The 279,005-nt window shown below is 44.8% G+C and overlaps 18 protein-coding genes and 4 long non-coding RNA genes across 41 annotated transcripts in view; 13 read left to right on the plus strand and 9 right to left on the minus strand.

Annotated features, from left to right (window-relative positions):
* LOC310900880 overlaps window positions 1-1,938 on the plus strand; it is a 5,146-nt gene extending 3,208 nt beyond the window's left edge. Inside the window, exon 2 of the long non-coding RNA XR_014585438.1 lies at window positions 1,783-1,938. This is a non-coding gene — a long non-coding RNA (uncharacterized lncRNA). The remainder of the gene's footprint in view (window positions 1-1,782) is intronic.
* The window catches only part of IGHMBP2 (immunoglobulin mu DNA binding protein 2), a 43,110-nt gene extending 33,487 nt beyond the window's left edge, over window positions 1-9,623 (minus strand). The window contains exons 1-4 of one of the 2 annotated variants that reach the window (XM_083839532.1): window positions 9,484-9,623; window positions 7,882-8,051; window positions 5,835-6,027; window positions 5,021-5,118 (exon numbers count right to left, since the gene is read on the minus strand). In XM_083839532.1, coding sequence (XP_083695658.1) covers window positions 5,021-5,118; window positions 5,835-6,027; window positions 7,882-8,051; window positions 9,484-9,572 — 550 coding nt within the window. In that variant the 5' untranslated portion in view covers window positions 9,573-9,623. The remainder of the gene's footprint in view (window positions 1-5,020; window positions 5,119-5,834; window positions 6,028-7,881; window positions 8,052-9,483) is intronic. The other variant, XM_083839533.1, reaches the window with a different exon arrangement.
* On the plus strand, window positions 9,566-25,368 carry MRPL21 (mitochondrial ribosomal protein L21). Its single transcript, XM_083839538.1, has 7 exons — window positions 9,566-9,661; window positions 11,036-11,096; window positions 14,853-14,938; window positions 18,036-18,199; window positions 19,422-19,474; window positions 24,443-24,546; window positions 25,223-25,368. Exons 1-7 carry the CDS (start codon window positions 9,571-9,573, stop codon window positions 25,285-25,287), a joined length of 624 nt encoding a protein of 207 aa, XP_083695664.1. The 5' UTR covers window positions 9,566-9,570; the 3' UTR covers window positions 25,288-25,368.
* An 8,739-nt stretch (window positions 25,369-34,107) lies between these two features.
* Window positions 34,108-43,076, plus strand: LOC310900878 (ras-related and estrogen-regulated growth inhibitor-like). Its single transcript, XM_083839537.1, has 4 exons — window positions 34,108-34,339; window positions 39,987-40,043; window positions 40,808-40,881; window positions 41,359-43,076. Exons 1-4 carry the CDS (start codon window positions 34,243-34,245, stop codon window positions 41,842-41,844), a joined length of 714 nt encoding a protein of 237 aa, XP_083695663.1. The 5' UTR covers window positions 34,108-34,242; the 3' UTR covers window positions 41,845-43,076.
* A 6,124-nt stretch (window positions 43,077-49,200) lies between these two features.
* Window positions 49,201-63,910, plus strand: LOC310900534 (SITS-binding protein-like). 3 transcript variants are annotated; one of them, XM_083838661.1, is made up of 11 exons: window positions 49,201-49,427; window positions 49,843-50,576; window positions 52,699-52,870; window positions 53,879-54,074; window positions 54,287-54,437; window positions 54,700-54,894; window positions 55,328-55,596; window positions 57,257-57,393; window positions 58,912-59,033; window positions 59,705-59,915; window positions 62,955-63,910. In XM_083838661.1, exons 2-11 carry the CDS (start codon window positions 50,118-50,120, stop codon window positions 63,056-63,058), a joined length of 2,016 nt encoding a protein of 671 aa, XP_083694787.1. In that variant the 5' UTR covers window positions 49,201-49,427; window positions 49,843-50,117; the 3' UTR covers window positions 63,059-63,910. The 3 variants fall into 3 exon arrangements, with proteins under 3 accessions (XP_083694787.1, XP_083694785.1, XP_083694786.1); XM_083838659.1 differs by having other exon boundaries at window positions 49,207-49,427; window positions 59,705-59,884; XM_083838660.1 differs by having other exon boundaries at window positions 49,207-49,427; window positions 50,055-50,576; window positions 59,705-59,884.
* Window positions 63,911-70,467: 6,557 nt separating this feature from the next.
* LOC310901145 (uncharacterized protein) lies at window positions 70,468-76,528 on the plus strand. The gene is made up of 2 exons (XM_083840268.1): window positions 70,468-71,598; window positions 75,070-76,528. The coding sequence occupies exons 1-2, from the start codon at window positions 70,639-70,641 to the stop codon at window positions 76,027-76,029; spliced, it is 1,920 nt and encodes a 639-aa protein (XP_083696394.1). The 5' UTR covers window positions 70,468-70,638; the 3' UTR covers window positions 76,030-76,528.
* Window positions 76,529-80,287: 3,759 nt separating this feature from the next.
* Window positions 80,288-81,778, plus strand: LOC310901146 (olfactory receptor 5J3-like; the record flags this gene model as incomplete). Its single annotated transcript, XM_083840269.1, has 1 exon — window positions 80,288-81,778. The coding sequence occupies exon 1, from the start codon at window positions 80,831-80,833 to the stop codon at window positions 81,776-81,778; it is 948 nt and encodes a 315-aa protein (XP_083696395.1). The 5' UTR covers window positions 80,288-80,830.
* A 4,691-nt stretch (window positions 81,779-86,469) lies between these two features.
* On the plus strand, window positions 86,470-99,970 carry LOC310901147 (uncharacterized protein). The gene is made up of 4 exons (XM_083840270.1): window positions 86,470-88,515; window positions 93,620-95,550; window positions 98,833-98,902; window positions 99,835-99,970. Exons 1-2 carry the CDS (start codon window positions 87,568-87,570, stop codon window positions 94,637-94,639), a joined length of 1,968 nt encoding a protein of 655 aa, XP_083696396.1. The 5' UTR covers window positions 86,470-87,567; the 3' UTR covers window positions 94,640-95,550; window positions 98,833-98,902; window positions 99,835-99,970.
* On the plus strand, window positions 95,896-113,718 carry DNAJC17 (DnaJ heat shock protein family (Hsp40) member C17). Its single transcript, XM_083839718.1, has 11 exons — window positions 95,896-96,836; window positions 98,833-98,902; window positions 99,926-99,984; window positions 101,541-101,628; window positions 102,001-102,083; window positions 102,530-102,626; window positions 104,122-104,171; window positions 104,683-104,760; window positions 105,459-105,539; window positions 106,286-106,414; window positions 113,506-113,718. Exons 1-11 carry the CDS (start codon window positions 96,759-96,761, stop codon window positions 113,626-113,628), a joined length of 936 nt encoding a protein of 311 aa, XP_083695844.1. The 5' UTR covers window positions 95,896-96,758; the 3' UTR covers window positions 113,629-113,718.
* On the minus strand, window positions 109,879-113,495 carry LOC310900955 (uncharacterized protein C15orf62, mitochondrial). The gene is made up of 2 exons (XM_083839720.1): window positions 111,692-113,495; window positions 109,879-111,262 (listed from the first exon to the last, which is right to left on the minus strand). Exon 2 carries the CDS (start codon window positions 111,136-111,138, stop codon window positions 110,608-110,610), a length of 531 nt encoding a protein of 176 aa, XP_083695846.1. The 5' UTR covers window positions 111,139-111,262; window positions 111,692-113,495; the 3' UTR covers window positions 109,879-110,607.
* A 265-nt stretch (window positions 113,719-113,983) lies between the features above and the next one.
* Window positions 113,984-122,610, minus strand: GCHFR (GTP cyclohydrolase I feedback regulator). Its single transcript, XM_083839721.1, has 3 exons — window positions 122,475-122,610; window positions 119,509-119,603; window positions 113,984-114,889 (listed from the first exon to the last, which is right to left on the minus strand). Exons 1-3 carry the CDS (start codon window positions 122,508-122,510, stop codon window positions 114,766-114,768), a joined length of 255 nt encoding a protein of 84 aa, XP_083695847.1. The 5' UTR covers window positions 122,511-122,610; the 3' UTR covers window positions 113,984-114,765.
* Window positions 114,897-123,635, plus strand: LOC310900957. Of its 3 annotated transcripts, XR_014585483.1 has the most exons (5): window positions 114,897-116,739; window positions 117,089-117,195; window positions 118,154-118,284; window positions 118,404-118,466; window positions 123,506-123,635. It is a non-coding gene; the product is annotated as an uncharacterized lncRNA (long non-coding RNA). The 3 variants fall into 3 exon arrangements; XR_014585481.1 differs by having other exon boundaries at window positions 114,897-117,195; window positions 118,154-118,308; XR_014585482.1 differs by having other exon boundaries at window positions 114,897-117,195.
* A 4,035-nt stretch (window positions 123,636-127,670) lies between these two features.
* RMDN3 (regulator of microtubule dynamics 3) lies at window positions 127,671-172,086 on the plus strand. Of its 2 annotated transcripts, none has more exons than XM_083839715.1 (12): window positions 127,671-128,037; window positions 129,844-130,039; window positions 130,693-130,839; window positions 135,407-135,674; window positions 137,064-137,166; window positions 138,487-138,547; window positions 157,043-157,118; window positions 157,946-158,023; window positions 160,305-160,403; window positions 162,333-162,386; window positions 165,102-165,182; window positions 167,649-172,086. In XM_083839715.1, exons 1-12 carry the CDS (start codon window positions 127,782-127,784, stop codon window positions 167,700-167,702), a joined length of 1,473 nt encoding a protein of 490 aa, XP_083695841.1. In that variant the 5' UTR covers window positions 127,671-127,781; the 3' UTR covers window positions 167,703-172,086. The 2 variants fall into 2 exon arrangements, with proteins under 2 accessions (XP_083695841.1, XP_083695842.1); XM_083839716.1 differs by lacking the exon at window positions 127,671-128,037 and adding an exon at window positions 129,401-129,543.
* Window positions 172,087-176,516: 4,430 nt separating this feature from the next.
* Window positions 176,517-178,573, minus strand: LOC310900952 (cytochrome P450 1B1-like). Its single transcript, XM_083839717.1, has one exon. The coding sequence runs from the start codon at window positions 178,392-178,394 to the stop codon at window positions 176,850-176,852; it is 1,545 nt and encodes a 514-aa protein (XP_083695843.1). The 5' UTR covers window positions 178,395-178,573; the 3' UTR covers window positions 176,517-176,849.
* An 8,293-nt stretch (window positions 178,574-186,866) lies between these two features.
* RAD51 (RAD51 recombinase) lies at window positions 186,867-198,211 on the minus strand. The gene is made up of 9 exons (XM_083839727.1): window positions 197,806-198,211; window positions 197,028-197,165; window positions 195,727-195,844; window positions 195,120-195,211; window positions 194,119-194,213; window positions 191,295-191,408; window positions 188,622-188,751; window positions 188,264-188,385; window positions 186,867-187,958 (listed from the first exon to the last, which is right to left on the minus strand). Exons 1-9 carry the CDS (start codon window positions 197,890-197,892, stop codon window positions 187,835-187,837), a joined length of 1,020 nt encoding a protein of 339 aa, XP_083695853.1. The 5' UTR covers window positions 197,893-198,211; the 3' UTR covers window positions 186,867-187,834.
* A 3,798-nt stretch (window positions 198,212-202,009) lies between these two features.
* On the minus strand, window positions 202,010-233,290 carry KNL1 (kinetochore scaffold 1). Of its 4 annotated transcripts, none has more exons than XM_083839725.1 (26): window positions 233,012-233,290; window positions 230,452-230,505; window positions 229,991-230,030; window positions 229,181-229,240; window positions 227,847-227,908; window positions 227,324-227,376; window positions 226,503-226,542; window positions 225,444-225,481; window positions 225,042-225,094; window positions 218,320-223,566; window positions 217,440-217,584; window positions 216,516-216,583; window positions 216,292-216,390; window positions 212,634-212,749; window positions 211,717-211,807; window positions 209,922-210,038; window positions 209,309-209,396; window positions 207,368-207,448; window positions 206,842-206,881; window positions 206,628-206,729; window positions 206,034-206,134; window positions 205,609-205,677; window positions 205,345-205,454; window positions 204,666-204,784; window positions 203,332-203,454; window positions 202,010-203,224 (listed from the first exon to the last, which is right to left on the minus strand). In XM_083839725.1, the coding sequence occupies exons 2-26, from the start codon at window positions 230,484-230,486 to the stop codon at window positions 203,119-203,121; spliced, it is 7,203 nt and encodes a 2,400-aa protein (XP_083695851.1). In that variant the 5' UTR covers window positions 230,487-230,505; window positions 233,012-233,290; the 3' UTR covers window positions 202,010-203,118. The 4 variants fall into 4 exon arrangements, with proteins under 4 accessions (XP_083695851.1, XP_083695849.1, XP_083695848.1 ...); XM_083839723.1 differs by lacking the exon at window positions 233,012-233,290 and adding an exon at window positions 232,873-232,993; XM_083839722.1 differs by lacking the exon at window positions 233,012-233,290 and adding an exon at window positions 232,957-232,976.
* LOC310900963 lies at window positions 233,026-235,270 on the plus strand. The gene is made up of 2 exons (XR_014585484.1): window positions 233,026-233,123; window positions 233,443-235,270. It is a non-coding gene; the product is annotated as an uncharacterized lncRNA (long non-coding RNA).
* A 245-nt stretch (window positions 235,271-235,515) lies between these two features.
* On the minus strand, window positions 235,516-239,108 carry RPUSD2 (RNA pseudouridine synthase domain containing 2). The gene is made up of 3 exons (XM_083839726.1): window positions 238,569-239,108; window positions 238,134-238,430; window positions 235,516-237,353 (listed from the first exon to the last, which is right to left on the minus strand). Exons 1-3 carry the CDS (start codon window positions 238,956-238,958, stop codon window positions 236,562-236,564), a joined length of 1,479 nt encoding a protein of 492 aa, XP_083695852.1. The 5' UTR covers window positions 238,959-239,108; the 3' UTR covers window positions 235,516-236,561.
* Window positions 239,109-239,375: 267 nt separating this feature from the next.
* LOC310900961 (protein-L-isoaspartate(D-aspartate) O-methyltransferase-like) lies at window positions 239,376-245,140 on the minus strand. 4 transcript variants are annotated; one of them, XM_083839728.1, is made up of 9 exons: window positions 245,004-245,140; window positions 244,495-244,671; window positions 243,532-243,636; window positions 242,929-242,960; window positions 242,330-242,434; window positions 241,257-241,377; window positions 240,477-240,562; window positions 240,089-240,258; window positions 239,376-239,770 (listed from the first exon to the last, which is right to left on the minus strand). In XM_083839728.1, exons 2-9 carry the CDS (start codon window positions 244,607-244,609, stop codon window positions 239,758-239,760), a joined length of 747 nt encoding a protein of 248 aa, XP_083695854.1. In that variant the 5' UTR covers window positions 244,610-244,671; window positions 245,004-245,140; the 3' UTR covers window positions 239,376-239,757. The 4 variants fall into 4 exon arrangements, with proteins under 4 accessions (XP_083695854.1, XP_083695855.1, XP_083695857.1 ...); XM_083839729.1 differs by having other exon boundaries at window positions 244,495-244,620; window positions 245,004-245,139; XM_083839731.1 differs by lacking the exon at window positions 239,376-239,770 and having other exon boundaries at window positions 239,779-240,258; window positions 244,495-244,620; window positions 245,004-245,127.
* On the plus strand, window positions 244,756-251,611 carry CCDC32 (coiled-coil domain containing 32). 4 transcript variants are annotated; one of them, XM_083839735.1, is made up of 4 exons: window positions 244,756-244,779; window positions 245,617-245,866; window positions 248,107-248,263; window positions 249,748-251,611. In XM_083839735.1, exons 2-4 carry the CDS (start codon window positions 245,626-245,628, stop codon window positions 249,881-249,883), a joined length of 534 nt encoding a protein of 177 aa, XP_083695861.1. In that variant the 5' UTR covers window positions 244,756-244,779; window positions 245,617-245,625; the 3' UTR covers window positions 249,884-251,611. The 4 variants fall into 4 exon arrangements, with proteins under 4 accessions (XP_083695861.1, XP_083695858.1, XP_083695859.1 ...); XM_083839732.1 differs by lacking the exon at window positions 244,756-244,779 and adding an exon at window positions 245,134-245,284; XM_083839733.1 differs by lacking the exon at window positions 244,756-244,779 and adding an exon at window positions 245,249-245,309.
* Window positions 251,612-259,405: 7,794 nt separating this feature from the next.
* Window positions 259,406-265,467, plus strand: LOC310900964 (prolactin-releasing peptide receptor-like). 4 transcript variants are annotated; one of them, XM_083839736.1, is made up of 3 exons: window positions 259,406-259,706; window positions 260,063-260,194; window positions 260,833-265,467. In XM_083839736.1, the coding sequence occupies exons 1-3, from the start codon at window positions 259,409-259,411 to the stop codon at window positions 261,957-261,959; spliced, it is 1,557 nt and encodes a 518-aa protein (XP_083695862.1). In that variant the 5' UTR covers window positions 259,406-259,408; the 3' UTR covers window positions 261,960-265,467. The 4 variants fall into 4 exon arrangements, with proteins under 4 accessions (XP_083695862.1, XP_083695864.1, XP_083695865.1 ...); XM_083839738.1 differs by having other exon boundaries at window positions 260,094-260,194; window positions 260,801-265,467; XM_083839739.1 differs by having other exon boundaries at window positions 260,094-260,194.
* Window positions 264,290-268,268, minus strand: LOC310900965. Of its 2 annotated transcripts, XR_014585485.1 has the most exons (5): window positions 267,768-268,268; window positions 267,268-267,347; window positions 266,547-266,754; window positions 266,195-266,380; window positions 264,290-265,781 (listed from the first exon to the last, which is right to left on the minus strand). It is a non-coding gene; the product is annotated as an uncharacterized lncRNA (long non-coding RNA). The 2 variants fall into 2 exon arrangements; XR_014585486.1 differs by lacking the exon at window positions 266,195-266,380 and having other exon boundaries at window positions 267,768-268,256.
* Window positions 268,269-279,005: the final 10,737 nt, after the last annotated feature.

A 279,005-nucleotide genomic window follows, 5' to 3' on the forward strand; every position in this document is an offset into this window, starting at 1 on the left:
GCTCCAGGATTAACAGCTACCAGCTCTCTCCTATCATGATTTGCACTGGGTTAGGCCTGCAACAGGAAATTCTCTGTAAGAAAAGAGGCTGCATGCACCTAGCCTGGCTGGCCCTGTGGCGCACAGCAAGCAGAGAAATGCTGGCCTCTGCTGGCTAAGCAAAGCCTCTCTATACATCCACCACAACGTATGGGTGCAGGAGTCCCTGCATATATACTGTGAGACAGCAGCTGTGAGCAGGGAAGGTTTTCTTATAGGAGGCTTCCAGTGGGAAAGCCCTAAATGCTCTGGGCCACGGGTGCAGGTTAAAGTGGAGGAGAGCCAAGCAAAGTATTTCTCATGGATGGGCTTCTGGATTTTGTTTTCCACCAAGCCTGGTGAACAGAAATCCTGTTCTGTTCAAAGTTTGCCTTTTGGAAAGCCTGTTTTTCCACTTGGTACTTCTCTGGAGGTAACAAGATAAGGGTTGGAAATGCTTTGTGGTGGGGAGCAGTCCCATTCTTAGCTGCAGATCATGTCTACCCATTGGTTTTACCTTCATATGCTCCTTTGGATGATCCATAGGTAATTCTTCCTGAAGCCTGCCTAGTGTTTTTGTGTTACACCAAGGATATTTATTCCGAGTTGCAGTTTTTAATGTTTTGCAAGGACTTGGACTTCATCATGCAGGGCTCAATCCATGCACAATCACAGCAGCTCATGAGGACAGATAACAGCAGAGATTGAGGGCCTAACTTCAGCAAATTCAATCCTTCTGATTGCACTAGCCATACACTCTCACGTAAGGGGCTTCTGAGAGTGCCCTGGCGTTCTGTGTTATCTCCAAGAGCGCTGCAGCTTTGCCCTTCATGCAGAAGAGACAGCTTCTGACATATCCCCACCACTTAGAGCATCAGACAGGGAGCTACCAGCTTTCTGAATTGAACCTGAAGCCCCTAGCTGTCCCTCACAGTTCAGATCTCCAAATATACTCCTGGCTAGATGCTGAAGGGCAACCCAAGCATCTCACAGTAGCAGTGGTGTGAGAGCCATAAGCTGTGAGACTGTTGCCTGTAAAGATCATGGGGTGAAAAGGCTGGTACAAACTAATTTTAGGCTTCTCAGGGTCAAAAGCCTGGCATTTCTTTTCCTGAGTTACCGACAACCATCTTATGCAAGCCTGATCCCAAAACAAACGTGCTCCAGAGCCATTTTCCCAGTGGGAGTCATGCATACACCCATTACTACTGGGAAGGACTCATCCCCCAGGTAGTGAGCAGGATTTTCCACATATGGTGGGAAATAGCTGCATGCAATTAGCAACTCTGGAAGTCATCAGCAGTTGGGTATAAAGGCATTAATTTGTTTTTTGTCATTATTACCCTTCTCTGCATACTGGTGCTTTTTAAGCAAGCATATATCATGCACTGCTCAGATGCCAGCAGCCACTAACTACTTTAAAAACATGTTTCAATTGGCTTTATCTGACTCCTTGTCCATCTAATCAGTCAGTGCCTGGATTTAGACACCCTCCTGGGATGACATAGGCTTTAATATAGATCCTCCAGGCACAGCGTTTGGCAGCACACTCTGCCATAATAAGGCAGCTGTGATCCATTCATGAGTAAATCACAATACAGGAGAGTAAAACAAAAACAACAAACAAGCATCTTGAAGTTATTTACCAGATAGGCCACAAAATGCCACCAGGCTAGTGCAACTCTATTTGAGTATGCCCTAAAGAAACCCCATATAACCAACCTTTTTGAAAAAAGTTTGCTTTTCCCCTGCTTTTCCCTCCAGGTTGAGAGACTCAATGTCACTAAACAGCAGAAAGCACCAACAAAGCAGAGGATGGCATTAGGACTCTGCCAAGCTTTGCTGCAGGAATGAACAATGTCAGACCTCTGAGAACCCAGCTAAGAGACCCAAGACTCCTATGCCTGAGAAATTAGTTTTCTAATCTACTCCCCTCCACTATCACACATATCTTAGATATTCGAGGGTATTCTAATTTTTTATCTGAGCATGGAGCTGGGTGCTTATGCTCTCCAGTGACCCTTCTACTTCTTGATCTCCTTGTAATTTGGTTTACACATCGTCAGAGAAGACAGTGACTGTCCCTCTGGGCGCAGACCTTATCTACTCTTCTTTGCCTAGACTAGTGTCAGTTCTAGCTTTTCCTCGGAATGGGTGTTTATATGGTCTTATTCCTACTGCAGGCTTTCTGAGCTTCTGATTGAAGTGGAGTTTAAATTGCATCCCAGAGTGGTGTTAACATAGATCATAGAAGGCTTGGATTGGAAGGGATCTTAAAGATCACCTAATTCCAAACCTCCTGCCAGGGGCACCCACTAGATCAGGTTCCTCAGGGCCCCATCCAAACTGGCATGTATAGACATCCAGTTTTATGAGCTGTAGAGAACTTACTAACTCTGGGACTCCTGATGGGCTTGTTTTAAATCAGATAATGCATGGGATGAGACAGATGCAGTGAAACATTCCTTTAAGAAACCAGACTAAAAGATGTTTGATTATGAAAGGAGGTGCCGTGCCATGCCATGCCATGCCATGGAAGAGAAACAGCCTGAAATGCTGGGAGGTTTTTCTATCCTTCCATGTCAGACCACGCACCTGGGAAATACTTCTTGCCTTTTGCAGATAATCCACACATTGCACTTTTCTATACTATTTGCAGAAACACATCTATATATGAGCTATATGGGACACCTGGGGAACTGCGTGTGCCATCTTATAGGTGTAAGAGAGAGGATTTATCCAGCTAGCTGCTGAGTGCCCTCGCATTGAACTCATTGGAGGCTGGGAGTTGAAGGCACCTTGCAGGACCTATTTGAACTTAAAAGTTATTATTATTTAATGTCTGGCTAGTATCACATCTTCCTAGCTGGCATGAAAGGTGCTATACAGTGAAAATGTAAATAGAAGGCCATTCCACCCTGCCAGAGTGTTTTGCTGTTCTCAGGTGATATGCTGACTTCTCGTATTGCATCTCCTGTCTGACATGACTGAATGTTTCCATCAATCCATATTCTTGGTGCTGGGGAGATGTAAAATTCATCTCTGTGCTTAGTTTGGCACATCTGAGCAATTCAGTGGAAAGGAATTTTTCTTTATTAGAGAGGCAGTTCTGCCACCATGGGGAAAAGACAGAGTTGAAGCTGCTAAGAAAGTTAGTTCATTAAAATTTAATTCTTTTATCTAATATTAAAAACCTGAGTACACCAAAGTCCCCGGGTAGCCAAAAGGCTAAGAGGTTTGACTCAGACTAAGCTCAGTGCTTAGAACTACAGAGGTATGACTCACATTAGCATTAACTCTTCATCTCTGATATATCATATCAGAAACCTAGCCTGAAGGTAATAGAAGTGTGCATGTGAAAAAAGGGAACCACTGTGGACAACTAAATGCAGTAATCAAGGTAACAGGAAAAAAAACTGCAACAGCAAGCACAGAGCACAAGAAGCTGCAGCGGGGAGGAAACTGAGCACAGCCCTGGCCAGCAAGGAGACCAGGGATGGATGGTATAATGCATGATATGCTGCTGAGAGGTGAGCCTGGGCCTCAGGAGAGAGCTGAGATACAGACTGCTTGACAATCCTCTTAGGCAACTTAATCTACCTTCTGCCTTTCTTCCCTGATTTTTGCAGCCCAGATGATATTTCCCTTCTGTCAAGGGATAATATTCATTAACAGATGCCCAGCCTTTATATTCTGCTCATCAGGGGCTTTGGTTTCCTCACAGTTCCTCTTAAAGGGTAATTTCATCTTTAGTTTCCCAAAAACTCAAATCAAGAAAGATCGGAGTAAAAGGGGATTCTACTTGCATGCATTTTTTTGGACAGCTGTTGGTAAAACCAAGTTGTGATGTTTTAAGCATTTGATGATGAAACTAAAGCAGTCTGCATATCTTCAACTTGACTAAACATAGTCAGAAGGCTATAAAAATACAAGCCAATAGAATACACCCCATGCTGTTTCAAACTGCAGTAGTTCCACAGTCACTTAATTCCCATGAAGGCTGAGTTATTGGATTTTCAGTACAGAAGCAGAGCTGCTGGTTTCTTATCTCTGAAGTTCATGGATAGGATTGGGGCAGAAAGCAAGTAAGAAATGCCTCATAAACTAAACCGAATTTCAGACTCATGAACGTGTGCAAAGAAATTCCCCCATCACAGATCCTGTTTGTTTTATGCCACAATTCAGCTTTCCTTGGTACACCCTGAGAAAAGTGGGCACTAGCTATCTGAACAGTCTGGGTAATTCTGTCTCTTTTCCAGCGATGATCCAGAGATGACAAGGGTCTTTACACCAGGTTAGCAAGTCCAGTGACCCATTAACCAGTACGAAAAGTAGGTGTTTAATGCTGCCAGCTGCAACACCACTTATTACTCATGTTCAGCTCAGGTCTTTCCTAGAGCAAAGTGAGCTGCACTTTTGGCGTGGACCAGAACTGCACAAAGATCTGAGTAATTTGTTCCTATGAGCAGTTTCAAAGAACAGGTCATGAACTGAGAGACCACAAGCACTCCTCTCAGAGGGTCAGCCCTAGAGATGCATCTTGGTGGACTAGAAGAGGAGTAATGGCAGCATAGTGTGTGGAAAAACCTGTACAACCCTCACTTAGTACTCCGGATCTGTTGGATTTAATGGGGCATCTGAAGATGTGAACATCCTCATAAGTGGTGCAGAGCCTGTGGGTAGGAAACTTCAGGCTTCACTGACTGCTCTGGAGACTGAAGATTTTACCTCCTTCCCCACAACAACTTACCGTGATCTTTGCTTAAAACCTGTGTGAGTAGCAACATGTGCTTTTACTGATACATCCAAAAGAGCTCTCCACCTGCCCAGCTCTCAGCCCTGCATACCAAGGCAGATCAAACACAGTGGCAGTCTTAGTGCACACACTGGGCTGTAAACTGCTAGGGGCTCTCACCCTGAGGGTCCAGAAAATTCCTTTAGAGAGACTAACCCTGCACTTGCCATCAGGATGATATAAAGTCTTACAAAGAAACATCCTTACTTGTTTCACTGAATGAGGTTGGATCAGACGAAAAGAAGAGGACATCGATCAGACCAGAGGCTGGACCACCACGATATTGCTTTAGTGCGTTTAAAGCTCTGCCAAAGAAGAAAACACCCAGGTTATATGCACAGCATAAATTCTTTCAGAAATTCCCAGTGCACATTAGGGGCCAGGGCAATGTACCTCAGTGAAAGACGTCTGTGGGCACAACAGACTAATTCTAACTGCTGCATCTCCCACCCCTCATATGCTCATATCCCCCGTACCTGCCGTACACTTCCCCTTTCTACTATTGCTTTGGTTTGATACAGTCAGACCCCGTGCTGAGCCTTTTCAGTGCATTAATTCATCAAAGTGCTACTCAGTTCTACTGCCTGGATGGAAAAGGTGCTACGCAGAATCCAGTGGGCACCAGAGCTGGCACAATGCGGGACCAAAACAGGTAACTGTGGGATGTGGGGCAGGGGAGGAACAGAGAAGAGCAGGACTGCACCAGCCAGCTGGTGAATAAATTTAGGCTGTTGTGACTCTTCAGCATAAGATAGCCAGTTGAGTTATCTCATTAAGGAGTACAGGTTCCCTCAGTAGTCACCAGAAAGAGAAAGGCACATCCTGAAGGTGGATACCTCTCTTAAGTGAAGCTGCCACAGGAGTAAGAGGAATAATATGGGAAGGAAGAGAAGCTGAGACTAGTGAAGCAGACTGAGATCAGTCGCAGAAGAGCTCTCCCAAAATAAGCCTGGCAATTTTCAATTGGCCTTTGCACTCCTGAGCAGTGATCCCAGGCAAACTACGCCCTCTCAGCCCTTACTTTTTCAGCCTGTTGTAGGTGACATCGTTGGCTAATTTCAGCAGGCGGTAAGAGCTCTCATGGTCCAAGCTCAGCATGCCATCTCGAGATTCCTCAAAGGCAACGGTGACTGCTTTGGAGGTGACACGTGTTACAATGCCTGTGGAGAGTGCATCGCCCTGGCCGACTGAATCATAAAGCCCCAAAATGTCACCTGCAAAGACAAGTTAGAAGACAGAGCGTGAAGTGGAGTAAGTATTTTGAAAAGAAGTTCTTTGGAGAAAACCAGCATGGTCCACTGGAGACAGTGGGCTCACCTACATCAGCCACAGGACTAGTTCCATGTTTTCTGCCAAGGTCAGAATTTGTATCAAGCCCAAAAAGGAGGAAAACATCCGTCTCTTTCATGGTAGTGCATGCAGCAAGAGGCAAGTGAAAAAACTATTAGCAGTGAGAAGACACCAGGTAACAACTAACCAGCTGCCTTATGTTCTCCATGCACCACAGGGCTTGGAGAGTAAACCAACAGTGCTCCCCCCAGGGCTGCACATAAAGCCAAGATGCTTTCACACAGACCTTGGAAAGACCTAACTTCTCCAAACTCTCAAACTGTTTTACATTCATTTTATTGTTCAGTAATAGCCAAGGAGGCTGTACAACAATGTGTGCCTCCCAGATGACTGCTCTACACCAGTCAGTAGAACTAAGAAAGACGAGATTTGTAAGGACTCACTGTGGCCTTTCTGTTCTTCACAGTCATGTCAAGATGGGACCAGTCAAACTATGCAGTGCAGCGGTGAAATGGAGATTTTAAGCAGGATGTCTGACAAGTGGATGCCTTAGCTGAGGCACACACTCATTGAGGACTAAATCTCAGATTTGCAAAATAAGGGAAGCTTGCCTCAATAGTCTCCATCAGCTCTTACATTAAAACGTTTGTCTCTGAGGAACAATTTAGTGCTACAGTAACGTTACTTCTCTTTGAAGAGCCCTGATGGATGCTGCTTCTTAGACCTCAAGGCTGAGACCCTGATCTGCAATGAGTCATTTTAATTTCACAAGTCAGCAGCTTGGAGGCCTGGCTGGCAAGGAATGCATCAACAAATTGAACTGTGACACTTCAAAACAGTACCACAGATGAGAAACAGCCCAGTTTTCAGTTCCAATGCATCTGCTTAGCAAACTGATTGATTGAGCAAACAAAACCAAGTAAAGGACTAAGCTAAACCAGCAAACTATCTGGTACAGCCAGCTTCACTCCTGTAGACCAGTTTTGGAGAGTGCAAGGCAATATCATTATTGCCTAAGGAAAAGAGAAAAAAGGTCTCTGCAAGAAAAAAAAAACAGAGGGCTTTCCTTGTGGAGTCACTTGGAACTATTTCATGGTCAAACCCAACTTTTTTCCAGGGATAATTCTCTGTAGCTGGCCACAGCATGGCAGACTGGGTCCTTACCTTCCTCAGATACTGGCAGCAGCTCAGCTCTTTTCAAGAAAGTGATGGCAGAAGGTGAGACAAGTCAAAAGGGCACTGGCTGATGTGCTGGTGAGTCTGTATTTCTCTATCGTTTTTATTCCCAACAGAAATCCAGGCATGTCAACTAATACACATGGCACACTCTTCACCTCTTTTTCACCAAAAATAACAGTACAGGGAAGGGAGGAAATATGGCAGCTCAGGAAGGAAAAGGAAAATCCACTTTTCATTTTGAAATTAAAGTGTAAATAACAAAAGCTCCTTACCTACCCCAAGATGTAAGCACATACAAAGAGTGCCACGAAATCTTTAATGACAAGAGACCATGGCTTTGTTTTTAAGGATTCAGAATGAGGAAAGCCAAGTCTTTAATCACTGTCACTGTTCCCTGTTGCAATATACACGCTTATAAAAAGCTGAGGGAGAAAGACGATATTTTTCTCTAGATTCATCTTCTTGCCATAACCTTTTTCTCCTTTCCTTTTTGCATCAATTGCTCAGTCTTTACAAGTGTCACATTAGAAAGATGTCAAGTAGAATACATTGGTTGTCTCTCGCCTTACCTACTTCCCATGAACAGGAATAGCACTTACCAGGCCCGAAACTGTTATAGGGCAGCTCAGCGTCTGAGTCATATTTTCTAGGCTGAAACGTCACGAGTAGCCGCCCGTAGAGGCCAGTCCTCTGGTTGGTAGCTTGGAGCTTTAGCAAGCAGACACCTCTACGCTGCAGCTCCTTCAGGGAGACGTTTTCCTGCCAGGCCCTGGAAACCACACACAGGCATGAACACCATTTGCCAGACTGAGGCAAATTCAAAGCTTCAGAAGACAAAAGAGAAAAAGACAAAGGGACGGAAAAAGAGGATGACAGCAAAAAGAGACATTAGCTTCCTGTAGTACTGAAGTACTGGCTTACACAACCGCTTGGTAGCAATTTAACTGGATTGGCTTCTACAGAATTATTTTGGGCAATGGGGTGATGCTCACTGATCCTGAAGAAGAGGTTTATATGATTTTCCTCTCTCCTGTCTGAGTGTGAAAAGGAAGTTGCTGCCCAGTTAACCCAGTCCCATGAGCCATGAGAGAATAGTCCAAGTTTTCTCCTATCACATATAAGCTCTAAAATGGAAGATTTGCAGTTTTTCACATGAAGTTCTGCTAATCCCCAACAAATACTCCACACGTGCAGCTGCACAGGGAAAAGGAGCAGATATCTTGTGCTGACGTGCAGGCTACAAGCGACTAAGGCACAAAATACGGGCAGCAGCTTTGCAGCTTGCTGTCCTTTGGGCCCAACACCTGCCACAGCAGCGGGGTTCACCCCCCAGTCTTACTTGGGGGCCTTGGTGGGTTCTTTACTTTTGTATGGATTGACACAAAAAATAAAATCCCCCAAGTTTATCCTCTTTAGTCTCCCAATTTGTTTCATTGCTTGTAGGGAATTTTAAGCATCTGGGCAGGGCAGTGTGGGGGCCATGGGACCACAGGGTCCCAGCTAGGGTCTGGGGAAGAGAAGAGCAGCCCCAAAATGTTGCTGGAGTGAGCTTTGATCCTATAGATGACAGCAAGCCCTAAAGGGTGAGTCTAACAAGGATCTATAGCAGCAAGCTGGCAGTATGGGTGAATCCTATCTGTGAGCGCAGGTGCTATAGGGTGACTGTGGCAGGGTTCCCCATTGAGCGGGCTGTACATAGTGAGTACAGCAGCATTTCCTATAAGTGTCTGTAAGGCCCAGGCCAGCCAGGCTTCCCATAAGAGACGGGATCCTATAGGAGTCAGCAGGGTTTCCTGCATGTGGCAGCAAGTCCTACAGAGGTAAGTCTGGCAGGGATCCCCAACGGGTGTGAGCAGACCCTATAGGGGTGACTCCAGCTCATTTTCCTACGGGGCGAGTCTTTCCTAGGGGTGCCAGCAGACCCTACAGGGGCGAGTCCAGCAGGGTTTCCTATCGAGATGAGCCTTTCCTAGGGGAGCCAGCAGACCTTACAGGGGTGACTCCAGCTCGGTCTCCTATATGGACGAGTCAAGAGGGTTTTGTACGGATGCCAACAGACCCTACAAGGGTGACCCCAGCTCGGTTTCCTATGGGGGCGAGTCTTTCCTAGGGGTGCCAGCAGACCCTATAGGGGCGATCCCAGCAGAGTTTCCCCACAAGCGACGGCAGGTCTCGGGGACCACCTATGGGGCCGATGCTACCTGCTCTCGGCGAGCTCTGCCTCCCGCTCCTCCCGGAGCAGCTCCAGCTGCCGCTCCGCCGCCGCCTCCACCGCGGCCGCCGCCATCATGGCTCCGCGGCCGCCCCTTCCGCTACCGGGGCAGGGGCCAGGGGGCAGCGAGATGGCGGCGGCGGCCGCGGCCCGGCGGCGGGCGGCAGGTGAGGGGCAACGGGGACGGGGTCGGCCGAAGGGGGATCCCGGCTTCTCGGTCCTTCGCAGGGCGGCTGCTGCCCCCCGGGGGTGCTTGGCTGAGGGCTGGAAAGGAGGAGCCGGGGCGGGTTTGTAGGCAGGTGTGGGGTTTTGGTACGGGGGTTGTGCTGTGAGCTGCTGGTGCCCTCGTCCTGTGAAGGTTTGTTGTCTAGGGTTATTCGTGTGCTTGCGAATATAGCCTCATTAAATGGTGTCTTTGCTCATGGGACCATGTGCGTTTGGATTTAAGAGGTCTTCCCAAGCCCCTCTGCCATTCGTGTGGTGGCTGGGGGGTGAGAAGGCGGATGTTCCCGCGCAGTGTTCATGGGCTGCCATTTAATTAAACAAATTGTGCCAGAAAGGATGTTGTTACCCCCGAGGTGACATGGGGATGAGTCCCCGAGTGTGTGTTTCTAGGCCTCCATCTGTTTCTGTGAATTAACAAGGTATAGACATGTCCAGCTCCTTTCCAAGAATGCCGAAGCTGTGCTTAAAACGCAATTTAAGTTGTGGTAAACCACCAATTATTTCAATATTCATGTTTTAATGGCAGTACCAACTTCAGTGTTCAGGTGAACGCTATTAACTCATATATACATAGCTCTGAAAAGCATGAATACATCTTCCTAAATTCTTCTCCTGTTGTTCTTACTTCCATAGCTCTTTCATTCCTTTCTGGAATAAAAAGCCTGTCTGGGACAGTGAAAATCCAGACGTAGGAGCAGTAAACCCAAACCTGTTGCACCTTCCAGGTTTCCCTCGGTGTTGTGGCATCTGCATGGAGGCCACATGGCTAGTGAGTTCCTGGAAGAACACCTCCAGCGTCTTTTTGGATGGAAACTCTCTAAGGCTTAGTAAGAGTTGCTGAGAATCGCCTGATAAATGCCATGCAAGAGTTTCTCTCCCCGTTTTGGGGGCTGAGACATCCGGGAAGGATCCTTTTAGCAACATCAGTTAGTGCTCAGAATCAAGGGAGTGCCGTGCAGAGTTCAGATCACCTGTCCCCTATGCCTTTCGGTCACACTGTCCTTTAAAAGAGGTGGAGTGCTCGGAGTGTGTCCCTGTGAAATTGCTGTGTCCAGCTGGATGTGTCACTTGCAGGAGGAGGCCTTTCCCTTGCTCTCATACAACACTGCACGCAACTAACAAGTCCTTTGTGTATTTTCTTTTTCCTTCCATCTATCTTTGCTTATTGTGATAAAACTGAACAAAGCTTTTACAGGCAGAAAATGGTACCAGCACTGTGATGTTTCCTTTGACGTTGCTCTACTGTTCCTCACTAAGGCCTAAGAATCCAACAGTTGCTGCTTGTTTTTAATTCTTTTTCTCTCTCTCCTTTTTAGCTTTCTTGTTTTCATCTGCAGTTCGGCACCAGAGTTCCCAGAGCACGGCAGTGCAGGAAGGGTAATGTCAAATGACTCTCTGCTTTGATTTTTGCCCCCTGAAATGCTGACCTTCTGTGGGAGAGTGGGGAGATGGGGCAGGAAGGGCTGGGGGGCAGCTTATTTTTCCTTTGAAAGAGAGACTATGCAGATCCCATTGTCTGTCTGTCACTTCCTGAAAAATTTTAGACACTCTGTCTACCCTCAGTCATCTTTGCCAGAAGGCCAATTCTATTGATTTATGAAGTTAAGCAGGTGAGTAGAGAGACAGGTAACTAAATCCTCCATTTACCAAAGGGCTGCAATGTGGCTTAGTCCATAGTAAACAGCAGAGAAGCCACTCAAGTCAGGGCATTGCAGACTCTGAGGAAGGGGCCTCAGCTGACACTCATCTTTTTTGGTACAGGTGATCTATTATTCAGGCAAGATTTATCTCCTGGACAGTCTTTTCAGTATCTGATAAATATTGAACTTGCACTGCACTCTTTATGAATTGCAATTAAGAGAAGCTGCTCTGAAACACCAAGGCAGAAAACTTCAGGCTTCATTAATTTCAGCGCTTTTAGAACTGCTTGTTTGTATCTTTATTTTATTTCTTCTGCTGGGATCTAGCACCAAAATACCTGGATAGAGCTGCAGGCTGTGCTGCTTCTTGCTTTAACCAGAAGGGGACACTGCAGAAATAAAGAAATCCTGTAAGCAGCATCTGGGAGAAATGACAAGGTTCATTTCCATTCACTCTGTCCTGATGAAGAGTGCAGGGGGTGGTCTCTTCCCGCTGGTCCTCAGCGTGTGGGAACACAGTTTGGATCTCTGCCTCCGTGACACAGCATACAATGTTATTACTAAACTCTGCAACAAACCCACAAAGCCTTAGGACTAGCAATTTTTTATATAGAAAGTGTGGATCTCAGCCCACAGGAAATTCCCAGCTTTCCATTTGTGTTGGAGATGATATTTACTGAGCAACACCTTTCTTTTCAAATTAGAGAAACCAGGAGCTCTCCAATCATCTCAATGAAATCCAGGGTGAATCGTCCTGCCATGGACTAAATCTGAGATTGGCTCTATGGTATCATAGGTCCTTGCCTAAAAAAGAACTATAATCTGATGCCTTTCAGCCGTGTGTCCTGTTCTAAGTAAAGGCATTTGGCACCTCTCAGGATAATCTCTAAATGTAGCTGTATTGGCATCATGCCTTCTTTCCCTGCCCAGTGAGGTGTGTGCCACAGTTCTGATGAAAGCACTGCGTGTGCAAAGTGCTGTCCCTGGTTAGAGCAATGCTTTTCTCTCCAGTGTTTCTTTGAGAACAAATCAATAGTTTTTGGAACTGACTCTAATGCAGAGAAGTAAACAGTTGCCTCTGGTGCTCCTCCTTGCTGCTCCTTGTCCTAGAGATCTTGAAAAACAACTAATTACAAGCAAGGGCTATTCGCATTTTTTTCTGCTCTCACTCACGCTGTGAGTTTCACGTAGCATTTTATTTTTCAATTAACACCCTGCGGCACATTTGAGCAGAGTTAATTGTTGTTCAGCTCTGACGTTTTAAACAGTTTAAACAGGGTTCTCATGATTTAGTGCTATCTGCGCTGCTGTCGAGAAAGGCAGCATATGCACACGAATACCTGCAGTACCGATGGTACTGATGTCTTGAGGTAAGGTCTTGAGCCAAGTACCGATGGCTTGAGGCAGTAAAGAATTAGTTCAGTTTTCAGACAGGGGATCCCTCCCAGTGATAGTCTTGAGAAAAGCAGAAAGAATCCAGAATGACAGCTGGTGGGAATGTGTAGCTGGCTGCTAGCTGAAATACCCCTGGCTGTTTTCAGTCTTCCATTCTGTGTCAATGCCATGGCCTGCTTGCTTTCAAGCTCCCAGTTTATTCTCTAAACTGGAGGTGTCTCATGCTGTGACAGCCATAAACCATTTTCAGTAAGTAAGAGAGCAACAGCCAGGTGTAGAAAGCAGAGCAGGCTCTAAGTAAGATCTCTTGCTGGGGTGGTTTGCACTGTGATTGATCCCTTAATTGTGGCAGTGCTGAAAGATCCTGAAGGGGTCATGTTTGTAATGCTCAGGACTCCCCTGGATGATCCCCAGGAAGGCTTTCAGGGGCAAAAGTGAAGGCTTGAAATTGTGAGGCTCTTGTCTTAGCAGTATGGTTGCAGAGTGTTTTGGAAAGAGACATTATTAAAGCAATTTTTTAGTAACAACAGTGGAAGCTACTGTTTCAAAAAAAAAAAAAGGATTTAATTTGCATCTTCTAGCAAAATATGTTGAGAAATGATGTTTGTGCTTGGCTGGCTGGATTTGAGACAGCGCATGCTCCCACTCAGTTCTGTGGTCCACCTGAACCAAGTTGGGCATGGGTCTAAAAAGTCTTGTTAGATCCCTCTGCTAGTCCCTCCCCAGAGTGGTGTAGGTTGATGACAGACATCATGATAGCACAGAAGAGGCTTTTGGGCTAAATGTCTGTTGTATTGAATGCTGAATTGCACCTGGGGTGGGAGAAGCCATTCAGGGTACACAGCTGAAAGTGACAAAGGAAGAGCAGCCTCGTAACTCTCCTGTAAAGAACCCAGCTGTGGTCTTAAGACCCTCTCAAAACTATCTATTTAACAGAAGAGCATTACAAATAGAGGAAAAAAGGATGCGTGAGTCATTCATGTGTAGCGCTCGAGGCTGATTTAAGGATGCTCATTAGCCCTTTCTCCCTGTCAAAGGCACATTGCCTCCTCCCGGATGCTCTCTGCTACTGGATAACTGCAGGGCTTTGTACTTGGTACTGAAGTGGGACGAGGAGCATTTACGTGTTCAGCCTGTCAGCTGTGGTGGAGGTAATTTGTATATACATACCTAGAAAAGCTTACAAGTCTTTTGTCTAAAACTCAAGTGCAAGCAAGGCTTTGGGTAGGTCTGATCCCGCTGGAGTTTGTGATAAAATCCCAGTCTGTAGAAACGAGGCAGTGGGAAGTAACTGGTGGTCGCTGAGCTCGATCATCACTAGCACGTCTAGCTGTAGATGTCTGAACATCAGGGATAAGCAATAACAAGCAATAAATAGGTGAATTTTGAGTTAATTTTCAGTTGGTTGCTTTCTGAACTCTTTGTTTGTTTCACACTATTTCAAATAACATTCTGAAATGGAAAGTAAAACTAAAATCCATTTCCCCCATACTGAATTTAGTGATAGATGGGTGTAAAACAAACCAGCAACTGAGGCATTTATTGCTTTTACTTAAAGCTTGCTGCCATTCACGGTGGACCTGAATGATGTTAAGCCCTGGGTGCAGTGACTGTGTGTGGCAGAGAGTTTGCAGGCTGAACTCAGAAATGAGGCCAAGTGTTTTCTGCATGTGTGTGAACAGTCTTCTGAGCTGGGCTGCAGCTTCAGCACCTTTGTAGCATTTCTTGTGGAAGGTCTGGGGACTTTGCCATATCCAGTGTCCTGCATTGGATTAAGTCTTAGGGAAGTAACATTGCTTTTGTGTTGCCTGACACCCTCTATCCATAAGACTTAAGACCTGAATACAAACCCTCACCTTGTTCATGAGCTGCTACAAAGTGAAATGTGGTCTGTGGGAAATTGCCTTCTGGCGTGAGTGTGTTTTGGGGTGAGTCTTTCATACTGGCAAATCGTCAACTCTCCTGTACAACTTCTGCTCCCCTAGTGGAAAACCACTTTCTGCTCAATCTCCAGTTTCCTTTACCTTCTCTCCTCTGTGGTTTGCATTCCTTGGCAATATCTGTTTGCTACAGGTGAATCTTACCTTATCGTTCACAGACTTGTTGCCAAAACATCTCTAACTTCACCACCATGGCCTGAAGTGAAACTGCCAGATCCAGCAGAAGAAGCAAAGTATCATGCAGGTAAAGGTCTCAAGGCTCCAAGTGAAGACTAGTGCTCTGTTACTGCCATTCGTGGCCTGACTGAGCATAAATCACTGTCTTCAATGATTCAAGCTACTTCTTGTTCTTTTAATTTTTGTCTTCTTTCTGGCATATTTTAGTGTCACTGGCCTCGTGCTCTAACTGCTGGTATTAGAGAGTTGGGTAGATCATGAAGCCTCTTTAGTGTGTGACAGCTTGACAGGTCATAAAGCTGCCAAAGGAATCTTACCTGATGTAATGTGTTGCCACCTGAAATGTGAAACATGCATTTTGGACAGGAGGAAACACCTATTTCTCTTTTAGTGGATAAAGCAAAATGCTAAAGCCAGCACAAGCAGTTGGATAGTGGGCACATCAGAGAGCTGGTATTTTGTAGCAAATAAAACAGAACGCTAGAGCCAGCATAAGCAGTTGGGTAGTGGGCACATGACAGAGCTGCAGAGGTGTGACATAAGGCAACGAGCAGGTGGTAAGTGACACTGTTTAGTGAATGTATTCTTGTCCTCACATCTAGTCAGGACTGTTGAACGCAGCCAGTGGTCCTCCCAAAAGAAGCCCCTGGGCTCCTTTTCGGGAGGCTGACTCCTGAGCAGTCAGCCTCCCAAATCAGCAAGTGAGGTGCACGTAGCTGTTTAGCAACCGTTCTCATTGCTTGGTCTTACTACAGCATGTCAGGCTTCCACTTGTTACCACACACACACAGGTTCCCCATGGCAGGTGGGAATGTGAAAATCGAATACAGAGATGTGCCTAGCCTTATATTGCCCAGGTGGGGCTGTTGTCATCCAGACTGTGGTAGAGGTGGTAGCAGGGAAGCCAGCACGGGCACAAGATGTTTCTCAGAACTGGGGAGTAATGAGCCCCAGTGGGTGAATTTCCCTTACCATTGTGGTGGTGGGCAATTAGCAGTTGCCTGCTTTATGCAGGAAATGAGCTCCTGTGTTTATTAACAGGCTGTCCTACTGTATTGTTCCGTTAGCCTCTGGGACATCTATGAAAGGCACCTGAAAGGACATCTCTAAAGGCTCTAGACTGGAGAGACCCACGAAGTGAAGGAGAGTAGTTCTTGTACAAGGAGACAGTGACAGGAGAGAAGTAGAGCGGTGTCTGTATTTTTGCAGATAGTCTCCCATAGCGTAGCTAAAATGTGTTAATAACCGTGCAAGTGATGTGCTTTGGAGAGAGCCTCTTGCTCCAGGTCCCCTCTCTGGCTTCTTTTTTATCCTGCTTTTCCTTTCCTCTGTGATCCTGGGATTGCTTAAGTGACGGATGAGTGTTCTGTCCCAGAGCATGATTTGACCCAGCAGTGAACCATAAACTGCTCGGTTTGATTTGCTGACGCCCTGTGGTGAGCAGGGTCCCACGTTCCTCTGACTGCTTCACACGGGATCCTTGGGGCCATTGTGATTTCCGTGCCTCGTAACCTCCTACTGTTTATGAGCTTGCATCATTATCTCCTGGCTGTGCTTATCCAAAGCATACAACAGCCAGAGCATTTGAATTCTGCCTTATATTCTCCTGCTGTCTGTGGAAACAGCCATGGATATTTTAGGAAGGGTCGCTCCACATGGTGCTAAGATACAAGCCGTACTAACAATCAAATGTACAAGCGTACAATGCTTCCTGTCTAGAGATATTTGGAAGAGTTATCAACAGCTTCAGAGCCCAAGTACGTTGAAGAACACGTACCTTTTTCTGTTACAAAAAGATGAGAAAGCCCTGTGGGTAGAGAGTTGAAATTTGACAAGGAAATAACCCTTGTTAGACCATGACTACGCGTGTTTTTCTGGCTAGGGGAAAGCTGTAGGTCAGCACTTTGAAATTTTGGTTTTGAAATGCTGGCCACAGGACTGCTCATATACCTGGATCAGCAATTTGGAGCCGGAAGAAACTTATCATATCCCATTGTGCATTGGGGATGTAACAAAGAGAAGGGGATCGTGCTTTTCTGTGCACTTTTGGTAGTGGACCACTCTGAGTCAGAGAAGAGCACACAGTGGTCTTTTCTTCCGGAATGGCAATTGCAGAAACACAGAAGCTAAGCTCTTCATCTTAGTGAGGACTGCAGTAACTACTGTCTCACACAATCATTTCTATTTTCACCTCTACCTATAATAGTTTGCTTCTGCTGAGTTGAAAGTTGGACACTTTTAGAGTGTTCCTGTAAGGGCTGGGTTTGGTTTGGTTGCTAAATTCTTGTCCGTCCCAAACGGTCATTATATTGTGTTTACATTCCAAGAAAAAAAACGATTCAGCCACTTTTGAGGACAATGAAGAAAACCTACTTTTCCAGTTATAGCAAAGTTACTCTTTTTGTGAACAGCTCGAGAGGGTGGAAGGCTGCTATTTGGCAGGGGAATGGCACTCATTAAGAAATACCTTTTGATGTTCCCATAAAACTTGGTTTTGGCTTCACTGCACAGGAAGCTGATCACAGAAAACTGAGTTATGTGCATGTGCTGTGCAGGACCTCGTCCCTGGAATTTGTGCTGCTCCTGGCACCACCTCTGGATGTGTGTGCGTGTATAGGAAGAGCTTTTCTGGCAGTCTCTCCTGATTTTGCTGCAGGTACAAGTTCTCAGGCCAGGCTTTGTTAATATGCCTGGAGCACTTTTTCCTGCGTACTTTGCAGAACTCTTCCTGATGCTTCGGGGCGCCTTACAAAGTATTTAGGGTCCTAGTCCTAGTATTACTTGGGAATTGAGGATAGCTCCCTTCCAGATGTAGGTTGCGTGTTGACAAGCACTCTCTTCTGGAACGCTTTGTGTTTGAACACAGTGCCTTTTAGGATGCTTAAGATACAAGCCGAGAAATGAACACCCTTGGATTGACTGCACAATATATACATAGTTGTTTACTTCTGCATGTTTTTTTTCCAGCAACTAAAAGGCAAATACCTTTGTGAAAGGATGGCTCACACCCTGTAGAAAACAACATCGCTGTTGAGCCTTGCTTAGAGATTCCCAGAAGATTACAGTTTTAGGGGGAGAGCAGTGTGGCTGAATTAATTTTGATCAGCTCTTCACACCTTGTTGGGTTTTCTGCTCTGATTTTTTCCCCTGATGTTTGCCAACAGAAGTGGTACAAAAGGTGAACAATATGATCGCAGCAGGGCAGTACGGAAGGCTCTTTGCCGTGGTCCACTTTGCCAGCAAGCAGTGGAAAATAACCAGTGAAGACTTGATTATGATGGACAACGTGCTGGAGGCTGAATGTGGAGACCGAATCCGGATGGAAAAGGTAACGTGCCTTGTCCACAGTGCCTGTGATTGCCATGCTGTGCATGGGGCTGGAGGAAATGGCACACAAACATTCTGTGAGACAAAACCGAAAACCAGTTTTAGAAAAGTCTTGAAGAGTTTCTCTTGGATCTCCTGTTCTTACTCCAGCTGTTTGCCTTAGTTTTGTTCCAGTCTCAGTTAAGCTGTTAGTGATAATGTGATTTCTGTCGAGTGTGATTGGAATGAGTTGTGCCAGACTCTGGTAGGAGACAGATTTCTGTTGTACTAACTTCATCCAAAAAAAAGAGAAAATTACAGTTGTTTTTAGAGACGGCAGCTGAAGATTGTGTTTACCTTGAGACTGCAACACCCAAAACACTGACAGTGCTCCCAGAGGAACTGTCACCGCTCCGTGCTTTGCGAGATCCTTATCGTGCTGAGTGTCTTGGGTGGAGGGAGGGATGGTGCATGCAGGGGAGAATTGCCAATGTGCAATTCAATATATTTATCCTTAGCCATGCTTAACTAGCAGGAACTTGTAGAGGCTCGTTAATCCAAATCTTAAATGGAAGACTGAAGTGGGATTCGCTTGGCTTAGTATCTAGTTGGTAGAGCCAAGTAAGTGGTTAAGGAGAGATGGGCAGTTTTTCTACTTCATCCATTGCTTTGAAAGTCCAGTTTGGAGGCAACTTTTTCAGTCATGTCTTTGGCAGGTGGTTGAAATGTCCTGAAACAAAATGGTTAGTCCCTTGGTGGTGAATTCACGCCAGCTGTTCATTTCGTTATTGCCCATCTTGGGGCCTCATGGAGGAGAATGATGAAAGGGTTTCTGTAGAGATATGTTGCAATTGGTATAAAAAAATGATTTTAGTAGCTGCCATTCATTCAGATCCCACGCAAAGGCATAGTATTCTTCCCTGTATTGCTTTTCATATCTTTTACAACTGTTGGTGAGCCAGAACAGAAAAGTTCAGTGTGTTCTGATGACTGTGAAAGATACTTGTGAAGTATGTTTTAGTAGAATTAAGTTCTCCTGGAAGACTGTCTGTTTTATGAATCTGTTTCTAGCCTGTTAGCTGCCTTTTCCCACTGTTCCTCTCTAGTAACAGTGTCAGGTTTGAAACATGCATTTTAAAGCATTTTGGCTCCCTTACGGTGACTGCAGAATTTGGGAAATGTTGTTTGCCTTTCTTTCCGGGGTAGTGAACCACTGATATGTCTGATTAAGTTATTTTCCATAGGTTTTGCTGGTTGGTGCAGATGATTTCACGCTTATTGGAAGGCCGCTCCTTGGGTAAGAGGTCTCACACAAGAATTATCCTCTAAACTGAAGAGAAACATGAATTTATCAGCACTAGTTCTTTTCCCAGCCCCATGGGTTTTGAAAGAATCACCCATAAAATAAGCTCATCAGCCTCTGCTGACTTCAACCATTACCTCAATGCCAGGATAGAGCAGCAGTAACTATTCCTAAGGTAACTGTAGGATATTCACCTCTCTTGGGTCGGTTCTTTTTCCTCATTGTAAAAGCCTTGCACAAACTAGCAGTAAATCTTGCTCTTCAGCATCTTTACTCCCTAACCATAATTGCAGCGATAGCCATCTTAGAATAACCCAGAAATCCTTGCCCATCCCTTAATCTCATAATTTGAGTTGTTGTGTTGTGTTTTTTTTTTAAACCCACTTCCTTTTACCCATGTCTTAACTCAGCAGGTCTTAATCTTAATTTAAGAGTTCCCAGTTTTCCCTTCCTCCTAGTTACATGACTCCAGCAATCACAGCCCCAGCTCCGTCTTAATGCTGTCAGACTCGCTGTACAAACTGTCAGAACATCTGGTTCTTCAGCCTCTGCTTTACCAGAAGGAAGTGGTATGTGGACTAGGTGTTGCTGTTTCAGCTCCTAGCACTGGCTGGAAGCAAAGTCATCAATGGTATGTGGTTTTCCCCAGAACAGGAGGTTTTAGTGGTAAAGTACAGGTCAAGATAATGTGGCTTGCAAGTGCTTTAAGCATCTGGAAGCCCTGGCTGTGGTCTGGTTTCAGGCTAACCCACATGTTTGTGTTAGCTTGAACTGAAGCAGCTTTGGCAGAGGATGGCCGGATGAGGAGGAGCTTGCAGATCTGAGAAATATTTCCTAGTGGCTTGTAGATTCGAGTTAGAAATACCACGCGTTTTCAGGTGGGTTTGGCTTCTGAGGGTTTTCTGTGTTACCAGGAGGTTGTCCATATTTAAGAGGTATCGATAACATGTTTGCATATTTGATAACGCGACTTCAGCTGCGCTGGTGGTACCTGCCTCAGGTTCCCTGTGTTAGGCAGGATTACGAGAGCTGACAGCTCTTTGAGCAGTGCTGCAAAGAGCTCTGGAATAGCAGATCCTCAGGAGCCTTTGAATTACTGCCAGACACTGTTAGACTCGTGGAAGATTTTTAGGAAGGGGAAATACCGTTTTTAGGACTAGAAATGTCATCTTCCAGATACTCAAATAAGAGCCTACGTTCTGCAGACAGGGATATGGCACCTCAGGCAGGATGGGAGCACCGTCCTTCACCTGGTTCTCTTAACTGGTGGCACTGGAGTGGTTCTTTACAGCTCCCGGAGTGCTGCACTTGGCATGTGCCCCAAGAGCCAGGAGCTCCAGGACAGGAAGAAAACCATCTGTTTGGTTCCTGCAAGCGCTCTGAGCGTGCGGAAAGCCTTGTCAGTTGCTCGAGGCAGACCAAACTGCACATCTGCCGGCACTGGAGTGAACTGTAGTAACTTTGGCAGAGGGTGATCAGCGCGTGGAGGAGGCTGCCCAGGCAGAGCGAAGGGCTGCTGGGGAGATGCTGTCCTCCCCGTGAGCTGTGGGTTCCCCAGCTCTCCGCTACGGGCTGAGGAAAGCAGAACCCCATGCATTGCAGGCAGTTCTTTCACATAGCTCCTGGTTGTGCCTAAACCACAAACATTTTGGAGGGGAGATAAGAGCTTGGATGCGAACAAAGGCATTTTTGTTTTTCTGTTGTTTTAAAAATAAACACATCAGTGAGTGCTTGCACCAGTGTCTGCGTAAGACAGTTCGTTACAGCTGCACTCCCTGTTCTGACTTGAAGACGGGTAGGAACTTGTCCTGTTTTGGGCAGATGGTCATGTTTTAATTTTATGTAGCAGATACCTCCCAAGATGACACTTCTCTAAAGCCTTTAAAAAAAAACACAACAGTGCAACAAAACATATCTGCGTGGCAGAGGCTATTTTGGGAACTCTTAGCTGGCATCTACTCTGGAATCTTGGGTTTTGGTTCTGTTCAAGTAACTTGCTGTCTGGTCAGTTGGCACAGGGTATCAAGCGGTATGTGGCTGTACTTTGTTTAGCTGTATAATGCAAAAATTGTTGTGCATTTTTAAATCCGTGATTGGAAGCGAGCATAACTTTGGGCAGGTTTGTATTTCAAACCATCAGCTGAGTCCTCTCATCTGTTTTAGACCCAAGTGAAATGAGTGGTGCCTCTGAGCCAAAAAGTTGTGTTTATTTCTATACAAAGTACAGCTGATGAGATTTTTTTTTCCTTTTAATGATACCTACTTTTTCTCCTGCCACCAGACCATTTTTGCAATGGCTTCAGCAGCAATGAGAAAGTGCCTTAGGCTCTTCCAGACAGCCAGGCTAGGATTCAGTTACCTTCTGCAAGGACAGAGAGGGCTCGTTGACATGGCTTAAGCTGTTAACCTCTAAGAGTTATGATCCTTTTTGTAGGGACCAGGGCTGTAGTTGGCCTGGATCACTTGCACTGCTCGCTGACAATACCTTTTGTTGGACTGATCTCTGATGTTTCAGTATGAATTTTTCTGGCCTCCTGCTAAAATCTGGTAGATGTCCTTTTTCATGAAATGTTTTCCTTCTGAGAGCTGCAGGCCTGACTATCTCAGACTCTGGGAAATGTGTGACCCCCTTCTTATTTTTATGGGCATTCCAGTCATACCTAAAACATTCAATAAAGATTTTTATTTTTTTTTCTTGGGCTCTATTTTGCTGAGAACTTTTATGTTTGTATGCACTTCACCAGCGAGCTGGCTTCTGCCCTGCTTCAGCCTTTCAGCCAGCGGGTCTTGGTGTTTAGTCCAGCAGAGAGGGGGACTCACCGGGGACCGTTGCCCTTGAACCTTGACTTGCGGAGTGAAGCTACTGCCTTAATACTCAGCTGTGCTCAACAACACCCTTAAAGATTTGCTGGAAAGCAAGTCAATGTCCATAAGCAGCATCAGGTAGATGGTTATCTGCAGATGTGTCAGTGTTTCTCCCCTCAGCTGAATGCTACTCGAGGCTTAGGGCAGCTAGTGTGGTCCGGCAGCAAGAGCTGCGCCGGGGTAGCTTGGCTGTGCTGCTGCAAACCCTGATTCTCCTGAGAGCAGCACGGAGATTTCAGTGACTGGCTCCTTTTATCTGGCCTGGCTGCTGTCCAGTTTGCCCATGTGATCATCATTAGTGAGTTTCTTACATGCCTTTACCGTCCAAGCCTGTGAGAAGTCAGTGGGAGTTTAGATTTCCCTTTGCTTTCAGTGGACAGAAGTTAGGCCCAGAAAGTAAAGCTCCCTAATTAGAGTGGCAAAACACAGCCAGCCCCTGGAGTGCAGTCTATTTTTTTGGTTTCTTTCCTAGTCTTGCAGTGCTTGTTGTGTATTTCAGTAGTGCTGTTGGTCCTATTGTTGAATCTGGATAACACCCTTTAGCTGGGATGTCAGGGTCACCCAGTGGTCTCTTAAAATCTAGATAATCTTATGTCTATTTTCCTCTGGGCTAGTCAGTAAATGTAAATTTATCATTTTTTTCCTCTGGCTGTCTTTCTCTCCTCCCTTAAGGATTTAACCTCTGATATATATTATACCCCAGAGGGTAAATGTTAAGAGAGATGCTAAATGTCTCAAAGCCTTTGGCCTCTTAGTGACCTTGTTGGAACAGTGAGGCTAGATGGGCTTCCCTCCTCTGCCCCTGAAGTGCAGAGTCGTTTGTCAAGAAAATGTTCTTTAACTGTTTCTGGCAGCCAAGTGAGCATGCTAATCAGTTTTTAATGGTATTTTGCAGTGATGCTGCATGAAAGAGCGTCTCTTCCTTCTCCACTGTGGCTATTGATTAAAACTAAACTTCCCAAAGCTCTTCTCTGGAGGCTCTTACCTTCTCAGAGAGGAGGCATTGTGCAGACGGATAGCTAGACCTCCAGCACATACCTCAGATCCCCTTGTTTTCCACCTCCGATGTTCTTCAAGTGGCAGGTAGAATTCCCAGTGCTCTTTTTTTCTAACTTCAGCAGGACTTCTCCTGATGTTCTGCAGATTCCCTGGCTGGGCAGAAAGTGTTTATTTGTGTGTGTCAGTAAGCTAATGCAGAGGGACAAATTACTCTGATTTTAGTCAAGTGTGAAGGAAGTACGGGCTGCATTCTTCTCTTCTTCTCCATCCTAGGGGAGGAAGGATGTTTACTTGCTGAGAATTCTCATGTGTAGTAGTGAGATTTAGAAACAATTTGAGTCTTTGAGTGGTCTCACCACTCAACCTGAACTCCCCTGGTTGCAGTGAAAGCTGTACATGAAATCCTCAGTGAATCCCTGTCCTCTCTTCCAATCTGGGGTAAACAAGCAGGACTGACCAAGAGTGGGAGGCAGAAGAGAACCATGTGGGAGAAGAAGTGACTTGCTCCAGCAGCCAATTAGCTGTGCTTCCTGCTAAAAACAGTGGGCCAAATGTTTTTGCTCAGCCTTTGGCAGAACTCGATCAGGTGAGAAAATTGTGAAGATTTTATTCCAGCTGCCTGGGATGCTGTACAGAAGAAGGAAGGAATTCTGTGTTGACCAGCAGAGCACAGGAGAAGGGACCGTGTTTGTTTAATCTGTACAGTAAGCAAAGTAGAAAGATCATGTGAACATGCCAGGAGAATTTACGCTACTGTAATCCTACAAGTTCCTGCAGGATTCTCTTACTACTGCATTCTTGGGTGTTTCTAGTCTCAGCTCTCACGTGACAGAGAGGTACTGCCCTGCAGAATAGCACATCACTTGCCTGATTCATGGACAGCACCTCGAGGCTTTTGCCTTTGCACCATGAAGGCAGCAAGCTGACAGATTTCCCTCCTCCTTCCCTGGTGACTTTGTAGTTCCTCCATATCTGGGCTTTGTAGGGCAGGGTGTGTTACCTGGGTGTCATTTTTCTCCCCAGAAACCTACCCACTGACAGGCAGAGAATGTAAATAATTGAAACGTGGTATCTTTTTTTTTTTGGTTTATTTTCAAGGAAAGAACTCGTCCGTGTGGAGGCTACTGTGATTGAAAAGACGGAGTCGTGGCCAAAAATTAACGTGCGCTTCTGGAGAAGGCACAATTATCAAAAGAAGAAAAGTAAGATGTAAAGAGTACAGAGCTTCCTTCCCTGCTGTTCTGTGGCTGGGTCTGGGAGGGGAACATACCACGACGTAGGGGCAATACCTGGGGAGGGAGATTTGTTCAGCATACCCTAGGACTCCTCATGGCACAGCACCTCTTTCCCAGCCTGCTGCCTGAGGTGTGCACGCTGCATTCAGAGCACAGTGACTTTATCCTTTCTCTCTAGCACCCTTTGGTGAATAGCTTTGGAAAAGACCTTTCTGGGGGGGGGGGGGGGGAAAGTTCCAGGGCAGAAAAGCAATTTTGTTCTCCTTCCAAAGCCTTGAATACTGGATATTTAATCACAGGTACTAACAAGCTTTAACAGTACACGTGGCAGGCTTTTTGATTGCCAGACGACGGCCCCTTCTCAGATATGACTGAGAGGGAGAAAAGTTATGACTGCTCTTTGCAGAACAGACACTAAAACGTTGAGCAATCTGACACGGTCCCATAGGAGCTCTGCCTTGTGCCATACCAATGGTATGTAGCTGTCCTGCCAACATGACGCTATCTGCCAGCATGCCCCCTCCTAGGCGTTGTCATGCCTTGGCATGCCTTAGACTGATGCAGCTAAGCCTTCTGAAAGGTATGTAACAGTTTTTTGTGCTATCATCTGATCTTTTTTTTTTCTCTTTTCATTCTTTTTCAGTCATCACAAACCCGCAGACCGTCCTCCGGATAAACACCATAGAAATTTTCCCCTGTTTGTCATGATTGATTGATCGGGTGTTGTATGGCTTAGGCTTATTATTGCTTTAGGCAATTTTGGAAATAAAACTGCTTCGTCATTGGAAACTTCTGGACTTCTTGCTATTGTCTACAATGGAAATCTATATGTAATTTCTTTTTTAAAAAGCAAAATGAAATGGTTTTGTTAACTATTATTTCAACTTTGGTGTTTGTTTGTTCAGCGTCCTAAACAACCCAGGATCCCTTGCTAGCTGCCAAGCTGTTTCATGCCGATACGGTCTCCCTTTTCCTGCACACCTCTCTGACTTTAGTTTATCAGTGTCTCAGCTAAGTCTTAAAAATATGTGGGGCTTCACTGGCTGCGGAAGAAGATGGCCATTGTCCTCTGCAGTCCCCGAGATGAGGCTCTGATTCTGGAAGGCAGGACCTAAGTCTGTGATCAGTCAATTTAAAGAGCCTGCTGCTGTGCTTAGTTGCTCATGTCCTTGCAAGTTTCCCTATCCTGGGACTGTGAGTGCACTTAAGGCTAGCAGAGAGGAAGGCATGTTTAGGTGAGCCGATTTGTCTCTGGAAACACTTGGTGCTCTCCACAAACTGCAGTTACATAGCTATAGAAAGGTGAGATGTTTTTAAGAGTGTTAAGTGACTTTTTTTTTTTTTTGCCTGCTTTCCTCTCCTGACAAAATTCTGGCTGCTCTGTTAATATAATGTTGGCATTGGATGACTTCAGGGAATCCCCCATGGTACATTGTGGCCCACAGCAAGCATGGGGCTGAAGAGAGCAGTGAAACAAGATGACTGCAGGATCCCAGCTAAGCAGTGGAAATCCTTAAGTGTTAACAACAGGAGATGCAGCTGGGAAATTCACCTCCTAAAGGTGAGCCAAGCTGTTGCATAGCAATAGTCGGTGTGTGTATCTCACCATCAAAATAACAGATACCAGCGTCTCAGGAGTGATTTCGTGTCTGTTCAACAGACTTGATGCCTGACCTCCAGAGTACTTTTCTGATCTCTGGGTCTCGGTATTTTCCTTCCTCTCTTCACTTTGTCTGCAAATTGGGCAGTGTCACTGAGCAGCATATGCTGGGCCAGGTTCAGCAGGTGTATTCAGCCGAGGTCCCCGTGTGTTTGTTGGACAGTAGTGAAACCAGGAAGAGTTTCCTTGAGCTTTCAGCAGGCTCTCCAGGGAGCTTTCAGATTCCCTACAGCAATGGTGGGAAGTGGCAAGCGGGCTCTGACCTTACCATGTCTGTAGGGAATATCTTACTCCAAACAGGTCAGGAGGAAAGTCCCCATATGGGGTGTCCTTACGCACCCTCCCTGTGACTCCTTCACAGGACCAAGGGTGCCCACAGCCCTGTACTGAAGGAAATGCTGGTTTTGAACATAACTATGTTGGGGTGTGGTCCTGGCTTTCAAGTCTAGCAAGTCATTATAAGCCTTCAGGAGATAACTCGAGATGCCATAAGCAGCAAGCTTAGTGCTTTGGGCTGCTTTTCATCTCGCCTGACTTCCATCAGAGAAAGATCCAGGTGCAGTTGGGTTAAGCTAGTTCTCTAGTCACGGAAGAGAGATGGTCAACTCACCTCCCCCTTTTGGATAGCCTGGCACGGACAGCACTGGGGAGATGCTGTTGGTTCTCCAACTGTACATGTTGGTTGGGCACCTAGGTTTTAATATGAAGGCAGGGCCCTTTCTGCAGCCTGCTTCAACCATTCCATCTTCTTCCTTTCCAATCTCTTACAAACGGAAGGCGGGGAGGAACCTCTTCTCTAAAAAAAAAACACCTCCTGCTGGTGCCACCACCTTTTCCCCCTTTCCCAAAGGTGCCTCTGTTCCTTCGCTGGGACCATGGATCCCAGCAGGAGCAGTTAATTGCAATCTGTAGTGGCAGCGGGCTGGCACGAAGAGCACGCTGCCGCAGGCTCTGCGGTGCCTCTCTTCCAGTTACAGGCTGTTCGCGGTCCACGGCGGAAGCAGCCCTGCCAGCTGAAGCAGTTTGAGTGGGGACGTCACGATTCCTGCGCGTTTCTTAAGGTCTGTGAGTGCTGGGGCTAAGGAACAGCATGCGTGTCTTGGCTCCAGGAGGAATTTTCCAGCCTTCCTGGGGAAACGGTTGAAAATAATGAGAGATTTCAAGGCTCAGAAACTGGAAGAAAGAGCCCGGTGTTTATCCAAAAAGAAAAATCAAATGTTTTCAGTCCATCTATAAAATGGGTCCCACCCAAAAAAAAGCCCTTGGGAAAAGCAATTCTAATCCAGATGAGATACTATATGAAACTAGAGTGGCTTCTGCTTACCGCCGTTTTTTTTTTTTTTTGAGAAAAATGCAGGAAGGGAAAATTCAACCAATATCAGGAAGTCCTGGTTTTTGATTCAAAAATGTAATTACATAAAGTCAGAGCAAAATATTGAGGTTTTATTGAAATGATGCATTCAGTCCGAGGCATAACGGGGCTACTTCTGGCATCTGCTTTGGGGGAAGTGAAAGCTCTTTGCTCTTCCAAATGGAAGCAGAAATCCCTGGTTCTCCAGAGTGAAGCTACAGGTCTCTTTGGCTTCACGTGTTAGGGGTGGCCACTTGAGATTTTCTTTTTTTGCTGCTAGATGTGATTTGCCACACTTAAATAGTTTAAGCAAGAGCAGGAATTCCTCTACAAAACAGATTTATTTTTTTCTTTTTTTTTTTTTTTGTTAGCACTGATTCATAGTGGAAATTTATCCTTTAGGACAAAACAACTTTTTGGACGGCACTTCGGATCAGGGTGGAATTTGAGAGATGCTTTGCCCAGTCTCTAATGATTAGGCATCCACATGGGTTAGACAAGATCCAGACCTGAGCTCCTGCCATCCAGCTTCTCTAAAGCAAGGCTGCCGAGTTTGTCCCCCACCCCAGTCTCCCTTAGAGCTGTTTGACTTTGTGTAAATAAGTATTCACTGCCCGGAGCGTGGAGGGCATCTGTCTGCTCTGAGTCAGACGCAAATTCCAGTGCCTGCTCCCTGCTCGCTGGCCACAAAGCCGCTGGCTGTTCTGCTTTCCCTCTCGTGCTTTCGAAGAATGCCGACGGGACTCTGCTTCATTCCCCAGCAGAAGGACAACGGGCTTTGCAACACTGACATTTTCCCACTACAAGGAAGCCTTGTTTTCTCACCAGCCAGGCTGCCGAGAGGTTTGCTCAGAAAGTTGCCATTGCGTCTCTGCCAGCTCTGCTCTGGCCTCACGCTGCTCTCGTCTTCTCCGGTTTGGGGTATGAATGCCTGCGTGTAGCAGACGGGATTCCCGGCTGTGCTGCTTTCTGGATCCCAGATGAATCATATAGCCCCCTCAGGGCACCCCTTGCTCCCCTGTTCCCTCTCCGAAGGAGGAAAAGGAAGCATTTAGCAAAGTGCTAATTAAGCGTGAGCCCAGCAGCCAGCGGGACGTGGTGGTGCACAAGAGATCGATGAACCGCTGGCCTGGCTGAATGTCAGCACCAGCCCCGACCTCATCCCGTGGCCTTTTAAGAGCAATGGAGCGTGGCACCTTAATTCATTTGTGGCTTCGTTTTCTCTTCTTCCCTTCAGATGGATGCTTTCAAGAGTTCGATTTTGAAATGAGGTTTCAATAATTTAAAAGGCTAATGCTGTTCTCTTCCTCCTCCGGCAGGACGTTATGGTCATGGCTGCTGGGATGCACAGTGCAACATCGAGGTGCTTGTATTTGGGTTTTGCATTCTGACAAAGCTGAGGTCATCATCGTGATTGAAGTGGAAACAGCCCACACTGGTCATCCGGCAGGATAGCTTTTCTGTGGCGTGTCTCCAGAGCTCTGTCTGGGCAAGTTTTAAATTACCTACCTTATGGGGTTCCTCTTCCATCCCTTGGCAAGTTGTTCTGTGCTCTAAAATAAGCTCCACAAACGAAGCCGTTTCTCGCAGCGTGAAGCCTTCCTGTTGTGAGGATGCGTTATCCGTGCAGCATTACCAAGTGTGATGTACGTGGTGAGCATCCACGGCCTTTCCTTCTGATGGCCAGCCTCTGCAGAGGAACAGAAGTGCCCTAAACTCTGACTTTGGGACCCAAGGGCCAGCAGAAGGACTTAGCATCTTGGTTCAGATATGTGGACCTGCTCAACATTCACACTCTCTGTACCACTCCACAAGCTGCAAGTCTTCATCCTGGTGAAGTGGCAAAGCGGCTTGAAAAGTTCTTAGGGCACCTCGTTCAGGGCTCCGGGGTGGAAGGGAAATACTGTTAATACGCCCCTTTGGTGGTGTTTTCTTCTTTTTTCTTTATTTCCCCTGCCAGCTTTGCAAAGCCGTCTTTGAACTCTTACGTGCAGGCAGATTTATTTTCTCAGCATGATCCAGACACATTTTGGCTGCGCGTCACAGTACGCCTCAGCGGTTAGAAATCAGCAACAGACAGAATGTAACACCAGGAAACCGTGTTGGTTTGATTTCTCTTGCACTAGAGGTTTTCTTTCCTCTTTTGTGACCCCAAAAATACAGCCTCTATATTAAGAAAAGGGATGCTTCACCGCCAGGTCCATGCAAAGCCATTACGGAGAAATCCGACAGCGGTCAGCAAGCCTCGATGTGAGCGAGCAGGGGGACTAGGTGCCTTTCATCTATTTTCTCTCTCCCTATTTATAGAAGCTGGGAGAAGCGATAGGGATCCGTGTCCTTGTTCTGCAGTGTCTCTGCCTGGCTGCTAATGCGACGTTTGCACGGCCGAAGCAAAGTCAGGTTTCAATTCTGGTAGGAGGCTGCAACAGCACTGAGAAAGGAGCGGGCTCCATGTGCTCCCTGAAGTCTGAGAGCACTTTTTAATTGCATGCTGTCTTTGCTATAGCAACTAAAAATATGTTTATTGACAGCATGGCTTCAGATATATTCTTGGAGAGGAGTCCCTGATGGCCCTGTCCAACATTAACTCTCAAGAGGCGTGTGAGTAGCAAAGCTTGCTGCATACTTGTTGTCTCAACAGGAATAATGTTTGTGCAGTCATTAATGAGAGACAATTAAGGGTAATACTTGAGCTGGAAGCATGGGATTTGGGCCCTTCGAGTGGGTGCTCAGGAGACGAGCTAACCACTGATGGGACCAACGCTTTGAAACACCTTGGTCATTATTAAAACCAGGGTGCAGGCTCTGAAGTCAGCTTGGTATTGAGTTGTTTTCTGCATGTATCCTGCATCTCCAGGTCTTTTAATGGAGTGAAAAAGGACTGGCTTGTATTTTGCCTTCCTTTTCTATATAAAAACACACACACCACTTCTTTCAGATCCAGCAAAGTTTGTTTTTTTTTTTTGTTGTTTGTTTGTTTGTTTCTTCTCAAAATAGCCAGTGATAGCCAGGGATTTAGTTTGGACCATGTTATGGGAATCCCATGCTCTGGGGCTTGAGGTGATCTCGTTCGGTCTGCTTTAGGATAACTTTTTACTTCTGAATTTTTGTTTGCAGGGACATGATTCATGAGTGAATTTGGCCTCTTTCCCAGTGCAAACTCCCTGTCTTTAAAAAAACAAACAAACAACAACAACAAAACTGCAGATGTGGACTAGCATGGTCCCAAATATTTCAACAGAAAGCAATATCCACCCCGCCTACCTTCATCTGGCTCTGCTGCGGGTGCTTTGTTATGCTGGAGGTGATTTATTCAGCGATCAGGTGATAAAGCTCTGCTTCCATTGTCGTCCATCCGAGAAGTCTCCAGCAAACACAGGACCGTGGGGCTGTTTTCTCCCCAAGAGGTGCTTTCTGCTTCTCGTCTCTCCAGGAGGGTCTGGAGCTGGATGTGGCAATCGACCGATCCTCCAGGCCAGCACTTCCCAGGGCTGGAGGTGAGCACAGCCGTGCAAAACGCAGTGCTTAGGTTTGTTGACTTGAATCAAGGAGCTAAAAAGAAACAAATTTACCCAAGCTCTAGGCTAGGTCAGTCTGCTCCTGTCCCTGTTCTTGAGAGAAGCGAAAACAGGGGTTTGGAGGGAGGGGAGGAGATTGGATGTAAGCTAGCCAGAAACATTTTGCCCTCAGAACTCTGCTGTGGGCTGGCTGGGTGTAGCATCACCCTACCCTTGGCTGGATTTAAACACTTACCACCAAATAGTTTTGGGTGGACTCTGACGAGTTCTTTCCTAAAGGCTACAGAAGTAGGGGAGATGCTCATAGCAGAGGCAGCACCTCTCCCCAATTCCTCCATGGGCTCTGCTGCAAGAACAGGGTTTTGATAACACCTCCACACTGCGGAGCTGGTTCGGAGACGGCTGCCCTTGTGTGCACGCATGGGTGTCTAGGTATGCTGTTGTGTTTACTGGCACGAGTTAAATATATGTTAGAGATTTAGAAAATGAGGTTGGTGAGGGTTAGAGGACAGAAGTTCGGTCATTGCCTAGGGCTCCGTTTCATGAGCTTGATGGACTTTGCGTCTGGCCACCCCAGAGCTGAAAGATGCCTTCTCAAAGCTGAGACCATCTACCATGATCTCCTGTGTGGTTTCTTCTGCGTAGGGCAGGGTTGAGCTCACCCTGCAGCTGTCCCTGCCTTCAGTCTGCTTCTGAGAAACCTTTTCAGGGTTTACAAAGTCTTTTAAGTTAAGTGTGTCTTGGCTGATCCAACCTATGCAAAGAGAGGACCTGGATGGGCACCAGAAGAAACCAGCCTGAAAGGTGTGTTGAAGAAGAATCCTTAAGTCCAACCTAGGATCTCATCGCTTGCTGGACATCGTAGTCGAGCCGTTTAGATTTTCTTTGAGGGTAGGTCTTGGAGTAAAAAGATGTGACAGCGTCATTTGCTCTGCCATTGCTGGGCATACGTCAGGTCTTTCAGTGGAACAGCTCTGCAAGTGGGAAGGTTTTTTTAACATTATTCTTGTTTTTCCATTTGATCTTCCAAATATGTGCACCTAGAAACATCTCTGACAGTTTTTTTGAGGGAGGAGGAGAGGAGCTCCAGTGTCTCAGCTGGACTCTGCTCCCCCTGATGCTCTCTGGCCGTTGCAGCTGAGCACAGCGCTACGGTTCACCTTTGGTCCTACCCAGGGCTACGAATCTGTCACCGGGCAGGGAGCTGAAGCTGTGACAAACCCAGGGCTGGCTCTAGAAACGCTGCGGTGATATGATGCAACGCAGCTGGTGAAAGCTCATCAATTCCAACTTGTTGGAAAAAAAAAACAATCGGAAGGCGTAACCTCTTGCAGACTTCGTGCTTGGATATTGGTATCTGTCATCAGGGCCGTTACATCATTCTCCTGCTGTTACACCCCGAGGAAGGATGGGCACAGAGGTGGTTGACTAGCACCTTCCACCAGGGGAGCTCGCCAGACACCAGCCTGCAAGGAAATTGCCCAGGCCTGGTTTAGCAGCGGAGCTGATGGAGGAGCAGAGACCCAGCCTTGACCCACCTGGCTGTTACTGGCACTTTGTCTGAGCTTCAGCTTAGCAGAGCTGACAGTGGGCGTACTGTGAGAAGCAAAGGGGAGTTTTAAGCACCTGCCGAGGGCGATGTGGCTTCTGGATGCATTTCCCACAAGTTGGGATAAATGCATGTAAAAATATATCTGGGATTTACCCAGAGCACACAGTGCTGTCTGATTTGGCTGAAATCAGCCAATCTACTCAACAACTGCACTGAACGGGGACAGGCGAGAGAGGGTTTGATTGCAGACATCTCATTTCCTTAGGAAATGGGACTAAAAATAGGAGAGGGACATAAGGAAGACTTCTTTTTCTTGACGCCCCCCTCTCCAGCTGGGTAGTGGCTTTTGTCCTGAAATCTGAGGTTTGGAGCTCTTGCCGTCGTCTTCTGGGCTCCAGATGTAGTCGGGCTGCAGACGCGTTTCTTGGCAGCCTTGGGGAAGTGGTGCACGAGCACGGGCATCGTAAGGGGCTGGTGCCACAGAAGGAATTGTGAAGTCAATGTTCTGCATCTCCTCCTGCTCCTTTCCTGGGTTTGCCCCGAAGATGCTCTTTGTTTTATCCAGCGCCCTCTTCCCAGGGAGGGCTTCAGTGGTTCCAGTGGTGGCAGGAATGCTTCGGCTGACCCTTCTCCCCATCTGAGGTCACATCCTGTGCAGGCATCACCGATGTTTAGCTTCGACACGTGGTACGAGCTATAAATACTGGGTGAGGTGACTGTCACCTTTAGCACCGGCCGAGGTGATCTGTGCGCTGCTGCAAGTGAAGTCACCAGAGCTTGTCAGGCAAAATGCTTCATCACCAAGGAATGACTGAAGCCTTCCAAAAGGAGGCTGGAGCCCTAGCAGGGCCGTTCAGCTGCTCTGCAGCCTTGGTTGCATTTCTTCTGTGGGATTTTGGGGTGCTGGTGTCAGCCATGCATCTGCAGCGCATGTGCAAGCATCGTCCTAGAGCCTGCTGAAGGTGGTCGAGATGCTGCAGGTCTTTTCCCTTCATCCCAGCACTCTGCTGCCTTTGGGGCTGGGTGTGCACCCACCGTGTACATCCTCGCCTGCTCCAGCTGCTGCTCTGCGTGGCTGCACGTCGCCTGTGCCCGCAATTATCCGTGCACGCACGCCCCTTGCTCGTAGATATGCCCGTGCCCTGTTACTGAACGCCCTCGCGGTGCTGCCACACCAAAGCACAGGCAAGATGTGGTTCCAGACCTGGCGGAAAGTCTTCTCCCCTTGAAACCAACAACTCAGACACTGCTTCCTGCAGAGCCCCCTGTCCCTGTCCCTGTCCCTTCCCCTAGGACCCCTCCGAGGCTACGGGCGCCCACTGCCCGCTCCCCCCCTGCAAAGCAGGGCGCGGGGCAAAGCCGAGCTGATGGAGAGGTGCCAGGGGGCGAGGAGGGGAGGAAGAGGAGGAGGAGGAGGAGGAGGTGAGCATCCCCTCGCCTGCCTCCCAGCCCTGCCCGGCCCCCGGGGCGGAGCCGCCGGTGCGCGGCCGGCAGAGCGGGGAGCCCTGGAGCTTGGGATCCTCGGAGCTTGGGAGCCCCGGAGCCTCGGAGCCCCGGAGTTTGGGAGCCCCGGAGCCTCGGCATGAGCTTCCCGAGGCCCCTGCGGCGCTCGGTGAGCCTGAGCCCTGCCCGCACCCTGCGGCTGGTCGTGCTGGGGCAGAGCGCGGTGGGCAAGACAGGTAGGAGAGGGGGGTCCCGGCCGGGGCGGTGGGATGGGGAGCGTGCCCCCAGGGCAACCCCTCGTTCCTCGTCCCCTTTCTTTGATTTTTCAGAAGAGGATCGCCGCTCGGCTTTGGGGTTTGCAGCTGGGCAGCTCTACGAGTGGGGCGCTGGGTCGGGGTGTCCTGCTGGAGCTGCGGGGGCCGCTCGCCCAGCTGAGGTTTGGGGGGTCGCTGGGGTGTCTGTAGGGAAATAGCGGGGTCTGCAGGGCCCCTCGCAGCAGAGAGCAATTTACTTTTCCTCCCTGCGAACTCTCCCTCCCTGCACTCTCCATCTGTAGCTGACAGGTGGGGGATTTTGGGGTGCGGAGCTGGGGGCACCCAACTCTCCCCTTCGCCCTCCAGCAGGGCTGGCAGCTGCCTCCGAGCCCTTCCTGCAGCACCCAAGGGTGCCAGTCGCCGGCTGGGGAAGGCAGGGGAAGTCCTGGCAGCGCCGGGGCTGGGGACAGGGCTGCCACGTACTTGGGGACAGGGCGACGCTCGCCACCCCACCAGAGGCACAACCTTGAACGGGGGCTGCGGCGGTGGCACCTCCACCGGGCTCGCTGCCAGCAGCTTTAGCTGTTGGTGCCGTCCAAGTCGCGCTTCCATATACAGTAACCGTCCAGCCTCTTGCCTTCCTCTTTCCCGGGGTTAGGGAAAAAAATAAATTTGGTGTTTCCCTGCTTGCTAGAAAGGAGGTGCCGCCGAGGTCCCGGTTAGAGAGCAGGAACTCACGCTCCAGATATCAAAGTGAATATTGAGGCTAAATGCCTAAATAAGGACTCCCTAGGCCCGGTGCTCTCGGCGGAGAATTAAAAGCTGAAGTCTGCTGTGATAAAAACTGAGCAAAACTCAGCAGCAGCACACCTGCCTTTCTCCAGGCAGGTAAATTCGAGCTGCGGAAGTATTTTCTGCCGAATTCACCTGCAGGAGCAGGAACAGGGGGGTTGTTTGGCCTTGGCCGAAATCCTTGCCAGCAGGAGGAGTAGAGGGGGCCCTGGGTGCTGGTTGCAGGGACCAGGGCAGAGGGAGGTGATCGATGCCTGGCTTGTTCCAGGCAGGGAGGGACCGGGAGCGTCCGCGGGGACGTGTCGGCAGCATCCTGCCCTTGCTGCCGAATTTCCGAAGGGGGGATGTCACGGCACCCCAAGGCAGGGATCTCCCCACCTCTGTCCCCACGGGTGCTGTGCTGCATGTTGAAGACAGCGTGGCACCGTCACATTGATGCCCTGGTAATGCGCCGTGAGCCCGAAAAGACCCTGTGTTGGGATGGAGCCAGGAGAGGGAGCAGTGAGAAGGGCAGGGGTGCCCCGTTTTGGGAAAGGGGATCCGGGGAATCGAAGCAGACTTTCAGCTGGCATTTTGTCCCACTTGCAGCCCAGGCGTTTGCTCTGGACTGACTTCAAGGCCGGATCTGCTTGCGGAAGGTTTGGTCCGGGCAAGAGGGATTTGTTACTCGCGTGGGGTTGAAGGCCAGGTCTCGGGAGCCCATACTGCAGCCACGAAGCTGCCGGTGCTGGACAGACAGGAGGCCCTGGGCTGCAGCACCACGCGGGTGAGCTGCTTGCATCCCCCCGGCAGCGGGACAGGGGGCACCAAGGGCTGCCAGGGCTTTGAACAAGGATCGCGTTTGGATAAAGAAACCAGGTTTGGGGGCTGAAGGGGCCATGGCCTGTGACTTGTTTCTAATCTAAAGGGCAATTAAAATCTGGACAGCTACAAAAGGGGGGAAAAAAGCTCGCTTTGACTCTCTGGGCAGTTTGGAAAACTTCAAATCCAGTTTCCCAGGGAGGCATCTGCGCAGCCCCACGTAAGCGGGACAAAGCAACCTGAGGTCCTGAATCCTCTGAGCGGGGATGAGCTTGGGGACAGGCCTGTGGCTGAACCCCATCAGTAGCCGTGAGATCCAGGCTGCGTAAATCACCTGCGGGGGGCTGTAAATCCAGCCCTTCTCCGGCGTTATCTCCTGCCTTCTGCTGCTGATCCTAGCCAGTGTAAACTTTGCTGCACTTCAGAGGGAAGCTCTGCTTACGAAACACGGCCCAAAGATGAATTGATGTTGTAAGCTGCTCCGCTCGCAAGAGGGATGTGCTATGCAGCAGCATAAACAGCTCAGCACGTGGGTGCACGGGGCACTGGGCAGCCGCCGAGGTGACCAGCCGGTCCCTGCAACGTGGCTTAGCCACGCATCACAACATCCCCTTAACCATGTATAGAGACCTAATTAACCTTATCTGCACCAGGGTTCTCCAAAGAGAGCCCTCTCCGAGGTTATTTATGTTCAAGATGGGGGAAAAAAAAACTCCATATATGGCTGCTTGGACGTGCTCGCGCCTTGCTGCCTTCATCCCCTTCTCCTGACTGGCAGCTTCGCCTGAATGCTTGCACCCGAGCCAATTTTTAATCAATTTAATTGGCTCCTCTTCTCATACAACACCATGCACACCAGCTTCGGATGGCTGCTGAACATACGACATGGGATTAGGTGCTTTCTAGAAATCAGGACTGACTTGCCTCCCTCTCCCCCTGACAATTTGGGTCCCTCTTTAAGGATGCTGCTGCATGCCTCCTGCGGGGTCCTCGGTTATCTCTGCAGAGCAGTTTTGCTAAAAGACATGTTTATGTCATCAAATCCCTTCTCTGACAGGCAGGGTTTGAAACTCAGAGGCTGCGTGAAAGGTGGAAGGACGCTGAATCCCCAGAACAGGAGCCAGGCGCATGCATAAGATGTGGGGCAACATTCAACACGACAAACAGCTGGGCCAAACTCTCCCTGGGCTTGTGTGCAGAAAGCAAATGTCTCCTTGGTGTGGGAGCACACCAGTCCTGCTGGCTGGGAGCTTTTTTTCAGCTTCTTGTAACCAGGAGGGTTTAGTGCCATGTCCTGGGTTCGGAGTGTTTTGTTCTCCCTTTGCGCTCCCAGCTCTGTTTCCTCCTCCTGCTGTGCTGGCACCCTGTGCACAGCCTCCTCATTCTGCCTTTCCTGGGGCTCCAAGCTCCTGCCTTGTTCTGTTTTTCTTTTTTTTTTTTATTTCTTTGCCCTGCCCTCTATTCCTACTCATTTTCCACCAATTTCACTTTCCGCTCCTATTGCCTCTCTTTCCAAGCCATCTCTCAGCCTCTCCGCTGCCTTTCGCTCCCGTCCATAACCATTACCATCACAACCACCTCGAAAGGGCTTAAGCATCACTTACATTAGCTGTGCTCCATCCAGCCTCCAGACCCTTTCTCTGTCTGCACCAAAAATCACACTGAGGCACCAACAGTGCATTTTCACAGCAGCTGCACTGAAAAGATGTTGCCTACAAGATGCTGCGCAGACCTTTTTTCTTTGAACATCTGTGGCCGTGGGCGCATGGATCGGCTCCTAAGGACTGAAAAGGTGTCCAGAGAGCGAGGGTGGAAAGGAAGCCAAGTGCAAAAATAACACTTTGGGTTTGTCCTTTTTTTTTTTTTTTTAGCCAGCCAAAGGGCTCTCAGGAGATGCAGGAGCTCGCCCATGGCTGGCTCTGTTTGAGACCGTCCGATGCTCCTGCTGATAGGAAGGCACAGCTCCATGATGGTTTCTGAGCAGGGCACTGAAACATTGGGAACTCCTCTTGCTGGTTCAGCCCCACAGCCTTGTCGTATTGCTGTTAAAGACGATGCTCCCTAATTACCCCCATCAGCCAGAGCTGTGGGGTTTCTCATCAGTCCTGGCACACACACAAGTCCCCGGCCACCACCTTCGCATCGGTCTCCACCAAACCTCCTCCAGCCCTTGACCCTGGGGCCCTGGCACTTATCCCATCCTGGGTTAGAGGGGCCAGTTTAATGAGTTAATGCCCCCCCGGTGACGCTTGCTCTCTGCACTCGCAGGCTCTGTGCCAGGGCTTTCCCCTGCTGGAGGAAGAAGCTTTCTAGCCCTGGGGGCAAGTTCTCAGCTCCTGCTAAATGGACGCCAGCTGAGCATTGGGGCTTGCATGTCCTGCTCGTCCTTGGGTCTCTAGTGTCTCCCTGAGCATCACGACCTCCTCACAGCTTTTTGTGGGGTGGTGGAGGCTGTGGGTAAGAAGTGAGCATGGAAAATCTCCCCCCAGAAGCCAGAGGTTGTCCCTTCCATTGGAGCTCTGTTAGCAGCGACAAGTTCTGGCTGCCTACCTGCCCCTTGCAGGCCAGTGGGGTGGTTGGCACCTCCAGCTTGTGCCTGCGCTCAAAGAGCTGTTGCTTTTTTCCTGTTTCCCGTTCCTGGCTATTCACCAGCACTATCTGCTGTCCCCACTGCTGGAAATACCCCAGCTAGAGGCTCTGCACAAAGGGAAAGCTTTTGCCATACCTTATTTCCCTTTCAGGAGTCTCTTCATTGAGGTGTTTTTTTTTTGTTTGTTTGTTTTGTTTTTTGGTTTTTTTCAGAGCTCACCCTGAACAAGCACTTGCTTGGGCTTGAGCATCTGTGGGTGCTCTGGAGCTGAGCTCTGTCTCACCCAACCTGGCTAGATGGAGAGAGGTGCCAAGAGGCACGACTTTTGCCTGAATTTTCCAGCCCTTGCCGTGTTTGGATGGTCAAGCCTGCAGCGCCAGCAGACCTCCACCCTGGCCAGCCGCTAGAGTATAATTTGGGCTTTGCATCTCCCCATCTGTGTTGCAGGAGGTCTGGTAATTGGATAAGAGCAGTTTAATTGCACACACTGCCTTTCCAGGGCTTGTTTTGCTGCAGCACATTGCTGCCGTAAGGAAGACCCCGCTCAGAGTTGCTCCGCGCATCCCTTCTAGCTTGCCATGCCCTGCGACGCCCCGTTTGAGACAAATTTCACGAGATTTGGTGCCAATGGCTCTAATTCCGCCCCGCAACATGCCTGGGTCAGGTTAAACAAACAGGGCTGAGATTCATGAGACCCATCCAGGCAGTCAGACCACCAGCAGGGGTGATGTAGAGGAGGAGCCTGGTCCTGCAGTGGCTCGCCAACGCGCTGAGCTCACATTTGGAAAGCACTTGGCTGGAGGCCACCGAGGGCATCACTCACCCAGCATAAAGCTCAGCACATGCATAAATCTCTGTGGGATTCGGGGCCAGAAGGAGCAGTTTATCAAACCTGACTGTAAGCTGCACGCACGAGGCAGGGGTTGTGGGGTTAGGTTTCCCCGGCTTGCGCTTTGCTCCCAGCCACCAGGCAGGAGCCACTTTTCGTCCACGTGCCCTGGGGGGACGTTTCTGACACCAGCAGTGTGGGAGAGGCTGCTGAGCTCTGGCCTGGCAAGAGATTGGATTAGCAGAGTCCCAGGGGGCTGCTGCTGCTTTCCAAGGCTGTGATGCTGAGTTGCGTTGACGTGGAGGGCGTTTTCACTGCTGATGTCTGCTCTGGGCACAGACCTCATCCTCCGCCTGGAGCATCTCAGCAGTATCCCCTCTGCTGGGGAGGGCACCAAATGTCCTGGGTCACCCCCACCTGCTCTGTGTTGGCCCTTGTATAAGGCAGATCCCATCGGCATGGTGCTGGGTCCTCTGGAAGTATTTTAGCTGGGATATCGCCTCCTGGTCCCCACCAGGGCAGGTCTTTGCTCCGTCTCTTCTGCCTCCATCAGCCAATATTTCTCCGCAGTTTGCTCTCACAATCGTAACTGGATTTGTTGGTTTTTGTATTAACAGCACTGACTGTAAGATTCATCACCAGGAGGTTCATTGGAGACTATGACCCAACGCTAGGTAGGTGAAGTCCTTTTCCTCGCTGCTGGTGCTGCTGCTGCTCGCTCAGCAGCACCACCCTCAAACCCACCATCTTTGCTTGCTGCTCCTCAACCTGACCAGCCGTGGCGAGAACCACTGGCCCTAATAGCACCTCTTGTGTCCCTCCTCTTTTTTTGGTGTTTTCTTAAGGCAAAACCTGCTGGGGCAGGACGTCATCATCGCACAAGCATACAGTTTGCTCGGAGGAGGCATCTCCTGGATCGGTGGCCGGTGCTTTCCTGTCCTCTAGTTGTGTTTTATTTTGTTTGGCATTGGATTTGAGTTTTAGGGTATACTTAAGTCAGATCCCAGCAGAAATGTTCCAGAAAGAGTGGATATGTGTTATGGTGAACAATATTTTTCCCCAAAAAAGGTGAAATTTGTTTTTCCTCTCCGGAACTCCTCTCTGCCTGCTGCTCAGTCCCACCGTGGCGCTCAATGCACTCAGCCATGCACTGAAATAAAATTGGCACCAATCTGAGCTTTGCCAGGCTCAAACAGCAGCAGCTTGAGGGGAACGACACAATGAGGAACGTGAAGCTTGGGGTGTTTCACGGCATGTTTTGTGCTGGAAGAGACGCGGCCAGGGCAATAGCTGTGTTAGAGCTGGAGGCCATGTAGTCTGTGGGTTACAGTGGGTGAAAATGGACTTCTCCAGCACAGCTTGCATTGAGGCTACCTTGGTTGTCATTTACCACCTGAAGGCTTCTCACACCTGTGCTTTCCTATCTGTCCTTCTCCAGAAATGATTTACAGGCACATGGCTGTCATCGATGGGGAGATGGTGCACTTCGAGATCCTCGACACGGCGGGGCAGGTGAGCTTACGCTGCTAGCTGACCCTGGCAAACATTAACGGGGCAACCTCACTTGCCATCAGAGGACATCCCTGCTCTTCCACCAGCTTTAATCTGTCGTGTCTGAAATATCAATTGAGTTGTTTGTCTCAGAAAAATGACATTTTGGAGAGTTTACCTCCAAAATGATTGTAGGGAATGGAGAGTCCTGTGCTGACTTCCCATCTAGCCCTGCAACCGTGGTGGCCCTCATCCTCCCCTTGTCCACATCAGATGTGTTTGGTTGCAGCCTCTACCCATCGCTTCGCCCAGTCCAACAAATTCCTCTTCTGGTCTTGCTTGCAAGACCCTGCCATGTGCAAGCCCAGCTCCAAAAACCCTTCAGGAATAACGGTGGTGGGCCCTAACGGGAGGTTTTAGTGGTTGCAGTTGGTGATGCGTGTATTTAGAAGACGTTGGGGTCTTCTCGTGCTAATGGGAGCTTGTTTGCCGCACCAGGAGGAAGACTCCCTGCAGATAGAGGAGAAGATCAAGTGGGGAGATGGCTTTGCAGTGGTCTACTCGGTGACGGACCGGTGCAGCTTCGACGAGGTCGTGCGGCTCTGCTTCCTCATCAACCACATCCATGCCAGCCCCAAGCGGAGCGGCGGGAGCGAGCAGCCCCCCGTGGTCATCGTGGGCAACAAGAAGGACTTGCAGTTCGACAGGATGGTGTCCACGGAGGACGGCGAAAACCTCTCCAAAACCTTGAAGCTTCCTTTCTATGAGATCTCCACCCGGGACAGCTATGAAGAGACCGTGGTGGTGTTCAACACCCTCTACCAGGAGCTCATGAGGCAGGGGCACTTCTCCCCGGGCTCCCTCAAGAGGAGGACAGTGTCAAAGGTGATGGAGAAGATCCCCAAGATGCAAGCCAGCTCCACCTTGAACACGGCGGGCCGGAGCCTCAGCTTTAACTCCTTCAGGGACTACATCCCCGAGTGAGCACCCCCAGGGCAGAGGCAGGAGCGATGGACAAGGCGGGACTGGGGGACGGGTCCTCCTGCTGCTGGAGCACCTGCTGGGAGTGAGGAGCCACCTTCTCCAGGGGCTGGAGGGCAGCTTGTGGGCCAGGGCTGAGCTCCCGGGAGGGGAAGGTTAAGAGGTGGGGAGGGTGGGATTGGTGCTGAGCAGCCTCTGAAAGCCCGTAGGTTTCCACAAACAGGCTTTGCATCGGCACGGAGGATGCTCTTCCTCTGTCCCACCCCTTCGCTCCTCCTCCTCCTCCTCCTTCTCCTCCTCCTCCTCCACAGCTGAAGTCAGCAACGAAGGTCATCCCTGTTGGCTTCAGCGGTGCTGGGTCAACACTCGCAGGCTCCGATTTGCTTCGTTGGGTACCAGACCCATCTCCGACACCTCCCTGTGGATTCCCTGCTCCCCACCCAAGGCTCGCTGGGTTTGTTTGTGTCCCTGCTGCACGGCCCTGGGCTCTGCTGGAGCCCTTCTCACTCATGGGCTGGCAGCACGGGCATGTTCCAAAGGAAAGCAGAGATCTGTTCACAGCAGGGGGAAAAAAGCCTGCTAACCCCTGGCTTTTCTCAAAACCTGTGTTTTTCAGCATCTGAAGCTCCTTATCACTCCCTCCTTTAACACCACTGTAAATAAAAGCCCGGGCAATGGGCTCCTGGCTGAGGCTGCCCCTTGCTCTATGTCTCCGTCTCACTCGGGGCTGCTGGCCTCCGAGGGGAGGCACAGCAGGCTGCACTGCTGATGTACGCTGCAGCCTCGGGCTGAGATCATGCTTCTCCATCCCAGGGGGATATTATTCCTGATGCAACTTCTAGTGATGCCCTCACCCTGCAGCTCAGCTCGGCATTTGCAGTGTGTCTCAGAGAGTCCCCGGGGTGCAAGCCGTGGGACGTGGGTGCAGCGGAGCAGAGAGCGGGAGGTGCAAATGGTTCTCGGTCCCTCGCCTGCTTATTAGTTGCCCCATCCCAAATGGGAAATTGCTGTGGCCAGAGAATTTGGGTGTGCTGCTGGATCGTCAGCACCGGGGCACATCCTCCCGCTGAGCTGCTCCTGCCCAATTTCTCTCCCTCCCACCCTCCCAGTGCAGAGTGCTGCTTTGCCATCCGAAAAGTGCATTTTTTGGGAGACCTGCGGCGTGCCGTGTGTGTGTCCTCCGAGAAGTAACTGTGTGCTGCTGCGTCCTGTGACAATAAAAGCCCATACAGTGATTTTGTGTGGTGCTCTCTCACTCAGATGTGCCAGACATTTCCATGCCAGGGAGAAAACAGCCTTCAGGGTGGGCAACAAAGCCTTTAAATTCAGGTCTCCAGGCTCCCTCCAGCTCTGCCAGGGTGCTGCAAGAGGGAAGGAGCTGGTGGAGATGCTTGCCGGGGGCCCTGCAGGGCATCACACACTGCACGGACACCCCTTGCCCCCTTAAAGCTCCCCGAGGTGCTTCCTGGGGCTGTTTGCGTTCAACCAAGAGCTTTCTCACCCAGAATTTAACTAAATCCCACTTAATCAGCACTTCTGGCATACACCTGCATCCCTCCTGTGGGGTGAGGATGAACCCCGTCGAGGGTCCGGGACAATTTGGGACTGTTTGTTCCCAGCATCTTAATTAATCTCTGAAGTGGCAGCAGTGGGAAATGTCACTGGGAGCTGCTGCTCACAGCCAGGCCTCTGTGTTCGGCGAGAGCAAAATCCGGGGCTTAAAGCCCTGTGGAGCTGGCTAAGGGGAAGCAAAAGTTGGGATTTTTTAATTTTTTGTTTAAATTTTAGAGTTTGTTTTTTATTTTTATTTTTTTATGGCATTCCCAAGTGAGCTGGGCTTGAGGCTTTGCGGTCTGGCAGCCTGAGAGGTTGTTTGCTGTTTGGGGCTGGCTGGTTTTCGGGAGAGACCCGCGTCAGCTGAAAGCCGCCCGACCGTGAAGCTGCCAGGAATGGGGGGGGGAGAAGGAACCCGGGACTGTGAGGATGCAGCCTTCGGCCTCGCTCACCGACCCCAAGCACCGGGGGCTGCAAACCCAGGCTGCCCCGAAACCCCTTTGGGATGTGGGCACACACCTGACCCTCGCCCTGTGCCCCTGAGGGATCCCTTTTCCTCGCCAGCTTGTGCTCCAGGTCTGTGCAGAGCCGGGCGGAGCAGAAATCCACATTTTTCAGCATGAATTTTTCAAAGCGAGGGAAGGGAGAGGGGCAGGCATCTGGTGGAAAGCAGGGGCCAGCACACGCTTCTGCTCCCCCGGGGGTGGAGAGCAGCAGGGATCGCTGTCCCGAGCCAACCCCAGCGCTTTTCTACACCATCAGGAATTCAGAAAGGGTTTTTTAGCCAAAACACTGGTGCATTTGCTGCCTGTGTTTCAGGCCCCTCTCACTTGGCCCTGCTCGCCTGCTATAATTAGCAAGAAACCTCATTTGTTCAGCTGCTCTCTGGGAGGCCAGGGGGAGCTCATCAGGGCTGCTAATTGCTGGAAGCCTTTAGTGGCTCTCCACGAGCTTGAGGCATCCTCATGTGCTCCTGGCTGCTGTTGGAGGAGTTTCCTTTCTTGGGTACAGTATCCTGAGGGTGCCACACCAAGTAGGAATGGGAAAAGCATTGGTGGGAAGGGTTTGAAGGTGCTCTTGGGGGTAATGCAATGGAGTAGCCCCCAAAATCCTAAATCCCTCTGCAGGGGCTCAGGCAAGGGGAGGGAGAGGAAGGTCTCTGCCTTCCTTGGAGCAGGTCCTGCAGCTTGGGGGGCTCAGGGAGGAGGATTAAACCCATGAACCCAGAGAGGAGGTGCCCAGACCTCCATGTTGCAGCCCCTTGGAGGTGCCTGGCTGTGTAGGGGTGCCCAGCCTACAGCCCCCTCCTTGCAGTAATGGGCAGTGCCATTGCAAGAACATATAAGGCAATTTTGGGGGTGTAATCCTGCAGTGTGGGGTGTGAAGATTGCTATTGGGTTTGCTTTGGAGTCCCCCCCAAAAAGGGGTGGGGGCAGGCTTCAGGGCTGCTTGATAACACGAGGGGGAGCACAGCTTAATGGAGCAGGCGCGTCCCGTGCTGATGCTCTGGACAAATGTTCCTGTGCTTTGCCGCACTGCTGGAAAATGCTAGCCCTCAGGAGACATGTGGGGGCCTGGAGGGCTGTCCTGCACCTGGGGGCCATCAGTCCTTCCAGCCTGGTGGCAGGGCCGTGATGGGAAGCCGATGGCTGGGCCCCGTAGAGAAGAGCTGGAGAGTTTTGGCCTAATCATCGAAAAGGCATCTCCAGGGCAGTGATTCAACTTTGCAAGTGTGTAGGCTGCAAATCTGCTTACCAGATTTCTGGGAAGCTTGGAAGAGGCGAATAACACAGAAACACCCTTCCCAAAAGCTCCTTGCATGCTGGTCACCGAAAGCACCTCCCAGGCATGCTGAGCACCCTTAGCACCCTCTGCAAATCCTTCCACTGAAAAAGTAATGCGTGTGTGTATGTGTGTGTACTACCTGGCCAGAGACCCTAAAGTATATTTTTTCCCCCTACATTGTGCCTGGGTTGAGCAAGATGAGTTTTTTTTGAATCGGTGCTCCCAGTCTTGTGGTACCTGCTCCTCCACCCGCACACCCCGCATGGTTTGGGGGAGCTTTCTGAAACGCTAAGGAAACTGAAGGCACCAAGGCTCAGCTCCAGCAGCCAAAGCCTTGCTCGGAAGGGTAAAACCATGCTTACATGGGGATACGAAGTCTGATTTCAGCAGGAGGAGTGATCACCCTTTAGCAAGAGGCACGGAGTAAGCCCGTGGAGGGGGGAGCTGCTTTCAGTTTGTTGCACACTCTTCATCGTCATCAACCTTGTGCTTTAAAAGAAAAGTTGGGATTTATTTTTTGAAGTTTTTGAGAAATTATGTGGTTGGCCACGTGGCTTTGCCTGGAGAAGAGCTGTGTGTGTCTGGCCTCACGGCATCTCCAAACTACACGTAAAGATGAAAGAGGGGTGTGAAGCTGCTGGTGGCATCTTCTGAGCAGGTGCTGGCTTTAGGCACCTGAAATAAATGCAGCCTCTCTAATCGGTCACTTTGATTTAAGCTCAGAGCAAAACGCAGGAGGCTGGGTCTTGCAAAGTTCCCTGGCTTTAAGAGGTTCGGTCTGGATGCTTGGGGGCTGTTGGGTGCTGGAGCCTGGGGAGCAGGAAGACAAGCCCCCAGAAGGGTGGTTTCTCTCCCAGTTCAGGCAGACATGATGGAAAGGGGTAAGTAAAGAAATAAAACTGAAACAATAGTCCAGAGCCGTTGTTTCCAAACTCTGCTGCTATTTATATGCCCGCGTACTCACTGTGGGTTCTCCTGCTTGTTTTGTTGCCATTACGAGCTGCTGCCAAGTTGCCTGGGAGTTCGGGGAATTTCAGGACTGGTCTCCAGGGGGGAAATCAGGGGTCAAAACTTAGGGTTTCCAGTCATCAGAGGAGCTATATTAGCCTTTATTTCTTTTGTTTCCTTTACTCCTTTTAAACTGTTTGATAGTTCCAAGTACTTTCTCCAGCCGAGCACAAGCCTCTGCAAGATGTGGAGACGCTCAGCACAGCCGAAGGCTTTTGCTGGCACTGAAAGGAAGGGCTGGGAACTGCAAGGGGGAAGAAAAGCCAAAGGAAAACACCCAGCACAGAGCATCGGCTCACGAGTACCTGCCTGTGGTTTTACAGCATTTCTCCCAGGTTAGGAAGAGCAGATAAACCAGGGAGAGGTAGTGAGGGGAGGGCAAGAGGATAGCTACAGACATACTGTACAGGTTTTCCTCCTTGTGCTCATCCCTATGCCTCCTGGCTTATGTATAAGTTTGGGGGAAAACAGGTGGGTTTTGGAGTGTAGGATTTCAGTAGGATACATCCCTACGATGAGAGCGTGGTTGGAGCCTGGGGCATGCAGCTGCTCTCGCCTAGGGAAAATCACAGAGAAACACTGAGTCCTGGAGGTGCTCTGCTGCTCCCACCCCTCTTTTGTCCTAGGTAAACCCACACATCTACTTTTATAGTTTTTCTTTAAAACAAAAAATAAAAATCTCCGGTATAGACTGGGCGTGCTCCTGGGAAGCTTTGGCTGTGATCACTGGCGCTCTAAAGCTGCAGGAAAATATTGATAGTAAGGGCCGGTCCTCACAAAGGACAAGCCTGTGCTCCTTACCCCATGAGCAAAGTCCCCACAGCTCCTCACACTCTCTGTTTTCTGAGCCTGAAACATAACCATAGGACTTTAGATTGCATACAGCACCCTTTTCTATGGGACACACTGCAAGAAAGCACTCTCTTATGGGCCACTAATACAAAACATCAGTAGGAATAAATCTTATTCCCTGTTGTTTTTTTTTTTTTTTTTTTTTTTCCATTTGTTTTCACCAGAAAGCATTGATTTTTTTTTTTTTAGCTGTCCTTATTGGTGCTGCTGCTGGGTTAAATATATTTCCTACCCCATCCCTTTCCTGGGCATCGGCAGCTGGAGGAGCCACGTTCCCACCCTAAAGGGGTTGTCAGTCAAAGCTCTCGAGGTGGCTCACATTAATTGGAGCCTTTGGGAAGCCCCCCATTAAAATAGCAAATTGGTGGTTTCCCAATATTTAAGCTTCTTTTTTTTTTTTTAACCACTATACACCTCCAAGCCTGTGCAAATTTGGCTGATGAGAGCAATAAGCAGCAACATGATGAACTGGGCATGGCCTCAGGTGTTCAGTCTCCTTGCCAGCCCCTGTGGATGCAAAATGGGAAACGTAAAACCTTTTTAAAATCTACAAAGTTGGGAAATGTGGGGAAAAATACCTCGTTCTACAGAGGAGACAAAAAGCTTCATAAAACCATACATCCCACTAACAGCATCCCACAGGCTCGCTGTGCCTGAGTTTCTCTAATCCCCTCTTAGAGTGATTTGCCGTCCTGCAGCTACCAGGATTTAATCGTGTGCCATGTGAGAGAGCTTTTCCCGGAGCTCGTCTCACTGCCAACAGCATCATGGGTCACCCCCAGCCCTTCGAGCACTGGGAAGCTGGAAATGGCTGATACCTGCCACGATTTTCTGAAATTTTGGGGTTCCTACTGTGTCCCCATCCTATAGGCTGGGGGATTCACAGGCAAGAGGATCAGGGTTCGTGGCCCCTTCCTAAAGATAATTTTTATCTTCTCTGTCCTGTTTCTGTATTATTTTTTTTTAGCCAAACAGCGCTTTCATTAGTGCAGATGGATTTATAAAAACCAATCAAAAAAAAAAAGTGACAAGTCCCATCCTAATAATTCAGCCAGCCCTGGTTTAGATTGTGACTGAATGGCTCTGAATTGCTGTCAGATTTTATTGACTTCCATTTGTTGCCTTTTTTCCAGCTTGTGGGGCAGCATAAGTCCAGTGATAATGTCTTAATGTCTTTGGTGGAAAAAGAACCATTTCATCCTTTTTTTTAATGCTTTTCCCTTTATTTAAACTAGCTTGGTCCATAACCTTGATTTATTTTATTTTTATTTTTGTTTTGTTTTTGTTTTTATTTTTGTTTTATTTTATTTTATTTTAGGTCCTAATTCTCCCCATCTCCTTGCAGAAATCCCAACAAACTCCAGCTGGCAGAGCTGTGCCCTCTTCCCGTGGTGCTTGATACCCAGCCCCACATCCATCACCCATCGCTTTGTTCCCACCCTCCTAATCTCAGGACCAGAGAGAGCAGATCCAGACTCCTGTCAGGATGGACGTTGCTGCCTCGGATCTTCAGGTGAGCCCCGCTCCATCCTTCCTCCCCATCCTGGATCTGAACCTCCTTCCACCCTCAGGAGCCCAAGCCAGCAGCAGGGAGATGCTCATCCTGGTGTCATCGACCCATTTTTCCCCACCTCCCACAGTGGTATTGCCCAAAAATAATTTTGGAGTCTGCGTGTTGGGAGATGCACCTCCAAAGGATTTTTTTGGGTCGCAGTGAAGGATTTTCCCAGGGGATTTGGCCACCTTGAAACCCTCCGTAAGAGCAACATTTCCCGGGGTGAGTAGTGCTGTTGTCTTTGGACCCAGAGCTTGGTGTTGGGTTTTTGGTGGTTTTTCTTTTTTTCCTGGGAGACCTGAGAGCACCTAGGGGGATGCCAAGCACTTCATTTAGCACAAGAAACGGGGAGAAAACCCTAATAATAATAATAGTAACAGTAAAACCTGAATCAGCAGAATGAGCAGCCTTAGCGCCGGCATGGTTCATGTACGCATGGATTCGCAGGTGTGTACTAAGGGCTCATCCAGAGCCACCTCAATAACTGCTTAAAAAGGAAAAAGAGGGGAAAAAAAAGTTACTCCTGTATAAGTAAATGCTTGTTGAAAATACTTGTAAAACTTTCCTAGCTCCGTTTCTAATGTAAAAAACCTGCAGGGGCCCAGGGTGGGAAGCAGAGCGACATCTCGTCTTAGATAACATGCTGGCTTTGCTTGGATCAAGTTGCCAGGGCTATAAAGGTCTCTGACGTGGCTGCAGGGCTGGGAGGAAAATACCCCCTCAGGAAAGAGGAGCAAACCCTACAGAACCACAGAGAAATGTCCGGGTGAAGCACTCGGTCAGAGACGGTTGCCTCTGGGTACCGCTGGAGCATCCTTTAACCTGCCATTAGGTAAAATAAAAACCCGTGCTTTCCCGTGGGGGGTTTGGCAGGGGGTTGCAGAGGGTGGGTGTGCAGAGCCAGGGGAGGCAGCATGTGGTCCCCTGATGGGGACAGCAGCACCAAAATCTGCATTATTGGCCCCAAAACAGAGTGTAACAGACGGGAGAGGCAGACGATGGGGACAAGCTGGTGCCACCCCAGCGGGTTGTCACTGCTGGTGTCCCCATGCCCACTTTGAACATCGGGTGCCGGTCCCTGAGCAAGGGCTCAGCCAGCACACCCAGACCGTGCCCCCTTGGGCTGTGCATTAACCAAATACTTTTCTAGAGGAGGGGGAAGGAGAATGGAAAACCGGTGTCCTGTTACGGGGTCACTTTTCCAGTCCTCCCCCCCGGCTTCAAGCACCCCTGCAATATTTTTTCAGCACCCCCTGGATATTTACAGCAACTTTGTGAGACAAGGGAAGCTGCGTGGCAAGGCAGAACCCCGAGCCCTGCGGAGCCCCGTCCCCCTCCGCTCCGGCTGCTGAATTTCGGCGCTGCAGAGCACTGGAAGGCTGCGGGAGGGATTTCTCTTACCTTCGGGGTCACAGCGAAGCCTTGCAGCTTGATTTTAACTCTTCGCATTCTTTCGGAGCCATCCGAGAGGATTTTCCTTCTTACAAGGGAGAGGAAGAGGAGCCGCAGCATCCCTCGCACCATGCCCATCGCTCGCCCCGCCGGCCGAATCCCCGACGCCGCCTGGACCTCGGGCTTGAGGGAGATGACGGAGCCCTGGAAAGGTGCCTTGGGCTGCCTCGGCGTGGCCGTCTTCTTCACCATGACCATCGGCATCATCTCCTGGCAGGCGCTGGAGCAGTCACCGGAGGAGTGGGTGCTGCGGGGCCGGGCGGGAGGGGTGCTGTGGGAGCGCCGTCGGGGTGCCCTGCTCCTACGGGCACTGCCCGAGGGGCAACCGGTGGCCGTGATCGCTGTGGGTGGCGTGCCCGCGGCCGAGCCACCCCCGCCACGGGACCGGTGCTGGCAGGACAGAGGCCAGTTCTGCTACGCATGGGAGGAGGCGGCCGAGCTCCGGCTCTCCCTCGAGCCCCCGCCGGCCCCCGGCACCGAGTGCTACGGCGTCCGCTGGACCCCGCTGCGCCCCGACGTGATGCTGAAGGTACCGGGGATCCCCTGCTCCGTGCCCTCTTTCTTCACCAAACTAGCCCAAACATCAAGGATTTGGCCCAAATGTAATATTTCCCCAGCGCGGTTTATTAGGGGGTCACCCCCGATCTTGCAAAGCACCCCATGGCTGGAGAGTGTCGGGTGGGAAAAATCCCCCTCCAGAAGCCTCGTGCCCCGATGCCGAGCACCCAAAATACCAAAGAGGCTGCCACCGCCTCCTCCCAGTGCTGTGTTTGTATGGAGACCAAATAAATAACTGCTGGAGTGAGAAGTGGCGAGGGGACACGAGGAAAGCTCGGGAAGGTCCCTGCCAACCCCAGGAACAATGCGGCATCTTGCGACGCCCGTGCTCCTGCTGGGATGACAATTTATGGAGAGTTTTCGTTCGCATATTTTTTCCTCTTCGGTGCTAAATGGCCTTATTTCATGCTGGCGGAGGGTGCCTGAGCGCAACCAATTGTCCTGTGCTAACATCAGCTTGTGTTTGTATGGGAGGTCTCGAGGGGATGAGCAAGAATAGATTTTCTTCCCCCACTAAAAAATAAAAAAATAATAACAAACAACTATTGGAAAATATGATGTGGGGAAAGTTAAGTGTTAAGAACAGCTTTTTTTTTTTTCCCCCCCCTCTCCCAGCTGGTGTAACTGGTTCAGCTGACACCCGTGCAGCTATTCTGGGCCTCCAGCGTTTCCACTTTAATAATTTACATCTCCCCTCCCTGCCCCTTGTCGAGACTTTAACCTCTCTCTGCCCCCGCAGCAGGAGCAAGCTCTGGGAGCATCCTCGGTGGTGGGGTGGGAAGCGGCACCAGGGCCAGGTCGGGCGTGGGGGCCATCTCTGCTCAGTGCAAACCCCTCCGTGTTTCGGGGGGGCCCGTCCCCGCACGCGGAGTCACGCGGGAGGCTAAGTCCTGCTGATCCCCTGCTCTGGCGGAGAAGGGAAACCCTCAGGGGCTTTGGAGCACTGGGCAGCACACAACAGCAAATGTGGGGAAAGTTTTCCTTCCCTCCCTCCACAAGCTTGAGAAGCGGGCCGCTGTGAGCCTAACAAGGTTCAGCAAGTCCAAGTGCAAGGTGCTGCACCTGGGTCGGGGCAATCCCAGGCAGGAGCACAGGCTGGGAGAAGACCTCACTGAGAGCGGCCCTGCAGAGAAGGACCTGGGGGTTCTGGTGGACAAAAAGCTCGGCAGGACCCAGCAGCGCGTGCCTGCAGCCCAGGCAGCCACCTGCATCCTGGGCTGCATCACCAGAGGGGTGGCAGCAGGGCAGGGAGGGGATTGTCCCCCTCTGCTCTGGCCACAAAGATGCTCAGGGGGCTGGAGCACCTCTCCTATGGAGAAAGGCTGAGAGAGCTGGGGATCTTCAGCCTGGAGGAGAGAGGGCTCCGGAGTGACCTCATTGCAGCTTTTCAATACTTAAAGGAAGCTTACAGAAAAGATCGAGACCAACTTTTTGCTCAGTCAGATAATGACAGGACAAAGGGGAATGGTCTTAAACTAAAAGAGGGGAGATTTAGGTTAGAGTTTAGGAGGAAATTCTTCGCTCTGAGGGTGGTGAGGCACTGGCACAGGCTGCCCAGGGAAGCTGTGGATGCCCCATCCCTGGAGGTGTTAAAGGCAGGTTGGACGGGGCCCTGGGCAACCAGGGAAAGGAGGAAAACCCCACTACCTTTGGCTTTAAATGAGCAAGTTAAAACTTTTGTCATCTCCAAAGTAAATGAAATGCATAACTTGCACTCTTGGTTTTTGTTTTGTAATTTCTTTTCTCTTCCTGCTCTCACACTATTCAATAACTAATCAACCTGCAGGTTGCAAAAAAGTATTGATACAGAATTTCAGCATTTTTTTTCATACCTAAAAGCCCAGCTCTTTTTCTTGTGGAGGAAAAGCTTAAAGCCAAATATCTTCTAGCAGGTCAGATGCAGAAAGCCAAAAAAAAAACAAGCACCCACAGCTTTGTGCAGAAAACCCCTAAATCTCAGGGTTCAGGGATTTTTCTTCCTGGAAGAAGATGCTGTGCCAATGCTGCAATAGCAGGCAGGGGTTTGCATCTTACAATTCAACACGTTCATGTATTTGTCCCTAGCCTGAGATATTTTTCTCTCTCTGCTGCAGGATTGCTTCTCCATGGCCAATATCTCCTGGTACGGAGGGGCGAGCATCCGTGCCCAGCGCTGGCCATTCAACAGTGCTGACAGCCCAGCACAGCCCTTCGTCAGCGGAGATTTTGGCAAAAACCCCACTGGATATGGCCCTGTGCTAGAAAGATACTTCTTAGGATCGACAGGTATCCGCCTCCTTTCCCATTTTTCCCAATCTCCTGTGGCTTTAATCACTGCCTCTCCCTATCCCTCCCCTCATCTACAAGGCAATTGAAGAGCAGGGTAGATAGCTTGGAGATAAGTGTTTTATAAATGGGATAACAACTGGCATGAGTAGATGAGGGATGGATCCCGAACCGCCCTATCTCTGTGGGAAAAGCCAGGGTGTTGAACCTAGGCTGCATTTACAACTCAGTGCCTTCCTCTCTGGAAAATGAGGTTTTACCCAGGTTACCTCAGGGAAATCCCTTGTTCTTGGCATGCATTTTCTGGGCAAATTCATCTCCCCCTTCTAGCCAGGTGAGAAGGAGTAGGATGGACGCAGCTCCCTCACTGCCTGTTCCCCTGGCTGGCACCGTATAAAGCACGCAAAACCTTTGGTATCCAAATTTCCAGCCTAGAAGTAGGAAGCTGAGGGGTGGCGTAGTCCAGAATAATTTTGTCAATCACATCCCAAACTCGAGCAGGATTTTATACACCTGTCTGTCACGTGTGTAAGTTCCTCTTGGGTGGCTTTGCACTGAGCTCGCAGGTCCCCAGTACTGCTGTGGGATGCTGGAATGAATCAAACTGCCATTGATTGCCACTCTTGGGTGGATATTTGGATTATTTCCCAGCATGCCAAACTCTGGATATTCCCCCCCAAATCATCAATTGTCCTGAAAATCCCCTGAGGCTATGTTTTTGGAAAGAAGCTGAAGCTGCTGCCTGAGCTGAATACAGAGCAAAAGGCAAGAAATGGTGCAAATCAGAAGGGCTTTTAAGGGCTGGAGGCTAAAAAGGAGTAGTGGAAGCGAAGAGCTGGTTATTCTTGCATGGCCAGGGGCAATCCAGGGGAATTTTTCTTTCCAGGGAGTGGAAAAAAATCCAGGGAGTGGCTGGACTCTGCCTGCACATCCTCGTGGCCACTAGCACGAGGACATGGAGGCAGCAGGAGCTGGCCATTTGCTTTTTCCCTTCTTTTCACCCCAAAGGAGTGACAGTAATGGTGGCACCCGACGTGCCCTTCGTCCTCTCGCTGGAGAGCAACCGGCATTTCTGCCTGGGTGGCGCTGGGGGCCCCCTGCACTACCTCCTCTGCATCAGCTCCGACGTGGCCACCGCACACCGGCACGTGGGCACCCAGCTGGTGGGGCCAGCACGGGTGCTGCCGGACACGGCCCTCCTGGGGTAAGCTGCTCCCTCCATCCCTGGTGCCAGATTGCTTTCCAAGCCCTAATTAGAAAAAAAATAAAAATAAAAATCTATCTTGCTGCTTTATCTCACCTGCTGCCATTGGTAGGGCAGCAATGCTTTTTGCTTGCCTGTCTCCATCCTTTTGTGCTGAGCGTCTTGTGTCAGAGCGAGGTGCAACCCCACTCCCCATTTTCTCCATCACACAGGTCTCCCATCTGGCAGTATTATGGTCCGGTGGGCTCAGCTGCCAAAATTAAGCGAGGTTTGAGGTCATTCGCCAGGAGACTGAAGCGGCACCGGCTTCAGGAGGGGGTCCTGGCCCTGGGGGAGCGCAGCACTGCCATTCTCGCCGCCGCGGTACGTCCCCTCCTGCCAGCCCCGCTTCTCAAAATGCAATCCAAGAGCACCCTTAAACCCCTCTAAAACGGGGGTTAATTAGATCTCTCGAAAGTGCAAATGCACCTGTTTTGTGGGGTGGGGAGTTTATTGGTGCACCGTGAGCATCCCTTCCCTGGGACAGGACGCTTCTTTTGGGGTTTTACCCGTGGATCTGCTGACACTGAGCTCAGAGGCTTTGCCACTCCCATTAAACACATTTTTCCACTTTCCTTCCTCGCAGGAATACACGTCCATGGAGCAGAGGAGGAGGCGCAGTTCGGCCCATGCCTGGGACCCCGCGCTGATCGACCCCCTGCGGCTCTCCATCACGCTGTCCCCCTACACCAGCATCGCCTCCCCACTCTTCCTGCGCTCGCTGAGGGACAACGAGGCCGGCTACTGGCTGAGCCTGCAGCCCCGCTTCGGGGGCTGCTTGGTACGGGACATGGCCCCCCACCTGCATGTTAACCCTGTTTGTGAAATTAAAGCTGAATAAATACTCCCCACCCTCAGCTCAGGACAGCCCCATCCCATGCTTGGGGCAAACCCCGCGGCTGCAGGGCAAAGTGTAGGGGAGCAGCTTTCCTCCTGCTTTGCAAAGAAGCAGCTTTTGAATTTCCACTGCTGAAAGACATTTCAAAAAGTCACCAGCATGCAGAAAGTAGCTCAATGCTTTATGTTTCCCTCCCCCCCTTTTTTTTTTTTATAGTCATTTGATGATCCGCCAGTTTGCCGCCCACTGGGAGTTTTGGGGAGCAGAGTGTTTTCGCCTTTACGCATTGCAAACTGCAGCGCCATCCACCCTCCAGCCTAGGGGGTCGGCAGGATATTTTAAGGGTCTGACCCACGTTTTCCACCCTTTGCTGCAGGTCCCGCTGCTGACCACGTGGAAGGGACGGCTCTGCGCCCGCCTGAACGTCACCAGCGAGGCGGCGCTGAGCTGGTACCTGGCCCGCGCCCGGGCCCTGCGGCAGGCACTGGGGGCCACGTACGTGGTCTTTGAGGGTGCCGAGGGCAATGCCTTCCTGGAGCAAGCCATGTCCCCTCCTGCTGAGCTGGCCGGTGACCGATACGCGGGGGCGCTGGCAGCAGCGCTGGCCACGCTGGGGAACGCCACGGTCATCAGCGCTGGCGCCAGGTGGGTCACGGTGAGAAGATGCTCGGGATGATGCTTTAAATGTGCCCTCGGGATGCTGCATGCGTGTGGAGAGGCTGCTCTCGTGTCTCCTCTTCTGGCATGTTTTTCTTTTAATGTTCTAGAGCATAAAAATGCTGAAATGAAATAATGTTTAACTGTATTAACGCCAGATGCAATACAAATGCATCTCGTGGTTTGTGGGCATTCACGCTTCAGGTTGCTGCCTCTCCTGCAGGATGGAGGTGAGCCCTGCAGTTATGACCAAATCCCCATGTTGGCAGTGGCTTATGGTGCCAAATGGCTGCAAAATTTCTGACTTTTCATGCTTGCATAGCCCATAGCAGGGTTAACTTATTAATAATTGAAATTATGCCTTGAGACTTTTTTTTTCCCCCCACTATTGTGATGGTTATCAGATGGGAAGGCTAATTTTGCAAAAGACTTTCTGCAAAATGGAAAGGAAGGCTAATAGGAAATGGCTAATTCCATGTTTTGTGCCAGGAATTGATGGTGAATTGCATGAGAAAGCAACTTCAAGCTAGTTAATTTCAAAGAGAAAGCGGGGTTTCACTTGCCGGCACTGACAGGCCAGCAGCTGCTGGGGATGTGGATGGCTCCTGCTCAACCATCTGTGGCTCAGTGGTGCAAAGAGCCTCTTCTCTAAGCATTTTTAGCCCATCTGGGAACTGTACCTTTCCTGGTGGGCAGTTTTCATACCAGAAGTGTTTCATAAACCCTCGTGTCAGCCTTATTTTCTCCTAAGATGAAAGCAGAGACTTTTGGGGAGTCAGCAAATGGGGGTGAGGTCAACGAAGAATCCAAGCCGTGGGAGTGGATGGACTCAGGGCTAAACTCTTCCTGGCTAGACGAGCTCCAGACCATTTTTAAGCCAAGGCTTGTCATGAAGGTTTGGACTTGACCCTTTTTGGCTGCCAGAAATGCAGTGGCAGGGGGTTGCTTCCAATACTGGGCTGCTCAGGGTCATGACCCACCACACCTCCAAGGAAACCCTAGGCATAGAAATGCTATTGGAAAAACATAATAAAATAATAATAAAAAATTTGAGGAAAAAAAATGAGGAAAATAATGTTTTCCTATGGCAGATGGACAAAAGCGGTCAGAAATGACAGCCGCTCAATGCAAAACAGATGAGCATGAGTGAAAGCCAAGAAGAGAAATCCTCCCTGTAGGATGCATCTCAGTGGGGTTCATGCCTTGGATTTGGGGCCCCACATGGGCCAAGGCTGAGGGTGCTGTTGGGATACCTTGGTTGATGTCTCGGGTATGTTTTTGGGGAGTGTTTTCCCATCACGATTGGCGTAGCTACATGTAGAGTAGGAAGAGAAAGCTTACAGCCCATGGCTGCGAGGTGGGCCACCAAAAATGGACCTCATGGGTCAAGCTAGGAGAAGGAAATCTTTGAATCTGGGGATTTGGGGAAAGGTTCCAGAGGAAGGAGATGGACTGGGGTGGCCAAATGAGACAGGGCAAGCTCAGTGGGTGGGAGTCTCAGTGGGGAGCACTGACCTCCCTTCCACGGAGGTCCCCAGTGGCCGAGGAACCCACATCTGACCACAGCGACTGCCAAGACAGCCGGAAATCTTAACATCTCCACTCCGATCCTTCTAAAAACACCAGTTTTGTGCTTGTTTCCCTGCAGATCTAGTCATCTACCGCTCTTTGTCCAGATGAGCCCACGGCGCTCAGACTGGAGCCACGCGGGCCTGAAGGGGGTTATCCCCTCTGCGCTGCACTACAGCCTGCTGGGCTACAACTTCTTCATCCCCGACGCAGTGGGTGAGGACTTCTTTCCTTCTTTGCTACCTGTTGCTGTCTTTTCTGGTTTGTTTGTTTGTTTTGTTTTGTTTTGTTTTCCAGCACTTTTCCAGGCAAGAGGAGCACAGGCTTTAGGGTGCTATAGGGAGGCTTCAAGCGTTTTGTTCCCAGGATCTGGTTTTGATTGGATTGAGGGTTACTAGGGGAATCGACCGAGGAACTGAAAACAAAAAGCCACGTTGTAAATCTTAACAGGCAGCCAGCTCTCTGGGGATCCCCTTCGTGGAGTTCCTTAACCACGTGCGGAGGGCAGCCCGCTGCCTCTTGAAGCTTTTCTTGGACTAAAAGTCTGACAAAAGCAAGGAGGGAGCCAATCACTGGCAAACAGCTTGCCTGGGCTCTCAGATGGGGACATAAATATTCCTAAAATGCCAGCAGCCACGGTCAAAGTTTGTATTTCTGCTCCGGAGTATGATGGCATGAGACATCCCTCAACAACAACAGGAAAAATAATTATAAAAGTTGAGAAACACTCATGTAATGAGGGCTGATGAGCGGCTCATTTTGCCTCTCTTCTTGGAGGTGGCCATGTTATTTGTTTGAACCTTGCCACAAGCACACGAGTCATCGCAGAGGCTGCACATGGAGATGATCAGAGCCAGCAGAGCTGCAAACAGCCCTGAAAAAAAAAAAAAAAGTGGTGTTGAGCAATTATTAATTTGTCTGCTATTTTTAGCTGGTTTTCCTTAGAAAACAAGGCTTGGGCAATCACGGCATGTCACTGCTGCCCTGAGGAGATGTTGAGTCTGTTGGCTTTTGTCAACGGGACAAAGGATGAGAGAGCAGGGCTCCATCCCTGCAAGGGATGTCTTTGGGCTTGTTTCATGGGGTACGAACAGCACCGTCTCTTTCTGAGGACTCTTGGATTTTTCCAACCTGCCCTTCCCTGTTGGTACTGGCTGTGTTCTGGTGAAGCAAATTTTTAGGGTTTCTTACTGTCTCCCCTCTACCTGTCTCATTCATTTAGGTGATCCTATCAAGTCTTACCTGACTAGCATCCTTTGCTTGGATATAATGGCATCACCTACGCTTTAGTGATCCCAATTTAATCCTAGCACAGGATCTGGGTACAATATCGTACCGTCTGCTTTTCCCCTTGAATATCATATTGTGACAGCCTTGAGAGACTGGAGTATTTTTCCATGATGCTTCCACTCCGCACATCAAAGTGGCAGGAAAATCCATTATTTTCCCAACACTTTCCTTTGCAGGAGGAGAAATCCCTTTTTATGATGTTCTGCTAAAATTTAGAAACTGTCTCCTGGCAGCTCATCCCCAGCATGAGCCTCATCGGACATCCATCTCTAGCTATTTTAGGATGTTTGTTGGGGGACAAAGGAAGAAAAAACACGTGGGTGGGGATCCAGCTTCTCTTGCAGTGGGGTTGTGTGTCCTGCTTGCATCAAGAGCAGATGGCTTTGAGCCATCCTGTGATGGGATGTCCCCAAGAGGCTTTTCTCTGCTCCTTGTCCCTGGCAGGAGGCAGCCTGGCTGGTGATGCCCCGGGGGACCAGGAGCTGTATGTGAGGTGGCTGCAGATCGTGACCTTCCTCCCCGTGATGGTCTTCAGCACGCCGCCCTGGCTCTGCTGCGACACCTGGGTACGTAACCCCCTGTCCTGCGGAGGAGGGCACATCCATTCTTTAAGGGATAACCACCCTCCCAAAGCCATTAAAAGTTTCCAGCGACCTGATTGCTGCCCACTCTCTACGTTACTTTTGCTACAAAATGCTTGTGAGTTGTTGCAGCTTTGTGCTTGGGCTATGTGCAGTGGCATGGTTGGTACCTACAGCGCCTCTGCGTATGACAGTGATCGTCACATGTGCCCCTCCTTCCCTTTTGCTGATGGAATTGCTTAATTATAGTTTGATCAAATAGTTTATATTATACAAGAGTGAAGCCTGTAGATTTGCCATAAAGACCTATTTCAATGGTTGAAAGCATTTTCCTGGGGATGTCTCCTTTAGGGCATTAAAGGAAGAAGGCAATTCCTTAAAAAATCACAAGGGAGGATGTGGGGAATGCCGTCATATCTCTTTACTAGCAGCAAAAGAGTTGTTTGCTTTGGTTAAGGACATCAGCACCCTGGAGGATATTGCCCACCAGCCGATGTCCTCAGCTTTTATATCGAAATGGGTGAAAATCCATCATATCAACCACCTTTGGCTGCCATCAGGATCTTGCAGTTCAGCAATTTCTCTGCCTAAGGAAATGCATGGATTGTTTTTCCTTATTTTTTGGGTGAAGGGCTTGCCATGTATCTCTCATGCAGGTCCTGAACCTTACCCGGCAGTGCATACAGAGGCACCGGGACCTGGTGGTGCCACTCATCATAAAATACAGCGAGGAGTGGCTGCGTTTGGGGTACCCCATCTTCCGCCCGGCGTGGTGGCTCAGCCCAACGGACCCAACCGCTTTCACCATCGAGGATGAATTTCTCATTGGAGATGAGGTGGGGAATGTGGAAACAATTCCCCCAAAGGGTAATATGGGGGGGGGAGCACAACCCTCTGTGAATTGCAGCAACGCTTTGTGCTGCCTTTGCATAGGGATGCGGCCAAGGAGGGACACAGTCTACCTAAAAAATATCCAAAACTCAAAAGCAAAGTTCATTAGCAGGGAGTTTGTAGTTTTAACATCAGGGCAGCTTGCGTTGCAGAGTTATCTTCTCAGGTCCTGCTTGCAACCTCTGGCAGATACTATGATATAGGATTTCCAAGCTTGAGTTTCTTACCACAGATTCTTCAGGTTCATTGTATAGGTTGTTTTGTGGATTTTTATTTTTTTTAAGGAAACTTTCCCTCACTGCAGGAAATTGCTAAGATATCTTCCTGATTCTCTTTAAAGTAAAAATCAAAAAATCAGGTAGGATGTTTTAAAACATATAAATCCTTAGCACAAATGAATTTGAGTGGCATTGTGCAGGAGAAGAGACACTTCTGTCCTGATGCCCTGTAGGGTGCATATCCAGGTTATAACTGCAAGCAAGCTAAAGCTTAGCTCCTTCCCCCAAAATCACTCAAACTGAAGAATCCCTGATGTAATCAAAATGGCCTGGTCTGTGTTAGCAGGGTGAGATTTCCAGTAAAATACTGCAAAATCATCTCTCCCTGGAGATGTGAAACTATGGTTTGGCTGAGAGCTCCCGAAATACGGTAAAACATCAGGTCTGCTCCATCAGTATTGCAGGGCCAAGCACTTCTGATAAAGTGTCGTGTGAGGCCAGCAAAATCTTGTCTGATTTCACTTCAAAAGGAGCCTGAGCTGGCAGGGGAAGAATCCAGATGGGGATGTTTTGACTTTCAGGATGACTTGGGAAACTGGAAGAATAGAAATGTGCTCCAAAGCCTGCCTGGTGCCATTTGGAGTGCCGCTAATAACTAATTACTGGAAGATACATAAAGTGGTTCTCTCCTGGCGTGGTTTGAGGCAAGGCTAAGCATTAGGATGCTGGGATAAACATTTTGAACATTGCTCTGGATGTAAGCATCCGCTGCAGGGTGCTCACGAACATGACTTTGTGCTACCACCACCACCTTTTGGTGTCTGAGCTGTCCCCCACGCCTTTTTGGGGAGTAACTCTGGGCTGTGAGGATAGCCCTGCTTTGAAATCCACTTGTGTTTTTTTTTCAGGTGGATTTGTACATTTATTATGGCCAGATCTCTGTAGTCCACATGTCTTGGCAGCACACTTACAACCTGTTGAATGCTTCCAGCACGGCATGTTGAAATGTAATGGCAAAGAGACAAGTGGCACTCGGTCAGCAAAAAATTATCAGCACATGCAGCATCACTTCCCATCAGTGCTGTCTGCCTGGCAAAATTGGATGCTGCAAGAAGCTGGGAAGCCAGGTCATGCTCCAAACACATCTATAAAGGCCACCAGGGTCCAAAAGTGTCCTCTAAAGGGAACCAAACACCACATTGCCTCCTTTTGGATAATGCTGCCCAAGGAGCATTGATGTAGAGTGCAGGGATTGACCGAGACCTCAAAAAGTGGATTTAAGAATGAATGACGCATAAATTTCCTACACTATTTCTGCTTTTTATCCTTTATTTTTTCCTTTACTGGCTTTCCTGGAGTTTTATTTTTATCCTTTCATCCTCTCTCTCTTCACCATGTGCATTCAGTACAGCACAAATGCAAATCAAAGCCTCCATGTCTAAGCAGCTTTAAATTTAAGGCAAAGTGGTTGATTTTTTTTCCTTTTTTTTTTGTTCATTTTTCCTTTTCAGAAAGCCTGTGCTTTCCTTGAAAAAGGCTTAATTTAGGGCTCTGAAACCTCTTTCAGTTTCTGAATTGAAATAATTTATCAAGTATAAATATACTCAGAATACTGATAACTGTTTTTTTTGTTGTTGTTGTTTTGTGGGTTTTTTTGCCTTTTTTTTTTTCTCTTTCAATAAAGGGTGAAAAAGCCCTCAGTAACCCCTTCTTCCTATGTAGAGAACTCCAGCAATGGAACAGTCTTTCCCATAATTCGAAGAAAAAAAAAATCTGTAAAGTTCATTGGGGATTATATTACCCTGACTAAGCCACTGGAGAGGAGCAAGCAGAACACGTTTCTCCTTATGCCACATCTCCAAATGGGACTCACTGATTTGTGACACAAAAGGACATTTTTAAATGTTTTTACTTTTTTTTTTAAAATGCTTTTTATGCAATTACCCATGTACCAAGGCCACCAGCCAGGATTTTCACGAGCATTTGAGGGTGCTGAGCAGCTACATCTCTTGCATCTCTAAAGGAGCCTCGAGTCCACAGAATGATGACTCAAAAGTGAACGTGTTGCTTGAGAATCAATAACTTGTGTTATGTGTATTGAGCACAAGTTGTTCCTAGAGTTTATCTAACCTGGATCCAGACCAGGTCTCCTGGAGAGGAGCCCTGGGCAGAGGGCTTTTGAAGCCCACCTTTATGGCAGCCCACATCTAAAGCAGTAGATCCCGTAGTGTGATCATTTCTAATTAAAATACAAGTTTCTGCTTGGCTCGCTGCCAGGTAATGTTTGACTTCATTGATTAACTCACAATGAAGGGTTTGTTCAAACCAGATTCCTCCAAGCAATGGGTGACAGGATGAAAAGAGAAATTCATGCCTCGGTCACAAATCTACGTGGCATGGGGTTGTCTCTCCCCTGACTCTGTACCACCAATTCCCACCACAGCTCCATAAAACCTCTTCAAAAGCTGCTTCATGTGAGCCTGAGCCCACTCGCAGCCTCCCTGCATCCATCCTGTCCTGCTCAACCTGGAAGCAGGAGCTTTGTTTTGAGCAAACACCCTATTTCTGATGTGGTGTTTTTTGTTTTTTTCAGTTTGGGTCTTTTAAAAAATATGAGCTGGGTGGATCCTGGAGGTTTTTCTTGCAAAATATGTATTAGATGGACTCCAGAGGTGCTTTTTCTCACAAAATACAGGTTGGACGGACTCTCAAGGACAGTCCAATGAAGGCCATTGCAATGACCCAGCTAATCCTCCATCTGCAAAATTATTTTTTCTTTTTCTCTTTTTCACCACAGGTCTTGGTGGCTCCAATAACAGAGAAAGGGCAAACGTGGCGAGATATCTACCTGCCCGGAGAAGGGCGCCAGTGGATGGATACCAACACTGCCCGTGTGTTTGATGGAGGCACCATCCTCAGGAATTACTCTGCAAGCCTTGAAGAGGTGCCAGTTTTTGTAAAGACTTCCTAAATATGGATTGTTGTGGCTTTTAGGCAGTTGCCCACCTTCAGAGCAGCACTGGCCAAATGTGGTCACTTTTCCTTAAGATAATTTCTTGCACTTTTCTAAGAATATGTTTTTTTATTATTATTATTTCAGCAGAAATTGTTTGAATCTTCTATTATTTGCTGCTATTCTAAAATAGCGACAGTACAGCTTGGGCACAAATACGCATCCACACCACGTTGACCTCCATCTTTTTGTGGTTTCCTGGGGAGGTGTTTGTGTGCCCGTGTTGGGTTTTGGTGGGCACATCCGACACTCCCAGGTCCCTGCCACCCTGGTCAAAGATGCTGCCTTGGCCGGAGAGTGGATTTTCCAGAATCTGATATAAACAAACATCACCTGTCAGGATTGGATCTATGCATTTAAAGAATAAGATGTATATACAGGGAAATGTAAATACAATAGCTCTATACATGTGCCTGGACATCACGTGCTAAATGCTACGTGCTTCTCTCATCTGATGCTGCGTCTGGTCCACCAGGAGAGAGGACTCGGGGAAAATGAAGCACAGGTCTCTGTACAGAGATTAAATCACTGCATAGCCCAGATGGTGCCAGCATCTTCCTCCAGATCTTGCCCAAAGTCAAACCGAAGATAGTATCAGTTTTTGCTATTCTTCACCTATCGGAAAGTCACCAACTTTTTAGTTAGGTTTAGTGCCTGGCTGAAGAAAAAAATAACAATAACCACCATGTTCATGCATGGTGCATCTCTAAAAAAATAAAATAACACCATGTGCTGTAAAAGTTCTCAAGCAGCCACTTTCTTTGTGTCTGTTAATAGGATATGCCTCATTTCTACAGTGAATTTGCTTTAAATTGAATTTCCTGCTCTTTGTTGCTGCTGTGTCAGGGTTTGTGCTGGTGTCACTGGGCAGTTTCTGGGTTATAAAGGGTAACGTCGCATCACTGCCAGCTAAAAGAATATTGCTAATGCAGTTTTTATCTTGTGAGCATTTGGATATTAAAGACTGCATTTGGAGTCACCGTAATGTTAATGAAGTGTTCATTAATGTAAACTGGATTTAAAGAATTGACCTTCCTTGTCATTGGTGTCTCTGGGCACTGGCTGATCCGTTCTCTGCCTTGTGTCTTCCTCTTGGCAATCCATGTGGAAGAGGCACAAATGTTTCCCCTTATTCTTTTTCTATCTTAAAATTTTCTATATTTCTATCTATCTTATTCTTTTCACTATCTTAAGCTAATGCTCATGTTTTTCTGAAAGGAAGACTTAGGCATGTTTGAGATGTATGGAAGTGGACGGGACTTCAATGGATGCTTAAGAGATTTCCTGAAATGGGGGCTCTGTGACTATAAACTGGTAAATGCTTGCAATTTTAACTAATTGCAATAATGTAGTAAAAGCAAAAATACAATAAGCACAAGCTCTTCTTTTAACATTTTTTTTTGCTTTAAGCTCTTTATTTTACTCCACTCTGTGTTTTTTTTCTTTTACCTATGTAGCAGATGTACAAGCCTGCCTTTTTTCTGGATGTATTTCTAAATCTTCCTGATTGGTAGGGCAGAAACGAGTGGTTTGGGTAGATTTTCTTATAAGGAAGAGATTTTGACAATGTTTATGGATGATGTGCTCTTATCAACACTTGGATTAACAGTTCTTTTTTTTCCTCTGCCAGAGACTTTTAAAACCTTTTGCATACCTGAGAGCTGGGCTCATCAACCTTTTGGCTTTTTCACTATATTTTTGCTGCTGTGTTGTTCTGTGCGAAAACTTTGTCCTTTGTTAACAGTTTTGAGGGTTAACATCCAAGATGTGGTGCTGAATTAGTTAAAGCACTGCTGGGGTGGTGTTACAGGCAGCATATCTGCATAGGGATCACCAAAATGTACACACAAGTACAGAGAGGATAGTTGAGGAAAGGCATCAGGCCACAGGCTGTCCCTGGAAAGGCAGACACTTCTTTGTACGTTTTGTGTGTGTTACCTATAAATATGTATAAATGTGTATAAATATATAGTGTTCTTAAAGTTGACTTTAAGACTACCTTTGGAGTCTCATGCAGACCTTCCTAACTCATATTCAAGACTTTCCTAAAGCCAACTTGATGTATTCCTTGAAGTCTCTAGCAGACTTAAGGATTTTCCTGAAGTCGACTTTAAGACTTAGTCCCCAGCAGGCATAGGCACATCTCTGGAGATACTCAAAACCAGCCTGGATGTAGGTGACCCTGCTGGAACAGGGGGCTTGGACTAGATGATCTCCAGAGGTCCCTTCCAACTTCAACCATTCTGTGATTCTGGGATTTCTGAAAGCCATCTTTCTTAGTCTCCAGCCTACTTCGGCATTTCCAAAAGTCATCTTTCCAAATATAGTAGTCTCTAGCAGACTTCAAGAGTTTCTTAAAGTCACCTTTAAAACTTTAAACTCTTAAAAGTCACTCAGAGATTCTATTTCACTACAACCGTGCACAACGGGCAAACCCAAACCAACCATGCCCCTTGGCCTAAGTGAGTGGTGTGGGGACAAAAATGCCCTGCAGCATTTCTACCCCATCCAGTGGTTTGAGCTGAAACAACTGCTGGCAGCAAAAGCTCAGGCATCAACCTGCAACTCTGCAGTCCCTGAAACCCAAATTCCCCCAGAGGGACAGTGCAGCTGCTGCTTTAACCACTGGGCAAGGACATGGTGAAACCTGGGACTGAATTAAGGAGCAAGTTTCAGCCCACCACCAGTGCCGATGGGCTTGGGTGCACCTGGCATCCAGAGACCAAAGTCAGCAGCCAGCACCTTGTTTGTGCCAAAAAGTGGGGTTCAGTGGGGTACCTGCTTCTCCAGGCAAATTCTCCCTGAAAATAACTGAGAGAAAGCAAAGCAAAGGGAATAACATGGTTTGGGCTGAGGAGTACTGAGAGGTCAAGAGCTGAGGTCGGGATCTGAGAAGCACTTCCAGTCCTTGCCTGGTCCAGAGGTGCACAATGGGATCTGAGGGCACCCAGAGGAACACCCAGGGTTCTACTACAAACCACCCATGAAGGTTTCTTAGACACTTCCAAAGGCATATGGAGAGGCCTGGGGCAGCACCAAGGGCTCCCCAAGGGACCTGTACAGCATGCGATGGTTCACAGATGAGCTCAGGGAGCAGAAGAATGGACATGGAGCTGAGGAAAAAAGAAGGCTCTGCAGAGGTTCCTGGGGACCTCTGAAAGGCTCATGGAGGACTCTGGGATGCTCACGGAGGACCCTGGGATGACCGTCTGCAGGTAGTTTTCCTTGTAGGTCAACTCCGGTGAGGGTAATTTCTGCAGCCCCAAAAGGGGTTGTTTTTAGTTTGTTGCTTTAATGTTTTTGGCCTTGTCAAATCCAGCTTCACAGTAAATCAATAAATACAGAGTTGAAAAACTCATACTTGAAAGAATAGCCTAGAAAAAGCATGTGTTTTTGTTGATTATTGGACTTTCATTAGGAACAAGGGGGGGTTGTATGACATCTATCAATTATGGTTCACTTGACTTTTATGGGTTTTCGTGTCTTTCAGCTCCATCAATATCTTGTTCTCTTACTTCAGAAGAGATGGTATCACATCTCATCAGGTGTGTTTCACTTCTCTGTTTACAAAAGGGAAATGCTACATGTAGTATCCTCAGAAAGATTTCTCTCTCTTGCAGACCAGCACTCTGCCCTCCTTTCTTGAGATGGTGAGTAACCACCCTTTTTTCATTTTTTTTTCCCTTCCAATATCAGTATTTCACATGCACATGCTCTTCCAGCAGTTGCTTCTTTCCTAAATGTGTCCACATTAATGTTACCATTCCCCCTTTCTGTCTCACATTCAAGATCCGCTGTCAAATGTCTGTCTTCATTCTGTTCTCTTCCATCTGTAACAAGGACACGTTTTGGTCATTACGAGGCAGGGCTCAATTTGCCCAGCTTTAGGTTTTTCCATTAGTTGCAACAAGTGATTTCTGAGGATGGATTGCTCTCACTTGAATTCAGGGGGCTATGGTTTGGTATACTGGCTGCCTTTTAAGTCAGTAAGCAGAAAAGAGTACCTTTCAAAATCAGAAACAAGCATCTTCGGAGAGCCTTCCCCCACATGGGCATAATAAATATCCCACTAATCATGCCCCATGGACTACAGAAAGAGTGTAAACAGCTACATAAGACTTAGACGAGTAACTTGGACGCGGATGAATAGTATCTCTGGTTTAATAGTATCTCTGGTTAATTCTACCCGGGTGACAATTTCAGTTGTGTCATTAAAGTTATAACAAGACAAAACCCCTTCAAACCTAGGAATTCATGGGGGAAAACCTTCATATAGATCATCTGTGGCTCACAAATGAGAAGACAATTAAAATTCCTCCTAAATACAAACCCAAACCATTCAAAACTCAGTTTCAAGCAGCTGGACTTCCACATTATGACTGTCACCCTTTTCACCAAAATCAGGAACAGCTGTGCAGTAAATTGCACTGTACAGATGTCAGTTCAGTGCCCAAGAAAGGAGAAAATAGCAGCAGCTTAGCTGTCCTTTCTCCATGAGGTAATCCAGCTGAAGATGCAACAGGGACCATGTCCCTGGTGCCTCACTGGTGCTGTGATAAATCCTTACCATCGCCTACAAAACCAGCTTTTGTGTGAGGAGGTCCTCATACCATCCACAGGTAGGTCTGATTTGGGGCTGGTATTAAACGGGGAAGAACAAATATCAGTGTTTGACTGGTTCATCACTTCAGCCTTCTGTGGCTGGTTCCTTCGGCTACTGGCAAAAATAGCAATTGTTGCCAATTCTGAATACCATTAAGGTCCCTTTCCATGAAAAATCTTAGTATATTTTGCAGAGTGTAGATGAAGTTTCCATTACATTTCTGTTCAAATGACTAACCAAGATGATGCTACAGGTGGTGGAAAAGGGGATGGAGAAGAGGACCACACACTTCTCCTGACTCGTGACCTCCCTTTTTCCTCTTCTTCCTCCAGCCAAAACTGGAACTGAGAGAGTATTTCCTTTGCTAAGAGCTGCTAATTATTATTTCTGATATGGTGCTGGTTGTTCTTATTATTGCTCCTAAAAAATCTCACCAAAGACTCAGGAAAGCGTGGGGTTAGAGACTTGTAGGTGTACACTCTTTGCTGAGTGTTTAACGTGATGGAAGTGACAATATTAACAGCCAGGAAACAGAGTGCTTTTCAATAGTATATCTCAAATCCCTGTACAGAGCTGGCGTATCACTCTCTGTATTTGAATGGTTGGACAAAAGAAGAATGAATTTTCCTGTGCTGAATGTGAAAGAAGCAGGCAACTGTCTGAGGTAGGCTGGATGAACTGGTGTCTAGGAATGCCTCTTTTCCCTGCCTTTGGGTGACGAGGTGGACCCAGGGTTGTAGCATGGCCAGCGTGTTACTCACCAGTGGCAGATGCTGGGAAGAGAACCTCCTGCAGAAATGACTGGTACCACAGGCATGCTGGTAGAAGACTTCCAAAGAAAGTGACTATTTATTTCCTGTATATTTTAAAAGGTTTGTTTTGAGGTGAAGCAGTATGAAAAGATTCAACCCATCAAGGGCTGTGAATAAAAACCCCACGTTCTCACATATCCAGTGTAGCTGAATGAACCGTATTTCACGCACAGACAGCCTCAAGGGAGGTAAGATGTGAACGACACGTGTATAAATTGTCACATTTGGAAAAAAAAAAATGGGACTATTGCTGCGGTCCCCTCAACATCCTTGTTTTGTACCATCCATCCAGCAAGGCTGGCAACTAAGTCTGTTTCATTTTAAGGCGAAGGCTGCCTGGCTCGTGAAAGGGATTACACACTGTGGTTAGCCATAAGGCATGAGGATAGTGCTTATTTGTTCCTTGCTCTCTAGGTTTTTGCTTTGGGGAAATAATCTCTGCTTTCTTTCAGCATTTTTAACCTCTTCTAAAACTCCAGGGATGGCTGTGTGTCACCCCTCATCAGGACCAGAAATCAGAAGTGTAAATGACAACCTTAGACGCTCTAGATCCTTACAAAATGAAGGGAGACACAAGTGCAGAAGGTGATTCAGATGCTAGATAAGACGATTCAGAGGTAACTTTTAATTTGTCCTCTTTCCCCTGACAGTAGAAGAGTCTTGGAAGAGGAGATCCCACTGACATGCTCAGGGTGAGATTCAGCTTACTCTGGTTTGCTTATCAGAAAGCCTAGCAATGAATTTGTGCTGGTCACCCAGGCTTCCTTCCTTGGCAGTAAACCAAGGAAAAAAAAGTGATTATAAATGATCTTGTGATTACACACAGACTTGAGATGACTCAAACTGACATTTAGGCAGCTAAAGGGGTGTGCAAATTCTTCCGTCTGCAGGATCTGGAAACGCAATTGGGAAGAGAATCTGCTTTTCTGTATGCCCCCATTAAGCCTAACTTATTGCCTAATTTATTTACTATATATAGTAAAAGATTTATTTTTGAAGTGCATTTGGTTGCTTATCCTGAAGGGTTCATAGATTTTTCTTGTTGTTGTTTTGGTTTTGGGGTTTTTGGAGGGATGTTGACATTTCTGTTTTCATTGTATTTTTTTTGTCTGCACAGCATTGAAATCTGCAGTTATTTCAGTGACTTATGCCAGTGTGTTTTTTATTACATCTCCTTTTGTAAGTAAAAATGTGAACAAAAAAAATCTATCCTTACTTAAGTTTATGTTGATAGAAGCAGAAATCAGTCTTTACGTTTGCACAGTAAAGTTAAACTTACCATTTCTATTCCAAAGGTGAAACTGGCACCCAAACCTGATTATTTGGAGAATGTATTTGGAGGAATGTGTTCTGAGGGATGCCTTTGACAGTATAATTTAAATTCAGTTTATAGCTTCAACAACAACATTAACAACAACATCAAAGTATGTGAGATTTTTTTTTAAAAGGTTCCATATTTAAAATATATTTTTTTTTTTTCTGATGACTTAATGTAGTTCTAAATTTGACCTATGTCAAAGAAGAGGCTCCGTCCCCCAAACCCCTTATTTATGTTAAGCATTTAAGAAGAAAGAAAAGATGAGGAACAACATGTATCAGGAAAGCAAAAGTGACCATTACTAACCCTAAATTGTGCCTGAACCCTATGCTTCACTCACCTCAATATCTAATGCTTATTTCATGGGAAGTAATGTGTGTTTTTTTCAGCAATGCAACATATAAAACACTCATTGATATACTACTTTGGCTTTAAATATTTCAAAATATCTGTCTAAGAACCTATGTCATGCACATGTCATTAAATCTATCTGCTATATGAGGAAGAACTCATGGAATTAATGTTTCCTAATTTCTCTTTCAATGTCCTCCTCAGCTTTTACATCTGAGTATGCTTTACATCACCACTTTCTCCTTTGTGTGTAAAATAATTGTGTTACCTTTAAGTCTCTTGAGAAGACAGGGACGAACCCTGCTTGATTGTGGCTCAACCGTTAGGACCAACCAATGGTCCCTTGGACAACGCTTACCGAAAATGCAAATATGAAGAAAGGAAATGCCTGAAAAAAACCACACTGCAGTGACCGAGTTCATTCTCTTGGGTTTCACTGACCGTCCGGAGGTGGAGTTACCTTTGTTTGGGCTCTTCCTGCTCATCTATATCACCACGCTGGTGGGCAACGCTGGCATCATTGTGCTTGTCTGGCTCAACACCTGCCTTCATAGCCCCATGTACTATTTCCTAAGCAATTTATCTTTCTTAGACCTCAGCTATTCATCTGCCATTGCTCCCAAGATGCTGTTGAATCTGTTAGCACAACGGAAGACCATTTCTGTCTTTGGTTGTGCAACACAGATGTTTCTCTTCGCTGCCCTTGCTGATGCTGAGTGCCTCATTTTGGCTGTGATGGCCTACGACCGCTACGTGGCCATATGTCGTCCTCTTCTCTACGCTGTCACCATGTCCCACCGGGTCTGTGCCTTATTGGTAGCCGGGGCTTATCTCAGTGGGGTTCTGACCTCACTGGTCCACACGAGTTTCGTGTTCACCCTGTCGTTCTGTGGCTCCAACACCATCAACCACTTTTTCTGTGACATTCCCCCGCTGCTGGAGCTCTCCTGCTCCAAAACACAGGTCAACGAGGTCCTCCTCTTCACCTTGTGTGGCTTTATACAAACCAGCACCTTCCTGATCATCGTCGTCTCCTATGCTTGCATCCTTGGCACCATCCTTCAGTTTCATGCCGCAGAGAGCAGGCACAAGGCCTTCTCCACCTGCACCTCCCACCTGGTGGCTGTTGGCTTATTCTACGGCTCCCTCCTCTTCACCTATTTACGGCCTAGCTCTAGCTACTCACCAGACACAGACAAAATAATTGCTGTATTTTACACTGTGGTCTTTCCCATGCTGAACCCCATGATCTACAGCCTGAGGAACAAGGAGGTTATGGAAGCCCTAAGAAGATCAATAGAGAGGAAAGTGTTTTCTCAGACACTTAGCAGGAGAAAAGGCAATGAATAGGCTGTAGGGTAGGACTGGTGCAGTACAGCACAAAAACATTCAACCTGTCTTTCTAAATGCAGATATCCGTGTTTACTAACATCTCCATCAAAAACTAGTTTCCCCAGTTTCGCTTTGTTGTTAATGAAGAAAAATGGGTTTTGGTGCTTGCATTTAGTGAGCTTACCCTCAAGCAGCAAATTTTATAGAAGAGACCACTTCATACACCTAAGAGAGATTTGCTGGTTTTTAAAAATTGAGTATTGTTATCCTGGAGAAATCTTTCATTCATGTAGTAAGCAGCTTTCCTGTACGTTTTGCAGGATTGTTTTCTGGCACTGGGTCAGAAGCATGAGTGACATGTCTCATCTCTTTTTCATTAGGCTGTGTTACTGATTATACACTGTGATAGATGTGTGCACAAGTTAGCCCTTCAACAAGTGCTGATGAGGGCCAACGGAACATGTCCTGTTAGGGACTAGCCCACAGGGAAGACCTTCTGGAATATGAATGATGTATATTTTTGACTGCACATGTCTAACGTAAATAAAATTAATGAAAACTTGCAGGCTATGGTTTTCTTTCTCTGATTGAATGAGTGCCTTCTGTTTCTTTATTTGTTTGTTTCAGAGTCTGAAGAGTGAAGCCTGTTTTTTTTGTAGCTTGTGATGGAGCATGTGGTAAAACACCTGTGGGGGTCTCTCTTGTGCTAACACTAAATGAAAAGGCTTTGTTTTGAGATGATTGCTCCTTATCATTATCCTTATCATCAATACGAATCAGCACAAATGTTTGGGATTATATCAAGATTCAGTGATGATATTATTGTGTGGTTATTTGAGACAATGCATCTTGCACTGTTCTACAAATGGAAGTAGCATGGAACTCCAAAACAAGGAGGTGAAGTATATGCAAGGCAGGTGAAAGACACATACATTAAAGTCCATAATCATGACAGAAGCATTGCCTAACTTTATTTAGCAGTCTGTGATTTGTCTTGCTTAAACCTAGAAAAGTTTTCACTGACAAATGGGAAATCTAAACAGCAGACATCTACACGTGAAATGATTTTCCAAGGGTACCTTTAAAGACAGTGGAGAAAAATCTTTTTTTTTTTAGGGTTGCGACACATCTCTACCTGGTATGGGCACATAGTACCTACATATATTACCCTTTAAAGTGCTTATTTTTCTCCATCACCTCAAAAGATCGTGTAGGCAGATAGCAATATCATAGACCTATAATGAGACATTTAAAATTAGGTAATGACTCTGAAAGAGCCTCATAGTCCCTCTGTGTCAGTACAGATCTATAGGTGTCTGAGAAGCTTTCGCTGAATCATCTCTGAAAATGGTCATCATCAATTAGGCAGTTGGAATAACGAATCTATGCCATTTGGGTAGTGATAGGCAAGGTGGGACCTTAGACTGCTATACACCAGTGAAGAATCCTAGCAGAAGAATCCTAGTAGAATTTAGGCAGTGAGATTTAGGTGCTAATTACACATTAAACCCTCTTAGAGTAAGAGGCTTTAAAAGAATACTTCTTGTTTCTTTTTCTCTCCAGATATATCTGCCTGTCCTGGCTTTATAGGGTAGAGATAAGTGGATGGTTAAAGCTATCCTTTATTTCAGTGGGACCAAGATTTTCCCTTTGAATCTCCATAAAAAGCCTTTATGCTTTTTATTGTTTTCATGCAAAGACCTCCGTAAATGTCTGAAAAGAACATGTTCTTTGATGGTGATGTGTCCCAGGCAAAGGACAGTGACCTCAGGCAGACTCATGCGGACTAAAGGAGAAAGGAGACATGATGCTTGCATACACTGCTTGTCTCAATTATTTAAAGGCACCAAGTTCTCCGTTCATAGTAGAAAAGTGGGACTAGTAGTTTAAAGTGTCCCTGACTTATGTGATTTGGGCATGGCAGTGGTACTACCTCTCCTTTATAAATAGAGAGCTGAGGGAGAATAAAGCTAACTTCGACCTCCATAGAATACTTATGTGAATTATTTCTACAGAGCTCTCAGAATCCTGTTGAAGTTACTGAATTTTGCAAGCAATAATCATTGCACTGAGCATAGTGTCCAGCACTCACTTATCTCAAACACAGACAACCAACTTTGATCTCACCTAACAAATTATTGCATAGACCACTTCAAAATAGAAACCCAAGAGAGATTTGAGTTAATGGACCTCTGCCATTATGCTTTTCTCTTCAAAATATTGATGTTATCTAAACTAGCATCCGTTACTAAGACTAAAGAACAATATCACAGATGATCTTCATTTAATCAAATCTGCTTTCCGCAGGTAGCTATCATTTATGGCACCAACTCCATCAGCTAGATGTACAGAACAGGGAAAACCTTAAAACATCTGAGATATTGCTTATCTTCTCAAGATGATGTTGTGATGTGATTATCTCCTGTCCCTCAGGAGACATAAAGTATGGTATAATTGCCATGTTAGTGCGGTCTGCTTGTCAAAGATATAATTGCTTCAATTTTTTTCTGAGTGTATAAAAACACAGCTTCATATAAAAAGCCTGCCTCCTGGAAGTAAGAAGTAAAAATGAGGTAAAGTTGGCGAGGCATAAAGAAGCTGGATAATGCTTGTCAGTTCTTGTAAAAATTAGTTCTTATTCTTGAATGTTCACTTTGAAAAGTAAGTGTATGCTGAAAGTTGCATGTTGACTGTTTGATTCTGCAAAGCTATCATATCTGTGCCTGAATTAAGTCTTAGTTACAAAGGTATGCCTCTGCACTAAGTGGGCAAAGACAGTGTAGAAGAGAATAAAGGGGATTTGTCTGATTTTATTTTTTACATATTTTTTGTCTGTAACTGTGGACCTTCTGCTTTGTATTTTTTTCATTTCCAGCTTGGATTTCTTGAATGCTTCTCGTGTGCAGCTATGAGGAATAAGCAAAGCACAGCTACTGAAAAGCATGTTTGCACTAAGATTTAGGATTTATCTCTCCTGTCTTAGGTTGGGGTTCATAGCCAACTATTTTAGGTTTAAGGCCTTTATGTTCTCATCCTCAGGTATATATCTTAGGAGTGCATGGAATAGATCTAATGCATGCCACCCTACCAGTGCCTTATTTCTCCCTGATAAATATAGACTCTAAAAGTCTCTGTAGATATTTAAAATTCAGTTGCCGTTTACAGAGAGGGGTTTATATTGACTTGATTGCATTTAAGACTATACCTGGTCCACTCACAGCAGGTAAAGAGAGCCTATGCAACTACCTCCTAGTGGACATCTAGCTTTTTTTTTTTGGATGGAAAAATGAATGGGTAATTAGATTTTAGTATCTAGGCAGTACTATTTCACATAGCTACAGGCATCTTAGGAACTCGGGGTTTTCTAAAGTCTCTGTTATGTGATCATGGATAACAGATGTGAGCAATACATGTTTTCTTATCCCATTAATTTCTAAGCAGTAACAAACCCTTTGTCACCCTTCCTCCTGCTCCTGATGGCAGATAACATACCAGTCAAGCCCGATGGCTTCAGGAAACTGCACAACACCAACCACGTTCATTCTGTCTGGATTGACAGATGATCCAAGGCTGCAAATGCCTCTCTTCGTGGTGTTTTTAGCCACCTACCTCATCACTGTGCTAATGAATCTGGGTATGATTGCATTAATCAGTATAGATCTCCGGCTTCACACCCCTATGTATTTTTTTCTCCAAAATCTGTCTTTCGTGGATGCCACTTATTGCACAGTTATCACTCCTAGAATGTTGATGATCTTTTTAGTAGAAATGAAAACAATTTCATACATAGGTTGCATTATGCAGTATTTCAGCTTTGTTTTGTTGACAATCTCAGAGTGCTTGCTGCTAGCTGTGATGGCATATGACAGGTATGTGGCCGTTTGTAAACCTCTGCTCTATACCATCATCATGTCCAAGACAGTCTGCTGGAATCTGGTGAAAGCTTCATACTTCTGGGGGTTCCTGAACTCTGTGATACACACCAGTGGCTTGCTAAGACTAAACTTTTGTTCTTCAAATGTGGTAAACCATTTTTTTTGTGATAACAGCCCGCTCTTCCAGATTTCTTCCTCCAGTACTGCTGTCAATGAGCTGCTGGTTTTTGCTTTTGGCAGCTTGGTTGAGATAAGCAGCATCACCACCACCTTCATCTCATATATTTTAATTATTCAGGCTGTGCTGAGGAGCCGTTCCAAGGAAAGAAAGTACAAAGCCTACTCCACTTGTGCCTCTCACCTGATGACTGTCATCTTGTTCCATGGAACAATAATCTTCATGTATTTCCGACCAGCCACCAGCTACTCACTCAACACAGACAAAATCGCATCTTTGTTCTACACTGTGGTGATCCCTATGCTGAACCCCATCATTTACAGCTGGAGGAACAAGGAGGTAAAGGATGCCTTACGGAGAACTATAGGCACCAAAGTTTTGCATCACTGACCCTTTGGCTGTCCAGAGAGATCCCAAACTGAATTTTAAGGGATGACCCACAAATAAGTCCAAAAAAGAAAACACTTAAGCACATGTTTAGTCTTAAATTTCCATTGCTTTTGCATATTAAATGTTTCCTGTGTATTTAAGCACTATTTTGAACAGAACCTGACATGAAATTTATTGCAGATGGAGCAGCATTCTTCTTGCTGAACCTGTGCCACATTATGAAGGCAATTTCAGCGTACATTGGAAGAGGGTCTGTGAAATGTTACCAATGTTTAAATGATGCCTAAAAGTTCTGAGAAGAATGCAGGAAAGTCATGCTGCAATCAGGGATAAGCATCAGAAAGACTCAACTGATTATGTCAAAAGAAAATATAGGTTTTCTGTTCTTCATTTTTAGTAAGATGCCTGGTCATTTATTTCAAAGATGAAAATATGATGGGTTGATCAATTTTGTGTCATGCTGGTAGAAAAGTAAATGCAAAGAGCGAAGGAGCTGGGATTTCAGTTCTGTTGCTGTACTTGCTGTACTTCTAGCATTAGCAGAGATGCTTTTTTTTTTTTTCAATCTTTGCATTTTTTCCCATGTAGTAAATGCAGTAATTATAAATAAATGAATTAAGAAAGCAACAACACAGTTTAGCTATTTATTTAATGTTGAGTTGGGAAACAGTGCTTGCCAGTTTGCCCAGGTAGATCTTAGACTTGCAATGACTTTTAATTCTGAAACCACATCCTCAGAACAAATAGCTATTGGAACAAAAGCTTTTGCAGCCTTTTACATATATTTCCAAAGATACGGACTAATAGGGATGGTGAAAGATACCTCAGATGCCAACTTTTACCAAATCAAGTGATTTAATTGGCAGGAATAAAAGCAGACAGTTGAAGAATGAACATCTGCCTGACTTAGGGGGAAAAAAACAATAATCTCAGGACCACATGAACAATCCTGCAAGCAGTCTCATTTGGGCTGATTCCATCACATGGGACTTCAGAGGCATTGCAAACACTTTCCTTTTGCAGAAGCATGAAATAATAGGAAAACAATAAAAGTCTGTTTTGAAAAGAAGAAGAAAGGATGTTCTAAGCCATGTATAAGCCAGGGATTTCCAGCCAGAATGACTAAATTATAAATGCTTTAGAGTTTTGAAATCTTAAGGTATTTCTTACCAGAGCTTTTCCACACCTCTGTGTTTGCTTTTGTCCATGCAGTTACCCTCAAACTAGATGAATATCACAGCCCTACATAAGATTGCCTTGAAGATCAGCCAGGAGCTTTATCTATCATGAAATGAATATTCCTCACCATCATACCATGCTTGCCTTCAGACACAACTTGAGGCATTCTTTTTATTTTAAAGGTTCAGGTTGACTGTTATCTTAAACAGGTAGAAGAGCATGTGCCCACCTCTCTGCTGGAGTACCAGGTAACAATTTTCTGCTACCAGTTCCCTACTTTGTCCAAAGTAAATAAGTGTTGGTGGAGATACTCTTATTGGTGAGTCCACTTTCCTGCTTAATGCAACACAAATAAAAACAGACTCTACCCTTTGTACATCCCTAGTGCGAAGACAATTAGGGGCAGTCGGGTCTGAAACAAATATCTCAGCACAGCATTGAAGAAGAGAGGTGAGTATATTCACAAAACCAAAACAAAAAATAGCTTGTCTGTAATTATAGATGAGAAGTGGAGATGTCATGCTTGAGATACAGAGCAAAGCAAGAAAAGAAGGGGAATAGATTTGCATAGATGTCATATTAATATATTTCTGCTAAAATGGTGTTGCACTTGCAATGCCAGAATATCAGACTAGATGCCTGTTCAGGATACAGTCATGCCTTTTGTTGTGACTCAGCTCACAGAATAAAGAGGGATTTAGAGAGGGATATATAGAGATATATAGGGATATATCATTTAGAGAGGGATATATAGGTGTCTATACGTAACCAGGATGTATAGGATCTCAGTGTACTCACTAGACACCTAGCCAGCATAATGATGGTAGCTCATATATGAGTGGTATCAATCTCTGAGTGGCTTTGGCTGCATTGATTAGTTCCAGCCTGTAGAAAGAGACTCTTAAGTCACTTGATAATAATGGAAGCAGTTGTAAACATAATTTACTTTTCTCATGGGACAATTCAACTGAGAACAATTACTCTACACTGAAAGCTTGTTTTAAAATAGTAGTGTTCATTTGTACTGGCCAGTTGTTCCAGGTATCTGGATGGAAAAATATAAATGCAGGTATGAGTTCATTTCCATCTCAACAATTTTTTCATCTGAGGGATTCTCTACATGCACAATGGGGCTGGTTCCTTTCTCACAGGAGGAAGGTATTACAGCAGTAAGTATAAATTGCAGATGACCATGGAATTAAGTAATTTGGAGTTTACTGATACTCCTTAGCCTGAACTGGAGTGAAGAGAAGCAAGAGGTGTTATCTTTGCAAAATCAAAATAAGCATCAAACTTCAACTCTATCAGTCATTTCTCTCTCCCTGTCTCTCAAAATTGTTTTCTTCCTATTCATGCTGAGTGTCTCCAGAGAAAAATTACACCAAACTCTTCTAATACGCGTAATTTTTCCAAAGAACTTTTCTCTAACACAGATATAGAACCAGTCCTAGAATGAAATGAAACAGGTATAAGAAAATACAATTATTTTCTGTGTTGTTTCTTTTTTATGCAACAATATGCCAATGTTGGTTTCTAACATGAAATACGTTTACCTTACAGGATATTTTGTTTTAAGAAAAGCATTTGAAAGATCAATCTTCTCTTGAACCTTTAATGAGAGGAACAGAGGGGTAAGCCTTCCTTAGGAAATTATAAAATATTTTGTGGTCTTCTTTCTGTTTTCCATCAGGTAAGACTGGTAACATGGCAGATAATGACATAATGAATCAAAGGCAGGAAGTGAAAGGTTCTCAGGACTGAATTTGTCAATATCCAAATGATGAAAATGCACCACATGGTAAATGCATCTCAATGGTAAATCACACCATGATTCTTTGAACATAAACACTGGTACTTTTCAGATATGCAAATAAAATATTTAAGATCTACTCTTTATTAATAATGCTAATTACGGATGTCTAGATGGTGTCATAAACTCCCAATGTAAGATTATTTTTCCTACGCATGAATCTAGCTCAATGGATGGAAGAACATCTTAGCCTTCCAGGTGCATAAAGTGAGGTCTGTATCTCCTAACATTTAATGATCTAAGCTAATCTGGCTGGGCACTCTCCCTTTGCCTTGGTCTCCTCTACTCTGCTACAGTGTTACTCCATGAGAAGAAATGATCATCTTCAAGTTTGTTTCATGTCACCTGTCCTAGGCAACTATCTTACAACAGAAGTAACCATCGTATCCTAATCCAGAAAAGAGCTGACACTAGAAGCTTTCCTTTGAGACAGCTGCAGTCAGGAGAGAGGCATCTCACCCACATGTAAGTATCTTCCCAAACTGGAATCTCTCAGAACAGCATTACCAATTTGGAAATGACTGCTTAAGGAGTAAAGCATAAACAACATGAATGAGGTTTCTTCATCTATTGCTTTGGAAATAAGAAAAAATATGACTCTATAGCTTTTAAGAATATTTTTAAAAGATATTATGACTTATTAAGATTTTTAAAAGATGTTTTGACTTAGATAATGATGTCTCAAAAGTACTGAGCAAACATGAAAGAGACTTAATGGATTTAAAGCTGTGGATTTTGCCCTGCAAAGTTTTGGATGTCCCATCCCTGGAGGTGTTCAAGACCAGGTTGGATGAGGCTGTGGGCAACCTGATCTAGTGGGTGGCATCCCTGCCCATGGCAGGGGATTGGAACTAAGTGGTCTTTAAGGCTCTTTCCAAACCAAGCCATTCTATGATTGTATAAAAGCTATGTTGCCAGCTTACAGCCTTATTTATTGATGAATGCTTGGTTTTGGCTCTTTATGAGGACAATATTCTCCACCCTGAGCCTTATAAGAAGTACCTAGGAGTTTTCACTGTCTCTCAGAGTTTTTTCTGCTTTACTAGTGAAAATGGTTTAGGTCTTACTGCTTGTTTTAATCTTCTTTTCCCGTACGTTTGCTCCTGGGTGTATGCTACTGCAGCTTATACAAATGAGATAGAGTCACATATGTTAAATGTTTGTGATGAAAACAGTGTGCTTGCAAGCCCCTAATTTGGGACCATTTCTTCAAAGTTATTCCAAGAAATGGGCAACAGTGAGTGGTTGATGCCTTCTAAAATTTAGTCCTCCAATACACTGTTAGTTATTTCACAAACTGGTAAAATCACCTCAAAATATCAACCACTTTAGAAAATGTTAGTCATTATATTTTGAAATACTCATTCAAAAGTGCATTAGGGGAAAAGGCATGAAAGAAGCTGTGAATTCTCCATTGGTATGGGGCATCAAGGACTGCTTCAAATTCAGGAATACCACTGGCATAGTGGAACTCTGCCATGGAGTGTGGAGGTAGGCTAGATAATTTCTTGAGCTCCCTTCACTTCCTCCAAAATTCAGCTCCATGGATTCTGATGGGTCTGCTCTCTATGTCTTCTTGAATGGCAGGGATTGTTCCATCTTATATCAGAGAAAGGTAATTATGGAAAATAAAAGAGAAGAAAGGGGACCAATGGAACCTGGAAAGAAATTAAATAACTGGTTATCATTTTAGGTGTAAAAGCCAAAACTGGAGGGGGTGAGTGGCATAGGGACTGTGGTGAGGGACACTGACAATCCATCCCATGCTCTGATATGTGGCTTTCCTTCTCTACTCCAGCAGGCAACAATTAAATGAAAATGATGGTGCAAGAGAATCATACCACTGTGGCTAGCTTCATTTTCACAGGATTAACTGATAGACCAGACCTGCAGCTTCCACTGTTTGCTGTCTTTTCTTTGATTTATGGGATGACCTTGCTGGGTAATCTAGGAATGATACTGATCATTAAGTTTGACCCATACCTGCATACTCCTATGTACTTTTTCCTCAGCAACTTGTCCTTCTTAGATATCTGTTATTCTTCCACTATTACTCCCAATATGCTGCTCAACTTTTTAACAGTGTCAAGGGGAGTGTCATATAGTGGATGCCTTATACAGTACGGCTTCTTTGCACTTTTTGCCACCACAGAAATGTTTCTCTTGGCTGCAATGGCATATGACCGCTATATGGCCATTTGTAACCCACTGCTCTACACTGTCATTGTAACCAAAAAGGTTTGTTTACTGTTAATAGCTGGATCCTATTTTGGGGGTATTGTAAATTCACTGATACACACCCATGGCTTGCTAAAATTGTCCTTTTGCGGCTCAAATGTCATTGATCACTTTTTCTGTGACCTCCTCCCTCTCCTAAAACTCTCCTGCAGTGACACCCATCTCAACAAGGTCCTTGTTACCGTATTTGGCTCCTTGTTTGAGGCAACCACTTTTACAATCACCATCATTTCTTACTTTTTCATAGTTGTCACAGTGCTGAAGATCCGTTCTGCCAAGGGCAGGCAAAAAACTTTCTCCACATGTGCCTCCCACCTTACAGCTGTTTTCACATTTCATGGCACAATCCTGTTCATGTATTTCTTCCCCAGCTCCAGCCACTTGCTGAGCACTGATAAAACTGTTTCTGTGTTCTACACCGTAGTTATTCCTCTGCTCAACCCCTTAATATACAGCTTGAGAAATAATGATGTGAAATGTGCTGCAAGGAAACTGCTGAAGAGGAAAGTCTTTATGTGCTGAAAGCCTTTCACAGTGGCATCTGGGGTGAATCTGTACAAAACCCCATTGTTTTGGATGTGGATTATGAGGTCACAGTTGACTGGAGGCTAGCAAATGTGACACTCATCTGCAAGAAGGGCCAGAAGAAGGACCCAAGGAACTACAGGCCTGTCAGTCTGACTTTGGTGCTGGGGAAGGTTATGGAGCATAGTGTCATCTTCTTAAGTGCCACCATGCAACATATACAGGACATCTAGGTGATCAGGCCCACTTAGTATGGGTTTATGAAAGGTAGGTCCTGCCTGACTAACCTGATCACCTTCTATGTCAAGGTGATGCACTTAGTGTAATGAAGCAAAGGCTGTGGATGTTGTCTGCCTAGACTTTGGTAAAGCTTTTTACACTGTTTCCCACAGCCCTCTCCTGGAGAAACTGGCTGCTCGTGGTTTGGACAGGTGTACGCTTTGCTGGGTAAAAAACTGGCTGAGTGGCCAGGCCCAAAGAGTTGTGGTGTTAAATCCAGATTTAACGGAGCTAAATCCAGTTGGAGGCCAGTCACATCAAGGTGCTGGAGTGTGTCCGAAGAAAGACAACAAGGCTGGTGAAGGGTCTAGAGAACAAGTCCTATGAGGAGCAGCTGAGGGGAGCGGGGTAATTTAACCCAGAGAAAAGGAGGCTCAGGGGAGACCTTATTGCTCTCTACAACTACCTCAGAGGAGATTGTAGTGAGGTGGGGGTTGGTCTCCTCTCCCAAACTATCTATCGCTTCTTGTGATAGAACAAGAGAAAATGGCCTCAAGTTGTGCCAAGGGAGGGTTAGGTTGGATGTTAGGAAAAATTTCTTTACTGAAAGTATTGTAAAGCACTGGAAAAAGCTGCCCAGGAAAGTGGTTGAGTCACTATCCCTGGAAGTATTTAAAAGAGGTGTAGATGTGGTGCTTAGGGACACGGTTTAGTGGACTTGGCAGTGCTAGGTTAATGGTTGGACTTGGTGATTTTAGAGGTCTTTTCCAATCTAAATGATTCTATGATTCTAAGATTCCTAACTGAAGGATGTGCAATATGGAAAGACAGATATAAATCCTCTTACTAAAGCCTTATTTCATCAAATTCCAAGTCAGTATAACACACAGGCTCTGCATTACAGAGGTTTTAAGTGCCGCCTTTTCACCTGCCAGTTTTTTGAAGTCTTTGGATACCAATGTTGTTTGTGCCTCTGTGAGAGCAGTTTTAAGAAAGGGAAAAAAACTGCTGTGCAACAGCAGCTGAGAGAGCAAGGAGTGAGAACCAGCCCTGCAGCCCCCAAGGCGAGTGCAGCAGGAGGGCAGGAGGGGCTCCAGTCATGCAGCAGAAGTCCCCTGCGGCCTGTGGAGAGGCCCCTGGTGGAGCAGGCTGTCCCCCTGCAGCCCACGAGTCCCACGGCAGAGCACATCTCCACGCTGCACCCCGTGGAGGAGCCCCCGGTGGAGCAGGTGGATGCTGGCCTGGAGGAGGCTGCAGGAGCAGGCCCTGGGCCAGACCTGTGGCCCATGGAGAGGAGCCCACACAGGAGCAGGAGGCCTGGGGGGAGCTGCCGCCCATAGGGGACCTGTGTTGGTGCAGTTTGCTCCTGACGCATGGACCCTGTGGTACGGAGCCATGTGGGAGCAGTTCCTGAAGAGCTGCTGTCTGTGGGCAGCCCCCGCAGGCTCAGTTCGGGAAGGATGGCATCCCGTGGGAGGGACCCACGTGGAGCAGGGGCAGAGAGTGACCGTGAAGGAGCGGCGGAGATGAAGTGTTAGGATTGACCACAGTCCCCATTCCCCTGCTCTACTCAGGGGGAGGACGTAGAAGAGGGTGGATGGGGGGAAAGTGTTTTTAGTTTGTTTTTTATTTTTATTTTTATTGTTCTCATGGCTCTAGCTTGTTAGTAATAGGTAATAAATTTCATTAATCTCCCTATGCTGAGTCTGTTTTGCCCATGAATATAATTGTTGAGTGATCTCCCTGTCCTTACCTCAACACTTGATCCCTTTCCATCATATTTTCTCGCTCTTTCCCTTTGAGGAGGGGAAGTGAGAGAGAGCGGTTGTGGTGGAGTTCAGCTGCCCAGCTGGGTAAAACCACCAAAGTTGCCTGTTTTCTCTGTGGACTATGGAAAGATCTAACATGACCAGCCAAGGTCAAAATTTTGAATTTTCATCTGCCCAAATTTAGGTACCTAAATCTCACCTCAAGGCTTTAACTATTCCTTGTGATTACTGTTATTATCACCTGTTGCCCCTAGGATTAATGCAAAGGAAGACTTAATAGTGGCACTGTAAGACTCAAAATATTTGTGCATGTTCTGAAAAACATAGCAACTAGGCAATCTGAAAGGTGACTTCGAAGTTGTCTAGGAAGAAAATAAAGGAGAGGAAACTTGTCTTGTAAGCATGTGGCATTGGTAATAATATCAATAGAAATCCTCCAGGAAGTGACTTGTACAATTGTGTGTCATTTTGCTCCAAGTGTGCATGCTTTGAGAACCACTGTTAGGATTTCTTTCTCAAATACACCTCAGATCTTCAGTGAAGAAAATAAACAGCCTTGGACTGGTGAAAGTCTCAAAGACTGAATCTTAACCAGCTCAGTTCACAGAAGCAGGACTAGAGCTGTTGCAGGAGTTGCTCTAGGTCAGATGGCATCTACATATAAGAGTGGTAAACTGAGAAATGTATCTGCCTTTTGCCTGCAGTGTCTTCCAACACAACAGGGTTTGTATAATAGTTTAATCCTTGGTGTACTTTCTAGGTACAGAATAAACCAAGCTTTCCAGCACATATCCATGACATCTCACAGACACCCGACAGTGAGAGCCCTCATCACTACCCTGCCACTGGAACCCTACAAATTAAAAGACATTTCCATAAGACATTCCCTCCTCCTTCTCAAACACTGCATGTAGCAATTTCATGCACAACCAAGCAGAACAAAATTTTTGTGATCATTCATAAGTGATTAAGAAAAAACAGAAAGATAATTACTGAAATATTTTGTAAATCCTTTTTCTTGGTCTTTCACACAATCCCTTTCTTTTCAACTAGATAAAGAGCCATCATTACAATATTCTTAGTCTCCTATTTGTTATTTTCCAAAAGAGGACACCTTGTTTGTTATGTGGTTAGCCAGGAAAACAGGGACTACTAAAATTTTACTGTTTTATTTTGTTTCATCAGCATATGTAAACGACCAAATATAATCTTCTACTTCAATTCTGATAGATTCTCCATCAGTTGAAGACTTTAATTTAGGATGGGTGGAGTTTCATGACTGGGTATTAAAAAGTCATGCATTCTCTTTCAGCCACCCAACCATGAAACAACTTCTGAAAAACAACTAACCAGAGCAATGAGCCCCTGCATTTCAGGGTATCTAACATGGGTTGCTGGTATCAGTGAACTCTGTGTCCACCCAATGGACATGTCAGCCAGAAAGACCAGGACTGTGTCCGCCCTGCCCATGCCCTACAAGATATACAACTGCATGAATGATGGGATGAGAGAGGAGACTGAATCAAAAATGACCGTAAGCGGTTTAATGTCTGTGTTCCTTTTAGACTGAAGTTCAACAATGATTTTTCCAGTGTCCTACAGACACGGAATATCCCCAAGTCTCCTTTCTCTTTTCCTTTGTCTTAATAAAGCAGACAGGATTTGCCATAAATGGGGCCATAAAGGACTGTAAGCATACTCATTTCATGCATGTTGCTGTGGGAGACCAGACCTCTGTTTGCCTATTTAAAGCCTCCCACGAGGACACTTTAATTATGTCCTTTGTGTTCAATCTGAAAAATATTAGCTGAAGACTCAGCTGTTTGTTCAGTTCCTAATAGTCAAAGTAGCAAATGTTTGCAGTAGCAGGTCCTGACATGACCTCTCAGGTCTGAGGGATGAGTGGCTTTTCTGTGCCACATGCAATTGTGGAACAATATTTTTTCTTTTCTGTGGAGGGACGAGGGTTATTTTTTCTCTTCCCAGATGTCTGCAGACACACCTCACTGTCATGTCAATGCAGTGAGCTGGTCACATACATTTCCTTTGGTTACATATCTTCTCTAAGGAGAAATTATATATTGTAGACATCACTTAGAGAAGATCATGACAGAGCTGAAAGCTAGACATGAAGATACCTTTATATTGACAAACCTACGTTGTGATGGCATCCTTGAGAGTGAAATCCAGACTTCTGCAGTGCTAGAGTGTTTGGAAGTTCAGGATTCGAGAAGTGTGTCTGAGCCTCAAAATCCAGGTAGGTCCTTGACAGTTTTAGCACTGACCTGCCAGATGGACCTTGACAGGTCCCATTCTCTGAGTATTTGACAAACACATGGCAAGAGACTCCTTTAAAAATTCAGCATCTGGATGCACAAGAAAGACTGGGAAAAGCAATATTGCTTTCTTATTTCACATCCAGAGAACTCAAAAAAACTTTTCTTGTTTGTTTGCATTGTGTAAATTGTGAATTATGTCAGCAGGATGGTCAGGTAGTTTCAACTGTAAGACCAAATGTTGCACAAAAAAATGGGTACAGTCTCTGTGGGATAGATTTCACTGAGCTTTAGATTTCTCCACTAATCACTTACATCACTTACATTCAGAGTTAAACACCTCAGCTGCTTTTTTGATTAATGGAAAAAGACAGGACACCCCAGAGGGCAATTCACCCTGTTGATAGGCTTTCAGGCTGCTCACTCCCTTCAGAGAAGGAGGTGAAATAAGTAGGATGAGTAGTTGACTACACCATAGTTTGATCATACACTGATCACAGCGGCAGCCTAGTTGACTTAGAAGTCTAGATTAAATTTAGACATGTAAATGGTAATTGCATGATTGCCTGAAAAGTCTCCTCTGGATCTCAAGTCAAAATCTAACAAGAGATCCAGATACCTAAAAATTAGGCTACGATCCCCCCTTATGTATTTTATGCGGTTTGCTTGTGGATAAAATATGGGATCAGTCATGAGAGGAGGGACCAGGTCTTGTCTCCCACCCTATCATGGACTCTCTTCTACAAAGTAGGTTTGGATCTCATTAATTTAGTCATAAAATAGACCCAATGTGTAACTCTCTCTCTTCCTATGTTGGCGTTTTAAAAAGTTGACAACTGTTACATGTCATCTCGTCTTCCATTGACATAAGTAAGGAAGGAAGCTGCTGAGAGTGTCTACTGAAGAAAGTCTCATGCTGCCCAAGGCACAACGCTGAGCAAGTCATGCAGGCTCCCTCTACTAGTGACTGAGGAGAAACAGGCACATTCATAGAGCAAAGAGAGAACTAAGGATTTAGGTGAGATGCCTTCTCTCTGGACAATACAAACTCTGGTGAGTTTCAGTCTTTCCTGGTGAGTAAATAATGTGAAATACCTAGCTGAAAAGATGAAGAAAGTTGCAGAATTCGTTCAGTGTTTATCATACATGTTTCAAAAGCCGTGAGTGACACCTGCATGTCAAACTTTACATCACCTAAAAATATGAATCAGTAGCTGTGTTGTTGCAGATGTGCACTGCTGTCCACAAGCAAGACCATTAGGCAGCTCGCTACTATTAGCTTGTGCACGATGGGCACAGAGGATCCCCCTGTGAGTCTGGTCTGATTGATGAAAATCGGCACTTTTGAGCATGCTCAAAAATTGCTGCTGCACAAAAGGGAATCAAGATCCAGGTATTTAATCTCAGCCCTTGTTCTTCTTTACAGTAGGTTACTCCTACTCATAAACAACCTTTCTTTCTCTTTTAACTGTATAGTCAACACATATCTTATCTCAGCAGGTAAACTGTTACAGAGGTAAGGATGGCAGCAAGCAATCACACCACAGTAACTTACTTCATCCTCTTGGGACTGACAGATCGCCCAGAACTACAGTCCCTGCTCTTTGTGATGATCCTACTAATCTATGTTGTCACCCTTGCGAGTAATCTTGGTATGATTGGCTTGATCACAACTGATTTCCAGCTGCAAACACCCATGTATTTCTTCCTCATTAACTTGTCAATTGTGGATCTCTGTTATTCTTCAGTTTTTGTTCCAAGGATGTTGGTAAACTTCTTAGTGGAGAATAAGACTATTTCTTACTCAGCGTGTGTCACCCAGCACTTCTTATTTGTTGTGTTTGTGACCACAGAGGGATTTCTGCTGGCTGTAATGGCTTATGACCGCTACATAGCTATTTGCAGCCCACTACTTTATACCACTCTTATGCCCAGGAAAGTCTGTATTTGCCTGGTGGTTGGATCATATTTAGGGGGACTCTTTAACTCATTGGTACATACTTGTGGCTTACTGAAATTGTCATTCTGTGGCCCTAATACCATCAACCATTATTTCTGTGACACAAACCCACTGCTACAACTCACTTGCTCTGACAACCGTGTGAACGAACTAGTGCTTGTAACCCTCTCAGGGATCATCGCTATGTCAACACTCCTTATTGTCATCGTCTCCTACATCTACATCCTCTTCTCCGTTCTGAGCATGGGCTCTGCAACCAGGTACAAAGCCTTTTCCACCTGCGCCTCCCATCTGACAGCCGTAACCTTATTCTACGGGCCTGTGAGTTTGAGCCACGTGCAGCCCAGTTCAAGATACTCGCTGGATCGTGAGAAAATCTCTGCAGTATTTTATACGCTGGCAGTTCCTATGCTGAATCCCCTGATTTACAGCCTCAGGAACAAGGAGGTGAAAAATGCTCTAAGAAGGGTGATGGAAAGGAAAAAATGCTGCTCATCAACTTGCTTGTCAGAATAATAGCCAATTCCCTAGGAAAGCTGAAAAGAGAATGAGGTATCAGTTTGGTAGCAATGTTTGTATTTATACCAATTATAAACATGTATGAATCAAACGTAACTGAAAAGTTAGAGAAACTGGCAGAAACTTTTTAGTACCTCAGAGAACCAATGAGATCTAGAGTGATCTTTTTTTTTCTAGTCTGTCTGCTATAATTTAAACATTGAACTTAGATTTGGATGTTAGAGCTAAATGTACAGTAGGAGAAACAAACAAACATTTTTTTCCTTTTCTTTTTTTCTTTTTTTTTTCCTGCAATTGTATTCCTTCATCTTCGTAACACATTACTAACTTCCTGGAGGAGAAGGTAAAAATTGCCTCCTTCTACTGTTTGGTTCTCATAACATATATCATGTTTTTGGTGGGAGCTTCTAGGAAAATGTTTTAACTCTTTACCTCAAAAGACAGAGACTCACAAATGCATGCTCACAGTGTTAGTTTCCAGAGTTGAATCCTGCCTAACTTGTTTTTATTGCTTCTGTGGTATTTTGTTTTTGTGTGTGTTTGTTTGTTTTTGTTTTGTTTCATTGATTGTTTGTTTTTGTTCATTTTCAATGGCATAGCCGTATCTGATGAGGCCCAGCCCACAGAAAGGAGCCCAGGATGACTTTGGGCTAGAATTATCTATATTAAACGTCCTGTAAGGTCTCAGCTGTATAAATCACTATCTCTTGATAAATTAAGAAAAAAGTTAATTTCCAAAATCCCCAATCCAGTTTGGGAAACAACTCACTTTTCCGCCACTCCACATCATTCCATTGCCACCATGAATTGTCAGCTGAGCAGGCTGTCTGTCCTCTTCACTTCTATGGAGTTTTGTAAATCAAGTGTTTTCCAGAGAAGAGGTACGCAAAATTACTGGACCTGTATATAAATTATAAGGAGATGCTCTTCAGTAGCAACTATCATGATGAGAAATGTGCAAGAGAGGTTATCCAGTGTCCTATAGTTTTACCTGGGTAAAGCTAGAGTGCAAAACCTGATATTCATCAATGTCAAGTTACATTCAGACCCACCTGGATTTGGTGGGTATGAAATTGGGGTTTTGTGAGTACTTTCACACATTACTTGTCCCAGTCAAACTTGTAAAAGGAAAGAAACACAGAACTGAAAAATGCTACTTGTAAGTCCTTCCATCCACTGCCTATGAGAAACAGATTCATAAGTGTTTGCTTGGCTGATTTTTGCATGAAAACACTTGACCAAGAGATAATAAAAATACCCAGCTTTCATGCAGTGCATTAACTGTGCTTTTAGATGGTGCTAGTATCAAAGTCTTAGGTAAAGAAGGATCAACTCTCAATCTCACTTGTTCATGTGCAAATTAGGCAGATGGACATTGTTAGTTTAGATTTCACAGTACATTAGCTTGGTAATCAATTCTATCTGCTCCTGTCCCCTCTTCTGCAACAACAGGAGAGAGAAGAAGCTGCCACCAGCCCTCCACTTGCTCTGGAGCTCAGAACTGTGTTAATTACCCTCTAAAGAAGTTGCCTGGAAAAAATGCGTACAGTGCCTGCTAAAGCACTTTCACATCACTTCATTTTCTTGCTTCATTTTCACTGCTTGGTCACAATCATCTAACTGGTTTTAGACACCCACTCACGTTAGCAGGGGATGAACAAGCCCCAAAAATGCATTTTTGTTTGTTTGCTTTGTTTGATTTTTCTCTTAACTGAATATGAAGTCCAAGATAAGAACTTGTGTAGATATCTCTATTGGACAAAGAAGTTTAAGTTTTGGAAGACAAGGTTACATTTTCATGTTTGTGGTAGCCACTGTAGAGGTCTATATCTGAAAAGGTGAGCTCCCCTCACTGTTTCTAAGCATAATGAAATACTCTGTTTATATTTAATACTTCTACACATGAAAAAGATAAAACTAAAAAATCAGCAAAATATCCCAGAAAAGAGACAAATAAACAACACCAGAAAGGTTTGCCAGCAGCTTGTTGGTTATAAATGTTGATAACACCTGGTCTAAATAGAAATAGTGCTTTCCAAATCCTCCAATTAATAAAGAAGCATGACACAAAACTTACTAGAATGCTGATCATGCTTTGTGCATCTGCACCTAGACTTTAAATTGGGAAAATTTGGAGCCTGGGATACTGAAGAAGAAGAGGAGGAAAGACCCTGGAAGTGAGAGAAGATCATGGAGAGCAAAAAGTGGCATGGAAATGATTGATGGGGATGTTGGTCAGTAACGTCCCAACCAGCAGGATTTTCTGCCTGGCCTTCACAGACCAGCAGCCACCTCCCTGCTGGGAAGACAAGCTGAGATATTGTAAATACAATGCTGGAGGGCGGAGGGGACGAATGAGTCAGTGTATGAAATAGTCAAGTAAGGTAAAAGCTCAGATCCTGGGGTTTCTTTAAACTCCAGTATCCAGATCCAACACCAGTTGTCATTTTTTCTCTCATGTGACAGTGGCATAAGTAGGATTTATTTCTCTTTAAAACAACAGTACAAGAACGTTCATGTCAAAGCAAGGAACTTTATCTTTTAGAGCAGTTAATGGAAGATGTCTATAGAAAAAAATAAGATCACATCTTACACACGGTTATGTCCCCAGAATACTTGCCCGTTTTGCAGAGATGAGGTCAGTCAGAACATTTGTGGCTCCAACCCTATGCCGCTAACAGGCAGATTCAGTTCACCTCACTTGAACAGTCGTCGTGGTTGTTTAAGCTCCCATTACAGCCAAAGGACAGCTGGGTAATGAACCGATGGCATTAGAATAACTAATGTTTTGTATCAGTGGTGGGTTATAGGCACCACAAGAACAATCATCCTATCCAAAAATACTTCATTAAGAAGTATGATTCCATAAAGGTTTACTTCTCTCCATAGGCTAAGAAAGAGTTTGGTGTTGTTTCTTCTCAGATTAATACTTTCAAGACTTAAGCAATGAATCTGACTTAATTAGTCTCTGGATCTTGATATGTCTGAGTTCTGGTTTCCTATCCGTAATGTCACACATTAGCCACATTAAAGGCAGCAGCTGGCAGAATATTTGATATAGTGAGGCAGCCAGAGACTATATCTATAGACACACTGTTTTGAGCATATTTGTGAAGTACGGCAATCACAAAATATTTCTCTGGAAGGTTTTTCTCTACTATTTGCTCACAGAGCCCTCGGATACCATTCTTTCTGTTTCCTCATTTTACCCATCAAGAAGTGAACAGTCTTGTCTAGAGTTCCCTCCAATGTGTTGCTTCAACCAAAGACCAAGGGTGAGGGGTCTGGAGGACTGCCATTGCTATCCTGGCAGTCGAAGTAAGTAGAAAAGTTTTTATATATAACATCTGAATGATTTAAGTCAGGGTTAGCATTCTCCAAAGAATTCTGTTCTATATTTAAACTGTTTATAAGAACTTCCAATTGTTGGTTTACATTTCATTTATCAGTCAGGCTGAAATAGAACCACTGATATGGAAGTTAACTCCTTGTGCTTTTCTTCTGCTCAAGTTTCAGGCCATTAGACTCAGGAGAGCATTCTGTAAACACTGAAAGAACAGCATCAAGGGAAATCACTGGGCCCTTTGAGCCTGATGTAAAACAAGTAAGGTAAAAGCTCCAGCTCCCAGAACACACAGCGGGTCTCTCCTTTAAAAGGAAAACTCTTCGTAGAACACTGACTTTACTGAATTCCTAAAAGCAATGGAAGAATCACATGTTCTGAAGAGGTTTTAAGGCTGAGCAACCATTACTCACCTGAAGCAATTATACCCCACGTTTCTGGTACATCGACAGCTAGACTTTTGAATTGCAAAACCTGACACAGATTTCAATGCCCAACAACTTGCTATGCTTTCTTAGAGTAACAAGCCTAGAAAAATACACCAGATCACTCTAGCTTGTCATTAAGAAGAAAAGCAGGAAGAAAAAGAAAATACTTCCAGACAACAGGCTCAAATTATTTGAGGTCTAACCTCGGACTAAAAGATATGCTTCAGGTCTATGGCTACCTAATTCTACCAGTCTGAATTTGGGCTGTATAGAAGTCAATCCAAGGTAAGAAAATGCAATGTGCATTAAAACAGCACATTGTTCAATAAAACAGCACATTGCTGTGTGCATTGGCTGCAAAGTTCTTGATGCACTGGTAAGAAGATGATTCCCTCCTAAATTGCTACACTGTGCAAAGCTCTCTCTACTTTTCCCTTTCTTTCTCTCTACTTCTTTGCTTCATTGTGGCTCCCTCTTCACTACACAGATACTTCCTATTTCCTTCAGTTTCCTGGGTTATGTCAGCCCTGAGCTGTGGTTCTCCCTTAGTGTGTATGATGCTCTTTGGTCACAAAGAAGTATAAAGGTAACTAGACACAAGCATAGGCAGACAGAATTATTTTTTCTGATTTTAAGAATATGAGAAATCACCTTTGGATATATAGCTAATCCTTCAGTAGTTAAATAATGATAGGAAATGACCGTTAACTTCTCATCGTTTTCTGTGAAAATAGTGTTCTCAAACCCTGTTTCTCCAAATCTTCCCCTAAGCCATGCCTGTGCAGGCTTCCGTTTGGATTGTATGTCAGGATTCAAACATCTGGCATCTGATATTGAGGAGTTTCATCAACTGTATTGATAATGATGAGGAAGAAGTAACTAGCTAAAATTAGTAATCCTAGCTGTGACAGAAACAGTTGTAGAGCTGAAAAAGATCCCTGTAAGAGTTTTCTGATGTTTTAGTGTATCATCTCCTCTCCTCTCCCCTCCCCTCCTCTCCCCTTCAGAAGAAATCTAGATGATCGACATATGGACAACATAACGTTTTAGCAAGTGAGGCAAAGGGACAAGAATCACAGATTAAAGTCATCTAGGTGGAAAAGAAGCCATGCACTCACTTTTAGAGTTCACTCCGTTATGCATAAGCTTGTAGAGATTCAAGTTCAGGAATATGTTGCTTGCTGCTGTATTTTGTTAGATACACACACACCACCTGGCCTGGAATTAAACAAAATTTTAAGGACAAATGTTTCTGTACCTCATCTTGATTCAGCATTGAAGGCATAACCAGACTACAATTTCAGAATAAACCTCAAATTGCCAGTTTGTGTTACTCTGTGTAATGAATACCGCTTCCTTCATCCTGACCATTCTTTGTAATTCAGCAGGTCTCCTGTTGTATCCCTTAAGTCAAATGGACGGGAAGAATGACAGTACGATAACCCATTTCATCCTCCTAGGATTGACAGATCATCTGGAGTTGCAGCTCCCTCTCTTCTGCATATTCTTAGGGATCTACATCATCACTGTGTTGGGGAACCTTGGGATGATCGTTTTGATTTGGACTCGTCTCCAACTTCACACTCCTATGTATTTCTTCCTCAGTAACTTGTCTCTAATCGACCTCTGCTATTCTACTGTCTTTGCTCCAAGGTTGCTGGTGATCTTCTTAGTGCAGAGCAAAACCATTTCCTATTCCGCATGCCTTTCCCAGATTTTCTTTTTTGCTGTTTTCCTCACTACAGAGGGGTTCTTGCTGGCTGCCATGGCATATGACCGTTATGTAGCCATCTGTAGACCACTGCTCTATACGACTGTGATGACCAAGAAAGTCTGTAGGCAATTAGTGGTGGGATCATACATGGGGGGACTCCTGAATTCATTGACACACACTTGTGGCTTGCTGGGGCTGCCATTCTGCGGACCCAACCTCATCAATCATTACTGTTGTGACATACCTGCCTTGCTGCAACTTGCATGTGCAGATACCCATCGTAACGAGACTTTGCTAATAGCTTTTTCTGTAGTTATTGCCCTGTTCACCCTCTTTGTCATCACGGTTTCCTATGTGCTCATTCTCTCTGCCATCCTGAGGATCCAGTCAGATGATGGCAGGAAGAAAACCTTCCACACCTGTGCCTCTCACCTGACAGCTGTCACCATTTTCTACGGATCTGTTACTTTTAGCTATATCCAACCCAGCTCCAGCTACTCGATGGAGCAGGAGAAAGTCTCGGCAGTCTTCTATACCCTGGTGGTCCCCATGCTGAACCCCCTGATCTACAGCCTGAGAAACAAGGAGGTGAGGAACAGCATCAGAAAGTGCATCATGGCTTTCCCATAAGCTATCAAGTTGGAAACCATCTCTAATGGACACAGCTCACCGTATGATGCATTCTGACATCTCAGCCACAGAACAGAATGGGTTTGGGGAAGGAAGGGATATCAGCATCGAGGATGGACCTTGCTAGATAAGCAAACACTTGAGACACAGGAAAAACCAAATTTCTGAGTCGCTTGTATTTTGTTTTGGTTAAAGAAAAGAAATGTGTCACTGCCAGTCATTTGTTTCCTTTCCATTTTAATATCATATAATCATAGAATCATTCAGGTTGGAAAAGACCTCTAAGATCATCTAGTCCAACCTTTAAGGTTTGGTGTGCCCAAATATGCACTGGGGCAGCTCAGAAACATTTACTTCAGACATTTCTGCCTAGTTCTAGCTCAGTCCCTGAAACTTGGGAAATCTACTGTCTGCTCATTCTTGGTTCCTTGGTCTTTCCTCCTGCTGTTTGTTCTGCACAAAGCGAGGAACACAAGGATCCCCTGTGGTGATCATGTGCTTTCATGATTCATGTCTCTCGTTTCTGGATTCACACATCAGATTAAGAGGGGTTGTAAGAGGTGCCCAAAGCAACACAATAAAGGCCTCTGTCAGGGCCCTCAAAGCACTAAGTCTTAATTGCCCTGATCAATTTCACCTGGACCCTCCATCCCTATACACATTGGCCCAGGAGCTCTATTTAAGCTCAGCCCTGGGCTGCTCTTCTTCTTTTGATGTGTCAGATGAGTATTGGTCCCTACCTGGTAATGGAGCTTCTTGATCTAGACCTCAGCCTGTGCGCTAACTTCATCACTTAGCCTCAGCCCTGCCTTGTCATTCTGAACATGTCTGGCACTCACCTGACCTGTGAATTGGCTTCTTGGTTTGGACTTCGACCTGACTTATCACCATGACACTGCCAGTGTCTGAGGGTAGGTTGCATGGTTGTGTGTCTATATTGTTGAAGAGAATGCCTTTAACATGTTCATGGAGCTATGTTGTCTGGAAGGTAAGCAGCTATCCGTGCTTGTTCAATGTCTTCAGTGGTATTCACCAAGCTGTCTGCCCTATGATAAAGGCTACAGACACAATCTCCTTGTGGCAGACAGTACAGCAATGTCTAGTGATACGCAATCCCCACTGTAAAGGGAAGCAGTCCAGACAGTTTTACTGCATGGGGTTCTGCCTGAAAGGAAAGCAGTAGCTAAAGAGGAGAATATCAATTTCTTTCTCCCTGCCCCCCCTCAAAAAATATAAAAAGGGAAGCTGAGGAATAAAGGAGCTAGTTTGCCAAAGGCACGAAGATTGGCTTAGACCTGAGGTTAGACTGTAGAAGACCTTCCAAAAATCATGGTCACTATCTACCTATAAGGCCATCCACAGTTTCTTCCTGCTGTTTGGTCCCTTTTGAGAAAGAGAACAGCAGTATGTACTGGATAACTGTGCAAGGAGAACCTCGAAAAAAGGCAGTCTCCTAACACAACAGCTATTAGATGTGCTAGCACTCACACCAAGGCTGAAAATGCAAGGGGCATACCTACAAAGTGGCTCCAATAACGCTTCTAATTATTTTAATCTACTGGAGACAGGCCCATTTGCTAGCTATCACAGGTCCATTTATTTCACATCATATGCACTACAGAAAGTGTGAACCTTTCCCTAATAAGGCCATATTTAGCATGTTTTGGGGGATGGCCTGTAGCGTGGCTCATGCTTTTTAAACTGCTTTCCCAAATACAGGCCCCCGCAGCTTGGCTGCGAGGCCGGAACATAATCATATTTTGTTCTGGTGCTTTTTTCATGTAACGCTGACACAATTCTCCACAAGAAGGAGTTTAGGACTGCGGGGAACGAAAAGCGTCCGTCCCCTGCAAGGCCCGACGGGAGCTGTAGTCCCTCGGCCGCTCCGCTATGCCGGCCACGGCTACAAGCAAACTACATCACCCGGCAAGCCTCGCGTCCTGCTGTGCCCGCTGGGAGCGGTAGGGTAGTCCGTAGGCGCGGGGCATCCTGGTACATGTAGGCAGGATCCTGGGAGCCTCCCAGCGCTGAGAGCGGGGAGGCGGCGAGGGGAAGACTACATTTCCCGGCAGGCTGCGCGGGTCCGGCGGCGGCGCGGAGAGAAGCCGGTCGCTAGAAGATGGCGGTCGATAAGGACCTGCTGCAGCTGGACCTGTACGGCCTGCTGGGGGTCGGCGAGAAGGCGTCGGAGAAGGAGGTCAGGGCCGTGGGGAGGCTCGGGGCGAGGCCGCCCCCTTTTCTCAGCCGTCCTGGGCGCCCCCGGCCCTGCTCTGCCGCTCCCCGGCTGGCCCTCGGCGGCCAGGAGGGGGCTCGGGGCTGGGTCAGGGGCTGCTCTCCTCCTCTCCTCCCCTCACGGTTGCCTTAGCGGTTGCTCCAGGTGCCGGCGTGGTACCAGGCTGCTCCTGCTCTGCTGCTGCCTTGTCCGGCAGCTGCTGTCGGCCTTGGCCGTAAATAACTCAGAAAGGCCACTTCCTCTCTTGTTGCCCCCGCCCAACTTACCCTTCCCTTCTCACATCTTAGGTCGTGTTTCTGAGGGTGAGATCTTCCTGAAGCGTGCTGCAGAACGAGCCCCAGACAGTTAGTTCCTTTTGCCTTGTTTGTGCACCCTCACGAGCAAAGTTCCTCCGGTGTTTGCCAGAAATCCAGTTGCTAGAGGGCGTTCTAGATCCTGTAGGTTTCTAAAAGTAATCTTTTTAATTTTGCGGGTTTGGAATTACATGGTTATATTGTTTTGTTAATTTAATAGTTAAGTCAGTGCTAAACATCCAAAAGACTTACACGACTAAACTGGGAAGGTGACCTATTCCAGCGAAGTAACTCTCTGGGTAAAACTATTAACTGAACAAAGTTAAAAGGAAAACTCTTTTCTTACCTTAAGTTTTCTCTTTTTTTTTTATGGTGATAAAGAGTAGTAAAATTACAATAAGGTAAAACTCAGAAGCTAAAGGATGCCTAACCAGAAAATGTGCCAGAGGTTAACTGGAAATTCTGTTGTAAACCCAAAACAGATGAACAAGCCCAATACAATTAATTCATAGGGTTGAATGAGATTAAGGGCTTCAGGTGGTATCAACTTCACTGCTGAGCTAGTTACTGGGGCTGAAAAAAGGAGGAGGAGATTACAAATGGGAAGTTATGATGTGACTTAAATTGACAAATGTAATTTAGAGTGCTGATCCTTGATATAAAATATTTGAAGAAACCAACACAAAGACCATTTGTATTCAGAGAAACTTTGCTGAAAGACGTGAACAAAAGGGAGCAAAACTGTTAAATAACTTCATTGCTTAGAGAAGCCTTATCTGAACTTGCTATGTAAATAGTTTCTGGTGTAGTTGTGACTGCATGGTGAGGAGACCTAACTTGCTGTTTACTAGAATCTTGCTTATGGAAGAGACAGGATTAGGCCCGTAAGGCTTCAGCCGCACATTTTCTTTCCATCAGCTTTGTCCACCAGGTGGTGCCGGGCCACCACTTATTCCACACAATCTAACAAAAAACTGGCAGTTGAGCAGAGCAGTTTTTGTTCCTTTCCTTTCTTGCATGCAGATGTTTCCTTGAGAAAGGGAGCTCAGATTATTAAAAACTTTACTAGTGACTTAGCCCATAAAGTTTTCAATTTTCCTGTGAAGTGTAGAAGAGATTAAGCAGTCTTCAGTCAAAATTTCTTCACCTTGCCAAGCTCAATTGTTGCTCAGTAAATGTCCCAAAGAGCTATAGCTGCAAGGAACACTATATTCCTCTGGCTAGAAAACTGCCTCTGTGAACCAGACTTGGCCTTGATGATCAGGAGGATTGACTGCTGCAATACAGCGTACCTAGAGGTAAAACTTCCAGCTTAGAAAAGCTCAAACTCATTCAAAATGTGGCTGCCAGCCTACCAAATACCCTGGGCTCAAATGCTTATCTTTGCAGAACAGTGTGATCTAAAAGGGCAGGTCGCTGCACTGAAGTAGAAAACTGAGCTTTTCAGGAGTCTCGCCTTATTACAGTAGACTGGTGAAAACAGGGAAAGGTATTTCAATCTGATGGACTAATGGTGTGGTCAACATCAGAACTGGACTTTATTTTTCTGTCAGGCCTGAGGGGCCCACCCTGAGTTGTTGTTTTGATTCTGTAATGTGTTTTTTTAAGTTTGCATCTCAACATGGACTAAATGATATAACTGGCAGATCTCTGTTCCTTTCTTGCAGGTTAAGAAAGCGTACCGTCAGAAGGCCCTGACATGTCACCCAGATAAGAACCCAGACAATCCCAGAGCAGGTAAGATGAAACAATATGGCTGCAAACCACTCGTGTTTATTTTCATGTGTGGAGACTCCTGGAAGTGTTTAACTGTTTAACTTCAGGTCTGTCTTTGTATGTAATTAAGGGAATGCCTGGCTTTGTGTCATGTAATGTGTACATATGCAGGATTAAGAGTTATTTTCAGCACTGTCAGGTAGCTCAGGATTTTAAAGTTGAATGCATACATGCTGGTTTTAAGAATACAAGTGTTAAGTCAATGCTGAAGTTTTATTTGTACCACTCAAAATCTTCCCATATGATACTTGAATCATGGATCTTTGGCTGTCTTAAATGTTTACTGGCTGGTCACTATTTTAATTTATGCCTCTTGCAATCAGAACTTCAATAACAAGCTTTTAAATCAGTATTTTACATTTATATCAGTAACTGGAAGGACACTGTTCATCAAGACACCTCAAAAGAAACATTGTTCTGTATCTTGTGTTTTCCAAATTGATAGACTATACTCTTACAGACTGAAGATTTAAAGCTGTAGTGTGGGGATCGCCACCAGGAAAAAATATTTTTAGTGGTGATAAGAGTAGAGCTGGGGGTTTTGATACATGCAGAAGTTTGGGAGGTTGTTTAAGTGTATGGGGAGACCACCAGCTTATGTGTATATTCCTCCAGGAAGAGGGTCAGCAACGTCGCTGTGAGATGGAGAGTTTGGGTCTCAGGCTGAAAAGCTACTTTTGAGACAGAATTTGTTTGTAATGTTCAGTCTGGCTGCAAATTGGCGAATTGTGTCTATAGATGGGTTCTATTGAATTCATGTTTGCAAGGTTTCGCTTAAAAAGAAGTGGTTGCAGTTTTTGTTTCTTCCACAGGTTTGATAACCAGATTCTAGTTATAGGTTGGCTTACAAAATGCTTTGGAAAGATTTTTTTTTTCTTTCTGATGTTCTGCAGGTCTCTTCCATAAGGGATTGTCTTTTTTGGTTCATCTCCAAGCCACTGCCGTGGTTTTCTGCATCTTACCCTTTTTTCTTCTAATTCCCAGCGGAAGTCTTCCACCAACTGTCTCAGGCCTTAGCTGTGCTAACAGATGCAGCAGCAAGGGTAAGGATGCCTATCGCTCCGTAGTGTTGGGATTGTGTGGTGTTACTCTGTGCGTACATGCTGGAGTAGTGAAAAATCTCATCCTGTCTGCCTTGCTCTGTGCTCTCTTCTCCAACTGAGCTTTCATGAATGCAAGTCTTGTCTGTTCCCTGTTGTTGTCCAGGTTATCTAATAGTAGGCACCAGATAAGGACTTCAACAAATGTTCTTTTCCTGATCTGATGTGCTGGGAGTAGCTTTGTTTTGTGGCACGTGTGAGATACTGTTTTAATAATGTGCTCAACTGGGATATATCTATCTTAAAAAAATAACCACCACTTTCAGTGGTGCTTTAAATTTGTGTGACAACAGTGTATTTGCAGTTCGCTTGAAATCAAGGTCTGACATAAATAGTATCTAGACGTGATCGCTAGGACTCAAAGCACTTCTTTCAATGGGGCATGAGAGACTTGTAAACTGAAAAGCTCATAGTCGTGATCTCTCTCCTTTTGCTACATAAGCTTTGCAGGCTGCCAGATGTAGCTTGGACTCTCTGTTCTTGCTGCGAGGAAGTGTTTGAGTGCCTACTGCTCAAGGCCTGAAAGTAATCCGAACATGTGAAAGGAAAGAATAAAAACAAAATGAAAGCAGGCCAGCATGAGCAAGTAACCCTATCCAGATCAACTTGAGAGAATTCATATAAAATTTTTAGCTCATAAGACTTAAAAGCATGAAATAGCTCTTCTCTTTTCAAATACTGGCAAAGATTGTAATGTTTGATCCAAGGGGCAATGATGCTTTTGGTATCCAAGAAGTTTTTGGCTTGTATACCTAAAAAGGAAAAAAGTGTTTAGGAAACGGTTTGCTTGCATGAAGGGAAAATACCAATTTTTCTTATTTATAAAGCAAGAGCAGAGCTCTCATGAACAATTATTCAAACAAGGAAAATGCTCAAGTGCTGTTTGAGCTTCTGTGTAGGGCCATGCTTTACCTACTACAGAAAGATTCTGAAGGTTGATTAACAAATTATTCACTGGATTGCGCAGATGTCAGTAAAGCTGCCAGTTTACCCTGTTTAAGTCTCTCTACGTGAATGTTAATGTGCTGTTGCACTGAAGGATTCTGATGTTCTTTGCTCTTGATACATTCATGTCAGTCAAGCATCTGTCCTGTGAGTAAATTCTTCATATAAAATAAAACCTTTTTAATGATAAAACTATGCCCTAAGCCAAATCTGAATTGCTTCCAGTGCCCCTAAAGCTACTTCTGGCCTGTTCCTGAAAAATACATATTTTTCCCACCTCTGAAGATGGGTGAGATTTTTTTCTACAGTCCACTTTGCATTTACTCCTAGACTTCCTCATCCTTTCAGGCTGTGTCTGGAAATCCTGGGGCCTCTTACCTTTCAGGATACTTGTGTTAATGTCCAACATTTTTAGAAGTGCTAGCAAGAAGCAGAAAATGCTTCACATCTTGTTAAGCAGTGTTTCGGTATCTGACTTCTCCTTCATTCACAGCTTTCATTTTTTTCCCTATTGCTTTATATGTACTTACACTGTTCTGTTGGTTCTTTGACAGGCAGCATATGACAAAGTGAGAAAAGCCAAAAAGCAAGCCGCAGAAAGGACACAAAAACTTGATGAGAAGAGAAAGAAAGTAAAGCTTGGTAATAAAACTTAATTTTCTCTGGGCTTGGAGTCTTCATTAGCTGGGTGCTTGAATTTCTGCTGCTGGAATTCACCACTAATTGTTAAACTGCTCTTCATCTGTGATGGCTGTTTTTTAAGCCTAGTATAATATAGTAGCCATCTGAAATATCTAATAGTCATAGCTAGGGATGGCAAGTGTGGCTTTTGATGACCATTAGGACTGCTGATATGTGGCTGTGCCTGGGCTGAGGAGAGAGAGCAGAGCATCGGGTCTCTACTTTGAATCTGTTGTAGACAAAGCAAAGTTTGGGATCGTTCCATCCACCTCTGGACAGCAGTGTCATCAGTGAAAATTCTCTCTGCATTGTTCTAATTTTTTTTCTCTGCAGATCTTGAAGCTAGGGAACGAGAAGCTCAGGCCTGTGACAGTGAAGAGGAGGAGATCCGGATAACAAGGACATTAGAACAAGAGGTAATGATCATTTTAAAGTTCTTAAACTGTACTTGAGAAGAATCACTGGAAGACTTTACATTCATAATGCAAACCACATGAAGAGGTATAACAACTCTGTGTAGCAGTCATTCAGCCTTTTGGATTAATGGGCTCTATGAAAGAGAGGCATGTGGAGCAGTCTGGCAGATGTCTCTGTCCCAGGGTTTGGGGTTTTTGTCTACTCTTTTGTGTAGCAGAAAGTAACAGCTAACTGCGTATATGCTGGCTGATAGGGACTGTGTCAGTAGGATCACAAGGGATGCAATTATTATATGAGCACTGGAGATGGCATGGGGGAACGAGGGGGAGGTTTGCCCCCAGGAGATGGGGGAAAGGCAAAAGTGGTCCTTGGCAGTCTTCAGCTGGCATGAGCCAAGTGTGGAACTGTGCACTGAGATATCCATGCTGTCCTAACTCTGCTCCAGATAATACGACTGCGTGAAGAAGGCTCTCGTCAGCTTGAAGAGCAGCAGAGACTCATTCGAGAACAGATCCGGCTTGAAAGAGAGCAGCGCATCCAAGGTGAGAATAGGTGAGACTGGAGTCCTTAGCCAAACTAAGTTGCCCCTAGGACTCTTACTTCTCTGCAGATGGAGCAGGGCTTGCATGCAAATGCAGCCTTCTGACTTGGTCACATTGCTGTATATAGGATCGGATCCTACTTAGCACCTTTTTCAGGGGTAAGTCAAAAGAGGAGCATTTCTGTGAGGCTTTTTTCTTATGTGGCATATTTCTGCTCCTCTACAATAAATACTCTAAAGCATTGGGTGGCCTGATGTGGATCCCCACAGGTGTGCTGGAAGGAAACCTAAAGTCCAACTCATCTGTCACAATTAAAGCGGTCAGTGTTGCGCACACAGAATAAGGACTGATTCAAGGTTGCCAAAAAATAAACCCACCACATGTTGTTGGGGCTACTACCTCTGTATCCCCGTGAAAATTCTTAGTACCCAAAAGAGACGCAGTGAGGAAAATGAAGTTTTGCATAGTCTGTGGTTGCTGAGGTTTTACTTCCTGGAATTTAATTTTCTCCCTCTAATTCTTATGGGCTGCTTAGTAGCTGTGGTTAGTTTCCCTTGTAAAAGGAGGGGATGAGGTGTTTCTAGAATCCCAGTTCGGCTCTGGGATTCTTGAAACTCATTCCCATCCCCACATCTCTCTAGTGATTTGCCTTTTTTTAAATATTCTGTATTTCTGTGGGCTTAAAATGCAGTTTTATATTTCAGGAAGTTCTGTTCTGCTTTTCAAAACATGTTAGAGTGCTGTTTAGGGTTTCAGCTCAATAGAAGAACTTACTGTCTTTTGCTTCCTACCCCTTTCGTGTTCTGGCTATTGCCATAGTATAAGATTTTTTTTGCTTTCTCACAGGAAAAACGATCTAAGGAATAAAAAAATAAAAAACACCAGAGGTCCAGATGCAGAAACTGTTTTGGGGTTGCCATGGGTTTCCTGTATGACAGTCTATAAGCTGTTCAGCCCACCCTAACCTCTCTTACTTCATTTCACATATTGGAAATTGGGAAGGATGTTGAGCATTTACTTACCATAAATCACACTCTGATCCTCGGAGCAGGAGCAGATCACTATGAAGTATTTTGCTATTAAATATTTAGTTGCAGGGCCAGATTAAATTCTTAAGCTATGTCTTAGCATTGTTTTTTTGTCCTCCCTTATTTTTCCTCATTTGTTCCTATCAGCACAGCCCTTTTGCAGGGAGAAGTGTCACAGAATATAGCATGTCTCACACTTGTGTTTTTAACTTAGCTGTTTTCTGACCTTGATCATGGGCAGCCTGGGCATCACAGAAGGAAAAAATGCAGACATCCAGTATTGAGTTTACACTACAGCTCGTACTGATACTGTTGTGTAAGACTTTTGGGGTGCTGAACTGATCTAGTGCAAAAGAAATCCAGAAGTGTGCTTGCTATATTCTCAGGGCAAATTTTGTGCTAATGCTGTTTAGCTGATGAATTTTTAACCATGTCCTTTTCATCTTTATTTTCTTTCTCCTCTTTAGGCAGGCAAGAAGGAAATGGAGCAGAAGGCAGAATAACTCCTAAACTCAAAGTAAGACATCCCTAGAAAGATGGGTTTTGGTAAAATCTGGTAGAACTTCTGCAGTTTTGGGAAACAGAAGGGACTCCTGCTGAACCGGCGTGCCCCTTTGTACAGAGGTGGTGAATCTCCTCTACTTAATGCACATCATGCATGCCAACAGCTCCTCCATGCATGTGTTGCTGTTTTAAAGCACCCTTCCTTCCCTATCCTTTTCTCCCCTACTTTCTGATCTGAACATTTCAGCCATCTCTGCTTTAGGCACTGAGAAACGTCTGTTTTTTACCCTGATATAGCCATTAATATGCCTTCAAGTTTAATTTTAATTCTAGTTAGGCTTTTCTCACTGTTCCACAAATAATTTGTTCCTTTTTTGTGCTGATGTTGAAGTCATTGTCTTGGCAATTCTGGGACTGTAGCTGTAAATAGCAAACTTGATTATTGTGCAGGTGGTATGAGCTGTATTCAGCATGGCAACATGTGTTCAGCTGGACAAAATTAACTTGTTGCATTTGTTTCCTAGCTAAAATGGAAATGCAGGAAAGAAGATGAGACAGGAGGGGGATACTCGAAAGATGTTCTGTTGCGGATTCTCCAAAAGGTCCTATCTGATGTTTCTCTATTCTGTGATCTTTCCCTGTTCTCAATGCTGTAAGAATGGATAGTGAATTTTGGGAAGCTCCATATAAACCAGGGTAGCTCATTTTCTTCTCCGCTGAGCCCTCTTGATCATGCCATTTCCAGAGGTCATCGGCACAATCCATTAGCTGTAACTGCTCCTGAGGTGCACCTCTGTCTTGTTCCCAGCAGGGACTCCTAGTGAAACAGAGCAAACGCAAACTCTTCCCCTTCAGTGGATCGGTTCATGCCCTTTATAAGGTTTAGACAGGCTGTGTGGTTATGGTGCACTTTTACCTTCACTTTAAGCACTATGCATTAACTTCTCTGGGGAGTTGGGAGGCAGGAATAGACAAACCTTTGATCTGATTAACCCCAGCATGTGGTCTGTATTTTCCCTTCATATGAGTATCTCCCGTAGCTCTGACTAAGCTGAACAATCCCCTTGCATTAGGGCTCACTGGAAGCAAAGTGTGTAGCTACATGTCTCCCCAGCACTGTTTCCTGGAGGGACAGAAATCATGACAGGTTGGGATGAATGGGAGACTGTGCAAGACAGAAAGGGTGACAGCTCAAGCCGCCTGTCTGTGAAGATACCTCTTCTCTTTGCAGGTACTCCATGTGTAAACTTTTCTTTTTATTAACTTTTCTTTCTCTCTCTCTCTCTCTCTCCCCTAACAGTATGGTGATGTTCTAAATTTGTTGATCTCCAGCAGGAAGACTGGGAGTGCAGTTGTGGAATTTGCTACGGTTAAGGCTGCTGTAAGTCTGGTGGAGACTGCAGATGTGTGCGGTGGAAAGTGGGCAAGAAGGTGCTTCAGAAGGGAAGGGTTTGCTGTCTGACAGCCTGGAAACGCTGCCTTGTCATTAAGGCAGTGGAGAAGGGTAATGAGAGTCTAAAGGTATAGATGCATGAAGGGAGTGGCAAAGCTTGAGGCGTAAACCCAGAGCAGATCATGCACATAAACAAGCAGGCTGTGCATGTAAGCAACTGAGGGAAGAGACACTGCTTTAAAGAGCAGACATTAAGCTATTTAACCAGCTCTCACTGAGGGTGAATTACCAATTGTGGAGATGGGCTTAATGAGTCTTAGAGGTTATATCAGGCATTTGCAGTTTAAAAGAAATCTAAATGTCTTGACTCACAATGAGTTATAATAATTCATGTTACTGTGGAAGCAGAATGCATCAGTTACCCATGTTTTAGTAGTTCCATCAACTTAAACTTACATTACAAGAGTCTCTTTATTCCTTGTCACTGTTCTTTCACTCGATATATTCAAACAGTCAAAAAAAAAAACAAGAAAAACTGTCTGTGCCCTGTTTATCAGAAGTACTGGCAGTGATATGTTCTATCTGTGCTGGATGTGGGTATGGGACTTGAAGGGTGCTTCTCATGTACGGCAGCTGTGAAATCTTCGTTGGCATTGGTAACAGGCTGAGATAGAACATCTCCTAAGACTGTTAGTGAAATGTGAGGGAGTGTGACCCAATATTTTCATTGATAGGAGATGGCTGTGAAGAACGAAGTTGGCCTGACAAATAATCCTCTAAAGATTTCGTGGCTGGAAGGCCAGCCCCAGAACAATCCCAGCACTGTCCTTTCTGACAGCAGTAGTCAGCCTAGGACTTCACAGGTAAGGAGAACATAGGCTGCTGTTACCTAAGTCTGTTTCTATAGCAACCCAAATTTAAAAGGATGCTTTGCATTTATGGTAAGATGCATTGATTCCTAGCAGAGCTGGAAAAGAAGCTCTTAGTGAAAGGTTTGGCTCTCTGATGATCCTTTTTATGCTAAAGCGGTGGCTTTTTTAAAGGACCTTTTGCCTGAGTAGCAGCACACTGAGGCACAGGCTACTTGAGTGACTGGATCTTTGCACAATGTGTCTGTCTCTCTTTGAAAAGTGAAAAACAAGGATGCTTCTTGCTCAACACGAAGCTTCTAATGCCATTCTTCTGTGAATTTAGTAGACTTTGTGGGAAACCTCTGGTTGATAGCTCATTAAAACAGAAGACAGCTCTCCTAGAAGGCAGCTTTAGGGAGCTCTGGTTACTGCATTCAGAAGAGGGTGGAATTTCAGTGCTGAAACCAAACCTATGTTCTTAGGGTTTGCAGGAGGGAAAGAAAGTAATATCAAATTGAATATCCTTGTAAAGAGGCCTTATTGTCTGATTTGGGTTGTCTTCGCCAGTGTTGTTAAAGCTTGGTAGGCGCTTCAAGTACAAGGTATTTCGTAACTTAGCTGCTTCCTGTTTGTTCCACCAGATGATCAATCTGTAGTTGTTGCTTCAGTCACAAAATGCATAAAAGGCAACAACAACTAGTGGTTTAAACATAGAAGCTAAATCACTCCTTGCGCAGGCAATGCTGCAACAAATTGTTGGCTGTCAGTTACCCCCTGCTCCTGTTGCCTCTTTGGAGTAGGAACTATAGCCACTTCTTTTACAGCATGTTAAATTCTGTGCTGTAGAGCTAAGTGTAGTATATCTCATGTTCTGCCTGTTTTCTGGACTAGTTAGTAATTCCTTCCCTGAGACAAAGTGCAAAGGGGCCTGAGATCCTCTGGTTATGTGAGTTCCAGTTCAAACTTCATGTGACACTTCCTTCCCTCTCCTTTTCCCCTGCCTTATGTGCTACAGGTGTCCTTAGTCCACATGTCTGTGTCTCAGTCAGCCTTGTATGTGTTCATGGCCTAAATATTGTAGTGGCTTGTGAGACTGTTCAATGCATTCTCTCCTGACTTTTCAGGTATTTTATTTACAGAATTTACATATCAAAATGCCTTGCTGCTATCCTAGTTTTGTTTAGGGTTGTATGTTCTGTCTGAACAGCCTGGGCTGAGCCAGCATCATTTCCCAGACATCTCAGGCAAAGGCAGTTAGAGCATCTGAATTCAGTAGCCAAGCAGATCTTTGTGTGTGGTGTAGAACCAGTGAGCCCTGCAGACACAGCAGATTCACAGAGTTGGGTCAGAGTGTTAGAAGACAATTTGGGAAAAAGTAGAATCAAGTCTGACTATCCCTCACTAGTGGAGAACAAGAACTGTCTCTGAAGAGTTCATTCATACCTGACGGGATCACTAGTGCAAAAATTGTTAATGGATTCTTGTCTCTGTGGGTTCAACTGTGAAAGACTTAGCATTTGACTAACTTTGTCTTGGCTTCTTTCCATGACCAAAGCTTTGTTAGTTTGAAACTGCAGCGTCTGCCTGCTGCAAAGGATTAGCCTGGTGGAGCCAACAGCAAGGCAGGGCAGGCTGAAGCAGCTGGTGGTGTTCGCGCTGTGTGGAAGTGGTGACTCACTTCTGTCCAGCACACCTTCATCAGTCCTGTGCTAGCTCTCAAAATAGTGAGGAGTTATGGCCAGTGGCTTGTATCCTTTCCCAGGAGTTGCACTTGTGATGCTTTTCCTTTCTACTGCTTTTGTGTAAGCAGCTGCAACTCTGCTTGCATTGTAGTCTTGCTGTCTAGGCTAAGATCTCTGAGCTGCTCTGGTTCCTTTTCCTACTCCCTACACCATGCTTCCCCAAGGCCTGCTGCTGCTTCCACTAAGATGTTTCCAAAACGTGTAACTTGGTCATCACTTCTCTTGGCTGTATTGCTTCTAGGTGTCTTATCCTCTTTGTTCTCAGCTCTTAAATTCTAGACTATCCAAAATGAGGTCTTTTGGGTATCAGTTGCCACTGCCCTGATCTACTCCCTACCTTATCCCTTCATACCCGGTCTGGCTTTCCATCCATCACAGACTACATTCTCATTTTCAAGCTGCGCTAATTTCATTCTGATTGAAGCTGCCCTCATTTCCTCTTTGCTCTCTCTGGGTAGCTCCTATTTTTGTCTGATTCCACCCCCTGTTTGCTCCCACTCTGTGCAAATGAAGCTCCTTCCCTGCTCTGCTTCAGAAAACAGCTGAAGAGCTGCACTGTTCTCATGGCAACACACTCACTACTCATCCACTTGTGCTCTGTGCGTGGGGTACTCAGCCAGGAGCTGTGCACCAAAGTCATCAAATAGTGGAGAGCCGCAGACAGGCTTGACCAGGGCAGCTTTGGAAGCAGTTCCTAGGTGAAAGCAAGACTGCCTGCTGAAAGGTCATGTTGTGAGGAGGCAGCAAGTTGCAAGTTATTTGCCTCCACGGTTTTTACTGTTTTTTTTTTCTGGCTTGTTTCGTCCCACAGCAGGAGATGAGTGTTGTCCAGCAGTTTCTGGAGAACTGCTGGAGCTGAATAGGAGTGTTAAGCTTGAATTACAAAAGCTGTGGTTTAACTGCTATTACTCTAGGCAATTTGAGAGCAATGATTGTTTGATTGCTGCAGCTCTGAGTGGCTCAAAGCATACAAGGACTATATAGTGCTGTGAGGAGCACCTTTTGCCTCTACAACAGCATGAAGCACTTGCTCATGGGAAGGTCAGCTTTGCATCTGTGCTAGTGGTATCTCCCTACCAGTGCACCACATTTGTTTTGGGCCATCCATTCAGCCACAGTAATGTGCTGACAAAAGCCTTCTGTCTGGCATTCTCTTGCATCTTTTCTAAGCTCCTTTGAGGCTTCAGCAAATTCACGTTATCTGACTTTACTAGATTCCTATCAGGCTGTAGGTTGAGCTGTCTGTGCCTTCTCTGGAATCTGAGCACTTTGCTGTATCCTGCTTCCAAAGCTTATGGTTGTTAAGGTCTGTTGTGGTGTTTGTCTTTTTTAAAAGGGACCTGCTATCTAATCCTAGCTATGAAAAAAGACATTGGTGACCCAGCAGCTTCTGCAGTGTCTTTTTAATAGTTCACCCCTGATCCTGCCTAAAAAGTATTCAGCCAGGCAGAGCACTTCCAGCCTACAGGGTGAAGAACTGTGTTCATTTTAACGCTAGATCTTGGTCCTGATCTCTGTGCACTTTCCCTCCCCCCTCCCAGGGGAAGACAGAATACCAGCAGCTCTAGCCGTTTCCCAGCCCAGAAAAGCAGAGCGATGCTGCTTTCCCCACTCTCATAAAAACCTGAAGTGCCAGAGAGGATAAATCTTGGTCCTGCAGATAAGGGACTTGTGCTCTTGATGCCTGGCCTTTGTTGGTTTGGCTTGCTACCAATGAAATGAGGCAACAAGACATTTCCAGTCACAGATGCATTTATTCTTCCATGTCTGTACAGCTGATAGATCAATGCATGCTTCAAGCAGCAGTATCTAGAGAAATTTCTTGTGTTAGTAGACTAAATGAACTGCTCTTGCTGTGTTATGAGCCTATATAGATGCTTACCTGTTTCCAGGCTGGGAGTGCCAACTGCACTCGAGTTAGGGGAAAAGAAACTGACATTTAAAAAAAAGAGGAACAGCTTTGATTTTTCACATCCAAACTTGGTGGGAGAAGAAACATCAGTTTCTGTCTCTTGACCGTTGCCATAGCTATGGCTTTGAGATAGCAATGCTCCTGTCTCCTTACAAGCTGCCTGCTTATCCACAAGTGATGTATGTCATACCCCTTTCTGTCCATGCTCCGCAGCGTCACAGCCACATCCCCCAAATACCAAGTCTTTTGCCAAACAATGCCATTCTTCTGTGAGTTGGAGATACACAGTCAAGAGTGGGAAATTCCCAGTGTGGAGAACGGAAACTTGCCCACAAGGTTCCAGCAGACAGTGCTCTCATCTAGGCACGGAACCTGTCAGCTCCCTTCCGAAGGACTTCTTGGCAAGGACAAGAGCAGTCTGGCATGGGTAAGGCAAGAACAACAAAACAGACCACACACAACAGGGGTGATGCAGTATCCTTCCTCCTGTTAGGACTAGAGAAACTGGCACCAGCAGTAGGTAAATGTGATACATTAAATCATAAATACCTTCAAATGGCGTAATCTCTTGGATTCTGTTTCCTGAGGGTCTGCAGAACATCCTCAAGAAGCGATAGCCCCAAATCCACTTTGAAGGACAGGAAAGGATCAGACAGATCAGAAAGAGTGGTGCCATTCTGGGAACCAGTCTCTGAGGTCCCACAGTCTGTAGCCTGCTCCTTGTGGAACTGAGTTTGAGTGGCTTTGTGGTATTGATGAGCAGCACCAGAAAAGGAGACGTCAGAGTGAGAATCTGTATGATCAATGATGTTCGGGCAGCTAGAACTGTCCAGGTACAGCCGGGGAGGCTTAGGAGGTGCTTGTGCCTTGGCTAGGTTTTGCTCACTCTGACATGACAGGTAATCAGACTTGTCCTTCAGTTCCCTCAAGCATTCCCTCTTCTGGCACTGTCCATCACTGTCCAGTGTGTGGCTGTTCTGATTCAAGATAATGACTTGGTTACCCAGCTTTTTGTGTCTCCTGAGTGAGAAACGTCTGAAGAACGTTGTGGACTTAATGGATCCTCTCCGCCAAGTATCCATGCTGATGAAAGGCAAAGAGAAGAAGGAAACTGCTGACTCTTCACAGTCAGGTGTTGAACTTCAGTCACAGGCTCAGCAGCAAGCCACACAACAGGAACAACTTCTTCCTTCCCTGTTCCTGTAGCTGGAAGGAAAACAGAGAAGCTCGTATTGCAGGAAATGCAAACTTCACACTACATCCCTGTGTGCAGGAGCAGTTGCCCCATCTTACATATTAGGGAGCCTCCTTCGGTGGAGAAGGAATGGTGATGTCTGAGCTTATTAAATCTGTGCTGCAGAAACAAGCTGATGAAGAATAGCAAAGGCACACAGTCACCATGAGAACAGATTTAATCTAGCATCTAGAACAGAAGGGCACTCTGGTACCATGGTAACCAGCCACCTTCATGGTGAAGGGCATGGTATAAAAATCTCAGTGGGTGGTTAGGAAGGGATCTGGTGACTCAGTCACACTGAAGGAAACCAAAGAAATAGTGGAATGGAAATTTAAAAAGCAGCAAAATGAAGATGTAAAAGATAAGCGTTAGGAAAATTGAATGCAAAATAGACTTACGCTGTGTCGGAGAAGCACCTGAGTCCAACAGGCAGAGGAGAGAGACTGATGAAGTTCTCGGAGAACAGTGACCACCACGCTCACCAGTATGCTGGGATGCTGGAAGAAGAAGCAAATCCAGGGATGATTCAGCCAGGTTGGACCCAGAGCGGTAGAAATCCACGCCACCTTCTCTTCATGTGCCTCTTGTCACTGCTTCCCCGGCTGCAGTTCCCTGTGCGTATGTATTTGTTTTGAGCCAAGCCCTTGCTGAGTCAGCCACGTCAGAAACTGGGTTTTACACTATTGGTAATTGTCAGGATTGCAGGAAGTAGGTGTGTAAAGTGGCAAAGCATCAGCCCACACTCTGCCTGGGGAGAAAGCAAGCTCCCTCAGAGGCACCCAGATTGCTTGAGAACCGTCAGTGTGAACGTCAACTTGTAGCCCATCTTGAATCAGACTGCTTCTTCCCTTTGTGCTCTCCCTACTGTCACTTCTGATGGCTTGTTGTATCAGCAGGGCTCCCAAATGAGGCCGGAAATAATCTCTTCTCTGTTTTAAATTTAAATCCAGAGTGTGAGGTAGTGATTCAGGTTTGTATAGGTGACTCATTTACATGAGTCTCATGTAGGCTATTTTCATGTAGGCTATTTCATTCAGCCAAGCAGATGTCAGTGAATATCTGTGGTTAGTGGACAGAAGCTTTGAAGAAACCTCGTTCTGCCACTGAGGTCTGATACAATCTGTTGCTTTCTCAAACACCATGAAAATCTGTGCTGCGCAGTACCGAAAGGTTATTTCATTCATGCAGTTCCAAAGACACCAATTACAGCATACCAGTCTCTTAATTCCCCCATTTTTCATCTATTGCGGGCTTCTATTTTGTCCTCACAGCTAGGCACTCTGCAGCTGGAGTAACCACTTTGCTGGCACATAGTAGCAAATTTACCCTTGCACCATTTTCCCGCAGAAGCTTTTGCTATTCGATTGTCTTTTCAGCCCTTCTATTTTCTGTTCAAAATGTCCTTAAATCACCACTAAATCTAGTTCCTAGAAAAATCAGCGTGAGATTTTTTTGTTCACCTTTTGTCAAGATGCTTTTATTTCTGCCTGAACTGTCAAGCAAATGAGATGAATGTTTCCAAGCATTGCGGCACGTTGAATACATCTGAAATCAGTAAGGCCACCTACTAATGCTAAAAGGCTTTTGAAAGCAGAGTGCCAAAACCGCCACTTTGCTCTGAGATAGCAGCTGTCATTTGCTGCCTACATTTATTAGGTAGTCTGCAGTCACCACTTAGCTGACGTGACAGTTGCTACCACACACAGCAGAAAGGCTCCAAGAGCTTTTGAGAACAGAAACTCCTGTGCCAAGTTTGGGAACGTACCTGGTTTTCTTCTGTGCAGCTACTTTCATGCCTAAACCACAAGGGTTTGATTTTATGGCATTAGCCTTTGTAACGGATGAAGTGTGTGCTGGACTTGCAGAGCAAGCTTGTCATCCAAAATAACCAGCCGTATTTCCCCATCCAACCTCTGTGAGCTGGTGAGAGTAGTCCCAGGATCAAGAGGGTATTTCAGCCACCCTGCCTGTCCTATTCTTTGTCTTTCCATTGACACTATCAAGGGTCAGTAGCACTGTTTGCTGTGAAGCCAACCAATTTCTGTATGCCAGGCAGCTTTTACACCTTACCTGATTTTCCTTGTGTCATACTGCTACAAATGGTCTGCCTGACTCAAATGCGGGTGTTCTGAGTGGCTTTTGGAGGGGGGACCTGTGGGAGCTTTGCAATATGTGCTGTCCTTTATAGGTTGCATTTATTTTCTGCTTCCAGGCGTCTGTGGTCTCAGAGCGGGATTACGAGAGCCTGGTGATGATGCGGATGCGCCAAGCTGCAGAGAGGCAGCAGCTGATTGAACAGCTCAAGCGCGAAGATGAGGAAGAGTCTCACACCTAGCAGGAGAGAGTATGGATTCTCCCCACCCCATCATTCCATTTCCAAAGCTGTTTCTTAAATTAAGCCAATAAACATCCTTTTTTAAAACTGTTGTAGGGATACAGACTGCATGTGACTGCAGTGCTTTCCAGAGAACAGGGAAAGATGGCTGCATAAGCTTCAGAGTAAGCGTTACCCTGTCAGTCTGTGTACTCAGAGTAGCTGCTCAGTCAGAGGATGGGATTTTGAGAGGTGCTATCTGAACAAACACCAAACCTTTCAAAGCCTGGAGCTCTGTAATTCCTGAAAGCTTGCTTGGGAGCTGTGAATCCAGCAGGCTTTGGGCACTTCAGAACAACCCACACAAAGACGTAGGTCTCTTCAGATAAATATTTTATTGGGGTTACCTTTACAGCAGAATTGATGTACAGTCCCAGACAATCCAGCATTGCAACTGTTGCTGCTATGTTTACAGAGCCGATACCTGAAATGTTCACAAAACCTTTCTGTACTGATCTAAGGTATTTCAGGAACCACCGTGTTATGCTTGAATGGCACTCTTGGGACTGAAAGTCTGATGCTGCTAGCCGTGATTCAGTATAGGAGGGAAATCGGCCTTGCTGCTGAGTGGAGGGATTCTCAAAGAGCACTGTGTGAGATTAGCAGTTCCTGCTTTCATTTTGGGGATGAGACTGTATGCCATCTGTGCTTGACCTCCCATCCCTGCCCCCCTAGGTCTGGGAGGAGGCATGTTCTGAACTCCCATATAGCATGTACCCCCAGGACAGCCCTGAGGAACAGACAGGCAAGTCTGTTATTTGAGCTCCTTCCAATGCATGCTAAATAGATTATTAAAATGTAAAAAGATGGTATTTGCCAGACTGCCATTTGGATGAATGTGGAGTTAAAGCCATCTGTTGTGTGTGCCTGATATAGTCTGGGCTGGGATAGCTTCCTCCCCCCAGGCCTTATGAAATGGCAGGGATGGTGAGTTTCCATTAGGTGAAGTCTTGCCCCCACAACACTCCTCCCCCCACACCTGAGCATCTGGAATCTGGAACAGAAACAAATTACTCAAGGAAAAAAGCTTGCTTTAAGTCCTGTGTGAGGTGATTGCCAGCAGAGTCCTTCCCCAGATGGAGTGCAGAAGTTTCCTCGCTATTCCTTGTGGAGGCACCACACCAATGTCTGGCCCACGCCTGTCATGCTGACCACGCGGTAACCACAGCACTCCAGCTTGTTCAGGACTATCCGTGGTGCATCGTCCACGTAGTACTCCCAGCTGCAAGCAGGAAAAAGAAGAAAGATGAGGTGGAGAAGGAAGAGACAAGAATTTCCTTGTGGAACTGAGTCTGCATTGCTAATAAACTGGTATAAAACACTGCAGTGACCGCAACTGGCATACTGCCTGTGTGTTGCAACATCTTGGTTAACCAGATGGGGAAGGACAAAACCCACAGCTTCTAAACCAAAGAAAAAGCATGCCCAGAATGGAATTCAGCTTTAAATTGAAGTGTGGTTTGGGGATCAGTTGTCCAAAGCCATGTGTTTCATAGTTAACTGGGCTGAAACTGCAGCGGCGGGAGTTTGCAAGTATGCATAGCTCAGAATTCATGGAAAAATAGGGTAGTCTCTGCAAAGCAGGAAAAAATGTAGGACAGCAGCTTCAAACAGTGTCATAACAGCACACAACAGCTAGTGCTTTTTCTTTGCTATGAGAACATAGCTGTTCCCATGTTCCTGCAAGTAGCAGACCTAACTAACAACTTGCTGGGCTTAATACATCCCTGTTACTGGGCCCTGTTTGCTGTTGCTGGCACCCAGGCCTCTGTTTATGTGGCTGGGCTGTTCTGGAAGCTTTTTACAGACTGATTCAGGTGTTTCAAAGGAATGGGAAGCCAATATTTTATGTATGTCAAAGCATGTCTGTGAGTCAGGGGCTTTTGTGAGCCTGTGCTTGAAATCTGGGGGTTGGGAGACAAAAATGCTGCCTTCAGCAAGCATTAGGCATTTGGAAAAATAGAAATCCTCTGTCTTCAACACAGCTGCCAAATAAGGTGGAGCACAGGATCCTCTACCCTGGCAATTCACAGCGGTTGTATGCCTGTGGATGTCTGAGAACCAATACTTGGGATCTTTGTCTAGCTTTTGCCCCTTTACAGTTTCTGCCAGCTCTGTGCGCTTGGAGCAGGAACTACCCTTGCCTCCACCTGGTCCTTCAGGCTCAGCAGAAGACCTGAGGGCTGTGAGAATGCTCCCACCATAAAGGAAATAGGTGGTGGTCGTGGAGTGGAAGAACAGCACAGTAAGGACACAAAACGTGCTGAATGAGCTTGGGAAGCAGCAGAGCCAAAATGGCAAGTGTAACCTTCAGTGCTGGCTTTGGCAGCCTTTCCGTTCCTCTAACACAGCCATTTTGGCTGCAGTATTTATTCAAGCAGATGGGATGAGCTTCATAATTGTTCATTTCTTAGATGACTCACTGTGCCAGATAAGCTGATAATGATGGGCTATGAGATCTTCGGTGATCTTGTTTGGGCATCTTAACAAAGCCTGTCCTGACTTTCATACCAGTAACAATAAAAAAGACCGAAAAGCATTTGCAAAGTTTCTAAGGTTGCAAAACATTAATAGTGGTGAATACTTTTTAAAGCCTGAAATAACACCAAGATGTGAAAGTTTTTTTTCAGTTTCTCAAGGCAGACTATACTTTGCTATAATTATAGATGGGGTGTAAAGATAATATGTATTATTATAAGTGTCTTTGAACTTGATGCTTTCTCTAAGAGGCTTGCTACATACCCTTCGGATTCACATGTTCAAGTTGGTAAATATTATTGCCATTATGCAGAAGGAGCTGAGGCAGGGATTGTTTGCTATTTGTAGGAGCCTAAAAAACTGACTGGCTGAGCTAAAAGCAGAAGACAAGCTGAGTTGCCTAGGGCCTTAAACACAACTCTGCGTTGAATGAAACAAAAGATCACACACAACGTGTATTGAGCACACCGCCCTCTCCGTCTCAACCAGGATGGAGTGGCTGGGAACATTTGTAAAGCCTTTCCTCCCAGCCAAGAGCCAGCAGGGAACAGAGAAGTCACCCCAGATGGGAGAGGACTTCTGCACATGCACATTGTAAGTACATGACCCTAGCTGCCTTACCTCCCAGATGTGCCAGAACTAGACGAGTGAGTGGTGCGTGGGGATGGGATTGAGCTGGAGTAGGAGTATCCTCCAAACGTGGGGATTTCTAGCCTGTTTTGGAATGATTTTCTATTTAAAAGTAGTGATGGAGCAATCTCCTGGTGATATGCACAGCAGTCCTTTTAGCTTCCTTGGGGATGGGTTTTGACTGTGCCCCTGGGAAACAGGTACGTTAGGGCGCTAGTGGCTGCCTTGGACCTCAGCTCCCACAATCTGACAAGCAGGCGTCAGCTTTCATTTCAGAGCCAGCAGTACTGATTAAGAACCCTTATAATTACAGGAGGCGCTTATAATTACAGGAGGACATCGCCGAGTGATCATCCACACATGCACGTCCACCTGGGCATGCAGGTTGCCCAAGAAGCCCCTGTTCTGCAGCAGCCAAAGGTCAGCTTTTGGATTCTTGACCCCACGCGGGCTGGGGCAGAGCCTGGCTCTTCCCTGACCCAGATTCCTGTGGGGTTTTGCCCCTGCACGTCAGATAAGGGACCGACAATGCATGCTGGCAGCTGATGCAGCTTAACGATGTGCCATTTGCAGGAGCTAGTGCAGAACTGCATAACAGGATCTGTGCTCCCCTTTATTAGAGGCAATTAAGCACTACCTCTGTGTATTATAGTGCTCCAGCTGGTCCGTGCTGCTTAGACCTTTTCTTTCAGGCTCCCTCTGAGCTCCTTAGGTCATGTTTAAGGTTTTGGGGCTCACAGTGCTGCGGAAAGGGCAGAATTTGTGGCATCCTACTGCCAAGCTTACTGCTAGTGCAGCCCTGCAGCCAGGCAGAGGGAGAATCCTGCTTGGCTGCAGTGCTTTCCTTCCTTCCTGGATGTTTTTTTTTTTTTTTTTGGCAGAAGGGCGGATGGGGCTCACCCTGCTGGCATGTCGCTGCACCTCTCGGGGTGTCAGCAGCCACATTCCTGCAGGGTTGTTTTCTCCACCCCCTGTTGCTCAAGCGCACCCGGGGAAGATGTGCTGCAGGGAAGCAGTGGGGTGACCCTGGGTATGACACAAGCTGTGACAAGAAGCAGGTGGGGCAAGACAGAGCCCAAAGTGCCTACCAGGCCACGGACACAGGCTGCAGCAGGAGATGCAATAAAAAATTCCCCAAAAGAAACAAAGTCTGGCACTCCTGTTCCTTCCAACTCTGCATCTCCTCCCTGGCTGCTGGGGCAGGCAGCGCGGGGGCATTTTGCCTTTCTCTGCTGTTCCTTTACTCAAATCTTAGAGTCGCCTCCATCTCAGGAGCCAGGAGCGCTTTGTCCTCCTTGAAGCCTCTACTGTTTTTCCCCTCGGGTCTCCTTTCTCCTATTGCATAACTCCCTGCCTGCTTCTGGGCTCGGCTTCACAGGCAACAGCATGAAGCTGACACTGCTGCCAATCTCCTCGCCACCCACGGGGTTGGGAATAGCAGCACGGAGACGGCTCAGCCCTGCAAACCCACCCCAGAGCTGCAAGCAATGGAAAGGAGAGATTGAAGAGGTCAGGATGAGCTCTCCTGCAGAGGCAGGTGGCCCGAGCTTGTATTTGGGAGGGTTTTTCTTCACCAGACAAACTTTTGATTTTAATTTTTTTTTCCTTCTCTTTCGTTAATTTTTTAGGTTTTTGGTGCTGCGACAGTGGAGGAGCTGGACCTCGATGCTTGCCAGCCTGGTGCTGAGGAGGTGGGTCTTCCCAGCCCCGCCGGCGGCAGTCTGAGAACATTCTGGGACCAAGAAGCCCCTTCTGCTTCACGCCTGGTTTTCCTCCTACTCCTCCTCTGTGCTGCGGCGCGAGTGGGCAAGCTTGAGCAGAAATCTGACTGTTCCCCTCTGTTTTAATTTGCATTTGGGGCGGGGGGTTGTTTTGCTTTGTCTTGGAGAAAAACAAGACGTTGAGATACCGAATGGGGGGGAGAAAAAAAAGTGGGCCAAGATGTAACGAACAGGATGGCAGCATTTCCAAGTTGCACCCTGCTGAAAGCTGTTGTCAAACTTGGTGTGGGCAGAGAGAGACACAGGGATGCAGGGAAGTGTCAGATATGTATGGCTTAGGAACGCGCAGGCTGGGGACATGGAGCAGCTCTAACCCTGGGGCTCAGCTGCCCAAGGAAAGGCTTCAGGAGCTGTCAAGAGGGGCTGGCTCAGGTGTGCGTTACCGGGGAGAAAACTCAAGCTAGGACGGGGAGTGGGCAGGACAGGCTGTGGATGAGCATCTGGGGTCATTTGGCACCAAAACAGGCCAGAACAAGGCTGTACAGGGGGAGGGATGGACTCAATTTGCTTTTGAGCATCTCGGGGCTGGAAATGGTAACAAGACAGAGGAGGTTTGTCTTTGAGAGCTAGGGATGGGATAAAGGCAGATAGTTATGCAGAAAGATTAAAGCGCTCACTGTGCCTGTTTTATTTCAGCCAGGGCATGCGTCAGGTAGCAACCAGAAGCATCCCAAGCAATTAAGGATGTGGAGAAGGTTGGTCAGGAGCTAAAATGGGGTCACAGTGAGGAAAAAAAAAAAAAGGCATCACCTCCTGATGTATCAGGAAGCGTTTCCTTGGGTGAGCACTAACAGGCAGGGACATGGACACGTGTGTGCCCCTCCAGCATCGAATTAGTGCTGGGATTAAAAGTGGGTGTGCAGCCGGAAGGTGCTGCGGTGAATACGAGGAGTGATGCTCTTGGGTAAATCTGGAGAGGGGAGAGCCTGAAACATCACGGAAATGTACTTACAAGTGGTTCCCCAGCATGTTCCTCTTGGTGGCCCCCAGGTAGCGCATCAGGCTGGGATCCGAATGCTCGTCTCCCACCATGGTGGGGCCAACCTCCTGCAGGGAAAGGCAGCAGAGCAGGTGAGCGATGTGCAGCCGCGTGGTCAACCCTCCCCGCTCCCTGGGACGGTGAGTTGTACCAGGAAAGGAATTGTGCCTTCGAGAAAACAAGGTTTCCAGTGCCACCCTTAAGAGCACTGACGTGGGTTCCTCTGCCTGTAGGAGCAGAGGCGACGTGTCCCAGCTCAGGACAGAGCCACCCGTGCATCCCAGGAGGAGACCTTGGTGGCTTTGCTCCTGGAGAGCCACCTGCTGGCTGAGCTCACAGTGCCTCTGGTCCCTGGGATCCAGCTCTGGGAAGTCTGTAGGGCAGCAGCAGGGTGGTACTCGTGGCCTCATCACACGAAACCAGCAAATCTGTTTTGAAATGAGTCCACAGGCCAGTTAGAGGCAATCTGCCTGTCCTGGCAGAGGATGGCTTTGGAACAGCTCCGCTAGCAAGGAAGGGTGAGAAGACGGGGACAAGGAGGTGCTGTGGGGTGGTTTGGGCAGAGGAGCACCCATGGGGTGAGGAAGAGCAGTCACGCTCTGTTGGAGCAGCAGCCTGCAGCCGGGAGTCATGGCGCCACCAAAGCCACCAGGTGGCCTTCCCACCTGGTGGGACAGGGACGTTTTCACTCAGCGCTCCAGAAGCGTTATTTTATGAGATATTCCTGGTCTGGACAATTTCCAGAACCAAGTAACAGGCCGTAGCGGAGAAGTATAGCTCCAGAGTGACCTCCGTAATAACTGCCTGCCTCCGGACTGTCCCTGCACCGATGGGGAGCACCCAGCCCCACCAAAACACCAAAGCCAGAAAAAACAAAGACCAGGGCCTTAAACAACAACAACAACAAAATAATAAAAAAAAACCCTTAGGGTTTTTAATTAATTCTAATAGGAGGAGCTATTACTCCCTTTTAACTCTCTCTTTTAACACTACACGCATAAGTTTGCAAGCGAAAACTTTCTGAAGAATGTCCCCACCTGCTGGCACTGCCATCATCAACCTACATTAATTATCGATAATTTATAACGTGTAGAGGGCTGCTCAACCCTGAGTAGCACCCAAAATAAGTTAAGCGTCACCCAGATCCTTTCTGACCCCTCTCCATCACCCCTTGCAGGAAGCTCAGCCCTGGCACAGGACAGGGTCTGTGAGACCCCAATAGATGGTGCCTGCAGGGGCTCCTGGGCCACATGCTCCGCTGTTACACCATGGTGTAAATGGGAAGCCATGCACCTTGGCCCCGAGTTTGGCAATGAAACAGCCAGGCACTCGGACAGCAAAGGCAGCAGGGAATTGGTATTTGGTGTGGAAAGCTCAGGTGGATGTGGTCTGGGAAGGCTGAAGAGCGGAGAGGGTGAAACCCTGACAGCACCCGTCTACAAACCAGCAAACTGCGCGTTAACCGCGAGCCTCTGTCAGACCCCAATTAGAAAGCGCTCGCACAGCGCTGCTAACCAAACATCCCCGTGTGCTGTGCAAACACGCAGGCACGCTCGGCTGCACAGAGATGGAGGAGACACAAACCAAGGAGGAGGAAGAGCCGCTGGTCCCTGTGCATCCGATCCTGGCTGCCTGCATCCTATGGGAGATGTGCCATGGGGGAGCGAGCGACCTGTCCCCGTCCCCACCCCAGCTGCTGCCAGCAAAAGGCAGCAATGTCTGTGTCCCCCCCTGCTCTGCCAGCACAGACCCTTTCCAGCCGTGGCTGGATGCCAGGTTTCAGGCTGTGAATGTTTGCTTTGCGCTGCTAAAGAGCAGAGTTTCCAAAGTCTGCAGGGCAAAGTGCGTTAACCTGTAGGTATTTCAGTCCACCCTGCTGCGTGCGTTTCCCCGAAGTGCTACAATACGCGTCCGTGCCATGCTTTGTGCCCATCAGTCCATAATCATTCAATCAACTGGTGTGACACCAAATATCGCTGCAAACAGAGATGTTTTGGTGCAACGGCATCCTCCTCGGACAGACCGCATCTCTCACCAGACTCCTGCCAGCTCATTGGTTTGCTCTTTTCCCCATCGCACCCTTCCCGTTGCAAAACCACGACATCGCACTTTGGCCTTCAGACAGTATTTGATATAGTTCCCCTTGGGAAAACAAAAACCAAGCCCTCTAGACGTCTGCCTGCTCCTGCGGGCCCGGCAGGACGTGCTGGCTGCCAGTGGGACAGCAATCGCTAGGAAGCAAGGTTTCCTCTGCGCCTTTTTAGGGGAACAATGGGTCTCAGCCTCAGTCCCTGCCACGGCTTTGGGTGCTGCACAGCCACCCTGGTGCCAGTAACGCCCTGCCCTTTGGCTGTGGCCGTGTTTTCCACTGTGACACAGCCAGCAGGGCTTTTCGGGAAAGAGAAAAAACCTACGGTGAGCACACATGGATTACTTTCTTTGACTTTCATGGGCTCCTGCAACAAGTTTCCCAAGCAAACTTGCTCGCTGTTTGAGGGGAGCGGAGCAGCACTAGGGGCGCCTGGGTGCTCTCCTGCTCCCCACCTCACCCAGGCGAAGGGTCGGGACGAAGGGAAGAGAGCGAGGGTGGCTGCCCACATCCCTGCTCACCCAGCGGCTCCCCCAGCCCCTTGGGGCAGCCCCCCCCCAAGCCCCTCAGCAGCAGGTGCAGGGCCATGCTGCGGGCAGCAGCGCGGTGCCCAGGAGGAGCCCCCCATCTCCATCTGCCCCCCATCTCCATCACCCCCATTTCTATCACCCCCATTTCCATCGCCCCCATCTCCCCCATCTCCATCTCCCCCATCTCCCCCATTTCCAACACCCCCATCTCCATCACCCCCCCATCTCCGTCTCCCCCCTCCCCGTCTCCCCTCTCCCCACGCGCTCCCCCCGAGCCCCGCAGCCCCCGGGGGAGCTGGGCGGCGGCGGGGCGGACTCACCATGCGGATCTGCGTGCTGACCAGCAGGTACGGCATGCTCCCGACCCCGCCGCCGCCACCCCCGGGGCTGTGGCCGGGGGCGGCCCCTCCCGGCCCGCCCCGCCGCCGCCCCCGCTCCGCCCGCGGGGAAGGATGCGGCCGCCGCGCTGATCCCTCCCCGAAGAGGAGCCCCCGGGGGGGCTCCCGAGGTGGCCCGGGTGGTTCAAGAAACCGCCGACGGCTCGGGGGCTCCGCAAGGGTCCTGGGTCTGCTCTCCGTCCCCCCAAAAAAGGACGAGGAGATAGAAGGAGATGGGTGGTGGAGAGGAAGGTGATGGGCAGGGAGAAAAAGGACAGGGAGGTGGCGGATGGGGAGGTGGTGGATGGGGAGATGAAGGAGAGGAGGTGATGGCTCTGGGGGTGATGGAGCAGGAGACGATGGACGGGGAGATGAAGGACAGGGAGATGAATGATGAGAGATGATAGCCCAGGAGGCAGAGGACCAGGAGACATGGGACACTGAGAGAATGAACTGGGAGATGATGGACAGGGAGATGGTGGATAAGAAGGTGATGGACAGGGAGTTGAAGGACAGGAGATGAAGGACAGGAGGTGATGGAGCAGGAGACAATGGACAGGGAGACAAAGGACAGGGAGATGCAGGATGGGAGATGATAGCCCTGGAGGCAGTGGACCAGGAGACAATGGACAGGGAGACAAAGGATGGGGATATGGTGGACAGGGAGATGAAGGACTGGGAGACAATGGACCAGGAACCAGGCAGGGGTGAGCCTGGGACCCTGCAGCTTTTATCTGGAAATGTGGTTTAAATCCCTTCAAAATTTGAGGGGCAGCTCATATCTCAAGTCCAGAGCATCGGTGCTTCCGATGTGGGAGCTGATGGAGTGATTCCTTCCTCAACACCTGCTCTAGGTATAAATAAAACAACATTTCCGCAAATAACAAATAATATTTCTATAACCTCAAAACTTGCACAGAAATCTTTCCATGCAGCTCGTCACCAGCTATAATCAATTCCTACTTTTCTTACAGATCTTCAGAAATAAGGCTTCAGGAGAAAGCAGAAGGATGTTCCCATGTGGCCGAGCCCGGGCTGTGGCACGTCGTGTCCTTCCTGCCTGACCTGCGGCCAGTTTATCTGCACTGCCACGGGTTACCGATTAACTCCAGCAGGGATCGAGAGAGAAAAATACACATTTCTGCTCACTAGTCTAAAGGGAATACTCTGACAGAGCCAATTTTTGCTGTTCCTATCATATCTGTTGTTTTGGGCCTCACAAAAAACAAACAAACAAACAAACAAACTATCAGACGCTGATGTTGTCATATTCCTAAAGTGTGCCCCAAATATCCTGATGTATGCATTTTGAGCTGTATGTGGATACCTCACCCCATGGGTTAAACCCCTGCTCCTTCAGATCACCTGCATGCCCAGGACGGTCTTCCCAAATTCCCTGGTGTCAGAACAGGCCAAATGTTTATTCCTAACACTTATTTTCTGGTATAAACATGCGCTTGGCTTCTAACATGAGAAACCGAGGCATAATTTTGCCTCCATTACCCAGTGAATGAAAAGGAAGTGCTTTCTGCTGCTAAATTCACCTCGGTTGTGATTGCTTCCTACAGAAGCACCCAAATCCACCACCCCGGTGACCCGGACCAGGCGGACTCTGCTGTGAGCGCATTCCCATCCCACCAGCCATGGGAAGGAGCCCAGAGATGAAATCCAGACCCTTGGATCTCTCTGCAAATTAAAGAGAAAAAAAAAGAAAAAAAAAAAAAACATCCAGGGCTCTTGCAGCGTGGCGGGCTGCCAGGCGCTTGCTCTCGCTGCCTGCTTTGGCTCTCACAAGGCTCTTTCTTGGGGGGGCAGGGAATAAAAGAGAGGAAAAAGAAAAACAGAGCCTGCACACAATATTTTGGTATTGAATTTCCTGTTAAGATACTGAAATCTGGGAGGCAGCCCAAGCGCTCTGCGTGGTGGTGGCGTGAGAGCAAGCCATAAAATGTGATGCAGTACATCCCAGCGGTACCATTCATCATCGGAAAGCAATTATCGCCCCTTGGTGCTGGCTCCGACCTGTCTACTTAAAGTCGTGGTCGGACATGGGCAGCAATAATTTGTGGAAAAGAAAGCAAAAGGTCACGTGGCTCTGCCATAGATCATCGCACCGTTACAAGAGTGGCACACGAAGAGCTCTGTTTTTCCCCATCTGACATCAGTGGCTTTTTCTCATAACACTCCCTTCTTTCTGCAGCTCCCAAGACTAAAAGAGGGGAGCTTTAGCTAAGACATTAGGAAGAAATTCTTCACTCAGAGGGTGGTGAGGCACTGGCACAGGCTGCCCAGAGGAGCTGTGGCTGCCCCATCCCTGGAGGTGTTCAAGGCCAGGTCGGATGGGGCTTTGGGCAACCTGGTTTGGTGGAGGTGTCCCTGCCCGTGGCAGGGGGTTAGAACCAGCTGGTCTTGAAGGTACTTTCCAGCCCAAACTACTCTATAGTTCTATGAAACGTAACCAGCCCACAGGTTCACTGCATTTACTGTGGGATGGAGAAATTAAAACGCAAAAGCCTGGAGCTCATGATTTTGCCATTAATTTTATCATTAATATCTTCCTTGCCTTAGACAGAGTCCATCTTCAACTATAATACTGCGATCTCGACCAAAAGCCAGTGGTTCTTTACACCCCCTGTATCACGGCAAGTCCTATGAATGGTTTGCTCTCTAAAATAACCATTTCAGACTGTGCTACTTGGTGGCTTTCCTCAATGACTTTTTTTTTTTTTTTTTTCATTTCTACACTTGTCCCTTACTCCTGGAAGCTGCCCAGCCTTCAGCCGGCGAAGAGTGAGGTTTTAAGAGATTTCACACTACGGAGTGCTCCCAGAGCCCTGCACCACCCTTCAGGGCACAATTCCAGACCCAGAGCTGATGGCCCAGTCATCTGCAAGCCCCTCTGCTCAGGGGATGGGGAGAACTCGTTGCATCAAAAGATTTGACATTCCAGGAACATTGTGCTTAATGAAAACTTGAGGCGTATGAAAGAAATTGCATTGCCTTTTAATAATGAAGAATTGCTTCCTAATTACCAAACAAGCTGTTCATCCACAGCATTGGGTCCTTGCAACCTGTTGGCTTTGATCCTGCTCCAAGTGATGAAGGTGTGAGTGTGTTTTTATGAGGAGGTAGTGATTTTCACTCCACATTTTGATGTCACGTGGGAGAAATAGACTTCCCCCCCACAGAGCTAAGGATAAAATGCCTCTGAAAGTTACCTGTGCTTCTTGTTAAGCTCTGGTTTGTGTGTCAGATGTGAGGCCATTTGTCACTGGTCACAGCGTCAGCATCCTGTCTGGCACGTCTGCTGGAAATCTGTTAGCAAACAGACCCAAAGTGTCTCTGCAAAACCAAATTGCAAGGTTATTTTAGGAAAATTAAAGCATTTAGAAAAGAAAAAGATCTTAAATCAGTCTCCATGCACGTTCATTTTACCCAGGGCCCCACTGTGTTCCAGTAACCTTCCTCTGGCCCCAGCAAAGGGATTCATGGGGAAATGGGAAAGGACATTATTACCGCTTTACCTTCAGCAGCAATCTCTTCGTTTCAGAAGGTTTTCATGACAATAACAAAAACACCTGTGCAATCTGGGGGGTTGTTTGCAGGGCTGGCACGTTTCAGGGCAAAAAGGTAATAACTGGGAAGGCAGACTCTAGGATATTATGTGAGCAGCTGACGCTGTTATGGTGATAAACCCAAAGGAGCTTATGAAAACCAAAAGAAAAAGAAAGAAAATGAAATCCAGTGGGAATTTCAGGTCTTTACAACATTCCACCTGACCATCCCAGTTTTTTTCCGCTGAATCATGAAGGGTTAAAGGGAAAGAGTAACGGGGCTCAAGCAGGAGCTGTTATTTCCGGAAATTATTTCTTTCAAAAAAAACTTGTTTTTATTACTTTCATTAAAGTGCGACGTGAGATGAACAGGAACAGCAGGCTGCAGCATGGTGTTACTCTGATAACATCTTTAATATCCGCGGGACCATGAATTTGTGCTGCCCTGGGTTATACATAAAAACCACACGAAGAAATTCAGCCTTCCATCTCCGTGCCTGCTGGAAGGTGCTCCTGTAGTTGTCACCTGAAATATCTGCATCAGTAAGAAAGGGATGGGGCAGGTCCTCGGCACAAGGGTTTTGTTGGGTGCGGGTGACACTGCGGTCATTGCCGAGGCTGTGCTGTGGCTGTAGGGATTGTGGTGGTGTTGCTGTGATTGTGGTGTTGTAGGGGTTGTGGTGTTGTAGTTGTAGGAACCGGGGCAGTGTGGTGCAGGTGTAGGTGCAGGTGTAGCTGTAGGTTTAGGTGTAGGTGAAGGTGCAGATACACGTGCAGGTTTAGGTATAGGTACAAGTGTACATACAGGTGTATGGGGTAGGTGTAGGTATCAGCACAGGCACAGATACGAGTGTTGGTGTAGGTACAAGTACAGGTGTCTCTGTAGGTGCAAGTACAGGTGCAGGTACAAGTGTGGGTGTAGGTACAAGTGTATGTACATGTACTGGTACATGTATACATACACACACGTACAGGTGCAGGTACAAATACAAGTGTAGGTATGTGTACAGTTACTGGTACAATCACATGCACTTGTACAGGTGCAGGTATAAGTACAAGTGTAGGTACCCATACAGGTACTGTAACACACATGTACAAGTGTAGGTACACGTACAGGTACTGGGGCACGCACACACACACTTACAGGTACAAGTGTAGGTACATGTACACACACAGGTACATGTACACACACCCCTACAGGTACAGGTACACATACAGGTGTAGGTACACGTCCATGCACAGCTACAGGTGTAGGTACATGCACATGGACATGCACACGCACATGTGTAGGTCCATGTTCATGTACACGTACATGTACAGGTATAGGTGTAGGTACAGCTACAGGTGTAGGTACACGCACACACACCCCTACGGGTACAAGTTTAGGTACAGGTATTGGTACAGGTACATGTGCACATACACAGACACATGCATGTACACACACACAGACACATGCATGTACACACACACAGACACATGCATGTACACACACACACACGTACATGTACACACACACCCCCTCACACTCACACACACACCCACCCTCGCACAGGCCCAGCCCCAGCCGGGCCCCTCCCTCCGGCCGAGGCGCGGGGCTCTGACGTCTCCTGACGCCACAGCGCGGCCCGGCCCCGGTCCCCCCGGTTCCTCCCGTCCCGTCCCGTCCCGTCCCGTCCCGTCCCGTCCCCCCGCAGCCATGGCGCGGCCCGGGCCCGGCCGCCCGTCGCTGGGGCTGGGGCTGGCGCTGGGCGCCGCGGGGCTGGGGCTGGGGCTGGGCCTCGGCCTCGGCCTGCTCCGGCGGCGCCGCACGGGAGACGGCCGGGATCCGGAGCGGGATCCGGAGCGGGATCGGGATCGGGATCGGGATCACGATCGGGATCAAGACCGGGATCGGGCTCGGCCCGGCGGGCTCGGCCCGGGCTGCGCGGAGGCCGTGGGGCGGCGGAGCCTGGGTAGGGGCTGGCGAGGGCCGGGCTGGGCGCGGGGAACGGGGTTAGCGCACGTGGGGTTTGTTTTTTCTGTTTTTTTTTTTTTAATTCCTTTTTTTTTTTCTTCTCTTTTTTCCAAGCTTGGGCAAAGCTGCAGGGATAGAAAATGAGGCTGCGTCGGTTTGTGGCATTGCTCGGGTTTTAAAATGAGCACGGCGGTGGTGGTTGGACTGGGCATGGACAGTACATGCTCCTGTAGCTCAGCAGCCTGCATCCAAAAAAAAAAAAAAAAAGGAAAAAGAGTGCTCACCTGAATACCTTGGCTGGGTTATCTAAAGACCTGTCACTGCTTCTGTGTTGGTGGGGGAGTGGTAACTGAGTAACTTGTAAACAGAGCTTTAACCTCTTCCTGTTACAAAAACATCTTTTAGATGTTTCTAACTCAGTGTTTTCCTGCTGCACTGCACGTGCCATAAACTGCAGGAGACCTGCAGCATCCAGCAGGAGCCGGAGAGTTAATACACCTGCACGATTTTGACAGGTGGCTTTGGCAGACTGCTGCAACAGATGTTCCTCTGCTGCTGGTTAACAACTGCATAACTTGGAAGGAATCCTTTTATCCAGGTCTGTGCGGTTCCACCCCAGAACTGGCACCAGGGTGGATGCTGAGGAGTCGTACGTTGAGATTCCCGCAGACCCTTCTGCAGAAAACAGCAAAGCAAACATCGTTTTTGAGAAGCAAAAGGACAGAATGGCAGTGCTCTGTTAGCTCTGAGTTCAGGTGTTTTAACACAGGGTGCCCAGAAAGACAGGCCCTTCGCTTCTGCAAATCTGGCTGCCTTTTGAGAGTGTTTTTTTTTTAATATATATATTAAAAGAGTGTTCCTAAATAATTGACTTAAATGGTGATGTGTTGCTCTAAGTTATAATATTTAGTGTAAGCTTTCAAGAGGAAAGCAAGTAAAATTCACATATATACGTCTGTCCTTATGTGCTGGTTGATCTCACTGTATCTGCAAGAAGACTTAAAAGATCAGGCAAACTGGTAAATGTTGTAGATTGGCCTAAGCCAATGACGTATGTTGATGACAGCTGCAATTTGAAACCCGTTGTCTCCTCTTTGGGTTTCTGTTTCGTTTTCTTTTCCTGAATAAGAATAGAGTTGTGGGTTGGCTGTTGGTTTTTTTGATTGGTTGGTTTGGTTTGGTTTATTTGTTTTGTCGTTTGTTTTTATTTTTATTTAACATATTTAACAGAATTTTTATTTAACATTTATTTAACACTGTGGACAGAAAAGTCTGTCCACAGTTAGCTGTATTGCCCTTGTTCATTGCCACGTGTTACCTTGTAGGCTGGTTGTTCTCCTGGCTGGTGGCCTCCAGAGCTGATTGTAATTCAGAAGAAAAGCAGGCTAGTTTTCAAGTGTAATGTTGATACAGAAGTATGCAGAACGGAAATTGAATTAATTTGCAGTCAGGACTTCTTCAAAAGCAGCAATTTGCTTCTCTGCAGTGGTCTTAGTGATGTTCGGTATGGATTTTGCTCTTTTTCTAAATTTTTCACAAGGGGAGGTCTACGGAAGTGTGGTTAAAAGAGCTTTATTCACCTCGGTTAGTGCTGCACAAGTGTTAGGTGTGGCTATGTGCAGGTGTCAGAGAAGGGGGTGGTAAACCAGTGGAAGAACCCAAAACCCTAGGCCAGGTCAGAAGGCAGTACTCAAGATTAAGCCTTATATCCTCCATTTTCTGAAAACAAAGCTGAACTGAGATTTCCTATGAGAAGTCCTTTTCCATTTGCACCTAATGAACTTTTTCTCTCATTTTTTTTAAGCCCTGCACAAAACGCCAGTTCCTGCAGAGGCAGGAGATGGTGCTGTGTACACACCTCTGCTGACACAGGACGAACAGGTGGATGTTCTGGACCGCCTGGACTTCATGTTGAGAAACATTGCAGAGCTAAGGAAAGAAGTGGAGGAGCTACGAAACAGCCTACAGCACTTAGCTGGAGAAATCATTGGTGAAGTCAGGTGAGTATCGACCCTTCCCCTTCCTCATCTTTTCCTGTTGTTGTACATTTGTACTCTATAGCACAGGAAAACAGCCATGATTAATTAAGTGTACATTAAGTGCAGAATGAAAAAGTGGAAAAAAAGTCTCTTTAGTTTCCACTGGCATTGCATCTTGGCCTCCAGTGAGATTAGTATAAAAATATATAAAAATGTATATTTAGCCAAGTTTGCGTTTTTTCTTCTGGAATACTAAGTATTGACACTTGCTTAGGACATATTCTAGACTAGGTTATTTGTTTTGTAAATCTTTGTCTCTTGTTACTGCTGTTTTGTCATTAAGTGCTGCCAACTGTAGGTAACTTCTGATACGCAATAAAATATCTTAGGTTCTGCAAGGGGCTTCAGGATTCCTCTGCCATTACTCACTGAGGAAATCAGAGGAAGCCGTGTGATATGATTATCCTTTTGTATATGTATTGCTGTGGTCAGACTTGCTTTAAGAGTAGAATACCATGGTACTGATGGTAGCAAGATGTTTATGTAAGCAAGAGCAAGTCACCTTGTGAATTTTTTGGGTATAGAGCACATTGGATAGAATCTGCTAGAGAGAGGTACGGAAGCAGAATCTCGCCATCAAGTGGGTTTTGTTTCTCTTTTTGCCTTTCTTACAGGTGCCATCTGGAAGAAACACAGAGAGTGACACGCCGAAGGCGTTTCCCATTCCATAGGGAAAGAAGTGATTCCACGGGGTCCAGTTCAATTTATTTCACAGCCAACTCAGGAACAGCTACCACAGATGATGGAGAAAGCGAAGGCGGGTAAGCAGAACGCCATGTCTGAGGCAGCTTTTATAGACTTTGATGCCCAATTACTTACTTATGAGCAGTGTCATGCAAAGAAAGATTTATTTTCTTTTCCCTGCTGGCTGTTTGTCATCCTGGTTTTATTTGCTTTTATTACAATAAGTCCACCTGATGTATTATGTAAGGGAAAGTTATTTCCCTCTGAGGCCCCGATAATAAAGACTGCTCCTTAAAAAGAAAACCGAAGCCTTCCAGTGGTGCTTATCAGCACGGGACATGTCTCTGCTACTGTATGCATCTTGGTAGGAAAGTTAACAGCGTACTATAGGGAAATCAGCAATACTCAGCAATACTCAGCAATAGTTGGGCTGGATCTTAACTTTGGAATATAGATTTTTTTTTTGATTACATTTTGATAGTGCTTGCTGAAGGCAGATACAGCTCCCTGAGAATCTGAACGACAGGGCACAATTTGAAGCAAACACACACACATGATAAAACCCCTGAAGGTGTTTGTTAATGGGAATTGGGAGCATCAGGAATTCATTCTTAATGTATGATGGGTGATCAGGAGCTTTTGCCAGAGGTAAGTGCTGTGATTCCAAGCATGACTTCTGGGTAGGTGGTAGGAGAGACTTTATTTTAAAAAAATGAAAACAAAAACATTTGATTAGGGAACCTTGCAGGAAGGAGGGTATTAGGATCCCAGCCTGAAACTCAAGTGAGAGACTTATCAGGTTAGAAATAAAATTTCCATACATAATACATTTTAGAATGTCTGGAAAGCGTGAGAAATCTAAACATATTCCTGTTAACTAAGGTGTTGTTGGTTAGGGTATTTCTTGTGAATTTTTCTCAGTGTGTAACAGTGATCACTTTTGTTGCTTAGGTTCTTACAATCTAAAACCAGGTGAAAACTACAGTATAATTGAAGAACACAGACAAAGAATGCAGTATAAATGCAAGTACTGTGATATTAAAGCAAGAGGTCTGCTGCATACACGTACCAGACTTCTGCTGTGCCTTAATCAGATGAATTTTACAGCTTTTGAAGTATGTAGACATTTTCTAAAACAGGCAGTGCTGGTACTAAACGTTTTCCCAAAGAAGTTGACGTGAAATACAATTTAAAGAGAGAAGTTAATTAAGGCACAAAGAGAAAGAGAGGCAGAATTTGGACGTAAGGTGCTGTTTGGTAGTGGCCTAATGACCAGTCAGCTGGTGCACACTGACACTTTGCAACATGGGTTTGTAATCAGGACACAAACCTGCAATTACTGGAGCAGCCTCCTAGAACAAAGGACATAGATCTGTGGGAAAGCAGGCTTTGTTACTTCCATAAAAATAGATCATTTTAGTGTTCAGTCTCAGTAACTGGAATTGGTGAGGCAGGAAAGAGCTGATACGGTGTCATTCAGGTGATAGAACTGCTTCATTCATCTGAAGCGCGTGTTCATATGAAAGCAAAATTTGGGAGTAAGTGAGTCACGGTGGTGTAATGTGTCAGAAGGCTACGTAATAAATTATAGATATATATGTGTGTGTGTGTATATATATAGTTGAAGGCAGGACCTGTGCCATCCAGATAACAACAGATGCGTTTAATCATCAGGTTGCCAACAGATATTTTATAAAGCATATTGAAAAGGGTGATATTTTTTAACAGATACCAGCCCCGAGTGGCGTCTGATCATTAGAAATTTTTAAGTTGTGATAGAGGCCAGGAAGGATCCTAAGGTTTGTTCAGACTCTCCTTGGAGTACCTCAAGTGACGTGTGGAGTGGGGGCGTATTTTACTGTAAAACCTTGTTACTTTATCAGGAACCTTGTTATGGTTGGGGGATTTTTTACTTTTTATTTAAAATCTATAAAAAGGTTTAATGACTGGAGTGAAGAACTAGTGGATAAGCAGCTCTCGTTTGATGTAAATATGTATATGTATAGGATATTTGAATGGTGTATCATGTCACCCTGGTATTTGTCCTACGCAAATAAGTGTAATGTTAGCCTGTTCAGGACCAGCTGCCTTTGGCATGCAGTGTTTTCTTCTAGAGATGTAAATACTAAACTTGTATTGTAGAAAATCAGGGTAGAAAATGCACTTTTTGGAAAAAGAATATTTGAGCTTTTTAGCAGCCGCTGGGAGGAAGAATAAGACTATCCTTAGATACGTTTCAGCCGTGTATTCATTTCTGGCAATTGCATTCTTTTAATGAAATACAAGGGGGGGAAAACAAGTCACATTTCAGCTTTATTTTATAAACCACATGGACATAAGCATCTTCTCCGATTTCATATGCAATTGACGAAAATCTTCACAAACTTTCAGGAGCCTGGGGGTCTTGGGCTTTTACAGAACTTAATTTCTGCATATTGCTTTGGCACTGCTTTGGTCTTTCGGGCTTCTTCGCCTCCTTCCATGTGCTTTTCAGTTCCAGATAGTGTGTTTTCATTTTCTGTCAGGATGTGTGCTAGCCAGAGGCCTCAACATACCAAAGCATTTAAGGACTTTCCATCATCATAAACTTGGGAAAATAGGCTGATAATATCTAAATCCCTTAATCTTTCTAAAAACTCTTGAGTTTATGAAATTATATACAGTATTGCATCTCTTTTTAAGCTGGCAGCATCTTGTATGTGCTGTCTTGGAGAAAACACGTTTTTGTGGTGAAGAAAGGGGTGTATAGGAGCCACCTGTTGCTGCTTGTTTTTAAAGGCCCTATTGTCTTTCAGGATCCTTCAGCGTGGAAAGTGGTTTAAGTACTGAAATGTTTGCAGCCACCAGTGAAATGTTGCAGTGAAACAGTATCACCGCTGCCGAGCCCACAGCCACCCTGCTTAGTGGGTTAGGATGGGAAATAATGAATTGGGCTAAATCTCAGCCACAGAGGAAATGTGAGGAGTTTTTAAGTGCTGAAAATGAAATAGTCTAGGGAACTAATAATATCATTAACCGTGAGAAAATACCATGAAATTGAGCTTTTAGCTCGACCTGAATGAGAGCCATGCCAGTGTCACCTAACTCCATGTTGTAAGTAGGCGGTCTGGAATTTAATGGATAACCTTCAGCACATCACCTTGTGTTTGGTTTCCAGGTTTTGCAGGGATAACAGATGACTGTTACTTTATTTCTTGTCTTATTTATATATTTTTTAAACTACGAAATGGTACTTTTTAAAATTTGTGGTTGTAGGCTGTGGTGAATGAGGTTATTTATCTCAGAAAGGGAAATGTTTGAGCATAATTGATGGTTCTTAGAAAACTGAAGTTTTGATAGCCAAATGTACTTTGTTATCTGCCTGTGACCAGTTTAGTGTAACTGCTTTCTTTAGATATGCACACTAGTCACGTATCTGTATCTCCAGACAAAGGCAGCTTGTGCAGAGTGATAGATTCTGCCTTGGAGAACAGTCTGCCAGGACAAAAGGGAGTACAGCTGTAGTTACCAAATACCCCCAGGCTGTGACAGCTTTTAATTCTAACAGAACTTTTTAAGTTCAGCATTTAGCTTGGGCACAGGTTAATTAGGAAACAGCAACAAATATCCTCTAGAATTAAACACTTATGGGCTTTGAAGTATACTGCTTCAGGAAGATTGCCTTCTACCCAGATAAACCAATGAAATCCGAATATAGAAGTGCAACTTCTTAAATTCCTGGCTAACCTGGGCTGCTCCTTCTGGTTAAGCGCTCACAGAAGAATGTGAGGGGGTCAAATAGATCAAGAATCTTTTTCAAGTTGTTTGAAGCTATGCCCTCACACCCAGGTCTCGTTCTGTAAGTAGACACCGTACCACAATTCTATCAGTTGATATATAATGCTGCTTTAAATTTCCAGCTTAGGTGCCTGTGTATGATGTGGGGGAGCTGAATTTTAGCCATTTTCATCAGTTTTGATCTAAGCTTTATCCTGTTTCTTTTGACTAATTTAGCAGCTAATCACTGCCTGGGTTTTTGTTCATGGGGTGCCTTTCTGTGGCTCATCTGCCATCTCCTTGCTTGACTTTGCTCAAGCCAAATAGTTTGGATTGCTCCCCTCCTGTTTTGTACCTTTTCAGTGGGAACAAGCTGTTTTGTGTTTAGCGCTCAGACAATATGATGGAGGTAATAGGTATTGCCAAAACAGCTGTTATGTCTGAATTTCCTGGAACAGGTTAAAAATCTCAAATTATATTTTCTACACGGATGAGCGTGTTGGATCTTTTGTTGAAATTTTCTTTTACAATTCATGCATTTAACTAAATTGTTCTAGCTCTGTTCTTAGTGTTTAATTCTTACAGTTAAAAGGCCTAAGGGAAGCTTTTAAAGTATGTGAACAAGACATGGACCCTGGTGACTGAGCTCTACTTAACTTTTTGGGGGCTTCCTTTCTTTCTTCAACCTTTTGTGGTTGTGTCTGTTACATGAGAAATAATGAACGGTGTGTCATTTGAGAGGCTTGGATCGCACAGTGTTCCCTGGGATAAACTGAGATACACTACTCTGTTAGGAAGAGTTGGTTTTTGTGTACCATACGTGTCATAGCACAGCATCTCCTCAGACTAATTTTCCATTATGTTTTTTTCTTTTTTTTTCCCTGAAAGGTACACCACAGCCAATGCGGAGTCTGACTATGACCGGGAGTCTGAGAGAGAGAGTGAAGAAGGGGAGGACGAAGTGAGCTGTGAAACAGTGAGAACAGTGCGCCGGGATTCCCTGGACCTTGTCAACGAGGATGAAACACCTTTAATCTTAGATTCCTTGCTGGAGGAAGGACTGGGTCAGCTACTGCAGCAAGCTGACCGCTTGCATAATGGACATGAGCAAGAGAAGAGAGAGGGATTCCAGCTGCTTCTGAATAATAAACTGGCGGTAAAGGTTGCCTTCTTATATCTTCCAGCAGTGATTTGTGTTTTTAGCTAAATAGCTGGGAAAGAGGAAATTGCATTTCTTAGTGGGATCCAGGTTCTATACAACAACTGGGCCAGTTTCCAGCTGCCCTCTTTCTCAGGAGCAGCCTGCGAGCTGGCTGAAGACCAAAACGGTTCAGGCTACAGCAGCAGCCAGTTCCCAGTCCCTATCTGTCCTGGAGCTCCACTATATCGTGTCATCACTTTCCCTGAGTGAGCACTGCACAAATGCAAAGTAACAGCGGGATGTCTATACAATAAACTCAGCTAGTGTTTTGATAACCTGGATGTATCACTATATCATACACGTGATGCAAAACTATCCCGATTCAGTTTGTGTTGGCGCTGCAGCTGAGGTGAGAGAACGTAGCAAGGGTCAGTTCTACTCCAGCTGTCGCAGGGAGCTAGCTTATATCTCTGGCCATGCACAGTGGTGCACCCAGCCTTGAAATGTGCCTAGCTGAATGCAGCATTGCTGCTGTTGTGATCTACAGCAGCTAATTCAGGACTGCCTTTGCTGCAGTTGCACCGTCACCCTCTGTTAGTGTTTATCTGAGAACTGCATAGCCATTAAAGACAACTTTTTAGGTTTTAAAAAGCAAAGCCCGTACTACTCCTGTGTTTCCATGAGTTATAGAGGGAAAGATATAAAAGAGGACCTGATCATTTCTAATTCCAAGGGAGTTTTTTCCTTCCAGTCAGGAAGAAATGGCGGAGTTGTCAGCTTCTGAAATTCTTTTGTATGCTTCTTTCTTGTGATCTCCCACTTTTTTGTATTTACAGCACTATTGCAAAATAAACCAGATTGTTAGATGGTTGTGTTTTTAAGTTTACTTCTTTTTTTTTTTTTTAAGTAAACTTGCATTTGTCAGAACATAACTGCTCCAGCATTACCAATGCACCTCTGGTTCAAGAATGACCCAGAAATTGAAACTGAGTGCTGACTGAAACATGAAAAAGAACATTCAATTTTTGATTTTAATGAAGTAGTGAGGTTTGGGGTTGTTGTTTTTTTGTTGCTGTTGTTTTTTCCTCCAGTGTTTTCAGGTTAGTGGAGGCTGCCAAAAAAATGACCCCAGTATAACCTCTGAAGTGAAGGGAAGTGTTGTTAGAGGGCAGCAATCATTAGATTAGTACCAGAAGCGTAGCACTGTAAGCTTATAAATTCAGCCACTCTATTTGCTCTTTTGAGGTTCTGCTTCAGTTCTCATAGATTTGGACCTTTTAAGGTTTCAGAAATGTCTGTGCAACTTCTAGTATGTGCCCTCGCTTGATTTTTCCTTCTTGTTCTATCAATGGCAGAATGGATGTTTTACGAGGTTGAAGCATCTCATTTATGTTTTCACTGCAGTATGCGGACCAGAGAGACTTTCTTTGGCGCCTAGCCCGAGCACATAGCGATATGTACGAAATCACAGAAGACACAGATGAGAAGAAAACATATGCATCTGATGGTAAGGAATTGTGTGTTCGTGGCAAGGAGGGGGGGGTGTTCGAACCTGGTGCTACACTTCAGAGTTATAAACCTTGCACTGCAGACTATGTGGAGGCATTATGTAGTTGTACTGTGGTGGTTGGTGGTATGTGTTCTGAAGGGCAGTGTAAGTGGACCAAGAGCTACTTAAAAATGTACACGTTTTTTTCTCAAACCTATCTTATATATATCCAGTGTGATAGTAAGAGAAGTTTTTGCTTCATCCCATTTAGTTTTTTGTGTTGCTGACATGTGCAGGTACTTAAAAAACCTAAATGTGTCTGTTTAGTTAGTGAAATCAGTTTAGTTTCATTTCATTCTCCTTCACTATCTTGAATTTGAATTGTTGGCAAGTTTGTAGGTGGGTCAGAACAAAACAAATTATCATCTTCATTTTAATAAAGATGTGTGACAAAAGATTCTATTCTAAAACATCTCTATCCTGTTTATTATCCAAATAACCAAATGTACTTTTTAATGTTATAAGTAATATAATTATTTTCTGGAAACCATTGTAGCCATTTAAAATGTGAAATTTACCTCCTATTTGGATAGTTCTTTTTGCCTTTAATAGATGCTTAATTCTCAGTTTTTTGAGGCTGCAGGTTCTTAGAGGAAAGAAGGGAAGTGAGGCAAATTCTAGCTCTAAGGCTGTGGAATGAATCAGAACAAAACCATTGCAAACTTTTGCTAACTTTTCTTGACACGTTGGGGAAGATACTTTTCGTTACAGATGAATGTACTTCCAAATAGGGTGAAACCATGTTGACAGGTCAAGAAAATTTGCTACTGTGCTTAAAATTCGCATGATCTCTTTGAGTGATCTTGGATGCTCCATATCACTGCAAGGGTGTGAAATTATATATGGCTGTGGTGGTTTCACACCAGTAGCAAGCTAAGCTTTGCCATGTTGTTCTCTCACTCCCCCTCCTCAACAGAACAGGGGGAGAAAATGTGATGACAACAAAGCTTGCAGGTTGAAATAAGGACAGGGAGATCACTTACCAGTTACCGAAATGGGCAAACCAGACTCATCATGAGGAAGAATAATTTATTGCCTATCACTAACAGTCTAGAGCAGTAAGAGTTAAAAGCAAACTAAAAAAACTTTGCCCCCATCCTTTTGTACCTGGTCCCCACAGGCAGTGCAGGGGAAGGGGGTTGTGGTTGGTCCATGCCACTTTGTCACTTGACTGTCCTTCACGGTCACTCTCTGCCCCTGCTCCACGTGGGGTCCCTCCCTCCTTAGGGGAGGCTAGGACTGAAAGTGGCTGAATTTCTTACCTCTGACCACTTGCAGGGAAAGAAGAGCTGGAGATTGCCTTTCAGAAATGGGATGAAAGTGCTGAGTGTCATCAGTGGTATGTAACTCTCCGTCCTGTTTTTAAGAAGGATAGGAAAACTGGAGATTGCTGTGAGTTGAGCTGCATTTAAAAACTGTTTAAGAAAAAAAAGCCTATATGCTCATAATTGATGTACACTTCATTCATTCTATTTTCCATAAAAAGACACTTCTTAATAGCTTTGGTTAATTGGCATAAGTAATAGTTTTACAGACAATAGGTTTCATTGTAGTTATAGAAATAAACTATTTTGTTTTGCATATGCCAATTTAATTATGAATTTCTCTGTGACAAAATGGCCAGAAGAGTTCTTGAACAAAAGCAACCAGCTGGAGTCATGAAATTCTTCGGATACCAACAATGGGCTGTATAAGGCTCTTGTGTATCTGCACCTAACAAGTCAAACTGTGCTGATGGTAGTGAAGGATGCACTTCTAGATGAGGCTTGGAGAAATAAGCTATTGGCAAAATGGGTTTGAGATGAATGAGTACAATGAGCCCCATTAAATTTAGCATCAGTGTGAATTTAGCAGACTAAACTGCATTTTCTTTGGGCTTCTTATAGCTTAGGTGCATATATTGTGAAAAGGTGAAATGAAGGAAAGGTTCCTTTAGAAGCCTTTCTGGGAACTGTGAAATTCCCCTTGTAGAAAGTGGAAGACAACAATTTGCTCAGCAGATGACTCTTGGGCCCGTGTACGTGTCTGGGCAGGATGCTGCAAGCCTCTTGCCACAGAAACGAGCTGAACTCCAGCGGTACCACTTGTGATTGTGCAGACCCTGGGAAAATGTGTCTGTGCTGGTGCAAATGGGCTGCCAGAGAACGTCTCTCACAGATAAGCTGCAGAAAGCTAGCTTGAGCGCTCAGTATGGTGAGGCTCACTTTATTTTCCTTCACAAGTCCTCTGTTTCCTTTGGCCCCTTTTCAGCCCCCTGTAGAGTAAGATGTATATCCTTCAAAGCCCAGCTCACAGCCAGCTGCACAGCTGTGGGGGCAAAGAAAGTCTCGGGAGTTACACATTAAATATGTACGAAGTTTTTCCTTTGTGTTCCTCCAACATTCTTGGGTTAATTGCTGGTTTTTCCTCTGTCACTGACATTTCAATAACGCTCTGCTGCACGGAGATGCTTGCTTTATGTCAGGAGTGTGATATATTTGCCTCAGTCGGCTAGGCCTGCTAGCGTGGGCTTAGTGCTGCGCCAGTGTTCCTACATTTATCTTAATTCTGGAGGAAGGAGAAACATCGTTCTTATCAGAAAGCCTTTTTTTAGTTGTCTGGAGAGTGTCTTCTGTCCGGGACTGCTGTAGTCTGATCGTGTATGCTGCTTGTCACTCTGCAAAGCACTCTGGCTTTGAAATGAGTTGAGACAATAGCAGTAGAGGCACATGGCTTTCTTAGTCCAAAGATACCTTTTTTTTTTTTCATGATAGAAGATGAAATGATCTGCAATTTAACCAAGCAGTATTTGTGTAAATGCTGCAGCTGACAGGATTTTGGTTCTAATTCAGGGTATAGTATATATATATACTTATAAAGCTTAGCTTTATAATACAGAATTTGATTGTGTGCAGAGTAGTGGCTGTAATGGGACGTTTAGTCACGTGTTTCCAACACAAAATGTCAAGCCTTTTCAGCTGAGCACACTGCCATGTTAAAACCCATGCCGAACTCATTCCAGAACAGCTTTGGTGAAAGAGTGCACAATTCTCATCCTGTTAGACCTGTCCTTTTTCCAAACAGGAGTAAGGCTTCTGCACATCAACATCTTGCTTCTAATTATAAAGAACAGCTGCAGAAAGGGCTGCTAGAAAAAGGAAATAGCAGAACAGTATGTGGGAGGCATGGGATTTGTTGAATATCTAACTACCTTTATCAGTTGCAGAAATTATTTGCTGTCACGAATGTAACAGGAAATTAATTCCCATTCCAGCTCTGTCGGGGTCATGGGATGGTCGCAAGCTGTTTTAATTACAGTCTCTACTTATGCTAATTAATTTTACCATGAGAAAAAATTTATTGCTAATGAAATACTGCTTAGTACATTGAAAGATATTGAAATACATTGTTCATATATTTGAAAAACATGGGATAAAGTATAATCCTAAAAGACTAGTATTATGGTTTGTTTTCCCTTTATTTGAGTAATGAGTATATTGCTCAGAATTACTTTTAGTTCACCATGCTGTCTGCTTAGGAAAAAATGTTCAGGAAAATATAAGGGGAGGAAAAAAGGAAAGTATACAGTGATCAGTTCCTCCGGTTTGCCATCCTTAACGGCAGCAGGCAGGAGTGCAGAGGTGTATTCGCTGTCAGGTGATGGCCCTTGACGGACCTGTGCTCTGCAAGTCTGCGCAATCCTGTTTTACCTCCACAGTACTTCTGTTGTCCAGGCCATCCTCCCGTACAGGTGCTGGAACATGCTCCATGTAGAAAAAAAACATACTTATTCTGTTTGAATTTGTCAGTAGAGGTTTTAAAGCTTTCTTTGGTTTTGATTTGATGCCATTGCTCTTGGTTTATGGAGAAGTGAACAGGGCCTGATTATTCACGCTTCCTTAATTTACAGTTTTATTCTCTCAGTTGTTTCTCTTTCGTATTGGTCCCCTTGCTGAAGAATCCTAATCTTTTATTAGATCATTTTGAGGAATCATTTTATTATCCTCATCACCCTTTGTCTCTCTGTATTCTGTTTTGACTGTATCTTTTTTTTTTTTTTTTAAAGACAGGAGTTATAGGAGCAGCATGGATTTCTGTAATACTAATGTGATGATCCTTTTTGTTCTTACTTCCATATACAGTAATCAATGCTGTCTTTTTCTTTTTCCACAACGTATTAAATTGATGTTTTAACAGAAACATTCCCAGCAATTTTAGTAGCTCTTCACTTGAAGCCTGTGACTGTGTATGTATCTTTGGGTGCATTTACATGTGTGTATTACGTCATGTTGGCTGTTATTTTCTGTTTTCTCAATTGCAACCTACTGTTTGTGGCTTAAGGTAGTTTTGCTGCTTTTTGGTGCTTATTCCTTGCTCTCTATGTTATAGTCTTTGCTCCTGTTGCACAAATCATTCCCTGTTTAATTGGCTTTACATTGTGATGCATGTTAGGCAGGACAGGAGATACTTTGCATACAATCTAATCATCATTGCAAACAAAGCTTCTGTTTCCTCTCAATGTCTCATAGTTATTGCAGCAATGAGTGATATTTTAAAGCAGTAGACAAAGTAACAGTGAACAAGAAGGGATTGCTGAGTGCTGGCTAAGGCAACAGCGTGTGGAGAGTGACTGGCTGCAGCTTGGGAGCGTTTTGTGGCTGGATCGTTTGAAGGCTTTGGCAGCGTGATAGTGAATGGTTTCTCAAGAACGACAGGGAAGGCAGTAAGTGTCTGGGACTCTGTCTGGACCAGCCTTGGGATCTGCCCAAATATGAAGGAGAGTCCTTCCATGGATCTCCTGGGTCTTCTTGACATTAAGTTTGGTACAAAGCTGCTATTGTAGCCATTTGCTCTTGGAACTCAGCTGGTCCCAAAAGAGCCATCTCCGCAGAATGGTTGAAGCAGAGCTGAGATTTCATCAGTGCCGCACAGACAAGTCAGCCTTTGTATAGTGGGACTGATCTCTGGCTGTGCTTTGCTTGTAGCCACTGTTCCAGAACACAGAAACGTGTAAGGGTTGTCTTGGGCACCTGACATATTCAGTGCCTTCAGAATAGATCCGTATAGTGTGCTACGCCAAGTGTTCTTTATGCATACGTACTCCTGTCTAATAACTACCCGATTCTTACTTTTGATGCAGACATAAATGTAATTCTTTTGCTTTAACTGGGTAGATATTTCCAAGTAAATCATTTAATTTGTTAACAGATTTCAGCTCATGAATAGGAGGACAGCACAAGCTTGTAGGCTTGTTCTTGTTTGCTTTCAGGAATGGATGTAGGAGTCATCATTTTACAAACCTGTGCAGTTTGCTGCTTAGATGTATGTGGCATCGTCACGAATGAAGCGAGAGAAACAGTTTCACCCTTGTTAGAATCCCCTGCCCATTTTGATGTGTGTGTTTTCAGTGCGACAGCAAGCACGTAACAGCAGCTTTAAGGATCAAGAAAGCAGAGAGCAGTGTGTTAGCCTTGGCTTCAGCTCCTGTTGTTAAAAGAAATATTGGAAGTACAACCAGAGCAGTAAGGGATTTCAGAGGTTCATCTGGGAAAAATTTTGCAGGTGCTGTATTCCCAGCTTTTGTCTGAATTGAATATTTCATTTTGAAAATGAAATGCTGACTGCTGAAAGCTGTCATTGCAGAAGTCATGAGCTTTGGCCCATCTTGGAGGTATTATATATGTTGATGAGAAGCAGGAGAGGATGTGTTCTTGGGTTGGATGAGCCTCTGAAGTGTGCCCCCTCTTCTAAAAGTCTGTTGCTTTGGAAGATCATCTTGCACACTCGATAGTCACTGAATGGTGTACCAGCCCTTTTAAATTCAGTTGGTACATCTGGCTGTCCTGTGGGTGGATATCTTTTTTTTTTGAGAAGTGACAGCACTCCGGATATTACTTGAAGATAGCTTTAATTTTAACAATTGGCAGTACTTCAGGATTTAACTCTTCATGGATTACTGCCTAGAATTGGCCAATTTTGAGATATGCCTGGATTTCTGAGCTGAGCTTTTTGTGTTCCCAAGGTGGATTAAACAGGGGAATTATTGACAATAAATTAGGGGCAGAAGCAACTATAGCAAATAGGAATATTCATTGCATGATATTTCAGCACTTACAGGAGGAACAATAGCATTCAGCTCAAGCCACCTGATTGCATTCCCCAGGCTCAGGAAGGTCCTGCCCTTCTCCAGGGCTGGCAGCATCCTGAAGCACCTCTGTGTCCTGAGCCATGGAGGCTCTGGGAGTGGGGATGCTGGAGGAGAGCCAGGGAAGACGAAAGTTATGAAAACTGTGAGCAGGGACAGAAGAAATCTCAGCAGGCACCACTTATCCTTCCTTCTTTCCGTCCTTCTCTTGGAAACAGCAAAGTAACTTGATGTTCACAGACCGTGGGTTGTTTTTTATTTGTTAGACATGAAGAAATGAGCTGTCTTGTTTAAACTGTAATCTCTGAATCAAGGACTACTAACTACTAATTGGCCCCAACATATTCCCTTTAAAAAAAAATACTGAGGGATGATTATAATAAAAGTGGTGTGAAGGGAAGCAAGCTGTAAGAAAATGATTTTTTTGAGATTCTGTACCCTGTTCCCATGAAAAATTTAGCCACCAGTAGTTCTTCAGAATATGATAATTTGATCTGGGCTTGCTGTTGGAGAGGAGCAGGTGAAGTTGATGAAATCTTCAGGTATTAGTTATGGTTCTGATGAATATTGAACTTGCAGAAATACAGAGATTGATTTGGAATAATAATAGTGTTCCAACTTGATTGTTTGTATACCATTACATTTGCATCTCAGTCTTTTAGATGGAAGCTGTTTAACCACACAAATCTCAGTAGATGTACAGCTTTGTATGTGTCAGTAACAATATTTTCTTTAAAATGTTTAAATGTGTGATTCCAAAGATAAAAGCTGTAATTTCTACTTCAGCCTAGTACTCGCTTTTAACTTCATTGTGGTAGAAGGGAGAAGGTCTATTAACAGATATCAGCCTTTAGTAAAGAATGAAGATCAAGGAATTCAGATACTGTAGGCTATTCCAAAAAACGTTATTTTACCAGCATTATTGCTACCTTTCCAGGAGGAATTTTGGAAAGAAGGAACCTGGATGGTTTTGATTCCTTCATAGGAAGATTTCTGTGTTGTCCTTTTTTGACAGGGGCTTGCATCCAACCTGTCAGAACAGAGCAGTTAAAGAGCTGGGAGTATAGTCACGAAGGTTATAGAATCATAGAATCATTAAGGCTGGAAAAGCCCTCCAAGATCATCTAGACCAACCATCCCCGTAGCACCAATGTCACCACTAACCCATGTCCCTAAGCACCACATCCAACCTTTCATTGAACACCCCCAGGGACGGTGATTCCACCACTCCCTGGGCAACCTGTTCCAGTGCCTGACTGCTCCTTCTGAGAAGAAATGTCTTCTAATTTCCAACCTGAACCTCCCCTGGCACAACTTGGGGCCATTCCCTCTAGTCCTATCACTACTTACCTGTGAGAAGAGGCTGACCCCCAGCTCCCCATGACTTCTTTTTAGGTGGCTGTAGAGAGCAATAAGGTCTCCCTGAGCCTTCTCTTCTCCAGACTAAACACCCCAGTTCCCTCAGCCGCTTCTCATAGGACTTGTGCTCCAGGCCCTTCACCAGCTTCGTAGACCTTCTCTGGACACACTCCAGGGCCTCGATGTCCTTCTTGTAGTGAGGGGCCCAAAGCTGAACACAGTACTCGAGGTGTGGCCTCACCAGAGCAGAGCACACGGGGGTGATCACCTCCCTGGCCCTGCTGGCTGCACTATTCCTGATACAAGCCAGGATGCCGTTGGCCTTCTTGGCCACCTGGGCACACTGCCAGCTTGTGTTCAGGCGAGCATCAATCAACACCCCCAGATCCTTTTCCTCCGCACAGCTTTCCAGCCACTCTGCCTCAAGCCTGAAGCACTGCATGGGGTTGTTGTGGCCAAAGTGCAGGACCCAGCACTTAGCCATGGTGAACCTCATCCCATTGGACTCTGCCCATTGACCTGTCCTGTCCAGGTCCCTCTGCAGAGCCTTCCTACCCTCTGGCAGATTGACACTGCCCCCCAACTTGGTGTTGTCTACAAACTTACTGAGGGTGCACTCAATTCCCTCATCCAAATCATCCATAAAGATATTAAAGAGGATGGACTCAACCCCAACCCCTGGGGAACACCACTGGTGACCAGTCGCCAGCTGGATTCCACTCCGTTCACCACCACTCTCTGGGCCCGACCATCCAGCTGGTTTTTAACCCAGCAAAGCATGTACGTGTCCAAACCATGGGCTGACAGCTTCTCCAGGAGAATACTATGGGAGACCGTGTCAAAGGCCTTGCTGAAGTATAGGTAGACTACGTCAACAGCTTTAAGTCAGCATGAAGCTGCTCTGTAAAAATTGTACATTCCACAGAATAAATACTATTTGTATCTTCAGGCTTCACTGGGGATGAATACATTTTGTTATGTGAACACATATGGTCCATTCTGCCACCTCCTAAGGCAAACTAGAGATATTCACTGGATAAAACCAACATGGAAATTGAATAAAATTGAAGGCATGTCTTTTGTCCCAACTTTAGTAGCTAATACAGATTTTTAACTTCAACATTTTTAGGATTAAGGAAGGCTGGATTGAGGTATGGGTAAAGAAAGGTGTATTTCAGCCTTTCTCTTCTGAGGCAGTGATCAGAATTTTTACTTAGATTACAAATGAACTTCTGCTTTAGCCAGGTGCCTGTGTAGACTCCTTACTAGCTGATGTGCAAATTAACATAACGTGCAGGATTCCTGGAACCTGAATCATGAGTGTGAGGGAGGGCACTGATCCAGATTTGTGTTCCATTTTCATTTGAACGTTTTAGTGTAGCATAAACCTTCATTTAAAAAAAAATGCAGGGGGGAGGGAGAGGAAGCATTTGGTTTCTCTTGTTTAAGGAATCAAGAACACAGAGTTGGGAGGGACTTCCCGAAAGTCATCTCGCTCATCTTCTTGTCTGTGATGCACACCAGGTATATGTAGACTGTCCCTGATCTCTAAAAAATCTTCTAGTGATGAAGGTTGTACTGTCCTCTCGCCTTTCTCCTGTTTCATCAAGCAGTGCATTTAATTACATGGACAATCGAGTATTTTATTTTTGTTCCTGATATCAGCCAAAGCTTTGTTCTGTCCTCTCTAGACATGGAAAAAAATTTAACATGAGGAACTGTTTGTAAGAGAATACAATAGTTACTCCAATCTTCTTATCCAATCTTTTTTGAAAGAAAGCAGACCCGCTTGTCGTAACCTTTTAGTGTGGTGGTGTTCTGCAAGTGTTCTGTTCTTATTGTTGTTTCATGGACTCTATCCAGCTATACTTTTTTTCTTTCTAATTTATTAGTCAAAACTTGTATATACTCCTTGAGCTCAATCTTGCTAGTGCAGCATTGGGCTGTTTCTGATCTACCTTTAAATTTAATTCTCTGCTGCCACCTGCCATTAATAGATGAACTTTCTAGCATAGGTTAATCCACCATCTATTTAAATTTAATCTGTGTTATATTACCCAGCTTAATGAAGTTATTTAATAACAACAGTGTTGATGTTGGAGGAATTTCTTGCCACTCCATTCAGTATCCATTAGTTCATAGTCAATCTCAAAGATCAGTTAATCATGTAAAATTGGGGTAAAGGAGATTCAGGTAACTTAGTCAAAAAAAAAAAAAAAGTCATGTTCTTCCTGATGCATATTTTCAAAACAGATTAGGCAGACCTCCAGTGATGAAGCTCCTGACCTCACCCTTCAATGAATTGCACATCAATTTTATACGAGTTGCAGCTATACCATGTTTCTTTTGTTTACCCATGAGAATTTCACAAAAAGAATGCTGGAGATGCTAAAATTGAATATATCTGTATTTTTTTCCCCCTCAATCAATTCTCTCAAAACAGGAAATTTAGATTAGTTTGGTATTTTGTTCTTGTGTCTCTTACTGGCAAGACTTGGAAATCAAGCCACTAGACACTTCTGTATCCCAAATGTAGTAAGGCTGTTCTGTTGGGGCTGAGGGTGTTCGTGTGCTATTTTTTCTCTGAGAGCTTGTTGCTAAGACATTGAGATTATATGAACTGTGAAGAACTCATTGATAGTCATTGGTGTGAAGCACCAAAATTAAAGACAGCCCCGAGCTTCTGAGCGGATTTTCTGTCTGTAAACTGGAAGTGGTTTTGAGCGATCCGAATTCATCCTCAGATTCGTAGGGTTGCACCTTTTTGTCTTCCAAGCTGAGAGTGGTATTATTTTAAGTGATATTCTCTGTCAAGCCTTTAATGTGATGTAGGAGTTATTCATTTGTATGTGTAGGGTTGTTGCTTTCATCCAAATATATCTTGGTCACAAAGACTTGGGTTTGCAGTTACTTTTTCCACCAAGTTGCAAAAGTGTGTGACGTAAGAAAGCTGCTTGAAAAGATTTGGAGCTAGTCTAATTTAAGAAATTAATGTGTTTTGTTTTTTCCACTTTCCCACCATACCCATGTAGTACAGATATACTTGTTAACAAAATACTGCTGGAGGACCTGCCAAATTGCTTATTGCTCTTACTTGTATGCCATAGAATAGCTTGTTTTGCTTTCTGCTAAGTCATTTATGTTTTAAATAAATGTTTAGTTACAATCCATAATTTATTTAACTAAAATAAATACTTATTTACTTAGTACACACACCAAAGTTATACGTAGGTATACTTGGGTGTTGTCGTGGTTGGCATGGAGTTAAAGTCAATAGGCCAGTTTGTAGATTAGGAGATAGCAGTTTAGTTGTGGTGGATTGAGAAAAAAAGTTCATACATCCAAGTAAAATAATCATAGAATAGTTTGGGTTGGAAAGGACCTTAAAGATATTTAATTCCAACCCTCTGCCGTAGCCAGGGATGCCACCCACTAGATCAGGTTGCCTGGGGCCTAATCCAGCCTGGTCTTGAACACCTTCAGGAATGGGGCATCCACAGCTTCCCTGGGCAACCTGTTCCAGTGCCTCACCACCCTCTGAGTGAAGAATTTTCTCCTAACCTCTAACCTAAATCTCCCCTCTTTTAATTTAAGACCATTCCCCCTTATCCCATCATTATCTACCTGAGTAAAGAGTCCCTCTCCATCCTTTTTATAAGCCCCCTTTAAGTATTGAAAGGCTGCAAGGAGGTCTCCCTGGAGCCTTCTCTTCTCCAGGCTGAACAGCCCCATCTCTCTCAGCCTACTAGTTAAAACAAAACAAAACCTGCAGAAACAAATCTGTGGCTTAGGAAAAAGCATTTCTCTCTTAAACGCTTTAACACATTTGTTAATTTACTTAACTTTAAGCAGTTTTAAACCTTGGTAAGAGGAATTTACATGCACAAAGCTGCCAGATTAGTTGTTACACCAGAGCTGATGGTCTACGACTGCATCATTAAGTGCTGAAGTAGTCTCAGAATCCTGTCCAAGTAATTAAAAAGTCGTTTAGATGAACATCGGTGAGCTATTTAGTCCTACAAAGTCCTTGCACCTAAAGCTTAGGGTGGAAAGTGATGAACATTTTTTTTTTTTACCTGAACACAAGTGGAATTAGTGGATAGGTTTAAGGCTTGTGAGGCTGGAGGAAAGATAACTGAGAGGAATATAACATATCCATACACTGAGTGACAAGGAGTTGGTGGAGTGGAAACACTTTCTTCCAGAGAAAGAACTAGATCAAATAAAGTTGTTAAGCATCAGACTCAAACAAAAGGAAATAGTTTACATCAGGCTCAAACAAAAAAGTTCTTTACATCATGCCTACAGTTAAGCTGCAAAAAAACTTTCCCCAAGCCATGGTGGCTACTAAAAGCTTGTGTGTTTTCAAAAAGTAAGTGTCTGAGTATTCTTCAAAGAGCACGTCCAATGCCTGATCCAAAGAATATTCAGAGGAAGTGTTGTTATGTGCCTGCCTTCTTACTTCATTATCTATGCGTCTGCCATTTTCACTTCCAGGAAAAAACAACTTGAGATAGTGTGGTCATTCTTGTATTATTTGTTTGCCGGTGTTAATACCTTTATTTTTGCAGAAATACAACATGATAATGACCACAAGTATCAGAGTATGGGATATCTTGTTCAAAATCTGTCATCTTTTAACACCATTATCCTCAGTTAACCCTGCAGCATTTATTATTCTCATAATAAATCTCATGTCTTCAGAGCTTATTTTAACTTTATAAGCTATTCCATGCAGGTGGCATCTTTAGAGCTGGTAGCCCTTTGTGCCTCCTTTTTTTCCTGGAACAGGAAATCTGCATCTGTCAAACCTTTGGGCTCAGTAAGAAGCCCACTATAAGGAGTGAAGTTCAGCATGTTGTTTCTGGGTGAACATTTTTACAAACAGGCAAGAGATCTGAGATTCATAAATACCTTCCCAGTTACAGAGTGAGTGTAAGCCTTTCCTTCAAACCGGCACCCTTGCTGCAGGATTTGAGGTGCCATTCCTATAGCCTTCGTCTTCTTCTATAACTGTGCAGTCTTTCTCTGACAGCAGGAGGCAGAGCAAATTGATACATCTCTTAAAACCTCTGTCTTATGAGAAGGAAGAGTTGTGGACCTTAGGGGTAAGTTTTTCTGGATTGTATTTCTCACCCTATACTTAGCTGATTCATTTCCCTGCCTTTAGCAAGCCCCCCAGCTGCTTGGAGGAGCATGTGAATTCCCACTAAATTAGCATTGTTACTATTCTAAGCCTTGTTTTACCTGGCCAGAACAACAGCTAGAGAAGGAAGGAAAGAATATTCTCGTGCAGAAGTCACCATGAATTACTAGCTGTTTAGTTCTTTTGTAACTGGTCCCAAAATTGAAGGTGCGGTCTCAAATGTTTTAGGATTTACAGTTGGTCATGCTGAGTAACAAAGCATCTCTGTAGGTTTGCTTTCCTTCCTTAGGCTTGCCTTCAGGGTAAATGTGAGCAGCTGAAAGCCCATTTATTTAAATGTCTGTTGGTTTCCAGAGGGGGTTTGTAAAGTAGACCCTACAATTGTCAAATATTTCCATACCTTATAATCATTTTTGGTTTTAGTATGATTAGTCTTGACAGTGTTGTCATTTAGAACATTCATTCTCAAAGACCTGTGTTGATGGGTGTTGTTCGAAGTGTATTCTCTCTATTTTTCTTATGTAAAGCTAGAAGTCTTGCCTCCACAGTATTCTCAAATCAATCTGTCTAGGAAATGTCAAGGTTGAAAAGAGGAATATTAATCTAAAAAAAATAATTAAAATTGGACTTCCAAATAGTTGTGTATGCTAGTTAATTCTGAGAAGTCCTGCTCCCTTGAGTTAGATAAACGACATGCAGGTTTCTATGAACCAGTCTGACATGAAACAATCAGAATTTATAGCAGCATTATTTGTGGTTTTACAGCAGAAAGTGAAAACAAATATATTTATCTGGCTTAAAGAAGTTCATAGTAGTTGTGGATTGGGATGATTCCCCTCCCCCCAAGAGCAGATTGTATAACGAAAGTCTGTGGGATTTTGGATTTTTTGATATATCTGAAATTATAACCTTTTCTAAAAACTACAGACAGAACTAGAGAAGTCCAGATAGTAAACAGTGAGGAACAGAGTTAAGAAATAATCTCGTTTAGGTGGTAAAACCCAGATACTCGCTGTGTTTTAATACTGGAATGCAAATTCTGTTACAGAATTGTGCCAGGGGATGAGCGTTGCATGTTAAAGAGAGCATGGAATAAAGAAGTTAACTGTATCAACAGATGCCTGAGTATTCCTCTGAGTTAAATTCCATGCTGAAATAGAAAATACATGACACTAGTTGGCTTAGATAGTGACACACAAGCTATAGAAAATCATGGCGCTCACATTACTGTAGTTTCTGCCCTAAAAGATAATGTGGGGAGACCACTTCTCATTTTGCTCTCTGCAAAAACTTGGTGTCATGTTGGAATATAATGTAGCATTTTTTTCTTTTTAATTGTAAATTGCATGATAAGAATATGACGGTGTCCCAGAGCGTTAAAAGCAGAGAAACAAGTCTTGATTTTGCATTAAGTGATTAGTAGGGTAGGGTTCAAGGTGTTATAACATTGCAAAACTATTTTATGGTCATTACCATAAAGGACTGAGATTGAACATCCTTGTAGGAGCATGGGAAAGATTTCAGTAATTAATGATAACTTCAAAAGAAACAGAATGACTGCAAGGAAGCTTGAGTACGGGAAGAACCATGGGAGTAAAGTGCTTGCAGATAATTCAAAGCTTGTTTAAATGCAGTGTTTTAGAGGTTCAGAATGAATACTGGTTACTCATTAATAAAAATGAAAGAAGCCTTTAATCATGGTACTTTAAAAATGCCATTTAAACATCAGAGGAGACTACAGGAACTACAAGTTGTCTTTCAATGTCCTGTACAGTGGAGCAGGGAAGAAACTCTTTCAAGTTACATGTGAAAATGTGACAGGGAACCCTGTAAAGAAATTAAACGCACTACTAAGATCTTTCAAAGACATTGAGATACTGACAAATATTGCCTGTGGTACACAATGAATTAAATTTGTATTAGTGTGTGAAGAGTGAAAGGTGGCAAATGCAATGCAGATTTTGGAGGGTAACAAGAGGATCCAGGAAACTACCAACTAATTCCAATTTCCTTGCCCACCCTATCGCTGACAGCTGTGATAAATAAAAGTTGGAGGCTAATAACGCATGCCATCTTCTTGAGAAAATGCCATTTTTGTGCAGAAATGTTTCACAGATCTGAAGAAAGCTGCATGGGCGAGGGTGCTGCCCATTGACATTGTGTACTTGGAGTTCGGAAAGTCTGAGAAATTCTCTCCTGCGCATCTGTGAACGATACTAAGCTACCATGTATAAACCTCTTTGGCTTAATAACAGGCTAAAAATGGGAAGCAGGCTCCTTTCCTTTGGTAAGAAAATGTCACTGAGCTTCTGAAACACAGAGCCGAAGGACACAGCGCAAAACCTGTGTGGATAAAGCAAAAAGCTTTAACGCAGACAGAAATCCTTGTGCAGTAAACCTTATATCTGCGTATGCATGAAAAGACTTCTTACCTACTGACTATTCACAGAGCTGAAGGATGCCGTGCATGGTGATCTGTGTGGATCATTTGAAGGCTAAAATGTTATGATGTCTCAAAGCCTGGCATGACTCCCAAGGTAAAACTGATCCTTTCATCTGAACTGGCTCGTTTTGGTACTGGAAGATAAGGGATGGATATCATGGGCTTAGGTTCATTTCATTTACCTCATGCATTGTCTGGATGGAGTAGTTACAAGCTTTTGTTTTATTAGCTTGTGGAGATGATAATCAAGTCCATCTTTCACATAAGATATCCTTTAAGTTGTGAGATTAAGGCAGGCTGTAACCTTTGAATATATATTTCCTGTAGAAATGAGTTCATGTCTTTGGCCAGCAGTCAGTTTTCAGAATTTATTAAATGAAATGTTTTCAAAGGAGTTGTGGTAAGCATCCTGAAAAGTGTTCCTATATACAAACTTGGTTTTATATATCAAGGTTTTATTTTTGTATGTATATAATCATTTTATATATATTTACAGTTAAGAGTAGCTATAAGTATTTTTGCAAGTCAGAACAGGGACGAAGCTATTGTTCATCACTGCGGTTTTTGATGTGATCAAATACTTAAAATTTTTAATCTCCATGGGAAATTGAGACAGTAGGAAATTAGTGTTGCTCTAATCCAGAACAACTCATTGTGCTTAAATTTCTAGCATGTATGCCACCATCTCAAGTTCCTTTTTTAAGCCATCCACATGTATAAATTCACTATATCAGCATAAATGTTGACTTTTTTGGAAACTGGAATTTTATTTTCCTTGCTGAACCAACAAGGCACTTGATGAATTCTTACCCCTGTCTGGGAAGACGTACAGCACAGACATATGACACAGGGAGCACAGCAGTGACATGGCTTTATACAAAGTAAACCAACATTTATTATGCAACTCGGCACACAGCCCATTGACTTCTGCTACTGGTAGGGCAAAGCCAAACTTTGACTTGGGGCTCGCAGATGCTGCAAAGCTGGTGGAGAAACTAGGTTGTATGTATAGAATACAGAAACTCTGCCATATGCATGGTTTGGGCTTTAATAAAGGGGCATCTTCTGGTTGCGCAATTCCACTTCCAGTCGGAGCGTGGTGCTCTGAGTAAATCAGAATGGGGAATTAATGCGGTGTCACTGGTTCCATGTGAATCTACACCTCAACCTGCTCGCCATGTTCTCTGGACAAGCCTGGAGGAGTACTTATGCCTTCCTGATTTTTAGCTTTGATCTTGTCTCCTCTTGTTTTGAGTTCAGGAAAGCCTAAGCTTGACCCCTTTGTTCCAAGCTCTTTATGACCAGATGGTCATTAATTTCAGGTTAAGTCACTGGGACTTCTGCTGTCTCTCCCAAGGTACTAATTCCTAAATAAATGATCACTTCAATTTCTGGTGTGTTTCACTGCAGTCTGAATACCTACATGCTAATTATCTGTCTCCTTCCCTTACAAGTGAAGAGACTCAGTGCACAGGAAGGTGAAAAACTGTTAATATTCATAAAATATTGTGCAAACTTCTAAATTCTTTATAAAGATGTATACTTTAAAAGCTATGCTTCTTTGAATTATTTACTTGATTTAAAAATGTTTTATTCTTCCTAGCCTTTAATCTGACTCTAGTAACTGGAAGTTGAGCTCCAACTATGGATTTTTATCTCTATGTCTGTGTGTGATGAAAGCTCTCTTGATTTACTAGCAATGCTCTTTGAATAGCACTGAACGGTTTTACAGGCAAGCCTTGATACTTTCAGTTCCCAGCTAGTGTCGATTGAATAGGAATATGATCTAGCTCATTAATTTGTTGGGTATTGCAACATAAAATTACTTGAATAGATACGAAGCAAAATTTGATTTCAATAAAATGAAAGGATTTTCATGTCTTCATGCTATTGTCAGCGGTCCGACTTACAGATTTACTCATCTTTGGCAATATAAACCAAACTACATTTCACTTTTATCAGCTTTCTGCAAAAGAGCTGCTTCTCACCACTTCTTTCCCTTTCTCCTTTTATTCCGTCTTGCCTCACCATTTCTTTTTAATTTACTGTCTTAGGCAGCAAGGAGCACCAGCAGACTCAGCTAGTGTCTCTTTGAAACAGCTAAAAAAGATAAGAGATGTATTTGGGTTGGCAGGCTACCCTGACCACAAAGCTGGAGGTACTGGGCTGTGGAGAGCTGTGTATTTTGTGTGAAGAGGCCAAAAGCTCTGCTTGTAAATGGGAGTCAGCCAGAGTGCAGCATTGAAAATGAAGTTTCAACAAAGTTGTGCGTTCTGAACTTGGGGATTTGGGCAGGAAGAGCAGCAGTCTCTCATCTGGTAGTATCTGCTCTCCTGTTGCATGGAGTTTGCTTTTCTAATGAACAGGGAAATCTTTCCTGAGCCGAGCTTTCTGTGGGAACTTGTGGTTTGACCAGTGTCAGCTTCATGAGTAGTTTTGGTTAATAATTTGTCCAGCAAATCTCGTAATGTCAGGTTTCGGTAACTGCTGAGACATCAATGTGAACAGTGTTTCAGAAGTTACAAAATGTTTACAAAAGATGAAAATCCCCTTCCCAAACTCATTATTTTTAATCTATCCTGTTACTGTTAGTCTTCCTGCAACTGAGTAGTGCCTCTCGTGACATTCATCCCAAGGCATTTCACAAAAGGAATTAAAACAAATAGCTTCAATATTGAAGGACAAACCAAGCTAAACAAGCAGAAGGAAAATAGAAAACCACACTGGGTTGCAGACAGGGAGAGGAAGGGAAGCTGGGATCTGAAGACCACAGAAGTCTCAGTACCGCAGAGTCTCGTGTTAAAAGCACCACCAGGACCTGGACCTCGAAACACAGATACGAAAGGAAAGTTCATGCAAAGCTGGGTTCAGTAGGGTCTTCTCTTTCTGGGACTGGTGAAAAAACAGTTGAGGAATCTCTTGCTGCGTTTTTTTAGTTTGTTTAATGACAAAAAGATAGGACTGTTATTTACTGCTTATTTTACGAACGTTTCACTAGGCTGTTAACAAATGTAATATTTATCTTCTCCTGACAGCTGAATATGGCGCCACTTGACATTGATGTGGTGGCTGGTGGAGGGATCAGGCTGGGCTCACTTCATGGCCCATTGGATGTATTGCTCCTCTGAAGACGTGTTAGACTTCCCCTGCAGAAGGAGGGAGTGGAATAAAGGAAGATTATGTGGGTAGCTTCCATTTTAAAAAGAAAGGGTGTTTCTAGGACTTAATGTTTTGTTGTGGGACCTTAAACCTGACCTAATTGTATGTAATGCCTACCCACATATTCAGGAACCTAAATAATGTGTTTGGAGGAGCTATATGTGTGCATCCAACAGAGCTATAGACTACAAGATTAAGTGTATGAGAATAATTTATCTTGTGGTCTAAAAAAAAATAAGCTTTTTATTGGCGTGTATTTCTAAACCCTAGTTGTGTTCTGGTTAGGAATACTTTACGCAGGCTGTGTTTGTTGTGAGACAAGCTCCAGAAGATCGTAAAAACATTTCATCGTCTGCAAGTGTCAGATTATGGCAATGCAGCTGTGAACTTTTTTGGTTGGGTGAAAGGGATTTGCTCAAGTAAGATCATTTTTCCGTTGTCGTGAACAACAAGAATTTTAGAATCGAACCAGAGTTTTCCAAAAGAAAATTAACATCTTAAAAGAATGAGATAAACATTCAGGAGACGAAACTTCTTTGCATTGTAACTTACACACTGAAAATAGTTCTGGCAAGAGTAATAAGGTATGAAATGTTTTGTGGGTTTTCTTCGTGACATTGGAGAAAGTGTGCTTGGGGATTCGAGTCTTCTGACAGACTCCTGCACGAACATCTGCTGTGGTTAACCATCACCGGGGACTCTTTGGGACATCATATGATGAGATGAGACAGAGTATCCAGTCACACAAGCATGTGTTAGAACTGTGGATGTGGTAAAAGAAAGTTCAAGAGAGGTGTACTTGCATCTGTTTTCTTTTTTGCTTTACGGTTTTAAAGAATGAGACCTGTGTTGTTCGTTTGTCCCTCTGTTTTACCCAGGGGGTTTTAAGCCAGTAAGCCTATTTCAGAGAAGAGCAGCATGGGGAGGTGAGATGGGAGGGTGTAAATCCATGGGTAACCAAGCTTCCTTGCTTTCACTGCTCGTGAATTACCTAATTTTGCTGGTTACTGTGCTTCTCAGTCTTAAATTTTGCAGTCTTCTACTAGACAAAACTGAATTGGTGTGAGTTTGCAGCACTCAAAACATATTATTTTGTTTTCCAAGTTCAGTGGCCATGTGGGGCTGCAGGATATAGGTAGGTTTTCACAATATTTTCCCTCGAAGTAGACATCCAGTGTGCTGTAGATCTGCGTGGGAGATGGCTGTGCATCCTTCTAGTTAATTAGAGCTTTTAGCAGTTCTGGCTCTCACTGCTGTAGGATTTGCTCTTCAGCACTCTGTGTTTTGACGCAATTTCATTGCTGAAGGGAGAAATTTAGGGTGTAGAAGTGTGCTGCTCTAGTCTTACGTAGAAGGAAGACTTCAGCAATCAGTGCAGCAAACTTTATGTCACGTCAAGCCACTGCTGTTGACTCATTGACATCCTTTGAGCTATTTCTGTGCAATAAATACTTGCTGTGTATGTGGGCAAGTATGCCCTGCTTTCCCCAGTATGATGTGCAACTTAAACACACTTATATCTTCAGAGGGAAGATGCATGCAGAATGTAAATGTGTATTTAAAACTGACAATCTGATTTGCCACAAATGTCTCCTCCGTGCAGGTATGCTATTCTTTGCGGGCAGTTAGCGGAACACGAGAGCATTCAGAAGCGCATTCAAACTGGATATGTTTTTAAGGTGAGTAGAAAGGACGTGCTGGTTTTTCTGTGAGTATTGTTCAATGCTTACTTCTGTAGTGGTAAGTTAAGACTGGCTCCAGCTTTTATTAGAGAAGTGATAGGTACCTAAGGGATGCTGCCAGTGGGTGGTTTGAGCTGAGGAAGGCGATTGCTGCGACACGTGATGGGGGTGACTAATTTTGCTTTGCAATTGTGCACACTATAATGGCAGAAAACAAAAGAATAAAAGTTTTGCAAATTAAAATACATGTATACAATGAGACTGAGAACTTCAAGCGTGAAATTACCATGTGTTAATAAGATACCAACTTTTCTTCACTAACTGCCTGTGAGCCTCTTTGTGCCCTAAGTAAGTGCAAAATAGTTATTTTTCACAGGCGATTGATCTGCCTCAGATTCCTTAATTTGCCTTTCAACCAGAACAGGAATATTATATTGCAGGGTAAGAGGATGCACCAGTTGCTACAGAGCTGGCCACATAAAATTATTATCTTGTCGATTATTCACATGACCAGTAATTTGATTGTGTCAAAGTTATGAAAAGCTGGTAGAATAAAGTGAAGGGCAGCTTCATTTTTTTAACATGTAGTTGTTTTTTTATTATTTTTATTTTTTTTTCCTGAGACTGATAAAATGCTGATGTTCTGTGCTCAGCTGAAACAGTTTTAAGGAAATTTGGAATATCTTTGTAGCCGTAATTTCACTAATTGCTGAGAAATTGTGGACTTATTCCTTTCCTCTTTCTACATAAGTTCATCTGCTCTTGTGGTTGTGGTATTTGCTTGTAACAAGAATATAATGTGTGTTGGTGATGATTTTCCATAGGAACACATCGATAAAGCGATTGCACTGAAACCAGAGGATCCAAAGTCGTACTATCTTTTGGGCAGGTGGTGTTACCAGGTAAAATAGTTTATTAATATTTATTACTGTTCTTTCCTCCTTGTAATTAAATTCCTTGTTTCGATGAAAGACAGGTGGGTTGAAACCACCAGCCATAACCAGTGAGCACATTCTGTTTAGTTGCTGAACTGGATATTGTATCAGAAAGTACCAGTACCGAAATATCTTAGTTTCTAGAAGAAATTGTTTAAAAGTTGCACTTAAATGGGGTCTGGAAATTCTTCACTTCAATCCTGAAACAGTGCCAAGAAGAGCACATCACTGACAAATACTGTCAGAAACCTCTTGTAACAAAATGAACGTGTTGTACGTTCATGTTCTTGTACATGTAGCACGTCAGTGCTTTTATAAAAGCACTATTGAAATGTCTGCCAGGACATAGTGTCTCATTCAGATTTTCTGAGCTTTCCATCCAAATTGGTTTTTTAACTGTAATTGTAAAGTCTTAGGCAGTCCTTCTCCCTCATCAACCTCCTGTTAAACCTAAAATGTATACCTTCATACTGGAGTTACTACTTAAAGCCTTAGATTTTAAATGGTAGAGGTTTTTCTTGAGAGTTTATATAAATTCCGCTCCCCCAGTAGTGAGAGAGAAATAGTACAGAAAGGCTGAGTTGGTGATTGGGACAGGAACGGCTGAGCACATTTGCAATGTGTTGCTCAGTGCTCACGATCAAAGGCCAGAAGGAGGCAGAGAAAGGTTCGTGGTATGGAAGACACACTGACTTTAAAAACATGAAGGAGTTTTTAAAAGCATGAAGAATGCAGTTTCAAACTGGCAATGTCATTTACTCTTGCTGTTGTACTACTTCTGTCCTGCAATCAAAAAAGGCTTTAAAAGTGCTTGTACCTCTGTGCAACGGAATGAAAGCTACTGTTTTTTTGCTGTTTCACTTATTTACTGCCTCTATTCTGCTCTTCATTTTTTCCCTGGTGTTTTTTTTTTTTGGGGGGGGGGCTCTTTCCAAATGGAAGCACTTTGCTAAAAGTATTCGCTCCAAACTACTAAAAATCGGAGCTCTGAAGGGTTTGGGGCTCCAATCTTTGCTTTTTAGTCACTGCAGGTGGCATGGGAGGTGAAATGGCAACGAATGGACTGGGAACAGCACTAGCTGCAAACTAGCTTACTGTTTCCCTTGCTTTATTCAGTAAAAACAAACTACCTTCAAACCTTTAAGCACATGTGGATGTAATCAAGGACATTTCAGGGCTGGCAAGAACTTCTGCACACAGTATATCTGTATAATCCTTTGCATGTGTTTCCTCTGCTACAGAAAGTATTGGAGGTATTAGAAGAAGTGTGCCGGCTGCTTTATATTTCTTGACAAGGAAAAGCTTAGAATCAAATGCCATAAATCACATTTAGTGCCTATAAAAAGAAATAAGAATTTGCAGTAACTATCTACTTTTCAGTTTAGGCAACTTGAAAGTGCTTTGCTGCTGTCAGAAATGAAGTCACATTGCAGAGATTGTAGCTGAGATAATTGCCTTAGGTAATTACAGGGGAGCAGCAAGCTAAATCAGTGGCAGCTCCTAGTTCTTTATTCTGTTCTGGACTTCCTAGTCAGCCATGCTGCTGTGAGAGTTAGCGCTTCTGCTAATTATTACAAGAATTACATGATGTTAAACAAAGATGGTCTTACCAGAAGTTAGAATCATATGCATCTTTCCCCCAGTAAAATCTCAGGGAGTTTCATATTAGAGGAGCTAGGAGCAGTAAAGTAAGATTTCAAGAAATGATTATAATAGCTACCTGCATCTCAAAATGTGGATGTGTGTTGGTGGGAAGGCTTTAGCTGGCCTCTCTCAAGGGATCTATGATCTTTATGTATGATGAGAACATATTCTTGTACAAGATTTAATTTAGGAGACAGGAGGGCTACATCTGCGCCTTTGCTCCAGTGCATAGGTGAGAACTGCCAGGATCTGGTGTGGCTGCAAGAAGGAGGTTTGGGATTTTAGACCACCCACACTGTTACCCTGCTGTGATATTCAGTTGTAGAGACAAATCCTGTATTGAAGGTTATGCATGTGGCAGCTGATGGATGAAACTGCAGGTGACTAGTAGTTTAAGGCAGGGACAAAGGAAAGCAAAATTAGGTTCAATTCTGTAGCTGGACTTGCATTCTTGACGAGAATCTGCAGATACACCCAATATTATTGGCTGTCTCCTATGTGCATGAGCCAGCTACAAGAAACTGGATAATTCATTGTCTTTGTATATCTTTGCACATGCTGTGTCTTCACCGGGTTTGATAGTTTCATCTTACTGTCTCTGCAGGTTTCCCATCTGGGATGGCTTGAAAAAAAGACTGCCTCTGCTTTGTTTGAAACCCCTCCTACAGCCACTGTACAGGATGCACTGCAGAACTTCTTAAGGGTATGGAAATGTGATATGCAAGGGAGTCACTAACCTGACATGCAGCCATGAGCGTGGAATTTGAGTATTTGTATTCTGCTTAAGCTCATCGCTCTCCAAGTGCTCTGTGATATATTTCCACTGACTGGAGCCTGTGGGAGAAAAGCTGATGAAAGCGAAAAGTTTTGAGCCTGTATTATAGAATAGCCCCACAGAAAAATGGGATTTTGAAGACCTCAGAACTAGATCCAGGGTGTTCAGAATTTTTTCCAAGGGTTTTGTTTTTCCTTTTAATATCTGCAAAAATGAGGGAATTTATAGTTTGATACTAAATGTGTTTGTACTGTATTCTTTTCATGGTATGTAATACCTGTTTGAGCTTCTCCCTGGGAACACTTGCATAGACATTCACAATGTTCTGTCATTTTAGTTTTTGTCAATATTTTATTAAAAGACTCTCAGATTAGGTTCTCCAGGCATTTGAGGACAACTCTTAAGCTTTCAGAGACAGGTTGCTTATGTATTTCTAGAAAGAAACTCTAAGGAGTTCTGGATGTCTTTTTTTTTTTTGTCCTCCTGTTGATGAAAAATTAATTTAAGACATGGCCTGAGTCACATCTTAGAGTTCATAGCTCTTATTGCAAGGGTCTGCATGATCTGAATGAGTTAAACAGACTGTCTTTGGCTGTGCCTGTGAGAACTACTCTTAAGCACCTGTGATGAAGCGTTACAGAAACAAATTGCCCTACCACTTTTATAACACAGAACACCGGCAGTTCTGTGAAGTGTCAGGGAATATCATACTTATATCAATTTATTGTAATTTTGCCAAAAGGTAATTATGTGAGAGGTAAGTTTGTGATAGGTGTCTGCCCTAGGCAGTATACTTTTCAGCCAAATTTCAGCTAAAATGAACATATCATTTCAGAGAGAGGTTTGAAGCAAAGTGTTTTGCTTTTTTTTTCATTAGAGGAAAAAAATAGCTGGTTGTTTTTATTGTTAAGTTAGAGTGGCACTGTGGTTTGAAATGGGAACTTGGATTTTTCTGAGGTTTTGCTTTGGTCAAATATGAAGAGAGGATACCAAACCGTCGCTCTGGAAGCTAATTATACCCTGAACAAATTCACTTCCCATATGCTCAGCAGAGTCCACTTCAGCTTTCAGCCACAGTTGGCATGATTCAGGGGAATGGAAATCATCCTGAAATTTGCAGCTCTGGGTTAGTCACCAGCTGAATTAGGTCTAAGACCAGACAACAGAATTAACAAGAGGAACGTTGTCTGTCTTGTGCTCTCAGAGCTTCCTCTGGTACCTGGGCTCTGCTGCCTTGACTGAGTGCATTTAAATTTGAGTGCAGATGGGATGCGGGGTGAATCCAGGCATTTGTTGTAGGAACATCCTGGAACAAGGATGCTTGGAGAGTGATGACTGGCACTGAGCTGGAGGGAAGAAAGCAGAAGGAAGTTAGTAATAAGGAAATTGGGATTTAGTAGCCAGTAAGGAGGAAACAGCAAATTGAGGGAAGATTCCTGAGGTTTGGCACCAGCACATTCAGGAGAAGCCCAAGTGGATGAGACTGGTCAGGCAAGGAGGTGAAAAAGAGTGTGTGCACATGCAGGAGGAGGTAGTCAGGCTATTTCTGGGCTTCCCTTAGCTTCTGACTGCTCGGCTTTGCAACCTCACCGTTCTTCGTTGGCACTCACAGTAGGCAAGTGTATGGATGTTGCTCGCTGAGTCACAGGCATTTTATGAGAGAACAAGGACATTTACTAACACAGCCAGGCTAGCCTGTCAAAGTTCTTACACTATTTTATATATTTTGAAAAGTAGGATTTACTCATCTATTTTTTAAGAGATGTAAAAAACTTGATACAGGTTTTACCTGTGTCCTTTACATATCCTAATGTCTGCTTTTCTCTGTCTGTTCCATCCTCCCCTCTGCTCTTCTAGGTTGAGGAGCTGAGCCCAGGATTTTCCAAAGCAGTAAGAGTATACATTGCCAAGGTAACCAGTCACTCTTTGCTTTATTTAGTAAAGTCATATGTTCTAAGATAAGAAATATTTGTGTTAAGAAATACATATACCTTTTTGGATGGAAAGTACTAAACACATGTAAATTACTCCATGCAGAAACAAGATTTTAGAAGTTAATAACATTTCTTAAGCTAAATTATCTAGTGCAGAGGCATTGAAATTCAGGAAGGATTTTGTCTTTTGAGTCATCTGGTGTAGCATCCTGCTTGGCTCTTAACAGATAAAACTATACTATAAATACAATAGATGCAATTCTGTTCTATAAAATCCTATTCTAAGGCAGCAATGGTAACCTGTAAGCCACAGTTTGGAGGTTCAACCACCACCTTGGATTTCTATGGTGTATACAGGAAGATGATCATGAGGGAAAAGGTGACTATATATAAAGTGTCTCTATTTTACTAATACAGGTGCAAGTCTTAAGGTAATGATTAAATAAGCCATGAATGCCTGAAGCTCCTAAAATCTTTTGTTTATCATAGAATCATAGAATGGCTAGGGCTGGGAGGGACCTCAGAGATCATCTAACTCCAACCCTCTGCCATGGGCAGGGATGCCAACCACTAGATCAGGTTGCCCAGGGCCTCATCCAGCCTGGCCTTGAACACCTCCAGGGATGGGGCATCCACAGCCTCTCTGGGAAGCCTGTTCCAGTGCCTCACCACCCTCTGAGTGAAGAATTTTCTCCTAACCTCTAACCTAAATCTCCCCTCTTTTAGTTTAAGACCATTCCCCCTTGTCCTGTCATTATCTGACTGAGCAAAAAGTTTACATTGAGTTTACCTTGAGGGAATAATTGATTTTGAACTCTTAAATCTTAAAACTGCTGCTTAGTTCCTATGTTTAAAACCCAAATAGCTTTGGAAGTATCAGCCAGAGTGGGCATAGCAAAGAGTAGCTGTAGTCATTCTCTGTGAAATTACTGAATTCGCAATGTCCCAAAGATTGTGAGCTTTATCAGAGTAGCACTCAAGTCGTAGTGTCTGTTTGGTCTGAAATACATTATTACTGGAATCGAGGTGGAGAATTTATTTCACAGTAAGTGTCTCGTTAAAGGAAAATGAAGGAGAGGTGGAAAACTCAGCAAGAGATGTGGTAGCCTTCACACCAGCTGGATTTTGTCCATGATGCATTGTAGCTCATTACATCTACTTAGTGAAGAGTCTATTAAGTAAATTAAACTATGTATTTGTACATCAGCTAGTCTTTTGTTTTGACTGCTTATATACCATAATGAATGTGCTCTTGATTGCTTCTGTCTCTGCTTGTAAATAGAGCCAGCGTTCATGCAAATTCAATATCTTTCCCTAAATGTCTTGTTTTCCATTCTTTACTCCATACTTGGAACTCATTTTCTGTGAAGTTAAAGCAGCAGCAAATTATTGCAAGTCATAACCTGAGTAAATTTTCAGAGTTGATGTAAAAAATTTGGGTTTCACTGTGGCTAAATTGTAATCTACATGGGCCAATATTTTTTTTATCGGGGTAGTATTTCACCATGTTTGGCAGTTGTGATGTGACTGAACTTCAGAAACACTCTGCGAACACAAAGTGACTTGGAAGTTAATAGGAGTACTAGTATCTATTTTTTTGTTTGTTTTGTTTTTCCCAATCCCAGCCTCTGTCATTTTGGATCACATCCTTTGTGGTAACATTTTTAAAGTTCGGTTCGATACAAATTGTTTTTAAGGAACTAGTGCTCTGATGAGTCACACCTCAAAAAAAAAAGGAGTTTTATAGTCATCTACTGATATTTTTGACTGATATACAGAGACACAGGATTTGTGAAGGCTTCAAGGATGTCCATGACTCCATCTGTTTCAAATTCACCAGACGCAGAAATTTGACAGCGCTCACAGTAGAACAGAGAGTTCTCTTTCAGAACTATCCCATGATACAGGAAAATCACCGAAATACACACATGCACATACTCTGCAGTAACATTTAAGAGTCTGAAGTAATAGCCCTGCAGGAATTTTAACTCTTGTCATGATCCTAAATGAATGTATTTGTGTTTTTTTTTGGTGGCAGTTGCAACAATGATTAACTGATGTTTTTTTTTTAGCAACCACTTCCTTTTAGCATGCTTATTTTGTAGTCCCCAAATGCCTACATGACTCTGTAGGCACCAAAAACCTTCGTGTTGCTTAAAAAGATAACTGTTTCTGTGCTGTTGAAGAGGAGTTCGTGCTGACGAATGGTTCACACTTCCTGTAAAACCTCAGAGACCTGCAAATATGATATGTTACAGTGCTTGCAGTTGGACCTAATTTTCAAAGGCCTGGGGAACCAAAGCTACATAAAATGATATGCCGTCAGTACAGAGGTTTTATGATGAAAGCAGTGTGAGTAATAGTGGTTGTGTAAGTGGAAATAAATTAGACCGTGGAAAATGGTGAAAATCACCTTAAAATCTTCTAACAAAAAATCTCCTTGTCCAAAACAACAAAAAAGAAAATCTAGTATTCCATAACCTGATGGTGATTATAATCCTTTGTGAATGAAGGACACTGCAGGAAATGTTGGAAGCCTGAAACTACACAGTGCAAATGCTTAAGACAGAGAAACAGTCCTTTTTATCTGTTGCCAGGTTGCAGAATTGCTGTTACTTACAGCTGCTTGTTTTTCTGTTTTGTTTCGTTTTTCCTGTTTATCTCTTCTCACATTGTCATTTTTTCTTCACAGTGTTACAAGGACCTGGGGAACAATTCTGCAGCTCTTCTCTGGACAAATCTCGCTTCAGAACTGCCAGTTAATACAAAAGAGGTAGCAGTCTCTGCTGTTTTTCTTACTGACACTGGGATAGGATTATTTTCCAAGAAAGGAAAGAAACTAAAATTAATCTTACGTTGTATGCGTTTGACCCATCAAATCAAATGAGATTATGTAAAATCCTCTACATATTTGTTATGTGGCAAAAGTAACCATTGGGAAATTTTTGAAAATCCCAGTCATGTAATTTAAGGTTGAGGGTTTCTCTGGAAATCTGATTTTGCTTGTCTTCACTAGGTCATTCAACATCATATAAGATGCAATTACATTAATGTGTTAAGTACTAAAGGTTAACTGAATTATTTCAGTTTAAGATTTCACGATTTTAAGTTTAAGATCTTATCAGAATATTTTAGACTATCTCTGAATTAGATTTAAAGAACCGAAGATTGTAAACATTTTTATACCCCAGTTGTTTAGTAGTTCCTATCTGTTACTTTAAGTGAAAGCTAAAATTTCTCCTCCACATGCTTCCTGTCTGCTCTTAGAAAATGGTTAATTTTCTTGCATGCTTAAAAGAGTTTGCTACATTGTATTCATGGGTGTTAGGAGTCTGCTTAACAAAAAATGGGACTTATAGCCAGAATTTAAGGTATTTGTTTTGGGGGGGAAAAATCAATAATCACACATTGATGGTGAGCTGCTTCTGTTTGCAGAGATAAAATTGTTTTATAAAAGATGTTCTAGCTTGCAAGCACAGGCCTTATAGTAGTTTGCTCCTTGGCGTAGATTCCTTTCTTTCCTTGGGACTTGCTATGAGAATGCCTAAAGCAATTCAGCAACATAATGAAAAATATTAAGAAGCTGAGAGTGTGTCCAATAGGAACTTAGAATTCCAGCACAACACCATACAAATACTCCGCTACTTCCAGGATTAGGCTGCAGACGCATTTGAATGCCCTGCACGTATTTAGCAGGTCTGTGTAACTGCAGCTTGTCAGCTGGAATATCTGCAAAACCGCAGAGCAACTGCAGTACACTTCTCAGTGCACCAGGGCTGGGGAAGGCTTATTGGTTTGGGCACTGTCACTCCTAGCCAGCTCGGTTCAGGTGGGGGCACTTAAGCTGAGTGGTTGTCCTGGCTCTGGAGCTCTGCATTGTTTCTACTTACCTCTGTGGCTTTAGGAGCAGCCTAGGTTGAACTCTTGGTGCCAAGTTAGCTCCTAAGCTCTTCCAAACTGGATCTTGTTGTGCAGAGTCATTCAGGAGTTTGTGTGTGCTGCCCAGCACTTTTTTTTTTTTTTTTTTAATATCTAGGATATTGTGTCACTTAATTTTACAGAGTTCTGAGAGCAGACCCGTACTGTTTTTGAAACTGCTATGTGGCAGTGTCTCCCATCTGGGAGCTCTTTTCCACTTTTCTTTTGCACTTTTTCTGTTAAGCAGAAGCTGTATAGAAGGTGCCATCAAATTACTGCCAGTTAGAAATTGAATAAAGGCACAGCAGCTTTTAATATCAATCTGATGTCCTTTGCATTGTCACGAAAAATGCAGCGAAGTGAACAAGGTCTCCCAGATCTTACACCTTCGGCCTTTGTCTGATGAAATAATCATTCTGGATGTAAAGCAGAATTATACAGATTGCCAGGATTTTCAAGGCACTCTGTTTTTAAGGTCATCATTATTCTTTGGGTTGCTGTAGCAAAAGTATTCTGCTGAGTTTCAAACTCAAGTGCAAGAAGTCTTGGCCCACCATCCAGCAATGCTGACTTGCCTGTGCTACCACCTGCAGGGCACCGTCCAGTACTGCATAAGCCACTTGGCTTCTGTATGGATCTGGGGAAACCAGGGCATCAAACAGAAAAATCCCCTTCTTGCAGAAGGAAATATCCTAGCTCTGCCAGACGAGGAGCTTCCTCACCATTCACTGCCTGAAAATCTCTCTAGACAGAGTTAGAATGGTACATCTGTTAGGGCATTTTTTTTCTCTTTTTATGTATTGGAGACATAAGAATTTAACCAGAAAAGCACTGCGATTTTCAGGATTGACCAGCCAAGATCCGTGGGCAGAAAAGTCAGGAATCGTTAACTGTCTTTTCTGATCTGAAAGTAAAAGTGGGAGTCTAGTAAGGAAGTGGCTTTGGCTGGTCGAGTCTTTGCAAATGTTAGCTCTTTTCATCCCAAAGAGGCAATCAAATAACTTCCATTACACTGAGAAGGAAAAACAAAGGCATTGGTCCAGAGCAGGAAAGTCAGTGAGGGAGCAAAGGCCTCATTTCTGCTGTTCTGGCTTCCAGTTCTCTTCTCTCAAAAGGAAACATAAGAGAAACTCTGAGACTTGGAAAACTTTAATAAGAGAGAAATATGAAAAGAAAAGAAAAGCATTAGGAGGAAAAATGTGAGGCTAGTGTAGGATTAATACTTAAAACCTGGTGTGGGGTTGGAGAAGAAAAGGGAGGTTTTCTTTTTTAACTGTATCAATTAGCCTGTGTATCAACCCTTCTTTTGCTGCATTTCCAGGATGCAGAAAGTGAGAGAGAACTTGAGGAGATGCGGTCAATCTGGGAAGAATAAGAACAGAAGAGGTTGTGCCGCTTGATACTGCACAGACAATAAATTTCAAGTTAAAGGGGTTTCACGATCCTGACAAGTTTGATTGCACTTCATGGATAAGCCACAGGAGTTTACAGGAATAAACACTCAGCAGTCTCATCAGCGTTTCCAGGAAAAGATCTTGGTGGGATTTAATGAGAAAATTTTGTATGATTTTCCTACTTACAGCACTGCGTATGTTTGATTTTAAAATTCCTAAAAAAAAAAGTCAAATTCCTAAAAATAGATATATACATGTGTGAGTATATATACACACACACGTGTATATATATATGTGTGTGTGTGTGAGATACCTGAATTTCAGGTCTGCTTGCTGATAAACTCTCTCTACCAATTCCTGGGGAAGTCTTCAGCAGATTTTTTTTTTCTCATTAACTATTTTCTCATTTGCTTTGTAAAATGTTTTAATTTAATCAGTTTAAATAACTGGTTACGTCTTTGTATCACTGTGCTGTGTGTATAAATTCGAGAGCCCTTGTGCTCAGTGGGCAGCGTAGCACTGATTTTTATCAGCTTGATGCACTGGAGGCTGTGGGGTGTTCTCACTTTCTGCAGCCTGTTGGTTCAAGTGGGTACTGATGCTATGACTTAAGAAAAGGCCACTACAAAAAAAAAGGACTTAAAATAAGTGAATTGTCAGTCCTTTTGTCCTTGCTTTGAAAAAACTGACCGTGTCCAAAACACATTCCTGTTGGTCCTTTCCAACTATGCTTAAACTACCTTTACTGGATTTCTGTTGAGAAGAAATCAGCACTGCTCATTCCAGTGAGTAAATGCCAAGGGACCAAGATGATGTCCTTCACAAGAAGAGCTTACTTTTAACACGTGCATTGCTTTCATCAGAGGAGTGAGTAACAAGATTTTAAACTGCCGGACTTTCTCCCAGTGACATCACTCACATGAGAGTGAAAACTTTGTGTGTCCCTCTAAACTATGCTGCTGTTGTTTAGATGTAACAACTTCACTGCTATTTAAAAGCAGTTATTTAACGATGAAACACTCGTTATCGGAACAGGAATATTCTGTGGCAGAGATGACACTTTGCTGTCACGTACATCCACCAGTTCTTGTTGACTGTTGCACTGGCACTGAGAAACTGAAGCTGACAGCTGACGTTGTCTCTGACAGTTGCTGAGTACCAAACTGAGAAGGTAAACTGTGCTGTATGCTGACAAAAATGCTGAAGCAAAACCAATTTCAAAAACTGCCCAAAGAATTTAGAAGGGCTTTCTTTGTCCCTTTAAATTTCAGCTGGCAGCTAACTGGACACTTCTGGTTTTTTTTTTTTAATGTTTGTTACACACTGTCGTGTTGTACAATGTTTGTGAAGTGCAGAGTAAAAAAAGTGTGAGTAAAACACTTCTTCATCACCTTTTTAGTCCCTTGCACATGAGTATTGAACAGATGGTTCTTTTATTTTGTGAAGATAATGTTGAGAGGGAAACGCATAGTAGACATGAGCTCACAAACTTCTCAAGTTTATAGACTTTACGCTTCTTAGCTATTTCGATTTTGGTCCAAATTTAACTCTCTAAAATTTTGAGGATGAGCTCATATTAAAAGATCCAGGCAAGGGTGCAATTAGCTTTATTTGCTTGGAGCTGTATGAACTGATACTTATAAATGGAGAACTGAACTCTAACAGGCCAAATTTGAGCCCTGTATCTTTGTGCAGAGCTCCCCTTGCAATGGGTGGCTACTTGAGCCTTAATTACAGGACTTTGCTTTGCTTAACATATGTTCTTTTCATTAATGTACGTTCTTCTTTTCAGTTCTTCAGTGGCATGATCAGGCTGCCTTTTTTATTTTATGGGAATCTGTCTCGTTTTGAGTATTTCCCAGTGTACAACCTTATTTTTTTCCCTTCTAAACACCCAGTCTTAAATATTTGCGTGAGCTTGTAAGCTGTTTTCATTTTGGTTGCCTAAACCAAGCTGGGCAATACTCAGCAGTGATGTCTGAAAGATGCTGATCAGCAACTTGCTTCTTTCATGTAGGTTTTTTTGCTGGGGAGAAATAACAACAGCTCTGAAAACAGCCATGCCATTAGGTGTGCTCGTATTGCCTTTCCCTGCCAGCAAGTTCTGGAGTGATGTTAATCAGACATGTTTATTAATTGGCATGTTGCTTAAACATTGCTGCCTTCTAAAAGTAAATGGTTTTGGTTTATGTAGTAGGAAGAGTGTGAAAAGGAAATACTTACAATGCCAAAAGTCCATAGCTTTCCTTATTTGCAAACACTTTCAAGCCTTCACCTGCTTATATTTTGATGAGTTTAACTGTTGGCGGCATCTTTTAAATTATGTATTTTCTGGAGATAGCTTTCACTTTGTTTCCAAAGATTTAAATCCTCCCTTTTTAAAAATATATATATATATTTATTTATTTTTAATATCCGTTTCCAAACAACAAGCAATTGTAGGTTTGGGGAAGAAATGCTGATTTGTTTTTTCTTTTCATGCTTCGGATCCTGCGCTGGGTGAGATTTGAGTGGTTGATGTGGATGGATCCCATTTATGTAGGTGATGACATTAGTCCCCTTGGCTTTAAAAAGGGCATGGATGAGGAGAGGTATTAGTTAGTTTTCAGGGTGCCTTACTGGGTGGAAGCACACCTTCAGCCAAGCAGCCTCTGTTAAAGGCCTGCAAGAAAGAGTGCTGTAAAAACAGGGCTTTGGGTTACAGTCAAAACAAAGCACGTTCAGAAACTAATACCAAAGGCTTGTTTTTCTTACTGATAGAAGCTGAAATAATTTTCTTCTCGGGGAGAGAAAATATTTGGTGTAATTGAGTAGGGCTTATTGGGCTGTGACCAGAACCTTTTCTGTCTTTGAGTAAAAATAACCTGCTTCCTCAGAGGAAAAGGTGGTAATTAAATTATGTTAATTCTTCTCAGTTGGTGTTAATTTTTGGATGATTTTACTTGAGTACAACCTTTCAGATCTCATTTATTCTTCTATTTTGGACATTCTGCTTAAGCTTTCTATGCATTTGATTGCCTGCTTTTGGCCTGAAAAGTTTTGGCTTAAAAAACAGGCTCTGGCATTTTGCTTCCATCTATCTTTTGTGTGTGGTCTTGTCCCTTTCTTGGGGGTTCTGAAGTTTAGAGGTCTGTTGTTCTGGTTTTCATACAGGAAAGATTTCCTCTGGAGGCTTGACTCCTGCCTAAATAGCTGCGGTGGAGTTTAGCGTGTACCATTTTATGTTTTTTTAGTCTGCTGCATCAGCTGGAACCTAATTTATGCATCCAAGGCCGTGATGAAAGACAACGACAGAGCTTGCAGATCCTTTCAAGTGCAGATAAAAGCTGCCTTTTGCTGTTTTCAGTCTGATCTGCAGGAAGTTATGACATAGTCAAATGAACCTTTTCCTTTTTGGTTTTCCCTTTTCCAGGCTTGTTATGAACGAGAAGAATGTGACTAATTAACGTAATTTAATTCTAGTAGCATAACGTGGTTGATGTGGGGATAAGACAAGGTCGTGTAACTAAAACGCTTCCCACTCAGCAGTGCTTGGGGTTTTTAAAATTCTTTCAGCAATAGAATTTGCAGTCTTCTGTTAGACTCTTGCTATGTCGTATATTGGCGAGGATGGCAGTGAGGGAAGCTGTTCTCCTGTTCGCAAGGGGAAGGCACTTCAGTAGCTTTCAGACAACACAGAAATCGCCGCTTTTTCAATTTTGCACATACTTCGCAGACTAATCCCAGAGCACAATGTGAATTTCTTGAAGATGCCTGCACTGAATACATTCTGGGACCACCAATTAGGTTTGCCTAGTGCAAATTGGGTAGAGACACTCTAGATGTTATTCTAGACTTAACACAGGGCACGTTTCTTGGAGCTAGTCTTGTCTTACCTTCAAAATATACCTACCTGTGGTTCAATTACAATACTAAAGAATAACTGAAGCTGTTTAACTAATTTATCCTCACTGTGCTGCTCTGTTGGAAATAAAGTATTTATAAATCAGGAGGAAACGATCCCATGTAAAGTTACCTGTGTTGCTGTCTTGCTTTTTATGTTGTTACTTACAGAGGTGAAGAAACCCAACACCCATGAGGAAGTCTTCTATAGAACATCATGGTATCTGTATGCATGGTGGGTGCGCCAAATACAGCAGGAAATTATGGGAGAGTAACATGCAACATTATTGTTTATATATTGCTGTTTATAGATATATATATATATAAAATAATGTGGGTTACACCTGTAGCACATTTTGTACATACATACAATGACTACTGCTTACGTTTTTAAAAATGCACCAAAGTAATACAAGCACACATTGTGGTAAATGATGTACTCCAAGTGAAGTTGTTCTTAAATAAACGTACATTATTGGTTGTGACAGGGTGTAAGGATTCTGTGCTCAGCCTTCATGACCCGAAAGGCCATCTTCTGTCTTCTCCAGACAGGAGATATAAACAAGGGGCTTGCAAGATGTGCTTAGCGTTCATTTTGGGTGTTTCAGACCGCCTGACAATTTTTGCCTCGTTGTGCTCCAATTTACTTTGCGGAATGGAGTAAATAACAACACCAACTTGTGCTTCAGCAGTCCTTAAGATGTGCTTAGTTGAGGAGTTAAGATATGGTGGTTGTGGAAAGGAGTAAGTATGGTGGGAAACAAAGTTTAGGTTGTCTGGGGGAATACGTAACAGTGGTTTTGGTTGTGTTAAATTACCTGCACATTAGCCACAGCCCATCCCTTGGGGAAGGAGCTGCCCGCAATCACAAGCATGGAAGAAGTCCTTCCCAGAAGATGCCCTTCTGAGAACCAGCAAGCACCACGTAGACAGCTTTGTCTCTCCGAGGTGCGGAATCGGGGCTGTACTCAGTGCGCAACTTCTCTGTAATCTCTTCCCTTTTATTTCCTCCTCAAGGTGAAGTTGTGGCATTTTCTCTGGTGTGCTAGGCCACCTTACAGAGAACTTTGGCTTGCCTAAGAAAATGATCTGGAGCTGATAAACAGAGGGCAATCTGCCAACATCTGCTGCTTTGGAGAGAAGAAACCCCCCAGAAGCAGAGAACAGGGCTGGGCAGGATGAGACCTGTGCCACAGGCAAGTCTTTGGCTTAGCCCCAAGGAAGGTGTGGTACTGCGGACACCAGGTCAAGGAAGGACTTGTAGGTACCCTGTTGGTCACCATAAATCTCTTTGACTCCTGGACCAGCAGAAGTTTCTGAATGACTTTTTAAGTAACAGTTTGCGCTACTTGGATGTTACTTTAGTGATCAAGGGAGTGGATGGACATGGGCAGGAGGATGCAGTTGGGAAAATGTTTTTAAGCAACTTAAACATCAGAGAGAGGAGGTCAGCATTGGCCTTGGCTTGGGGCAGGGTAGCCTGTTCAGAAAGGGATTTAAAAGTAGAAGAGTTCAGTTTTGAAGCTGGTTTACAATGAAAAGAGCATACCAGAGCTGTGACCACCTCTCCAATGTGCTGGGAATCTTCTGACTCAGTACTGGAGTAGAAATGTCAGCATTGCTTCCTAGTAGGAATGGGATGGTCTTTCTAACCCCCATCCTGGCTTTGAGATTTCTGCTAAATCCAGATTTCTTTGGTTCAGTGACATCCGTAGTTCCTTGGAAATACCCTGGCAAAACCTGACCTGCTGAGATCCTGCTTGGTTTGAGAGAGAAACCAAAGTGGGAGGACTGCAGTAGGCTTGCCGTCTTGTTTTTACAGCAATTCTTAGTGCCACATGGCAAACCACTGGGTTGATATAAATAAGCTGTCACTATTTTACTCCAAGTCATTTAGCATAAGCTCATTCCAGAGTCTCCTGGGCATTATAATGAATAAGCTGTAGGGGAGTGTTTTCACTGTGAAGGGAAATTGAGGTTAAAATTGAGGTGGAGGAGGAGGAGGTCTGAACACAATTACTGCGTGGTATAGACCTGTGATGCTTATGAGATATCATTTCAGGCTTTGCACATGCAGATGTGTTGCAGTCTGAGTTAAGCATGCAGGCGTGATCTCAACAGCGTCAATAGCTAGAGATTCAGTTCTCTTAATGTATTTATTTTTTGCTTTTCCAAGAAAATTTTTACTTTTCCCAAATAAAAATGCGAGAAGGGCTCAAGACCACAAAGGAAGAGAAGATAACACAGGATTGTTCTCCGTCTGTGGAGAGTCCCTGCCATTATAAATGGATCCCATAACAAAGGTCAGCTTCTTATTTACTGGGCTGATGTCAGCTTGACTGATGAAGAAGTTAAAGGCCTTTTGGATAAGGTTTTAATAATCAAATTGTTTATGAAAAGCAGAAGAGGCTCTGGGTTGCTTACATACCTGCAGTGAATTGTTTTGAAGGAAAGATTAATAATGCACTGATTGCATTTCTTCTTAGTAAAAGGCTTAGTTCTGCAATGGGGTCTCTTGTGTGTCTTTTGCTAAATAATAGAGATCATATTCCAGCATTTCAGTGGCTCAAGAGCTCCAGTGGAAGCTGTGCAGCACCTGCCTGCGTGCAAAGGCGGCTGTAATCTCGGATGGGGAGCGGGAATGGATTTGGACGCAGGGGACTCTAAATATACAATGCATTTCCCAGCATCCTGCTCCCATTAAAAAAAATAATATTTCCTGGCAAAATCTCTCCCTAAGCTTGAGAAATGAGGTGGTCAAAGCATTGCAAAATCCTTTGAGTAAGTGTCGTAAGCAGATTCCTCCCCCCACGGCAAGAAGAGCTCCAGCCGCACGCTTCGCATGGCGCTGCCGCGAGCCAGCGGTCCGGGAGGATTTCTGTGCCGTGTCAAACCTGGACACCTCGATCTCCACAATTTGGGTTTGAAGAGCTCCAATTTTAAATGATTTAGGGATAGGGTAGGGACTGGAGCTAGGACAAAGGCTTGACGTAGCTCTGCCTTTGCTGCGTCGATGGGCTCTGTGAAAACGTGGAGGTGAGAAATGATACTGTTGGCTTCAGCCAGGAGCATTTTCCTCCTCCTCAGCCATCGTTGGGTAAAGAGTACAGGGATGTTCAGTTTTAATGATTGAGGGGATGGGGATGTAAGAGCCATGTTCCTGTGTTGGGCTCTGGGTTGGCTACAGACATAGGGAATGACGTAGGGACGAGGAAAAAAAATAGCAATATTACCAGCACCTCCCCACCTTCTCCATCTTACAGCTTTAGGATTTCCAATGAGTAGCAACATCCTCACCTTCTTTGTGTCGGGGCCAAGAAGGGGAAGCAAGACACAGCCAACATGCCGATGGGTTTATGCAGAGCCATAAGGTTGCAAACCTTATCTCATGGCTGTGACACGAACTGATGCCTTCACTTCACGCTGGTCCCCACTAGGTTATAGCAGGCAGGTTGGTTCGGCTGACCGTTGTGGCACCTGTGGTAGGAAGAGACAGACTTGGAAGTGCTCTCATGCTCTGAGATGCCATAGAGGAGGGCTGAGCCCTGGGGCTGTTCCCATGTTCATTCATCTCTTTTAATTTTTCCATAAAATGAATAAATGTTCAGCCTGTAGTCCCAGGAGGGAAGGCTGAGTATTGCTAAAGGAGGTGCAGGAGCCAGCATCTCCAGAAGATGCTGCTCCTGGGCAGAGGGTCCTCATCTGGACCATAAAAGCTGAAGATGACCACCTGTGGTAAAACTGGCAACAAGTGATGCTGAGATAACCATTGTGGGTTTTTTATCTTACAGCGTCTCAAAAGATGTTTTCACAAATGTATCAACAGAAGAGAAAACCTGATCTTGCTTTTAAAACTTGGTGTTATGAAGCTGCTGCTGGCCACCGTCTCGTTTTGTGTTCACCAAAATTAGCATCTCATGGCGGCAGCACTGGGAACCCCTCCAGCCCCCATCAGCTGATGAGCAGCAGGGCACGGCCAGGACTTAATTTCTGTGTTACGCATTGGAGGAGCTCCAAATCTTACACGTGCTGTTGTGGAGGGTGAGATTATTTGTGTGGGGCATCTGCACCTTGAGGAATACGTGACGAGCTGGCAAGGATGTATTAAAATACGCTGTAGTGCAGGAAGCTGCTGTGTCAGTATCCCAAATGGAAATGAATTAGAGGTGAAAGGCAGCTGGGACCACAACAACTAGCTCTTGGGTTTTATGGGAAATCCCAACGTGGTTTTGGGAATAGCATTTTCATGGGGACTGCAAATGCCAGCACAGGCTGCCCAGAGGGGTTGTAGAGTCTCCATCCTTGGAGATGCTCAAACCTGGGCTGGACACAGCTTCAGTCATCTGGGCAGGAAGACCCTCCCCATCTCTGTCTTGCTGCAATTTTGGCAAGTGGAAAATTAATTAATTACCCCCCAGATAATTAAAATCACATCTTTGCTAAAGTCTCTGAAGGAGGATGAATTCCCTATTGGTAAATTATTGTCATTAGGAGATGAGTTGTCCCACCCTCTGAAGGTTCCTGGTTTGGCCACAGTCTGGTGGAACTGAGATAAGCATGGTGTTGGCTTGTGTGGAGTTTCTACCCTCCCTTTTGAGGGTCATACACATCCCTATTATAAACCCAGCTCTGCTAACTTAGGTTGGACCGGTTCATCTGCTTCAAACCACCAGTGGAATTCAGGGTGAGGGGTGAGATAGCCCCCCCCCCCCCCCCGAAACCTGTCACAACCTCTTTGCACACCCAAATCGGGGCAGGATGTGCTCTTGAGGTCCAACTGATGGGGCCATGCACCAGGACAAGTTCTGTCCAGGTGACTGGTCCTTTAACTCTTCTCAAGCCCTGGAGACAAGACCCACCCCTGCCTCCCTTAGCTCCCATCTGGCTTTCTCCGAGTTCTGAAGTACATCTACTCCAAATGTCCCACTCCTGCTATAGGCAGAGCAAATCACTTCTTGCTGTACCTTGGGGCAACTGGGAGGGAGGCAGTCCCTGCAGTTTTGACCTGTTTTAGGGTTGGATAGCTCAGGGGGATGCCGGACAGGGGCTTGGGTACAAGCGGTGCTTCAAGCCACCCCACAAAGAAAATGAGCAGAGACAGAGCCCATGTTGAAGGCATTTATTGATGTGGTGACTCGCTGCTGTTGACCCTCTGCAGCGGCAAGAGCCACTGGCGTGCAAGGCAGGGTGTCCCCTGCCACCCTGGCACTGCCCATCCCTGTCCCCAAGCCAGGTGGGTGCAGTGCTCAGGGCTGGATGAGCACAGGGAGCCTCGGCCGCACGGTGACGGTGAAGGGCCGTGGCTTCAGTGCCAGCCCATGGATGCAGTCCATGGTGAGATTCTCTGCCGGGTTGGCGTGGAAGGAGCACTGGTGGAGGAGGATGGCGGTGAAGAGGAAGAGCTGGAGCTTGGAGAGCTGGTCGCCGATGCAGCGCCGCTGGCCGGTCGAGAAGATCATCACGCTGCCGGCCCGGTCGCGGTCTAGGTGCTGCTGCTCATCCAGGAATCGCGTGGGGTCGAAGCGCTGGGGCTCAGGCCACTTGCCACAGTCGTGGTTGACTGACCATTGGTTGACAAAGACCACGGTGTCCTTGGGGATATGGTAGCCCTCCAGCTCCACATCAGCTGTGGTGGCGTGCGGGATGGTGATGGGCACAAAGCTGCTGTAGCGCAGTGTCTCGTAGATGAAGGCCTCCAGGAAGGGCAGGTGGGGCCGGTCCTCAGCTGTGGGCAGCCGGGCACGTCCCACCACCCGGTCCAGCTCGGCCTGAAGGTCCTGCTGGAGGTGCGGGTGCTTCAGCAGCAGCAGGAGGACCCACGAGAGCGCAGTGGACGTGGTGTCCTGCCCCGCGCCAAAGATGTCAGTCATGGCACCGTCCACGTCCTCAGGCCCCAGCCCATGGGGGGACATGCTGCTGCGCTCCACGGTGGCGATCATGACATCGCTCACGTCACGCATGGCCCGCGGGTCGAACGTCTGGCGGTGCTGTGCCACCTTGGCCCGCACGAAGCCATGCAGCTCCTGGTTGAGGGCCTGGAAGTCGCGGTAGACACGGCGAACGGGGTTGGGGAAGCGCAGGAGCCAGGGCAGCACATCCACCAGGCTGCCCGCCCCCACTGTCTGCCCAAAGCGGTCGTTGCGGCCCAGCAACGCGGCAAATTCGTCATCAGCATGGCCATAGCGGCGGCCGAAGCAGAGGGCGCAGAGGACATTGGCGTTGGCCACCACTAAGAGCGGACAGGGCTGGAAGTAGGCTCCACCCTGGCTGCGCCTCAGGAAGAGCTGCACCAGGTCCCCCGCCTCAGCCGCCACGTGCCGCTCCACCTCAGCTGCTGTCGAGCGGGTGCGGAGGGCCGCGTGGGCCAGCCGCCGGCGTGCCCTCCACTGGGGCGAGCACGCCCCGAAGGCCACGCTGCGCCCTCCCGACACCAGCCCGAAGGAAGGGAAGTCAGGCCGGCCGGCGAAGTGAGCCCCCATCCCCACCAGCGCCCGCCGGATGGCCGCCTCGCCGTTGAGCACCACCACCCGCCGCCCGCCCAGCCGCAGCTGGAAGACGGCCCCGTAGCGGCGTGCCAGGCGGGCGAAGGCCAAGTGGGGCAAGCGGCCAAGCTGCAGGACGTTGCCCACCAGTGGCCACGCGAAGGGTCCTGGTGGGCTCCTGCTCCCCGCAGCCCCCCGAGCTGCCCGGCGGCGGGTCCCGGCCAGCAGCAGGAGGGCACCGAGCAGGACCAGCAGCAGCAGCAGCGACCCCGCGGCCGCCCCGTCGGGGCCCCCCATCATCGCTCTCATGGCTGCAGCTGCTCTGCAGCGGGGTCGGGGCTCGGCGCCGCTTTATGGCCGCCTCCGAGGGGGCCGAGCCTCTTCCCTCCCCCGGGGAGGCCGCTGCCGAGCATTGGGGGGGGGTTGGGGAACGGGCGGAGCCGCCCCGATGGGGCGCACACAGACGGGGTTTTGGGGAGCTGCGTGGCCGGGGGGCGAGGAGGGAGCGTGGAGACCCCCCCCCTCCCCCCCCCCCCAGCCCCCGGGGGGGCAGTGGGGTTGGGGAGATGTGAGGGGAGGAGGGATTTGGGGATCCACAGGAGGTGAGATTTAACATGGGGGGTTGCTATAATCACCTAACCATCAACCCTCTCCTCCCTCCCAGAACAAAAAGAAAACAAAAACCTGGGTTTTGGGAGTGGGTGATGCTGCATATTCCCGCCCCCCCCGTGGAGCTCTTCCCACTCTTTGTGTCCCCACTCGGGACTGCCGAGGGCACTTTGGGTTTTTGTGGCTGGCTTCCGTCACCGGGCGGGTTTGGGTGATTCTGGCCCGGCTGGCACCGGGTCCCGAATTTCACCGCGTCCCCAGTGGCACCTGGATAGCAGAGGTGAGGTTGGGCCAGGACGCGGGGTGCATGGCCACGTTTTGGGTGTGCTGTGCTGCCTCAACTCCTCTGTCCCCTTCTCCGCTGGCACCCTGAAAGTCACAGCCAAACAGTTCAATGGGAACGCCTCTGAAATGCCCGAAATGATTACTTTCATATAGAGATACGGCATTTTTCTCGCACATCCCGGTTTGTATGTGCTGCGAAGCGATTCCGCCCAGAGTGCTGAAGAGGGAAGAGGGGACAAGCAGGGAGGGAGCAGGGAGCTGCAGGGAGCTGCAGGGAGCGCATCCTGCCAGGCATCTGCAGCCCGGCGTCCCGCAGGGTGGATTTTGGCTGCGGGGCGGTGGGGAAGGAGACAGCGATGGTGACAGTGGGGACAGGCACTGGGGCCACCAAGTGGGCTTGCCCACAGTGAGGAGCAAGCCCCCTGCTCGGCTTCGGCAGCCTCCCTGCAGCCGTGGGGTTTTCGGCTCTGCCTCGGAGCTCGGCGGTTTTACAGCGCTGAGGTTTCAGCTGTTGGCAATCCGTGTTTGTCAGGAATCAAACTCTGTGTCAGGTTTCTGCTGGACTCACAGAGCCCAGCACCAGCTGCTGGGAAAATAAAAACCTTTGCGGGGGGGGGAAATGTAATTTGTTTCCATGTCAGTATAGGCATGCAAAACAATAGCGCTTGATTAGGTTAAGATGCTGTTTTGGGCTCCCAAAACACCAAACCAACTTTGATTTGCAGCAGTTTGCCTGGGGCTCAGCCCGCAGTCCCTGTCACCACTTCTGGTAATTAAAACATTACAAACATTTCAGAAGTGCCTGCTGCCCCTGCGGGGTGGCTCTGGGGACGTTGGTACCTGCAGCTGGAGGCATTGCTTGCCTTCTTACATCCCGAGCGAGGCTGATAGGGCTTGGTGCTGCAAAGGCTTTGACGTAAAGTCTGCTGGTCCCAGCAGAGCAGCACACGCTATTTTCCCAAGCAAAGGAAAACGAATCCTGCACGAATATTGCAAAGTGGGGTGTGGGGAACTTTTGAGTCCCTCCTTGGCTCTTTCCCATGCTGGGCACTCCAAAAACCAGCATCATTTCAGGAACAATCCCATGTGGCAAGGTGTGCAGGTGAATAGTGCTAAACCATCTTGGTCTCTGTTATCTTTTTCCTTTTTTTTTTTTTTAGGCTTTAGGGTGGGTTTTTTTTTTCCTTTGTTTTTTTCTAAAAGCTTCACCATCCAGGTGAAAAAAAGCTCAGTGAGAAGCAGGGAGAAGCATAAAGGGGGGATGCAGAAGAGAAAATTAAGAGTGAAAATACAACACCAGCAAGGTTTACGTGGCTATACATGCCATGGAAATGGTGAGTTGCTCCTTGATGCAAGTGGAGAGGGTTTGGCTCCTTTTTCCTCTTTTTCTTTTTTCCTCTTTTATTTATTTATTTATTTGGTGGGGTGGGGGGGTTGAGGGGTGCAAGGAAAGGCACAGAAGGAGAGGGGAATTTCCAGCTTGGAGCCAGTTAGAGCCAGCAGTATGTCCAGGCTATTTTAAAACAGTCTGAAATGTCAGATAAATCGGTCGAGGTTGAAAACTTTGGCTTGTGGTCTCATCTTTACAGCTGCAGAAATAAGTAATGAAGCTGTTATGAAAAGAGGGAAAAAAAATATCTGGATGGGCTTTTACTAAATTCACTCATCTCTGGGAGGGCACAGAGAGCCACGCTGCCAAAACAAGAGTTTGAGTTGCTAAAAAAGAAAATCTTGATTCATTCCTTTTTTTTTTTTCTAGATAGAGTTTAACACAGCAAATGCTGAAGCTGCTCATATGTTATCTTACGTATATAACATATCTTTTCTTCTTGTATACAAAATAAGCACAAGATCTTCTTGTAGGGATGCTCATGGAGCATTCTTTTTTTAATTTTTATTTTTTTTAAGGTGACCAGGGGTATTTAAGGTTTAAAAAGAGCATGCTGGGGCTGTTTGGTGCACTGTTGATGTGTGCTGCTGTTCCAGCAGAAAAAGCAGCCTGTTGTGCTCTTTGCTGGAAAAGATTTATTTTTTGCGTCCTATCTGGGTGAGCTGAGTCAATATTCAGCAGCCAAAAGCCTCAACTTTGGGTCTGGCACAATTAAAAGCAGGGCGTAAGCAAACTGGTACAATCCCTTGTTAAAATGCGGTGCTTGGGAATTCAACCCAAAATGCTCCAAATGGCTTTGTTTTCACTCTCAGCACATCCCGACCCAGAGGGGATGTACTCGGTCTGCAGGGAGGACGGAAAGAAAATCTGAGCAAAGTTGAACCTGAGAAGGAAAAATGGATGAAAAAAAAGACAGAAATTGAATTTAAAAAAATATATATTTTTTTTCACTTGGAATGGGACATGGGGTTATAAGCAAGAGGATAGTGATTGGTTCAGCTTCTCTCCCTTCTTAATAATCTTGATAATAAGTAGCAGTAATTTTGCAATTACAATTGAAGTTACAACTGTCAATGGACACGAGAGATGTTTTTTTTTGCAAAGTGACTCCAAGAGATAAATTCAGCTTAGTTAACAAAAGCTCCCGTATCATTCTCAATACATTTGAAATTTTTATTCCAGCATAGTCAGGGAAGTCTTCTTGAGAAAAACAAAATGTAAGTGGAAGCATTAAATCAGCAGCGTTTTCTTGCAAAGATGGGAAGAAAACTATTGTGCGTATTGAATGTAAAGGCTGCGAGGCAAGTGCCATGGGATGAGGGTATGGGAGAGGTTGTGAGGCTCTCCTGGTATCATCCATGGCTGAAAATGAAGATTTTGGGCTGGATGGGTTGTGTTCAGCTGGTGCTGTGAAAGACGTCTCTTTCCCTGTCTGCTCCTGCACCCTAGGCACGTGTTCAACCAAACCTTGGGGCAGCATCGATGGGAATGAGGTGTAGTGCTGAGACTTCCTCCAGTGCCTGGGGTGTATGGATCAGATTCATAAATATATATATATATATATAATTGTTATTGCAGTTAATTGCAGCTGAAGCTCTGCACACAACAGAAGAGCACAGCCCTTGGTGGTGTTTAAATGCCTGACATTGCTCCAGTTTCTGCTTGATCACATTAAGTTCCTGATGATGTCCTGGAGACTTTTCTCCGAAGCAAGGTTAATTTTATTTTATTTTTTTCCCCTCTAAATTTCCATGGAAAGTTCCTTGGAAAGCAATCAGTCCAGAAACACCCAGCTCCCAAATACATCACGCCCTCCTCTGCCTGGTGGGGGCAGAAGAAATCAGGGGCAAAGTTTGGCCATGGCCCCAGCCCTGGCCGAGAGCAGCCCCCAGGGCCCGCCCTGGAGCTCAGCGGTGGACAAACCTCTTACCTTGAACATGGACATCCCCATCTCCTCAGGTAAAACCAGAGCTCTGCCCTAGTGAGGTGTCCCTTGAGGGCTTAGAGGTGCTGGTGCAATTAAATTAACGCTCTTTAAATAAATCATGTGGGCATGCCTTACATTTCCAAGCGCATTATATCTCCCCACGACATGCCACGTGGGTGCGTGGTGCTGTTTTCTCCCTTAAAGAGAAATAAGAAGAAAGGTGTTTGAGATATTAATCCCATGCTTTCATACCCACTGCCTATTGATGCAGTTTAGATGCTTAACCTGCCCCAGACACCCCCCTCTTCAACAGCCGGTGCTGGTGAGAAGAATCCCACCACCGACCTCGGTATTTAGGAGACTTAAATTCACTCGTATGGTTCGCCCATCCATTTAACAGCTCAGTCACGGGCTTTTTGGTGCCACCCCCTTGGATATTAATGCAAACAGAAGAGACCCTGAGCTACATGCAGCCACCTTCTGAGATGAGCACGTGCCCTTTAATGGTGTTTCGTGGGATGTTTTTCAGCACGAATTTGAGCCGGTTCGAAATAAATGCAGGGGCCGGGCGATGCCTGCTGTGGGATGAGCTGGGGCTGGGGCTGGCTCAGGACAGGCTCTGCGGATCCCCACTGCCAGCAGCGAGCTTTGGATCGAGCACAAGCTAAACAGAAAAACGCACGTAGAAGAGGGGCGGGCAACTGAGCTGACAAAAAAAAATAACCCCGACATCCCCAACCAAACCGGGCCCCTTGGGCTGATGGCCGCTTACAAACCACCACCAGAAAAGCGAATGAACATGAATTAAATGCCTGAAAAAAAACAAAAACCCACGGCACTGGGTGGGAGGAGAGGGTTTCTTTCTAAAATTGAAACAACATTTGGAAAAATAAATCTGTTGTAACATCCCACTTCCTCTCTTGATTGGCTTACATCTTGTCTAGTCTGATGCTGGACTGCTCTGGAGGGTACATCTCATCCTCTGTCTTTATAGAGTATGCACAGCAGAAGAATTGGCTTTAACCACGTTTCTGGGGCTCTTTGGGGGTCTCCTCTCCTCCCTCCTGAAACTAAAGGCCAAAGCGATCTGGAAGGGAACCAGCAGATCATGCCTGGTCTTTGTAGTTGCACCAGGAGCCTACAATTTGTCCTACGAAACCACCACCACCAGGACTGATCTGTGCCACCGGCCCGGGTCAGTAGCTTAACCATACACCGGAGTAGAAGTCTGAAGAGTTCAAATGCAGTTGAGTTATGCAGTGAAAAGCATTACCTTGGACTTGGGGCAGTTTTACCTCTGGTTGTTTTCCTCCTCCCCAGCCGTGTGGGTTGCACGAGGTCGCCCTTCCCTCCGCTGCGACCTCGGGTCTCGGTGGGGAAACCTCGGCCCCGGGAGCGTTGCACTACGACAACCCGAACCACGTGCAGAGATCCGATGGTTTGCGGTCCAGGTTGTGACCTTTAGCAAAGATTCCTCAACGTAATTAAAATCACAACCCGGAGAAAGCTGGCACGCAGCGGGTTTGTGTTTGCAGAGCTAAAAGGGAGCCCTGGAGCCACCCGGCAGCGCTTTCGCTGCACTTGCACCGCCGCAGCCGCATCTGGAAAAATTTAGCGTTTGCTCCTAAAGCTGGGTACTGGGAAAACTCCTTCCCCGGCCACACACAGTGCTGTAAAGTCAGCCAGCTCTCTGCCCGCTGAGCGAGATGCACGGAACTGCGAGCTGGGGCTGCTCTGCTAAAGGAAAGGCAGAACGTTTCTCAGCGTGACACCGCGAGGCTCGCCTCGCTCCCCAGGCCTCGGGTTTTCTGTGTTTCACATTCGCATTACGAGGGGTTTTAATTTGTGTACAAAATGTAAATTGCATAGCTAACAGCGCTGCTGGTTTTCTGGGAACTCAAAACAGATGCAGCTGCCTTTGCAGGACGGGCAGAGTGCTCGCGGTGGCACCCAACCCGCACTGGAGGGGCAGGGGTTGGTCCGGTGGCAAAACACTGCTCCGGAGACTGACACCAAGCCTCCAGGGGAAGAAAGCACTGCAGGCTCCATCTGTGCAGTTTTAATCAATCAAACCTCTCTCCATCACGCTCTAAGAGCATCAGTAGCTCAGCGCAACGCACGTATTTCTGCACGCACTTCGGCCATTTCATCTCAACAATAAATTCCTCTTCACCTCTGGACACGGGTTCGGATGTAGCAGAAGTTGGCCGGATGAACGTGGGCCAGAGGATTGCGCAAATGCACGCACACATAAAAACACTCCTAAGAATTTTCAGTTAATATTATTTCTAATCATATTCCACTGCTTTGAGAGGAACTTTAGAGTTTTTGGGAAACATCGAGATAAGTATTTTAAGGAGACGACAGGAGAAATATTTACTGAAGGAATATTAATTATACCTCCTTGAGATTAAAGCATTGTTGACAATAAGCTTATTTTAATTAATGTTTCACAGCCTTGTGCCATAAGCAACTTCAACCCTTTATGGAAATATTTGCCTGTGCAGCTGCTACAGGGATGTCATCAGAACTTGAGGAAGATCTTACTAAAAAGGTTCTTGTGCTTAAAAGAAACAAAACGCCCCAAATCCCATTGAGTTCAGATTCTAGGCTGTATAAGAGCCTAGAGAAGGAAATATTTCCCATTTCCTTTGCCTTTGCTACCCCAATCACAAAGTTACAAACCTTTCAGCTAGACAAGAGAAGTACTTCAGGCTGTTAGGGAAAGCAGTCTGCATGCTGAGCATTATGTGAACAGAGAGCTTCAGACATTATTTTAGTTGGTCAGGGCTCTAAGCAGACTTTGAGGAGGAAAAAAAGGAGTTAGATGGAAAAAAAGGAGTTAGATGGAACTGTACTGCAGTGACATACAAAGAGATGAACGCTGTAGGATTATGATCTAGACACGTCAAACTCCCCCTCCACAAAGTACCCTGAAGGGAAGCAACAGAGGAGAAACCAAATGTGACTTTTTAACCTTCAGTGTAGCAGGTAGCAATAAGCCACTGCCTTCCACATCCCCTAAAATTGCCATCTATACGTAAATGGTACAACGACTTGTATGTTTACAACGTGGGGCCTCAAAAACGAAATAACCCCCTCCTACGCACCAGTGTGGGCTGTCAGAAATTGTGCTGAAGCAGCAAGCTGTGCCCTTTCAGGCCTCCACCTTGAATAGCTGATCGGTTACAAAACTTAAGAGAAATGCACAGTCGGAAGTGCAATTCAATAAAAGCAGCGTGGTTGTCGTCCAGACTGGAACTAACCGTACTGCCCAACGTTGATCAGTACCACTGTGCGCTAAGCTGATAACCTCTCAAGAAACAAGACAGCCCAAAACATTTCTTTTGATGTTTGTGTGACACTTCTCTCAACCTTTGGGTCCTTGCGGAATTTTTAAGCATATCATAAATTCAAACCCAGCTCATTTAAACCCCATGTGCAATTTGAAATAAGATTTTAGCATTCTAATTTATCTTCGGAGCAACTGAAAACGTATCACACGCAGATACGTGAAGGAAAGCATCGCAAAGGGCACACACCAGCGTTGGTATCTCACTGGATACAAGCCGTGCAAGTCTCAGTTGCCTTTCCCTGGCTCTCCAGCTGAGCTGTTTCTCTGCCAGTTCCCTCAGCCCATTCCCAGCATCACCTCACCTTTTTGCAGACCCTTTGCCCAGCAAGTCCCTCATCCCCCTCCTCACGTTTGTTTGGCCTGTTTTTCCTCTCTTCAGTTGTTTGCTCCTACTACTCATCTGGGTTTCTCAGCCAGTCTTAAGTTTTCTCTTGATCAAGAATTATGGAAAAAATCAGGTCCAGGAACACTGCAGTCCCTGAATTTTACCTGTACAAAACCAGGACTGACATTATAGCCCGATTCTCAGATCAGGTCCTGAGTAGAGCGCACCCAACATGTTAAAAGGAAAAGCTGCGAAGCTCTGACAAGCCTCCAGGCAGATCGGATCAGAGCAGAGCATAAGGTTTGTGACTTGGTCACCTGTGAGCAAGTATCTGCAGGGTCAGCAAGAGACATTTCATCAGCATCAGACCAGGTTCTGCCAGACTTGAGGTCTGGACTCCACACACGAAAAATTCTCTCTTTTTTTGCCATTTCCTTTTGCTCCAGCCGCAGTACCACAGGCAGCTGAAAGTCTTTGCCAGACTTCCCCACCCCTCTGGAAGTATCAGCCTATGACAGACCCTTACTGATGAATTCACCCAGTTGAATCCCCTGCTTAACATTTTAACATGAGTTTTGATTCCCGAAACTCAGCTGCAGGCACTGGTGACAGCAGTGGCCTTTTGTGCACATCTGAACAGAAAGAGCAGATGCTCCATGGCTATGCAGAATTTACGAATAACGGCATTTAGCTAAAAATAAGGCAGCAAGCATCGCAACTTCTTGTGAAATTTAGCAGCCACCATTGCACAAGTATTTAGGTACCTGATTAAATTTATCTTATGAGTACAGACAGTTGGATTCCCCTGTATGTTTTCCTTCATGATTTGACACAGAATAATCGTCCTGGAGTAAAAGAGCACTGAAAACATTTTTTGCTACCAACCACCACTATAATACGATTCTCTTTAATCAAGTTAAGAGTTGTTCACAATAGCATAGATTAAAATACTAGGTAATATAAAATAAGCTTTTTAATCTGAAAAACTCTTAAAAGATATCTACAGGGCACTTAAGCACAGTTGTACTACACATCTCCAACAGAGGAGATAATGCGTTTTGTTACCACTAGTAGAAAAAATATTCCAGACTGAGATTCGTTGAAGACCTATGCATCTCTCTCCTACCTGCAGGTAAAGGATGCCTCAGTCTGAATTAGCACCTGGCTAAATCCCAGAGACCTGTAATGTCATCAGTATTTTCATGGTCCTTTTATTAAAAGCAGATTTCCACAGAGAATTAATAAAATACAAAAAAAAAGGCACTGAGATGTACATTAACAGTTCCCAAAAAGTGGCATGTTGCAGCATCCGAAACAAAATTAACATAAAGAATATGGATTGATGATAATCTCATCAATCATGGCAATATTCCCAAATTCTTATTGTGGAACACCATTCTGCTTTATTTCGCAATTAATAATTAAAGCAATCCACCAAGTATTTAAGTTACTACTTTTCTTATTTGACAAACCCATCAGTATGACTTTAAAGTCACCAAGTTATGAACTATTGCCACATATTCTCACGTTGCTGTGCCTACGCCCACCAGCAGAATCCAACTGGAGCAACAGCTGTGAGGAAAATACAAAGCCTATGGTCTTCTGAAAATATTCTCAAGAAACCACTTCAACCTAACACGTGACTAAAGCCCAGGAGGGACGATCTCTTCCAAGCAACACCTGCAGATGTGTCTCAAAATGTATTCACCTGATGGACACGTATGTTGAAATACAACAGAGTTCTCTGCCAGCATCTGAACAGCAGCTGCACCAGGAAAGCGTCCGTAACGTGCCACAAAGAAAGGAGCCTTTTTACAGCCACCTAGTCTCAAGTTACGTGGGAAATGAAGCGAAGTCTTCAGTCTTTTGCATCTCCCACTCCATCAGCATTAATAGCAAACATCGCTTCAGCCTCAGGAAGGCAAGGAGAATCATAAATTTTGCATATTCTGGTTTCGCCTCGGCCTTTTCGCAGATACAGTCTGATAGGGAGAAGGAAAGGAAACAGGTAAGGAATTGTAGCCTCATTTCAGAAAACCTCTATCATAATCATTAAAACATTCTGTTGGCATGTAAACACATCACACTTAAAGCTGTAAGGACTTCTGAAAATGTTGTGTTTATTTTACTGCTGGGTCAGTTACCTGCTCAGAGTAGCACTTATTTTCTGAAAAGCAGATGAAGTGCCATTCACAGACTGCACAGACCCGGAATTAAAAGGCACTTAGTTAAGTACACAAAATCTTCCAAAATAAGGCTAATGGAAGATGATAATCTATTCTCTCACCTCGTGGTGGAAGCATGTGCTATGATATTTCCTCCAATAGGCTTCTTGGGATCTGCTGCAAACATGGCTGCTCCATCTACTTGTGCTACCACTTGGTTAGTGATCACAACTGCCACACCAAACTACAAGGAGAAAAGCAACAAATCAAAAATTCATATATCTTCCACAACCTGAATAAATGGAAAAAAAAGAACCTTCTGCTATCCCCTCAGCTGTTCATAACCACTCTACCACGCATCTCAACACAAAATGGAAGTAGACAGTGCGCAGGCAGAAAGCCATCTGCAGAAGATTAAGGTGTACAAGAGAAAGAAAACCAATCATCCCTTTAGGGAGCAAAGCAACGTTCATCATTTACCTCATCTGCAAGTCGAAGCAGCATACGCAGAAACCTGGCGAGATGCATCTGTCTGGCTGATAGCTCACCTCTTCCGGAGTAATCTGTCCGGTAAAGGGCTGTGGCACTGTCCACGATCAGCAGTGCATACCTGGAGAAGTCAAATACAACGTTCTCAGAAACTGTTCCAGGAGTGAAAAACGTGTCTGGTTGAGTCTGACAACATCCAGGAAATTTTAAAGCTACATACAGGTGTGGATACTTGCCCTTCTCACCTGCCAGTTAGCAGAATGATTATATTTACCACCACAGACTCGACCTCTTCAGATTATGAACAACACAATAAAACCCATCCTTGTGGGACCATTCCAACTCAGGATATTCTATTCAAAGGAAGTTGCTGTGTGATTTATGCTTACGTACTATAAATGAGCCCAGAACTTAATATTTTGAACTATGGGTATTCTGTGCACAGGTACCTCTATACCTCGTATCACCACCTCCTTCTCTCTAAAGGGGCCTCAACATCCTAGTTTCAAACAAAAGCGATCTGCACATGTTCCAGTGTCCTGGTTTTAACTGGGATAGAGTTAATTTTCTTCATAGCAGCTGGTATGGTGCTGTGGTTTTGGATTTAGGATGAAATAATGTCAATAACACACTGATGTTTTAGTTGTTACTGAGCAGGGCTTGCACAGATCCAAGGACTTCTCTACTTCTGGTGCCGCCCAGCCAGCGAGGGGCTGGGAGGGGACACAGCCTGGACAGCTGGCCCAGACTGACCAAAGGGACATCCCACACCACATGGTGTCATGCTGAATGATAAAACTGGACTGGCAGGGCACTGGTAAGCTGGTGGTGAGCAACTGCACTGCGCGTCACTTGTTTTCTCAGCCCAGGAATTCTCACACTATCAGCTTCTTCAGTTCTCTCCCTGGTTTCCACCGCAGGGAAAAGTTAACAGCTGTGTGGTGCTTAGCTGCCTGCTGGGTTAAACCACAACAGTCCTTTTGACGCCCAACATGGGGCTCAAAGGGTTAAAATAACAACAGATCTGGCCAGATCGTGTCAAGAGTGTTCAATTTATTTATAATTGGTCATAATTATTATATTAATTTCATAGTTGCTGCTTACAATTTACTTGCTCTCAAAGGTGTGTTATTTACTCTCAGAGTTGTTTTATGTAACCCCTTTCTTTATCACCTCTGAGGTCTAGTTTAAGGTTGCTTTTGTTTTTGCCACCTTGATGTATTGTGCTTATGACATGATAAAAGCACCAATCGTGAGTCTTATCTAGTGTTTGCACTCACCACTGTCACTGTCCTTGTATGCTGGTAACCACCTCTTTGAAACTATTAACAATTACGCTTTTTAGCTTTTCTCCTCTGAGAGCCAATCTGCGGAGGAGACAAGGAAGGATACCTTCCCCTTTTCCTCCAGGCCTTTTACAAAAGCTCTTGAGAATTTTGAATGTCCTTGGGATGTTCAAACAAGCATATTTCTATTGCTATGTCTCCAGAACGTGATGCTGGTTTTGTTTAGAGTTAAACAGCTAATTAAGAATATCACCAAGAGATCTGCCCTGAGGCAGCAGGAGACTTATGAGTGGCAAGGATACAGGCAGGTATCTATCACGGTTGTCACCTCCCATGGTTCTGGGCTTCACCCCTTAACAAGTGTGAATCTTAAGAAACTGACAGAATGTTTAAAAAAGGTGTGCCTTGACCCTGCAGCTGAACCAGAGAACCCATCTGTGCTGGTATCAGTCGCCCCTATAATGTAGAAGAGACAATGGAAGCAGACCTCAGCTTGTTTAGTAAGGGAAGAAGCAGCTTCTAGGAGGGAGCAGGAGGAAAAATTAGAAGAGACAGGCTAATCTGCAGAACAGGAAGGGAAGTGATGCATGCTGAAGAGGCCCACTGTATAATAAACTGAAATTTATTTCAGTTGAAAGTAGAAACAAGGAGCAATGGAAAATGAGAAATGTCATGCTGAAGGATAAAACTGGGGGGAGTTGGCTGGGGGTGAAACACCACCATTGCTCAGGGACTGGCAAGGGCTGATGGTAAGCAATTGCACTGTGCATCACTTGTTGTTTTTGCCTTTTTTTTTTCCCTCCTTTATTTCTTATTAAACTGTCTTTATCCCAGCCTGTAAGTTCTCACACTTCTACTTTTTCCAGCTCTCTCCCCCACCCCTCTTGGGGGAATCAGGGACAGCTATGGGTGCTTAGCTGTCTGCCATGTTAAACCACAACAGTTGAACATGCTGTAAATCAACTCTCCTTCTTTCTGAAGGCAATTTTAAAAAGATCTTTACAACTGTTTCTCAGGCTGGCACTTGTTCTCTGTGAAGTAAGATCAGTTGTCACAGCTCAAGTCAGTTACTGTCATCAAAAATTTCAACAGCAGCAGGTATTAACTCACAACTGACTGCTGATACACAAAGCTTATTACATGGATATGCCACAGCATAAACTAGTTTGAGAACAACAAAATCTGATCTAACGGAGCTAACCACTGAAGAGAACAAGTAGATTTCAAAAATGTTAACTTTAAAAGTACACCATTACTTTGACATTTCACAATTATATCATCTATAGATCTCTTGCACTTGTTTATCACCTACAAGCGGGTTTATAATATGACTATGTACCACTACAAAAATCACCGCGTCTAAATCAAGTCTCATTACCGTGACTCAGCCATCATAGCCGACGCCTGATACAGGAGCTGGGTCTGATGATCCGTGTTAAAACCTCGAGCGTATGCCACGTTATCTAGGACATCACTGCCAGACAAGCCATACCTAGAGAAAGCAGTGAAAAAATTTTAAAGTCTAAACTTAACAAACAAGAGTTACCTAGCAGGTTTACCCAAAAACTAGATTAAAACCACATTCCAAATACAAATATTAATTAATATAAGCATCTTTACTATTTACAAGGAAGACACCTTACTAACACTATTTTGATTTTCACACCTAATTTCTCTCTCCCTATTCCTGTAGGAATTAGACTTGCCTATGTACAGCTTTTAACAGTACACTTTTAGAATCGTAACTATCAATTCATTTAACTACCTGCACATGATAGCTATTTATAAATCAAATAACTCGGCCTTTCTAGGTTAATACCACATTATGCCTGCAGGTGAGTAATAGTCAATCAAGCCTAGGGCTTTGAAATAAGACCACATTGCAATACAAGATGTTCAAGATTAACCTCAAAGGTGCTGGTCAAGCACCTGGCAAATCATTAGACTGTAAAAAGAAATGAGTTGAAAGGCTGTTAGCATCCATCCTAGCTGAGCTTGATGTAAAAGACTGAGAGCTGAGGGGGATGGAACTGACTACAAGTAGCACCTTCCATGTGCAGCCATGCAGCCTCCTGCAGGTGTAGCTAGGGGCTCTGCAAACGTCATCATTTCACTGCCTCATCAGTGCCCAAGAGGTGTTGTTGCCATATCCATTGGTGAAAGTGAATACTGGAGCACTCTTGTACTTGTTGCACGAAATGCCAGCAGTGTTAGATCAAACCGCCTTCATTAAGAGTTAGCAGGATTGAGCCGGTACTGTCCCCAGCTGACTAGAATTGCACATTCCCTTCCAGAAGCAAAAAAATGTGAGGGAAATGACTTCCTGCAGAGGGATGGCTACAAAACAGCTGGGCGAGGGAGAAGCAGCAGAGGGGCAAGCAGCAGTAATTCCAGATGTTTTGCAACGTGAACATCTGTCACACAAACCTCTAAGCACTGTGTAAAACATCTTCCAGGGATCTGTTTGCCTTTCAGTAAGAAACCATCAAAATCCAGTAGTGACCCAAGTCTTTGGATTACTACTTTTCAATAACTTGACTTTACTCCATGCATTTAGGAGGGTATGTTGATTAGATCATTTTCCTCTATAAAGAAAAGGAAGCAACTTTGTGGGCCAGCACATCATATTGGCTTGGTGTTAAATCTTGATTTTCCTACCTACACTCTTAGAAAGGCCTATAAATACCGGCCATACCTCCCAAGTCTGTGGTGCTGCTAAAAAGCAGCAGTCCTACCCTTTCGATTCCTGTGCTTCCATCTGCTCATTCTTGTCCCCACATCTCCTCCAGCGCCAGCAATTTGTGCTGCCCTGCATGGAGCCACATTAACATTACTTCGTGAAGGAATATATGGTGAGGAATGAAGGGTTAAAAAGAACCCAAACACCTACAATGACAGCCCAGTCCTTGAAGTATACTGTAAGGCTGCTTGAAGGAAACACAGTCACTTGACAACTAAGTCTTGCTTCTGTTTTTCTTTTTTTTTTTTTTAACCATGCATTTAGAGGAGGAGAGATGTTTTTTAAGCTAGAAAATGTGTGCAGAAGTTTTTAATTTTTTTAAAAACCCCATCCACAGCCCGAAAAAAAAAAACTATGAACCTAAATCAGACTAGCAAAAACACAGTAGAAAACAGGCCAATTTATTTTTATTTTTATTATCTTTGCAGAATATCTGAGTCTCTGTATTCAAATCAGTCCAGCCTTGCTACATGATTTTGGCTTGCAGCTTAGATGCAATTAATGTTAACCACCACACTACCAGAAAAACCGCACAGCTTATTGACATGAAAATTTCAATCAGTATCTAAGTGGAAATAATTTTTAAAACTACAATATCACTGTTCACGTTGATGCATTTCAGCCACTAATGAACACTGCAAGAGAAAGAAATACTTTAACCTACGCTCACCGAGGTTGCAATATGCACCTTGGTATTTAATTGAAACAACCATTACAGAGAATTAAACCCTACAGAAGCAGTAATATGGAAACACTTCTGTTTTCGAGAAACTCTGACGAATCACAAGACCAGAAGTAGCTACTTTTTCTAACAAATAGAACCCATACTTCAGGCCTTTAAGTCTAACCAGAAACTCTGCAAACACAGCAGCTTTTACTGCCTTCAGGAAACTCAGATAATTATGTTATACTTTCAAATTTGTATAAAAGACACTTCAGAATGTTCTGAGACAGAGGCAGGAGATGAGAAAACAGCTTTTCAACTGGTCATTGGATGCTCTCTTTCCTAACAAAGAAAAAAAATCCAGCTGCTGTTGAGATACTTTTTATAAAAGAATCTTTGCTCCAAGGTAGTGCTATTGGCAGAATTTAAGAAAAAAATATCTTTGAATGTATTTCACTAACAGTAAAACTAAATTTGAGAGAGAGATTCTTAAATGAAGCTATCATATTCCAGAGGACAATGATGTTAGCTACTGTCACATCCACGTAAAAACAAAAATATTTATAAAATACAGCTAATGAAGTGGTCTAAAGTGCATCTAGGTAAGCAGACTGAACAAACACAGGAAAATTTGTTTTGTTTTTCCTTTTTTTTTCCACATTTGTTTTTAAGGACAGTTCTAACTGCAACAGTCCAATGAACTGAAAGAGCCAGGCTGATTTTAAGTTGTCCCACCATGAGTAAATGCCTTCCTTTCTTCAACTAGCGTTAGTTTGCTTCTAACGAATCAGTACAGACCTTTCAGCCACAGCAAGAAGACGTTCTGGACGGAAGGTCCCTTCTGTGTCAATGTACATAGCTTTTCCTTCACCACCACCTCGGTCAATAGGAAGCTAGAAGAGCACATGTGAATGAATGTGAAAAGTAACAAGTAATACAGTTACTGCCTTATGCCCTCAACTGACATTCATGCAGTAAATAAAATACCAAACTATGGTGATTAAAGTCACATTTGTCTGGGAAAAGTGAGAGGAATGATTCCTGTTTTCATTCTCTGACACCTACAGAAGAAAACAGGTGCTCAGCTTCAGGCTGGTAAGTTTGGGTGCACAAGGGTGTTACCTAAATGATCAAACTGAGCCCTAAGCCTCTAATATTTTATGAAACAGCAACCTCTAGAAAGTAGCAAACAGTAGCAAAAAAAAAAAAAAAGTGAAAAAGTTTGTCTAAATTAAGATTAGAAAAAAAGGTTCCTATAAACTGATCTACTGCTTGATAGCAATAGTTGACTGAAGGCTGTTACAAAGATAAAGTGAAATAAACCTAAGATGTGTTAGAAACAAAGCAGCTAGTCAAAGAAACCCATTGAACCCAACGCAGTTTCATCCCTCTTTTCAAAGGCTCTCTGCAGTCTAGAACACCCAAAGCGATACCAAACACTTCTCTGTACTTAAGAGCTATGATCACACAACAAGGCTAATGTCTGTTGTCAGACTACTAAGGAGGAAAAAAAGCTACCAAACGTAAGTCAAACATAAGTAAAAAACCATGACAAACTTAATTGATGCTGAAGTAATCCTAGCAGGCAGGTCAAGGATGGAACAAAATATCCTACCAAGCTGCAAGCTCGGCCAAGGATGCTGCAAAGGTTTTTGAGGACTCTTTGTGAACAGACAAAATTCATTTGTTGTAGCTCTTCATGTGCATCACTTTGTTTTGCTACGAGAAGTGCACAAATTAGCAAATATCCAAAAGCTGTGCTGCCTGAATACTTGATTTTAATAAAGTGGACAACTCACTTGACAGGTTACTGCTAGGGTATGGCACAACTGTGTTTTTCCAGTACGAAACTCTCCAAATAACTCTGTTATGGACCCTGTTTCTATTCCTCCTATGGGGAAAAAAAGGAGAGAGAAAAGTGTTGTTTTACTTCAAAGACACGTATAGAGTTTTTAGATTTATAGAGACTCAGTTTACCTTCAATACTTTGGCTGAAAGTATTAAAACTTTAATAGGAAAAACTGGTTTCCATAATGTGGTTTCTTCATGTTGGAACCAAGAAGTTTAGGTAATTATATGTTTGAAGATGCTGAAAAGCTGAAATGTTTTGGTTTTTGCTTACAAGTAGGAAAATGAAAATGCTGATATCTTTTTTTTCTTGAAGGAAACTCTAGGCTAAAATAAACTAGAAACATGCAAAGCAAACAGCTCTGGGTACTGCATCACGACTAAAAGCTTTAAAACTATTTCTACAGCTTTTAAAGAGAATCACTAAAATCAGAGCAGTACTTGATGAGATTTTAGTGCAACCAGAACTGACACGTTTGATGTGTTTTTGTGCAATGATCATCTCCACTGGGAAAAAAAATAATGAAAAGTTAATCAATAGAGAACTAAAATCACTACCTTGAAGCAGTTTATCAAGTTCTTTGGACCCGGTGGTGATCTGGATGATTTCTGACCTCCGCTGATGGAATTCCGTTGCTGTGGTAAAACCCATTGGGACCAGTTTAGCTGCTTCAGCCTAAAGAAAACAAAATTAAGCAGTCTGAGGAGTGTTCACCCCATTCATTTACCCCCCTCCAGTAATTAGTATTAGTATTGTATTCCTGTTTTGTGACATGGAGAAGCAGCTGTATAATGTGATGCAGACACTTCATTTTATAGACCACAGATGAATAGTTGGTACCTCTGAACAAAAATGTAATTCTGCTCAGAGAAAAAGCTTTGACATCCATTTTGCCTATTTAACAAAAATCTTTCCTCCCCGGTATTCACCACCTTTTTAGTTCAGTTCTGTCCATGTGAAACTAAAACACTTAGGATGGCCATAGCATTCCTAACAGGCTGCATCTTCATAAGACTGAATAAATACACAAAGTTGGAAAAACAAACAAACAAAAAAAAAAACTGGAGTTCAATATTCTCTGAGGTCAGATTTTGTAAATGAGAACTAGTTTTGCAGAAGCTCCACATTCCGAATTAGAAGATGCTGTGAGATTGCAGCTCAGTCTCTCTCAGTTCCCAAAAGTAAAGCCAGGATGTGTACCTGCCTGAGGTGCTGAGTTAACATACTTAAGAAGGTTGTAACAGAGAAGCAGATGTTCTGGGTCAGTCCAGTGGTTCACAACCACGCGTCCTACGCCCTGACAACTGCCATGAGGGGATGCTTAGGGAACGTGTGTAACAAAGCAGGAATCAAGGAACTGACCCTCCATCTGGTACTTGCTCTGAGTTCAGCCAGTGAGCTTCTTGATCTGAACGCTACCCTATTAACATTGCTCTTAGCTCTGTATTTATACATTTTTAACCAGTTTATGCTACAGAAGGCTGCAGTGTCTTGGGACAATGAGTTCCATAACTTAATCATACCCTGCATGGAAAAGAATAAATATTTTTGTTGCTTCAGGCCTATCATAAACCTTCTTATCATAAGAAATACTAAGCTAGAAATTATAGTAATCTTGGACATACTCTCCATACCTTCCACATATTTTATAGAGCTACCTCCCCCTTCATTTCTTCTTGAAGCAAGTCCTAGTCTTCTTGTCTTTTATAAAAAGTCATGTCATCCCTCTAATCATCTTTACTGCCCTTCTCAGTACATCAGTCATGGAGACCTTGCCAAAGTCACCAAAATAATTTAAACCAGCAGAAACAAAACCTCTCAAACTTCTTGGCTTAACGTTTTTATACAATATCCTTACCAAGATTTTGTCAGCTTTGGCTTCACTGATGCCTTTAATATTTAGTAGCTCCTTCTTGGGCGCGTGAGCAACAGACTCAACTGTGTGATACCCAGCTTCTTCCAATTTCTTCACGTCGTTTGCATTTATACCACATTGCTAAAAGGGAGGGGGGAAAAAAAGACGGGCTATGTCATAAACACCATCCAATCACTGAACTGTTACTGAATACCTGAACTGTCTTTGGATCAAAAACTGTTATTACAAGCAAACGTATTAAATGTTATGTCCCTGTCACTTATACACAAAGAATGTTAAAAAATATCCTTTTACCAGTGTAACATTTAACTTTTTCACAGTGAGGGTGACGGAGCACTGGAACAGGCTGCCCAGGGGGGCTGTGGAGCCTCCTTCTCTGGAGATATTCAAAACCCACCTGGACGCGTTCCTGTGTGAGCCGATTTAAGTGTTCCTGCTCTGGCAGGGGGATTGGACTGGGTGATCTTTCAGGGTCCCTCCCAACCCCTAATGTTCTGCGATTCTGTGAAAACCTATTGTCAATCTCGGTAGCAGAGAACAAGGCGAAGATATTCTCTGGTTGGTTTGATGTTGAAGGTAACGAACAAATATTCAGGAAAGGATACGCGGCAAGGCAAGTGAATACAGAACGTTCGTTTTGTGGGGCGGGCAAAACGCAGGTTAAGAACCTGACAGCCCAATTTTCGGGCCTGCCTTGCGTTTGAGGGCACAGACCAGCAAGTTCCTGGCGAAGCCGGCGCCGAGCCAGCTCTGCGCGTACCTCTAACCTGGAGATGGGCTCCGGGCCGAAGCTCTCCTCCTCCGCAGACACGTCTGCGTTCGCTTCGAACTGCATCTGCACGGCCATCGCGGCTCGCCGGGGTGAGGGGGGCCGGGACGGCTGCGTGAAGCGAGAGGCTCGAGCGAGGCGTCAGGGCGCTGACGGGGAGCCCAGAGCAGCCCGCGGCGGTCCCTTCCCTCCCCGGTCCCGTTAGTTTTCACGGTTTTTCCCCCTCACGAACCCGCCGGGGGCGGCTGAGGAGGAGGAGGAGGAGGATGACGACGATGGTGGCGGTGAGGAGGCTGAAGGCCAACGGACCAGGCCCCGCCGCCAGCCCCTCCCGTCACCGCCCGCGGCCGCCGCCGCCGCTTTGGAAGAGCCCGCCACCGCGTCACGTGACGAGGTCACGGCAACCGCCCTCCCCTCCGCGTCACGTGACCTCCCCCGCCCCGCTTCATCCCGGCGCGTCGGCGGCAGGATTTGGCGGGAGCTTCCCTTAAAGGGGCCGCGCGTGCTTGTTGCTGGGGGGCTCTAAAATGCATTTTTTTTTTAATTATTATTTTTTTTTAAATTTTATTTTAAAGTAAGCGTAAAGAGGGGAGCCTGCTCGGTGACATCGAGCTGTTGTAACTGAGAAGGTGCCCCTCTGAGGAGCTTCCTGCTGGGCTGGGGTCTGCACCAGCACTGAAAGGAGGAATAATTGGAGAGGGAGAGGTGCTTGGAGCAGGGGGGAAGGCAGAGCCCCTGCTCCGGGGGCGTTCGGCTGGGGGAAGACCAACAGTCATCAGCCTTGTACCTAAACTAATCGAAGCCAGGGGTTGGAGGAAGGCCATGGGCCTCGAAGCCTTGCTGGGCAGGGAGAACGCTCCGGTGGGGGTTTTCCATTAGGGTGTGGGAAGGGAGAAAGGTACCGGGAGGGCAGCGGGGGGCAACAGCTGGGGACACCTGCCTGAGCTCCAGGAGCACCAGCACTCAAAGTGCAGAGCAGTGGGAGAAGGAGCTTTGGGGATCGCACGCCGTTTTCATCAGCAAGCAGCAACACCTGCGTCGTCTCCCCTCTAGGGATGAGCACATCTCCGTCAAAACAAATCAGCCAAAGCAACCACCGCCAATAAAAAAACAGCTGAACAGTGAAAGCTCACCCCACATACAGAAGTGCCTGCAAAAATACCAAAGGCAGCAGAAGTTTCATTGATGAGTTAATCCTTGCTATGAGCTCCTCTCCGCTGGACTTTGATACCACAAGCAAGGGTAACGCTGACCAGGAAAACCCGAATTTCGCTGCTGCTTTTCATTCCTTCAGCTGACCAAGATCTGTAGGAATTCCTTCAGCTCCTTCCTTTGCTTATTAGTACCAAACATGAGGACAAAATATAGCAGTACCACGTTATTACAGACACTGGCAAGAATTCGTTCTGACAACAGGCAAAGCAGCACAATCAAAATAGCTTCAGGCCAGGCTTGTTAGAAATATCTGCAGAGTTTTTGTGCTTTTCATTAAAATGTTTATTAAATCCATTTTAGTGCTGGCAAGCTAGCTGGTGCGTCATGCAGGTAAAGTCATGCAAAGATAAAGAACATGAGATATTAAAGAGGTATCAAGCCACTACTAAATATTTGAGACTATCTACACAGCTAGCTTTAAAAAGGCCCATTAACCCCCATGGGAATCTTACAGCACAAAGCTGGGAAGAAAGGACACTGGCCAGAGGTTTCCCTTTGTACATGCTGCTATCCTTTTACCTTTTACGTGCCCCCTATCCTGTCTACTTAAAGAAAATTAAGGTAACAAGCTCTCGTCACCGTGTGAAGTGCCTGTGAGGTTGTATGGCAATGCACATCATAGGGCACAGCTAAACTTTATTAATTGTCCTCCATCACATGGGCAAGACCAAGAAGGTTCAACGAAGAGCGAATCTTGTACCCAAGGAAATTCTTCTTATGGTCCCTCCACTGACTGGAAACCAGTCGTGGTGTCTTTTAAAACTTCACCAATACAAGCCCCCAGAATTAAAGCAGATGAGCTTGTGTTCAAACTTCTAAGCTGTTAAATTTAACTTAATATTCCATGTCTAGTGGTTGATTTGAATTTACCTGCCGTACGTTCAGGGTGGTATATCTGGTATAAATAGCCTATATAGAAATCCTTTTTCCACTCATAAGTCTTTTTCCCATAGTTTGCAGAAATAAGGTGATATCAAGGAGAGAACACCATGAAGCTGTGTCAGGAGGGGAAACAGTTCTTCAACAAGAGGGTGGTCGGGCACTGGGTCAGGCTCCCCAGGGCAGTTGTCACAGCACTGAGCCTGCCGTTGTTCAAGAATTGGACAACGCTCTCAGACATGTGGTCTGATTTTGGAGTGGTCCTGTGCAGACCCAGAAGCTGGACTCGATGATTTTCGTGGGTCCTTTTCCAACTTCGGATATCCTATGATTCTGTGATTCAAATGTTGGTGTCAGTAGCTTCCATTGCTGCAACTGAAGTAGCACTAGAATTGCAAGGAGAGATTAGACAGTGTGCAGAGTTCAGTTTTACAAACATTAAACAACAATGTGAAACGATGATGCCCTTTAGAGAACCTGGTTTGCAACTCACAGATGCCCTGGACTCGGAGAGAAACTACGACAAAAGTTGATCCAATACCAAGATCTCCCTTCTGTTTCTGAGCTAGGCAAACACTTGCTTTAGCACTAGATTACCCTTTCATATTATTCTAAATTGCCAAACTGATCAATCACTCGTTTTACTTTCGGACTCTTCTCAAAGCATTGATGTATGCTTAAATAAATGTGTTTTCCACTAGTGTTTCTATCCTCTGTCCAGGTTTTGGAATGTTTCCCATGAAAACTAAGGTTGGGAACATGAAAGCAGAGTATTACTAATAATGCACAGTAACTTGTGTTTGCATTTTTTAACCTTTTACTAGACTACTAAAAAATTTAATGTGCATGTAAGATGACAAAACAGATCATAAGAGGAGAAAGGCTTTTCAATTTACATAAAGGTATCAGCCCTAAGTCAGCAATATTGAAGGACCATAAATGGTTCTTTTCCTGCAACATCCTAGACCTTGAAAATAGTTGAAATTCGCTTGGCATTCACACATATGCCTGGGTAATTTTAGATGCTCGTGGATGATGTCTAAATTTATAAGAACAGGTGCTTTAAATTAAATGAAGTAAAACAATGGCTACTATTGATATCCGTACATTAATCATTAAAGAAAGCCAAGGTCAAAACATCATTCCAATGGTATTAGTATGAAAACATGATAGCGCTCATTCTTTCACAGCTAGTATTTATTACCAAATATGAAGTCATCATCTGTAGACAGATTTTTTTTCCTACAGAAAATATAATTATTGAAAAGTAATTAATTTCTTCTCCCTTTCCTGTTCCCCCCGTCCTTAAAAGCAGTACAGACATAATTTGAAATCTAATCTCAGCTTTGCACTGCGAATGAAAGTGGATTGCTGAAGGAAATAAGTTTGCTAATATTATATATCCCACTTCATGATTGAGCAATGGCTACAATAAGCATTGTGTTTGAAGTCTATATAACCAAATTCTCATCAAAATTTGGCTGGCAATTTTTTTTTTTTTGGTAAGCATTATATCTATGAAGGTTTTAACAGTAATACATCAAGTCCTATAGATGACACACTATGAACTTTAACTTCAAAAATCAAGTACAAATATAAATTAAATACAAAACTGGAACTGCTTAATTTCTTCTTAATCCCCTTTTTCTACTGCAAATGTGTGGCTTTGTTTCATCTGGTATTTCATTCAATATTCAGACCAATATAAACTCTACCAAGAATTTACTCCAGTCTTCATTATCTTTTTTTTTTTTGGGCTTGGAAACATGCTGGAAAAAAAATAAAAGGCACAAAAAACCCAAGTTAGATAATGATCATAAAGTACTACTGCAGCACCCTCTACCGGTTATTACTGCTGATAAAATGACCTCAGAAAATTTAAAAGTAATTCCAGGTATAGTATCCAAGTCACTTGCAACTTAGTCACTATTTTCCAAATAAAATTTTAATGGATTGTCCTGAAAAAGCCAGCCATAGTAGTCTAGCACTGGGAAACACAAGAAAAAAATCCTCTCAAATAGCTAACAGCTTTTACAAGAGTAATATGTAATTTTCCAGTCAAAAGTTTAAACGGAGCAGCCAATAATCACACCTTGAAGAAGAAAGAACAATAATTCAAATGTTTAATGAACTTCCACCTTGCAAACAGAATGAAAAAAACGTAAAAGGACAAAAATACATCAACACTTTAAACACATGAAAACATCTTCAAATTCAATGTATTTTACAGAGTTACAAAAAACGGTGTGAGCCTACAGAATGGATTGCTCAGAAATGGTAGGCACTTCAACACCATAAATTCAATCAGGGTTATATCAATTCCAACAGCTCAACCAATATAATATATAAACTATATACAAAATCAATCTGGACTGCACCAATGATATTACAGACGCCTCCTAAATTTAAATAGCTCAGTCTCCTCACTAAAATTCTAACTCATTACAACCTCAGACAATGTACCAAAATAAAGAGAGAGACTGTACTGGACAAAGACCTGTGCACAGAACATCAGAACAAACTTTGCGTTGTAAGGGCTCACGCAGATTGAACCTGGTGGCTCCGAGTCTGTTGCATCCTGAAGTCCACGGTCAAGCACAGAGATCTGTAGTCTTTATGACAGAAGTCTTTCCAGCTTTGGCCAACTGTCTAATTATTACAGGTTACTTGGTTAATCGGAAGCAAGACTATAATTCTGTGTTTTGGGAAGGGTTCCAGGAAACTGATAAAGCTCAAAATTGATGTGATATGTTAGAATGCTATGCAGTAGAGAAGTAATGCTAATTAAAGGAAATTCCAGTCACGTTAATTTAGAAAATAATCATCATTGTTTTACACAAGAGCACTGTAAATCAATCCAGAATAAAATTAACAAACTATGTCAGAAGAATACTCATACTAGGAAAAGACAATAAAAGGAGGCCAAGACCAGTGGTGATTAGAAGAAAAGGCGGACTGGATTAATAGAAGAGTTAAGAAACTTTTCCTCATCCTCTTCAGAGACTTCTTCATTTACAGTTTGGTACAAAAGAAAAGCCTGTGGTCTGCACTGAGCATCATCGATATCAACCAGTTACTAAACAAGATTCCTAGAGAGCTGAGAAGCCAACAGCATTCCCATTCTGGTGAGAGAGACCTTGAATTCCTTTGAGGCTAAAGTCAAAGAATATCCAGTTTGACTTCTTCAGTCCTGCACTTGGATCTAGCGAATCATCTGGGATCCTGGAGCAGATTTTGATGGATCAAGCTCACCATTCTCCGCAGATAGTGGTAACCAACTGGTACCTTGGACAGAACAGCAGAAATTTCCTCGTGTCTGGAAAAGAGAAAATTACCACGTGTTTGAGGTGATACAGACCATTTAATATCCCACCCCTACCTTTAAATTTCAGTTACGTGGATGGTTCTTTCTGTTCAACTCACCCAATATTTCCTATTTGTTTTTGGACAGTAAAAGGCAGTGAAGTAGCTGGGTAGTTGGAAGATAAAGACACAGTCACCTCAAACTTTGCAAAAGCCGTGGAACTGGAGAACAAAAGCTTCACTCTGTGTGAGAAATAAAAACATAAAATATCAACACAAAATGCACAAATATACTGTCATCTCCTTTGAATTCAGTTGCAGAAAGGAAAACAAATTGCAACAAGCTCAATAATTCCTAAAGAATTCTAAAATAGACTAGCAGTGGCTTCATAAATAAGGTTAAAAGAACATTTCCATTCTAACACTATCAGCATTCTTCCACTGAATTAGAAAACAAAACCCCCACAGAAGTTATACACACGTAATTCACGGATCCTTTCAAAATTACACGAGAATACAGAGCAATAATCAAAAATCTGTTTTCTAATTAACATAAAACATTTCTAGCTAGCTAAAGCTTTCTGAGCTTTTAAGCAGGACCATAATTCTAAGTTTGTTTCAGGAATCCAACCCTGTTTAAATCAGGTCAAATTTCTATCTAGAACAGTACTCTGTCTATGACAATATCCAGGAAGGCCAGAACTGAATCTTTTTGCAAATAAGGGTAAGACCATCACCCAGTACACAAGACCCAGGAAACAGACGCTTTGTGATAGCATAAAACAGGATAAGCATAAAAAAGGTCTTTTCAAGGTAAATCTACCACAGTAAATCTGAGCATAGGTTACATTTGCATCTGTTTTCTTGACCTAAATAATTGTAACTTTTAAGTGACTTTTGGCACGTAATAGAACACTTTTTTTGCAAAGGGTACTACAAAATTAGAGTAATGTATGTAAACAGCTTAAAGGTAGGCAGGCAAAAATTAATTGGGTGGGAAGTAGTGCGAGAAAATGAAAGCTAAAGAAAATAAACTTTGGTTTAAGTGCATTCATCTTTCAAGGGCTGTTTCTGCTTGGCTGAAGTGAATCAAAGACTAAGCCTATTATAAAATAAATGAAGCACTAAGCTACACAGGTAAACTCTTGGCTCTGTCTCCTTTGCATTGCTACACTCTGGTCTAAAGGTTTAAGTGAGAGAGTCAAGTCAAAGAAGAAATCAGCAAGTAAGGAGAGAGTAGAGGATAGTAAGGAAGTTAGCTGAATCCCAGAGGAGCTCCGTTTCCAGCCTTTTGGATATTATAGTTCAATTATACTAAAAAAAGTTAGATTGTTAATAAGGAGTTGCATAAAATAACATTTTCAAGAAAACCAAATTATCTTGATGCCTTGTTTCTGATTGTCTTACAGAGGCCCTCTGTAAGACTTGTGTAAGCTCCACTTGAGGTTACTCACTTTGTGTCATTGATATCTGTCTTCAGAAGATTAAATTTTCCACCCCATCTCTCCAGAAATTCAATCTCCTCTCCTAAGATCCTGCAGCGACTGACCACCAAAGAGACATCATGAAGCACCTACACGTGAGAACAGAAGAGAAATTACATTGGAACTGAGACTGGTAAGTTATGTGACACTTGAAAATGCAGTTTTATGCTAGAAAATTAAAAAAAAAAAATGCAGCTTAACTGCTATCTCAGTTTGGATGTAAAAATGAAACTCTACACACACAAAAACAAACGTATGTTCTTTGCCCTAAGTTTCTCCCCTTAGCTTTGTCAACAGGATTACACAGATATGTGGGAACACCAAGCTGGGTTTGGCAATTTGAACTGTTAATTCTTTTAGAAGCAGAATGGCATTCAGCTCAATTCTCTGATTTCTACTAGCAGGAGAAAAGGATTTTAAGAAATCACTAAGGCAGCCAGACATCAAGGCAGCAAACTAGGAAGAAACTACAGCTTTTAGGTCTCTTGCCTTCCGAGACAGGCACTTCCCGTCTCACCCCAGAATATTTATTCATGAAGCTGATTTTGATTTGCATTAATGAAGTATTCATCAGTATCAGCCCTATTCTCTGTGAGAAAAAAAGATTTAATATTTTTCAAGAGTCATATAGGCTTTCCTGGCACATTACCTGAGGCAAATATTGCAGTGTGGGACACTTTTCTTGCCAGCAGCCCTGACTTTCAATAAACTGGAAGACGAGTCTATGGACTAAACATGAGAAGAGTGGAGCTTTTTCCTCTGTTAAAAACAAAAAATAAACAAAAAAACACGTTGCAAGAAATCTACTCAAAGCCATGTAGTAGTGCATTAGCAGCTAAAACGCAAATTTATAATGTATCCTCACAGTAAGAGATAATGAGGGCAGCTACTTTCAAGCTACTCAAAATCTTACCATCCAAGAGAGATTCAAAGCTCAGGCTAACTATCTTTCTGGAAGGATTTTCACCAAAAACATCACCATCTGAGAAGAAAAAAACCAAAACAAAACACACACACACAAGAAAACAGAAAACAAACAAAAACAACAAAAAGTATCAGTTATTTCCATACTTAGTTCTGCAGTTACAGCTCTTCCTCTTCAGAAACAGCCATTCATTACACATTATTTACAATTTTTTAATAGAAAGCACTGATAAACATATTAAAAACCATCATTTATCGCCTCTCTCTGCTTACTAGCAGCCTACTAGCACTATGTTTTTTTTTCCTATTTCTTTTTAGTAGATATTCACTAATGTAGAACCTTTGGGTTTCTATCATACAACTACTTAATCTTTCAAGTTCATAAGCCATAAACCTACCAATTTTGCAACTTACCTATTGGGGGTCCAAATATGACTGTAAGTTCAACTGAATCATAAAGAAAATTAAAGACTGCCTGCTGTTCACTCCATTCACTAATCTCCCACTCAGGGAAGCTAAAAGAAATAGAAAAAAAAAACCACACCTAAGTTTCAACCAACGAACCAACACAATTATCTGAAGGACAAAGTTCAGAGCATTAATGCAGCATTAATCAGAGCATTGATCAAAGCGTTAATGCATAAGAGCAGCTATGTTATAAGAGACCAAATAAATTTTCATTTGTCAACAGAGTGTAAGAATCTTTTGGGAACCCAAGCACATTACTATTCATTTCACATAAATGTTAATTCTGGGATGGGAGGAGAGTTGGATACAGAAAGACTGGATGCAAAGTATCACTACAAAGTTGTTAATAGAACAGTCCCTCACATACTGAAGTTCACCAAAGCTTTTTTGCTTATCCTAGATTGTGAAGAAAGGGGCATCCAAAGATCTTCCAAATAAAATAAAAAGGAAAAACAACAAACCCCAAAACATTTATACAGAAATGTGAGTCCCCAGAATGAACCGATAAAAAAAGATAAAACCTGAAATTCACTTCCTTACTTGTATCTCTCCAGGAGTTCCTCGCAGCTTTTTTCTTTTTCCTGTAGATGTTTCAACTGAACAAACATTTGCTCATTCTCAGTCTCCAGACCCAACAGTTCTCTGCAAAGATAAAGCAAAATATCTGATGTAGCACACTGGTGAAAAATCATAAAAATCTCTAGAACCTGAGTGTGTACATTTTTAAGCTCCTTTAAGCTTTTTGATATCTTACCTTTGAAGTTCCTCTTCTTGAGCTTTGAGGCTTTCCAATTCTAAGAGAAAGGAGGAAAAAAAGCTATAAGAGAAAAGAGCAACAAAGACAGCCCTAACTCACCGTGCAGTCATCTTCCTTAACAACATGAAAGATCTCAACAGCTCTTACTTCTACCTGGATACAGATATGGTCTACAAAAGTTAGTAGTTATAGAACAGTTGAAGTGCTGGGTATGATAGCCAGCACACACCCTTCCAGTCACATTTTTCCAAGTTCTAAATCCCATTTACCCATGAGAAGAACAAATCCTTTTCATTCTTTAACACCTATATTATTAGCTGTATTCAATGTGGAAAAGAAAGCAGTAATTTTTGCATTGCTATCAACTAATACAGCAAGGATGGGGGCAGTTTCACCCTCTCCAGAAGTAAAAAAGAAAACAACAAAACACAAAAAACCACAAACAAAACAAAACCAACATCAATGAACAAAAAAAAAACACCACAAAAAAAACCCCTGCAGTTAGTTCAGCTGGTACCATTACCTTCCTCTACTTTTTTTGATTCAGAGTCCTCTTCTGCCATTTCCTCACTGCAGTCTGTCTCACATTCTTCCCATTCAGAATCTGTCAGAAACAAGCATCAGAAGGTCTCTGCAGAATTCCCAGATTCAGTATTTAGAATTCATTATATTTATCTCTGAGTTTTAGACATTTTAGTATTTAAAAGCTAGCTAATAATGTGCAAGAAGCTGGTGGGCTATCTACCAAAAACCTCAAGTAGTAACAGATCCTTTTATAGCTTTGAAACAATGCAATTACCGTGCACTTTAATTTCTACTGAAGGCATTGAGAAGTAGGAAGAAAAATAAATGAAAAACAAAAAATAAATATCCTTGTCTCTAAATCGGAGAGACATGGATTTGACAGATAAGACTACACAGTGTGTAAGGAATTGGCTGGATGGTTGCACTCGGAGAGTTGAGGTCAATGGCTCAATGTCCAGGTGGAGATCAGTGCCAAGTGGTGTTCCTCAGGGGTCAGGATTGGGACTGGCATTATTTAACATCTTTGTCAGTGACACATACAGTGGGATGGAGCGCACCCTCAGCAAGTTTGCCGATGATACCAAGCTGTGTGGTGCGGTTGACACACTGGAAGGAAGGGATGCCATCCTGAGGGACCTGGACAGGCCTGAGAGGTGGGGCTGTGCGATCCTCATGAGGTTCACCAAGGCCAAGTGCGACGTCCTGCAGCTGGGCCAGGGCAATCCCAAGCCCAAACACAGGCTGGGTGGAGAATGGATTGAGAGCAGCCCTGAGGACCTGGGGGCGTTGGCTGACGAGCTCAACACAAGCAATCAATGTGTGCCTGCAGCCCTGAAAGCCAACCATGTCCTGGGCTACACCAAAAGAAGCGTGGCCAGCAGGGCAAGGAAGGGGATTGTCCCCTTCTGCTCTGCTCTCGTGAGACCCCACCTGCTGGACTGTGTTCAGCTCTGGGGCCCCCAGCACAAGGACATGAAAGTATTAATGATTCCAGAGGAGGGCCACAGAGATGATCAAGGAGTTGGACCACCTCTCTGACAGACAGTTTGGGAGTGTTGGGGTTGTTCAGCCTGGAGAAGAGAAGCCTCTGAGAAGACCTCTTAACAAACTTATAGTACCTAAGGGGCTACAGGAAAACTGGAAAGGGACTCTCCGTCAGGGAGTATAGTGTAGGAGAAGGAGTAATGGCTTTAAACTAAAAAATGGTAGATTTAGACTAAATATAAGGAAGAAATTCTTCACTTTGAGGCTGGTGAGGCACTGGAAGAGGCTGCCCAGAGAAGCTGTGGATGCCTCATATCCCTGGAGGTGTTCAAGACCAGGCTGGATGGGGCTTTGAGCAAGCTGGTCTGGTGGGAGGTGTCCCTGCCCATGGCGGGGGGTTGCAACTGATGATCTTTAAGGCCCTTTCCAACACAAACTATCCTATGGTTCTATGAAGAGACAGTTATCGTAATGTGGCAATCCCAAGTACTGACTGCAGCTTGTTTGAACACAGCTGATCAAGTTTTAAACCATCCAGGCATGACACTGAAAATGGTACAGTCCTGGAGTACAAAGCTTAGTCTTGCCAATCTGCAGGATCACTAGCAGGTTCTGACGCCATTTTGAACCGTGTGCTGCCAGCAGCTGTACTGTCATCACTTTCAGATTTAGCTAGCTTGGTTATACATTCGTAGGCTACAATTATAATTCTGTATTTCAGTGCAGAAATGCTCCCAGTCTTCATTTGTTGTGCAAGTTATTCCCACAAAACAAGTTTGCAGACACAAATGAAGGTGTTCAGACCTAATAGATACTTGCAACATGGGACTTTTAAAATCCCAAGCAACCACCAGACACAGAATCTTGAAGTGACCGTTTACATAAAAGCTCTACAGAAAAACAGAGTGACTGGGCAAGAAATCAGCAAATCAGTCACTGGTTTGCAAACACATACCTGCTTCCAGATCAGCAAGACAGCTTTCTGCCTCCTTGAGCAATTCATCCACATTTGCTATTCTTGACTGTAGCTTTTCATATTGTTCCTAAGACAGGAAAATTGTACTCTGTTGCAATGTGTTCTTACACAAGTCAATGAATTTTTTTAAAGAAGCTGAATGCCTTCTGGGACCACCATGTGGATCTTTGCTTGCTAATAAAGTAATTAAAGTAGCTGACACCATCTGTCATTAGAATGAAGAGGCAGACTAACAGACAACATTAAGGCAGTTGTCATAGATAAGAAAATACCAGATACTTAACAATGTTCGTAATGACTTTCTTTTTTTGAAGGGATGAGATGAGATTTAACTAAATAAATTTCTAGAGCTTTTAACTTATACTTAGGTAGAAGGTTCCTGTAATGTAACTAGAAGAAAAAGTCACTGTCCCAATGTATTTTATATTTTCTTATAAATAAAAGAAAAACAAGTTCAATACCAAAGAGTCTTATACAAGATAGTTAGGGTCCTACATCTGATGGTCCCAGCTTATGCTAGTCTAAGCACAGATAAAATACAGTAGAAGTTCCTCTGTTAAACCTAAACCTCTGCAGCCTTGCGGCACATTACCTGCGCACTCTGCAGTAATTTGCTGTATAATGCCTCTTTTTCATTGTGACCCAAGATTTTACTTTCTTTGATGAAATAGGATTTCATTTTGTTCAGTTCTGCTCCAAAGCTCTTCAGCTGCAATGAATAGAAAATACAGAAGGGAAAGTGAATAGGAATGTGAAACAAAAGATCGTTCAATCAACTCTTTCTCTCTTCTCTGCTCTCCCTCCCTGCAATATCCCATTTTCTCTAGCAGCAGTATTACACGATAGTTTCAAAGGAAATTGAATTTAAGACTGGACAATCCAAGTTAATTCAAGGCTACTACTAAAGTAATGGTTTTCTTAGCAAAGATCCAACACAGTCTATATTCCAAGAGTGAGCAGCATAGAAAACAGTACCATCAGATTTTAACAGCTCCAATAACTTAAGGAAGAGATGCTTTCACTAAAAAACAGAGCAGCTTCATTAACCATGTCAGATGCCTCATTCTAATTGTTCAAGACTTATTTAGAACACCTGCCTCCTTACTAAGGGGCTAACTTAAAGAGGCTAACCGAAACGTTAACAAGTCCACACAGTGCCCAAATTGCAAGAAATAAACAAAAAAGCCACCTGTTTTAATAGAACATAGCTACAGGTTACAGAACCACTGAATCGTTTAGGTGGGAAGAGACATCTAAGATCAAGTCCAACTGTTAACCTAGCACTGCCAAGTCTACCACTAAACCATGTCCCCAGTCTTCTAATAGCTCCAGGAATGGTGACAACTACTTCAGAAATGACTATAAGAATTGTGTAGTTCGAAGTTTTCTCTGACAGTTGTCAATCCAGAAGATGCAGAGGAACATACAAAAAGCTTTTCTTGTAGTGTTTTCGATCCATTTCCACTAGGTGGTATCATTGTGATGCCAGTACGTAGGGGTTTGCTCAATAACCTTTTAAATCTATTATTTTTCACTAAGGGTTCTGGTGCTTTTATTGTTTCTAAGTAAATTTTTCCTGAATCCAGTTATCCTAGCCTCAGTGATAAACTCTAACACAAATCTAATTATGAACTATGAACAATACTGTCTTTTAAATTTGTTACTTTTTATTTTTGCTGACTAGTTCTTTAGTCTTGACATTGAAAGCGAGGAAAACAATCCCTTGATCTACCTTCTTAATTCTGTCTGGGACACTTATAATGCTTCTGTTTTTTAAAATGCAAATGTCTTTGGGGTGCTTTTTGTGCCCATTATCATTAGCATTCTCCTTTAAATACCCTCTGGCCTCATCATCTTTCTTTTGGCACATGACACCACTGTTGTACTCCAAATTCTGTATGCAGTTTTATTTCTGTGTAACAACACTTTCTGCTTATTATGTCTCATACTATTACCCATACTTTTCCAAACTAAATAAACATTTAAGTTAATGGACAATTCTGCACCACCAATGATGCTATAGAGCTTCAACAGTAAAACTTCATTTTTTCGCTTCCAAAATTGCACTGTTTGCTGAGGCTTCTCTGAAGTTTCTCTTCTCTAACTAACCTGAATTATCAACATCAAGTTTTTCTGTTTCACAGTAACTTGTTCCTCTACAGTATTATAAACCATCTTTGCATTCAACCCTTCTGCCATATAAGAAATTCTTTATTCCAGTTCTCATAGTAGACTTTCATTCAGAAAATATTTTACCTTGTATCTTCTACCTAGCTACTGTTATTCAGTGACCATCATGGTTCTTATTTTATTAAATGCATAAATTCTTCATAAATTTGAATGCATAAATTACTTCTTCATTACATTATTTTGTTATGCAATATTACCTCTTCATCAGAACAGGTTCTCATTACTTCCCACAAACTCTTATTCACATTCACCAGTGGTTGATCCTGGACGCTTACATACTGTTTTAATCTGAAATACAGGAAAAAAAATATGAAAGAATTGAAAGAAAGGCTCGTTGTAACTGCATCAAGCATATAAAGAAGCACATTAGTATTTATACACTACATTCACCTTTTCTAATTAAGATATGGAAATGTAAACATTTTCATTTATTTGGGTCTTACGTCTTGGAGAGGTCCTCTAAAGCCTTCATTACATAGGGGCTATGTTTTTTACACTCTGGAACATAATGAAAAGTTCACTTTCTATAGTCTTTTTGTAGAGAGTAGGTCTGAACAGGAGATAGAGAGCTACAGATCTAAAGAAATGGAAAATGGTGCTAATGGGGCTGGGAAAAATCTTACTACTGATTTTAAATTTTACTATAAAACTTGATTTAACCCAAATTGTAAATGGCATCATGTATCAGACCAGCAGTGACCTTCAGGTTAAGGAAATAAGTCATGGTAATTGTATTTCAATTAACAGTAAACACTGGAAAATTGGAACAAACAACAGATCGTAACCTATTATGATTTTGCTTCCTATGTTTGATTATTTTCAGTACAACTCAAAATCTTTAACTCTTCTGATTTGCAACTAAGACACTCTATTAGTACCAGAGGAAAATCAAGCTTTATCTCCATAACCACAGCTCCTCCCTAAGAGTTTACCCTATACTGTATAAACCTGTAATAAACTGGCTACCAACATTAGGTAGGTTTACTCCCATTTTTTTGTTTTTCCCATATGTAATTAATAACTTTCTTAAGGACATTCTGCACGCAAATGGAGCTGAAAAATAGAATTACTAATATAACCTACGACTGAAAAAAAAAAAAAAAGACAGACTTACTCATCTATCATCTGAGAAAGGACCTGGCAATCTTCTTCATAAATACGCAGCTTGGGGCGATAAATGTATTGGCTGAGAATCAGGTCTTCTGGAGTTGGTGGTGCACTGACAGCACACTGGGAAAGAACAGCAGGAAAAATTATGAGGAAAAAGAAAAAAAGATGCATGCTTTTTAAATCAGCAACTTTCTATCAATTCATATACAGAAACCACTAAAAAGGCCTGAATCTTTATTTTTGCAGAACAGAAAAAAAATAACGGAGGTAGCTTGACATACTTCAATGATTTTTTCCTCCCCGTTCTGGACCTGTCCTATTTAATTCTGGGAAAAGTTAATCGTATAACCTTAGATAGCTCATTTCATTTTTATGCTCCATGTTTCCTCACTTTCAAGAACACACTTCCTTTTGGGAAAAGGAGCTGTCATCACTAGAGCTCAAAAACCTGAACTGGAAGAGGTTAAACTACTTTTATACGGAAACCTGAAAAAATATGTGCACATTATCCAGATGATGATAGTGCTCTAGAGTAAAACAAGATTCTGAATCAAGCGTAGTTATCTTAAGATCACAATTTTCAGTAAGTCTTTAGTCACATCCAATAAATAAGATGGGGATATTCCAAAAAATTACTTATATATTGGAGCACATAAATAACAGGTTAATTCAATCCCTTCAGAGAAAGCTTTCAGTCTTTTTGTGATTGTTTTATTTTGTATGTTTGTTTTTATCAGAGGTCAGATGCTAATGAGTCGTACCAGAGTTTTGTAAGCCACATGAATATTTAGAGACAGCTCAGTACAAATAAATTTGCAAATTGGAAGTGTAAACTAAACTGTAGCTAAGAACAGCATCTTAAATAAAACTTCACGAGATTTAAAACTCATAAAGGAAACAATTCAATCAATACAAATTATGCTAATATAGCTTTCGTTCTTTTACCACATCAGAATTATAAAGAACTTTAAAATGGACACTTTTTTTTAACTTCCTCTTGCATAGGCAACTCAGAAATCTCAGTCAGTCAGCAAAGAAGGAATGAATAAAGGCAGAACACCACAAGAGAGTTCCTTATTTCCGAGAAGGTATCCAAATTTCTAATGTGAATGTTCTGCTGACCTATGTATCCTTACAATGTAACATCTTACAACTGTAAGACTTGGTTATACAGGAGCCAGCTTTCTAAGAACTAGATCTGAAGTACTGGAATGAATTTCATGAGTGAAGAATTTTCACAAATATACCACTTACCATGCAAAGAGTATGTTCTTGAATACACGTTTTCATACACAACAACTGTCAGGAATTTTTAATATGTCATTGTGATAGAAACTATTTCACTCTACCAAAAGAGGTGTCACATAACCCATTCAGAAGAAGGAAGAATGAACGTCATTAGAACTTATTTAACATGGAACAGACTACTGAAAAGTTCTCCAGCATGCTAGAAAAAGTACTGGCATAGAACCACCTGCCAAACCCACTTCTAAATTATCCAGACACTGCTAAGGTTTTCCACTTTGCAGGATGGCTTTTCCATTGCCCCGGCACATCATTTGCCATGCCAGCAGAAAGTGCTGTAAGCAACAAGAAATGGAACTGTTTGAGCTAATTCCCCATATCCTCTTTTAAATAAACACAATAAAAAAATAAAAACAAACTTTCTCTACTCATAAAACTCGAAAGCTTTCCACGTCAGTAGGGAAAACTAAGCAGCTCATTCACACTACTTTATTAGATAATCTTTTTAAGAAATGGCAGTTATTCATGAAATCCAGACAGGTGACAGACTATTTCCAGCATCTAGTTGGAAAATCAGTTGGCTACACAAAGGTGTACAAACAAGCAAGCCTGAAACACCAGTCTTAAGAGAGCTTATATGAAAAGAAGGTACCTTTACTGAAACCCCAAACTCACATAATAACAGTAAAATGTAAAAATCAAGTTGATAGGAAATGTGTAAACTATTAAAATATTGTACTGGGACAAGTTTCCTAGTTTACTTTTAAGTTAGGGGAAATAAAGGGAACCTCTTCCAGTTATTTCTCAAAGTAAAGAGATAGAAGTCAGATATTCAAACTTCGAACACTTTAAGATTGACAGTACACACTTACATTTTGCAGTGCTTATCCAAAACTAAGGAGAGAACCATAAGAAACCCACTTCAGCGTCTTGCTTACCAATTTGCACATCAAAGCTGACAGTCTCTGTAAATTTCTCTACCATATTGCTGGAAGTGGCTATATACAAGGAAAGCAACAACTAGACTACATAAGAAGGAATCTACCTTTTCATTGGAGCCGCTGGAAGAAATACTGTAAAGCAGATACACTGAAATTCAGCACGGTTTTTTCAGTTTGGACAGTTTTTCCCAGTGCTTTTCTTCACCCCCCCCCCCTCCCCCCCATCCACCCCCCAAATTCTAGGCATAGAGTAAACCTAGGTTGAATAAAGGGCTTGGTGCAATTGTGATTGACTGAAGCAATCCACATGCTAAATGAACAAAACCATAGTATAGCTAAACACAAATCAGGTCTCTCAGACTATAATAGCTAAAGGTAAAATATTTTTTTTTCAAGACTTCTCAATGTGCCTTCAAACATTATGGAACAGAACCACTCGGGGAAAAAACAAACAAAAAAGCCCACACCCCAAAACACCTCAACTCCTCCCCACCAAACCCAAACAAATTTTATTTTGCTTTTGCTAGTCATGTGCTGTTATACTAGCTTTGAGGTTCTCTCTTCACAGGGTTTTAAGAAGAACAACCTGAAGATCAACTTCATGTATCGAAATTCCATTTGCAGAACATGAATTGGAGAAGTGTGATGGGTTAAAGACAGATTCAAGATGAGCTTACAGAAATAAATTCTACTTTAAGAATTATGTTGCCAGAGGTGGATTAATAAAGGCATTCCTTGTCCTAAAACTGCCTCATGAAAAATCTCAGTCTTCTCTTAATCGTGACACCTTGCCTTGTTTTCAGGGAGACTGCACAGTACAATTACTTCCTTGTTTGGTATCAGGTTACTACTAATACATGGTGCTTGTCTGTATGCATGCAAGCAAACTATTTGTTCCCATATCAGCAAGAATTCAAAAGAAGTTTTTCCTCCATCCAGGATGAGGGTACTGAAAAAAGGTTCAGGCAGAACAGACTTAAGGGCGAGAAATAAGAACAGGTATGTCATGGTGCAGCAACTTAAAAGAGAATAGAAGACGCAGCAGGAGGGCAGAGCAGCATTTCAGGATTCTGACCTCAGTGGATGATGGATGTAGTAAGAAGATAATGTGAAGTTAGATAGAGCTTCTAATTCTTACTTTCAAACATTTTGCTCTTTAAGCAAGCTCAAAAACCAAGGATCAGCATATTTATCCAAGAACAGATGATCCTCGATACGCTGTATTTTGTCAAGAGATAGAAATCTATTCTATTTTTCATTACTGAGGGGAAAAAAAAAACAAAAAACATCCGTTATCAGAGGTAAACAAGCAAAGACAGAATTGGAAGCATGTAGTGTCTAACTTGCCAAGGTGGAACTGACTTCTGCCTTGACTCATTTAAAGACCTTCAATACAGACCACTTAGCTGTTAAAAAACAATGACAAACCATGACTACAATTCAAAGCCTCAAGCATATCAGAGGACAGATACTCACACTGACTGGAAGATGGCTCTGTCGGGGCTTCTGAATTGGAATATGGACTTGAAGAAGTGTAAAAAACTCTCCAACTGTGATAACACCACTCTGAAATTTCTGCAAAGTTAGGAAAAACATACACGTAAGTACAGTCTTCAAGTGAGAATGCTTACTGGTATATATGCACACAAGTATTTTTCCTGTTCGGAAAATAAATTAACATCTCTCAGCCATATACATACCTCCCATAAATTATCTTCACAAATGCTGTCTGTGAGAAGCTGAGACTCCATCTGACTGCATCGCTGAACTATATAAAAATAAGAAAAGGGCATTGCTGGGGTTAAAAATATTATTACAGAAATATGAATCTTAGTTGATTAGCTCCAGAAGTAAGACATCTTAACGTAGAGTTTGACCTTTATGCGTGTTTCTGGTGCTGAATGAAGTTAATGAGGAAAAAACTACTTCAGGCAAATCCTGAGGAATAGATTAGAAATTTAATGTAAAATGAAATTCATGTCAGAGTGGTAATGAAACGACAGAATTCACTTTTCTATAGGAGGAAAGCCACATGTATCATACTAAAAAGTAATAAATCTGAGAAACAGACTCCAACCAGTTCAGAGGGCACCATTGATAGGCAGAGACCAAACAGCAGCTGAGCTGCCAGCAAATTTCTAGGTAAAACCATAGCTTTCAAGTGCCAAGCTAAGAAGGTCTAGTTTCTCACTTAAAGGACAGTCTGACTTCCACTGGACAAAACATATATATTCATAGTTGCAAGGGGCAAAGTTGGGATTGGTTTTGTAAATATAGGCAAAATATCACTTACCAGATGACTGGCAGATTTCTGCCTCATTGTTAGGTACCAGCTAATCATCAAGAGCTAATAAACTAAGATTTACTCTGTGCTAAGGAAACTAAACTGCCTCTTCAGCCCAACCTGCCCACTAAAACAAAAGTGTACTTAAATTCTACTGCTTTTCCTCCTCATCTCAGTATTCCTTGAATGGCTTGGCCTCATAGCCAGAACGTAAAAGCATGTCAGCTGGCTGGGTAGGAAGCTGTACCACAGGCATTCAAGGTGTTATAGGTAGGGCTCATCCTTGATTAACCCAAAACAATAGAAAAGTTTGAGACAATTGCTACAAAGGAAGTCTTACTTGTTAATTCTGTGTCGGCCTTGACAGAATCTAGAGAGCTGCTGCTGTTGGCATGAGTACAGTCCAGGTTTTTAGCTGATAGATTTGGAGGATCTTCACCTTCACGAACATCTACTTGGCTTTGAGATAGAGCACCTGAAGTAACCTAGTATCAGCAAGTTAAAAAACAAGAAAAGAAAAGAAGAGCTATATGAAACAATGTAAGAATAACTCAATCAGTTGCTTACATAGCTGTTTCTTGACATTCAAAATTTATTTGTGGTATCTGCACATTTTATAGTTAATCAGCATACACGTAAGCCATTTCCTACCACGGCATATAGGAAGTGATATTACAAAATCCCTCATTCATTTCTCAAACCAGTAGCCACCACAGCACGCTCTTGCAGCTTTAGGAATTAGAAAGTTTGTAATGATAACGTAACAAACTAATTTTTAAGGTCAGATTAGCGCTCCATATTTGCACCGATTTTCTTGAGCCCATGGCAATTTGTGCTATCCATAAGACAGCTAATTTAAAATAAACATACATGTTCTATTTTAAGTAATTGCTTTCAGCCTTAATTTATCACTATACCTAAGCAACAACTAGCACACGTTTTAGTACAGACAACTAAGAATACTTATTTGAGAAAGGCTCAGTAGGATACTATGGAGAGAACTGACATATTCCTTATTCTGTCATGGACCTGGGAAGTTGCACACATCAACTGTTTTAGTTTGAGAAAACAGTGAGAGAAATTCTGAGGAAAACATAGCAAAATGACTACAAACTGGTGGTAAACAAAAAAAAAAAACTAGCAACAGATCTATTTGCATCTCAATATCTAAAAAGCACTGTCAATGTTCCTATATGCTGACAATGAGTGATCAGGCTCACCTGCAAGTCAAGGGAGGCCCCACCAACCAAGCTTTCATCCGCCTTGAGCTTCTTTAGACTTTGAAGATCCTCCTCATCTTGTTCCAAAGCTCTTTTTATGCTGTTGCAAGTTTTCATCTCTTCACATTTAATCTTTTCATTGTGGGAGATATCTCTTTTGCTTATCTCCTTGCAACCATCTTCCACAGATCCAAAGCTTACAGAATCATTCGAATCCATTGCTTCTTGGCATATAGGAAGAAATTCTTCTGCTATAAACTGAGAAGGGCTGAAGTTCTGCCTACTAGATTTGGTGTAATCTGGTGCTTCACCAGTGTTTAGGTTTACTTCTGAGACCAGTGCTTCTACTTTGTCTGAAGATTTTACATTTACGTCTTGCACGTTAGAAACAGAAGGATTTCTTCTGCTTGGTAGTTTAGGCTGGAAGATACCTAGAGGGACATTTATTCCTTGATACTTGTCCTTAAGTGCCATACCTAAATTCGTACCTATAGGAGCTGCTCCAGATTCAAGACATGCATTCTCCTGCTCTTTAGGATAAAATAAATTATCTTGTTCCTTTATGGTATTTTTTCCTAACCTCAAGGTATCCTCTGGTTGAGTTGGTAACTTATGCAGTTGGTCAGAAACAGCGGTTTCAGGAACAGAGACAACTGCAGATTTCCTTCTAATGTTTTCCAGTTTTGAACAAACATTTAAAATACCTGATAATTTAGGTGCAAGAGCCGGATCTACTGGATCTCTTGGACTGTCGCTGACCAAAAGTTGCTTAGTTTCTTCAGATTTTATTTGGAAGTCTGTTGGAAGTACTTCCCCTTCAGCTGACAGCCTCTCGTTTTCCTTTGATTCGCCGTCAGAAACTGGAACTGCTCCATCCTTGGCTAAAACTGTATCTAGATCTTCATGCCTAGATGAATTATCTTTCAATACTTGGTTTGTCTGAGTACTAAGTCCATCTGGAGGACTCTTCAAAGAATCCGATTGCTGAATAGGAAGAGAAACATGGGATACCACAGCTCCAGTTTCTTCACTGCATTCCAAGGGGGCATTACCTGGAAATCTGAAAGACACTCTCTTTGATTTCAGTTTTCCTGGATGTACAAGATCCTGCTGACTGTTTACAGGAACTGAATTATCCGTGGCAAGGTCAAGATCCTGTGGTGCCCGGACATCCAAAGTGTCTTCTGGAAGTGAGGTAGAATAAATGGAATCTGGTATTGCACCACTATGAACTTTGGCAGCTCCTTTCTCAGTAGGAAATGCTGAGGCTGATGAAGCAGATGAAGAAATGGTAGGCTTATCATTAGATTTTTTAAGATACTCACCATTCAGGTCTTTTACATGCAGAGAATCTACTTCATCTCTGCAAGCAGACAGTGATGCACTATGCAAGCCTGGTTGTCGAGTGCTTTTATGTGACACTTGCTGGTTCTCAAATCCTTCCATATTGTTATTAACAGCAACAGTATGAGATACGGTTATTTCCATATCATCTTGTTTGTGTGGAAACACAATGGTCTGATCAGCAGGAACTGCAGAAACGGCTGGAATGAACCTTCTGTCCCACACATCACCACTTAACACAGCTGTATGAGTTTTAGTGATTTCCATATCCTCAGCCAAAGTAAAAATGACTGTTTTGCTACCTGAAAGAGCCTCCTGTCCAACCTGCTTAGGAGGGTTTACTCTGTCCTCACACAGGACTCTTTCAGTACTTTCATCATCAGGGAGATACTTGGTCATTTCCATATCAGCCTTGTCATTTGTAAAAATAATGGTGGAACATAGAGGAACAGACTGATTGGGTAGCCTACCCTGCAGAGAATTTTCTTCCAAAGCTACGTTATGAGTTTTAGTGATTTCCATATCATCCACAGCAAGCACAGTAGCTTCACTGTTTGAAGGAGCTTCCTGTCCAACCTCTTTATTCAAGTTCAAGTTATCATCATGTAAAAGTTTAACTGTAATTTTATCAGCAGGGCAAGACATAATGTCCATGTCACTCTGGTTACTTGTGAACTTAACAGCTTTAACAGGCTGAGCTGAAGACAGAGAATGAAGCCTGACCTCGTTTTGGGAGACAATTTCATGGCCTATTGCAGCCGTATGGCTCTCTGTGATCTCCATGTCATTATTCTCATTACTCAGTGAAAATAAAACAGTCTTTTCCCCTGTTGTTTCCTTGGAGCTTTTCCTTTCAGTCCTATTAGCTCTGCTAAGCATCCCTCCAGGTTCAGCCTTTTCCACACATTTATCAATTGCAACAGTATCAAATCTACTTATTTCCATGTCATTATTGTGTGTAAAAACACAAGTTTTATCTCCAGAAACAAAGGATATGTCATTGTTTGAACTTTTAGGCAGCAAAACTATTTTGTTTTCTCCTGAAACCGTATGACTTCTCGTGATGTCCATATCAGCATCTTCTGAAAATATGGTAGTTTTCTCATCTACAAAATGCAAATGCTTTAAACCAGTCACAGTTAACATTTGCTTACCAGATACCAAGGAGTACGTATCGCACCCAGGCTGCTCCTGACTGTTTGTTGTCATCATGACCCCTCTTTTTAAAGATAATGTTTTATTTTCATCTTCAGCATTATGTACTGGTGCTGCTGTTCTTCCTGGTAAAATCATATGGATGTTTTGATCAGGAGCTATTGCTGCACAGCTTTCAGTCAAGTCCATGTTTTCACCAGAGGGAAACAAAACAGACTTTTCTGAAAAGAAAGGCAACTGGGAACTTCTCTTCAGTTGTTCAGATGTATTAGTTAGTAATGTCTGTTCAATACCCAAGTGCAGGCCATCAGCTGACTGAGGATTTTTAAAATCCTCCTCTGAAGAAACTGTTTTACTGACCAGGAAATCTCTCTCAGATTCTTCTTGAGTTGGCAACACATTATTTACTACCTTCATAGTACGGGTTTTCACTTGCCTGTCAGAGTTTTGGCAATCTGCATTTATACACAGTATTTTTGCAGGTTGTACGTTTCTTGTATTTCTGGAGGGAGTGGGTTCATTACTAGACATGAACATACCATTTGCAGATAAAGGAGTAACAGTTTGTTTATCTGAGCTCCTTTTGAAATCCCTATATTCTATCGCTGCAGTCTGACTTACAGTGGTATCTACACCAGAATTATTAGAAAATCGGGAGGCCTGTTTTTGCAGCTGCTTGGATATCACATTATTTTGATTATGAGTATTCTCATATTCTTGTACTGTATTAGTAGGAGCAACTTCAAAGGCAACAGAATGAGTTTTGGTTACGTCCATGTTTTGATCATCTGAAAACACGTCTGTTTTGTCATTTGTGCAGGAAACTGAAGCATTCTGAAGGGTTTTTTTCAAAGGCTGAGTTATATCGACTTCTTGACTTTGCAAAGACATGAATGCACTGCTGTTGGTGGCAGTATTTTCTGCGATTTCTCTCTTTTGCTCTTGTAATGGACGCACGCTCTTTGCACAGGAAATCAGACCACTTGCCTGAAAGTTTGTTTTTCCAAGCTTCTTATTGACTATTATCACCTCAACATCTTCAGTATTCATTTCTGTAGTCTGGCTTCTTTTCATATTCACATCAAAACCAATTGCCTCAAGATTTTCCTTGTCCCTGTCCAAAGAACTTGCCACAGGACTGACATTTTTGTTGTGGTTCTCACTTGGAATTATTTTACCATGCATTTGTTTTGCTTCTGCAGTTATCCCAACGCTTTGATCATCAATGACAACAGTCTGGCATTTAGTTATCTCCATTTTTTCCTGCTCACTTAAACTGGGAGATGTAGAGATTCTATTACCAAGAAAATGTGGTTTGCAGGTGACAGAGGTGGACACTCCAGGAGGAAATTCATTTTCAACATTCTTTCCATCAGCCTTGTCAATACAAGTTTTAGTCAAGGCCGTATCTTTTCCTGAAAATATTGCAGTTTTCTCACCTGGCAGTGAAACAAGTAGAGAGCTTGAATGTCTGTGCTGAAGTCTACCCTTAGAGGTACCAGTGGACACTGAATTTCTACACAAATCAAAACCAACATCCACTGAAGCAGTCCCATGATCTTGGGTCACTCTTTCAGTTCTCCCATCTGAGCCTGAAATTTGTTCAAGCGCATTAGTTTTGTGTGACACAGAAGCTCGATTATCTAAAGATGGTAGACTTTCTGTAACGTCATCAAGTGCTGGATGTCTGCTTCCTACTGGCAAAGAGTTTGTATTAACTGTTTTCTCAAAAGTTTTAGGACATGAACTGCTCATTCCTTTGGTACTTTCGTTATAGATTACATCTGTGTAATTCCCAGTAATTTCCATGTCATCACATATAGAAAAAACAGTTTTATCACCTCGGAAGACAGTCTCAGAAGAAACAGATCCCGGGATAGCAGACAAAGTTCTGGTCTCTTGCTTAAAAGTTTGAAGCACTGTAGTATCTACAGTGTCTTCAACATTTACTGGTTTTTTGTTTGTACAAAGTTGAGGGTCCTGCTTTACAATTAATTGCTGATGAGATGCTCTCTTTACTACAGAATAATTATCTGTCTCCATGGATGGGAAATCCTTTTTGAAGTTTAAACTTTGATTTCCAACACTGGCAAAAGGAAAAGACATTTTTGCAGTGTGACTAGTTGTCATATCCATTCCATCATCTGCAAATGCCTCAGTAACATCTGCACACAGTAATTGCTCTGGTGGAGCCCCACAAATACCAGAACGCATATTTTTAACATCAGGTGCTTGGCATTTTGTCATTTCCATTCCATCATCTTGCTCTCTAAAGATTTTTGTTACATTGAAGGTGGCCGGTGGTTCATGGGAATAAGATTCCGCCGATGATCGTGCCGTGTCTTCTGAGACTTGTGAAGGGATAAAAAAAAGGTTTTCTTTTTCAGGTCCTTCAATAGGATTGAGTGCTTTTTCATTTGACTTCAAGCGCATCAAAAATTCATTGAAATTTATTTTTTTTACCGTAGTAGCATCTTCCTTCTGTTCAAAAGATGGGCACAGGCAGTTTGTAGGATCAAAGGAAAAATGAAGTTCTTTACTCATTTCTGCCTTTCCACTGTTAGAGTTTAACCCAGCCAGAAATGATGTGATATCTATTTTCTCAGTTTTGTCAGTTTCATTGTTTTTCAGGTTACGTGTAATCACTGCAGTGTGACTAGCTGTCATTTCCATTTCATTTTCATCTGAAAAGGTGAGTGTTGTGTCATGCCTATTTGTTCTTTGAATGGCGTTGTCCACATCATGGCACTGAAAAAAGACAAGAAATGACAGTTACTGACACTTGTAACAAATGACACAGTGGTTTACTCTATTCACAACAAAAGTCAGCTAATGCAGTCTAAAGGTTAGAGCTCTATCTTTACAGCTTTTTGGGGAGGAAAAAAAAACATTTCAGTCCTTCTCAACAAGTAATAACATATTAAAAGAAAGGACAACTTAACTGTTACAAATTCTTAGAGCCTATATTTTATATGTTTGTAATATCTTTATGTATTTAACTAGAATTTTGAAAGAATGTTTCTCAGATTTCTGTTGGACAAAACCTTCACATCTTCACATGTGACATCCTTGTAAACACAGAACAATCACTGAGACTTATGAATCAGTATTTTCTATGTGGCGTTTCTATCTTTCCCCACTCACCCACTGCAAGCAAAATCCCTGCCCAGCTTATCATGTACGTTCCCCAAAGCAGCAGTGCCAAGTTGGAATTTTTTTAAGACTCTTCCACCCTGAATAAGAAGATTTCAGTCTCTTTAATAGAAAGGATTTAGAGTTTTAAAGCTGTGGATAAAAACTGGCCAATAGCAAGATATAATACTCTAGTTTATCAAACATAATGAATACACTGATTAAGAACAACTTTGTGTTTACTTTAAATTACGTATATTGTTATATATCCATTATTATTTTATAAATGCAAGAAATAAAATACAATAGAAAAAGCATAAATCATATACATTACTTAAACCAAGGAGAGAGAGGGTTTCAATATGAACTTTATAGGCTCATGGCATATATCTTTTAATCCACACTAGATTTTAACCTTTATTTTTTTCTTTAAGCATTTTTTCACAAGAGCTAGGACATTTTTTATACCATATTTTTAAATTCAGCATGAAAGTCAAAAGCCATTGGATCAAGGGATACCGTTCAATTGCTTTGTTTGATAAAATAGACCAATGACATCATCACTGAAGTATAGCACAGTTCAGGATTTCTGTGCCTGCTAAGGTCTTAACTAAAAATGTTGTGTTTTATCACTTGAGTCAACTGAAGCATTTCAGTTACCTTTTCATGCCAGTCACTGCAATTTTCTAAACCTTTTTAACAGTAGGAAGGGACAGTGTATATCCATTCTACCCATGGAAAAAAAAAAGTAGACAGTAATCCATGAGGAAAAAAATTAAACTGACCTATCTGAAACATAAGCTCCTTTACATATTCTTAGATAAGCATTGAAAAAAAATGTAAGAACTAGCTCAGATACTGAAAAGCAATTTTAGAAACAAAAATTATCAATAGTATACTATAACGACCATCAGATTAGGAAACTACTTCAAAGTATAGAAGATTATGCTTCAGACAAATTTCTTGTGAATACAAGGATTTACTTTTTAGGCAGCTGAGGTACATGTTTCACCTTTACTACACAAATTATTGCAATATATTTTGGACAGTAATATTCTCAGCACTGAAAAAAAATGAACACCTTCACATACCTCAGTCTGCTGCACCAAAGCCTGGATAGGGGCATGAAGCAAAGTGTTCATCCCTGTCAAAAGAAAAGGAAATAGTGCATTTGCTGAGCTATTTTATTATTTTAATCAACTGAACTGAAGATCAATGGACTCATTACATAAGTATCACATTCTGAGTAAGCACATTTAAAACCAAATACATCCTGAGAAATATTTTCAGTACTCCTTTGAACACGTAGTAGGGTTACCCATGCTTCTACAATACAATGCTTGTAAACAGCATTATGAGACAGAGTGTGTTCATGCAATAGTGATCTCCGTCAGTGAGACTGTTCTAGACATGTTAAAAATGTTCTATCAACTATTATCAATAGTTTGGAATAAAAAGAGTCATTCTGTTGTTAAATCGATTTTCAAACTCACCAGTGATCTCACATGGAACTGCTTCAGGTTCTTCATTTCTACAAAAGATGGTTTAGGTAAACAGTTTGTTAAAAGATTGCAAACCAGAGGGCTTCAGCAATATACTTAAAAGGCAGAGAATTCTGTTGCAGAGCTCATACATGACTGGGCAGCAGATACCAGACATTACAAATATGTCTTCAATATATCCTAATTGGAACTAAAGTGGTATTTTCCCATGAAACTCATTTTTTCACGGGAAAAGAGGTTAATACTTTATTTTTAACTCAGACCTTCTACTTATAGTCGTTCCTTTCTTTTTGGAAAACTGAAGACATGTTCTTAAAGCCTGCAGTCATTTCTCTGTAAAATCAAAAGCCAGGTACACCGACCAACTTGTGTGGCTCTTCATCTAACATTTAATGATTTCTGCTCTTCAGTGTTTTCTTGAATGTTCTTTCAAGCCCAAACCGCCTTGTCCAGTATACTGATTTTTATTTATACACACACATTACTATATTGCTTTGATAACTTTATAAGTGTTTGTTAACTATAGCTGTAGGTAAATGTTCCCCTGCTGTATGTTTTAAATATAAAAATTTGCTTTCATGCACAGAAACAGTCTAAATCTTTTAAAATTAAATTGAGTTGGTGAGTAACAATATCATAATTTTATCTAGACTAGAACTTTGAGATCAGACTAATACTCTATCCACCTCTGAGTGAAAAAGTGATTGTAATAAACATACAAGACCATCTCTATCAAATACGGAATCTGGTAAGTGTCTCCTGGAAGACATTCCCAAACAATCAACTTTGGATGAAGCAGTTTCAAGACATAATTGTTCAATTTTTCAGAAACATCTACCGTTTTGTGAATGGCCAAAACAGCTATATCCTTTTTCTGCTGTATTCCTGTAACCAGCCAAACTTTTCAAAACCAGTCAAAAGAGCAATTTTATACCTAAATAAATAAGCATGTTACATTTGTTGGTTTCTTTGAGGAGTAACATTCTTATGGTCGCATGCCATGTGAAGAAATGTATTTGCAGTGTGGGAATAATTTTTCCCCAGACTTACTGATTAAGCAGGACATGATTCCCTGTATCTGCTGCACACTCTAAGAATAAGAAAATCAGACATTACAATGAGAGAAACAGGATCAAAACATTCAGAGACAAGAGTAAAGTGCACAGAAAAGAATGTTCTGCAGTTCTCACTCTTTGTGTTCCTTTTTATCATGGCAAAAACCCAGAGAACCAAAGTACTTGAAAATGCATTAGCTTTTCAGATTCTTCCTAGGTCATCTTTGACAGAGTGAATGAGACATTCTTCTCGGTCTTCTTTTGATCTAAATCCCTGTCCTAGTTTCAGCTAGGATAGAGTTAATTTTCCTCCTAGTAGCTGGTAGGGTGCTATGTTTTGGATTTAGGAGAAGAATGTTGATAACACACTGATGTTGATAACACATTGATGTTTTAATTGTTGCAGAGCAGTGCTTACACTAAGCCAAGAACTTTTCAGCTTCTCGCTCTGTCCTGCCAGCGGGCAGGCTAGGGGTGTGTGGTGCGTAGCTACCGGCCGGGTTAAACCACAACAATCCCCAAAACAGATTTTGCTCTAGGTGCATTTTGTCTAAAAGAAATAATTCCTTCTCTGAGCTATAAGGTACACTTATACTAGTAACTAATGGGTAACTAAGTACCAATAGTAAGTACTAATTAGTTAAGTAACTAATAGTAACTAAGTACTAGTAACTAATGGGTTTTCATCCAGTCTATCACAAACAGCTGACCACGTTGTTCCCTATCTACGACTGACAAGCTTGACTTCTTAAATTCTGGCTGAAGTCTTGTTGCTAATAGTCTGTGAAACCTATCAGAAAAGAAAGGACTTTTTACCTTCATTTTCTCTCTCTGCATTATTCTTAAGATCTCGCTGGAAGACTCTGCAGCTAAGAACAAAGGAAAACAGTTTTTGAAAACATAAGATGATCTGTTTTAATGCAAATTAAAAAAAAAAAAAAAAGCCTTAATCTCAGTCTTTTCCCACATGGTATGTTCTGAAATGATACCAAAAGACAGCAGCTTACTGAACCCAATCATACTTTCCAGCAGGAAGATGCCATTATCATACTTCATGTGAAAATCACTAGAAAAGTTAACGAAAACCAAAGTTTCCTAATTATATGAAATTTACTCCATCATTTTTTATAGCTAGGATGAGAAAGTGAATAATGTTTCTATTAGGGCTCAAGATCAACTTAGTATTTTCTTCACTGAAATTCCCATATTTTCACAATTTTCTTCACTGAATGCCCATAGATGTATGCAAACAGCAATTTTAGGTGATAGCAGATTTTTTAAGCATAAAGTTGTAGGTAATAAAAGAGATGTAAATCCGCATCCTTCAGATCAAACTTACTTTATGGTGTTCGCAAAGCTGACACGTCGGGAGTTTTTCCTACGTTTATCTATATTGATATCCTGACAAAAAAAAAAAGTTTGATGTACAGAGAACAGTTCGTATGCCATAATCCACAATAATTATAGCTTTTCACACACACAAAAATAAAAAATGCAAGCATAATAGCTCAACAAGTACAACAGATATTTGCCAACATCTTTAAACTACTTATAGTTCTCCAGCTTCTCTCCTCTTCGCAGAGAGACACCTATCTCACAAGAAGCAGGTTCTAAAGATCATTTTGTACTAACTGCTTGGTTTCAGACAGAAGAAGCAGAATACCACTTATAAAGATTTTTGTCTGGCATAATGTTTGGCATACTAGGGAAAAAAATACTTAGCTGCTTAGCACAAGTGAGTTGCAAGATTTTTTTTTTTTAAATTTAGCTTTCTGTGACAACTGAAAAAAACACTTGTCTTTATGGGAGAAAGGGAAGGATGCATGGAAGAATCAAAATCACCACTGATATTTTCCTAAAGAAACGTTTAAATGGTATCACTGACTACATGATTATACTAATGCAATGTTACAGGGCGTGTAACAATGCAACGCTGCATATACTGGAAAGCTAATTCACCATACCACTGCGGTGCAGGTGTCTGCAGTAAGGTTCCCTAACTAAATAGCTCTGCCCAGGACAGCAGAATACTCATTGTTTAAGAAAGTAGACAACGTGTTGACGTACTGACATTATCCATTATAGGCACAGAGGAACTATGTCAGCATCACAAGCAGTTATGAACAAAGTCACACTACTGCATACGATGGTTCTATATTGCCCAGTAGCAGTACTACGCATCATTGTTAAAAGGTATTAAAGTTTAAATGAAGACTGAGCTGCTCTTCATACTCAAACCAGTTTTGAAATATATTATGCACGAGTATCTCAGGCTCATATTTCATATTTGAAAGAAGTTATTAGAGAGGTGCTCCAGCCTCTGGACCCACTCTGAGAGGTCTTTTCTTTCTTACACTGTGGGCCCCAGAGCTGCACACAGTACTCCAGGTGGCAAACTTCAAATCACGTGTACTACACCAGAAGCAAGATTTTTATTTTTTATTTTAATTTCTGGTTATTCCTCCATGCTTGACAGAAGACATATTCTGATGTAAAATAAAAGTTCAATGGATTTCATGTAATATTTATTACTCCAAACAGTATCCTCCAAAGCAGTTATTACAGGAGTTTTTACACCTACATTATTGTAGTGACCCTGTTTAATCAGGGACAAGTTGAGGAGTAAACCAAAGATATTAAGAGAGTCAGCAAAAGAGGACTTAACAGACCTACCTGAGTGAGTTCATTCCCGTTTCCCAAATCATCAAGAGGATTTCGTGGAGCCTTTAAAATCTAAAAGAAAGTGTAAGTTGAGAAAATCAGCCCCAGCACCCACAAAAGAAAGGATCAAGCAACGAGTAAATGACTGGTTCAGTCACAGCTGGTGTACAAGCAGTTCAAGACATCATTTATGCACAAGTTACCATGGATTTCATAACCTACAATTCACTCTTGCATTGGGCATCTGTCCCAGTCTCTGACCCTGCTTCTCACCAACGCACCATACACGGGAGTTCCTTCAGTTGAAGGTATACTTATTATTGACCAAAGAATTCATAAAATTCTGAATCTGTAACCCTGAAGGCATAACTTTAATTTTTGAATATCTTACTCATGTATTTACTTATTTTGAGAAAAGAGTGGGTAAACTGTCCTTCTGAATACTAAATTCATTCACTTCAATCAGAAAATTACCAGGTATATCCCTGTACACTCGCTTCACCTGCGAATCCTTCTGTGGAAATTGTGTCATCTTCTGCCACATTGCTAATGTGAACAGCAATGCTTTCAGATTTGAATACATCAGCCGTCCATACAATCAGTGAACTGGTATTTCACAAGAATACATGAACTGATTACTTGGCAGTAGAGAATCTGTAACAGCCAGAAGCGTCACATTCAATCACAAACTTAATAGGGTCTTTCTTTGCTCTTGGTATGTTTTTCTTCAGGCTGTAATGAGAAAACTAATTCTTCTTTATGGCTCCCCTTTCCTTCCTTCACTCACTCAGTTTTATTTTAGAAATGCCTTAAGTTACTCACAGAGGACAGTCGCTTTCCTCTTATGTGCTCTGTATTATCACTGGAAGGAAAAAAGAGAAATAGATATTAGTGCATAAACTGGAACCAAGATGTATTTCTTGAACAGTGCTGCCACGTTTTTATGGTTAATAATTCAATTTCTCCATTATTTTTACAAGTGTGAAATTACTTGAACAAACTTGCTTGGAACAGATCATTCCAATGCTAGGTCCCGTACATAACCCTTGGAAAATTCAACATATTGTGCTCTGACCCCTGTGGTCAGTCTCTAGACAATCTGCTGCTATGAGACTTCCTCGAGCTTTCCTACACCATAATCAAAAAACCTCCCTGTTTTTCTTCTTGATGGACAGCATATTTCATTCAAGAGATCCTAAAGTGCACACAGGGATTAAGAAACATTTTGCATCTAAAAGACAACAGCCGAATCACAATGAGGTTCTTATGAGGTTTCAACTTACTTTTCCACGTTAGGGTCTGAATAAATCTTGTCCATTTCTGTGGGAAATGCAATACTGAAATCAAAAAAATATTAATGAGTCTCACTAAGAATATTGTATAGAACAACAACTAGATACTAGACTCAGTCAGTTGCTAAAATTTTCTTCTTTATCCTTCTTTACTCAGAGGAATTCTCTGATGTCTAACAGGCCTCCCAATTCAATGGTTTCTACTGCATATCATGTTATAAATCAGATGTGCTAGCAGTTTGAGTCTTACTGGTTCGGCAGCCTTCTACTTAAAATTAAGATTTTGGTAACTGCTGGGGATAAATACGATCAAGCTTTCTACAATACAAAGTGCACTAGTTCGCTCTGACACATAAGACAATTTTTCATTCACTACTACTCCCTGCCACCCCAAGAATATCTTCTCTTTTATGAACTAGTATGCCTATTAAAAGTCACAGCAGGGGATAATGAGTTAACCCACACCGTGAAGATGCCTTAGGATATTACCTCAGGTTTCCTATACAGCACAACAAAATACAAGGCTTTGAATACCAGGTTAATATTCCTCATAACCTCATTCTCCCATGGACCTGACAAAGAACACAATATATTGTAGCATTGAATCAACACCATAATATCAACAAACACATTTTTCTGTGCTCTTTCCTAGATTTCAGTGATATTTATCTCCATCACTACTACTATCGCAAAATATTCTTATGTGACAGCTATAAGCAATCTGACAATACCACCGCATTGCATTTTCCCCTTGCTAAACCTCAGCAAACAACGCCTTAAGAGAAACTCTTGCCTAGGCAAGGGTTAAGCAAATTGTAAAACACTTTTTTTTTTTTTAAGAGACAATTAGAAATAGAGAGGAACTGCTCAGCTTTTGCATTTCACAAAATCACAGACTCTTGAAGGTGGGAAGGGACCTCTGGAGATCGTACAGTCCAACCCCCTACCCAAAGCTATGGCCAGTTGCTCTGGGACAACCTGTTCCACCTTCTCTGCATTTTTTTTTCTGATGTTTGAGTGAAATTTCTTGTAGTCCAGTTTGTGCTCATTGCGTCTCATCCCTTCTGGCTCCATCTTCTTGAAACTTTCCCAAAGGTATTCATACACATTCATAAGTTCCCCCCAGTAGGCAACATCTCCCCTTCTTCTCCACCAAGCCAGCCTCCTCACCATAGACCACAGCATTTAAACCACAAGATGACCAAGGAAAAGCTAAGCCTTATGGAGGCTTAAAAAAAAAAAAAAAAAGCTCTAGGGTTAGTGAAACACTAAATCAATCACTTACTAGTGGGGTATTGCTATACACCCCTCAGAAAGGGAACTGCAGAGGCCTTGGCTTTCAGGGCCTGCAGCTCTGAGGCAACAAAACCAAGACGGCCTGGGAGCACTACCCGGAGCGATACCCAAAGGCTAGCATACACCTGTAGCTATTGCTTACAGAGGTGTTTTCCCAAAAGTACTGCATGGTGTTGACCAACCTAAGCCTATCGTGCATTTTATCGAGGTTCCCCTCACATTTCTGGGCTGCCCCAGCACACTGAAATCCCCTCAGGCCTGAACTTGGCACCATTCAGTCTATTAACAGCACAAGGTTATATTTTGTTTCTAAATATAAAACATTTTAGTTCCTTGAGATGGAGTATTATATAACCAAAAATAAGGCTATAGTAGGCCTGTGGAAGAGTAGCATCTCTTGAACAGCTTCCACCTGGTAACTTTCACGTTTCACAAATAACGCTAGCAAGTCTTGCAGGGAAATTTAACGACTTAAATAACAAGATCATGATGTAATTAAAACGCTCGGTATTTTTGCTACAATGCATCCGGGTACTGAGAAAGTCAGTAAGGGGATAGGGTTTCTTTGTTCGCAACACCACAGTACGTGGAGGGAGCTTTTAAAGACTTGAGGTATAAAAGTGTCTTCCATCTTAGGTGAAACTGCTCTGTGTGCAGGGCTCCCGGTGCCTTTTTGCAATTTTCCTCAAAATTCACAGCCACGGACTGCCTTGGCTGCGAGCTGCAGGGAGAGACAACCGCGCCTCGCGACGGGGCTGAAGGCAGCTGTGAGATCTATTACCAACGTTAATATTACTGGCAGGAGACCCTGGAGAAACTCGAAATGCAACGAGCCCGCTTTGAAAAAGATAACTGTATGAAGAATAAGGGGAAGCAACAATTTGAACGTCGGTGAAAGGTTTGCCCCCATGTTGGCGACGCCCACAGGAACACTTCGCTGGTCGCTTGCCGCGCTTATCAAAACTTACAAATATAAAAAAAAAAAATTCAAACTGGCCGCACGCTACCAGAACTACGTTCCCTACAACCCCCTGCGCTGCTCCCAGCCCCCCAAAGCCCCTCCAGGGCTCTGAAACCCCCTCAGCCCCGCCAGCCCCCCCCCGGCCCCTCACTCACTGCCCTCACGGCGCCGCCGCCGCCGCCTCACGGTTCAAACCCAACCGCCGCGCGCCAAACCGCCCGCCCGACGGCAGGACGTACAACATGGCGCCCCCCTAGCGCTCCGTACGACATGGCGGCCCCCGGCGTTCCGTACAATATGGCGGCCTCCGTGATGCCAGCTTGTTGTCCTCCTTTTCGGGATTATTCCTCGCCGGCACCGCGCCACAGCCGGAGGAATGAGTGTGAAGCAGCGGAGAACACCCGGGGTAGGGTGGCTCGGTCGCTGTCCGGTCGCGTCGTCCTGTGTTCTTGCCGCCAAAGGGCGGCGGACGGGCGCCATCTCGCAGAGCGGGCGGTGGGCGGGAGGCGAGGCCGGGAGCAGGTGGTGCGGATTCTTATGGGCTGTGCGAGAAACAGGGCTCTCGTGACGAGGTGGCCGAGTGGTTAAGGCGATGGACTGCTAATCCATTGTGCTCTGCACGCGTGGGTTCGAATCCCATCCTCGTCGGGAGTCAACTTTTTGTCTTTTTTCTCTCCCCCACACCTCACGTTTTTTTTCCCCTTATCTTATTTATTTACTTTTAGCTCCTCGAGGGCTGCCAAGGTGTATACCGCCCCCCCCCGCGCATCCCTCCCGCCGCCTGGGGCCGCGCAAGGAGGCCTGAGGGGAGGCAGCCGCACCCCCTGGAGACCTGCAACCTCCGTGCCCAACCACCACCAAACTGCTTCTTTCGACCCAAATTGTCTCATTCAGGTTTGCCAAATCCCTGGTGGGAGCTTCGGGTAAATAAATTTTTGCAAAATCAGGGGCTGAGGGAGCTCCGGCGAGGCTGATCACTGTGCCTCACTGAAATTACATCCACGCTGACTGTTTTAACGGGCTTTTCCTGTAGTTATTGAGATTTTAGAAGTGTAACTGATTACTAAGAGCTACTCTGCGTGAAGAGTTAACTTAAAAATCTGGAAGGAGAAGTTAATGAAACAAAATGCTCCCCTGAGACTTTGCTGCATGTTGAAGCCATAATTACTGTAATTAGCACAAGCGGAAGGGGCCTCTCACATGTAATTTACTGGAACAGCTCCCAGAGCCCTCCAGGCTACACTGCCCAGATTGAACAACGCTTAAATCCTGGTGGAAATCAGATTATACCAGATCCTATGCAGAGCGTGGCCATACGGTAGCTCTTTATACGCACAAGTGGCACCTGTAATGGACTGGTTAAAACACAGCTGGAAAAAATGGGAGATGAGCTCCCTGGTCACATTTGGGCTAATTCTCAGGCCTAGGTGGGGATTTATCACATGCCATCACTGGCAGAAATACTTTCCTCGGTAGCAAACCAGAAGATGTTTTATCTTGTGCGTGTTTTTAGCAGGTACCAGCAGCAGACACCCAGTGGCTGCGCAGTGTGAAACTACCAGCTCGGACTCAAACTGAAACGTGATGCCATCGCTGGTAAGCTCCTTGTGAAACCAACCTTGAAGGGTCATTGCCTAAAGTGTCTTGAAAAGACAAGTCACGGCATTTCTTGACCAGCAAGGTGTGATAATGAAAATATATTAACTACAGCGATTAGGGATAGCCAGAAAAAGTGAAACACAACAGTGAGCAGCAGTTCCACATTTGTCCATCTGGTCTCCATCTATCGACACAAGCCAGTATAATTTTTTTCAGGTGCTTTTTTCTTGCAGAGGAAAAAACAAACAAAAAAAACAACAACGGACAGTATAACTTGGGTCATGTCAGTCTCAATTAAAGCTCAGCTGCCCCTAAATCCACCCTTTTTCCCCATGTCTAAAGCTAGTAACAGTTGCACATATTCTTATTTTGAAGGCACCAAATTTTCATTTACATAGATGAAATATATATATTTCAGTGTATGAAAAAAATAGATAACACAGGGGAGTTTTTACCTCCTTTGTTTAACAAGCTGCCTGCAGCTAAATACTAGACCAGCCTTATTACATGATGGCAGGAAAAAAAATATAAAAATCTGTGGTTACATTAAAATCATGAGAGACCCTTAGCAGGATGTGGAAGAGCAAAGCTCAAGTCTGAATGAACTCTTACAGAAACATTCAACAACAGCTGGATGTACAGGAAAGGAAAAAAAAAATCACTTGGCTACTTTGGGCTATTGGATCCTGGTCACACCTGTGGGTATCAACAGGTGATTTTAAGAGCCTTGCCAAGGAGGAGAGTAGTAGTTCCTGTTGGCCTGGCAAACCTTAGTCATGGAGCACATGTCCGCAGCACCCCACTCAAGAATACCTTGTGAAACAGGGGTTTCTCCCGTAACCTTTGTGTCTTGGTGGGTTGAGAGTGTAAAGCTCAGCATGACAAGGAAAGAGCATCCAGTACTGGACCACACTCCAGCAAGGCTGGTGACATGCTTGCTGAATAGCATCAGGCCTCCTGGATTCCTTTTCTCACCTTTAAAAAAGGTTTCTATAACATTTTAGAAGTGTTGAACCCTATGCATGCATCCTATGTAGGTGGGTGCAGAGGATCCTGAAATAACATGGCTCTTCCCAGGAAAGGTTTTGATTGTGTGCAGCTGGTCATTACCACTGAGGTTGCCTAAGACGGACAAAAAAAAGAACCTAATACAATGATTGTAATAAACCTCTCAGAGGCCATATAAACATCAATGAAAATAAGAACTATAGTGATATTTATCATCCTGGAAACATTACTATAAACTGTATTAAGAAAAGCTTCTCGTTTGCTTATAAAACAGTCTTTTTTTGTTTAAGGCCAATTGTCAGCTTGAAGCACATGTGAAGCAACATTAAAAACAAATACACACCATTCAGAAACAATTTGACCATGGTATGGTAAAAACAAAGTGAAAGTTGGTAGACTGGTCTCTACCTTGGGTTTTTGTTCAAGTATGGAGATGTTTTTATTTGAGGCATAAGGATTAGAAATCAATAGGTTCTCAGAGAAGATGACGTTTTTGAGAAGGCAGAAGATGCGTCACAGGGCACACAGCAAGACACTCTGCTAAATCAAGTCTCCTTATAAGTCTTATACGGATAAAATCTTGGGACTAGTACCTCCAGAAATAGGCTCAACACACAGATCTATTCCTAGAGTTACTAATCCCAAATCAAGTAATTATGTGAAGGAATTCTAAAAGAGCAATTTCAAAGCAAAGTCCACCTTGCTGACAAACAGTAAAGAAATCAGCTTCACAGTGCTCTGGTTTTACCTTATGGCATTCTCAGTGTTAATGTTTTGGTTTTAAAATCAGTCTGACAATAAAATCAAAGTACAAATAGTTTTCCTGTATGATGTGACATCCAGTATGTTGAACAATATTCCACCAGCTCTCACCGTACAGTACAAGAACATTATATAGCAGGCCAAAAGAAAAATCGCTTTCTTAAATTAAGTGTATGCACTAAATTTTCTCTGCAGGTAATTGACAGCAGACCTGTAACACATTTGAGGTGTTTGTTGCCCAGGTGTTCACTAAATGACAATGTAATTCTAGCACTGAACCCCCATGTTCTTGCCCACCTTTTACAGTGCCTGTCAGCAGCCACAGCAATTTGCCGGCCCCAACAATATGGGGGCCTTCCCACCCCATTTCAAGTCACCAGCAGTTTCTTCACCTCAAGCACACTGAAACCTTAGGTCTTTACAAGACACTTCTCTGGCCACACTAGAACAATGCCCTTAGATGTCATGCCCTCTGTCATTCCTCCCAGTCCTCCATGGCCCATTCAGGCATCTTGGAGCAATAGTCAAACTCTGCGCCCTTATAGCGCAAGGCATGTAGGTACATCACCAGCTCCTTTGGAGATGGGTCCCGCCTTGTAATTTTACACTCCATGCATAAAGGGTCCTTCTCTTCTGAACAATTTCCTCCTGTTTGCCCACCCTTGTTCTCACATGAACCTAGTTCTGTAGTTTTTTCAAGTGTTTCCAGATTGGTATCAGGGTCCAGTGTACAAGCTGGTGTTTCATTTCTCTCAGGATCCTTAGTGCCCTCAGCAGGGCAGGAGTTCTCATTTATAGGATCAGCCTGCACAGATTCTGTGCACTCGTTTGAATTACCAGAGTCTTGATTTTCTGCATCGGTGTTCAAGTCCTCTTCTGAAATCCCCAAGACATCCAGGCTCTGTTTGGAACGATGCTCCTCCACGAGCGCCTTAAGGAGTTCTTCATCTGTTTTACCAATCTTGCCACCTTTGCCCTTTTCAGGGCCCCAGGCTTCCATGTTATAGATGGGGTCATTGACAATGGGATATCCCAGGTACTGCAAGTGGACCCGGATCTGGTGTGTGCGGCCAGTACGCGGAAGACACTTGACAACGCTTGTCTTACCGTTGTAACTGAGCCTTTGGAAGATGGTTTTGCAGGATTTCCCTTTAGGGTCCACACGGCACACCCCCACCTTGTATGAAACAACCAGTATGGGCTCTTCGCAGACCACTTCGTGTTCTGGGAACTCCCCCACCACACGACACACGTACTCTTTTTCCAGCTACAGGCAGAAAGAACAAAAAATCTCAGAAGAGAAAACTGTCTCAGGTCTGATTATGATTCAGTCTCATCCTGGTTACCCTCCCTCTCTCATCAATGAAATACATATTTTTCATTTTAGTTAATCTACTCTTGAAGTTTTATTACAACTGAACAGGAAAAGAAAAAACAGCTTTTTAACCAAGTTTCTCTCATTCTAGCTTCCAACTAATTGAGAATTCAAGAACATAAGGGCCTGAACTGTCTTCCCCATATCAAGTTCAAGAGTTGCCTCTCAGTGCTTTTTGCTGTGACCCTCATTGCCTTGAAGTAAATCCTGGAAGCTAGCACCCTACAGCAATAGTTCTGTTTGGACTGAAAACCAGTGGAAAAAAAATGAGAGAAACTTCTAAAGCTTAAAATGGAAAAAGTATTAGATGACTGACACGCTTATACTGATAAATAAAACTGCTCTCTAACTGACGGACCAGCTGATCTTTAGAGGTCCCTTCCAACCCAAACCTTTCCAAGACTCCATGCACAATACCAGCCAGTTTGCACAATCCCACAGGGATGGAAACCCCCTTCAACACAATACTACCAAAATTGCTTACGGTTTTGCTCCATCTTTCTCTCTTGATGCCTTCCACACTTTGCACAATAAGGACAGGAAGAAGAACGCAAGCTGTCCTTAGAATTGGGTTTGTTTAGACCAAAAGTTTGACTGACTTTTTGCCTTAGCGTGTTTCAAGAAAATACCGCACAAGAACCCCCCAAAACTACTGCAGCCCTTAGCTCTCACCTGTCTCTCCCGAACCTGCTCGTCGATCCTCTTGGACACCTCCACCGTCTTGGCAAACATAAGCACTCCTGAGGTCATGCGATCGAGTCGATGAATTGTATGCAGTTCCTTAAGGTTGTGCTCTTTGCCGAGGATGAAGATGACAGTGTTGTGCCGAAACCTCCCGCAGGGATGCACCGGCAAGGAGGACGGTTTGTCTACGACCACCACCTCATCGTCCTCCGCCAGGATTTGGATAGGCTGGGCAGTAACCGGCGGCTCGTGGCGATGCACCGTGTTTCGGAGAAAATCATTATTCTGCGAGAAAAGCTGACAATTAGCGTGCATTCTGCATAGGCACACCATCAGGCCAGGCACCCGAGAAGCTTCGGAGGGATGAAGGGAGGGAAGAAGGGATTAAGGGACGAAGGGAAAGAAGGAGGGAGAGGCGCCCACCTTAAGCACGACGTCCAGGTCCCGCACGGGCTCCTCGTTGAGGCGCAGGCGGCCGGCGCGGGCGGCGGCGCGGTAGAAGGCGAGGGGCTGGGCGCGGAACTCGGTGCTGAAGACGTGCAGGAGGCTGCGGCCGACCCAGCGCCCCTTGCAGTAGGTGCGGAAGTCGAAGTAGTAGGGCCGCACCTTGCGCAGCCCCCCCTCGAAGTAGTACGAGGTCTCGGCGAAATGCGCCGCGCTGAAGCTCACCCCCGCCTTCAGCTTCCGCGGCGGCGGCACGTAGCGCTCCCCGGCGGCCACGCGGCGCTTCTTCGGGGCCGGGGCAGCCTCCTCCTCCTCCTCCTCCTCCTCCTCCCCCCCCCCAGCGCCGCTCTTGGGCCCCGGCTCCGCCATGCCGCGCCGGGGGAGGAGAAGCAGCCGCTGCCCCCGGCCCCACCCCCGCCCCACCACCCGCAGCCACGCCGCACACAGCGCGCCGGCGCGCCGAGTGACGCCACGCCGCGCAGCCAATCGCCGAAGGCGGTCGCCGCCGCGGGCCACGCCCCCTCAGCCCTTAACCGCGCCTCCGCTTCCCTTAACCACACCCCTTTCCACTTAGCCACGCCCCCACCCACCAAGCCACGCCCCCACCCCATTCACGCCCCACCACTAGCCACGCCCCCTGTCCTAGGCCACGCCCCTCGCCCCCAGGCCACGCCTCCTGCTCCCCCGGGCCACCACCACGGTTTTCTAACTCCCCAGTTCCCGGCGTTTTTACCCCCAAAACTCGGGGTTGCTGACGCAGGAAAGAAGAGAACGCGCTCGCGTAAATGAGCTCGGTCAGAGCACCGTGCCCTGAGCCGGTACGGGTGCCTTGTTTTTTCTCCAAGCGTTAGAGGGTCGCTGTTAGGGGGTGGCTGCGGGGAGGCGTAAGCCCGCCTGCCCCTGCAGCTCTCTGTGCAGGAGTCACCCACCACCTGGGGCTGGGCTCGGCCGGACCAAAGCACCGCGGCCAGACCCGGCTCTGCCCGAGCCGCAGCCTTTTCTCCGTCCCGAGCTCTGTTGAAGCAGCGCTCGCCTTCGCAAGCACAGCCACTGCCAGAGCTCCCGCTCAAAAAGCAAAGCCATGCAGGCCGTCCGAGTCCCGTCCGTGAGCTTTCTGAGGTGAGTCCGTGAGCTTTCTGAGGTGACCTTAGAGATATCCATCCCGCTGTCAGAATTCGTCCCTGAGGCAAAGAAAAACCAGCAGTTACTGTCACGCATTTGCCTTCGGCTCAGCGACAGAATCGACACAGCTGCAGCGTTTATGAATGTGCAGAGGCTCCAAAAAACAACAACAACAAAAAAAAAGGCTCGAGTCCTCGGTGTGCGATCCCTAGCTAATAGAAAACGCATCCTACTCCCCTGATGTGCCTACTAGTTAGCCTCTTCCTTCGGTCCTTTACAAACAGCAGCTGCTAGGAATCCAGGGATCTGTCAGCAAAGCCAGCACTCAAGGAGAGCAAGCCCACGGGGTGGAGAGGAGAAACGCTGCGAGTGTTTACCGAGGCCACTGCTTTTCCTTATCCGTCAGAGGAACGTAGATCACACCCATCAGCTGGGTTTCGATGATCTCCCCATCGCTGGTTTTGTCGTATTGCATCAGGACTTGGTTCGCACCCTCAGGACCCACGGGCAGTATCAGCCGACCTCCCGGCTTCAGTTCATTCAGCAGCTGGCAATCAGAGAGATCGGAATCAGCAGAGCCAAGAAGAGACAACAGAAGTCAGCCAAGCTGTGAAGGTCACGACATCTTGAAAAACACAAGCTTGCCAGCTCCATGCAAACAGACAAAAAAAAGGAAGGTTCCCATGGTTCCCTAACTATCAGTTTTATCACAGCTACTGATGAAGGCAGCCAACAGCAACTGACATCCCACACGACCACTCTTACCTCCTTTGGTACTGTTGGTGCTGCTGCCCCGACGTGAATGGCATCATAAGGAGCCTCCTCAGGGTATCCCTGCCTGCCATCTCCAACTGCAGGAGGGAAAAGCAAGCAGAAAAGACTTGTTCAGACAACAATTCCATGCAAAAATATTTCTCCATATATTCTTTCAATTGAAATTTAGAGGAGGAAAACTTTATATCAAGACTGTGATAGCAACGTGAATTCCCATGTCAGAGCACTGACCTGTCTGCTAGAAATGTAGCATTCATTTACATTTTAAGAATGGGGAGATATTTCTGGAATTGAACCATGCTGGAAAATGGAACAGCCAAAGCCAGGAGGGCCTTTATGTAATACAGTAGCTTTGTGCAGTCTTGAGATTCTGGATACAGAATGAGCTGATGCAAATTAACAAAAAAAAAAAAAAGGAAAAACAAAATAATAATACACAAAGTGTGTGCAGACCCGTTCAAATAAACTAAAACTCAGATGTGGTACAACCACTCTCTTCTGAAGAACACCTCTTACTGAATTAAGGTAGGGACTACACGTTCAGAAGTGAGGTGTGTGCTCGGCTGCCTGCAGCATTAAAAGCTGCTTATGTACACCGTAGCGTTCAAGTCAGTGTTACACTGTGCTTAGTTAGCCTGTGATTTCTAGCAACAGCGTGGAAAGCATCAACACAGCTTGGAACCACTGTTTTGAGAAGCAGAGCTCTGCAGACAGCCAGAGCTAATGCATGCTCACAGAAGGGGTCAAGCATCAGGGTCCCAGGGAGCTCACCCACAAGTTTTACACGGCCAGAGCTGAGCAAAGTCGGATCGTCTTCTTGGACATTTCTGATGGATTCGTTCACCAGCTCTTTAATGTGTTCTACACCCACAGCTTTCCCTGTTGGGCCCATCTACAAAGGAAAGAGCAGACAAACACCTATCTACCTCCTGCATGCACAGAGATGCAGAAAGACTCTGTACACCCTATAGGTACAGAGGTGCACTTTATACGACAAGGTACTGTGGGGGCTGGAGAATTTCTAGGAAGAAACTTCAGAGCAGAGTGTCTGAACAAGGAGGTGCAAATACTGTGCCACTTTGGTTTTAAGGCTGAGCAGTTCCAGTTAGGTTAGCTACTCAAGGGATACACAGACATGGCCTATGGGGATTCCCAGCAACCCTTCATTCCCAAATAAATAATTACTTGGTACAATTAGCAGCTTCCTTGGCAGGGCCAGTTCCTTACTAACCAACTTCCTGAGAAGAGTAACTTGACAAGCTTTCTAGCACTTCACAGAAAATGCCTTCAGGAATTTCACAGAATCATCTAGGTTGGGAGAGACCTTCAAGATCACCTAGTCCAACCTCTGACCTAACATTAACAGGTCCTCCACTAAACCATATCGCTAAAAGATGTTTAGATGTAGAGCTTAAAGACCTCCAGGGATGGTGACTCAATCCCTTCCCTGGGCAGCCCATTCCAATGCCTCACAATCCTTTCAGTTAAAGAAGTTCTTCCTAATATCCAACCTAAACCTCCCCTGGCACAACTTAAGCCCATTCTCCCTTGTCCTGTCACAGACTGTGACTACTTAAGAAGAAACTAAAAACCTACAACAGACTTGCACAGCAGATTAACACACCCCACTCAATCTGACCTGGGTTAAGGTACGAAGTGATCTGACAGCAGATACAACATCCACTTCAAAAATCACCGTGTTTGTTTTTACTACAAAATGGTATGGGAGCAGTTCACCACTTCCCTCGGTCCTCTTCCCTCCTCCCAAAAAGCACATGCCAGCTATGGCAAGCTACCTGCTCTGGTGCCCCTTGCTCACTAGGCCTGGAATCCTGTGAGCTTACCATCCTGGCAAAGCAAGCTGTAAGGTACCCGCTCCCGGATCCGACGTCCAGTGCTTTTGCACCTTCCACAAGCTGATCCTTCAACAACTCCAGTGCATGGGCATGCTGTGCGGGTACAAGTACAAGACAGTGTGAAACATCCCATTTTACTTTCCTCCTCCTCCAACTTTTTCTTGTTCCAAGCACTTTGTGCTCTGATTTAAACACAGCACACTGGGTGTTTTGTCTGACATGTTCAGAGCGAGTAGTGTTTGATCTGGAACGTCTTTTTGCAGAACAGCAGTTACAAAGAGGTCCAGTCAATATGCGAAGGAGCAGGAATAAAAATATCATGCAAAAAAGATTATTATTATGACAATATTAATGGTTCTCCCCAGTTACACAGAATTTCTACCTGAGCATGCTTTTAAATGAACTAAAAAAAAAAAGTTTCAGCATCTAAAGAAACAGGCACGGCAATCATGTCCGCGGGACCTGTTTCACCTTTCTACCTCAGTATTTAAGTAAAATTTAGTATTTAAGTAAAATTTAAAAAGGCAAGGGATGGGGGAGACAAACAATTTCCTGCGTTTCTGTTAAAAAAGAAAGTTTCATCTCACCATATGTGGTGCACTGATTGTAGCCTTGTATCCTAAAAGGAAGCCAGTGACAAGAGTTACGTGATAAAGAAATGATGGTGATAAGATCCAATTAATTATCAAAATCTCCACCGTGAACAGTTCTTTAATCTCCCTCCCCGTTCCCTAAAAATACAAGAAGACTCTTCTTTTGCCTCGCTAAAGCACTTCACTGACTTATAATCACCTCCTGGAGGATTAATAATGAGACCAAGGTAGCTTTAGTGCTTCAGTTCCCAACTGCTCCAACCTCCAGCGCCCAGCTCATTCATCAAAATGCTCTGCAGCTATCACAGGCTGTGTTTGTTTCCCTCCCACAAGCTGAACTCAGAACGATCAATGCACGTTTTGACTGTGGAAAATCTATATTGTTCTATTGTTCTATATTTCCTCTGGATCCCCCAAGCTGAAATACGGATGAGGATTGCTCTACCTGACCTGTCTAAAAACTCAGCCACTGTTTTGGTGATAGCGCGTCCAGCATTAAGAACTCCAACCTGCTGAGGCACCTCATGCCCCTCTGTCACTGTGGCTAGCATAGTCAACACAAACACCATAAAAATGGTGATTCTTTGAGTTACTCACCGATAGATTGAGGAGAATCCATGTATGGGAAATATTTGATGTAGTGGCCTCTGTCAGTAGCCAGTAACACATCGAAGACCCGCTGTGATTTAATTATTCCTTTTTCTGGGAGATGGAGGAAAACAGACAGAGAAAGGACTTAAATCCTCAGTATGGAAGCAAGAAGATATTTGGAAGGAGGCAATACAGCTCTGGGAGTTAGCAGCAGAACTGGGAGAGTCCTTACTAAGCTATCTGAGAATTGACACACAAAAAAAAAAAAAAACACACACAGAGAAAACCCTGCAGATGAAAGTACATCTTTTTCAGGTTTTGCTGCACTGGATGAAATCACAGTATGGTCACACCATCAGCCCAGAGGATTGTTAGCTATAACTACAGCATGCCTAGGAGTGTTAAATATAGTAAACAAGTCACACTTTCAGTCCTGAAGGTGGAGACTCCGGTTCAGATTTAACGACTATAGAAACATTCACCATTCCTTTGCACCGCAGGGAAAATCAGCGTGGCTTTAGCAGCTGAGGAAATTCAAAGCTATTTTTACTTGTGTTCCAGATGCTGCCCGGAGCAGGGCAGCAACACCACGCGTGACTCCAATCCCAGGGCACATCCGTGGAGGTGAAACACTGCCAAGAAGCTGAGCGTCTGCCGGCTCAGAGCAACGCCACTCCGTGCAGCGTTTTAAAAGGCGTCACGCGTTTACCCCGTGAGAGGAATGGCAGGCGGGCTGCGGGGATAGCCTTTCCTGCTACTTCTGGCGTAACCTCTCGTTTCCAATTATAACTAGGACAAGTTCAGATTGCGACGCTGTGAAATTTCGGCCTTCTAACTCTGCCGCTTCGGAACGACCGGTATCGCAATGGGTATGCTGCAGGACACCAAACACCTTAACCCTGAAGCACCAGAGGCTCCCAGGGGCTGCTCGAAGCACCCGTGGGGACCAGACACAGCCCCGTTACTCACTGTAGAGGTTGTTGACCAGCTCGGGGTGTGTCTTTCCGCTGGAAGTCCAGGCCATCGTCCTGGCGAGGAGCAGTCCCATGAGTGTCAGCGTGGCGCAGGGCAGCAGGTGGCTCATCCCACAGACACCTGCCAGGGGAAAGGGGACGGGATCTCCGATGGGCACGCCCAAACCCGAGCCTTTTTTGGGTTAAAAACAAAATAATCGATACCAGGCGCTGCTCGAAGACAGCGGAGCACGCTACACAGGGTGCCATCAGCACTGGTGCATCGACACCTTGGTTATAGGTAAGTGCTGTGCCATAATTACCAGCTTTTTGTGTTTAAAGGGAAGAGCCGTGACATAATTAACAGCTTTTTGCGCTTAAAATTGCAAATTACCCTGCGCAGCCCTCCAAAACCCAACAACAAGGCGTCATCCGCGGGTCACGGGGACATCGGTTATCGGACCCGGGCCCCAGCCCCATACTCGACCCAGGTCCCCGGCCCCGGCCCCGGCCCTGTCCCCATACCTGTCCCTGTCCCGGTCCCCGGTCCCGGTCTCCGTCCCCCAGCCGCCCGTTGCCAGGTGTCGCGCCTCTCTCGCCTACGCCGCTCAGGAAACCTTCCGCCCTTTACCAAGATGGCACCGCAGCAGCGTCACTCTCCCTCCCACCTCCTGCCCATTTTCCCGCCTCCTCTGAGGGCTGGGCTAATAGGCGCCCTCCCTCCACCCAAAGGAGCGAGGTGATTGGTTAAATCTGCATGTCAATCAATGCTCGGTCTGAAGCCGTCGCGGCTTGCCGTGTTGACGGTACGAGCGGCGGTGGCCGAGCCAGGTTTGGGGGCGTCGGGCGGTGCGGCCCCGCTGTGCCCGGCGGAGGAGGGCTGCCGAGCTGGGCGGGCGGTCGTGACAGGGGCCGGGGGTTGCGGGGCCTGCAGGGTCCGGGCCGGCGAGCAGCCGGGGCCCCGCGGCCTTAGGGCCCGGCTGTAACCGTGAGCCCCGGAGCGTGTCACCCCCGTGCTGCGGAAAGTCCCCTAAAGGTGCCCTAAGAGCACCTAGAGGCTCCCCTGAGGTGGCTCGAGCAGAGGGTGCGGAAGTCCCAGGTCACGCTCACCGCGCGTCCTTTCTCCCCCTTTTCTCAGCTCCTCGCCATGAGGATGATCGAGAGCGTTGACGCCGCCGTCGCCAGGTCCAGTGAAGACCTCTGGGCTGAAATCTGCTCGTGTCTGCCCCGTCCAGAGCTTCAGGACGACAGCGATGCTTTCACAGACTCCTTCACGGATGCGTACGCCGACGGGGCAAGCCAGAGCAACGTGTCCGGAGGCTCTTCTCAAACAAACCTGAAGCCCTGGGCTCCACTGAATGATTCAGAGGTATATTTGGCATCCCTCGGTGAGTGTCTGGTAAGGTGTTGATTGTGCTTAGACACCTGAGGATAACTATGGCACTGTTTATGAGGCCGGGGCGATGGTGCTCGCACCTCTGGTTGGAAAAATGTCTTGCACATACTCAGTAGATTGTCTGACTCGGTTAATGCAAGTGGAAATGAGAAGCACAACTGTAGCTTCTTCAACTATTCCCTTGGAAGAAACTCTCTATCAAGTATAAACCTAAGAATTTATGCTTTTCCTGCAAAATAAATAGAATAGGGATACTGCTGTTTCTTTCTCTGGGCAGCACGTAGTTCTACTGTAGTTGACTGAGGGGAAATGTGTTTTGAACTGACTGTAGTGCCTTTGTGTTTCTGTGTCACCATCATTTGTTTCATTATTTCACAGAGTCTCAGGAGACACAACTGAATGGAAAGAAAAAAGTGACATTTATTTCTATGACCTGTTTTCTGGCTGGGGAGGTAGGGGGGCAGATATAGGAAAGAAAGCTCTGATGCTTTCCCAAATAAAGCCTGCCCGAATCTCTATTTTAAAGTGACAGATTATGCAGTTAGCCTCAATGCGATTAGTTAATTCCTGCATAATCTATAAAACCATGTAGTAATTGTTAACAGTATAAAATCTGATAGAAACACTTGATATGGGGAAAGATAAAGTTACCATTATTGGAGCCAACATCCTAGCACTGCTAAGAGCAGTCTTTAGTTCCAAGGCCAGGAAATTAGCCACCTAGTTTTAAGTATTCCCTGCTCCCTTCAGAGGTCACATTATACAATAGTATTCAGCTGCAGGAAGGATGCTCTTGGTGCCTTTTAGGAGGAGCCTTTGAGGTTCCCCTGCACTCCAACAGTTGGACTGCTTCTTTCTCCAGTTGTGTTAAAATATTTTTTATGGCTCTTCTTCCCCTTCCTTCCTTTCTATGGAGTTATTTTTATTTGGGTCAGTTTGTAATCTGGTTTGCAATGCAGCCACACAGTCATGTTGTCTTGCATACGAGGTTGCATGCAGGAACAGACCAAGAAGAAGGGGGTCAGGGTTGCAGAGGTGTTTTTTGTAAGCTTATATTTCTGCCAGAGCCTCCATTTTGACTTTGTTACTGTTTCAGACTGTTGTTTCACAGTACACTAAGTAGAGCTCTTGGTATCTGATCAAAGGTGCCATAGCAACAAGCCACAAATTGCTCTTCTGGTATTAATTGCTGCTGCAGTTCCAATTTGCTCAGAAAATGCTAATGGATTAATTTTCACAAGCAGACTTCATATTGGAACTGGATCTGTTTTCTCAGAGTCAGGATGAAAGCATAAAGCTAGCACAAAGTTTGTCTTGTGTCTTCTAGCTAAGTCAACAGAAGTATAAACTTGTCCTGGGTTTGTACATGGCCAGGATTAATATTTGAGCCATCATAGGATCAGCCTGCCAGTACGTTTGGGCAGATATGGTATTTCAAGTCTTAAGAATTGTTCGGGCCAGACACTGTCAGTGACAACCCAGTTCTGTGACATAAGATAAACTTCAAAAAGAGTAACAAGTGGGCCGCCATGTTTTGAGCTAGTGCAGTTCAACTAACAAACATACACTTTTCAATTAAAAAAAAAGTGTGAGCACAAGTTGATTCCTGACCCAGTTTAAGAAGGAATCCATTATAAAGGGATTTTGTGACTGGAGGAACTCCATGAAATTTGCTTTCTTGCAGCTTTGTGTAGTGTAGTTGGATTACCCTGCATCTGGTAAAAACATGGTTTTCGTTGTAGCCTGTGACTGAGAAAACTCACAATGTTACATTCTATTCTGTGATATCCAACTGATAATACTGCTGCACTCTGCATTCCGCCCTCCCCGGTCTCAGTTTGAGCATTATTTGAATTTCACACTACAATTAGTGTGGTTTATATTCCATGCCAATTTGCATGGAAATTGTGGGCACTTAATGCCTCCAAGATCTGTGCCTTCTGCGTGAAAGTTTCATTGAAATTGAAAAGTGCAAAAGTTATTAAAACACAAAAATGGGCAGAGGTGACTGATTGCATACACACCTTATTTCCTTCTGAAACGTCACTCCAAATTACAAACACATACATAAATGAAATACTGTCATGCAGACTTCAAATGCAAGAAAAAGTTACTTTTTAAAATATTAAGTCTTGAAATGTTAATTTAAGCTTTTTAATATCAAAGTGTAGACACTTCTTTTTTCCTTCCCTTGAGAAAATTATAATAGAGACCCCTCTTTTGTCTCTTCAGAGAGAAGACTAATGAGAATAAAAGGTTTGTCTCAAGAGGTGACTTCCAAGGACATGCTGCGTACCCTTTCCCAAGCTAAGAAAGAATGCTGGGACAGGTTCCTACAGGAGAAGTTTGAGTCTGAATTTTATGTAGAGGGACATGAATCTGATGAGAGGTAATAAGCAGGTCAAAGAGATGGACTACCACTTAAGGCATAATCATCTATGTTGGCAAATAGATTAGACTTTATTTCTTAAAATGTAAAATAAGGGTTTGTCAGGACTTGTGAGAGGGCATTATGACAGAAAAGGTCTCACTGCAGCTTGTCAAGACTCCCAAGCTTTCTAAACAACTTTGATAATGACCATTTCACAGAATCACAGAATGATTGAGGTTGGAGGGGACCTCTGGAAATCATCTGGTCCCCCACCAAGCAGATTTGTATCATGCTAGAGGGAAACACAGAGGGCACGGGTGGGTTGAACTTTCAAAGCTGTTCACTGATTTTGCATCCCTTGGACTGGGGTGATCTAGAGTGGAAAGAACAGAAACCTATTTGACAACTACCCTTGTCACATTTTGGGTAGGGAGGGAATGTCTAATACATCTCAAATTACTTTTTTTAAGGCTTGACTTTTAACAGCTAAGTACAGACCATTCCCTGTGTCTTTGTCAGGGCCCAGTTAAGTACTGCTTCAGAGACAAGTGGGATTTGAAGTTCTTTCTGGGGTTGGTACCAGTCCTGAGATTAGATTTCCTGAGTGGCTCTCAGTTCAGTGCCTCCCTTACAATGCTTCTGCTCTCTCACCCGTTACCCTTTTACAGATGATATATGAATTAAGATGAGAGTCTTTTTCTTTAGTAATCTCACATTCCCAATCACTTATAATGCTCTCCATATTTCTATTTTCTGAGCTGACATTTTTCACGATTGCTTCTAACTGAAAAGAAGATTATCTTTCTCCCTTGAAGAAAATCTACTTTAGCTAGTTTTGGAGTTCAAGTATGACAAATAATCCACGTTTATATGTAGGTTTTAGATTCTTTGACCAGTTAACTTGAATGTGATATAGTTAAAACACAAGTTGCTGTAGGCATAGATGTTCTTCCCACTTTGTTTTTAAAGGCTGAGGATGTTATCCATGAAAATATTTTCCTCACCAGAATTTGACTGAATGAAGTTAGATAGAGGTTACCCCGAATGGTACCAGACTACTTGGTTCTCACCCAGCAATGTAATTAAACAAGCCTTAACTTTTAAGCATGCAAATCATCTCACGGACACTACCAAGCAAAACTTTGCTCTTGTAAAAGAGCAAGAACAAGTTAATTTTTCAGTGCAAGGACTGAATGGCGTGTATCACACTTCCTGGAGGATGAGCGTATAGATACACATTTCAGAATTAAAATAAACTTTAGTCGGTATTTAAACAAGATGGGGTAGAACTTTTCCAGTCAGACCAGCTATTTTGAGATAGACTATGAGTGAGTGTGTATTTATGTACATCTATAGTATCCATATCATTAGCATACTAGGATGTGGACATACTTTTTGCAACCTCTCCTCCCCTTTCTGGTGTTAGTGTGGCTAACAGATCTTTTTGTACCTTCCTGTGAAACCGCTATCTTATGTTTCACTCTGTCTTTGCTTTCCCTCAGCACTCTAGAGCATCTAAAGCGCTGGCTACAACCTGATAAAGTGGCAATCAATACTGAAGAAGTACAGTACCTCATCCCTCCAGAATCGCAGCCAGAGAAGCAGGAGACTGAAGAACCTCCAGCTGCTGAGCAGTGAGATACACGCCATGCCTCTCGTCCAAACCCCAACGAAGCTGTGTGCAGCAACAGTAATAACCCAAATGCGGGAGGGAGGCATAAGCGCCAATTGTCAATCATTTAAAAAAACAAAAGAAAGAAAAAAAAACAACAACAAAACTGCTCTGGACCTCCAGAGATATTGACTGGCATTTGTTGTGGGTAAGAGTGAAACAGCATACATTGAACTGAAATCCTACTTCGATCTAGTCCCAACCTGTAGCAACCTAATCATTCCAGTATGAATGTGAGTTGTCTGTAACTCGTCAGGAGGCACTCTGAACAAAAGAAAGAGCAGTTGTTCAGAAGCATCAGAAGGCATAATGGTCTAGAATAGAACAGATAAACCACTGAATCAGTTTTTTTTCCTGTCTTATACCTCTTTTATCACTAAATTGGGTATTCTTTTCCTGCAAAGTCCACTGTGTTTTCTATCGAACTTCACTGTTTATGTTTGGGCTGGCTCTGAGCTGTGCCTGGAGGAGAACAGATACTGTTTGCCTACTCGAACTTGGAGTCCTAAAGGAAACCATCACTGCAATCGATAAATTGATGATATTGAGATTGTAGCAACAGGAGACTACTTAATATTCCTGTCCTTGTAATGCCCCCTCCTAGAATATCCCACTTCATTGGCCATCCAAACTCTGATACAGAATGGGCTGGAGAAGGAGTATTTTTATTATTGGTCATGTTGTATCTGTTTCTCTCATCTCCTTCAGTCCCTCCAGGAGAGGGTCAGATGAGATCCTACATCAGGAAAACAAGTGTGATGACCAAGGAGGCTACAAATAGCTTGTTTTCATCACAGACTAGCACAGAATTATTTGACTTTAAATATATTCCAGTATATATGTATTTTTTCTTCATCCTGTTTCATTCTACAGAGGGTTGTTTCCCATTATTAGTCAAAGAATCAGCAATTGTGTACTTGTATAAGACTAATGCTTCTGTGAGCTGTGCTTTCTGTCTTAGCATTGACACTAAAGGTCGATAGAGGGAAGCAGTGTACATCTTCTGTCAAATAAAGCTCTTTAGACAGAAATTGCAGGGGTAGTTCTAGCAGCTTATGCACACTAGACTGTTCATTATGTATCTCTATGAAAATACATTTTTAAAAAGAGCTCCTTGATACCACCTTCATTGTTTCCTGTCTCTGTACAATTATAAATGGTGCTATTGTTTCATCCCCTGACAGCTGTTATTCTGTTGCTGCTTCTTCAGTGTGGTGACTTGGTGTTTGCCCACGCAATCAGCCTTACCTGTGTAACCATCCACCCCAGCCTCGCCATTTACTAAAGAAGTCACACTCAGAGCTCTCCATTAGAGCAAACACAGAGGTTTGAGAAATACGGTGAATCACCTGAATGTCAATGATAAAGGGCCTACAAAGCTTTGGCAGTGTTGAAGAGGGTCTCTTTCTCATCTTTTAAGTGTCCCTATTAATTTATCTCTAAAAATAAGTCTGCTATGCTGTACAGTCAGATAATGTGCTGTAAATACTCTCTCTCACCTGTGCTGTCAAACTGTAATGAAGATGCTTTTGAGTATTTATCAGAAATGGTATGTACAAAGAGAAAAATGCAGTTTCTTTTTCTGTTCCCAGGCTATTTTACAGTCAATACCCTTCCTTCTTGTGATTAACAGTGACTGTGAAGATGCTTTATATCATCTTGTCTATTCCCATTAAAGCTATCTGAGCAAGAAATGTATTCAAAATAACTGTACCGAAACATTTAAAGTCTCAGGTCCCCATAATCTAGCTCTTCATTTAGAGGAGCTAAGAGAAAGCAGTACTCAACATTTTATTTAAAAGTATCTCAGAAGCTCACGGAAAGGGCTTGGGGAAGAATTGTCCAAACACAGAATTAGCTGAGCACTTCAGATTTGCATTGATACTCCAGCAAGACATACATAGGTCCTTTGCTGCTTAGTTACATTTATCTGTTCTTCACATACAAAAGAATGAGGAATGGAAAGGCCATCTGCCTCAATTTGTCCAAAATACCAGCTACTCTGAGTGGCATTTTGCACAGCAGAATCTGCTTGAATGTAGAAGGGAAGAGCAGCTATTTCCAACCCTTTGTATTTGTAAAGCGTGCTCTTCCAGGACGGCCTGGAGTAAGGCCTGTTGCCCCCAAACTGAGAACAGGTCCTGAAAACTTTAATCAGATCCAGGGACTTAAGTAAAACAAACAAAACAAACTCAGAATAAATCAGCATCAAGCAGAATGGATGCCAGAAAGTCAAACAAACGCCTTGTGATGGAGGAGGAGACGAGAACTAGTGCTGGTTGTTTCAGTGATAACTGAAGAGACCTTTGTCCGTGAGGCATGCGCCTCTGTCAGCTCCCTCCCTGAGCAGCACCAACTGTGCTGTCAAAGGGTTCGTTGGCTTCCAGCAGTGTAATACCAGCTCCACCTACCGGCTTTGGCACGGTCAAGAAAGCCAAATGAGTGCAGGACTCTGTGGTGTTTTTGCTGCGTTGTGATGCTGGACACGGGTCAGGAAGAGACACTGGTTTTCCATTTGTGGCTCTTGATTGGTAATGTCAGCACAAGACAGTAAATTAGGTCCTGAAGCGCTGCAGCATCACCCTTTCAGGAGAGAATTAGACCTGCCAAAACCTAACTGCTTAGAGATTGGCATTTAATTGGAGACTGCATCCCGATCAAGCGATAGGTCCAGCCCCAGCAACTGGCAGCTTGCTCCAAAGGCTGTCTGACTCGGTCTAACTCAATTGGTGTGTAAACAGCAGGACTAAAAGAACCCATCTATCAGCTTAAGAGCAAAAAGGCTTTAAAAATGCTCCAAGTACACAAAGTATCTAGTTTTAAACTACCTATACTTTTACATAGAAATACTACACTTGAGTAGCATAATCCTGTGTTGCTCAAGGGGAGAGAAGACAGCCACTGAAGGCACCATGTTACAGGTATTTGGACGAAGTCACTGAGAGCTTTCATGTGGTCCACCCTTTGGACACACCGAGCTACAGGAAATCAGACTTGGGCTTGGTCTATACCTAAAATTATCATAAGAGTAACAGGAACTCATATTTTAAGACTTTTTTTAAAAAAATAAAGGAGCTTAAACTGAGAGTAAGTGGCAGAGTCATGATGTGTGCAGGTACTGTTGCACGTGGGTGATGCTACACGTGGTTTAACTAGAAAGGGCGTTACGTTAAGCAGTTATGGGTTATTGTAGGAAAAGAAAGTTGTTTAGCTCCCAATCAAAAAAAACCTTGCTGATATAAACAACATTTCCACTAGGGATTTTTTTATTTTTGGCTTATACAGCAACACCAGCCTTCCTACCAGTGGCAATAATTTACATGCTGGGAGATGTGCCAATCTAAGTAACAACAACAAAAGACGAGCTGCTGATAACAGCACAGCAATGGAGAAAAACAAACCATCAGTAGGCATGGGCAGGTCCACAATAGCACTGTCTGAAAGCAGCGTGTTCAGGCTGTGACTTACCAGCAGAGAGGTACTATCAAATAAGGAGGGTGATTTTTTAGGATGTGAGAAACCAGTAATCACAAGTGAAGTGTTAGCTCCCTGGCTCTGTGCCTTTTGACAATTCTCCCTTATCTCAGCATGAAACAGCCTCTCCCTACCCCCTTAAGCCTCCCAGGGGTATGGATCACACCAGCATTGTAACACATCATCATCATCCGGCTGCCAGTAATTTGTTCTCAAGATGGGGCAGAATAAAGTTAAAAAAAGGGGAATCTAAGACAATATGACTGCAGCTTTGTCAGAGTAGGGCGAGAGCCATTTCTGTTTAATATCAGTGACCAAAACAACAGACAGGCTAAAGGAGCACATTGGGCAGCATGCAAGAAGAAGGAACGAGGCTGAAAACAAGTTTCTTAAAGCATCTTTTTGTCAAAAGCAGCACCTAACACAGTGCGTGACAAAAAAAAATAATAAAATAAAAAAGGCGATGGCTGAGGCTGATTAGCATCTCTGTGGAATATAATCTGCTGTAAACATTTGTTACACACACACCTATGGAGCACAAGCCCACGCACAAATTCAGCATATCACTAAGGCCAGGGTTCACCAGCATCCTCAAGAAAACGGGGGTGGGAAGCTGGTGGCAGCCTGATCCTCCTGTGGCTGCTCTTCCCTAGAACTCCCACCCACCAATACGGGGAAAAGAAGTAGCTCACAGTGTGCTTAAACAGAGGAAATCAATCCAGAGCATGAGCTGGCAGCGCCGTGTAATGATGCTAAGAATATGCTGCTCCTCTGTAATTGACGGGCTGTCTAGGATTTCGAGCTGAGAGAGCTTGCAGCCTGCCATGGGAGGAAGGACCATGCTGTGACTGCCGCTTTGTAGACAGGAGGCCGAGGTGGACGTTCCCCAAAGTGGCTTTGTGCGGTCCCTCCGGGGAGATGCTGAGCACCACCAGCTCCTGCAACCCGCGGCTATTCCTAAAAGATGACCCCAGCATTTAAAATTGGGTTGAAAACCACAAACTCAGGTTCCTGATCATCACCCACGCGGGGTAGGATGGGCACCAGGATGTCATTGCAGGTGCCTCAAGCACTGGTGCTTCAAGAACCATCGCCAGACAGCAGGGTAGGACAGAGCTTTTGAAATAGTCTTCAAGTCCACCCGTCTGGCCTCCTGTACCCACTCAGAGCCAAAAAACTCCTGGCATGGGGCAATACAAACTCTGGGATTAGCGATACCTCCTCTAGCTCCTTAGAAATGAGGAGGATTTGGTCAGAAAAAGACTTTTCCAGGACGAGGCCATGCAGGGGGAAATGCTTTGCTGCCCAGACTGGGGTGAAGCCTCGGCTGGCCTGAGGTGGGCAAGCTCCAGCCCAGCCAGCAACAATTTATTATTTTGCTGTCATTTTCAAGCCACATCTCTCATCTAAAATGATCTTTTAAGAGCCTTCTGCTTTCCTTATCAGATTGTTCTGCTGTTTAAAATTAACGGCAGCTCTTGGCCAGACTGTGACATGGAAGTGAAGATTATTTTCTTCCTGCTGGTTACGTGGTGGAGATGAGTGTTCCTTTAAAGTCAGCTCTCAGCCAGTTTTAATAACACCGACCCACATTCATCAGATCGAGACAAATTAACAGCCTTCTCCTGCCAGAAGTCATCATTTTGCTGAGCGTCTTCTACGACCGCTCTGAGAACTCCCATTCATGTTACCAACCAGACATTTCCATCCGATAAGGATTATTATTTTTAATTTTTCCTCACTTCAGTAAGCCACTGAGATGAAGAGATATTTCATAGGGAATCAGAGACTTCTGAAGACGAGGGAGCTGCTGGGAAGCGACCTGCTTTGGGGCTGGCACCCAGATCCCCAGCGGGTTAAATAACAAACAGCCCTGCTACGCTATGCTCCCTTACCGTGGGACGTGCAGGGATTGGCACTTCTGACTTTGAAGAGAAACAAAAATTTGGTTTTCCTTCCTTTTTTTCCCCTTTCAGAACAAAACCTGCAAAGCCAGGATGATTTCTGGGTGCTCGTTGCCCTTGCTCAGGGTCAGTAGAGCAAAGAGGTGGCACAGCCTGTGTTTGCTCCTTCTCCTGAGCCTTTGCGTGCTCACCCAGCCAGGGACAGGGCTGCAGGGATGTGCAGAACAAATATAAAAGCCCACATCAGCTCCTTATGGAGGTTCATGCTTTTCACAATCCCCTGTCCTGCAGTAAGTGATTGGAAGTGCCGGACACCCGCTGTGAACTCAGCTGCGTGGGCTTTTTTGCAGCTTTTTTCCCCTGCACTTCCCAACATTTTCAGCTTTGTTTTTGTCCAATTTGGGATGCTCTGAGATGAAGCCCTTCACAGTCCAGCTGAAAATAGAGTTTAACTCCTGCCCTCCCCCAAAGCACAAACACAAATCCCCTTGGCCATCTCCTCCTGCCATTCCCAAGGTAAATCACCAAGCCACTCAGATTTGCCAAGTCCTCCAAGTGGAGGACCAACCCAAATTCGCTCCTGAAGCCAGCCGGCAGCAGAAGGGCCATTGCCAGAATAACAAGCAGCCCCTTGAGTGATTTGGGGGCACTTTTGGGCCAGGAAGGAGAAGTTTTTCAGCAGCTGCCTCACCGTGGGCTCCACCTGCATGGCAAGGAACAAAAGCACGTGGCCACCACCAGCCCCATCTGAGCACCAGCCAGCCCTCCGGGTCAGCAGCCCTGCTCTCCCCAGGCTTAATTTCAGCTTGTTACCACTGAGCTTGTCATAACACTATTGCATAAGGCGAGGGATACACAGTAATCACTGCAGTCAGAGGACATCAACACTGTTGTTTGCCTCTCGGCAGCTATCAAATCTTTTTAGACGTCTTTTGTTGTGAACTCGATCCCACAACTGAAATCAATACTGAAGCAATACCTGGTCCCTCTCCTTTTAATTGCGTGATGTAACTACAGTGTGGTAATAAATACCCATTAAGACTAGTTTCTCCCCAGCCCCTGTTTCTAAGATCTTTACCCACACATCAATTCACCAAGATGAAATTATCTGGGAATTGCTTCCAAAACGAAAATGCAAGTGCAAAAACCCTCTCTGGCAGGGAAATAAACAGATTTCAAAGACATTGCCAACATAAAGCCAAGAAGAAAGGAGAAAGAAGGGGCAGCAGAAGTTTAAGCCTTGCTCTTTGATCCTCTACTTCTTCAACAGCCTAAATCTGTTGAGCACCTCCCTTGCCAGCCTTAAACAAGGCAGCTAGGCTTCGTGAAGGCTAGGAGCTCAGAGCTCAATTCCTGCCATATATTTTTCCCTCCTATTTTAAGCTTATTTCTCCTTTTATTTTAGGTTTTCCTTATGGCAGAACATCCCCATCCCCACACCCACCCCCTGAACCTCCTCCAGCACTGCAGGTGAGGTTTGACAAGCAGGGGGAGAGCTACAAAGCACATGGCTGCAGATAACTCCCAGGAGGAATAAAATGTGGGTTTTAGTGAGTACTCACATTTTTGTGTGATCTCTCCTTGCTTCTGTGCACTGTAGGAGCAGCTTCATTGACCTCTTCCATCAGCACAAAAACCCCTTTGCACCACAATGCCAAGGCTATGAAAACTCTCTCATCACCAGCCACAGCTCTTCCATCACCACCCCACCCCTCACCCCAACCCCCCCCAAAAAAAAAAACAAACTAAAAACAGAACATCCCCATTTTTAATTTTGGCCTTACTCTAATTTTCATTTTTAAAGCCCTTTAATTGCTAATTTCTAAGTTTAGCAAATCACTTCAGCTCCACCAAGCCCTGCCACAACAGAACAAAAGGAACGCATTTAACTTGGCTAATTCCCACAAAAAAAATAAAAAATCAACCCAAACCAGCTCTGCTGTGACCTTTCATATCTACCCAGGGAATTGGCTCCATCTGCCCCAGCACCTTTGCCTGATTTTGGCACAGCTGAAGCCTCAGCCCTGGCCCCCCTTCAGCTCCCCTGGGTTTAATCTCAATATCTGAGCACAGTGCTCACCTGTGCTGCCTCAAACCTGCCAAAGGAAGGTAAAATCAGTGACAAAAGGGGGAATCTCATTAAAATAGCTTCAACCCTGCTTCAAAGGTCCACACCTCCAACCTGAGCTATGCTCTGTATAGCAAATTGCTTAGGCATAGACTAGATTTAGGAGAGGAATAATGATCGTGATTTCAGCCATGTGGATCATGCTTGCCTTTAATCCCTAAGTTTTATTTTTTAAATACCAACTGATTGTGGCTGGATGACATCTCCTGAGGCCATGCACCCATCTCTCTTCAAATCCAAAACACAAAACCCAAAGTAAATGGATGTGGGTGGAAATCAATACGACACAGAAATGCCCTCCTGCCATTCCATACCCTCACAGAGTGTGTCTAACATAAAATCAACTTCTTTTCCCCCCACAGAAGAAAGCAGAGAGGCCAAAACAGGAGATGAAGAAGATTGTTTACAGCGGCTCGTGGCTTAAAAAAGCTGCAACCACTTCCATCACTTTAATAAAAATCTTAGCTTGTCTGTAGTAGTGTTTTAGTGGCTACTTATCCCCCAATTCCAGAATCACAGGAGATGGAGGAAGAGGCTGCTCTCTCGATACCCCAAGGTATTAATGCAAAGCTAAGGAATAAGAAGGGAAGGAAAAGCCCAAATTTCCCTGAAGCATACCTGTTTAAAACTAGCCTAATTCATTCTAAGGATGAAGAGATTCAGGCTTATTTTTTTTTAAAGGTATTTGTGTTGTTTGTAAACACAGACAGGAGGGAAGAGTCAAGCAATCTAAATCCAGTCCTGCTTCTTGCATGACTCAAAGCACATTGCAGCAGCTTTTTTTTTTTTTCATGTTTGTGCAAAGGGCATTTTAGTGACAAAGCTTTTTCTCTATGTTCTTAAAAATGTCGACATTGAAGTTACCTTGAAGGTAAAAGGCCCATGGATCGTGCAGGTCACCTATTTCTGGTGTGTGCTGCCATGGCTCCGTGATGAGAGGTGACCCAAAGTGTGCCTGGTGAAAGTTGGTGCTTCAGTGGGAAGAAAAATCGTCACATGCTGACAGTCTTTGACTCCCATTTGTACTGATATGACCCAAACTTGCAGCAATTCTGCTTTATTTTATTGTATCTGCACCCTTTGCTGGCATATGTGCCACAGTTGGTCATCCCTTGACCCACGGCTGGGCTGCTGTCACCCCACAGCTGCCCTTGGCCCATGGTTGGGCTGTCCTTGCCCCCACTGCTGGGTGTCCATCATCCCACAGTTATCCTTGCCCTGTGGCTGGGCATCCATCGCCCCATGGCTGCCATCACCCCGTAGCCACCCTCAACCCATGGCTGCCCTCGCCCCAGGGCTGGGACATCCTTACTCCATGGTTGGGTGCCCATTACCCCAACCATGATTACCCCACAGCTGTCCTTGCCCCACAGCTGGGCCATATTCACCCCTTGGCTCCTCCTGTCCCATGACTGGGACATCTTTACCCCATGGCTGGGTGTCCATCACACCATGGTTGGGTGTCCACTGACCAACGGCTGGGCCACCCTCACTCCATAGCTGCCATCACCCCGCATCACCCCATAGGTGCTCTCACCCTACGACTGGGTCATTTTTACTCCATGATTTAGTGTCCACCATCCCACAGCTGTCCTTGCCCCATGGCTGGGCCATACTCATCCCACAGTTGGGTGTCCATAACCCCACGGTTAGGTGTCCATAACCCCATGACTGGGTGCCCATAACCCCACGTTTGGGTGTCCATAACCCCATGACTGGGTGCCCATAACCCCATAGCAGGACCGCCGCCACCTCACTCTGCCCTCACCCCACAGCTTGGTGCCCAACACCCCACGCCAGGACCACCCTCAACCCACACCAAGACCACCCTCACCCCACAGCTGGGTGTCCATCACCCCACAGCAGGCCCACCCCTGCCCCACAGCCACCCTCGCCCCCTCCCTCCCGTCCTCTCCCCCAGCCGGGGGTCCCGTCAGGGAGCTCCGCGTGGTCCCTGTGCCCACCCACCCCATTTCCCCCTTCCCATGGGACCGACCCCCCTCTCCCCACAGCCCAGGGGGGCGAGCAGCCCATCCCCACGCGTACCAGGAATACCCACCCCGCGGGTGGGAACACCGCGCTCCTCCCCGGCTTTTAATCCCGCTGCTCCGGCACCGCATCGCTGCAAAAATAAGGGGCGAGATCGGGGATGGCAGTGGACGGAGGGCTTGCGGTGGACATCAGCCCCTGAACAAACCCCCCTGACCCATCCTGGCTGGGACAACTGGGGAACGGTGGGATCCTGGAGGAGCTCCCCGTGTCTGCCCAGGTGGATCGCGGACGGTGAGTGCGCGCCGGAGCGGGGATCGAGAGCGGACTCGACTCCGACCTCCTTAAGGGAACAAAAAGAATATTTTATTCTTTCAATCGATCATCAGATTTGCTTCTACTTTCCATCCAGATTTTGTTTTCCAGGGCAGGGCGTGTAGACCCAGCGCTACATCGCTTGCAGCGTGAAGTAGCAAACTATAATATCTCTCAGTAAACTCTGATTGGTTATTTAATTAATACAATTTTGACCATCCACAAGGGGTAAGGAGATTTTTCCAGGTCCCGGTGAGGGGGACAGAAAGGTAAATTTGGCAGTGTGGGGCCCTGGGGGTTAATTCTGCATTTTCCTGCACTTTCTGCTGTAATAGATTTGCCTCCCCCCCCTTGTGCTGCCGTCAGGAGTTTTTTGGAGCTGCCGGGGCAGCAGCCACGCGCTCCATCCCGCTGCCGTCGCTGCAAGGAGAAAGCAACCCAGGGAAGGAGAAGACAAAGTGCCACAGGTAATTAACCACAGTGATGGGGAAAGGGCGAGAGGGAGGATTGAGCACGGGGTCGGAGAGAGCGGGATGCTGCGAGACGTCTCAGCCAGAGCAGCAGTGGGAAGGCAACGGGGAAATACCCAATTTTCCTGGGGGAAATACCCAAGGGGATGAGATAAGGGGATGGGGGAGAGGTGGTGAGGAGATAACGGGATGGGGGAGAGGTGGGCGACATCCCTCCTGCTGAGCGGGGGGGCTGGAGGCAGGGGCTGGGGCTGGCAGGTGAAACACTAAGAGCAAGAAGAAATGTGGGAGCGCCTCTTCCCCCCCCCCCACCCCCCACCCCCCACCCCCCGCATGTCAGCACAGCTCCGGGCTACTTTCCATGCAGCATCCCGAGCTGCTGCCCCCAGGCTGGCAGCTCCCTGCAGAAGCACAGCCGCCTGGTTAACCTCTTCCTAGCCAAGTTCCCATTTTCCCCACACCAAAGCTCGGATGTGTCTGCCCCTGTTCAGTCTTTAAAAAAAAAATCACTGGTGGTGGGGGCTGGAAAAGAGGACCTAGACCTTGGGGACAGACCTTGGTTCTTCTGGGTAGAAGAACCCCAGCACTTTTTTTCCTGTTCAGGGCTAATTGTCTGGTCTCTGCCCGACTCCAAGGCAGGGAGGAGAAGCAGAGCTGGTCCCACCTCGGCATGGCTCACAGCCAGCTCCTGAATAACTCCTGGCAGAACGACTCAGTCCCTCTCTTCACTGGCCTTGACCTCCTCCTGGAGCTCAAACCGCTCTTCATCCCACTCTACGCCACCCTGGTGGCTGTGGCGTGCATGGGGAACCTCTTTCTCATCCTCCTCATCGCTCTCACCAAGAAGCTGCACTGCACCACCAATTTCCTGATAGGGAACCTGGCCGCAGCCGACTTCATCATGTGCCTGGCCTGCGTCCCGCTGACCGTCTCCTACGCCTTCGAGGTGCGGGGCTGGATCTTTGGGATGTTCATGTGCTACTTCGTCACCTTGATGCAGGCTGCCACCGTCTTCGTCTCGGTGCTGTCCCTCACCGCCATCGCTGTTGACCGGTACGTTGTCGTGGCGTACCCCATCCGCCGGAGGATCAGTCGCAAGTCCTGCGTCTGCATCGTGGCCTGCATCTGGTTGCTCTCCATCATAGCCTCTGTCCCCACCTCCCTGCACACCCAGTACTTGGATCTCAACACCATTGGCCATGACATGATCATCTGTGAAGAGTTTTGGAAGCATGAGGAGAGGGAGCGGCTGCTGTACTCATGCTTGATGCTCCTCCTGTCCTACATGCTCCCACTGTTGGCCGTGTCAGTCTCCTTCTGTGCCATTACCTACCACCTGCGGCGGAGGAACGTCCCAGGTGCTGCCTACCCCTGCCAAGACAAATGGACCAAAACAAAGCAGAAAACCTTCCGCGTGCTCACTGTCTCGGTGGTGTGCTTTGCGATCTGCTGGCTGCCCCTCCAGGTGGTGAACTTCATCAGAGACATCGACGAGGAGTTCACCATCTTGGACAAGAGGTACGTGAATGTCATCCAGGTCTCATGCCACTTGATTGCCATGAGCTCTGCCTGCTATAACCCCTTCATCTATGCCTCCCTCCATGACAAGTTCCGCTTCCACCTCAGCAGCTACTTCTACCGCAAGAAGAAGAGCTCCAGCATCGTGTCCTGCAAGGCCTCGCGATTCAACACCTGCTCCACGTTGGCAGATGCTCCAGCTGGGGTCTTGGATAAGATAGCTTTGCAAAACAGATTCTCTTAGCTGAAGTTCCCCAGAAGACTTACTTGGTCTCAGACCTGGCGTGCACTTTGCTTTAGGCTGGACGTAGGAGCTGGTTGTGGTGGTTTGTTGCTGTTCCCAGAAGGTCTCTCATGCCTGGCAAGGAGCAAGCACAAGGCAAGCAGCAGATGGGATGGGTGTCTTCGAGGAGCAGCTCCTCTGAGCATCTCAAGGATGTTTTCTTCTTGGCAGCAAAGCAAAATGGTGCAACAACAACCACCACAGCCATGCAGAGGTGGAGCAGTCCTGAGCAGGACTTGCTTGCTAGCCCTTGTGCAGACACACAGGACCTCGGGTAGGTGTTTCCATCAGGCACAGCTAGAGAGAAGCAAGTGCCAATGAAATAGTTGTTGCTTGCCTGTTGGAACAGAACAACGTATGTATATCCAGATGAATGACTGGACACATAACCAGTCTGATATAGTGCTCTAAGCCTCGGTTTTCAGGAATGCCTACACATCAACACGTCCAGAGTCTGCCTCAACATTTGCCCTTGCTCCATGTGCCAAGGAAAAGTGCTGGGTCGTGCAGTGCGGCTGGATATGGGGTCTATACACTGTATGTCCAATCACAGCTGGCTATAGTAGGTGGCTGGTGTTGTATCCAGCACAAAAGACCTCTCCTTGTGGTGTATTCAGGGGTGGGTCAGCTTCTCAGCAAGGCGTTCGGTGCATTTAACGCACGTTGGGTGCATTTAAACAAGTCTTTGGGCTACACATCTTCATTTTGCGGGATAAAGATTGTTCCTAAGCAACAGATAGCATTTTCTGCCTCTGGAGGAGCACTAGCTCTCACAGGTAGCAGTTAAATAGCTGTGCATTTTTTTGTTTGTTTAAATTGCAGTCCATTGGTGAAGGGACAATATACGGCCAGAAGCATGCATTTTTCTGTCGGCGAGCGTGTGGGTGCATGCGGCTGCCTGAAGCAGATGGCTTGTTTTGAATGGGGGGAAGACTTCCATAATCTACTTGTCCTTCTGAAGGAGTCATCTGTGTAATCTCACTTGGAGGTCCCCATTTCTCAAGTCATCGGCATGCAGCCAAACAAGGCAGACGTAGCCAGGGCGCATCAGTAAGCTTCAGGCAGTTCTTCATAGACAGGTAGGGCTCAAGGGAATGGGGTGGTTGGTGAGTACAATGTCAGTTTGTGTGCTTGCTGGGGAAGTTGTTTTAATCCATGCTCAGAGTAGTTTAAGACCTTGTAAATCCATGTTCATGCTCCTTGGGTGGCGGTGGGAATCCCGGTGATGGGCTGCTGTAACCCAGAAACTGCTGGATATAGGGTGGGTTGGACTCTTCTTGGTGTCTCCAGATGCTTGGCACTTCTGTGGTCCATTAGCCGGGGCTGTGCAAGCAGCACAGCAAGAAGGCATCATCTCTTTGTTGGCCAGCTCAGCTTTAACCTCTTGATTTCCCGTGAGGGATTGTTTGGAGACATCAGCCCAAGGGCACCAGCATAGAATCACAGAATTGCGCTGGTTGGAAGGGACCTCAATGCCCGTCCAGTTCCAACCCCCTGCCATGGCAGGGATGCCACCCACTAGATCAGGTTGCACAGGATCTTGTCCAACCTGGCCTTGCACACCTCCACAGATGCTCACTATGAGCACTGAGTTTCAGGGTCACAACTGCTGCAGGCTACCTAAGGCAACGCCTTTGTGCCACCATCCACTGCTGTGACCATGGGGCCAAGCAACAGATCTCCCACTGCTTTCACAGCCAGGGATAGGACTTCAAAGCCCCCAGCTGGCAGGTCCTCACCTCTGGATGAAAGCTCTCCATGGCCTTGGCTGTCCCTCCTCCAGTGCAAATGAAGCTGGTGGACCCTAACAATTTTGGGGAACTGTGTGCTGTTGGCTCACCTTCCTGCTGCGACATTTATGGTCCTAATGGCCATCCCAGCACATTATCGTGTGTTCAGCTGGCTGAGATGGGGACCCACCAAACACAATGCCACTCACCCAATTTGCTTCTCGCAGCTTTCCCGTGGCTATGTGCTCAGGAGCAGAGGCCAGAACTGCTCGTGCTGGAGGAGCAAAGCAGAGCAAGCCAGGAGCACTGCTTGTCCCTTCCTCTAATAAAGGCTTAAAAAGCTCAGGCTGTGTATTTGTATTGATTCAAATCTCCCAAAAAATAAGGCCTGCAGTTGCTCTCCTTGAGTGCAACTTGATCATATCGCAAGAAACCAATCAATCTGGAGATGTTTTTCTCTGCCACCATCGCTGGCTGCTGCTCGGGGGTCAGCTGGTGATCAGGGCAGGAGCACCGGGGCTGCCTGAGGTTTTGTGAGAGCTCTGCCAAGAAATAGCTCTGTATTTTATTTTATTTTATTTTTTTCATTTACAAGGTAATGACTCATGATGTGTTTTTGCTCACTTTGATTTCTCACCACAGCACCACAAATATCCCGTACCTGCATGAAATTTTGCAATAGAAATAATTGGTCTCTCAGGCAAGGGCAGCCTCTGAGCACTTCCCTTCATGCTGGGAGAAGTCCCAGCATTACAAGAAAAGGCACAAACCTCCCAAATCTCCAGGCGTATTCTTATGTAATAAACCTGCCCATCAGGGACTTAAAAACCAAACTGGTACCGGGATGAGAATGTCAGCAGGCAGCACAAAACCTAGCAAAGAAAAGGGTAATGAAGTTTAAAAGCTAGCTTTTATGCTGGTACATGTAAGGTGAATGTTTTCAGGGCTGAACTATGGAGGTTTCCTATTCAACAAGTCCAATTCCAGACGGCTTCCCTGGAGCCAGCATTGCTTTAAAGTCTCCTGTGCTCTGCAGCACCAAGAGGGGCTCTGAGCTTCTGAGGGCAGTGAAATGGGTATAGAGCTATTTTGCCATTTGGCTTTTTGGTGGAGGCATTGGGAAGGCACTAAAACGGCCTGGAGTTACTAAAAGCATTTAAGAATCTTGCAGTTTTGGTGAAAAAATGGATGTTGCTGGTAACTCTGCACTAAATTGGGCCACTACACTAAGTCCTGCTTGTCCGCATGTTGCTGAAGAGCACATGGTGCTCACAGAAGCACTGTGCTTGATATGAGCACTTCTACTTTTAATTAACTCAGGAAAAAATAATGGTATGCAAAAGTCATTACGTCACCCCTTCCGTCACACGGTGCTCGTGTTTCCCAGCTGGGTGCGAATCGTGCTGCTGAGCACAGGCTCAGAGGAAGTCCTGGACAGAGGTGAATCAGGTGGGACTCAGCAAAGTGCTCGCGATCATCTTTAGTTAATGTTTTTCACAATAATCACATTTCCTCCCTGGCCTTTCAGCTTACTCAAGCTGCTTGGCTGCTCTGATTTCAGCCGTGTGGGTTGTGTTTCCTTGGGAGAGGAGAAGCAGAGAGCCAGGAGGAGGACGGACAGACGGACAGATTATCTGCTGGGCTCATGTTCTCTGGGCAGTTAGAGCTGCTTTGCTCACCTGAGCTCTTAGTGATGCTGCCATCACGGTTTCTCTACCAAGCACAGAGCTGCCTATGAATCAACAGCAAAAAACAAACAAACAAACAAACAAAAAAAAAAACCCAGAAAACCAAAGGCCAACTCCACGAGCGCTCAGGATGCTAGATAGTTTTTTCTTGATTATTTAAAGTGTTGCTTGTTCCAGTTGTACTCGGTAGCCAACATCAAACGGCACAAATAGAAATGCAAATGGGCCTTTTCATCTCGGATTTTCTGACTCCTTTGCAGCAAAGCCCATTGCAAGCAGGCACGCGCTGCTCCGTGCGGCTGTGCTCCTCCGTGGCGAGGATTGCTTTGTTCTGCCATGCAGCTTGAAAATAAAGGACTCAGAGCCTGGGAGGAAAAAAAACAACACAACAATCCTTAAAAAATATGAAAAAGTAAATAATTTAAAAAAAAAAAAAACACACCATAGTGCTGCTGCAAAGGGGAGCTAAAACACACAGGGATGTGTCACTCCCACCTTGTAACTGATGCTAACACGATGGTATCATGGGGCTTGCATGTAGTTTGGGTTTGAAATAGCCAAAGTATCCAATACAATAGAGACCTGTCTTAATTAGGAGGATTTTTTTTGTGTGCCAGCTGGATGTCCCCAGGAGGGAGGGAAGGGAAAATGGACTCCACCTGGCCTGGCTGCAGCCGCTGTCCCCACTCTGTGCTTTGGCTCGCGGAGCTGCCGCAAGGAGGAGGTTTTCCCCGTGCTAAATACCGCACAGAAATCCCCAAATCCCCGTTTCACTTACGAGTTGAGCTAAACCTTTCAGTGACCTTTCCGCCTCATTACGTGCCGTGAGAACCAGCGGGGAGGATTTTCTCCCCCATGCCCAGCCCGGGCTCTGTGCATCCCTGCTGCCCAGTTCTCCGGATGCCAAGCTCCTGCTAGCAAAGCCCAGGCACACCTGTTGCCAGCGGAATTTTATTTTTCTCCTCTGAAGAGGAACAGATCAAGAAGAGGCTGTTTTAATCAAGCTGGGGGCAAGTTTTGGGTCCCACTGCGGCTGTAGGACCTGCCCCCAAAGTCACTACATGTTCCCCAAGTCAAAGCCACCTTGAGGTGGATAAGGCTGGACCATCTGTTCCTCGATGGATGCCTACCTGGTCTTGCTGCTGCGCATGTTTCGAGGCAGGAAGAAGCTTTTCCGGACTTTATACAGATTTTTTCCCCCCATGGGATGAAGCGGTCTGGAGAACATTATCAGTGCATGGTATTGAACAGCGTTCAGGGCTTTATGAGCAAGGCTCTCCTCTTGCTTAGTCTCACAGCAAACATGAGCCACAAAAGCGAAATCTTTTTGACCTTTGGCTAAAGATGCAGAGAATACAAATTAGAGTCTGAGCATATGCAATGTAAAGTCTTAAATAAGCAATTCACTCCAGCGTCAGCCCTTATTTCCTGATCCTATTGCCCTGGAAAGCTGCAGGGATTTCTCCCTCTTAACTCTTAGCCAGCTGGACAGAAATGGAGCTGATCTTGCAGTGGGAAAAGACCTGCAAAATCCCAGGAGGAGGGTGTTAAGGGAACAGAGGGATTTCCTACAGCGATGGGTTTGTGTGAGCGGGGAAAAATGCTTTGGGGCCATGTGTGGGTCTATGGCACAGGCTTGCTCTGCCCAAGGTCTCACTGAAGATCTAGGGGTTAAAAAACCTCTTGTGGTCCATGTGTACCTGCTGTGATGTGAAGCTCACCTCCGCGCCCATGGTGTCCCCTGAAGGGGTGCCAGTCCATCCCCACATGCTCAAGAGTACTGAAGAATCAATTTTTTTTGTCTTTGGGAGACCATACAAGGTTTGCTGTTCTATGCACCATCATACTCACGGGATGAGGATGTGACCTGAGATGCAAGCCCATTTCTTCCCAAAGGATGCTGAGAAGTGAAGGTCAATTCCTTTCAGATTCTTTACGTGAAGAAAGACAGACAGACAGAAGGAAAGAAAGAACATTCCACTTTTTACCCAAGAGAAGACAAATAAAACAAAGAGGTCCTTCTTCCGCAGGACCCTGGTCCTTTTTGCTTATTTTCACCAACTGATGAAAATCCCTGCAGATTCCAAGCCAAATCAAGCCTCTTCCAAAATCAAGGTTGTATTAGAGGCATTTACTAAATGGGCAGACTTGGCAGATTCTCTGTTTTATAGCTGTAAACAGACAAAATCTAGGTTTGTACCTATCTCCAAGTCTCAAAAATTGAGCGAATGGGGGCAGGATCCTAACCCCTCTCCCCCCCCCGCCCCCCGCCCTGAATTCATCTGCATTTCCTACTGTTTTGTCCAACTTAGCTTTAATTGACCTAAAAGGATGGCATTTTTACTACTTGCCTTAGGCTGTTAGTCCTCCCTCAAACCAATAGCACCATAGGAAATCAGAAGCTGTTATCCACTGTCGATTTTTTCTTTCTTAATTTCCTCTCATCACAAGCTCTATTACCTCACCCTTAATTAAAACCCCTTGAATTGCCCTAATTAACTCCTCTTGTCTCCTTTTTTTTTCTCCTTTTTTTTTTTCCCCAGCTGGGTCTCAGAGGCACTAACGGGCAGCTTTGAAAGAGGATCCCCACCATCCATCGTGGTGGCCCAAAGCAGGGTTGCCTCCGTGATTTCTTCCTCTCTCTCCTTCTCAGCCTCTTTTATATATTCCTATAATCTGAAATAAGTCATGTCTCCAAGACCATTAAAAAAAATCAATTTTGGGGAACTGATCTACAAAGAATAAAAGGTTTCCCTGTCCATATTTTCATGCTTGACTAGAATTTGTCATTCTCAAATGCCAGGAGAGTAAATCCCCACCCCCGTCTTTCCCCCCTTGAGTTGTTTTGCTCATCTCCCCAAATTACGTGCAGGAAATGGGAAAATACTGTTTTGCAAGTGTGAGCTAAAACCCGCGTGTCTTCTGAGAATAAATTCAGAACCACTCCACAAATTCAGGAACCACAGTCTCTGATTCAAAGAAACTGGATATATAAAGAAGAACACAATTTGCTCGCTTAATGAAAGTAAATTAGACAAATCAGTGATAAAATATGTTTGAAGGCTGACTCTGTGGAGCTTTCCTCAACAGGATCCTCTTAGCTTGTTCTACCAGGAACTGGCAGCTATAAAAGGGGCGACTTTGTTGAACCATCTTCCATTATTAAGTCTTTTGTTGAATATTTTGCTTAAGCTTATTTTCTCCACACATACTCTCTTGTCACCTAAAATATGGTTGATAACCCAGTGATCTTGCCAGCTTAGCATTGCTCTTGATCTCAACTGCAACCCACAAATAGCCTTGTGACAGCCTGTTGCCATAAGCTAAAGAGATACTAAACTACCCAAAATCTAGACAGTTAACATTTTTATTTTTATTTTATTTTATTTTTATTTTTTATTTTTATTTTTTATTTTTATTTTTTATTTTTATTAGTATGAAAGTCTTGAATGTAGCATATGACCTCCAGGATGAAGATTCATCATCAGCCATCTGCAATCATTCTCATGTTGCTTAAATATTTTATCAGATGATTTGTTAAAACTGATAAAGATGCCTGGGTTGGGGTCTTTGCACATTTCAGTTGTCCAATCAGTTTTTGGCTGCACATATCTGAGCTACAATTAATTTCCAGCTCTGAGATTAATCCTTTTCTAACTGTCAAGATGAGATACAAGATGATCCGCTTTTCAGACGAGGAAAATATTTTTGATTTATGAAATTGTTCTCTGTTAACCCCAAGACATTTCAATGCTGGCAGCATAGGACCTCTAACAAATGCTCCTTGGACTGCAACCCTCACAGTCCTTCCCGTCATATTACAGACAGGTATTTACAGACCTGATTATTCTCTTCTCTGCTGAGAGTTGGCAGTTTACAGCTCTCCCATCTGCTGGAATACGTCCCAGGAACATCTGAGACCACTTGCTTTGAGTTGTTGGTGACTTGGAAACTGGCAATACCGTGTTTACATGGATTGCCATGTGCCTTTGCTCATATGATCCTCCTTAAATTGATTATAATCAGTGATTTTGATACTCCAGGCATGTGGCTTTAGCCTGCCTATTTTGAGCTGGCCAGTTCTTGTCCCCCGTGCCTGTCCACCAACATCCCTCCATCCCTGGTGGCACGGTGGCTCCTTCCACCACCATCAGGATGCTGATGCTTCCCAGACCGAGTGGTTTGAGGGCACCTCCAAGGACCATCATCACACAACACAAGTCTTTTCCTCCAGCGCAGCCCCCAGCATCACCTTTGGGCAGGGCTGTCTCCATGTCCAGCAGGGAAAACAACCACGCATCCTCTGCAGCCTCCCCAAGCCCACCCATTTCTCAGCTGTCTCAGCTTTGGGCTGTTAGGAAAGGTGCAAAACTTTCTTAAATCGAAGGATAACACCACCAAGTTCTTATCAGAGATCTCCAAAGGGGAAAATATTAGGGACAAATCTACAGAGGGATTTAACAAGGGCCCAGGTCATTCAGCCTCAGTCTGTTTAGATATCTGTAGCTCTAAGAGAAAGATAATATTTGTTTGTTCTTTACAAAGCACTTGAAAGATTATCATTTGAAAGAGCTTACATACATGCAAGGTACTACTGCCATTATTTGATTACCATTCAGTTTTCTCCCGCAGCAGCAAATGATGACATCCTTCATCCTTCCTTTCAGAATAAATTGAGACGTAGCATTAGTTATGAATGTACATGAAGGATTGCTGATATTTTTTTACATGTGTACTGAATCGCCTCTTGGAAATTTCCTCCTTTGTCTTCCAATCAGGCACAGCAAACAAAATTAGCCTGGTAATTTTCCACTAGTTTTACCTTGCTGTGTTTGTTCTGCCTTGATGTCATCAGTGATGAGTGCAATTGCAGCTGACAGCCACTAAAAGAGAACCCCCTCTGCTGAACTGGGGTCGTGGAAGAACTTGGCTGGAAAATGCTTAGGAAATGTTCATTTGTTTTCTTATTATTGTTCCCTGGTTAGTTATGAATAAAATTACAAATCTAGCCTGGGATCCCTTCATTTCTGACTTCCTTGGCAGGTCTTGCAAAACAGCTCTCACGTTTCAAACCCCTTGGTTGTACATGGAAATTTCATCGTCTGTACAAACTGTGCCCATCTTTCTTTTTAAAAGTCTTGGTCTCAGCTAACAACGTAGCTTTGCAACACATACATACAGGCTTATTTTCATGTCTTCTGGGTAAAACAAACAAACAAACAAACAACAGTTACTGCAGCTCAGTAATGATTTTTTTTTCCCTTGTAGATAAGCCGTTCTTGTCCCATTCACCTTCCATAGGGGTCTCTTTATTCACAAACCCACTCAAATATTTTGAAATCCAAAAGCATTTTTAAACAGCAGCAAAAGGGAAATTCATGTAGACCTATCAGGAGGGAATGAGAGAGCTCTTGTCCACAGGAGGTTATAGATAACATAGAAATTAAGAAACGAGGGAGCAGGTCTGGAGAGCAGAGGGGGGAATTTGGACATTTTGGAGCCCAGGTTTAAATATCACCCCTCTTCTTCCCATGGAGTTTGGTTCAAAACCAGTGTCTGCAGGAGGGTGTTTGCAACCAGACTGAGATAAAGACATGCTTATCCCTCCACTTCCTGCCCAAGCTTTCTTCTCTGATGTCTGTTTGTTTAGCTGTTGTCTTAAATTAAAGAATTATTGTAGTTATGAGCTCAAGCTTGGCTTTCTTATTAGACATGAGCAACGAGTGGTGCAGAAATAGCTCCTGTGCAAAGGTTCCCCCGAGGAGGCCCAGAGATTGTGGCCAGACTTCCCCGGCTACGTGCCAGGCAGCAAATTTACACACTTAATGTCATGCTCTTTGGAAATGCTCTTCTCGGTGGCCGCTATTTACCTTTGGCCATTTTCTGTTACTGCAGCGGGGGAACGGCATGGTAGCCAGGTGGAAAAGGGTCAGAAGACACGGAGTAGGGCTTTAACATTCCCCTGGACACCAAAACAGCGAGGTGATGGGGCAGCCGAAGCAGGGTGTGCGAGTTTTGGGGTGATGGAGGTGCCCTAGTGGTGTTCCTTGGTGGCTGGTGCTTTCCCAGGGCTCAGCAGAAGTAAATGGAGAATTCTGATGGCCGAAATGACCAAATGGTTCAGCTTGAAGGAGAAGCAGTTTGTGATGGAGGAGTGGGAGGGGAAGTGGGAGGGCTGACGAGGTGCCCCCTTGCTTTTGCCTCTCTTACACCAATTTCAGAAAATAAAAATAAACCCATCCCTGCTACATTAAGCTATTCCAGAGACGGGAATTGCTGCAGGATGATCAGATGATAGAGGTGAAGAGTTTCCACAAGAGCCTCGTCCCAGACATGAGCAGACCAGGCTTTGTTCTGGCTCAAACCATCATCCAGGTTAGCACGGTGCTGTCAGACCCCTTTTTGTAGCCCCTGGAAATAACTGAGGTGAGCAATCACTGCAGAAATAAGTATTAATGGCTTCTTTCTAAAAATGGATCACCTGCGCATGTTGTTTATGCAAGGATGCATGTGGTTGACCTTAATTAGCAGTGGTCTGGTCCCAGCCACTTGCTGGTGTCCCCCAGGACAGTCAGCAGGTTCAAAAGTGGGTCTCCTTCCTACATTTTTGGGAGGCACGTATGGTTTTGGCAGGCCTCACTGGTCACTATGCCTTGACTGGGACAGCAGCAGGGCCATGGAGAGCCCCAAGGAGCCCACAGACGGCAGAGGTCCAGGAAAGGGTCCGTCTTGGCAATGAGGACTTCTTGCTGGGGCTCCACCAACGAGGAGGGCTGTTCCCTCATCGTTTGGGATTGAAAGAATCATTTTGCTCTGCCGGAAAGAAACATTCGTGGCCTTGCACATCTTCATCCTGACCAAGGGAGGTCACAGCCCCAGGTCCTGCCTTCACCCCACCGGCAGAACTAGCCAGGATGCTCACTCCTCAGCCACGGGCTTGTGCTTCTAGGAGCCCTTTTTCCCTGTCTAGCAGAGGTAAAGAAGGAAGAGCCATATATAAATGATAACAGTTTGCTTCCCTTTACAGTCTTTGGTTGAGAGGGTCCTAAGCGAGAGGCTCAGGCAGTGAAAGTGCCAGAGTTTCCAGCAGATCGCCCCTAAACGAGCCAGCTGGCCCCATTTCTGCTTAGCTGACATCATCAGCCAAATTGGTGTTGAGCTCTTTCAGGCTGTCAAGCTCCTCTTCCAGCAATTTGCTCCCTGCTGGAGCCTGTGGGACTTGGCAGACCTGAGTGCTCCCGCTTCTACAGAAATAAGAAGTCATTTAGCCCTGGGGAGAAAAAAAAATAATAAATAAAATAAATGAGTCATTCATTTTGGTGCAGGATGCCGGCTGGGTCAGGCTGCACGCAGGCTGCCTTCTGCACCAGCAGCCTGGGGAATGCTGCTGGGCAGGAGGCTGGGCCCCGAAACGCACACAGCTGGGCTGGCATCTCCTACCCACCTGGGTTGTCCCCTCCAGGCAGCTCTCTTGGGTTATTAAGAAGCATTTAAGCAGATGTTGTTGAGCTGCAGAGCAGGGATGCAGAGAGATGAGCCCTCTCGACCAGCACTACATCAGCAATTTTCCTCCTTTTCGCTGCCACTGCTTGGGGTCACTTTTCCTTTGGAGACCACCGAGCTAGGCATTCCTGAAATGTATGTTAAATAGCAAGCATAGTCCAGCTCCCCATCCCCTAGGTCACTGCCGGATTACAAGAAACAACTTTTGCAGACCGAGTGATGTGCCTAGCAAATTGCTGCTAACACATCTCCTTTACCTATCTCAAACTTCATCTTTTCCCATCAATTATTATCAGTGATGTATTTTCAGCATCTTGCATTGACAGGGTGAGCTACAAGAAGGCAACGCTGCTTCTGAAGTCCTGATGAATGAAACCATCACAGCAGCTCCCACCGGTACCCAATGTCCCAGAAAAGCTGCAGAAGAAATTGGGAGCTTGAGGCTAGGGACTAAAGGGGACCTAGACAAACTGGTACAGGCAACACATGGTGTAGTTCATCAATGACCGGCTGCAAGCACATACAAACCTCAACAACCAGTTCTTCCTGCTTTTCTAGCCCAGGGAGACCTCCAAGCAATGGTAAGAAATCAGGTGCACCAAATCCAGCATCACCCAGGGTGGTCAATGAGCCCAGTCTTTATCAAGAAGTAAAAACTGGATTTATTAATCTTCTGTCAGAAACTGCAGAAAGAAACATGGCTATCAGCTTTTGCATTTCCATGTGATTTGTACTGTTCGACAGACAAAAAGGCTTCACGCTGAAGCCTTAACATTTTCAGGAGCTGGAATAAGTATTTTATCCCTCCCTGGTGTAATAGCAGGCTAATGGCTCTGCTGCAGAGAGAAGAGAGCTGCCAGGGCTCAGCTGAAGGGATCTGAGCATTTCTAGGAGCTCAGGAGGAGCTCAGGAAGAGAAGGTCCAGCCACCCCCAGAACAAGTTGGACAGACCCTAGAGAGGGGAGATTTGACAAAATCACCGCTCAGCTCCAAAAAGCAGAGGTCTGAACAAAGGCTTGCTCCAGGACAGCCAAACGGTGACGGGCTATAGCAAAAAGGCCCAGTCTAAAAGCTTGCACTACAAGACCATCCCAAATGGCCTTGGGGTGTGAAAATAAGAGCTTAAAATATGGCTATGGCTTTGTAAAGCATCTTTTTCTGAGCAAGGAGAGCTGTGTGTGTCTCCTGTGCTCCAGATGATGGACGGACGGACCAGAGGATGGAGTTGGCTGGTGACTGGTAGTGCTTAGGTGAAGCCTGGTAGGAGATGGGGAAGCCCAGGAAAGAGGAGCTTTGGCCGAGGGGATGCTGTAGGAAGCAGGCAGAGGGCGATTGACCTAATGAGGAACCAGAAAGACGGACTTTAAATAATTCGGAGAAGCAGTTATTTCCTCAGATTTCTTCCTGCAAGACTCAGCTGCATGGCCAGGGCTGGGAAGACGGTGTGCGGGGCTCTGGGGCGTGAGGCCACTGGAGAAAGAAGAGCGTGGTCAAAGCATCAGAGAAAAGGGATGGAGGAGGGCTTTTTTCCCTCCTGGCTCACCCCATGGGTCTGAAACCAATCTGATGCAGGCAAAAAATCTCCCATTTCTCCTCATTTGGAAGTCGAACAGATAACGGGGCAGAGCAGCAGGGAGAGGTTTTCACCACATCACCTTCTGCTGTCTTCTGCCCAGAGGACCCAATGCAAACCATTGGCAAGTCTATTTTTGGCAGGAGGTAACAACCCTGAAAGCACGGGCTGCAACAACTGCTCGCGGCTGGGTGGCCGAGAGGTAAGATTGCAGAGCCCTGCCCATTAAGCACTGCTATTTACATTTATCACTAAGAGTTTTGCATTGTGCTCTGAGGACCGAGCAAAACAAGCAGTTATTATGTGCTCCTTATTTCATTATTTGTTAACTATCGTGGCTGAGTCACTCTCGCTGTGGTGTTTGCCATGGCCCCTGCGGAGCCAGTGGCCGGGTAAAAACTGCTGGGGCATCCTCAGACCCGTGCTAGCACTGTGGTTTCACTGCTCGTGCTGCCATCAGAAGGATTTTTAGCATCGCGAGGGTATTCCGCACTGCGTGAGCATCAGTGCTTCCAGCTTGTTGGGTGGCCTGATCCGTCTCCAGTCCCGCTGGGTATTTTGGAAAGCTCCCAGTCGGAGCTGCTCTTACCCACACTTTCTTTCAAAACCATCCTTTCAAGCAGAAGGTCCCTTTTAAAGCTGTTCCTCCAGTACTATTCTGACTACATTAGGAGGTTTGATTGCCACAAAGGCATTTTTAGGAATGAAAGGTGGTGGTACAGGGGTAGCTAATGTGAAAAAAAAAAAAAAAGAAAAAAAAACCTAATTTGAGCTCTGGTAACACTTAGCTTTGTGAATACCTATTTAAAAAAAAAAAAAAAAGAAAGCATTTCACAGTTAAAAATAAATAAATAAAAGGATAAAAGGCTTTTTGATAAACAGCATATGCACACAATGCACATTGAGCCCACCAGGAGCAGCCTGGCTTTCTTGAGTAGGGGAGCCCTCAACATTTAGCTCAGGCCCTGGAAGTTACTGCTCCAAGCACACCAAGTTTGCTTTAACTTTGCACACCGTCCTGCCGACCTGCTGGTGCAATACTACCCAATAGTTCAGTGGCAGCTAGCTAGAAATGATGAACTTGGCATTTCTGCAAGAAGGGAATTACAGCAAAAAAGTGCTTTGTGGCACTCACGGTGTGCAAAGTGCTCCTGGTGTCTCCCAATGTTCCTGGGCACCCCTGGGCTCCAGAAAGCACCAGGGTTTCTCCTGGCAAGCCCCTGTCTGAGGAAAGGAGTGTCGCCCGCAGAGCTAGCCGGAACATTTTCATTAAAAGTTGTTTTCTACCAAAAATTCCTGTTGTCTATGCAGAGCTTGAGCTCGGCATCCCACCGTTTTTGGAAGCACCTTGGGTCCCGTTACAGCTCTGGGACCTCAGCCCATTTTTACCCATCCATAAAGCTCAACCTATCATTTTCAGGCAAAAGACTTACCTGGTGTCACAGCATCCAAACACTCACCTTTGTTTTATAGCATATAAAGTGATATATAAAATAGTCCATTTCTGTTCCTTGAACTTTTTCTGCTGCCTTTCCGTGTGGACTTCCTCCAGCCTGCTCCTGCCCACCCCTGCTGCTTCTGCCGGGGATTAAAAGCCTGATTTCCAAAAAGCTGGGATAATTATTTTGCTTAACTCAAATTTAAATGTGTTTAACTCAAAGCTATGAGCCTGTGATGATAAGCCCTCCGAGGGCGGAAGCTGAAAACACTGCTGGTGGCTCAGCAGGTGGCAGTTTCCAGTGGGCACCTGGTCCATGCACGCTGCCAAACATCACCATTGGTTTTATTGCTCAGCTTAGCCCATCTGAATCCCATTTGCCCTCCACAACACCGAAAGGGAGGCGGGGAAATATCCTGGATCCATTTGGATCAGACAACCGTAACGTCTCCACGTGGACGTTACCACTCCATGACCTGCCAAATCCTTCAGCAGCAGCAAATTATTTAACGTGATTTACGGACGGACTTGTTTCCATCCCATTATGTGCTCCCCCGATATCTCCTCTTCCTTAGCTCATCGCAGGATGATTCCGAGAGCTCACATTTTAATTCCTTTAAGCACAGAAAGGTCTTGCTGTGGCAAATTAATGAAGATTTCTTAAACCCTGGTTTACCTTTCATTCAGTTAGCTTACCCTTCATTCAGCTCCCCTAGCAGACGGTGAGAAGCTCCTTATTTTTTTTCCACAGTTACCAAATCCTCTCTCAGAGTAAAAGCTGGCATTTACCATACTTAGTTCTTCATTTTTTCCTGAGCTGGTGGTGAGAGCCTTGTACCATTCCCCAAACCACCCAGACCCATCACCCAAAGCACTCCCATCTGGGTACGACCACCCGGGGCTCAGCCACAAGCCAAGGATGGAGCAGGGCTGGGAGCATTCCCCTAAAGAAACCCACAACTCAAGCATCACTTGCATTGCATTTCAAAAATGAACTTTTTTTTGAGGGGGGTGATACGGAAGCCCTGGGCATTTATCGCAGCAGAGATGGGGTCATGCTTCATGCCCTGGTTTGCTACACCTGGCAGTAACGTTTTGGGGACAGATCCTGCTCCACTCAACCTACAGCTGTGGCCCCAGACAGGGGGTAATCGTTTCAGCCTCTGGTTTGCTTCAGCTGATGTACTGGCTGCTGATTAGTATAACCATGTTGACAACACGCAAGCGGCACCACAATGTGCAGGGTGACTGGCACTAATTTCAGAAAATAAGCGTGAGCGCTCTTTTATTGTCAGAAAGGGAAGAGCTGCCACGAGCGGCGCTCTGTTGCTATAGGAACCCCTAAACCCTGGGGAAACGCCAAATTGCCGGACTGACGTGGCTCCTTCCGAGGTGGAAATGGGAATTTGCGGTCCCTTTCTGATGCCACCCCTCCTTGTCCACCAAGGGCATTGGGGTAACCTCAGCATGCAAAACACAGAGAGGTGCGGGGGGTTGCCAGAGCCCCGAGCGCTCTGCTGTGGCTATGCCATGATAAATGCACTATCCTGCAATTCCCCTCTCCAAAATTTGGCCTTTCTGGCATAGGTGCTTGGCTCTGAGCTTTCATATACGCAGCTGGAAGTGGCCTCAGCTCAGCTCTGTGCATCCAAACCTGTCCAGATGTGCTCTGGAGTCCCTATTTCTTCTGTTGTTGAAGACTTCGGAGGGCCCTTTCAGGTGTCCCTGTCTCTTGTAACCACCCAGAATTCGGTGACATCCATCCCTGTTTGGTAAGGAATAGTTCCCCGTCCCCAGCAGACCTCCAGAGCAAGCAGCGAGGAGGAACGAGGCCGGAGCAAGGACGTCCCCATGGTGGAGATGCACGGGCACAGCTGTCTTGCTGGATAGGGCGAGCTCATGGGAAAAGAGGTCAAGTTTGACGAAAGCACCCTCCAGAGTTACCTTAGGGGATGGAGATCCCCCTGGGATGCACAAGCTGCTGGTTGAAGGATGGTAACACAAGCAGTGATCCTGGTACAAACTAGGGGCAATAGTCACGGTCCCATCCTGACACATACAGACAAGGAAAAAGAATTGAGCCCCAGAGCTGTCAAAGTCCAGCTTGCTTCCTTGCAGCCAGCCCAACCAGGTCAGATTTAAGAGTAACTAAAAGATGGATGAGATCAATGCAAGAGCAGCGTGGACGTGACAAGCGGTGGTGTCAGCTCACCAGCCGCCCAGCACCGGTAATGCTTTCTTAACTGTCCTGAAAAAGGAGGAAAAAGGCAGCTGTATTTGTTGGCAGTGTGCACATGATACTTACAAATGTCCAAAGTTTGGGGCTGAGATACATTTATCCCAATAAATATGAAAAAAAGGGTATTGCGATAATCCTGATGGGATGTAACAAGAGCCTGGAAAAAGCATGACCTGGCCATGGGTGGAAAAGGATGAATTTTGAAGATTTATTCCCACAAACGCATCCATGGGCACAACCTCACCCTTTTCACCCCAGCAGGGACCATCACTCTACAAAAGCGACACCAGCAGATACCCGGGCAGGCTTTCTGATGCTCTTTGCTCACATATTAACAAGAAATCTTCATTCATCTACTTGCCGTGGGGAGTTTTCAGGCTTCCAGCTCCTTCCATTCAGAGAAGACGACAGAGTTTTCCGGGTCTCCGTAATTATTTACATGTGGGCTGTATTTATTGGCAATTAAATGGTTCAGCGGCTCCGAGACATCAGTCTCCTCTAAACATGTTGTTTGCCAGATTGCTTCCTGCCAGCAATCCCTGTGGGCTGGGAAATGTTGTCGAGCCCTCCGGGGCTGCATGTTCGGGAGGGAGCAGCTGGCAGAGCCCCCCTGCCGGGGCCACGGCGCTCCGCGAACGCTGGGAAAAAATAATGTGATAGCACAGCCTCACGTTCAGCAATTCGGAGGCTGCGGGGGGGATTCGGGTTTGTTTTAAACACATTTGCAGATCGGGGCACCGGGGGGTCAGGGAGGAGGTTGGGATGGTGTGCGCAGCATCCGCGGGAAACGGCTTGGGAAAAGCACAGCGATTTGGCAAAACGTGCAGTGGCGTGGT

This window comes from Anser anser, assembly GCF_964211835.1.
Source record: "Anser anser genome assembly, chromosome: 5".
NCBI lineage: Eukaryota > Metazoa > Chordata > Aves > Anseriformes > Anatidae > Anser > Anser anser.

Bases quoted from the DNA above. Each gene is read 5' to 3' on its own strand.
- MRPL21 (XM_083839538.1), top strand. From the start codon at position 9,571: ATGGCTCCGCGGCCGCCCCTTCCGCTACCGGGGCAGGGGCCAGGGGGC. The intron at 11,097-14,852 runs GTAATGTCAAAT...TATCGTTCACAG, and splicing joins AGCACGGCAGTGCAGGAAGG to ACTTGTTGCCAAAACATCTC. The intron at 19,475-24,442 runs GTAAGAGGTCTC...TTTATTTTCAAG, and splicing joins ATTGGAAGGCCGCTCCTTGG to GAAAGAACTCGTCCGTGTGG.
- LOC310900878 (XM_083839537.1), top strand. From the start codon at position 34,243: ATGAGCTTCCCGAGGCCCCTGCGGCGCTCGGTGAGCCTGAGCCCTGCC. The intron at 40,044-40,807 runs GTAGGTGAAGTC...GTCCTTCTCCAG, and splicing joins AGACTATGACCCAACGCTAG to AAATGATTTACAGGCACATG. The intron at 40,882-41,358 runs GTGAGCTTACGC...TTGCCGCACCAG, and splicing joins TCCTCGACACGGCGGGGCAG to GAGGAAGACTCCCTGCAGAT.
- LOC310900534 (XM_083838659.1), top strand. From the start codon at position 50,118: ATGCCCATCGCTCGCCCCGCCGGCCGAATCCCCGACGCCGCCTGGACC. The intron at 50,577-52,698 runs GTACCGGGGATC...TCTCTGCTGCAG, and splicing joins GCCCCGACGTGATGCTGAAG to GATTGCTTCTCCATGGCCAA. The intron at 57,394-58,911 runs GTGAGGACTTCT...TGTCCCTGGCAG, and splicing joins CTTCATCCCCGACGCAGTGG to GAGGCAGCCTGGCTGGTGAT.
- LOC310901145 (XM_083840268.1), top strand. From the start codon at position 70,639: ATGCCTGAAAAAAACCACACTGCAGTGACCGAGTTCATTCTCTTGGGT. The intron at 71,599-75,069 runs GAATAGGCTGTA...TCCTGATGGCAG, and splicing joins TTAGCAGGAGAAAAGGCAAT to ATAACATACCAGTCAAGCCC.
- LOC310901147 (XM_083840270.1), top strand. From the start codon at position 87,568: ATGGCAGCAAGCAATCACACCACAGTAACTTACTTCATCCTCTTGGGA. The intron at 88,516-93,619 runs GAATAATAGCCA...TCAAATTGCCAG, and splicing joins GCTCATCAACTTGCTTGTCA to TTTGTGTTACTCTGTGTAAT.
- DNAJC17 (XM_083839718.1), top strand. From the start codon at position 96,759: ATGGCGGTCGATAAGGACCTGCTGCAGCTGGACCTGTACGGCCTGCTG. The intron at 99,985-101,540 runs GTAAGGATGCCT...GTTCTTTGACAG, and splicing joins TAACAGATGCAGCAGCAAGG to GCAGCATATGACAAAGTGAG. The intron at 105,540-106,285 runs GTAAGTCTGGTG...TTTCATTGATAG, and splicing joins TTGCTACGGTTAAGGCTGCT to GAGATGGCTGTGAAGAACGA.
- LOC310900955 (XM_083839720.1), bottom strand. From the start codon at position 111,138: ATGGATACTTGGCGGAGAGGATCCATTAAGTCCACAACGTTCTTCAGA.
- GCHFR (XM_083839721.1), bottom strand. From the start codon at position 122,510: ATGCCGTACCTGCTGGTCAGCACGCAGATCCGCATG. The intron at 119,604-122,474 runs GTGAGTCCGCCC...CTTTCCCTGCAG, and splicing joins TCAGCACGCAGATCCGCATG to GAGGTTGGCCCCACCATGGT. The intron at 114,890-119,508 runs GTAAGTACATTT...TCCTGCTTGCAG, and splicing joins AACATGCTGGGGAACCACTT to CTGGGAGTACTACGTGGACG.
- RMDN3 (XM_083839715.1), top strand. From the start codon at position 127,782: ATGGCGCGGCCCGGGCCCGGCCGCCCGTCGCTGGGGCTGGGGCTGGCG. The intron at 135,675-137,063 runs GTAAAGGTTGCC...TTTTCACTGCAG, and splicing joins TTCTGAATAATAAACTGGCG to TATGCGGACCAGAGAGACTT. The intron at 157,119-157,945 runs GTGAGTAGAAAG...GATTTTCCATAG, and splicing joins AAACTGGATATGTTTTTAAG to GAACACATCGATAAAGCGAT.
- LOC310900952 (XM_083839717.1), bottom strand. From the start codon at position 178,394: ATGAGAGCGATGATGGGGGGCCCCGACGGGGCGGCCGCGGGGTCGCTG.
- RAD51 (XM_083839727.1), bottom strand. From the start codon at position 197,892: ATGGCCGTGCAGATGCAGTTCGAAGCGAACGCAGACGTGTCTGCGGAG. The intron at 188,386-188,621 runs GTAAATGATGAA...TTCTCCTTGTAG, and splicing joins TGCTTCGACTTGCAGATGAG to TTTGGTGTGGCAGTTGTGAT. The intron at 187,959-188,263 runs GTGAGAGAATAG...TCTCCCTATCAG, and splicing joins GCACATGCTTCCACCACGAG to ACTGTATCTGCGAAAAGGCC.
- KNL1 (XM_083839722.1), bottom strand. The intron at 212,750-216,291 runs GTGAGTATCTGT...GTTCTTTCCCAG, and splicing joins AGAGCCATCTTCCAGTCAGT to TGTGCTGTCAGTGCACCACC. The intron at 206,730-206,841 runs GTAAGATATCAA...TTATCTTTGCAG, and splicing joins CAAGAAGAGGAACTTCAAAG to AGAACTGTTGGGTCTGGAGA.
- RPUSD2 (XM_083839726.1), bottom strand. From the start codon at position 238,958: ATGGCGGAGCCGGGGCCCAAGAGCGGCGCTGGGGGGGGGGAGGAGGAG. The intron at 238,431-238,568 runs GTGGGCGCCTCT...CTTTTCTCGCAG, and splicing joins ACCTGGACGTCGTGCTTAAG to AATAATGATTTTCTCCGAAA. The intron at 237,354-238,133 runs GTGAGAGCTAAG...TTCTGCCTGTAG, and splicing joins AGCAGGTTCGGGAGAGACAG to CTGGAAAAAGAGTACGTGTG.
- LOC310900961 (XM_083839728.1), bottom strand. From the start codon at position 244,609: ATGAGCCACCTGCTGCCCTGCGCCACGCTGACACTCATGGGACTGCTC. The intron at 241,378-242,329 runs GTAAGCTCACAG...TTTCCTTTGTAG, and splicing joins CAGCTTGCTTTGCCAGGATG to ATGGGCCCAACAGGGAAAGC. The intron at 240,259-240,476 runs GTAAGAGTGGTC...TCTGATTGCCAG, and splicing joins CACCAACAGTACCAAAGGAG to CTGCTGAATGAACTGAAGCC.
- CCDC32 (XM_083839732.1), top strand. From the start codon at position 245,246: ATGCTCGGTCTGAAGCCGTCGCGGCTTGCCGTGTTGACG. The intron at 245,867-248,106 runs GTGAGTGTCTGG...TTGTCTCTTCAG, and splicing joins GGTATATTTGGCATCCCTCG to AGAGAAGACTAATGAGAATA. The intron at 248,264-249,747 runs GTAATAAGCAGG...GCTTTCCCTCAG, and splicing joins GGACATGAATCTGATGAGAG to CACTCTAGAGCATCTAAAGC.
- LOC310900964 (XM_083839736.1), top strand. From the start codon at position 259,409: ATGGGACCGACCCCCCTCTCCCCACAGCCCAGGGGGGCGAGCAGCCCA. The intron at 259,707-260,062 runs GTGAGTGCGCGC...CTGCTGTAATAG, and splicing joins GCCCAGGTGGATCGCGGACG to ATTTGCCTCCCCCCCCTTGT. The intron at 260,195-260,832 runs GTAATTAACCAC...CCCGACTCCAAG, and splicing joins GAGAAGACAAAGTGCCACAG to GCAGGGAGGAGAAGCAGAGC.